The 288,358-nt window shown below is 36.3% G+C and overlaps 1 protein-coding gene across 50 annotated transcripts; it reads left to right on the top strand.

Annotated features, from left to right (window-relative positions):
* The first annotated feature begins 3,825 nt into the window (after positions 1–3,825).
* On the top strand, positions 3,826–177,399 carry MBNL1 (muscleblind like splicing regulator 1). Of its 50 annotated transcripts, none has more exons than XM_087965158.1 (13): positions 3,826–4,128; positions 34,352–35,337; positions 133,155–133,325; positions 136,232–136,324; positions 147,726–147,791; positions 147,920–148,120; positions 158,635–158,892; positions 161,668–161,721; positions 163,102–163,255; positions 166,595–166,630; positions 167,393–167,487; positions 172,310–172,385; positions 173,724–177,399. In XM_087965158.1, the coding sequence occupies exons 2-12, from the start codon at positions 35,164–35,166 to the stop codon at positions 172,364–172,366; spliced, it is 1,359 nt and encodes a 452-aa protein (XP_087821284.1). In that variant the 5' UTR covers positions 3,826–4,128; positions 34,352–35,163; the 3' UTR covers positions 172,367–172,385; positions 173,724–177,399. The 50 variants fall into 50 exon arrangements, with proteins under 50 accessions (XP_087821284.1, XP_087821287.1, XP_087821288.1 ...); XM_087965161.1 differs by having other exon boundaries at positions 3,826–3,892; XM_087965159.1 differs by lacking the exon at positions 3,826–4,128 and adding an exon at positions 33,769–34,212.
* The last annotated feature ends 110,959 nt before the right edge of the window (positions 177,400–288,358 follow it).

Below are 288,358 nucleotides of genomic sequence, written 5' to 3' on the forward strand. Positions count from 1 at the left end.
TTATAGACTACAAGCAAATACAGCTTGCATCTGTTACAAGCAAATACAGCTTGCATGTCATATTATTAATAATATTAGTAGTACTGCAAACATTTCATAAAGCTTAATTGTATTTAAGTTATGGATAAAGTGCTTCATTCTGAATGGCTCCAGTAGTGTGTATCAGAGTAATGGTAGTAACTTGACAAAGCAAGTTATCAGTAAAAAGCTATTTAAAATGTAAACATTTTATATGACAATAACCCACACGTGATTCTAATATCAATCAATCTTAAAGCCTTCCAAAACATGCTTTTGGAAGGACATATGAGTGGGGTTTTCTTTGCTTTAGAAAGGGAAAGCTGTTCCCAAAACAGAAACTTTTACATAAAATACTTGCTTCTGTGACTCTTCCAACCACGTCTCCATAAGTGGGAACCAAATGATACTTGAAAGTTACTACACAGGTACTCAAAAGTATAAAAAATACTTTACAGATGTTTCTGATTGAATAGCTATTTCTCTATTTATAAATTTAGGGAACTGACTAAAGCCTGCTTTAAACATATTAAACTGGTCTGTACAGTAGTCTCTTTCCAGGTCCTCAGAATCTGATCTTGGCTAATGATTTCCACATGTACAATCTTGTCTTGATTCAATAACATCCCTTAACAGTTCCACATATTATAAAGAATGACCTGGTAGTATTTTGGTTGATTGCCTGTTCGGATTCCACTTGTGTGGTCATTTTGTAAAGAAAGTAAAAAATGTTAACGCATAGAAACAATCAAAAGAAAAGAAAAAAATGTGTTGTTAAGCAATTCTCTTATTAATTAAAAAAACTCACTTCTTCTTATGTGACCTTTGGGTTGCAATAAAATTATTACCAGACATGAAGTTTAGCTATTTTTAATGCTCTGCTATGCTGCACTAAATCCTTATCTCAGTCTGTTACTAAGACATTGTAATGTAATGTCTTAGTTTGTAATATGTATGGAAATTTTAGTTATTAGTTTACAGTATATTATAACATGAAGTTGTATTGTATTATTTGTTGCCAGTAGGATTATAGTTTCTTCCAATGGATTTTCATTTTAAAATGAAATTACCCAGAAGTCTTCCACTTTAGACTATCACTTCTTCCACCTGTCAGTGTAAAACTCATCTCGTCACGGCAGTGTCACATGACTTATTGGGACTTCCCCTTTCGCTAAACTGGGTGGGGGCAGGGCTAGCACGTGACGCATCCGGCCCGCGGGCCACGAGTTTGACATCTGACCTATATAGTGTGAACGATTATCATTATTTGTAGTTCCAGTTCAGTGACAAGGATTTTGAATATTTTACTCAAGAACAAAGGCCTTCACAAATTGTCTGAGACATCAAATGAATATACCATAATCCACATATTTTACCACTGCACTTTTTAATCGTGCTTAAACATCTATCCCAAAAGGAAGTCATGCATTCAACAAACAAAGGTGCAATCAACAAATGAATAGAAACTTTAAAAAATAATAATTTTCCAGCATACGGACTAAACAGTGGCTATATTGACAAATGTTTGCTGGGTAAGGCAGAAGACGGTTGCAGCCTCAGGGCCCCATTTATGTTTTCTTTTCTTTTTTTGCAAGACTTAGCTGGCAGTTGGGCAAGATCCTAGTTGGGTTAAGATGACTGTTATGGGGTTACACAAGCACTCACTAATACACAAAGTTTCTACCCAGCACACAGAGATTGTAATACATGTGCACCAACCAAACTGCCAACAGTAAGATTAGATAGTACAAGACATCTGTTTTTGGTGAGAAATTGAATCTAAGAGGCTCTTTGTCCTGTCCCCTCAGATGACTGAAAGTATCTCTTTTTGGCAGCAGGTACTGTAGATAATAGTATAATTTTTGGCATGAAAATGGCCAATTGCTTTATACGGACTGATGGATCAAGATAGTACTTTATTATCTGTGAAAACTAACCATTTCTCCTGTGTAAATAAATTGGTAATAGACTTATTTTATTTGAGCCAAAAGAGACTTCAATTTAATTGTAGCATTTTGTCATAATAAAGGGGAGAACACCTTTGAATGCCTCCACACAATTTATCAGCACATTAATTGGTGCAGAAGAGAGGCCCAATAGCATGGAATATTTTCCCTTTATTGTGGGCTCGAATCTTTTTTTTTCTACGTGCCTCAAAACTTCAAGAGGATTGGTGCACAGTCATTAAGTACCAGTGTTGAATGATTTGCACAAGAACCTTTTGCACAAGTGCTAGTCCATCTAATGCCATCTTCACAAATGAAAACCCCACATCAGCATTTCAATTGTCTCTCCAATGCAAATGCAAAATCTAATATTGGCAGGAATGCACATTCAAGTTAAGCATGTCTGATATAGCATTGTGTGAACAGTATTTAATAGTTTCAAACCTGATGTTGATGTGGTAATGTCCCAAGACTGCCTTGGGCTAATAATATATAAATAGGTGCACACTTGAGTGGGTACCAATGCATGGAAAAATAGGAGAGGACACCACCATGATTCTCGGAGGATGAACTTGGAGCTCAACAGAACTTCTGATAAACGAGTTTCTCTCCCTGTTCTTAGACTGCTTCACTGCAGGCTGTAGGTGGGGACTCAAATGATGCATACTTTCCTGGTTGTTTTTTTAAAATATATATTTCATCTAATAAAAATAGGTTTGGGGCCTATTGTTTACAGACCAAAACGGTGAATTGTTTTACTTTTTGTCAGCCCTTGTCGGTACTTGAGATGAATCCGGTAAGTATATAAATACGTGAACCCAAATGAAACTGTCTCTTTACCTTAGTGAGCTACGAGAAGCGCATCTGTCTGAACAGGAGAAACTCAGATCTAGGAACAAGGCATCTCTTCTGCACCCATCTCTGGTTTATTACTCCCCCCCTCCCCCGCATATGGCACCCTTGGACTGGTTCCAATAGAACAAGGGAGACCTACAATTCTCAGGGCTAAAAAGAGAAGTACCAAATGCGCAGTATTTAAAAAGAACCGAACAAGCAATAGATGCCATCTGATGATGGAGCGAATTTGCAAGGTGCCTTGAATGTTAAGTAGTTTTTACAGTTAGTGCTGCAAAGTCTGTGGGTGGGATACCATCCGGCGCCTCCACTTTGCAGCAACAGAGCGAGACCAATTATTATCCCCCCCCCCCGACGCTCCACCGAAAAGAGACCTTTTTTGTACCCGCCGCATTTACACCACGCCGAAAGGGATGGTGAGAGGGATGTGGTGCGTGCGTGCCTACGTGCGTGCCTCTCGCTCGCTCTGTTCCTCTTTTTCCTCTCAAGTTCTACAAATCGACTTGGGAGATACCAAGGCGAGCGATTTAAGGGGATCCCGAGCGCGCTTTCGGCTGCTGCTTGGCGTTCGTGTTTTTTTTCACTTTTAGCCCCCCTGCCCCCAACCCCCGCTCCCCATCCTCTCCCCGTCGAATCTATTCGCCAGTCCCCAGTTCCAAACCTTGTTTGCACAGACAAGCACACGCACACGCACACACACACAGAGACCCAGACACCAAAGGGGGAAGCAGCCCGCGCGGCAGACGATATGCGCGCGCGACTGGGCGCGCTGGGCTCTCTGCGCGCCCCCGCCTAACCTCGCGTATTATGTATATCGTGTAATTTTATTTTATTTTATATTTCCCTCCCTCCCTCTCTCCCTCCCTTCCTTCCTTCCTCCCTTTTGCATTCTTGCAGTAGTACGCCCAGTTGCTTCCTGGTAAGAGCTCGCTGGATGGGGGAGGGGCGGCGCAGGCAGCAGCGGAAACTCGGCGCTTCAGATAAGAGCGTGCCCTGCACAGCCGTCGGCGACAGTCTTTTTTGCACTGCAGCTGCCGGAGGTTTTAGGGCGACGAGAATGCCGCTGTGACAAGGCGAGTGGCGCGTCCCATCTTTTCCCCCCTCCCCTTTTCTCTCCCTTCCCCCACCTTTTCCCCCCCAGTGCTTGTTTTGGTTCTATTTGTTTATGCTTTTTCCCCCTCCCTTATAAAACAAAACAAAACAAAAACAAGGTTTGGGAGGGTCACCCTTTCCCGAATTACCCCCCTCCCAAAATGCCTTGGTCGACCCGTCCGAGATCTGATGGTTGCCTCTGAAAAAATGTTGAGAGGTAAGACGTCTTTCCTTGTTGTCGATCAAGACTGGCGGGGAAAGGCTGGGGTGAGGGGGAGGGGGAGAGCGAGCGAGCGAGCGAGCAATGCTTTAACTGTGCTTTAGATCCGGAGTCGCGTATAGCAGTCGCCTGGCTTCTTCTTCTTTTTTTTTTCTTCCCATGTCCCGGTTGGGAGAAACCGAGGAAGCGAGTTTGGAGGGCTGCCGGCGGTGGGACCTGGAGGTCCCCGCCACAGTTTTAAGGATTTCTTCTCGCGCCCCTCGCCGTGCTTAAAAAAAGAAAAGCAAAGAAAACGAAAGGCAGAAGGTCGCAGTTGCAGTTCTGCCTCCAGCCGACGTTTCCTCTCTTGCCGCGGGTACGCGGTCTCTGTGTGTGTGTGTGTAGGAGAGAGAGAGTGCTGCTGCTTTGCAGGGTCGTGCAGTTTTGCAATCTGCACACACACACACACACACACACACACACACACACACACACACACACACACGCCCAAAGGCTGAGGCTAAGCAGGTGTACGAAAAGGCCCCCTTCCCTCACTGACCTTTGTTTCGGGCTTATGTTACTCCTGAACTTGGCGTGCTGCGTGTCCCTTATTTTAGACCCAACGCCCGCTCCACTTGGCTGTCGGGGTAGGACACTTGACTTTGACAGGCCTCGAGTATCATAGCGCTCCATATTGCTGCCACCCCTCCGAGTCCGACGCCTTACCTCCCCGGGCAAAAATTAGAAGCGCGATTCCTCCCTAATTTTTTTTTCCTTGTTAGACGAGGAAATATATATATTTATATTATATTTATATATATATAAAGTGTGCTGTAAAGCGGGAGCCCATTTTTTTTGGGAAAGGCTGACACATTGCCTACCGCATTTAGATTAACATGTGACATGTTTAGTTGTACTTCCTTATATGGAGAACCCTATAATTTGGCATCCCGAGGGATTTGCCCAGGTTCACAAGTTCTGGAGAGCCTTAACTTATCTACGCAAAGGCTAAGGATTGTATTTTGATCGATTGGGGTGCAGATAAATGGTGTGGCTTTTAATAGAAAAGGACTTCATGTGTGGGAAAAAAAGATGAAAACGTGATATTTAGGATTTTTTTCTGGGAATGTTTAATGTGGTGCAGTGTATGGCAGAGTCTGCAAAGTAGATAACTGGCACAGTTAAGGTTAAAAAAAAGCCAGCTCACTCGCTGTTTACCCAGAGCTTCTGAATTCTCAAATGAGCTGTTAGAGGCATTTGGTTTTAGTTAACATGAACAAAACTCCCAAGGGAAAAAAGTTAGAGGGGTCCCCCTCCCCTTTGAATGCATCTGTTTAGCTGTAGTATTCCATTTGGATTGTATACAAACATGTAAGCCTTTTGCTCAAAAGGATAATTTGCAAATGTTTGTGGCTATGTATAGAAATATAAAGACTTACACCATCAGTTTGTATGTGTGAATATCTTTGATTATAGGGATGACTATACATTTGATAGATAAATAAATAAACATGTTGTATATTGAATGGTTATATTGCCTGGATGTGTGCTTCCAAGTATATAACTGCCAGCCCCAGATGGACGAAGAGGAGCTGTCAGAATTTTCAAAATCTAGGGAACCCTTTGAGGCACAGAAAAGTTGAGTGGCTAAGACTTGGAATATGTATTAAGAGAGAACAAGACAAAAGTGAACCTAATTAGTTAATGGTTGCTATGTAAAAGGTCCTATTTGGATTGATTGTTCAGGTGTATTGTTTATAGAGTTTTCAATGGCCTGGAAAGGAGTCTCTGCAATCGGATTGCAAAATGTGGCATTGGCCACCATGACTGATGAGGATTAGAGAAAAGCTCTAATGAGGGAGACTTAGCAAAGGTAGACAGAGGCTGCAGCTTCCAAAATGGGAAGTATGCTTGCTACTGCTATGTAGTATATTTTTAAAATAATGGAAAGTCGTTTGCAAATCAGATTTTGAAGCAGTGTAAAGCAGCAATCTCGTGTATTTATAGTAAGTCTAATTAAATTCAGTGGGTTCTTTTTGTAAAGATTAAGTAAATAAGTAATTATTTTTGCTATAGAGTGGGTAACAGTTCTTGAACTTTTATCATAAATGATGATTTGTTAGACCTGGTCAACATCCAGTAGATCTATCGGAGAAAGGCAAAATGTTTCAAATTTAGATAGCAAAAAGGTGGGGCATTTGTCAGTCATTAAGATAGGTCAAAAGTGGCAGCAAGAATCTGGGAGAAAGGAAGAAAAGATGAATGATAGATATATTATCAGCAGATAATAAAGTATTTAATTATCCAGTAGAATATATGCTATTTACTTTGTTGCACCAATCAAATATTAAGTGCTTCCGGGAAAATACCAGATTAAAAACCTAGTTCTTTATGAAATAAAATATAATAGGGTAACCTTGGCCTAGTCTAGACATCATACTGCAATTGCTATGTCATTGTCCCATAGCTAAGAGTGAGTCTGCCTTCTTTTTCTGTATCATTTTTGTTTCCCCTAAGCTTGTATGTTTTCTTTTGGTTCCTGGTTGTGGCTCCAATTGTGATTTATATATGTCATAGTATAATGATACCTGACTTGGAATAATTATATTCACTAACCACTGTTTATTGATAATTTGAAATTGTGTTTTGAAATTTAGAAAGAGAAATAAGAAACAGTTTTAGTTGTAACTAGTGTACAGCTTTTCAGAAAGCTGTCCTTTCTGCTTAGTCCAAACAGTGTGTGTGTGTGTGTGTGTGTGTGTGTGTGTGTGTGTGTGTGTATGTATGTATGTATGTATGTATGTATGTATGTGTCAACTGTGGATGTGTGTGGGGGAGGAAACTGTATTTGTACGAGTGAAGGTTCAGTGTTTCTTATATTAAAACATCTGAGGCTAAACATTGCTTCTTGATATACAGTAGGAAGTAAAGTAATTAAAAAGTTGACAAAATTTGGAGTGCAAGGTATTTAGGTTCAGGAATCCAAAGCAGATTTCAAAAATTAAAATTATACAAGATATGCAGAGATATGTTCCTAGGATCCATGGCTAAGTTATGGCAGAAAAGTGGTCTGACATTGTATATATGTTTGATCTGTGCACTATCTTGACTTTTCTAGTTGAGTATATTGAATTATGTTAGTCTTTGAAGCTTCTTTAGAACTATTGAACATCTTAATTACCTAGGAAAGGATAGATATAAAGGAGGAGGTTGGGAAAGCTCAAGTTCTTGATGTATTATAAATGTGGCAAACCATTATTACCTTAAAAGTTTTTTTTAATGTAGCAACTGTTTAAGCATTCATAGCTAACCAGTTCTTCTTGAATTGTTAAAGGTATAAAATATAGGGCCATGATGTGCTACCATGCAAAACTACAGTTCTAAGTTTGAGATCTTGGAAGATCTTGTATCATGAGCAGGTTGTTTGAAAAGGAATTCAGAAAGCTGTTAGGTAATCTTAAAGAGGCTATTTGTTGTTATTTACTTTTCATCACAACAAATTATATGATAAACCATCTTCTTTGGATCAATATGTTAAGGAACTAAAAATTATTTGCCCATGGCTACTTGGCTTGTGTCATCTTAAGATTTATAACTGGAGAAGTAACAGGTTCCCCGAATTCTGAGTAATATATTTGGCTTACCTGTTAAGTGCTGAAATTTTTATACATGTTGGAAAAGTATTTCTTGACCTTTATTTATGATCAGGATTCAAAATTCAATTAAAAAAATTCTAAAGCATAGTTCATATCTTTTTTGATATTAGGATTTTTTTTCATTTAAACATACCTTATAATAAAGTAGTTTTGAAAGATCCTATTTTTCCACTATTTGCTATTAAATGAAAGTGCAATGTGTGTGTGTGTGTGTGTGTGTGTTGCTACTTGTTAGTATTTTTAACATATAAGTGTTAAACACCCATTGATTAAAGTACATAGTTGGATATATACTTTTTTTGAAATATTTGTAGCACATATGGCTACTAAGTAACAAAAAATACTCAATTGCCAAAAGAAAATACTTTTCTTTTAAACTACAAAGCAAAAATTGTACTGTTGGTGTATCTGATGTGTGGCTGTGGATTTCTTTATGACATAGTCCTTAAAATGTTTTCCTTTTCATAGGAATTTAAAAATAAACATGCACATTTAACACAAATGTTAATGTCCTCACATTAAAGGTGGTTTTCATTATTTACAGTTCAATAAAATAACGTCATATTCACATAGAATAATAAGCCACAATTTAACTATGGTTTATTAAATAGATAATTATTAAATAACTGTTTATTAAACAGATATCTGAATCTTCACACCATAAATGTAATGATTCTCACATGATGTAAATAAACCACATCAAGGTTTGTGTGATGTTTGAACTCAGTCATTCTGTTCAATATGCTATTGATTGCAAACTATTTTTGATTTGGCCTAATCTATAAAAAGTTTATTTAATAACATTTTGAATAATATAATTTGGATAACATATGACAGGAAGGGTGGAATTGTTGCATTAGAAACACAAAGCTCTTTAATATCCCCTTAATTTGAAAGTGCTTAATGTTTCTTCAGTTCTACAAGATGAGTTGGGAGCAAATTAAAATTCCTTTATGAATATAGTAAATATCAGACAATTAGTATATGTGATTTAAAGTTTTTAACTGTTCACAGAAAGTGCAAACAATCACATGCTCACTCATTAGTTTTAGGATTTAGTAAACATCTTGTGAAACAGCATTAATTAATTACAGCCTGACTGAAAAGCAACTATTTTGAGTTGCTGAGAAATGTCACAGATTATGGATTGAAATTTGAGATTCTCAGAAGAGATGAACTATTGTACAGAAAACACTGCAAGGAGTTTTAAATAAAGCAAGCTGCACCACTTCCTTCTTGGGACTAAGAATTAGCAGGCATTCCCTAGGCTGCAAGTACAAACATACCTTTGGCTATCTGTTTTATGTACAACCTTTAGTTGCAAATTTTAATGGAGAGGTAATGGACAATGCAGGAGGTGGGGAAGCTCAGTAATTTGCAGGATGGGCCTTAACACCTCCTGGTGTTCACAACTCTGTGTTAGTGCCAGTTAGATGTGTTATTTAGTTGTCAATTACTGTCATTCTGAAAATCAGTAAGGAGAAGCACACGTAAGAATAGTAACAGATACAAGCTTTAAACTATTTTCTGTTAAAATATTTATTATTGCTAGAAATGCCATACTATGCATTATTCCTATGTATTTGTTACTGAAGATTAAAATATGACCTTTACAATAAAGAAAAAAATTATATAGCATTTTAAAGGTAAACAGTCATTTTACAAGACGAGCTTTTGTACTTCAGTCTGTTTTCTAGAGAACTACAATTGTTCTCTATGGTGTGTTAAAACTCTGCCATATTTTTTACAAAGAATATTGATAAATATTTAAGCTGATGTAGCCACATTTACTAAAAATAATTCTGTCCCTGTTTTTCCTGGGTTTGTTCTTTAACTGAAATACAGGAACTGGTTTCTGCCTACTTGGTGAAGTTAAAATAATTACTTTCTTAACGAGTAAATAATGTAACAAAATAAATACTGTTTCCTTGAAGGAACCCTAGTGATTTGGAATTTGACTGCCCTTTAAATGCTGAAGAAGTCATTAAGAATGTGCTCCATTAAAGCCTGGAACAATATTCCTCATTTATATCACTAGAGATTGCATGTGGAATTGCAGAACCCATGCAAACATATCTAACTGTCACATGCTGACCTAGCACAGCATTATAGAATAAGGAAAAAAAATCAGAACCCTTGCGATCATTATGTGCTGAGAAGACACACATTGAGTGTCACATGAGATCAAATAAAATCAAATCTTTATTATAGCCCAAGAACAGGATTATACATGAGTATTAGGTGTGAGCAGTTCTTTCTCATTCAAAAAAAGTAATATTTAGAACTGCAGTGCAATTTTTACTGTCACAATCATTGTCCAAATAGGCCTTTTTTTTTCTTACCTGGTTTTAGAGTGTCCACTGCTTGTTGTTCTATGTGTTCACTACAGATCTCATGGTGAATGCTTCCTAATAAATTTTTAGTCTTCACATATGTATGCTGGCAATTTGTGAATGTCTGCCAACACAGAGACATTGATAGATGTTGGCATATATGTGGATACTAATGTCATTCCTTTTGTATGTCCAAAAGTTAAAGGGTAATATTTCTTCTTTTTCAAGCATTCAGTTGTAATGAAATCATTTAATTCAATTGGAACCATGAACACTTCACCAAATTTTGAATTTCCACTATAAAATATCTATCATGCATAATAATTTAATAATATATAATAATGGATATAAATTGCCCCTTGACAGGTTCAAATCCTTTACTTGAAAAATGAAGTCAGTTTCAAGGATTGGAATGAAGCCGTAATATTTAAGCTTTTATGGATACGTTTGTAACTCTCCAGTTGTTGTCTTACCATGCTCAAAAGAATTTGCAGTAATATTCATAGGCTTTGTGTAACTGGGTTGATTCAAAAGCAATATGTGTTAAGTATGCACTTTCTGATTCTTAGGCCCTTCAAATTTGGATTGGTGCACAACCCTATTATGCAAACTTTTTTGAAATTATCTTAAACAGCTCTGGATTTCACAGATGGTGTGTGGATTGGATTTTCATCTATAAAGATTCTATATCCTAAGTTTATATTTTGGTGTATATTCTTAATATTTCTCTGATATGTTCAATGTTTTGACTAACAGCATGTACATTTATTTCTATTTGTCTTATAGTTTTCATAAGTGAACCAAATAAAAAGACTGGGCTGGTTTAAAGCATGTTAAAATGTATGCAAGCAGCAACAACAATAAATAAATTCTTCACAGGATTAACTTTAGCACACGGGTCTCTCAAGCTCCATTTTCATTGGCAAGGGCACTGCAGGCCGGTCCTTCATTGTTTTCAGGGTGGCCCCACGGCCATATCTAAGCACCCGGCGAACCGGATCTGCCCCTGGTCCCCAGGCCTTGAGTTTGACACCCCTGTTCCATATGCTCTGAAAGTATGGGGAGGTGTAGGAAATTCAGAAGCTGAGCACTGCAATAGAGAAGGTTTGCAATGTCATCATCCATGTCTTTTTATCATAGTAGTTCTCTCTCAAATGACGTATGTTGTTTGCGAATGTTTGAAGTTATGACGGCATGGGAAAAAGTGCTTTAGAACCTCCCAGAGTTGCCTTATCAATGAGAGGGTGGCATATGAATGTAATAAAATTAATGACTGCCGCAGTTATGACAATGACTATCATAGCCTTCTTTGTGTACTTTGCTCCCTTCCTCTCATCTTGGTTAATTGGATTTTAACTGAATTATAGTGTATGGTTTTATTTATTGTTTTAATGTTTATATAATGTTTTCATTACATAGCTTTAAGCCACCTAGAGTCGCCTTGGCAACATGGGCAATATAGAAGTTGATAATAAATAAACCCTCCTCAGCTATGGACTTCATCTGCTTTTAAAAAGCAGACAATTATGAATCCAGAAGAACCACCAAATCATGCATCAACTAATTCAGTGGAACTACAAGAAAAATTATTGGGATCAATGTTCCTGAATATTTACTCATTTGTGGAGAATTACCGGTTAAGTTTATTTTGCCCCTCCTATATCCAGACTGACTCCTGCACTGCCCAGGGATTTCCATAGACGAGAATGGCACTGTTCCGCTGAATGCCATCAATATATAGTAGTGCTTAAAAGTTTGTAAACCTTTTTGAATGTTCAATATTTCTGCATAAATATTGATATGGGATTGCCCCACTTTGCATTAGGTTAGAATATTAGGAAATGATTTGACTTCCATCCCTTTTTTGTATTAGTCCTTTTTATCTAGATTTGGTTAATTTTAACCTTTTAATTCTTAATGCTGAAGATTTTTAATGTTTTAATATTATCATTTTTATATTGTGTTTTAAATTGTAAGCTTCCCATAATCGCTTGACAGTGAGATGAGTAGTATATTAAATAAATAGATAAATAAATAAAATCTAAAACATCTGTTTTCTACACAAGTCTTAAACCCAAAAAGTATCCATATAAGCCAATGAGATATTATTATACTTGTTCATATTTATTGAGAAAAATAACATCTGTGCTACATTAGAAAAATGCTCTTTTCTGAGCTGTGGGTAAAAACATTTTGTTTTAGAATTTCAGACTTCATGTGCCAGAAGATAAATATACTTAAAGTATTGTTTGTTTAGCTTATTAAGGATAACAAAGTAATTAGTCACATGACAAGCATAGATCTGACAAAGTAATATCAACATTGGGAGTGTACTCCCATATTTTTTCTCTGAAAGATAAATACAATATTCTAAACATATCCTCAGTGTCTTCAGTAATCCTGGATTGAGCTGATCTTAAAAAGTTTGATGAGGATGTAATGCATTCTTGAATGTATTCTGCATTCATTTTGACTAGAAAAAAATAGATAAAATTATATATACGTTTATATAAAGTGCTTCAATCTTCAATTTATTTCTACAAAAAATTAATTTTCATATATTCAACAGAAAATACTGTGTAATTTCAGTGACACTGGCATAACAGAAATTAGCGTGAGACACTGAATAGTGTTTTAAATGTGCAAATGTATGTTTTATGTTTAATATCACATGATAAAACCAAATTAAATTATGAAGCCTTCAGAGAAGTTGCATTGTTTACTCATTATTTGTTAAATAATTCGATGCTAGCATTTTTTTTCCATAGGAGCTATCATTTAATATAAGCTACATGTAGCAGTAATGGTTGTATATGTGGTTTCATTGCAAATGAGTGTTTCATATAAGCTACAGGGAAATCATATTCTCATCAAACAAATTATTTTCTTCATTTATGACTATGGACCTTAGAAAGACAAGAATGCATATTGCTGGGCCTGCTCTTAATGGTTTTCTTGTCTTCACATTATTGCAGTTATTATGTCAACAGGCACTAAACTTTCCGCATTTGCTGTTTGTTAAGTACTCTAAAACTCAGGATAACCACTACACACAGATACTATCACTAGTCCAAGACATTGATGCAGTATTGATCACTGGAAAAGTCACATGGAAATAATTTAAAATCACTTCCAACCATATAGTAGCTGGGAAACATTGCATTTGTATACACAAGAAGTTCAGTTACCATAGCCAAACAGGCAGAGAGATTTTGGGCCATTTGTATCTTCCCAAAATTCAGTGCTGTGAAACTGAACAGCCAAGTTCAATTCTGTTTCAATCCATCAATAAATTGCGTTGTCATAGCTTATAAACAAAAAATTAATAAAAAATATTTTAAAAAACCTCTAGACTCTAGATCATTGGTGGCGAACCTTTTTGGCACTGAGTGCCGAAACAGGAGCACGTGTGTGCATACGCCAGAAACCAGAAAAGCAGCTCCCTGGGGTGTGGAAGTGCTGGAAACCAGAAGTGTCGCTTCCCGCCGTACATATGCCTGCCAGCCAGTTAGTCATCATGCATGCATGTGCATTAGAAACTGGAAGCCAGGTGGCCAGCATGCATGCTGGGAGCTGCTCTTCCAGTTTCAGAAGAGCAATGGGCGACAGATGGCGTGCCTAAAGTGATGGCTCTGCATGCCACTTTCAGCACACGTGCCATAGGTTCTCCATCATGGGTCTAGATACTTTACTATATAATAATAGTCATATACTAATATAATTAATAGATAACTATATTAATATAGGAATTTACAGATTATATATCACTAGCTCCAGAATCAATCTCAAGGGTCTTCTGCAAATTGTAAGGGATATGTCTGCATGATTGTGTGCGTGCATCCTTGCCTTAGGCGATAAGCTATTCCACCATAGGAAGGAGGCCTCTGTTGAGAACATCTGCCTTTGAGCTCGCTCTTGTCATATGTCCTGTTAAGTGAGAACCCTCAAGTGTTTTTTATTCAGTTAAGAAGGAAAGTTCATTAGAAAAACGTGGTATCTTAGGTAAGAATGCAGGAAATGTTGAACATGAAATCAATGGTCCCTTCCAAGATAATACTGTAATTGTTATGTGAGATTTCAAATAATACTATTTTTATGGTGTGTGTGTGTGGGGGGGGTTATCTGTGATTGTATCTTGCACTTGGCATTTGCTGACCTCTGCTTTAATATCTTTTGTTTGCTTTTATGAACTGCATATCTGGGCTTTTGAAATAGGCAGTCCCAGATCAAGAATGAGATCCATTCCTGAGTCTAGAAAGTCTAAATTCCTTAAGTTGAATTTGTATTTAATCAGAACAGCTTCTTTAACATCAATTAGCCAAATTCTTTTCTGTGCGTATCAAACACTTAACAAAAGCCTTCAAATGCACCACATTTGAAACAAAGTATGATGGTAAATAAACCACCCTGCCTATAATCTTAAAACACTTCCAATTCTTAGGTCCTTGTTTAGAACTTGAATTATTAAATTTCCATCAGTGCTAGACTGTGAATCTTAACTATAGATTACTTACAAATCATTACCACCACCATCAGCAGCAGCACCACCACCACCACCACCAGCACTGGTCATTATGTAAAAAATACAACTTACCTATATCTGAAAAGTCATGGGTACATAAAGTGGAAAAAGTTGTTAAAAATGAGAATGTGAAGATCTTGTGGGACTTTTGAATATAGACTGATCGTCATTTGGAACATGATATGTCAAATATCACAGTTGTCAAAAACTGAAGAGTACAATTTATTGATATCGCTGTACCAGGAGATGCCAGAGTTGAAGAAAACTGGAAAAAACCACAAAATATCGTGATCTGGCCATCAAAACTGTATGATTATGGTTGAAACATAACAGTGATACCCATTGTCATTGGGGCACTTGGTACCATGTCCCAGAATTTTACGAAAGACATCAAGAAATTGCAGCTTTCTGCAACAACACCAGGAGAACTACAAAAGTCTGCACTACTCGGAACATCATACATTTTAAGAAGATGCTTGGTTGATACCTACTATACTGGCAGCAACCTGTATCAACCCATCAGAGCGAGACAATGATATTTGTGATACATTTTTTAATGTTCAGCTGACTGAGTTTCATGTTTAATGAATAAAAGTTTACAATAATAATGGAAGGACTTGGTAGATGGATAAAAATGCCAAATCCAATCAAACATCTGGCTGACTGTGCGAATAACCATAATAATAATATCCATGAAAAGTCTGGATAAATAGACATTGCAATACCTGAGAGAACAGAATAGAAGCAAAAGAATTGGAAAAAATTACAAAATATAAAGACCTGAAAATTAAATAAGGCTCTGGCAAAAGAAAGTGAAAAATAGGCTCCTTGGGAGCACCGCCTGAACACCATCTCTGACAAAATCATTGTCAGTCAATTGCAAAAGGCAGCTTTACACTTAGCAGCTTACATCTTGTGACAATACTTTTAATATTATTAAACAACAACATCTGTCTATCCCAGATCCTTGAGAAGGACTCAATGCAGAGGTGTGGTATTCAGCAGGTTCTGACCCATTCTGTAGAACTGGTAGTGGAAATTTTGAGTAGTTTGGGGAACTGGCAAATACCACCTCTGACTGGAGATTTTACAGTATCCTTCCCCTGTCATGCCACAGAACTGGTAGTAAAAAAAATTGAATCCCACCACTGGCTCATTGAGTGGACAGAAAAGACATTTAGAGTCTAAATGTCTGGATGCCTATGCGGCAACTATAATTTAAGTAGTAATGAACCGATATAATAATAATAATAATAATAATAATAATAATAATAATAATAATAATAATAATAATAGAAACCTTTCTTAAATTTGTTTAGATAGAGAAAAGAAAAACAATTGTTATTAAAGTTTAGAACCAACACTCATGAAAACATTGAGCAGCTTCAGCTGTTTATTGGCAAGAGGAAAAAGAACAGTGTCCACCATTTATAGTAATAAGCTGTCTGTTTGTAAATACAATATGTGTAGTGTTCAAATCAGAGGTAATCCAGGGCTGTCTGCAGTTATCAGCTCATCTTTATTTCATCATGAAAAATAAATTATTCTGATTAATACAGATTGCACTTTTCTTAATGATGAAAGGAAGCTCTTCATTTTTGCTATACTCCTCAATTTTTTTTTAATGTGAGCTTTAACAAAATAAGTCCTATTGTCCTTTTCTTGGTGTTCTTATGATGGATCAAAATAGAATAAAACTTTTTGACAGAGTTACAGATTGTGTTTCTTGAAGGAATTTGAATAGGAGCCATTTTTATTTAGAGATGACTAATTTAAAATATTACTTTAAGTGTCTGGTATACAATATGATCAAACAGTTGCTAATTATACTAAGTCAGTTGAGAGGAAATTGGAAATGAGGACACTCAGCCAGGGAAAAGAAGAGACTAATGCACCATTAAAAGATTTAGGAGATTTAGTTAAGAAAACAGTGAAGGCTCAGGTTTGTAGATGAACTAAATTGATGGCTCTCCCACATACATGGTTTTATGTACTTACTTGGTAAATATACTATACACTCCACCCCTACCCACAAAGTAGAGTAAAATATTTTTGTACAGAAAAATCACTTTTATACAAGTAGGCCTTGATTTACAACAGTTCATATATTGACCATTCGAAGTTCAATGACGCTGACAAAAGTGACAATTTTTCACATGACCATTGCAATGTCTTTCACATGACCGTTGCAAAATTCAGACTCTTGGTACCTGGCTCATATTTATGATGGTTGTAGTGTCCTGGGGTTATATGATCACCTTTTGCAACCTTCTGACAAGCAAAGTCTATGAGAAAACCAGATTCACATAACAACTGTGTTGTCAGCTCCTAAAGCAACTGTAGTAATTCACTTAACTGTGGCAAGAAAGACCATAAAATGGGACAAAATTCACTTAGCAATTGTCTCAATTAGCAACAGAAATTTGGGCTCAATTGTGGTTGTAAGTCAAACACTACCTATAGTGCAATTGTTGCCATGCTCATAATTTCTTGTTCTTTAATCTAGAATAAATAATCCAGGCCATTTAAACCAACAAAATAGCCAATGAAACCCACTTAAAGGCAAGACGTTATAATTCCAAAATGCACAAGATTAAGTGGTTGACTTGGTCCTATCCATGTATGGTCTCTCCAACAATCTTTCTCAATTTGATTTTTTCCAAAGATAATGATATCCTTGGCGACACCTAACCATACCGGCCTGTAATTTGGGGAGTATTTGCTGAGTACAACTGAGGAACATCAGGTGAAGGAAGATTGCACAAAATTCTTAATGTATTTTGAGAATGAATTTAAGACTTACACTCTATGATTATTAGACATTTTGTCATGTTTTTATTGAATTTACAGTTCTTATATGGTAAAAAAATGGTGAAAATTATTATGAATTCTGATTTTGGATACGATTAAATATTAATTATATCACATATTCTAATGTCTCAAACTGCCATACAAAGTTGTATTGAAGCTAAAATGCTAACTTGAGATTTTAAAATAGACCTACACAAATGTTAGGGTCATGGAATTTTTAGAATTAGTTTACAATTTTACTAAGTGACCAAACTAGTGGTAACAGTGAGGCACCTATTTGAAAATTAATAGCTCAGAGTAAGTCAATGATCTTGAATACTTCACAAATACTAAATTGCAGTGACCATAATATGTAGTGATAAATATACCTTGTCATTGTTGGTCATTCAGTTTTGTCTGATCGTTGGCCATTTTATGGATCACTTTCTACTGTACAAATATCTGTTAATTTAGTATTCTAAATTTGAAAATGTGTGCATGGGTAGGTGAAAAGTTTTTAGATTGTAATTATCAGCAAAATATGTAGAGATATATGTAGAGAAGATACTTATCTGCCTTTTGCTTAACCCTGATTTAAAAGGAGTATGATTTACAAAAATGATATATTTATATATACGCTCAAGAGGTTTTGGAAAGTTTGGAGTAGCCCCCAGGCATTCTGCTATGCAGATAATTTACAGAATCAAGTCTGTTAACTTCTACAGTAAAACTGCATTAGATTTTGTTAGATCAACTTCCAGTTCATTTTATAAAATACCAAAAGATATTCTATTGTTAATATAAATTAATACTTTAGATCAGAAATCCTTAGAAATGGATCCTTGGCAAAAAAAATCCTATGCTATTTTTAAAGCATCACAAAATTTGAAATTCTATATTAAATACATAAGTGGTTAAACAATACCCAAGTAAGGGATAAAAACACATTACAATTAGAAATCATAAGAATTTAATCAGCTTACACTAATAGAGAAAATATAAAAAAGTGTTAAATATTGCAATTAAGGAAAGATAAAGGATTTAAAAAGTAGGAAAAAGAAGGGCAGAATATTTTCTCTGACTTGGGGTAGGTTTCATTTAACAAGTTATTTTTTTCATAACCAGTACATTCAGTGATTTACATATCACTCAGCATACACACACATACACACTCACTCATTCATGGGGATGTTGTTGAACATCCTGTATAGGTGTCTGTGCTTATGTCTATGTTTGGTATTAGAAAGTTTAGTAATTTAAGTTATATTTTTATTAGAGTATTGAAGTTTCTTTAATTGCATCCTAAGAGAAGGGAGTGTAAAGTGGTAGGGTCTGAAGTTCAATAGGACTTCAACACTGTTCTCTATTTGATGATGCTAAAGTGAAACACTTCTTTAAAATTACATCATAAAGTAATGTACTCTCCTGTGGTTAAGCAGGAGCTACAAGAGATCCCTGAAATCATGAAAAACTTGTAAACCAAAAACTTGTAAGCCAGTTTATGTCAGCATAATAATAAATGGTAGAAGATAGGAACCTTTCAATCCATGTATTTTATATATCTCAAGTACATACACACACACACACACCAAAAATTCTTTATTGTCACGACTTTTAACAGGGCAAAATGGTGCCTCATAGGACAATAATTTTTGAACGTTGGAACCTTAACTAATTTATAGAACCGCTAACTTACAAAATGTATCTAAAATACAGACTCCATGACCCAAATGGATTGAAATTTGAAAACATTGTAACTGCTGTGCTGCTAGGCAACTGATGAGGTCACATAATCTTCATTTTTGAAATACTGTGACAGTTTCTCAGCCAGTCTTGCAATCCCTTGCTCCCTTCCCTACCCAGCAGCAGTTACTTACCTATCTGCTGGGGACAGAAGGAAAGGGGAAAGAAGGGAGTAAAGCACCTAAGGGCAGGACAAGAAGTACAGATGGAAACTTAATCAAGGACAGAGAGATCCTACCTAGAACTAAAGACAAATTTCTTGACAGAAAGAACAATGAAGCAGTGGAATGGTTTGCCACCAGAAGTTGTGGGTATGCCATCGCTAGATGTTTTAAGAAGAAATTGGACAGTTATTTGCCCAAAATGGTATAGGGCTTCCTGCTTGAGCAAGGGGGCTAGATTAGAAGGCCTCCAAATTGTCTTCCAACTCTATTATTCTGTATTCTGGAAGAGAGGGATGAAAGAAGTATGGAAGAAATATTTCTGATGTTCCCTGCCAGCTTCCCACAAACTCAACTGGAAATTTGCTCCCACTACTTTTTTGCCTACCCATGATCATTTTATTTCCATATTTAGATAATAAAATATCTTTAAAATAATTACCCAATGGGCCACTGGGTGTCTAGTATTAAATTAATTCTGATTACACTTGAAAGCTATTCATTTAATTAAGGATATTCAAAAGAAAAAAATAGAAAATACTTTATAGTAATAATTTCTCTATTCAAGGAAAAAGGGAATTCCAGCTTCTCGACAGATGGATCTCCAGTTTCTGCTTAAATACAAGACAGTCTGTTCTAGTGTCAAACAGCTTTTATCATTAGGAATTTTCATTAAATGTTTGGGGCAGCAAAGAACAAGTTTTCTGTATCTTGTGGTTGACAGTCATTGATACATATAGAGCTAGATAGAATAATTCATATTCTTAGCTAATCATATAAAGCATTTCCCCCAAAAACTGAACATTTACTGAACGTGTTGGAGGTGTCACACAGCCTTCACGAGCTATTTATAAGACCTTAGTAAGATCTTCAGTACTTCTGTCCTGAGATGCTCCAGAAAACACACTTAACCTATATAAACCAAACTTAAGTGATTTAATCACAATAATGGGAGCTAGAAGACGGAGAGAGAGAGAATGAAAACACATGCCGTGGCCATTTCTTTTTTCCTTGGCTACAGCAGACTCACGAGTTTTTGCTTCCTCTGTCCACTGCACAGGTTTTTGTCATTTGTTAGTTTATATCAATGTTCCTCTTCCCAAAAACAGTAGTGAACTGATTTAAAGAAGGAGAGTGCACATTGTTGAAGTTTTGCAGTTTCTATGAAAAAGAAATGTAGTATGACGATTGAGCATGGAATGATGGGAAAATGGAAATGTTATTATACTTGTAGCTTTATGAATTAAATTACAGATCTCATGTCTGCCAATACCTTATAAGATGTTGATAATGTCTAGAAATTGGAGTGAAAAGCATTCTTAGGGAAATTTTTCTATCTTATTTAAATTAAGTGTAGAAAAAAATCAATTTCAAAAGGAATACTTTTTAACATTAAGGTTAACACAATATTAAAAACTTTAAAATGGATAGAGGGTAAGACACTGGTTGCTTATTAAAGCATACAAGGTCAGTCTTAAAGTGAATCAGATATGACCATAAGCAGGTAAGTTTTTTGAATTTTCTATCACTAATGGACAACAATAAAATGGGTTACCTATGCTTCCAGGTGTTCAACCTCTGACCTACCTTTTATATGATCCCTTTAATCATGTTTGTTGCAAATTGGTGATATCACATCTTTGAAAGAAATAAGTCAAACAGTAATGCAGTAAGATTCATTATAGAATTAAGTAACAAAAACATTTATTTATTAAATGTTTATGCCACCAATCTCTTATACAAGGTGACTCTGGGCAGCTTAAATTGTTCAGAATTCTTGTCCTAATTCCAGGTAAACAAAACCACCCATTGTATTGTTTCACTTTCTCTTCTCTTGGTTAAGCCAAAGATTTTGAGTGAGAATAACCTAGGTATCTATCAGATCAATTTAAAGAACCTATACATTTGTTTTAAACTTAAATAAAGAATTGTAATACATAATAACTACTGGTAAAACTAATGATACACTTGATTTTTTTCCACTGATTTTTCCAATTGTAAACTTTAACGGGAAATAGTATAAAAATCAAATAATAAGCTAATTAGTTGAAAAGGGAAGGAAAGGGAACAAATATAGTCCTTCCTGTTAAACCTCTGATTGCTTTTCTTGATGGATAATTAATTGAAGCTCCCTATTCTTGGTTGGTGTACAAGTATCTGGATATGCCTTGTACTTAAAAAATTCCATTTGGAAATTCATCTAAAGAGAAACTTCTCAGGACACCTGTTTTGCATAGGAATTGTGGTACAAGTTTCATATTGAATTAAAGATGAACGCTTGATGGAAGCATTTGAATGCAGCTAAGAGCACAGAATAATTCAGCTATAAATAGCATCAGCTTTTAGTATAACAATAGATATGCTTTCGCAATACAACATCATTGGAAAAGTAACACCTACAAGCTCAGATTTGAGAGGAAAATGAATTTTTAAAATGTTAATAAAATGTTAATGTTTTGAAATGTTAATGTTTCAAGAGGGATATATTCAGGAGATTTATTCTACAAAATTATTAAAACAGTAGCTTACTAGGCTTTCTAAATAGATTTCCAGTTTTAAACATTGGTGTCAGACCTAGGTTCTAAATCATAAATTCTTATTATTTAAAATTATAAATAAAACATGAATAACAATACTGTAGTGTTTGCCTAATAGAATGGGGCACAAATGTACAGTTGAAGGCTGAGATTTGACCCAGCTACTTCTTGTTTTACAATTTATTCATTAAGGTTGATACATATTTCACACTTACCTTGAAGTAATAGCCATTTAATGAATAAAATCTATTGCCATCCTGTGAAGGAAGGAAGGAAGGAAGGAAGGAAGGAAGGAATCAATCTAGAACAAGGTTTCAAACTTTGGAAGCCACATAAACCATTAATATTTAAATGCCAAACCAATGAAGAGGCAAAGCTGATCAAGAGACCAAGTTTAGAAAACTAGCTGTGTTTGAGTGATTTTTTTAAAAAGGGGTTCTCAAAACGCAACAAATTATTCTAGAACTCTGAGTTTCTACAGATCTGTGTATAAATAATAAAAAACACTCAATATTTTGCTTGTTGAAACATTATCAAAACTTAAAGTTACAGCAAGTTTTCTTCACAGCAAATGGGGAATTAAATTTATATGTATTAAAACACACACAAATATACACGCCAAAAACATTATTTTCCCTTATTGTTTCCATAGTAATGATCTTATGGCTGTGGTTGGCCTGTTTGCCATTTTCAAAATGTATTGAATTTATATAAATTTTTACAGTATTGCAGTATTTTGTCAATTATTACTCCAAACCATTTTGGAAGCATGCTTCTTAAATTTTTTGAATGCTGCAGAAAAAGAGAATTTGGCCATTTTTAGCAATTTTTCAAGTATGAAAAGTATTTAGAACAGGTTTCGTAACTTTTGTCAAATAATGGGCCACAAGGTAAAACACACATTTGGGCAGGCATCCAAAGTGCTTAGAAATCATACTGTCAAATGTTTCTTTCAAGAATTTTAACCTCAATTTCAACCATGTACTTAATAAAAAACACTTTGCCAATATGTTGGAGTATACAGAAAAAATTAATGCAGATTCCTGGAATGGTCAATAAAAATATACTGCAGTGATGATTATACTTTTGATATTATTCCCTTAAAAACAAAAAAATTCCTCCAAAGAAAACTTCAGTAGGGAATATTTGTAATTCAGGTTAATGATTGTCCATCTACTTGCAGATGTAGATGTTGTAAACAAAATGAGAGATCTCTGTACATTACTTTAACTGTTATTGTCTCTGAATTCTAATAATTTGTCCCAATCCCATTCTGCTATAATAATAAATTAGATCTTAATAAAGAAACAACCTCCTCCTCTTTGTCAAAAGGGCATAGTTGAAAGTATAAATGATGTCTGTTTCCTGATATAACAGTATTTTACAAGAGGTTTGTTGATTTCTATATATTACATTGTATCAATGACAAGATTAGTATCCTTTGTTAGTCATTAGAACCTTCTATGAGGAACAAGGAAGGAAACACATAACTTAAATGTATTTCATTTTGTGAATTGTACCATAAATATTTTTTTAAAAAATGCCTGTGGAAAAGCATTGGAAAGAATGGTTCTGTCCACAGAGTTTTACACAACAAGGTGAGATTTGGCAACCACACCAAATCTAATAAATCAAAAAGTCTGATGTTGAAAAACTATTTTAGAACTTTTACAGTATAAGTCAGGAGACTTAAACATGGTCAGGAATTAATTTAGGGATTGAGACAAACATGTTATGAACATGTAAAGGGTAGAGTACTATTACCACCAGTTTTGTAGAAGCTGAAAAATCCATTTGTCATGGGTTTTGGTGCTCAGAATATTCATAAGAATGCTGTCCAGTGGTGGTATTCGACCAGTTCTGCCTGGTTCTAGAGAGCTGGTAGGAGTAATGAGCAGCGAACACTGAACCAGTTCTCTCCACTGCTCTAATGGCTCTGCTGTTGGGCCCATCCACCCGCTAGCCTCCCATACTCACCTTTATCCGCTGAATTTGAAGCACAGCTGCTTTGCGCAGCACAGAATAGTACCATGCGGCAGCTGCTGAAGTGATCGGGAGATCGTGCAGGCTTGCAGGAGGAAAGGTAGAATGCCTCTGTGCCTGTGCAAAGTGCGCATTTGGCGTGTGCATGCATGCAACGTGTGTGCATGCACACAAAGTGCACCCACCAAACCACACCCACCAAACCGGTGGCAAAACAATATTTGAATCGCACCACTGATGCTGTCATAGATATTGATGCTGCATTTGAATACAGCTAGGACGAGCTTCTCTCTCTCTCTCTCTCTCTCTCTCTCTCTCTCTCTCTCTCTCTCTCTCTCTCTCTCTCTCTCTCTCTCTCATACACACACAAACACACACACATACACCTCTCTCACCCACACTTTTCACTCTCACACTATCACTCTCTTGCAATGTTGCTTCAGATTCTTGTGGTCTGCATCCAAATGGAATTGTGGCTACTGTCCTACTCTTGAATAAACAGCTGTTCCCTGCTCTTCCAAGGAAGTGTGTGTGTGTGTGTGTGTGTGTGTGAGAGAGAGAGAGAGACAGAGAGAGACAGAGACACACACAGAGAGAATATGAATATATCTGTCTACTGTTGTACTCAACTTAGAGTGGTAGTGCCCTCAAGGATTTGATTGCTGTATGTCTTATTTCAGTATGTGCGTTTATAGCTGCAATGTCATATCAGCAAAATAGGATTCTGTCAAAACCTGAGGGTTAGAATCTGGTTTCATAGTGTTGGGTTTATCCTTCTCTATTTCTTCCTCCTCTTTCTTATCATCTTCATCTCAACAGGTTAACAGACCTTGAAGCTGGGTTTCATATAGTAAAATGCCAGTATATTATATGTGTGTGCTCAGTACATTCAGAGAATATGCACACATAAAATTATTACAAATAAAAATAAATTCACACCTTCATTTTTTAAAAAACTTATTAAATATATATTCTATGTATGTTACATTAATTTACAGTTTGCATGTGTACTTTTTATTTAAATGATATATGTCCAAGACATTCTGCTACCCTCTTTGTTATTCCTTTCTTTCCTTTTTTGTATGCGAAGCATAAAAAAAAATCCCTGAACTAATTAACCTCTTCATTTATGGGTTACCAATGAAAAGAGTCAGGTAGATGTTCGGAAGTAGAACACTGTGATATTGTGAGTAATTGCTTAGGTTCTTTTATGTCACTCTATGGTTTAATGCAAAATTTCCCAATATTGTCTACTTCCATTATTCACTTCAGCTCCCAGAATTCATCAGCTGCCATGACTGCTGTTGAAATCTGTCTATCTATCTATCTTCCTGTCTTAATGTTTGACAGCAGTGATCCTTCTTCTTCTCTTTTTGTGCTTTAGAGTCTTGATTCCTGCTGACTGTTGCAACAAGTCTTTGCAGTTTTGTGCTGCTATTAGATTTAAGAATCAAGTAGAACAACTTTTGTAATGACCCTTTTAGTGTAAGATCTCAGATGAAGTTGAAGGTCTTTACTAGAAAGGGTGGTTTCCAGATTATTAAAAAAGTGCTTGTCCCATGAATATGAGTCATGGAAATGAATAACAAAAGGCTTTCACTTCTTCAGAAAGTTGATTTTTCCCCCAATGTTGTTTTAATCTTAATACTAAGTCAACTTTCTGCTACTATTATTTATATTGGTAAAAAATGGGTTTACAGTTTAATTTGGGATTTATAAATTTTGGTTTAGATTTGAATCATTCATAAATTCGATTATAGAATCCTTCAGATTTGGATGGACTGTAGAATAAGAAGGTTTTGAGTTCTTGCAAAATATTCTTATCATTGTTTTGTACTATTTTTAACCTTTAATACTATTAAAATTGTACTCACAAGACTGAGACAGTATAGTACCATGATTTGTCATTCTTATTTTTTTATAATTCATGACTCATCTCATTTTATGGACAAATTATCTCATATCATTATACAACTTTTATTACTCTGAATTGTTATTACATATAAAATGTAATTTTGAAATGAAAAGAAAATTCAAATCTGAATTTGTGATTTGGATCAGCATTTTACATTATATACTAAGCAGAAGTTCTACCCTTTAATTTGGCTAGGGTTTAACTGCTTCTGAGTTACCAAATGTGAACTATCACATATTGAATGTGATATATCAGTATACAGTATCAACCTGGGATGCCGAAGATGTTAAGGGTTCCATTTCCTGACTGTACAGCTAACTGGCCAGGTATATTGCTCTTATGTATATTTAATCTAGTTTGACAGATATGGATTTCTATAGAAATTGAATAAATAAAGAAATAATAAAATGGAATGTTGAATATTTGCATATTTATATTAGATATATATTGACAATCAGAATTGGCAGCTAGTGTTATTTATGTTACTTTATATACATTCATATTACAGCAGCAACTTGAATCTGTCCACCATAGCATATATTTATTCAGCATGTTTTATCCATGAAATCTATGAAGATTACCATCCATAATCTACCGTGATGGCCCAATGTGGATTTGTAGGTAGTTATTGTTCAAATTTTCAATTTAGGGCTAAGAGTAGGCCCTTCGATATCCAATGGCATTCCAAGCCTAAGGGAGAGCCAAAACCTGTTCTGCTTCTATTTTATAACAATAGTATTGCAATGGTTATAATTTTCATGACTTTTTTATTTGGGATCTTTAAAAAAAAAAAAGCTTGAATTACATTCTGTATCTTAGTTAGTTTTATATATTTTCAGCATTTCCTTCGGAAAATAAAGTAATACAACACAGTATTATAGTTGTAAGAAACATTATTGTTGTGTTGGTGTGCATGCTTGTATGTTTATTTATTTAGGGCTGTGCTAGTTATTCATGCTTTACAGTGTGATTTGCATGATGGATGTCATATGATATGCATGGGGAACCTGTTAATGTTGCTTTAAGCTGGCAGTTATACTAGCACCTGCAATGAAGCTACTTCCTGCTAGTGTAACAGCAAGAAAAGAGCTTGGAGCACTGTAGAGTAGTAGAGGTATTTCAGTTTTAGAAAGTGGGGGAAAGGGAGAGATGTTGCTTTAGAGCTTTGAACAACCCTTAATTTTATACAAAAATACAGCTTAGGTAAATAGGTAAATGTTTAAAGTAGACGAGTAGAAAAAAGTACACAGTAGTTTTTTCTTGTATGGGTGATATAGAATATTCATTTTGAAATAACTTACCATGGGCTGTAAAATATAATCCAGAAATTATGCCTACAATGCTGAATAGGCTTCTTGCCTTAGGTACATCCAGAACTGTAAACTTTCCCAAACAAAACAGAGGCATTGTAAGCATTTGACAAGCATGTTTGTAGGGTTTTATTTGAACTTGTAAATCACACTCTGTCTGACAGCTTTACCCTGGAGTATTTTTCTGTTTCTCCACAGCAGTAGCCATGATATTTCCTATTTAACTACATGTATTCCCAGAATGATGTGGACAATGTCCTCCATCTCTCTCTATATAAACGAAATACCACTCATGCAGCATCACAAAATCTCCAGAATCATAAAGTCTACAAACTTGAAATTTGGCACTTATGTTCCTATTGGCTTCTAGGTGCTCACTAAGAAAGGATTTTTTGAAATGACTATCAGAACATTAGTATTTCGTATATTATTATTAACACGCTCTGATGCTAAGAAGTTTTACTCTCTCTCCCCACCTGAAAAGAACTCTGTTCCAACTGCCGGTTGCCTCACATTCTGTTACCTTAGTAACTTCACAGCCATTTGCACCACTCAGGTGACCCAAGGACACAGACAAATCTCCAGGTTGCCTCAGCGACTCTCTAAAAGGATTCAAACTATACTTCTAAACAGGAAGCTACTTTGGCATCAAAGGTTGTAGTATTTTTATTACCCACCATCCTATCAGAGCTGAAGAAGCTCCTTGGATGAGAAGCGAAATATCTTCAAAGAAAAACCAGAAAGTCCAGTTGCCTCCCGAAAAAAAAGCACCTTTGGGACATCAGTTGGAGGATTTGTAAAATACAATCCTCCAACTGTTGTCCCAAAGGTGCTTTTTTTTTTTTTGCTGGATGGCTGGCTGGCCAGATAGATAGATAGAGAGATAGAGAGATGGTGGAATGATGGAATGATGATAAGGAATGGAAAGGAGAAAGGAAAGGTAAGGAAAGGAGGAAGGAAGGAAGCAAATGAAAGGAGGAAGAGAAGGAAAAGATGAAAGACGGAAAGGAAAGGAAGGGAAAGGAAAGGAAAGGAAGAAGGGAAGGGAAAGGAGGAAAAAAGGAAAGGAAAGGTGGAAAGAAGGAAAGGAAAGGAGGAAGAGAAGGGAAAGAAGGAAAGGAAAAGAAGGGAAAGGAGGACAGGAAGGGAAAGGAAGAAAGAAGGAAAGCCCAGGCTCCTGCATAGCCTGATCACACAGTTTCATAGCGAAGCACGGGTATCGAGCTAGTATCTCATATAGTGCATTTTCTACACTCTATTCTCTACACCCCCATGGTTCCATTAAGAAGAAAAGGTTTCTCTCTCTTCCTATAATTTTAAGGTGTGTCATCTGCAGGGATCGCTTGGTAAAGCCTTCTTGGTTACTGCAAAACTTTTCTGAAACAGCATTTAAATGAAGATTAAATCAGCCCCAATTTTTCTTGGAGTTTTGAAAATTAAGTCTTGGCTTTTTCATGTCTCCTGCAGGACATGGGTTGTTTGCATGTGGCTTGTATATGATGCTTATATTTTAATCCTGTTACTGTATTTAGGTATGCAAGCTACTCAGAATCATTTAGGATTGGAGCAGCATAAAGGCCTCATAAAATAAAATAATAAATGTTATTACAAAATGTCCTACCACTTCGCAGTTTCAGATCAGTTAATTGAAAATGTGGTTTAATGCTTTGATTGTAAGTGTACTTTAATTGTAGATGTACTATTACCCAAGATTGTTTCTTTATTCTAATAATTTCTACATGAATTTTTATTGAGAAATAATTTCAAAATGGAAGGTAATTGCATATGACATTTAACTGTTGTCCTGAATTAGTGTCGAGGTAATCATAGAGTGGATGGTGGAAGATTAATTTTGGTGACAGAAATATTCCTGGTTAAGAACACAGCTCTTTTTATTTTTTATTTTGAAGAATCAACTTCAAAGTTTGGGAATATTTCTAATATAATATTTGTGTTCAAATGTATAAGTAATGATAATAGCCAGGATCCCCTGATCCAATTTAAAATTCTATAATCTAATTGGTTTTTCCCCAGAGCATGTCAGATCTAGCAATAGTAACACATACCTTACTTGCATTTGATTGGATTATTGCAGTATACTTTACATAGAGTAGCCTTTAATAATTCTGTGGAAATTGGTTAGGAATGCAGGTGCAAAGTTGTTATTTAATCAAATTATACTTAACCACAAGTGCATTGGTTTGTTTATTGCTCTGTGGATTTCAGAAGCTGGATACTTATCTTTAAAACCCTGTTGTCTTAGGGCTGAGGTATGTGTCTATTTGGAGATAATAGAATGAGCAGAATGGTACCTTAGATCAATTTGACTATATAACATCATTCATCATATATAGTTAAACAAACCAAGAAGAGCTTAGAAGATTGCCCTGTAAATACTAAATGTTCTTTATCTAAAGGATTGAACCATTCCCACTTTGCAGTCCAATTGTAACACTTAGCCCACAACCTTTACATTTAGTGCTTTGAAGGTTTGTGACATATTGCTTTTATATTTATTTTTTTGCCAGCTGAGCCTGTACAGTTTATATTACATCCTGTGACATTCTGTAATGGAGTTTTAATTTTACAGGCTCATGACAAGGATTTCTAACCTATCCTTAATAATATGTAAATCGGGGTAGGTAGTCATTTTGAGCTAGAACTCATTTGGGGTTTTGATAGCATGAGAGAACTGTCCTGTTTATTAAATGGATGTCTCACTGGGACAGTTATAAAATATCCGTAAAAGTGCATAAGTTCTCCAGAATGCTTTGTAGTTTCACTATAGAATCTTTGTGTTGCCTAAAGTTATTGCCTCTAATAAAGTAATTAGTAGGAACTGATATTCTGTTTGTAGCTTGGTAACTTCTGATTTTTTTAAAACTTAAAAGAAACCTTCAGAAAAGTCAGCTGGGCTATTAAAATATAAATATAAATGCTTATAGATAAGTAGGATAAATGAGGGCTCTTTTATTGTAAATTGGTTCCAAATTCATTGATTCAGAGTTATATAGATGTTTACATTTGTTAGTGTTTTATTGAGCACAAAAATAATTTACTCTTCTTGATAGAAAGATCAGATCAACAGTCATAGACAAGAGACCATTACAATTGTTGTACAAATTAATAGTCAAGACAGTTAATTGGTTCATCATCGTTATGATTCAAGAAGATCTTCAGTTACATTATTAGATAAAACTGGGAGGAAATTATGATTGTGTACTATTGATTAGATCTTATATTGTGAAATAGGACACTGAAAAGGACCAAATATTTAATAAAACAATGTAGTGTTGTTTTTGATACTTTCAGTCTTCATTTCCAATAGTAATGAATATTCATCAATAAAAAAGTCACCATGACTTTATAAAATTTGCTTTGAGAAATATTTGTAGTATAATTTCATGCCTTTTTCTAAAGATTCTCTTTTGATATCTGCTGTACTTCTTACCCTCTCTCAAGTTAGTATTTATTAATTATAAATAATAATAATATTGTTAATCTCTTATTACTTGTAACAATAGTAGTGCCATTTAAGTGAGAGGCATAATCCAAACATTGTAGCACTTGATAATTGTTTTATGCAGATGTAGACAAAATTGGAATTGAGCATGCTGTTATCCTCTCAGATCTCTTAAATTTATATATTCTTAGACTACAACATGGTGTATATCACTAAAGAGTCACCTCTTTAGGTGGACAGCCTGATTATAGATAGAACCTTGAACTTATTTCTGAGTAATGACAGTTAAATATTTGTAAAACTCAAGAGTTTTCAGACTTTGTCCAGGCAAATTTGGAATGGGGGTAGGGAATCACAAGGGTAACAATGAAAATACAGTTGTGCAGCTAGTGCTCATTGCTGTTTTTCAGCTCAGATTGGCAAATGAAAATAAACAAATGAAACAACTGCATGGATTTGTTGCCAAATGGCTAAAGTTCGCTCAAATCCAGAAAGCATTGTCTACTCGGACCATAAATAAATCTTAGAGATAAAAAACTGAAAATGACAGGCAAAAATTAGTAGAGGGGAATGGGTTGTACAGGACCTTTATTGTGATTATAAAAATCATAGCTATTTTGATTCTTGCTGTGTTCAGAATTACAAAGTTAAACTATATTGTTTCTTGATTTCATATAGGGAGATGTTCCAGTTGAGCAATTTAAATACACACACACATTAAATTTCTCTCTCTGTGTGTCTCTCTGTGTGTCTCTCTGTGTGTCTGTCTGTCTGTCTCTGTCTCTGTCTCTCTGTCTCTCTCTCTCTGTGTCTCTGTCTGTGTCTCTGTGTCAGGTCAGAGACAAGTGGAAAGCCAGGATAGTTATTACGTTGTGGGCAGTGTGCAGGAATTTGGATGCTCAGTTTTGTTTTAGAAGCTGTATACTGGAGTAGATAAGATACTTATTTTAGAACATTTGTGTTGTAGTCTTATGTTTATTAAAGTTTAACATGGGTAAATTCCACCTATTTTGTTCAAATAATTTTTATATTAATACATTTTATTGTTTAGAGTGCAAATGAAATGTTAGGAAGGTCAATAATTGATTGATAGTATCTAAGGTGGCATTATAGCAGTATTAAAATATAGGTGTATTTTTCAACAAAATCCTCTCTGTTTCTAATTTTTTTTGGCAAGTGACACATTACACATTTTATGGTGAGGATGTATAAAATCTGTTGTTTTCTAAACCACGGGAATGGAACATCTGGACCACATAATTCTGGTCATTGCTATACACCATGTTCCAGATCAAATTGATTTTAGAGGCAAACTTTCCCTGGAAAACCATAAACAATTTCCAGTTGGAGGATTAATTTCTGGAAAAGTCAGTAGACAGTCCTGTAACATCCAGATCAGTGTTACCTGGAGGATAAAATGATTTTAACAGCAGCAGACTTTCTAATGAATAGTCAGAAATTGTCATCCTGTTAACTTGTATCTCATCAGTTTGCTATAGCTTACATATTGTAACTTCAGAATCAGAATACAGCTGGAAGAGCCTCGGAAGTGTTCTAGTCCTGGTCTGAAAAAGAACTTAACTCTTCTAAAGAACATTTTAATTGAATAGACACTACACAAGAAACCAGGAGATTGTGTCCTTAGGCATGAAAACTGGCTGTGTGACTTTGGGCCAGTCACTCTCTTTCCGCCAAACTCAGCTCATAGGGTTGTTGTTGTGGAAAAATAGGAAGAGGAATGAGTATTAGATATGCTTGCCTCCTTGAATTATTTAGAAAAATAATACAAGGTGTTTTTTTTTATAAAAAAATGAAATAAATATTGCCAGAGGACCTTAATGATTGAAGCACATTTTGAATTCATATAATTTGGAAAAAGCTCACTTTTTTGGTAGACCAAATTCAACTGATATAACAAGACAGGTTCCATTGTATTTCTCTCTCCTTTGTGGCTAAATTGATACTATAAAAGTAAAAAAAGATACAATGGCATTCTCCATGTCTCTTGGTACAACAAGGGATAGATGTGAAAATGTTTTAGAATCAACAGCCTTTTCATATGTTTATGCTTTGGATTTCTCCTTTGAAGAGTCAGTCTGATGCTCATTTATCAGGGAATGAACATGGTTAATCCAAAAAGGTATAATTTAAGTACAGGTAGTCCTCAATTTACAACAGTTCATTTAGTGATGTTAAAGTGACTTTAAAAATGCAGCAGAAAGAAAAGAGCAGGGCCAATACTGTTAGTTCTCCATTGATTGTTGTAAGAGAGACAGATGACAGTGTTTAACACAGTTGTGCATTTGCCCATCTTTTTAAAAGAAATGTTGAGGGCCAGAAAAAAAACAAAACCTTAAGAATTTTGGATAGAGGATTAGAAAGGCATTTTCGTGCATCGGGCTGCCCTAGATCACTCTTTTCTCAAGTTTTAGATGTTTTGATCTAAAGAATGGGTAAAGAATTTATTGAGAGGGACAATGAATCCTGAGGAGTAAGCATGGTACCAGTGATTGTAACAATGCACAAGGAACAGTACTTCTCCAGTTAACTAAACAAACAAACAAAAACTATCTAAATGTTCTGGATGCCCTTCAAATTAATTGGATTTATAAAATGTACAATGGCTGTTCTTTCCCCCCAAGGGGCAAGAAATATTGCAGTTCTTGATCATTCTGAATAATAAGAACGATCATCAACTTTTACTTCATTTGTCCCCTCCCTGATGGGCAAACAGTGCCCTATTAGAAAAATGCAAAGTGAACTGCTCCCTAAATAGAAGCCATTTTAAGCCAACAAGACCAAAGCTATGGGTTCTGCTGCGAATTAGGAAGCTTTGCTGGCATTTGCTGCTGTTGCTGAAAATGTTGATCTGAAATCCCCTCCTGTGGTTTGCCAGCTTCGTGTATGAGGTTATTTTAGTCCCAGATACAGGCTTGTCTCTGCGTTGCCAGGTTTCCTGTGGCCACCTCCTCTTGCTAAAGCCAGGCTTTTGCCTTGGGTGGTGGGGAAGGTGTTTTTATTTGTTCTCAGGTAACCTGCCTCAGCGCTGCTGCCAGTGCCTCTGCTTACTGAAGAGAACGTTCTCTAGCACTCGAAAAAAGTGTTGGCTTCTCTGGAAGAAAGAGGCAGGACTTGAGCTTTCAAAGGAAGTGAATGGGATAGGTCAGGAGACTGTACCATTTCTGAACTCCCCTCTTCCTTTTATATTCATCTGTCAGATACAGTAGGCGTGCTCTGTGCCTGCCGAGCTCGCTTGATGCAAAGCAGGGAGAAAGCAATCTAAAACGGAGCTGCTAGGACGAAGCTTGCTCGTCCCTCACCTCGATCTTTCTTTCCACCCCCCCCCTCTCTGGATGCTACAAGAACTTGGGCTCTTGTTGGAAGCTATTTAAAAACTAACATGGTTTAATCCTCTAACTGCATGTTGGGTAAATTGAAAGCCAGCACATGGTCATCCTCTTGCAAGCGAATAAGTAGCATCCGATGGACATTTTCTCTGCTTACAGCATAGTAATGAATGTCTGACAGGCGCGACCTTTCATAAGACAGCCTACATTATTGGCTTCCTGCCCAGATTATTGCTGCAACCCTATCTGTGATTGGTTATCTCTCTATCATGCCTTGCTTCAGAAGGGGAAAACGGCCTCTTTTTAATAAATCTGTGATGGCTGGCTGCAATATGCTATACTGTAAGTATTTTATTGGAAACGGAAAAGAGTATCGTGCTGTAAAGTAGTAGACTGAAGGAGCACATGGCAATGTGATTATGCTGTGAGACATCAGTGAAATGCTGCTTGGTAAATTTTAACCTATCTGTTTTTTCTACAGGTTGGTACTAAGAAGTGCCTTTCCTGACATCTCTGCTGCTTGGAATCGCTTCTAGAGCAGCCTCTGCTTTTGCCTTGCTTGCTGCCAGCTAGACTGCGACGACACCACATCTACCCTCACCTCTCGCCCAGCCACCCCTCCCCTCTAAGCATCAGGCATTGCCCTAGGCTGCTTTAGTTAATCTTACAGAAATAAAAGTTTGCTGGAAAAGTGAGCAGTCTTCTGCCAGGAAAAGAAAAGGGGGAAAAAAATCAGAGAGGGGAGGAAAAAAAAGAGAGATCCAAACCGGTTTCTTGATTTGTTGCTCTAAACTGCTGCATCTGTCTGTGCCAAACTAATCATTACCAATTGCACCACACCAAAAATTAAGAACGAATAATTATTGCAGATTCAGCTGTGTGTGGAGACAACTTTTCCTGAGAGCAGCTTGAAAAATTCTGTGTCTAAGGGTCTGCCACCTTTTTTTGCTGCTTGCGTTTGGGGCTCCAAATCAGCATTCAGAATGGGTTACTGAGCACAAGGCTAGTTCGAAGGCACACTTTTAAATGTTCCTCTTACTTTTGATCCTAGCATTTCTCTAAGTTTAACCTCCCCCTCCCCCTTTTGATTGACAGTTTCATGCTGTGACTTTCTAGAGGGAATATATCTTCCTTGCTGTCGCAACAACACAATTTTACATCTTTTACCATTGGGCTCGGGAACTGGGGAAATACTTTGGAGGTGACATTTTTCATCATTTCCAGTCTTATCAGTTTGGCCTTTTTTAATTTGTTCATTTCATTGACAATTTTAACTACCTGTAAAATCTAAACATGGCTGTAAGTGTCACACCAATCCGGGACACAAAATGGCTAACACTGGAAGTATGTCGAGAGTTCCAAAGAGGGACTTGCTCACGACCAGATACGGAATGTAAATTTGCACATCCATCGAAAAGCTGCCAAGTTGAAAATGGACGCGTAATCGCCTGCTTTGATTCATTGAAAGTGAGTAAATATTATCATTCTTTTTAAGACATAAGGCAAAAGCAATAACTAGAACATTGATATTAGCCAAATTATTAAGTTTCATGTGATAGTTTCAGATGATAAAATCATCCAGATGTTTGCTTTTAATTAATCGGTATATGATATAGCAATTATTTTTTAAGGCTGTAGGAACTTTGCAGAAAGATCACTCTCTGTCTTCTTGAAAATGCTCTTATTGTAGAATTACATTGTATTTTTTGTTGGAATTTTAAAAGTTGTTTATTTGCTAAACTAGAAGAGGAGTTGTGTTTAATCTGTGATAGTGCAAAACAAAAACAAATAAACAAAGAGTCAGGTTGCATCTTAAATACTAATGCACTGACAAAAGTGTGTGCTATTACAGGCTGCACCCTGCCTTCTCAAAGAGTCATGTTAAAGTAGTACTATTTTGAAATCTCATGCTGCAGTAAATTTATTAATCTAAGGAACAGCACGATATCCTTCAAAAAGAAAAATGAAAAACTGGGCTCATATAGTACTTTTTGTGTGCTGGATAAAAATGAAAAGTGAAAGTAATATCTTTTAATAATTAGTTGTTCCTGAGAGTCGTTATGTTTGGATTTCTGCTGTGTAAGAGAAACAGGATTGAAGTTCAAGATTTGAGAATACTTCCTATCCTGAAATTGTGTAGCATGTGAACATGTTACTGATATTGTCAAGACAAGGATCACTTGTATAAAAGTTAGCTGAGAAGACCATGGACTTTGTAATATACAGTATATAGTTAAGGCCTTGCTTTTTCAATGGAAGAATGATGATTAAAATTTCTAAAGCTACTGTTTACAAATATGTTTCCAGTTTTATTGGTTAGAATGATGGCATTTTCCATCCCTGTTTTTTGACCTTGGTATCCCAGAATTGTCTCATTCTGCTCTTGCAGACAGTATTCGTTTATGAGAGCATAAACTGTGTTGACTAACTGGATTTTGTTGAGAGACAGGACAGCCCTGTGTGTAACAGAAAATGATGTGGTTAATAATAAATTCATGTTGCTCCTTTTCCACTGGTTGAATAATTTGCAAAGAACTGATTCTTGTAATATATGAACATGCACTTAGATAGACTGGAAGAGAAATATGTGCTTTTGCTTGTTTTCATTAAAGTGAAATAGTACTACTATTACAACCACATGTTTGGACTTGGAATTTTACTGCAATGGGGCAGATTTTCAACTGTGCCTCATGTATGACTGGGTTCATTTATATTGATGGACTGGACAGTAGACATCCCCAGTTATACCGAGAAAAGCAAATTCTTTCATCTGTTTGCTTTAGCTAGGGCCTATAGTTGGGTGTGCTATGATACAGGATAATATTAAGTGAAATATACACATCTCTATTTTATATACATTGCCATTTTGGACATTCATACATTACAGATGATTGTATACATTGTTGAGGTGTATTGTAATTTTTAAACAACAGATTTAATGCCACAATTTCTTCTTAAGTCAAATTCTGTTGTAGAATAAATAACTTATTAGAATTGGACCTGCCCTTCCAAAAATGGAAATGTAATAGGTTTATTGCCAACCATACTAAGGACAATTGTTACAGGGCTTTTCCCCCCCCCCAAATCACTTTCAGTAATGTAAAAACCTGTTATTTATAAGAAGGTGAAAAACATTTGTAAATATAGTATTTATTTTACAATTTATTTCCAGTTAAGCTGAGATTCTTCAATAACTTATAATATTCTTAACAATTAACAGTAATGCAGAATTATATATATGTGTATACATAAATATGTACGAAAACAAATATGTATATTTACATATACATGTATGTATGTATATAGGGGAAGTGAGGAAGATCTCCTATATCAATAAAAACTGTAAAATGTTTTAAAACTAATATAAATACAAAAAATTGTCATGTGGTCATATAAAAAAACTGCTTGGTACCTGGTATGCCAGAAAATGGGGTGCTACTACTGAAAAGAGCCCTTAAGCTCTGATTACTTGCTTCAGCTCAAAAAAGCACAGACTTTAGGGGAAAATATCAGAAACTGTTAACATTAAATAGATTTATGGGAGAGATAAGGAAAACAGGATCATTAAGAAGGAATGATGGGAGTTTTTGTTCTATAAAATTTGGAGAATCATTGATGCTCAGCTCTATAATATTGGAAGGCCAACAAATATAAAATACTCAAAATCAACAATAACTTGGAAATAAATTATTATTGAGGCTTTGAAAAATTCAGGAATTTTATTACCTGTCTGACTGTTCTGTAGTGTAATGATGTTAACATTTTAAGTTGCTCTCATTCTCTAGTTAATTTAAAGCAGCCCCATGTATAACACATTGTGATAGTCAAAGATGAAGATAATCAGAAAATATTTGTTTACATTAGTTAGCCTGTTGGTAGGAGGAAGTCTGTATTGAAATAACAGAAATTCTGTGGGATTTCCAAAGACCCAATTTAACAGCACTCTCAAACTTCCAAAATAAATATTTCAGAAATCACTTACTTTGTGTATGGAACGGAATATAAAAAGTAATAAATGACATAAATAAGTTTATAAATATTTAGTTGGGCTGAGTGAAGCTTTTTGGCTATTTTTTTAAGAGTTCAAAGAATCAGTCACCCTGAAAGGTTGCTGACAATCTTTCATAGCTTGCTTTATTTTCATTTTCTACAGTTGGTGGGATCCATTTATAAAGTATATATCTTCTGGATATTTATAAACTTGATTGATGTAATAACTAATTGCAAATTGGTATACCAATTGGCTCTCATGCATTTAACTCACATTTTTAGATATTAATGGTAGGTTGGCACAACATGCCAGATCAGCTAAAATGAGGTTTGGGTTTATTAGGTTCTGTAATCCAGACCCCATAACATTAAGAAAATACCTATGTTTGAGCAGAGCATGTTACACGACACTGCAGATTTTCTTCGTTAAGTATTCTGTTGCAACCAGGCTTTAAAGGATGGGTATCTGTGGGTATTGAGGGACAACTGAAATTATATGTGCTATGATGTCCTTATGTACTTATTACCTTATGTACACCCTACTACTTATGTATTTTTATCTGACATTATGGTGTCATGAGGCATGTTTTGACATTTTCCCCCATTATCATGATTATGTCTGGACATTAAAATGTCACTTTTCCTACTATAGGCCTCCCATAATTATAATAGATGAGTACACTTGTAATAAAATAATTTAGCTTTTTTTTATGGATGTCGTCACTGTCATTTACCCCTTTTTTTGGAATTGTAAGATTCAGCTGTCTTAATGTGCCTGTGTAAGCAATAAATTTACTTATGGAAAGTTCTTATGGAAAGAACTTCATTTTTTGTTCATATTAGTATGTCATTCCCACAAGCATTCAGATGTATAAGAAAAGTAATCAATGCTAAAGACATAATTCCAGGATGCAGAGGTTGGTAAAATTAAAAATTGATGAGAACCATATAGTAATGTAGTGCTTTTATTCTTTTTATTGATTCAGTAGAGTTTTATCATTTAGTTTCCCTAAATAATTTTGTAAATAATTTTTCTATATTATTAGGTATGTATTTTAAAAAAATAAATAAATCCAGAATTATAATCCAGAAAATTTGGTCCAAATATCAAAAAAATTGATATGGATTAGCTTTTGTGTTTCACATCACAAGGATACATGGATGTAAATGTGTTGTCCTAAAGAAACGTATGTTGTCTTGATTGCAAGGCTCATCATTGCTAATTACAATGGATAGATAGATGGATAGATGGATGGATGGATAGATAGATAGATAGATAGATAGATAGATAGATAGATAGATAGATAGATAGATAGATAGGATCCCAAGTATTTTCAGTTTTAATATTTTTATTTAGTAACTTTCACTTTCTTGCTTAATTGGAGCATTAGATATAAAAGAATAGAATAGAATAGAATAGAATAGAATAGAATAGAATAGAATAGAATTCTTTATTGGCCTAGTGTGGTTGGACACACACAACTAATTTGTCTTGGTGGAAATACCTTCAGAATATTCCTCTGTTCCCTCCCCCATAACATGCAACAAGTACTAGAACCATGCCTGTTTCTAAAATAATCTAAATAAGTATTTGAATTCTTGCACAAATCTGACATATTTCTATTATTTATTATCAGCTGGTTTTCTGGTTCACTGAGGCATGAAAAAAGATATCACTGTTTAAAAGAATATATTCATTTGAATACTGATCCAGTACCCAGTAGCTGGGGACCCCTGCTTTAGAACCAGAAATGAAAATGTATGGAAATTCTTTTATTTTGCCCAAAGCTGAATCTTTTTAATCAAGATATTAGCATAGTGATTCTCTCCAAGATGAGGATATTTGTAATAAGCCATTCAAATCTTGCAATGTTTTAAATAATTCAGTTTGAAGATTGATTATTTTACTGATTGTCTCCCTGCTAGGCCTAAAAATATATAGCTTAGGTACTTGTTCCTAGATACCTGATATTATTTTAAGCATCTGTCAAGTTAACTTTTCATGGTCAGGCTGGTTTGTTAAGGTTTACTATTTTGAACAGATGAATGGTTGTTGGAATTAAATTACAAAATATCTAATGTTGTGGAAAGTGTTGTGAGGAGGTTTCAAAGGTTGAAACAATGTGTACCTTAAGTTTAGACAAACAGTAATTAAGATATGACAGGATACTTAATCTAGTAAATTTGATGAAGGCTGTAACAAGAATGGAAATTTATTTTTTTTATACCATCAGTTAGGAGCAATTAAGGAATAGGGACTTTGACTAAATTTAGGAAGATATTCCTGACAGTGTTAGCTATCTGACTATGTAAGCTTCCTAATGCTGTCTCACTGGTTGTGATTTTCCTTCATTAGAGGCTTTTAAGTGGAATCTGGAGATGGCTCCCTATCAGTGACACTTATGTGGATTTTCTGCCTTTGCATGAGGTTAGATTAGATTTCATCCAGCTTTGCAATTACATGACCACTGTACTGAGTGTTCTAGGTAAACCAGTTTCATTGCCAATGTCAGACAAATAATATCTTTTTTGCATGGATATTTACACTTTCAGTGTAACTGCTTATACAAGTGATTTTTTTTTTAGTGAACCAGGGTCTTTTGTTTTTATTTTGGACATGTACATGTTTATGGAAGGAAGATGTTGTTTGTGTAATATTTATGGAATATTTGACAATAGAATAGAATAGAATAAACAGAGTTGAAAGGGACCTTGGAGGTCTTCAAGTCCAATCCCCCTCTTAGGCAGGAAAGCCCATACCATTTCAGACAAATGGTTATCCAATTCCTTCTTAAAAACTTCCAGTGTTGGAGCATTCACAACTTCTGGAGACAAGTTTTACCACTGATTAATTGTTCTAACTGTCAGGAAATTTCTTAGTTCTAGGTTGCTTCTCTCCTTCATGATTTCCATCCATTGCTTCTTGTCCTGCCCTCAGGTGCTTTGGAGAATAGCTTGGCTCCCTCTTCTTTGTGACAGTCCCTGCGATATTGGGACACTCCTATCATATCACCCCTAGTCCTTCTTTTTCATTAAATGAGATACACCCAATTTCAGCAACCGTTCTTTATATATTTAGAACCTCCAATCCCCTTTGTTGCTCTTCTCTGCACTCTTTCTCTGCACTAGGACTCCAAGATCCCTCTCACAGTTACTACTGTTAGTAACTTAGAGAGAGCCCTTTAATATTGAATGCCTGAAGAGGGCTGTGATTTTATCTGATTTTAGCATTGTTCCTTACAAAAACAATGACATTAACTCAGTTGTAATCTTTAGCTATGAATATCCTCTTGTTCCCCAATTGAGGAAATCTTTAATCTTTCGGTTTCCCCATATCCCTTGTGGAAATCTAGGTACAAGTCTGTATTAATAAATATTTCCAAGTAGAATACTGTCTTTTCCAATAAAAAGTGTCATATACAAGAAGATATAGAGGTCACTGGATAAGTACATAATTTATTCAGACAAGGAAGTTATTTCTATGCTATTTTAGCAAACAAGTTTGAAAGACTCCAGCAGATTCAAATGGAACAGATTTTGTACCAAATGATGATATATAAATCCTGATAGATAAACACACAAGCACAAATAAAGTAAATAACAAGAGCTGGAAGAAGAGATCAGCACTTTTGCAAAGGTGTAAAGTCTCACAGCAGAGTGTCAACATCTCAAAATATCTCTTAAAATAATTTCAAGATCTTTTAAAACCAAGGCAGTTTCAAAATTCTTATATGAAATCTTAAGTTTAGGACGTAGGTTTACTAAAATGTCATGAATATATGAGTATAATAGTATCACCTGAGTTTGATAAAAGTTACTATTTAATTACAAAAAATTGTATATTACTCTGCTAAATCAATCCTGGGTAGTTTATATACATTCACACAATTAGGACTAGAAGACATGTTGCCTGAGATAATCATACTATGCTGCTTAAAGGCTAAGAACAGCACATTGCATTGCTCTTGGAAATGGATTGGCAGCCACTTCGGCTGTTTCAGAATAGGTGAAACATGACAGATCCTGTCCAGGTGGTCATATTCAGTAGTAGCCCAGATTTCTTACATATTTTTAAAACAAAAGAGCAATTTGTTGTAGCCTAATTGGAAAGTCATTAGCTAAAATGTAGGCTGTGAATCCCAAGTTTATCAAACTTAAAATTTGATGCCAAATACAGGTTTAATCTGTGTTGTTTATGATTAAGAATCATTGAGAATCCTTTAACTGGTGTTAATACAGAGAGTCATATTTGACTATAAAACAAAACACTCATTTTATGTTCTTTTGTAAATATTTTTATGCTAAGTGAAAACTATTTAGTACATTTTTTTTCCTGTAAATGCATCTGTCACTTAAAGGAAATAAGCCTGTCTGCTGAGGCAAATCTGATTTTACTTTGTAATAATAATAAATTATATATTCCATATCATGAACAAAAAAGTTTAGTGATGAGTCATTTATTGAATTGTAGTTATTGTACTAACACTCTAGCATGAAAACATATTAATCTGTTAAATATATTTAATGGAATGCATGACAACATAACCAATAACAAATTGTTCTAAAATTTACCCTTTTATACTAGAAATATTTTTATGTTATGTGGACTTAAGTAAAAATAAATAAATGAACTAACAAAAAATTCTGTCTTTATGAAAACACTATGACAAGTTTATCAAACAATATGTATTAAAGAAACCTTTTGAAATCTCTGTAGGCTTACAAAAGTGAACAAACTCTAAAACAAAATGTGTTTCTAATTATTGCTTAGAAGTACATTTGAATTATGAGACAGATATATTTCAATATCCTTTTGCTATTTTTAGAATATTTTACACTTTCTGAGCAGGACTCTCAAATGGCAGAACTATCAGCTGTGCTGATTTCAGAGCTTGGCAAGGTTCATAGGTATCACTTATTTAATATATTAGGACAAATATAGGATGTATATTTTGTTCTGCAAGATAGATAGGTGTGGATTTGTATGTGAAAGCATTGATCATGAGTTGACCAGCCAATGTTTTGAATGAAGAAGGTTCCAGATTCACTTGAAAAACTATCACCTGAGATGTTGCTCACTTTTGCTAGTTATAGAATAGGTGGAATAGTGACAGGTGATACTTTATATTTTGAATTATGATGTCCTGATGTTGTATTATCATTTGACCGAAGGATGCTTAATAACAATTTTATTGCATTAACAAATTTATTGCACAAACAATAAGAATAGTAATGGGAACCTTGCTTAGGTGTCTACTTGTACTGAAGTATCTTGCTACCCAGCCATTAACTTTAATCTGGTTCTAATTCTGATTATACAATTGATACAATGCAGGGAATCTTATCTCTATGGAAGCTTCATAGCTGAATCACTCTCTTTGGAACATTAGTTCTCTTGTTTGTGATATGGATGATACGGATGACAGTGATCCATAACTTGTGGTGGTAGGTTGGTGGGTGATGTACATCCAGGCTTGGGCATATATCAAGGTGAAATTGTCACTAAAACCATTTATTACTAAATTTACTAAACATATTTTCTGTGCCACCACAAAAGTGAGCGAATCTTAAAGGCTCACATAGAAAAAAAAAACAGTATAAACCAAGCCCTATCTAAGAATAAAAGTATTCCATTGCAAGAATAGAAAGAAAATAAAAAATATGACAATTTCAAACAAAACCCCAGGGCAAGGTTCTCTGAAACAGATTGATCTTTAATAGCTGACAAAATTGTAGCAAAAAGGGAGTCAGACTGATCTTCATAGACATACTGTTCCACAATACACAAATCAGATCATTACCAGAAAATCATTAGAAATTGATTGCATTTTTGGAGCTTTAATAGGGTTAAGGTTGTTATGAATTCCTTGCAAGAATGCTGGCAATATACCCTGAAAATACAACCTACCCTGAAAGTAAGGCCTAGCTTGATTTTTTACACGTGCGCCCAATATAAGCCCTACCCCCCAAAATAAGCCCTAATTAAGCTCCTGCCCACTCCAGAGTGCAAGGGGAAAAATTAAGCTAGTGTGGGGGTGGGGGGATAAAGCTACCCTACTACTTACCTTTGGACAGTTGTAGCCAGCCTTTGCACACCCCAACATCTGCCTTGCTAGCCCATTTCTTCTGCAGCCAGTAAGGCTTTCCTAAAGGCCTTTGCAGCTAATAACAGAGCCACAGATCACTCTGGAGCTCTGTTATCAGCTGCAGAGGTCTTCAGGAAAGCCTTGCCAGCCACAGAAGTAGTAGTTTCTGGAGGCCTCTGACAACGGAAAGGAACCTGGGGCAACATGCGCAAGTGATGTTAGTCAGCGGATGACATCCCCCGAAAATAAGACCTGGTGCCTTTTTTGGTGGCAAAAATATATATAAGACAGGGTCTTATTTTTGGGAAAACACAGTATTAGAAAGAAAAAAATATGTTTCAGGGATTTTATTTTCTAAGAATCACATAGATTAGTAAACAGTTAAAAGAGCAGCAACCATGTTCATCATAACTTGAATTACTCAGAAGCCAATGAATGTTAGTTATATTGACAGCTACATTCCATAAATCACAATATGCACCAGTGAGCAGGCACTGATATGTCTGCCTGTTGCTCTTTATGGCATATTGCAGATTCCTTTCCATCATAAATGCATTAAAAATAAATAAAGATAACCTTATGAGATGTAGTGGATCAGCTTCCTCCATCTTAAAGACAGTAGAGGCTTAAGCTTTGGCTTTTTGCTTACTCACTCCATCTGTCATACTGCAACCATAGAATGAGCCTATGGCTCTTAAATGTTCAGGGTTTATCTCATTAAAGAAAACATTACAAAGGCTGAGTTTGTGCTAGCCAAATAGCTGTCAAGGTTTAGCATTGAATTCAAGTGGGAACTTTCCTTTTTCAAATTGACAAGTGAAGAGAGCCCTTGAACCTACTCAAAGTAAACATTTGCTTCCATATTATTCTTTAAGTACTTTTTGGAATCAAAGTTACTTAAAAATAGTTGGAGTAGTATATTAGACCTTCCATTTTAGAGGATTTTAATGTTTTTGTATGACCAATTTTTTCCTCTCTTTCTGTTTTGCTAATTCCTGAAATTAAAAAAAAACTGAGTGATAAAAACTAAAACCTGCAATCCATGAATTGTTGATTTGTATGAGATGTTTAAAAACAATTTCCAATGTTTTTCAGTGTATTTGTTTCCTGGTAAATCACATTTTCTGTGAAAGCAGTTCGTGCATAACAGATACACCAGTGAACAGCATAATCATTACTGCGTTTATTGATTTTAGTAGAGCTAGTTTCCTAGCGAACACATATGGGATTGTAAAGAAATCTCTTGACTATAATTGAACAATAATATTTAATTTTAATTTTTTGTCCTGATGACTTAACTGGGTGGCAAGGAGGTCCATGTCTCTTCTCTATGTCTCTTTTTTTGTAATAGAGTAATAGGGGGGAAAAAAGAAACAGCTTATATGCAGTTCATGCCTAGAGTCTACAACCAGTGTTTTCAAACTTAGCAACTTAAAGATGTGTGGGCTTCTTAGCATGGTGGCTGAGGAAATCTGGGAGTTGAAATCAACACATCTTAAAAGTTGCCAAATTTTAAAAAAGACTTGTCCAGACTCTGAATCCAAAGCATGAAGACATGTGCGCTCCCCAGTCTCAATCAAGTCTCCTTGGATTGTACTTCTTAGTTAATTGAAATAAACAGAAAGTATAGCTGAAACCCCTAAGAGACTTAATGTCCTTTACAAAGTAATATCTGTTTCTCTTCCCCCTGCAAAAAAAAAAAAAAAAAAAAGCATAAGAGTAAGAATAATAATAATAATAAAGCTAAACAAGATCCAGGACAGAAAGTACTTATTTACTAAATGCCTTGCTAAAATAGTATATTTTTCAATATATCATGGTATTGGATACAACTTTATAATTGTATTGGGACTTGTACTCCTATTCTTGTTGACTGTTTACTAGGATTCTGCAAAACATTTGAAAGAGGCGTTTCTGGTATATGAAAGAAGAAGCATTTCTGGTAAGATTGGTAAAGCATGACATAATAGCTGGTTTGAATGGCAGTCCAGGCTGTCTCCACATACTTGTGATTGTGCATTCTCCCATGTGCTGTTTAGAGCATCCAGTAGTGGGAGGTGCTTCAGTCTCTGCACGTCTAGGCTGGGCTTAATTTCTGGAATTTCCTCCTCCTCTACGGGACTCCTCCCCAGCGTTCCCCAGTTTTGGCTCAGCCTCATGAGGGATAGGCAGTGCTTGTGATTCTTCCTTGGCCGAAACAGGAAAATTCGTTTTTACTAGCAGGTATGAAAATTGACCAGTTTGTCTTTAGGACTCTTTAGCTTCCTAATGGCATTATGATCTCTCGATGTTGGCTCTTTAACATCAGGCAGTCGGAGGTTGCTCGCATTATAGGGAAGCGCTGATTCGTGCCCCAAAGCGGTGGGAGGCTTCGGTGTTGCTCTGCGCCCCCTTCCCACAACCGCTTTTTCTACCCCTGCCATTCTGATAGATAGCCGCAGAGTTTATTACATCTGAACAGCGGTGTGAGCTTTTTTGCTCACAACAGAGTCGTATTGCTCTCTTACCCCCCTCTGAACGCTGCTTGGGAGTGGAAGATTTAAATGCTTAGTTCCTTCCAACCTTCCCCACCGTTTAGCCTTATAGAAGAAGCCCTAAGAGGCTACTCCTCCATGCGGTGGGAGTTTGCTGCTGAGGAGCGCACCAAAAGGTTAATGGCCGGAGGCCACTTTTTTTTTTTTTTTTACAAAAACCTCGTGGCCACGCTGACTGTATTTCATTTTGTGCTGTGTGAGGTATTTATTTTCCCGAGCAGAGATTTCTCTTTAGGAACACTTGGGATCATTATACCCTCGTCTTGTTTTTACTACATTCGAGGCTCTCTGTACATTTAAATTGTTGGCTTAACCCTCACAGCCTAATCAACCCAGCGGCACAACAGCGAGCACCTAGGCCTCTATCCACCTGTGCAGGGAAGCTGTTGAAGGCCTCTACCTTCATCAACTTGGGTCTTTAGGCGTTTTGGCTGTTTGGATTTTCAATAATTTTAGCTTTGTGCTATTTTTTGATATCCATATATATATAGCTATATATTAGTGATTATATAATAATAATAGTAAAATAATAATAATAATATATTCAGTATAATATTTTAATATCAATAAAATATTACTGAGATACGACTCATTATAGATAGGTATTAAAAAAGGGGGGGGAATAAAACATCATCGGTGCAACCGGTCTGTCCTTAGATCAGGCCCCTGGGCGTGCCAACCGCCTTCACAGTATTGCATTGAATAATGAGCATACTGTAATTCCTTCAATCGAAATGGCAGGCGGTAGTAGCTCTCAGACCTCAACCTTGAAGGTCAAAGCCAAATCTCAGCACAAACCTAAGCAGACTAAAGGGAATTCTAAAGCTTCAGAAAAGGATGCCAACAGGTGCCATAAAGCATTAGAAAAGAAGATAGATAAGTGCACACGGGGAGGTGCACAGGGCCTCACAGGACTTTCCACCACCCAGTCCAGGTCTGTCTACCTCTTCCCACCCTCCTCCTCCCCTAGATCTCTCCCTCTCATCCAGGTGCAGCTTGGCTCCCCAGAGCCAACAGGCCCAGTTACCTGGAACACCGACCACATGAAGGGCTCCCGAAGCTACATTCACTCCAATGGCTTCCGGTCTTTGACAGGATGACATTCTTCCAGAGGAAGTTCCAGAGAGGATGAAGGCCTGGATGGAGCTGGCAATCTGCCAGGGAATCGCAGCAGGTCTTCAACATGCAGTTCTGACCAGGGTTACTGCCATCAGAGCAGCCACGGCCGCCTCCTTCTTCTCTCAGATGGCTCCGCCTCTTACGGGAGCATGTCCCCATTTCCAACATTAGAGCGAACCAAGATATTGCTAAACTTATAGCAGCCGCTGAATTCTCAGCTGACGCAACTTATCATGTGGCCAAGTTGTCAGCCAGGGCCATTACTTCACATGTCACAGCGTGATGCTTACTATGGTTAAAACATTGCCAAGCGGACATTAAGCACAAATGCAAGCTGGCTTCATCTCGTGTTGTGGGAGACAGACTGTTTGGCCCTTCCCTCAACCCTTTGCTAATCGAAACCTGAAACAAAAAGAAAATTCTACCTTCCCTTTTTTGGAAGTCAGATTCTAGAAACCCTCAGTCCTTTCGGAGGGGATCCTTTCGGCCCTTTTATCAGGGACCCTTCTCACCCAGATACTAGAGAACCCCATCATTCAGACCAGGGCAGCAGCCAGACAGGTCCAACTTTGGGGATAGGAGCAGAAGGGGTGGCCAATCCAAGAGATCCTTTCGAGGAGCAGGAAACAGGTCTTTCCGGCATCCAAGATAACTCCCTGGACCCGGCTCCCATTGTTGGACGCCTTAAATTATTCGCGGACCAATGGGACTCCTCAACGTCTGATTCCTAGGTCAGAGACACGATCAGATTGGCCTTGTGTTGGAGTTTCAATCCACTCCCCCAGATTTTTTCATGTCATGTCCTCTTTCCAGAGATCCGGTTAAACGTAATCTTATGGAAACAGCTATCCAACATCTACTGGACATACAAGCCATCCAACCAGTAGCTACCAACCAACGAGGATGGGGTTTCTATTCACATCTTTTTGTTGTTCCCAAAAGTTCAGGGGGATGGAAAGCAATATTAGATCTGAAATGTCTCAACCGTTTCTTAGTATATTGCAAGTTTAAAATGCACACCCTGCAATCTATCTTACTCGGCAGCAGAAAAGGTGACGTCCTTATGTCTATAGATCTGACAGAGGCGTACCTACATATTGCTATTCGGCCTTCCCACTATAAATTTTTGAGATTCTGTTATAATAACCACCATTTCGAATATGTGGCCCTTCCTTTCGGACTAGCTTCTGCCCCCAGGACCTTCACAAAAGTTCTCGCAGCTCTAGCTACTCATCTCCATGATATCCCTGTACGACTCCAGTGTTACCTTGATGACATCTTAATTTTGTCATCTTCCAATCATCAAGCAGTCAGAGATACTCAGAACACATTACAATCCCTACAAAAACATGGGTTCTCAATAAATTAGAAAAAGTCATTTAACACCATCGACTTGGTTAATCCATCTGGGGGCAGTCATAGATACAGTAGAAGGCAAAGTTTTCCTGTCACCAGATAGACTAAATAGCATTCAGCAATTAGTTAAGGAGATCAGGGATCTTAAGAGGGTCCCCCTAGCTGAACTATCAAAATTGTTAGGCAAGATGATCTCATGCATATCTATCATTCCTTGGGCCCGCCTCCACACTAGATCCCTCCAGTGGTTCCTGCTCCCGTACCAGCGCTCTGGCCGAAGCAACTCCAAATACAAGGTCAAGGTACCATCAAAGGTCCTCATACCTCTCCACTGGTGGACCAGACAAGTCATAAACAGAGGTTGTCTCTTCAAAGACCCCCAATGACTTACCATCACCACCGATGCCAGCCTGTTTGGATGGGGAGCTCACTTTCAATCGCTCACAGCCCAAGGCTGCTGGTCCGCCATAGAACAGTCATGCAGCATAAACTGGCTAGAGTTTCGAGCAGTACATCTGGCTCTCTGCAGCTTCCTTCCACAGGTACGCAATCAACACATACTAATATTGACTGACAATGGAACAGCCAAAGCTCACATAAACAAACGGGGGCACACAGTTGAAACACCTCATGCAGGAAGCGGAGTGCTTGTGTCGTTGGGCGGAGAGCAACCTACTTTCCATCACATTTCGGGCCTGTCGAATACACAGGTAGACTGGCTAAGAAGGCCACGATCGATCAATCAGAGTGGCGCCTCCATCCGACCCTGTTTTAAGAGGCGGTCAGGAGATTCAGGCAGCCGGTAGTAGACTTGTTCGCTTCCCCCCTCAACTCTCAGTCCCCCAGATTCATTTCCAGGTACCCGTCGCAAGGAGTGGAGAACTTCAACACGTTCCGCTGCCGTTGGCCCCAGGGTCTTCTGTACGCCCATCCCACCACTTCCTCTGATCCCCAAGGTCATCCAGAAGCTGCTGGATGAAAGGGCAGAGCTGCTGCTAATAGCTCCTTACTGGCCCAGATGGCCGTGGTTTGCAGACCTTCGCAGTGTATCCTTATCAACACCATGGAGAATTCCACTAGACAGGGTTTTGCTAACCCAGGGACCCCTTCAACATCCAGACCCTCAATGGTTGCACCTGACCGTCTGAAGGTTGAGTGGAGACGTCTGAAGAGCAAAAAGTTTTCCAAGAGAATTATCAACAACCGCATTTACAATGCCACGTGGTCCAGTTTCTGCAAATGGTGTACTAAATCTCAAACTGATCCCATCTATCCACCAGTGGCTCAAATCCTAGAGTTTCTACAACAGCGGTTTGACAAGGGATTATCACCTAATACGTTGAAAAGGCAGGTGGAGGCCTTGGCATTGGTTGTCACTTCTGAGGGTCTATTGTCTCTTTCACATCACCCACACATACAGAGTTTCCTTCGAGGAGCCACAAATTTACACCCGCCAGTGATTCACCGTTAACTCACTTAACTAAGTACCCTTTCAAACCCTTGAAATCGTCAAGTCTCCAATTTCTGACATATAAAGTAGTTTTCCTTGTAGTGATCACTTCCGCTCATCATATTTCGGAACTGGCAGCTTTGTCGATCAGAAAAGACCTTTGTGTCTTCCATTCTGACCGGGTGGTCCTTCGTCCTGATCCTACGTTTATACCCAAAATTAATTTGGCTTTTCACAGGGCACAAGAGCTGATACTTCCTAACTTTTGTCCCAGGCCATCTCAAAGGTTGGAACTACAATGGCATCAACCTGATGTGAGGTGAGCATTGCGAATATATATTCACCGCATAGCGACTTTCAGAAAAACGGAAGCTCTATTTGTGTCGTTTCAGCCAAACACTCAGGGATGCAAGGTCTCATCTTCCACAATAGGCCATTGGCTACGGGCTGCGATAGCGAAAATGTATCAGATTCAATCACTACAGGTCCCTAGGGGCATAACAGCTCATTCAACAAGGAGCGTCACAACATCGGCAGCATGGGCCACGCAGGCACCAATAACTGAAATTTGTCAAGCTGCAACCTGGGCCTCTCCATCACCCTTCATTAGGCATTATAAAATAGATGTGTTTGCATCCGCTGAGCCTCCTTTGGCAGAAGAGTTCTGCAACGGGTCTGCAAGAGATTCCAAGCCAGACGGAGTCCCTCCCATAGGATAGGCCAAGCTTTGGTATGTCCCACTACTGGGTGCTCTGAACAGCTCATGGGAGAAAGGGCGTTGGTACTTACCTGACACGCCCGTTCTCTTTGAGCTGTGAAGAGCATCCAGCCCCACCCCTTTTTCCATCTGGTGGGGTCCTGTTTCGGCCAACGAATCGTTAAGGCGTTGAGGGCAAGGGTGTTTATTCTCTCGTCTTCGCCAAAACTGGGGAACGCTGGGGAGGAGTTCCGTGGAGGAGGAGGAGTGTTCCAGAAATTAAGCCCAGCCTAGACGTGCAAAGACTGAAGCACCTCCCACCACTGGATGCTCTTCACAGCTCAAAGAGAACGGGCGTATCAGATAAGTACCAACGTCCTATCCCTTCACTTCACTGTCACAGTGAATGTCTTGTGTATGTATACATAGGCACAGAGAACCACAAACAAAAGTGCTATGGAATAACAGTATTAAAATTGTTATTTGTTGAGTCTGCTGACAATCTACCTGACTCAAACTTTGCAGGCATTTGTATTATTAATTGTTTTTTTTTTAAGTGATAAGCTTTTTAAACTGGAAAAATGGGAGCATGATTAGAAAATCTGAAGGAGGGGGGTAAGACTTGCCAGATTAAAAGCACATCTTGTTTACCAGCAGTAAACATCCCAGTCTGCTGTGTGGTGGCAGCTTTTATTTATACTGATATGAGAATTCCAAAGAGTGCCAAACAGCAAAGTTGATATCTGTAACTTAATCCAAGAGAAATAGTCCTATTTTTAATTTGTCCTGAATTTCAAATACACAACACTTAAGCCAAATCAGTTAGTCATATAGGTGGACAACAGCCAAATATGTAGCACATTTTTCCTTACAATAAATAAATCAGCAGAAATTTTCCTTTAGTGAAGAGAAGTTGAAGTCTGGAAAGGACTGATTGTTGAAGCGCTGCCTGGAAATTATTTTATCAGAGCATCCTCAGGCCATGTGCTTGGGACAGAACAGCTCCGCCCTGATGCAGTCCTTCGAACATAGCCTTTCTCACAGCATCTGTATGTACTGCCAGATTTCTTGTTGGACTGCATATAGAGAGATTTCCACAGGATGTGGAATGCTGTGCCATCAGAGTTTTGGATTGCTGTGTGCACAGATGCATGGTATATTTTGTGTCTGATGTTCCAAGTTAGGGATGGAATGTAATGTTCTCAAGATAATGAATTAAGATTAAGTAGTTGTCTAAACAGGGCATCTGAGCACGCTTGATGATAACATATGTTTGATGTTTCGAAAGGTTGTGAAAATTTGGCTGTTCTCCCAAACCTTCAGACAGGGTAATTGGGTGAGCCTTTGTAAGCTTTATTTTTATTGTTTTATATGATATTTCTAGTCATGTATCTCCTGCTTCTTCTTTTTACTGTTCTGACTTTTTTTATTAGAAAGGCACCTAGATTAAGTTGGAGTAGGACATTCAGTAAACCTGTGTAATAAATAAAATAAATATACTTAATACCAAGAATCACTTTAGATTGTCAAGTTGTTTGTAATTTAAATTTTACTGCCAGATATATCCTATTCATCATGTTATAGATGAAGGGTTTCAAACTTGGCAAGTTTAAGACTGTGGACTTCAACTCCCAGAATTCCTGAGCTAACATGACTGGAGGAGGACTTCTGTGAGTTGAAGTCCACAAGTCTTAAAGCTGTTGGGTTTGAAGACCCCTGTTATAAATCTTAGAATAAAAAAAATACCTAGTTCATGTGATACTATATCTTGGCCAAGTTCAAACAATGCACTCAACCTAAATATTGAAATAATTTGTTTTCTGGACTTACACAATTGTTTGACCAAATAGGTATGATTTACTCAACTAGCAAAGCCAAAATACAATACAAAACAAAACAACATTTCCAAAATTCAAGTTTGGAGAATGCTGCTATAAAATCTTTAGTTACTTGAATGTGTGTGTTGTTCAAATCTTAGAGTACATTAAAGGCATTTTGAAGCATATTCTCAGATTTCAGTATTTTCTTTCAATCTATGATCTTGCTTTAGGTACAGGTGAAAATGGGGTCAGTGGTTTTCTTCTGAACTGAAAAATTAATTTTCTGAATAAGTTCCCCAAGCTATAGTTTGCAATGTTTTCTGTGTTGTAACAGTATCTAGGTTAGCCCCCATTACTATTTTAATAAAATAATTGGGCTCGGTTAATCATTTATCTTGTGGAATTGATTTGTTAAAAGCATGAAATATCTTGATAGTAGATATAATATAAATCATAGATAGGTTTGTTGTTTGTTTACCCACATTAATTTGTTAAGCAGATTGTTATATTAAGGTAATTCTCATTGAAACCTGGGTCTTTTCAGGAATTTAGTCACATGCTGAAGGAATTCTTTCGCACTGACCTAGGATTGGCTCTACGTCAAGATTTCATTTCATTTCATTGGCAAAACATTATGCCTTTATTTAAATTCCTCTCTTTGTCCAAGTTTAACTTAGTATGAGATAAAAGTACATTTTTCAGTTTCTTACTGCTAATAAAATTTGTGTTTTGCTTTGCAATAAAATATAAAAACTGAATGTATTTTTGAGTTTTCAAAGACATTTGAAATAACATACAGCAGTGTCTACATGAATAAGTCATCTATTTTTGTTTGTTTTTTGAAAAATTAGGACTCATTTGAATGCCATAAAAGTTGCTGAAATATTAATACAATCATATATACTATTTTTTATTTCTCTGATTAAATCATTATTAGAACAAAATATTTGCTTTCAAATATTTTGATATTTATTAACTGCTACTACAATTTCCTCCCTTGTTCTCCCTTGTAAGGCTACGACAGGTCAGGAGTGGGTGTTGCTCTTGTCCTAGCTGCTTGGACTGAGTCTGTCTAAAAGGCTTATTAGCCTAGCTCCGCCCACTCTGGGTAGCTCCTCCCAGCTTTTGACTCAGTCCTCAGCCAGGATGGATGCAAGTCACTGCCTCTCTTGCCTTTTTTATTTCCAAAGGCAGCCTTACTTTTTTCAAAAGGAAAAAAAGCCTTGAAAAGTTGGCTTTTTGAATTTTTGTGGCTCTGCTTCTCAGCTGTTTTCCGTAGCTGCACAATAGCTGAGAGCTGCTCTGGGGGTCCGGAGCAGCCTGCAGAGGGCCGCGGATCGTTTGTGGCCCTCCGCGGTTAAGAGGAGACTGTCGATCGACCGGACTGCCATTTTTGAGGGCGGGGTCTTCTGCCCACTCTCTCCATTGCCAAGGAGCTGTTTACAAGCCTCTGTGGTGAAGAGGAAGGCTGCAGTTCAACTGGCCATCCCAGGAGCTGTCCCTGCCATCTAGGGGCCAGCGAAAGGCTAGGGATCTCTCCATAGGGCTCCCTGGTGAAGCAGGCAGCCTCGTGGCCTGAAGTGGCCATTTTGGAGGACCTCATGGCCGGGTTGCCATTTTGATCCCAGAGCCATTTTGAGGTGGCCATTTTGAGGAGGCGTGGCCTGTTCCTCCAACCACTCCTGCGCCTTGCCAGCACCAGGCCACTGGTCTCTTGTCAGGTGGAAGCTTCCTTTATCCCTGCTGCAGCAGGACAAGACCTGCTGAGTCTTCTGATTCAGATTGACAAGGCCATCAGGAAAAGTATCTCTGACGGTATGCAGAGATTTGCCCGACATTCTTCAGCAGCTTCTGAGATTTCAGAGAGAAGGTCCCGGGTTCGAGAGGCTCTGCTTTCAGAAAGAAGTTATCTGGTTCAGGAACTAGTTTCTGTTTCGGCTTCTGCAGTGGCTGCTGAACAAACCCTGGTTGGTGAACCTGATAAGAGGGAATCTGATATGTCAAAAGATGAAGTCCTTCCCATGAGATTCCAGTGTTCATGGGATGTTTTAAACATGCCTTATTCTCTCCCTTGCTGTACAAAGCAAGAAACATGGCCAACCTGAGGGATGCAGATGATGAAGCAGCAGCTACCCAGTCTCCAGTGGAGTTGGATATTCTTTTTGACGAACCAGAGGTGAGGAAGGAAGTGGTTCCATCTCCCAGGCTTTTTCTGAAGGTCGTTCGGAAACAACTGGAGTCACCTGCCTCAGGGCCCAATCCCCTGTCTTCACAGTGCAGGTTCTTCAGTGTTGGCCCTGAGCTCACCAAGTCCCTTCTGGTGCCCTCGGTGGATGCACCGGTGGCTGCTTTGGCCTCCACATCTTCAACTCCTTCTGATCCAGATGATGTCCTCAAAGCAGAGGAAAAGTGGATCGAGCAATTGCTCCAAAGGGCTCATCAGGCGGCTGCCTGGGCAGTCAAAGCTTCTACTGCAGCTTCATTCTTCACCAGAATGTCGCTTAAATGTCTTAAACAGTTGCAGGACAGGATCCCAACTACAGATATCCAGACCCATCAGGACCTCAATAAAATTGTGGCTGCAACAGAGTTCATGGCTGCTGCCACCCTCCATGGGGGCAGGTTTGCCACCAAAACTATTGCTTCGGTGGCGGCCAGGCACATGTGTTGGTTGTGCAATTGATAGGCTGATGGAAGAAGGAAGTGGAAGCTGGCCTTTACTCCAGTTCAAGGAGACAAGCTCTTTGGGGAAGCCTTGGAACTGTTCCTGGTCGAAACCAAAGATAAGAGGAAGGTGCTTCTATCCCTGGTCAAGAGAGCAGAACATCGGGCTGCTCCATATTTCAGGCACCCTTTTTAGGGGGAATCCAGTTCCAGCTCCCAGCCAAGGCCCCTTACCAGCATCCTGAGCTGCCTCCAGATCGTTCAGGCAAGGGCAGACAGGCCAAATGGTCCTTTTGAGGAGGAGGAAGTCGCCTGTACCGTCACCAATACTAGCATTACCCATTCTTTCCCCATTGGTGGTCATTTAGGGTGGTTTGCCGACAAATGGGGAGAGATTACTTTTGACGCCTGGGTGTTAAGCACTGTAAGATCAGGTCTTTCACTTGAGTTCTACTTTACTCTTCCGAGGTTTTTCATCTCCTGCCTGGTTTCTAGGGATTCAAGGAGAAGAAGGCTCATAGAGTAAGCTATCCAGCATCTGCTGGAACTCAGAGCCATCCAAAAGGTCCCTCTGGACCAACAGGGGACGGGATTTTACTCCATTCGTTATCCTCCAAGGCCCCAGGGGCGGGGGAGTGGAGAACAATTCTTGACCTGAAATGACTCAATAAGTTTATTGTTTATAGGCATTTTAAAATGCATTCCCTCCAGACCATTCTGGAGGGCGTTAGGCAGGGGGACTTCCTGACTTCCATTGATTTGATGGAAGCTTACTTACACATTCCCATCATTTGTTCCCATAGGAAGTTCTTAAGGTTTTGTAATCAGGGGCAGCACTATCAATATAGAGCTCTCCCATTTGGGTTATTTTCCACTCCTAGAGTTTTCACCAAAGTTTTGGCTTCCCTAGCAGCGCATCTTCGTTCCTTTCCAGTGTGTCTGCTATGTTATTTAGATGACAATTTGATATTGTCTTCTTCGTTTCAAAGGGCTCAAAGGGACTTGCAGGCCATTATCTCAGTGCTGTAGGATCTTGGTTTTTCTATTAACATTAAAAAGAACAATTCACTCTGTCAACTCGTCTACTTCGTTTGGGGGCCACCATTGACACAGGAGTATGTCAGGTGTTTCTTTCACAAGAAAGGCAGGATAGCCTGCTGGGGTTGGCTAAGAGCTTTCATAGTATAGGTGCTATTCCTTTGGCTTATCTCTCTTAACTTTTGGGTAAGGTTATATCTTGTATTGGTATTGTTCTCTGGGCCAGGCTTCATACCAGGGCCCTTCAGTGGTTTTTATTGCCTCACCAGAAGACGAGTAAGAGTCATTTTTTAATGAAGGTGAGGTTGCCCAAGCAAGTATTGCTTTCCTTTCATTGGTAGCTCTCCAGTGCCATCTCCAAGGGCCAGTCCTTCAAGGTGGAAGACAGGCTCATCCTTACGACTGATGCCTCCATATCAGGTTGGGAGCTCACCATGGCCAAAGCCTTATGGTCTGCTGAGGAACAGGATCATAACATTAATTGATTGGAGCTAAGAGCGGTTCATTTAGCCCTCAGAGAATTTTCACATCTGATCTCTGGCATGCATGTTCTTGTCATGACTGACAACATAGCCACAAAACCCCATATTAATAGACAGGGGGACACCAGGTCCAAATCCCTTATGGCAGAAGCAGAGGCTTTGGGCAGATGGACAGAGCAGCATCTTCTGTCCATCCGAGCTGAACATGTCTCTGAATCGGATAATGTGGCAGATTGGCTCAGTCAAGCTACCATAGACCACATGGAATGGAGCTTGCATCCTTCACTCTTCACTCAGATTATTCTGAGGTTTGGGCTGCCAGTTGTAGATTTGTTTGCAACTCCTTTCAACACCCAGTTACCCAGATTCTTTACTAGATTTGCCACCCCTGGGGCGGAAGGGAGCCAACACCTTATGCTGTAATTGGCCTCTGGGATTGTTGTACGCTTTCCCTCCATTGCCTTTGCTAGCGGCTGTGGTTCAAAAAATTTTGATAGAAAAAGCTGAAGTGGTATTAGTGGCTCCTTATTGGCCCAGGCACCCTTGATTTGCTGATTTAATGGGTCTCTCAGTTGCCCAGCCTTGGTGGATTCCTGAAGAGGATGTCTCTCTCCTCCCTGAGTCATCTGGAGCCCCAGTGGCTTCATCTAACAGTTTGGCAATTGAGTGGAGTGTGCTAAAATGCGCCCATTTCTCCAACAAAATAATCAGGACCATTCACGCTTCCAGGAGACCCTCGACCATCTATATCGCTACATGGCAAGCTTTTTCTAGTTGGTGCTCCAAAGCTAACATTCAACCCTTACAGGCCTCTGTGGCAAATGTTTTGGAATTTTTACAGGTTGGTCTTGATAGAGGCCTGTCCCCAACACCCTTTGCCGTCAGGTGGTGGCTATTTCTTTAGTGTTGGCTTGTGGCAAAATGGAATCCTTAACTCAGCTTCCTATAGTCTGTAGATTTCTCAGAGGGGCAACCAACCTGTGATGACCCGTAGTGTCTCAAAAATTACACAAAAACTAAAACATGAATCAAGGTCTTGTAATGCCTTCAACTTAACTTCACTGTTTTATTAGTCACAGTTTAAATTCAAAAAGTAGATAATGAAGCAAAAGGAAACCAAAAACAAACCGCATTGATGAGAGTTCCAAGGCAAACCAAGATAATTAATCACACATTCCAGGAAGATAACCGGGGAGTGTCCATGGGAAGAACACCAACAAAGATAAACCTCATCCAAGGAAAGCACTAATTTGACTCCAGCATCTGTGAACATGCAGTTTCAAACTCTTATACAGAGCTCACAGCTGCAACCCAGGAGGAGGATCATGGCCCTCTCCTCCCAAGTAGACCACACTTTTCCCTGATCCTCTCCTCCCTGCATGCCCTAGGATGGATAGGGGATGGGCCTGGATCCCTCTCTGATTGCTCAGGCGGCCTCTGCCCTTCCCCAGCCTCCTCCACCACCTCTGGAGCCACACTTCCACTCCCTGTTGGCTATTCCTCCTCTTTCTCAGAGTCAGTCACCACCAGGGGCATGACACAACCTTTGCCCTCTGGTGGTTCACAAATACGCTACATGGGATCTGTCCAGGGTTGTGTAGTCCCTTACGAAGGCTCCGTTTGAGCCTCTTCGCCAGGCTAATCTGCACCTTCTTACTCTGAAAGTGACCTTCTTGGTAGCAGTCACTTTGGCCAGAACAGTTTCAGAGCTGGTCACCCTCTCAGTTTGCCCTGATCTCTGTATCTTTCACCCTCATCCGGTGGTTTTGCGGTTGGATCCGGCATTTATCTCTAAAGTCAATACCTTGTTCCATAGGTTTTAAGAGCTGGTTCTTCCAGATTTTTGTCCCCATCTGGTCCATGATTTGGAAAAAGCTTGGCACACCTTGGATGTGTGCAGAGCTCTGAAGGTATACATTAAAGGTACATCTGAATTCCATAGGATGGAATCTCTTTTTTGTTCCTTCCAACCTTCCTCATTGGGTGAGAAGGTAACTCCTTCCACAGTCAGCAGATGGATCAAGGCATGTATTGCCAGGGCTTACTCAAGTTGGTCCCTCCCGGTATCCAGAGGCATTATGGCACACACCACTCGCAGCGCTGTGACGACTGAGGCCTGGGCAACACAAACATCAGTGGAAGACGTTTGCAAAGCCGCCATGTGGATGTCCCCATCACCTTTCATTGCCACTACCGGCTGGACACCTTTGCTTCAGCAGATGTGGTGTTTGGCAGATGGGTCCTGCAATAAGTTGTCACAGAATGTGGGGACCAGGACCAGTCTTAACCCTTCCGAGGACAACCTAGCTTTGGTATGTCACACTCCTGACCTGTCGTAGCCTTACAAGGAGAATGGGTGTTGGTTTACCTGAACACCTGTTCTCCTTATAGGCAAGACAGGTCAGCCCCTCCCTGATGGGGTCCTGTGGGAGGGGGGAAAATCGATAACGGTTTCTTTTGATTTTGTTTTTCTCAGACAGTCCTGTCTGTTGTGATGACTTCGCAGAAAGCTGGGAGGAGCTACCCAGAGTGGGTGGAGCTAGGCTAATAAGCCTTTTAGACAGACTCAGTCCAAGCAGCTAGGACAAGAGCAACCCCACTCCTGACCTGTCGTAGCCTTACAAGGGAGAACAGGTGTTCAGGTAAACCAACACCCACTCTGTCCAAAGATTTTTGACCTATTCATGTATAGGCAGGTCATCCTATTTTTAGAAATGGTATTCCTGAGTGTCCTCGTGGCTTTCTACTCCCCTAGTGTGAATCTGATTTGGAGGTCCTTTTGGACAGCATTGCTTACCATGCCATCTCATTCCTGACCTGGCTTGTTCTATGCTGGAATTAAGACTGCTATTATTACAACACTGTTGAATTTTGAAGGAGAAAGTTGAATATTTCTAATCATGAGAATGCATTGCAAAAGAAGCATGCCTATTTTTATTTTTCTGTTTGTTGGAATAATACATTGATACTTCTGCTTAAGTTTTTATAATTAAAAGATTTCCATTTGATGTTTAAAAGTGCAGCTTTTCTCTTGATAGATGCACAATTCAAATACATTATGTAAAAGGCACACAGCGCTTATGGAGGCTGTGGAAGTTATGTTGAGTGTTAAGTGTTAAGAATGCTGATTATGTCAACAATCAGCTGTAATTCATGATCTAGACGCACAAAGCAAGGTGTTTGTTATGTCTTGGGAAAGGGGGAAAAAGAAATTCGGAAATTTAAGCTTCAGTAGATATAAGAGGGAACTACACAGTCTAGCTGACAGAGGTCTATCAACTGCTTAACCTGACTTCATTCTAATATGTCATAAAATTTTTTTTTAACAAGCAGTACTTGGTTGAATGTCTTCAGTAACTTCTGCTGAGCTGGAAAGCCCGATAGATACAATAAAGTATAGAACATTTGCTCAACCATAAAAGTTGGGATTCCTGGTCTGCTTCCAATATCCTTGCATTGAGCTATCCATTCAGTCACTTGCAAAACCTGAAGTGTTCATCTTTTTACCAAGTATTATCCATACATATAGAATAGAATAGAATTCTTTATTGGCCTAGTGTGATTGGACACACAAGGAATTTGTCATTGGTGCATATGCTCTCAGTGTACATTAAAAAAATCAAGAGTTTTAGAGACTTTGGGATAAGTGTTAACAATAAAATAAATGGCTCTCTTTTTAAAGACAACTTCATTTTTTCGAATGAAACTTTAAGGGGGACATAGTAAAAGCAGCAACAGTAACAAATCCTCTCCATTCCCCCATGATTGGGCCTGTGATCATAATTTATGGAAGCTTCGTGTATTTTGTTTTAGAAAATATATTTGATCATTAGATTTAATTAAAGAAGTATCAAAGCGATAGCCCGTTGCTGCAGTTAGGTCATTTGGATTTTTGTGGGCCAGGTACATGGATTTAATCGGTGTACCAATAGACTTGTGCAAAGCAGATTTTGCTTCCCTTTTTTCCCTGCCTAATAAAAAAAAAGATAAATAACAGGATAGCCAAGGTCAGTTGGTGTAGCAATGCAAATAACAAACACCACAGCTTTCACAATTCAAAAAGAGGTGTTTTGTATATATGATCAAGTATTGTGAGCACACCTTTCAAAAGTTTATATAGGCATAGTTTTCAGTTTAAGGTCTTATCCAGTATTACTTTTATTAATTTATCACCAAATGAGAAAAAACATGGCTTGGAAGAATGGAAATGGGTTTTTAAGTCACTTGTTTGCGAGATGGATGGGTTATAAACTTGGCAACTAAATAAATCAAATTTTAACTTTAAAAGCAGCAAGAACATTTAAATAATTATTTTGTTTGATTTTGTGGCTTAGCACAAAACTGTCATAAACATTATACAAAGCAAATCCCATTAAGGGCAATAGTTACTCCCAAGAAGTTGTTAGAAGATGAAAACCTCTCCTATTTATTTCTGAAGCCAAATTGCTTGCTGTTGTATTCAGATTAATTCCTTTAAAAGCTGAATGGGCAGAAATTGAGAACCAGTTTATCCTCATTTGTAATCTGTTATCTGCTCACCAAGTAGAAAATTGATCCCTTACAGATTAGTTTATAGTTGCATTCAGTCCAGTGAGAGTTTCTCATATATACTATGACTGAATTACAATCCTTTAGTTTCTTGTTAGTGCTGGCAGCTCTGTTAAATTTCAACCCACCTGAAGAAATTGGGTTAAAATGAGAATTATAGGTAATAAATCATATAGATTGAATGAGCTCCATCAGATAGGTACTCTAACAATTTTATCTAATGCTCCATTTAACCACGTTATTGAAATAAAGGCTTTAAAAATTAGAAAGGATGTCAAAAATCAGAACGAGAAAAAGAATGGATTTTTCCACTCTTAAAGATTGTACTCGTTTATACAGTGAATATTCTAGGATTCTGTGAGACATTCATTCTTTAGTTCTTGACTGACTTGTTATAAAATATGTAGCTTAGATTAATGTTGAGGTTTATACCACATAGTTTGGGTGCAAACTGGAATTCTTCCCACTTCTACATGCAGTGGAAGAAATACTCCCATTACAAGAGGTGTGTGTGTGGATCTCAAATTTTCTCTCATATTCTAATCTTAAAGTGGTTTGGAAAGCCCCTGGCTTTTCTTAAAATAAAACCAAAATAAAAGTTATGAAAAAACTAAAATTACTCTGTCCTCTGGTCATATAGAAAACCACTGTTTTGAAACTTTTAAGTGAGGCAATACAACAAGCAACACTGAGTCTAGTGTTTTATCAAAGGATAAGATTGTTTCTGACATGCTTATATGCCCCAATTTAGAGGTATCAATATAAGTTTCTTTTTTATGATTTTTCTGTTTGATTTATAATAAGGGCAGATTGACTGTAAATGTATACTTTTCAGGTTACTGCATTAGGAATGAATAAATAGGGTTAAAAAGAATAATATCATATCTATGCAACCAATAGCTTACTCTGTTGTTTCAGTCCTTATGCAAATCAGACTTTATGGAGAGAGAGTTGGTGAGGAATGAAATCCTCAGAGGGTATGATTCCTTAATCTATGGGTTCAGAAGAGTACCAGATATGTTATTTCAAATCATTCTAATGAGGTTTGGCAGAATGCAATACAAATGTGTCAATAAAAAGTGTCATTAATGTTATTCCATCTCAAGGTCAATTCCGCAATGAGTGATAGCCCTGATAAGTGTCCAATGATACATAATGTTTTTGCTTACAGACATAAACTTCAATTAACTGTCCCTACACAGTGATGTTCTGAAATTGTAGTACAGGTGCGCAGTATGAGAAAATAAATCAAGTTCACAGTTTTCCTCCTTTTATTTGCTTAAGAGCTGCAAGTGGATGCACTATACCAGCTTGGAGTGATTCCTGTTGACTTTTATAACATTATTCTGAGTAATCAAAATACACTTTTTTAGGACTATAACTTTACTTTAAAATGGGCAACAATATTTATTTATTTATATATGTCCCAAGACTATTTATAAAGGTAATCAGATGAGGAAAACTGAACTCCATTTTCATCTGGAATGTACCTTGCTGTGCTTCTGATATTTACTCTTTTCCCAGCATGGTTTCAAATTTTTGTATCCTGAACCTAATTAAAATTTCATTTTAAATATGAATCAGGTAAACATACAAATAATTAAGCTTTGCTTAATATGTCAAACATATTCAGTTTGACAATTGTTACAAATAGAAAAAAAAATCAGAAGTCTCCTACCACTTTTCCAACTCACAAATTTTCTAAAAAGGCATAAACTTTTGTGAACTGCAACTGTTCCCCTGATGTGAAAGACAACATATGTGTTTTCAAATTAGTTTGCTGATAGTTCTAAATAAAAAGCATGTACTGTGAAATTATGCCACATATTATACGAAAAATGAGTGCAGGAAAATATTGAAGCAAATTAAAAAGTAATCTAAAATATAAAGTAAATAAAATGTGCTGTCAACTTACTCAGAACACAAGGGGACATGTTTTGCCATTTTTTTATTTTAAGCATAGCATTGTTAAAGAAATGCCCTCTTTTAAATTTCCTATAAGAAGCATATTTATAGAAAACTCCCTGCTATCAGATGGCTGTGATTTTTAAATGAAGATAGATGTGAGTAAATGTGAAATGTATAAAGTTGTGTTTCCCTATTAGATTTAGTTATATGCTTTTTAATATATAGGAAAAGTGGGTTCTTATCCACGTTATCAAACTGGCTCTCTTTCTACTATGTAGTAATTTGTTTTATACATGATGTTATGATTTAAGCTCAAAAGCCAAATATGTTTCCTTCAAAATCAAGTTTGACTGGTGGATAAAATTAATTGCAGAGTCATTGAAGTTGCACAGTATGGATTTTAGAAAAAATAAACATAATGTCCCAGTTCATACCATTTAATAACTACAAATGTAGCTTGATAGACAAGATCTGCAGAAATATAATATATTTCTATCTTCGTTGTTTTAAAAAGTTGGACAATATATTATGTAGCTATAAATGACTTCAACAAATATTCTATTAGTAAAATTGGTATTTGTAAAAAAATCAAAAATATTCAGGAGTCACATATATTCTCCTCCATGCTGTATCGAGAGCCCAGGATGGGTTGATTCCTTTTTATGATGTCATTTAGCTGAGTCTGTACTAAGATATAAAAGCCAGACCCCGGGAGAGACCCCAGCTTTTGACACAGCTCCTTTCAGTCAGTAGCTGTGTCTCTGAAAGCGTTCTGTTAGATAGCAATCACCAGCGATTTTCAGTACTTTTTTCCTCGCTTCAAGCAGCTCCCAGGGATCTGGGCAGCTGCTCTTTCAGGAGAGCAGGGCTCTCTCTCTCTCCTGCAGTATTGGGAGCAGCTTTACAGAGCTCTGTGCAGGCAAGCTGGGCAGTGTCTGCAGACCTCCCCCATGCCTGCAGTTTGGAGGGATCGTAAACAAGATCGGCAAACTGATAAGAGCTCAAGCCAGCTGATCGTTTCGCTGGTTGCTGTGTTTTTCCCTTGCTGACTTCGCTCGGGGCTCTGTATAGCCTAAGGAGCGATATATTTCTGTATTTATTTTGGGCTTTCAGAGACACCTTTCAGTCTGTCAAGTATCTCCGCCAAAGCTGGGGTCTCTCCCGGGGGCTGCCTTTTATATCTTCATACAGACTCAGCTATGACATCATAGGAAGGAGTCAACCCATCCTGGGCTCTCTCGCAGCATAGATAGAAAGGGCGTTCACAGTAACTTCTACCAATGCCCATTTGTGCTTAGTTTTTATAGCCATAATAATACTCTTTATTTAATACTTTTATTGCTGGGTATATCCAGGTGGTTGAACTCTGTGGTACATTTCTGAGTGGGCTTGTAGAGACAGCACTACTGAATGGACTTAGAAGAGACAGCACTATCCTTGTTAATATAACTGAAATGAGGATAGAGGATGGCTGAGTGAGCTATATGATGCTCTAAATCCTGAGAGCAGAAATGTCCGGAGATTTACAGGCACAGAGGATTGGAAGGAACCTTGGAGGTCCTTCTAATCCAATCGTCAGCCCAGGCCAGGAATTCTCTACGTATGATTCCAGCAAATGGCTATTGACTCTTTTCTTGAAAACGTCTAGTGAAAGAGAGCAAAAAGGGGGGAAAAGTCATCAGCACAGATCCCATGATTCCAAAAGGCAGATTGTTCCATTAGTTAAGTGCTCTTTTAGTCAGAAAATTACTCCTTGTTTTGAGTTTGTATCTCCTTCTGTCAGCCTTCATCCCAGTTCAGTCAACTCACACAGTGACTTTTTAATAAGAATGAAACCCGAATCTGCACTTTCTAGATATAAGCCCTTTGCTTCATCTACTACTTTTTTCTTTTTTGGTGCTTCAAGTCAGTGTTGACTCCTGGTGATTTCCAGGACCAGCTCCTCCAGTTTGAGTATCAGTCAGAGCCTGCCTCAGTTTGGTAACATCATGCAGATTTTAACGCTGAGCATTACTTCTAGTGGGACATAGATGCAAATGCAGTCTTTCTCCTCCATGCTGCTATGAGAGTCCAGGAATGGGTAAGACTCCTCCCTCTGATGTCATTGAGCTGAGTCTGCCATAGTATAAAAGCCAGCCATGCTGCTGGCTCCCCAGCTTTTTGACTCAGCTCCTTGAGCTTCAAAGAGCTAGTGTCTCTGGAGTTTTGCCTACTCACGTAGCAGCTACCTCAAACAAAGGAAAGAACAAAAGGGGGAAAAAAGTCATCAGCACATCTCCCGAAGATCTGGTGGAGCTTGCCATTGAGGAGAGTGGGAATCCACTCTCCTTCAGCATCGACACTTCGGCGCTGGGGCTTCGGCCCGCTCAATTGTGAGTACTTGCGGAGTGCTTGACAGAGCCTTCCACGTATTCCCTCTTGCCACACTCCCGGAGCAGCGATTAGCGCTCCACAGCTGATATTCAGAGTGCTAGTTCCAGCGCCTCTCAGCTGTTTCCTAAGCCGCTGATCACTTGGTCCTCACAGGTTTTTCTCATTGTTGAGAAAAATGAGGGTTTTTCTCATTGTTTTATTTTCCAGAGACACGTTATGTCTGTGAAGTTTCTTCACTGAAAAAGCTGAGGAGCCAGCAAGCATGGCTGGCTTTTATACTGTGGCAGACTCAGCTTGATGATGTCAGAGGGAGGAATCTTACCCATTCCTAGACTCTCTCGCAGTGTGTATAGAAAGGGTGTTCTCAGGTAAATATACGAATGCCCATTCTATTGTAATTGAACATAGATTTGTTTAAGAGGCACATTTATAGGCCTTCCCATCTGGATGACTTGTTGCAGAGTTCTGACATTTTTTTCTCAACAGAAAGAAATAGAATCAGATAGGAGGCAGATTTTGGAAAATTATCAGCACTTTGAAAATCAAAGGATTTATACTTTAGAACAATTCTAACTATTAATTAGACCACATTCCAGAGAGGCAAAAAATAGGCGATTTGAAGAACAATTTCAGGTATGAGAAAGATGTGTCATTGCTGCTAAGCTGTTAAAGTACTGTTCTTTCTTATATCTTTTAAGCAGAGAGTCTCCTGGATTTACTCATTCAGATTTGCAAAAAAAAAACAAAAACCACTCAAGTGTTACTGCAGATGTTGGTTTTTTGTGCTTTTAATGATGCTTTAAGTTGAAATAAAAGCTTGGCTGGAGACATTAGACTTGTCAATATGCATGCCTGGGAATGCTGTGATTGATTTTAAAGCAATGCAGCTCCAGACATCTGCATAAGCCTTTCCAAAAAAAAGTGTATTTTAACTGAAAATTAGTGTGGTGACTTTACTGGCACAGTGTGTTTGCTTATTTGGGATATACTCATCCAACATTTGATAGCTATCACATTAAGGTTAGTTCTGCATGAAAATAAGATTAGAGAATCAAAACAAGGGATTTCTGGGATTTCCCCCACTGCCTGCATCTACTGTGTTGTAAGGTGCCCTGCTGTATTTATTTAAAGACAGATCTAGACTCAAAAGCACCTAATCAAACTTTTCTAAAATCTATAATGTGTGTCCTCTGTTTAATCAGGGTCCTCAATACAATAAGAATTAGGCTTGTTTGAGACTTTATCTCGTTAGATTCTGGCTAAAGCAAATCTTTTAGGGAATCTCCTTGTTAGACTCATTTCGAAACAGCTTATGATTTATCAAGGTATGGCTTTTCAGTTCTGACAATATCTATTCTTGGCCTTCATAAAACTTGAACTGAAATAAAACAGGATTTGGGACCAAAACTTCCAAGCTGACACAGCTGTTGTTTTTTTTAAACGTCATTATAGTGTAATCAGCTCTTCCCTACATATTGTTTTACATTGAACATGTCCACACAGAATAATTTTTCCCTGGTGCAAATTGATATGTTATCCTTCTGATGAAAACAGATACGCCAATCTCCTTTATGAACATCATGCTTGTGTATACTCAGATACAGAGGTTGAAGTCCTATCTCATATATTATCAAAATGCTCACTTTATATACAATTGTGAATAAACCTTATATATCTACTGTTAGAAAGCTTGTTTTTATAATTATAAGATGACACTTCTTCACTGATTTTTAGGTTGGTCTAAGAAGGGTGCAATTTTTTTTTATCAGGGGAATACTTATAGAAGTTGTCTGAAGTAATCTTCAAATTATGAATTGTTCGAGGCCTTTTTTGTGTGTGAGCCCCTCTTTGTGCTTATGTTCGCATGTGTTTGTGTTTTATCTGGTTATTTGATACATTTTAATGATTGATCTTGGACTGTAAATAAATAAACTAACCATATGTTGAGCCTATGGAACTTCGTTACTTATGGTCTATGGGGGCAGAGTGACTTAACTACAAGTCATTGTTGCTTAATGACTGCCTCGTTTATAACTAATCAACCAGTGCTGAAAAATAACTTTACATCTTGTCCTCACATTTATAACCATTGCAAGATCCCTCGTGTAAGCAGGATCTGGAACCTTCACTACAAGTGGCCATTTATGACCATTGCAGTGTTCCACAGTCATTTAATCACAATTTGTGCATTTCACAGCCAGTTTCTGACAGTCAATTGAGGAGTGGAAGTAAAGTAAATAGTTGAAAATGAAATGATGTCTCACTTATTTTGCATGTACACTGAGAGCTTATGCATCAGAGACAAATTCCTAAGTGTATCCAATCACACTTGGCCAAATAAACCTGCTCTGTCCCTATCCCTATCCCCATCCCATTTCTATCCCCACTCACCTCAACCAAGTGACTGGGCAGCTGACAGCTCTAAAAATTAAAAACAAGCAATTAAAAATATTAACACAATAAAAACACCTTAAAAGTAGATAAGTACAAACAGCAGCCTTGATAACTGATTAACTAATGGTAAAGCCAAGTAATGGAGCCATTAACACATTCTGAGCCCCAGGCTCGAATACATAGGTGTTGATTTCCCAGTGCTAGAATTGTTTTTCCCCCTCTCCTTTTCATATTGGGAAATTATATAGCATTCAGGTTTCCTATACATTTACTTCAATTACATGGGGATTTTTTTGGGGTGGTGGTGGAAAATAGTATCTTTTGTGATTCCAGTTGACTGAACTGCACGTTTCTTCTACTTTTACGGAGCAATATAAATGGACAGCCTTTTAGGGATGTTGTAATTCTAATCTGCCCACAGGGTCCCAAAGGACAAGATAAGTGTAGGGAGGTTCCAGACATAAGAAGGCAATATGATTTAACTGGTTTCCCAAGTGCAAAATGAACAAAATGAAACAATAATGACAGCTGCATTTCTGTAAGATTAGAAGTGCGGCTTAGGAGCCAGTCAATACCTCTAGGATAATGAAACAGATGACAGATATACCTATTAAAGAGGAATAAGGCCTCATTCCTGTCATATCCTCTATCTGTTCCTCCTAGTATTATTATCTCAATCATGTTCAACTAACTAGCTGTTATTGATAGCATGTTATAAATCTGACAATGGATAGGGTGCATGCCTAGAAAAATTACCAGACTAAAAATCAATTGTATTGATATCTTTACTTTTTTGTTCATTTATACATGTGATTTTTTAAAATCAAGCGTTATCTTTAAATTTTAGATTTAATCTTCTACTCAACATTTCAAAAACAGCTTCTTTGAAAGCTTCTGCTTAAATGAATATAGGTTGCCATCTACTAAGATAGACTGTTAACATTATTAGAAAGCTCTTACCTTTATGAAGTGGTTCTTAATATGTAAATTGAATCTGCTTGTTGTATATTTGTATATTTAGAATGTATATGTTTCATCTTAATATATTATGTATGCAATTCTCTTCTAAAATTCAACGGACATTTTCCCCCCAAAAGTTTTGCTTCCTGAAAAACTTTTGATGATTAAGATAGACCACTCAAAAGAACACAAATATAACTTCAGAATAACTTAAGATATGAAATTAACTTTTAATGACTATAATGTACTTAATTGTATAATGTTTCTGACATACACTGCATGAGTTCAACAGGACAAAAACCGTTTTGCTGCTGATCGTCACTTCTGCTCAGTGTCCAGTGCTTCTAGCTGCAGTGTCCAACAATATTCAGCCAGCATTGATTGATTCCAGTTTTCCTGATACTGTTTTTTCATTGTGGTGATGTCCTGGTGAAACCTTTCACCATGTTCATCACTTACTGGTTGCACTTCCTGGTCTTTTATGCTTTGTCAACCATCTGAATGTAGTTTGGTGCTCTGTAATTTTCAAATAAATTCCCAGCAAAATCCTTGAATGCTTTCCAGGCCATTTCTATAGATCATTAAGAGATCTTCAAATCTTTTATTACTGATGGTCTATGGACCACCTGACCAACAAAATACCTTCCTCAATCTTGGCATCAGTTATTCCTAGAAACTTCTATCTCAAACAATGAAAACCTTCATCTTCCTTGTTCATTGCTTTCATAAAATTTTTCACCAATCTGAGTTTTTATGTGAAGTGGAAGTAAAAATATCTTTGTTGGATCAGCTAGTGGTTCATGTCCATGTTTTTCGACTGGAATCAAATTCTTTTGGAGTGACCATTTTTTTTAATACAACGCAAATCTCTTCCAAAGCTATGCCATTTGCATATGTAACAACAGTACTTGTATATTAAAGCTGCAGACCACTACTTTTAGATTTCCAGAGATATTCCAGTTGTGCTTGGTATACTGGATGTGCTTCTACAGCAGATTTATGTTTTCTTAGGTGTCTTTCATCTTATTTTATTGTCACATGTGCAGACTAGTTAATTCTTACTTATGTAGGTATGCTATGTAGTTTTGTTAGCAATATAATAATATAATATAATATAATATAATATAATATAATATAATATAATATAATATAATATAATATAATATAATATAATTAATATAATATAATATAATATAATATAATATAATATAATATAATATAATAATATAATATAATATAATATAATATAATATAATATAATATAATATAATATAATAATATAATATAATAAATATAATAATAAATATAATATAATATAATTAATATAATAATATAATATAATTAATATAATATAATATAATATAATATAATATAATATAATTAATATAATATAATATAATTAATATAATATAATATAATAATATAGCCCTTTGATTCAGTGGTACATGACAAACTACTCCTAAAACTAAAATCTTACTGTATCTCTGGACACCTGCATAACTGGATAGAAGCATTCCTGTCAAACAGACAGCAAATGGTCAAAATTGGGAGGTTCCTATCAAATTCTGTACCTGTCAATAGTGGTGTCCCCCAAGGCAGTGTTCTAGGACCACCTCTCTTCATACTCTACATAAATGACCTCTGTGATCATATTAAGAGCAACTGTGTTCTCTTCGCTGATGATGTAAAGCTATTCAACACCACAGACAATACTGCTACCCTTCAAAAAGACCTTGACTATGTATCAGAATGGCCAAACAAATGGCAACTTCAAATCTCAACAAATAAATGCTCTGTCCTACATATTGGGGAAAAAAATCAAAAAATAAAATACAAGCTGAATAGTCAAGACCTTGTTGATGATCCAAACTCTGTCAAGGACCTTGGAATACTCATCTCTAATGATCTAAGTGCTAGAGCCCACTGTAACTACATAGCCAAAAAGGCATTAAGAGTTGTTAACCTAATCTTACGTAGCTTTTTCTCTGGTAATATCACACTACTAACTAGAGAATACAAAACATTTGCTAGACCAATACTCGAATACAGCTCATCAGTCTGGAACCCACATTACCTATCTGATATTAACACAGTTGAGAAAGTCCAGAAATATTTCACAGGAAGAGTTCTCCACTCGGTGAAATAAAGTTGCATTTGACTTCATGCAGCTGTATCATATTCCATTTAGAGTCAACTACTACTCTAATAATGTATTACAATACTATTACTAACAACCTAGATATCCTATACATGCTCATTTGAATTTTAAAAAAGCACTTTGCATATTTATAAAGATAATTTACAATTTTATTTGTCTCATCTAATGTATAATTTTGTGTAGTTCTGTAAATCTGATAAAGCATTCCCTCCACCTTCTTATCCAAATGTCTAATAAAAAGGTATTGTTTTCAAGGTTTTTTTTTTTTTACAGATGATCTCTTTATAATCTGCTGCAGTGTTTTTCCAGGTGTCAATGTCAGACTAATCTATAGTCGCTGGATCTTCCTTCCTCCCTTCTTGAAGACAGTGATAATGTTTGTTTTCCTTCAGTCATTTGGCATATCACAAACATTCCAGAATTTCTCAGATAATATATAAAGCCACATCATCATCAGCTAGCTTCTTCAGAATCCTAAGCTGCAATTTGTGTATTTGTTTGGTCTATTTAAAGGCTTCAAAATACAGACATATCCTACAATCACATCTCTACAGTTTTAAGCTTCAATCTTGCCTCTTTTTTCCTACTCCTGTAGAGCACAGTTCATTTTTTTTTTGTTTGAGAAGGCTGAACCAAAGTATGAATTGAGTATTATTTTTGTTTTTGTTTTTGTTGCGTAGCTATTTTAATTTCCTTTCATTTTAAATGTAACTAAATAAACTTTTTTTTGTTATTTTAGCATCTTTTGCTAATCTTAGCTGATTCTTAGCTTTGCCAATTCTACATTTCCAGACTTTTTATTTTTTTCTGTTTCCATTTACTAAATGTCACATTTAATTTTCGGATCTCCATTAAGCTTTTTGTTCACTCACAAGACTTTCTCTCCTGTTTATATTGTTCCCTTTACTAAAATATTTTGGAATTTTGCTTTGAACATCTCCTTTACTAGGAATTCCAAATCATAACTGTTTCAATTTTTCTACTAGCTATCTCGTTCAGTGGGTTTCTATGTATCACTGGTATGAAATCAGTACAATCTGCTTTTTTGAAGTCCAGGATACATGTTTGATTATTTTATTTTTTATTTTATTTTATTATTTTATTTATCAATCGCTTACAAGATAATAGGTATACGTATAAACATGAGTAAGAATACAGGAAATAGGTACAAATAAATGGGGATAATAGGACAGGGACGGGAGGCACGATGAGAGTTTGCCCACTTTTCTCTATAAAAACAGGATTCTATTCAGTCCCTCCCCCACCCCAACCTCCCAATGTTCTGCTAAGAATTGGTATCAAATCAAAAGATATCTAGCCTGCTTTCTTCTCTCTTGAAGGAGTTGACAGCAAAATGCATTGGGAATTTCCTGGAAGGAACATGCTTGGTAGCATTTAGTTTAGAAAGAACTACAATTCAACCACATCTCCTGAATTGGTTGGTTGATAAGAGACATTATTTTTGCCCACATGCTTTCTATTATATTGCCAAGTTTATTTATTTGTTTACTGGGTAGGAATGGATATTTTAACATAGCATATAACATCTTGCTTTCTGTTGCTTTTGTTTCTTTTGAACAACTTATATATTTTAAATGCTATGTTCCACTCATAGAAGTAATCATTTCATGTATCTGTTACATCTAGACAATTATATATTCATTTCTGAACTTCTTGACTGAACCTCAGGTTCATCTTTGTTTCCCATAAGTTGACTATTAGTGCATAGGTAGCAAAGGCTTTGAATTCTAGAAATCATTTCTTTTTCTAATTGGCAACACTCACTAGTTTATATGATGCCCAATCTCAGACTGGGGTTTTGTTTTGTTTTCTTTCCATCTGTCTGTCCCCTCCCCATCACATATCACTTTGAAGTTCTCCTAATCAAGATTATAATGGAGGCAGCATTCCAACTGAGAGCTGATGATTTATAGACCACTCTCTAAGCTTCTACATTAGACCATAAGTAGATCTAGTTCTTTTTTTAGTCCTGTCTTTCAACAAAAGTCCTCAAGGTTCTATTCAATCAATATCTTACAATTACAGTACATCCAGATTGACTGAACATCAACTTTCTCAAACACTATGACACATTTCCATAATATTCACATTTTTGTGTACTCAGCTTCCTTCCTCCCTCTGTAGGAGAAATTATTTCACATAATTCATATAAAAATGTAGAGCAAATGAATTCCTCCTCCACTCTTATATAATATGTAGGAAAGCACAAAAGACTTATTTTTGTGTGGGTGAATGAGGTTCCAACAAGAGCATCTGATCACAACACCTCCAATTGTGTGCATTTGTCACTGTATTCTTAAAAAGTTTTTTTTTATATGATGAACAGATAAAGTAGTGGGATGAAGTTCTCCTCCTCTGCTGCCTTGGGCTCCATGCATTCAGATTCTTATCACAGTCTAATTTTGAGTCAGGGTGCTAAGGATAATTGAGGAATATAATATTTGTGAATTCTTGTGGGAATTAAACTTCTCTGCACATATAATTATGCTTTAGATCTCACACTTCTCACTTTGGTGACACACTTCTAAAAGTTTTATTACTCTATTATCATATCAAATACTAAGTGGAATTATACAAATTATGTTTATATAAATTATATATATGTGGAGATATACTGTCATCGTCATCATCATCATTTTAGCCATTGTCTATCCGCCTCTCTTCCTCATGTTTCCCATCAGTACGGTCCTGAGTTTTATTTAGCCAATTGGGCCTGCATGCTCTATAATATATCTTCTACACACATAAATGGGCATACATATATATCTATAGATTCACACATTCTGAATGTATATGAATGTATATGTACATTTTGTGGGAATATGGAGAATGCATGTATGTATGTATGTGTGTCTATGTATATATATGTATACACGTGTGTGTGTGTCTCTGTATCTCTGTGTGTGTTTTTGAGTGCATCTATTCTTGTATATAGTAATCTGTTGACAGACTGAAATTTTAAGACCAATTATCTATCTTCTGTCTTGGATATCATGTATATTCTAGTAAATATATAATGGCATTTATCCAGTTTAGCCATAGAGAATTGTTATTTTCTGGAATAAAGAACTGAGTTTTTCTGTAAGTAGTAAGTAGGTGGTGGCACTGCTAGTTATTTTTAGGAATGTCGAGGACTTTATTAGGTAGTCACAGTTTAGGTTAAGTTGCTTCATTACTATAGCTTATTCTAAGAATCTGCAGTCTGTGTGTTCCTTTCATCTTTTCTTCAGTTAACTGAAGTTCAGTTTGCAGGCATCATGAATGCATGTTCTGTGTGTGTTCATTTAAAAGGAAACCTGCCAGTTTGTTTAATAAAATATAGATTTACAAATTTAACTTGCGTAAATATAATGTTTGAACATACAGAGTCCCTAGTTAGATATATTAAGGCAGTGAATAGTAACCTATTGTACCCTGGTTTAAAATCTCACTTAAATCACCTAAGAGTAGAAAATATCAATTTTGTAGTTATTTTTAGGTGAGGTTGTTTCTTATATATTTGGCTTAAAGAGGGTGGTGGTAGGTGCTTATTTTTCAGACCAGAGTGGTTTTTTTAAAAAAAGAAAAGAAATGATGTCCATCATGAAATGCTTCCCTTTCTGGAAACAGGAAGCTCTGCAAACCTCATAAGGAAGCCTGGTCTTTGTGATTTCTAGATCTGTCTATTGGCAATAAATGTCAGATAAACATCCTGAGGGTAGTATGGTTATCTCAGGCTAACAAAAATGTGGTTCCCCATCCTATGTTCATTCTATGTTTGTTATAGCTTGAATTTATCATCTTGTTTCAGTTACTGAAAATTCTAAAACTTAATTTTCTTCTGTGCAAAATGCATTATTTATAGAAGAATTTGTGAAAAATATTGAGACACACAAACAGAAACATATATTATACAACTTTGGTCCAGCTTGTGGAAGAGTTGTATAATTTTCAAGAATTAACAAAACAATTCCTGACAGTTTAAAAATATAATCAATTTTTAATTAATAATTCAAAGGAGAATGATGACAGGAAAATCATTCATGGTCTGTTCTGTTGTTTCCTTCTAGATTGATTTGTTAGTTTTAGGCAAAAACTTGTTGAATATTTTTTTTCTTAGGTGCTGAGAATTATAACAATAACAAGCTCAGTAATATGCATTAAATGGGATAATGCAACAGGAAATAAATCCAGAGGATTTAAGTCTCACATCTCACTGGATGTTTAGCATCTGCCTAGAAAATGGAAGTGCAGAACCTTCTGCCCTACTAAGAAAATGTTAAAAGTCAAATAATAATCATTCCTTGTTAAGAGCAGCATACAATGTATACAATGTTCCATAGGGCATATGTTCCATAGGATATGAATATAATGTGTTAAAGGGTATGAAGCCACAAATGTTGGAAGAAAAAAAATAGAAATGATAGGTGGTTGACAAAAGCGATGCTGGCTAGCTTGGCAATTTCACAAGTTCATGTCCAGGAGCATATTTCTAAATATGGTCTCTCTTGAGTTGTATTTTGCCTACTTTTCCTGACATTTGTACAGTGGGAAGAGAAATCTAAGCTGCCAAATGCCTTTATTTTGGAGGTTCAGTTTGGTTTAGTTTATAACAATCATAAAAATAAATTTAAAATTAAAACATATAATTCTTAGCATTAAGTTGTAGAAATGAACAATAGTATTCAAAACTGTGAAGTCTATATATGGCTAATTAAAAATAGAATAAGACTAACAATAAGTAATCAGGTTCTTTGTGCAAAATGATACCTAAAAGCTACTTTATTTATATGCCATGATAGATACTATAGATAACAAAATTGTATGTAGCTAAGATTGAATCATATTAATTTGAGATAATAGCTGAAGATAAAATAAATCTGAGATAGCAGGATGTTTGTCTAACTGTAGAGATGACATCTCATGTGAAACAACATAAGTAGAGTACAATACAACATATCTCAATATCTTGATTGCTCCTGTGCCACAGCTGATATTGGTTGTATTGAAGATTTAAGACATTTTTTCAGCATGTGATCTACTATTGAACTATCTACTGCTAAATGCAAGGATCTTCAAATTCAGTTTCATACATGTCAAGAGTTTGAGCAACCCAGCTCTGAAATACCAGTTCGGAAGAGGAGACAGTAAGCACCTTTTCATTTGCAGAGGATTACAAGTCTACACACTTAGATCAAACCCTGCTTCATAACTGATGAACTAGAGTTCCCAGGTCCTTAAATCAATCTCAGCAAATTTCTGACATAGAGTTCCTTGATAAAATAACCAAAAGGTTGTTTTACTATGTGTGCTGCTGTACTATAAATACTCAAAGATCTGCTAATAAAAAGTTGCTGAAGAGTGTGCAGTTCGTCATCTAAAGCTTGTGCTACATAATGCTATGCAACTCCCTCCCCCAATTGTTCTGTAGCTGTGGCAAAAAGCCAGTGCAGTTGCTTGAATGCAGACTGTGTTGTCTTTCCTTCCCTCTGAGGCATTTTGAGCAGAATGGAGGTCACTGACACAGTAACTTGCAAATCGCATTGCAGAGGGAGGTAGATGGTTGCATTCATTTTCTGAGATTTGTTTTCTTATAAACACTCTTAATTGGTTTCAAATTTATACAGCAGAGGCAAAAATGAAAACTGCATGATAATTAATATATTACTAAACATTTTAATAAGATTCCTATGATATGAGGATGCTTATCTTTATTTGAATATTGTGCGTAATTAGAGTAACAGTGTAAGTGTGTCTTAATTTTTCCCATGTGTCTTAATTTTCCCCCATGTTTGTCTCATCAACCTGTCATTTATTCTTGCATCTGCTGTAGATGGAAGAGTATTGGGAATAACATCTGTTAAAAGTATACAAACATTGCTTTTTAAAACTATTTCCCCCTTTTGGGTTTATAAGTTATCTACTTTTCACTATTGCTTGTTTTAATTTGTATGTGCTAAAACTGATTCCACCATTTTGGTGCCCTATAAAATAAATCTTTCCACAGCAGCTGGATACTCATAAAAAGATATGGCTGATTCAGTGGATTGTGTACCAATCTTAAATTCTTATTTATTTATTCAAATTTCCACATTTCTTATCTGTTGCATTCCAGGCAATTTCCATTGGCTTACACAGATGATAAAATCAAATAAAACATCCACAGTAACATCCATAAAACTAGTAAAAACAACTTTACCCAAACTTAAAGTTACACACAATTAAAACAGAGCATAAAGATAGACTAATAGAATCAAAGAAAGATTCTCTGGAACAACTCCATATTTTTTTAAAAAATTGGAAATCTTCTCCTGTGTTCTGAAGACTTCTTTCAGTCATATCAACAATAAAAAAATATTTTGTCATAGACCAACATAAAAGAGAAACAAGATAAATTACATCCATTTCCAGGTCCAATCCACTGTACTTCAGAGAGCTGATAAATATTGTAATAATTTTATTTGTGTTAAAGATGTAATTAAGCACATATTATATGAAGTAATTCCTGCTTTCAGCCTTTTGAGTTCTGAACTATCAAGGATCAACCTGATTTGAGGATCTGTAGTTTGTTTACATTTGACATAGCCTGTGCTTAGAAGACTACAAAGTTTCATGTGTTAATGTGTTTTTTTGGAGGTAAGGATAGTGTCTATAGTCGAAACAGATTAGGATTCTAATATCTGCCCTTAAAAAAAAGCTGTTAGGGTTTTCCTCCCTCTCCCAGTTTCTAGTTTGAAATATTGGATCAAAGAAAATAAAGCTTTACAAAAGAAGCCACATATGTTTGTGTGTTTCACTTTATTAAATGGATTATTGCTTTTCAGTTATGTACTAATAAGCATCTAACTGAGAGTTTAACCCTGCCTTTTTTCTTTTCTTTCTTTTATGGAGAACTGGACATTTTTATCCTTTAAAATAGTGACTATTGGGAGCCTCATGTTCCTTTTAAATCTTTATACATAGCTTGGTACTGGATATTTAAAGAAAGAGCAGAGAAAGATATTAGCTTGCAGCTGAAGGTATTTCCAGTCAATTCTTACTGGCTAAGCCAGAGGGAGGTTCTCAGTTGACTAATATGATGACATTACACTATAGAGACCAGAAGAGAATCAGGTTAAGTTTATCTTTTGCAACTTGCCTCTGAATAGATTACAATATGCCTCATACTTGTTCATTAATATTGTAACTATATTTTGCTTTTAGACCTTGGATTAAACTATCAGACGGCAATGAACACTGGGTAGATTCCAATTCAAATCAATCCATTTATAGTTCTGTTCAAAGTTTATAGTTAAACACATAAGGCAAAACCAATAAAAATAAAACAATGTTCCATGCGTCATAATTCTGAGACTGAACAGTGCTAATAAAAGACAGTACAGTAGTTATCATTAGAGTATCTATTGAATTTCATTTAGATGGTATATGGTACAATTGAATTTCTTTCAATTTATAATTACATTACAACAGTTATTAGTGTTAAGGACACAAATCTGACTATCTGCTAACAAATATAATTACATTCATAATTTAATTATATTTGTTAGCAGATAAATAGTTGGATTTGTGTCCTAATAATTGTTGTAAGGTAATTGTTGGTTGCATGTTTAATTATTTCTTATAAGTGAAATAATTAAATAATCGGCAGCTCATGCATAAAGTCCATTTATTTTAGATATGATTTGAGCACCTCCCAGTTTTTCCCAGTTTTTCCCATTGATATTCAAGATATTTGAAATGGTATCTTTTAATGGATTGTACATATTGTTAAGAATAAATACAAAATATTAAAAATTCATTGTGTTTTTTATAGTGACCCAGTTTTATTTTGATTTCAATAAGAACGCATCTCACATGATTTATTTTTTTCATAGATGAAGGAATTATTATTGATAGTATTTACTTACTAAGGTTTATAACTTTTTGGTACATCTTGTGAAGTCCAGACAAGAAGCACACACAGATAAACTAATTCCACTTTATTGCAAAATCATATTAAGAGAATCTTGCAAGTCTGAAAGTACACCCCCTTAGTCACCTTTACAAACCAAGAAACTAGAGATTCCTTCTGAGTTATTTTGTCACACCCACATTTCTTCTATAGGTTAAGCCTCCTCTTTTCCTCTCGCTGTAACGCTTTCCCTTGCCTCACATGGTCAGTCTTACATACCATTACTAAATTTTGATATTTGAAAAAATTACATCTGCTAATTAAAGATTATCCATCCTAAAAGTGAATGGTGAAAATACAAGCTCACTAAAGCGTTTTGTGTAGACACAGAATTTTACTGAATTCTAATAAGTCTGTGAAGTCTCACATTTCAATCCATGTATGATCTGGGATTATCAGATTCCACATGAAAATTAGATTTAAGAAGCATTTTTTGTTTCTGTACTGATTTCTAGTATCCTATTAGTTGTGGAGCTGAGCTTGTTCTCTACTTCCATTCCCCTTATATTTATTTAGGATGGAGTTTAGGCTGGATTGGTGAAGTCTTTGTTGAATGCTTAGAAATGAAAAGATAATAGAATAACTGCAAATCCCTTGCATGCCCACAATTTTGTCTGTTAGACATTATCCCATTACCATGCATATAAGGACTAGGCTTTTCTAATATTGCAGTATGTTTCAATTCTTTTTTTTAAATGCCATTTTAAATATTTCTATTTCTATTACACCAGAACAAGGCCTACAAGAATGAATGGAGAATCATATCAACTCTATGGCCATCCAGTGTGATATTTCTGTAGAAAACCAAATCAAACCAAACCGGAAATGGCAAAAGTATTTATCAGTCAGAATTTTTGCACTCCATTTTGAAAGTACTGCATGGAATTTTTGAATTTCTAAAACTTTCAGTTGACAACTGACTTATTGAGAATATTTCACTGTCTCTGGTGCTCTTGCATCACATAGTCCTGTGACTATGTCTGGCCTGGTATAAATGTCACCCTTGACAGCTGTTTAAGATGCTCAGCTGGTTTTGAAATAGCACTTTGCTTAAGCAGATTTCACGCAGATGTCTTTCTCTGTAGGGATGCTTCTGTTTAGGAAGCTCCACATGTTAGAGATTTACATAGAACTGTTTGTTCCCCAGTTAACCATGGATGAAAATGTTGTAAACATGATCTTTGAAGATAAACAGCTTTTACTTAAAAAAACTGAATTCCCTTTTCACATCTACAGAGCTGTCCACACTTTTTGTGCTATCCTATTAAAAGATAAGCCTAAGGGTTATCAGGAAATGGCATGTCCTCTTTTCAACTTTTTCAGCCGGAAACAGTGCTTCAATTATTCCAAGTTACATTGTTGTTTCTTATCCCATAATAAATCTCTTCGTCCCAGGGTTTGATTTCAGCTGTAATTCTTTCTCTGTGCCTACTATTTTCAATGAAAAGAAACTTTTCTTTGGCATCAATATTTTTAATTCCCACCGTTGTAACTAGCAGGCATGTGATGAAGGGGTGCAGTTGTGATTATGGCTAAAGTACAACATCCTATTAAAGCCCCTTCCTCTGCATTCCAGAAAGCCCAGCCCTCCTCATGAATAACCATTTCACCTATAGATTATGTTTGCCTTCCCTATAGGAAGAAAAATTATAATAGAATTAGATTTTTCACTTATTCTCAGAGCAGTGATGCTGATTTTAATCAAAGTCTTGTACATGTCAAGTTCCTGTACACTCGTATTTAACAGAACAATTGAATTCACACATAACTCTAAAGCAGTGGTTTTTGTAAGAATAATTTGTGGACTATGATGAGGTTATGAGCTGTTAACAGTTGACCTTTTTATAAACCACGATGGATGGACACATTCACTAGTTAATCTGACTAAAAGTACCCAAAAAACTGATGCATTACTACTTGAATTCTATTCTTATAGTCTACTAAGTAACTGTGGTTCCTGTCCTTCTTTCCTATTGAATCTAAGTATTGCTATCCTTATATGATTGCTAAATTGATTTTGTAGTTTTGGTTTGATTGATACTCTGTTTACATCTGTGTTAAGAGTAACACCAAAATAAACATATTCACACTGAGAAAGTGCAAGAGATAAACTGGTGCAATTACTTGTACTATTTGTTGGAAACAAATGGCATTAAATGGTTGACTAAAGCAAAAGGCTTTTTAGATATTAATGCTATTTCAGTACCATATCCACCTTTAGGCCACTGTGAAGCTTCATTAGGAAAGAGATAAAGATTTTCTCTTTTTTTCACTTGTTAAGGTATAGAGACAGAATGCTGTGGGTTGCATTTATAATATTAGGAATTTCAGAAGAATATACAGGCATGTAGATTCCCTTTAGATTCATCTAAAGGCACCCAATCTAGTGCTTTCAAGATGTGTTGGATTTCCCACAGTGGGCATCATATAAACTTATACTAACTCTGTTTCACTCACAGACCTCTATAAACCAAGGATCATACAAGAACTATCAAATGGTATCTAATAAAAGGTATTTGTTGTGGTTAGAGATTATGGGACTTGGTCCAACTTATTCCTAAGGCACCAGATAGGGGGCAAGTGTACTATAATCCTTTGGTCAATTTTGGGGGAACAGTTCCAGTTTTATAAAAGTATAAATTGTAATGCTGTTATTTGTTAGCCTTATATTTATTTCTGTTCAGCATCCTAACATGCTCCAGAGGTTCTATTATAATATTTTATTTCTACTTCAGTGACAAAAATTTCGAACCCTTCTCCACGCTGTGACGAGAGTCCAGGAATGGGTTAGACTCCTCCCTCTGATGTCATTGAGCTGAGTCTGCCACAGTATAAAAAGTCAGCCTCTTAACCCTTCTAAATTAATGGGAAAATCTATGCTTACTCATTAGATAACAACCTGATTATATCATTATCTTTGTAACATATTGATCTTTAAAATGGACAATAAAACTTGGAAAGCTTTTCAGCAGAATTACATTCACACAGCTTGCCAAATGATTGATTGAATAAAACTTGTCAGATGATTATATGATCACAATCTTCTAGTTTGTACTGATGCTTGAATGTACGTATGTCAAAAGAGTTGTAAGTGATGTTACCTTTCTGTACTTATTTCCCTGCCTCCTGTTTCTGCAGAATTCAGAGACATTCTCAATTTAGAATTAATTTAGAAGGATTTGTTTCTGGGGAGACAAATGTGAAATGACATGACAGAGATTTTCTGTAGAACGTTCCATTGAAATGCTTTGGCTTGGCTGGAAGTTTTATTCTGAGAGATAAAAGTGCTTACTTTTCTTTTTTTAAGATAATGCTGCAATTTAATGTGCATATATGACCTTTGTGGAATGTGCCCTCTATGCAAAACAAACAAATAAGCAAAACAAAAACCCAAGTGTATTTCAACATGCTCTAAATCCCTATTTTTCAAACTTGGCAACTCTAAGATCTTTGGACTTGCTGGCTGGGGAATTTTGGGAACACAACTTAAAATTACCAAATTTGAAAAACACTGCTTTAAATCTATCTGATGTATCTGATGTGAGCTTAAAGGGGAGCTCTTAAACATGTATAATATTGATTATTTTAAAAAAATCCCAATAGAATGAAGGCTAGTGAGTTTTAACACTTATATAAAGTTATCCTTAGTAAAATAAATACATAAAATTTGCTGCAAAATTGATTGTCCTTGTCACAGACTTCAAACAGACACTGGCTGCAATTTGTCAGCATTCTATGTCACAACCGTGTTTTAAAAACCAAATTAGTTTGGTTCATACAACATGCTTAGCTGAGAACGTTGGTTTAGTATAATGTTATTATACATAGACCACACAGAATGGGCTTTGCAATGATTCTGTCTTTGAAATCAACTGGAAATTTCTTCACAGGATTTCAAAAACAAACTTTCAAATCCAGTGCAGGTGTAGAGAAATATTTCTGCCAGTTTTCCTAATCCAACTGCTGCTCTTTTTCTGTTTCTTCCCACTCTCACTCTATCATATACACACATTCTTAAACTAATCTTCTGTTTGTTTGTCTAAATCTGGGCTTTAGGTTGGTTTTGCTTTTATTGTACTCAGTAAATACACTATGCATATTACTATTTTTGCACTGAGGTTTACAGATTTTATCAGTGGCAGTATATGCTATTCAGAATGATAGGAAGATGTTAACTTTTTTGTGCAGTTGATCCCTTATGAAAGGGATCGTTTGAATCAGTAATTATCCCATAGTAGCTTAAATTAAACATTCAAAGGGGGCCTTGATAAAAAGCATGTTACTTTTAGGAGAGCACTCCTCTGAAACGTTGAGGTAGTTGTGTCTTTTGTAAGGCGTGGTTCTGCTGCTTAAAGGGTTTTTTCCATTGTAAGTTCAAATTATTCTTGACTTATGATTGCAATTAGAACTGGAATTTCCATATCTAAGTGATGTGGTCATAAAATGCAAAGTCAGGTGATTGCATTGCTTAGTAATGGAAATCACAACAGTTCCAACATAATAACCTTAGGACCTCATAGTTTAGGGAGGCAGGGTGTGCTTGGATGCCACAGAGCATGGAGGTATGCTGCAGGCAGGCACTATGCAGTATAGCCAGGCTGGCAAAGGTGTGTGTGTGTGTTTTCTTAAGTTTTCGCGGGTACTTACATGTATGGTATTCAGCTTTGTTCGGGTATTTTCCCACGTCATTATAGTTGTGCTTTTAAAGTTGTAGCAACGTTTCAGCAGAATCTCATCTGCCATCATCAAGCTTTTGTATTGTGTTCGTCTGTGAAGCCTGATGATGGCAGATGAGATTCTGCCGAAATGTTGCGACAACTTTAAAAGCACAACATATAATGACGCGGGAAATAACCTAACAAAGCTGAATACCATACATATAAATATCCGTGAAAACTTAAGAAAAACATATACATATACATATATATATATATATATACATATACATATACATATACATATACATATACATATACATATACATATACATATACATACATACATACATACATACATATATACATACATACATACATATATATATATATATATATATATATATATATATATATATATATATACCTTGTTTCTCATATAATAAGGCCGGGTCTTTTTTTTTTTTTGAGCCCAAAAAATGGCTAGGCCGTCTTTTCGGGGTGACTTAATCCCCCCCCCTTACATCTTTGGGCGGGCGGGCAGCGATGGCTTGGATGTTGACCTCAGCGTTGGTGGAGCACTTCATATTGGGGTCAACGCAGGCAGCACCATATCCGGGTGTGCAACAAAAGTACTTCCTAACGGCAAGCCCCCTCACCATTCCCCCCCATTTCGCATGTTTTAATATAGGCCTTAATTTGGGAGGAGGGGCTTAATTTCATTTCATGCCTATAAAACATGCTGGGACTTCCTATTGGGGGAGGCCATATTGTTGGAGAAACAGGGTATATATATATGGTATTCAGCTTTGTTCGGGTATTTTCCCATGTCATTATAGTTGTGCTTTTAAAGTTGTAGCAACGTTTCGACAGAATCTCATCTATATATGAATCTCATATATATATATATCTTATTTTTTATAGGAAAGGAGATTCAGCAAATCTGTGGTAGGTTTAGTTGTTTCTTGCCTAAATCACTTATATGGTGGACTAAAACCAGTGTTTTTGCTGATGTGATTTATTGTATTAAAAACATTATACTGCTAAAAGGATTATACTAATCTTTTAATTTAATATTTCCTTGTTATCAAAACTATAAACTGGTACTTTGTATACTATGGTTTAGGCAGAGAGCAGAATTCCATATGGTAATGATTATTTTTTATGGTATACAAATATATTTGTTCTAGCAGCAGAGAAATTTGTTAATTTAGCAAAATTTCTAATGTTTCAAAATGTAAATCCATTGTGGCTCTGTTTTTGATTTTTTATATCCCAACTCTCTTCTCACTGGATACTTCTTTCCCACCTGTGGCAGTCCTTGCTGAGACATAATCTCACAGTTCCAAAAGTTTGTTTTTGAAACAGCTTGACTCTAGTTTTTATAGAAGCAAAAATGTAATTTGATATAAACAATATGAAGAATTAACAATACAGTACATGGTTATAATGTGTTATGATTGCTTAATGTACATTAACTTTTTAAAATACTCTTTATAAAATTTAACTATAAAGGCACTTGCATCATTAAAATGAAATTTAATCAAATTTAATTTGATTTAATTTGGCACTACGTCTTTGAACTCTGGGTAGATACAACTGGCTGTTTAATAGCAATTTGAAGTTATGACAGACCCTCCAAAAGCTACATACAATCTTGTTTAAAACTTACAGAAGCTGCAGAGCCCCTTCAATCATTCACTCTTACAACCAACCACAAGGGATTCTGTGGGGCTCTCACCCCTACATCCCATCCCACTGGAGCTGCACAGCTCTTGGGGCCTGCTCCCTATGTCTCCTGGAAGCAATCTCCATTCTCTACTGAGCCGAAGGGAGAATCTAGGATGGGTAGTCTCTATCGAGTTGAAAAACTGAGGAAACCCCCCCCTCCCCAGTAACGGTCCCCAGTTCTTCACTCAGTCTCAGCATGTTCAGACCACCCTTAAATGGGCTCTGGATTGTGGAAGAATATTCACCCCCTGGATAGAAGTTTTTTTTGTTAAAAATCTTAGAACAGGTTTGACAGTTAGCCGGCTTGCAGGTCTAGCCTTTGTTTGATTTTCGTACCTTTTTTCCTTCTTTTCCAGTCCAACAATTCCTTGCAGCTGCTTTGAAAGCTTTCTGCCCCTATCAGCCTGCCATTGGGAGGCTGCAAACTTTTCCTGGATTTTGGGCAAGATAGCCACCTGCATGCAAAGCCCCTCTCAGATTTTTTTTCTGTTTTCTTTATAGAAGAAATGTGGGTCTCTGGGGGAGGGAGGGGGGATCAAGCAAGGGAAAGGTTTTGGGAAGCTTGACCTAAGCTGATGCCTTTGCATGTAAATGGCTGACTTCCCCAAAGCCAGCAAGAGCTAAGAGAGGCTTGCAGTCTTCTGACCTCCAGCTGATGGGGTCAGAGATCCAGCCCACAATCATGCCTTCATTGGCTAAACATGGAGGCTTGTTTGTAAGCCTCTCTGGCATTGGAACGTGGTACTAATCCCTAGAGGATAGGAAGGCCTGGAGAAATGTTGTCCATGTGGTCATGATGGGTTGGACACGACTTCTCAACTAACAACTAATCCCTAATTTAACTGGGCTCTTCTGCCTTGCTGGGATGTTTTTGCTTTGCAAAGCTTTTTGTTGTTGGTTTGCCTTTTTTATGGACCCATCTGGGTAGTGGGTCTCCCTGGACTTCTCCCATCCATGAGATACCCCATACTCATTCAATGACGGGCATGTTCATTTAATGGTGGCATCAGGGAGAGCAGGGCATGGTTGTTAAGCAAAGCTGTCCTGCTTGTGATTGTAATAGGAAGCTCCCACTGAAATAAGAATCTGAAATAAGTTACTATGAAAGGAATACAGATTCTTTGCTCACAATTTCTCCAAACAAAATAAAGCTTATGCCAGAAGTTACCCAGACTATAACAAATTTTCACAGAAATGTAATCGTTTTCTATTTAAGCAAAGTTTTCAGTGATCTTACAAGTTTTTTAAAAAAATAACATTTAAATATTTAACACACACACACAGTATATTACATTCTATGAATTCTTTGTTATCTGTTTTGATTTCTAAGTGAAAATCTGAAAAGCCATTTTTTAGAAGAAGGAAACAAGTTTTGTACAAAAGATTTGCCTCACATATGTAACTTTTCCACTAGTTCATATTTTAATATATTCAGCATTTTCTATGGTAAAAGGCAAAATTACAATGTCATCATATTGAGTAAAAATTCCATGTATTTATATATGGGAAAAAATAATACTATGGAACAGCTGTATAACAAAAATAGCTGCTGTTGTTATACTAATATAATTCTAACATATGCATTTTTCATATCAGAAGTTTTCATGCTATGTTTAAGAGCAGAATGATACTGCAAATCCTGTTTCTTTAAATTATGTAACACTGTAGATACATCTTTATTGAAGAATTTTATGAGGAATCTAGAAAAATAAACAGAGCATTTTAAAAAAATATTTTTTTGTTATAGCTACATTCCACTAACACGTGATGACATTTCTTGTTAAATGAGAACTTAACCTAGTTGTTCAAAAATATTAATCAAAATTTATTGTTGAATTTTTCATTTTAAGGGGCTCTTTTGGGCTATTGCTTTTAATTTATTAACGTATTTATGGTGTTGTAAGAGCTTGAGCACCTTGATTTTGGACTGTAAAGGTCTGGTCTAAGGAATCAAAACAGAAATGGAAGTGTTAAGTTTTAGATACAATTTTGTTTGACAATGTTGGTTTTTGTGTGGAGCTGCTTGTTGCCCACTATTTCTGTGTATTTTATGGCTTAAGCTCTGCTCTTTGTACCTTTTAAATGCTGATAATGAAATACTGCTTACTGTTTAACTTTTTATCTGTGTTGTCATTGGTTAGAATAAAAAAAAAACGCCACATTTGCAGCACAGTTATTCAGCCTAACTATATATTATAATATTTTGTACTGCATTAAAAATATGTTGATGATCAAAAAAATCTTGTATTTGCCTAGACACCCCAGATTACCAGGAATTCCATACAGGTGAACACTTAGACTGCTTAGAGTGATAATAGTACTTTGGCAAAGGAGAGATTATTTATTCCCTTTTTTGCTGTATCCTCCCTTGACCTTGTATGCTAAATATTTTCTATGGTCCTTTGGAAGAAGTAATAAATTTACCCATCTAGGGAAAATTGATGGGAAGGACTTCTGTTGCTGAGAAATACAGCAGAGATATAGGAGATAATTTAGAAATGTATTCGTTTGTGTATAATAAGAGGAATTAGGTTATTACCAGGTTTAGCTTTAGACAGAGAATCTTCAGTTTAGTATTTATTATAATGGGTGTGGCTGGTATTTTGCTTTTTAAAATATAAGATTCCAGATTTTGGGTCTTTTTTTTTTTTTGTTGTTGAACACTTAAAGTACAAAGAGGAGGGAGACGGGCTATGTATACCCTCCTTAGCAGCCCCATGGTGCATTGGCTCCATTTCAGGCTTTTTCATGTTAATATGGAAAGATGCTGGAAAGGCTTTTTTAAGTAGCTGAATAAGACTACTTAGCTGCAGGGAGGCTTTTTTAAGGCATTGAGCCAAATATACTCAACGGCCCCAAAAGATTTTCAGTTCTTAAGAGTTACCAGTCTTAAGTTCTCATGCATTCAGGATTGTTCACTTTATTCAATTTCTATCTTAATCAGAGATTTAATGTTGCTTCAGGCTAAGTACAAAATTCAGGAAGAAACTGCAGGAAAATAAAGAACAATTAAAGCTAGTAATTAGAAGATAAAAATAAAAGATGATACTTTCATCACATATAAAATGAGAACAAAATGTCTAAAAATACTGAAATTATTTAACAGAACAGGAAGCCTTCAGTGCCTAATTATGTCATAATAAAGATGAAGTAAATTTGGAAAAGAAGAATAAAAGTGGAGTACTGCTACCCAGTATGCTTTTTCATTTTTTCACCTACTCTAAGTGACACGATACATATTGGAGCTTCTATTGGTAATGGCAGGTTATGGGCACATTATTATAGGATGAGGTAATCTTTCTGATATAGAGAAATTCCAAACCATTGTCTTTGTAGCTAAAAAAACCCCATTAGCTTGAATTGATCTAGAAAACAAATTCTGCTTGCCTTTCAGTTCACGTTTTAGTTCATTTCAAATCCTATTTTAAAAATAAGAAAATCAAATCAGTTACAATAATCACGGTTGCACTATTTATTATTATTTTGTTAGTATCTTATTCTGGAAGTTTGTCTATTTTACAAGCCTCTAATTTTTTTTTCTGTGATCTTAACTGAAACCATTTTTCTAAAAAAATATTTTGCTTTCTTATTTGTGCCATCTGTGCTCTCTTTAGATTCGGTTATTTCCTATCTTACGCTAGCCAGTATCTATTCTGGCCCAGTATGATTAATATTCTAACATTACAATTTAAATTTTGTATTTAATGGGAGGCCTTCATTCTTGCTTAAAAGTACAATATTTTCCTTTTTCTGCCTCACAAAATCATAAACTTAATTGTTTTTTTAATGTCTTCCAGAAATGACTAAGCTTCCTGTTATTCACTCTTGTCAGTTTTCCCCCAATACTGCATACCTCTTATATTGTACAAAATTTGCTTGCCAGCAGCTTTCTTCAGAATTTCCCTGTTTTTCCTTCTCCTTTCTGTTTTAGCAAATCTCTTTCATCAGTTAAGTTTTATTAGTAGTATACTCTGTGACAATCTATATAGGATTTAACTGATTATTTTTTCTGTGATCTTAGCTGAAACCATTTTTAAAAAGTGTTAAGAAAAACTTACATCTACTGAATAGCAGAAACTTGAATGTTAATATAGTATAATAACAATATTCATAGTTTTACATATAATTTCTATTTTCTGAACATAGTGGACTTTTGAATTGAGAAAATAGGATTCCAGTAAATGACTATTTTGGTGTCTTCATTTTTGACATTTATGAGGAATTAGCATTTACATTCAAAATGTTACTGCAATGGCCACCGGTTGTGTGAATGTCACAACTGAAATGTGAAATCAGTTCTAAACTTCTGCATCATGGAAATATAGGTAGTAGGACTATACAAATCCTATGAAAGAGAGTTTTCAGAACATTTGGGAATGTGTATAAAGTTCTCTTAAAGAACCCATAACTTTTTTTCCAGAACTGCATGGATGCTTTAGAAGCTTTTCTGAATCTTTCCTCTGTATGTTTGTGCACACTTTGCTTGCATCTCTTTCAAAGGATTTGCACAGATTAATAGATAACAGAAGGCATTCAGAACAGACACCATAACCAAAATCTGGGGTCAACACAATGCTAATGAAAGAGAACCATATGTTACTTTCTTTTCCTTCTTCATCTTTTGCCAGTTTTAAACACGAGTGAACATTATAGGCCTATTTGATTAGGCCAGGACATATCTTCATCCAGTATTTTGTTTTTCACAGCAACCAACCATATGTGTCTGGAATGCTTACATGTAATGACATCTATGTAGTTTAAGTAAAAGCCACAACCTTACCACCTGCACATTCCTCAGCTATCAGGCAAACTAATAGCCTCTTCACAGATTTCCAGAGAGTTCATTAGTGAAATATCTGGAAAAAAAATTGACATTACAAGCTAACAAATACACTAAAGTGAAACCAACCCAACTGCTAAGATTTCTGTAACTTTGTTTCAATTCAGTTCCTTTTTTTAGATATTTTGCTGAAGGGAACTCTTGTGGTCAGTTCCAAGAGCTTAACAATAGGAGACAGAAGCATACTGTTCTCCCATATTATTCCCTTTTCTCTTGTAATTGGAAATATGCTGTCCCCAATTTAGACATAGGATTTAGTCTTCAGACAATCTACATTGGTATGTCAGTCATCCATTAATTTATTCAGTCTCTTTTAACAGCCATCCAAAGTCATTGGTTATTATCTGAATTATTCTATGTCTTTGATATAATTTGAAGATGGCATTTCTCCCTAGTTAATAGGTGGAATCAGGTTAATGATAGCTATGGTTAAGCTTAGCACAGATATAATGCTAAGCCATCTTAAAAGAAAATTGGCGGGGGGGGGGGGGAGAATAGAAGAGCAATAAAATCATATTACAGATACTATTTTTTTTTATTTGCAAAGCATGGTTGGAACAGAATCAACACCATGTATTAGGAGCCCTAGTGGTGCAGTGGTTAGAATGTAGTATTGCAGGCAAATTCTGCCCATAACCTAGAGTTTGATCCTGATGATGCTTGAGGTTGACTCAGCCTTCTATCCTTCCAAGATTGGTAAAATGAGGATCCAAATTGTTGGGGGCAATATGTTGACTTTGTAAACTGCCCAGAAAGTTCTATAAAGCACTGCACGGCAGTGTATGAGCGTACATATTATTTCTGTTTTTATGTACAGTATACATAGAATCCAAGATAGCCAGAGATTGGGCGTCACAAACAAACAAAGCCCCAATTGCATGCATGCAGAATCCATGGAGGTGTGAAACCATGCCCCCTCTAGTCCACAGAAAAACTCAGTGGAACTGGTTCCTGATGCCAAAAGGTGGGCTGCCACTGCCTTACATAATAGGAACTTTATGTAAAATCACTTTCATATATACGGTGGTGTATGCAATTGGCTAACTGTTAAGTGTAAATGAGGAATGTCAAATTCAAGGCTGTAGGCTGGGTCCAACCCATGCAGTGCTTTGATTTGGCCCACGAGGCTGCCCTGGAAAAAGTGAAGGAGTGGCCCACGATGCCTTTGCCAGTGAAAACGGAGCTCAGGGCTCCCCACAACCCTCTCAACCTCTGTTTCCCTGATAGAGGGTTACAGGAGGCTATCTCAGCTGAAAACGGAAATCAGGAGCCCACTTTCGATGGCAAAGTACTCAGGTCATCACAGGCATCCCCCAACATGAGTGACATCATGCTGGCCTTGCCCACCCTGGCCACCACCACCCCACCCCTCTGAGGTCAAATACAATGTGGCCCTCAATGAAATTGAGTTTGACACCCCTGGTATAAAGCAATGTCATTTATACTGTCAGCATGTAAGAAATACTGGGTATTTACTTGATCCCTCTCTTCAGTATGACACTTCCTTACAAATACTTTTCAGTATGGAACATTCTTATAAACCAGGTTCTCAACAGACTTTAAAAAAATGTAAAGAATGGGTAGGTTTTGTTTTTCTACTTACAAAGAATCTGGATTTAAGCACTATTTGTCACTATGCTATAGGATGGCTTCTGTAGTTTCATAAATTTTTAAATTAATTCTTCTATACTTTAGTACAAAATGTACATGTGCAAAAAAAAATTGGGTCTTGGAACATATATTTCCCCTTACTGTAGTGAGTTGAAGAAGTGGCCCATTGCTTTAAGATAAATAAAATCTATTAAAAAAAAACTATTCACCTCTCCAGCTAGCTATCTACTTTAGCAGTAATGCCAATATACCATAATATCAATGTAAACAAGTTATTTTTGCATACTAAGGATGACCATGCAGAAATGACTCATGACTCTTCCTTGATACATATGACTTAAGTAGCCATTCTCATGGCTTAAAATAACTAGGTTTTTCAACTGCTATACTAAAAAATTGTGTTTCTCCAAAATATTGCTATCATTGGACATTTTACCAGCTATAGTCATGTGAAAAGAAAGTACATCATCTTTGAGTTCTATAGTTCTACATATCAGGACATAGTAAAAATTATCTGGTTCTTAGTAGTTTTTAAAAGTAGACAAACGCATCTCAGTTGAACAACACATATTACACCATGTCATCATTTATTTTACCCCCCCCCCAAAAAAGCCAAAATGGAGGGGTGATGTGTGAAATACTAAGTACCCCTTGTGATGCAATAGCTTGTAATATTGTTGCAATATTATATTATATTATATATATTATATATTATATATATTATATTATATTATATTGCAATATAATATTGTTGTAATATAGCTTGTAAAATTGTTGCAATAGCACCAATAACATATGATTTTATCAGTCTCTCACATCATTGTGGAGGAATTTTGGCCCACTCCTTTTTTACAATATTGCTTCAGGTCCTGTGGCTACAAAACAAGGCAAAATCACCACCACTCCACCACCACACTCGAGGATGGTATGAGCTGTTTGTGTTGATATGATGTGTTTGGTTTTTGCCAAACATGGCACTGTGCATTCTTGCCAAACATTTTCACTTTGGTCTTGTCTGGCCAAAGGATAGTGTTCGAGAAGTGTTGTGATTTGTTCAGATGCAGCTTTGCAAATCTAAGCCATGTTGCCCTGTTCTTTTTAGATAAAAGCTTTCTTCTGGCAATCCTTCCAAAGTGTTTACCTTATTTATTCAGTCTTTTTCTAATTATACTATCACAAACTTTAAAATTTAATATGCTAATTGGTGCTTGTAGAGTCTGAGATATAACTCTTGGATTTTTTGAAAGTTTTCTGAGCATTGCATTGTCTGACCTTGGGATGAATTTGCTGGGACATCCATTCTTGGAAAGATTGGCAAATGTCTTGAATATTTTCCACTTGTGAATAATCTTCCTCACTATAGAATGATGAACTTTAAATTATTTGGAAATGGCCTTATAATTCTTCCCAGATTGATGGACAGCAACAGTGACTCCTCTAAGACAACTTCTGGTGTCTTTACTCATTGGAATTGTGTTAATATACACCTCAGTGTCATTGACCACCAGCCTCCGATATTTTGGGCATCAGGGACCAGTTCTGTGGGTCTTTCTTCAGACTGGAAGGGGCATGGTTTTGTGTGCTGCCTGCATCCCACAGATTGTTTGCGTGGCCCAGTTTCTGGCATGATGCAACTGGAGGCCAGTCCACAGACTAGGGGTGGAGGAAACTCCTAAAACTTTGGCTTTTATAGAGGTAGTCATATTTGCTGATGGTGATCAATTGATCAAGGACACTTGATTAGCAGCATCTGGCTGCTACTTAGCCTTTCATACCTATGGATGCAGTAAGACTATTAGTTTTTCACATGTGGCTTCTCACTTATATACTGCTTCACAGTGCTTTACAGCCCTCTCTAAATGGTTTATAGAGTCAGCATATTACCCCCAACGATCTAGGTCCTAATTTTACTGACCTCGGAAGGATGGAAGGCTGAGTCAACCTTGAGCTGATGAGACTTGAACTGCAGGCAACTGGCAGTTAGTAGAAGTAGCCTGCAGTACTGCATTCTAACCACTGTGCCAGTAATAACATGGTGTAATATGTCACATGTTGTTGTTCATCTGAGATTGTGTTACCTACTTTTAAGAACTACTAAGGATCAGATTATTTTTACTATGTCCTGATATATAAAACCATATAGCTGAAAGAGAATTTACTTTATTTTTCATACAACTATGTATTAACAAATTTGTCATCAATAATTGACATTTGAAAATGATTCAATTTTGAAGTTGATTAACCTTCTTTGGACCAGAATGTTAATCTTCCCATTTAATATATATTGGATTTATTCAACCACTCAGATTCACTGGGTGTTGAGTGGTATATTTAATAAATGATGATTACAATTAAACATGATAGTTGGCACTGAATTAAAAAATAGAATTAAATCTGAAGCTGTGTTTCTTGAAAACTCATCCATCTAAATGTCCCAAAAAACTGGAATGTTTTCTGACTAATTGCTATATGTTAGCATAACATCTCTGAAGTGCAATTTTATAACAGTCAGTTAAATATAAACATAAGATAGTAATGAGAAACACTTTTTCTATGATTCATGCCACAGGTAAACTGTTGTCTGTAAATAAATGTTTACAATGAAAATAATTCAAGAAGGTAATTCAAATTATGAATTCTTTAGCATTATAGCAATGGATTAGGGATGAAAAGACAAAAATTAAGTAATACATGCAACTTCCATTATTTTTCAAGCTATTGCCTCTTTCTCCCCTTTCCCTTTCTGTTTAAGGAAAAAGAGAAGTGCCACAAAATAGATTTACCTCATGGGTGTATGTGTTTTACTCATTTTCTCGTGTGAAGAATGTAGCACATAAGAATCTCTTATTTTAAACTCTTATCTGTGAGCATGCAAATAGCCTCTCTCAATATGCATAGCAACCAAGAACACTTTATCAGGGGTCTCCAACCTTGGCAACTTTAAGACTGAGGAACTCTGGGAATTGAAGTCCACAAGTCTTAAAGTTGCCAAGGTTGGAGACCCCTAGCTGACATTGTAGCAAAGAAGTCCCTGCTTGATTTGCGTTCCCTGCTGCAAATATGTGCCTTTCCCTTTGGCTGGTTAAAGAAAAGCTGCAGAACTTGGGGCACTTTTACATCTCAGTGTGCTGAAGAGATCAAAATATGAGTTGTGTGTGCTTTTCAAAACAGGGCTCCGTCATCACTGATGAACATAGGCATCAGTGTGGGATTAAATGAACATGGACAACTTGATCCTTTTCTCATACTAATTTATAGTCTTCAGAAATTAAAATGTGATATGATTATCATTTTCCAGCCCCATTTCATTAAAAGAAGAAATATTCCAATTTTTTTAAGGCTATTTCTACAGTGAAACATAACTTCTCAAAATCAGCTGCTGATTTTAAGCACTTCTTTTTGTTCCCTTTTGAAAATGTGTTTCATGGCACAAGTCAGAGCAGGGTGGTAGCAACTAACTGACCTTGCCTCTTCTTAAAAAAAAGCTAACCAGGTTCAGACTTATTCTGTATACCAAGAAATCCCTGAACTACAGGCTACATTGCTGAATTAAGAAAAACCAACCAACCAAAACTTTGAAACATGAAAAAAAATGGAATTATATCCTAACACTTATGGGACTCTTGTTTATGTGATAAGGAATGGGCTGAAAACAGAGGATTTGGTCACACTTCAAGCTGCTGTTCACCTACCTCTCCATAATATACCAATTAGTGGTTTCCTTCCCCCGTATCCTATTTTATGTAATAAATCCAATTTTTGGACCCGGTTATTTTTGTTTGTTGTTTTGGCTGGCTAATTCTCCCATACCATTTTTTTTCAGTTTCAGTTTTGTTGATAGACAGACAGAATCCCAGTATTCTTTATGCAACTTCTTTCCAATCATCTATTGATTTAGAGTTAAGGTAAGCACCAGGAGCAAAATTCAGTTGGAAGAAGACTTTATCTATATAGAGTACTTATAATACTAGTGCTAATCTACACTATAATGCAGTTTTCTATGATAAATACCCAAGAGTTATTTTCCCCATGTTCCATTGTTTATTTATTTTTTCATGTTCTAGCAATTGATTACAAAGTACTGCAGATTTATTTTGAAATAGTATAATATATTAAAAGAATATATAGACTAGAAAGTTACATGCTTTTCTGCAATTCAGAGTTTTCTGCAAAACTAATGCTACTTATTTAAACACTGGCAGGTTAAAGCTCAGTGTTTTTAAATCCTGCTGGATGTGTCCATTATTAAACTTGTTGTATGGAAATAAGTCTGACTGTATGCATATTTAGTCAAATTAAAATTATGTCCAGTGGTAATGATTATTATAATTTATTAAACTTATTTGCCACACAACTCTCAACAACTGATACTTTCTCCCATGAAAGTGCTCATAGAATTAAACTATTTTGAGCTTTTAAATTTTTCTAGTAAACCATATCCCAAAATCTTTTGGCTTCAGTTAGCATATTTTATTCTCCTATTAAAATCAATAAATTATGGGTTGAGGAGCAGACCTTAAAGTGGGATTATGTTCCTAGGTTTTCATAGGAAAAAACACTCAAGTGTTTTTTGAATTTCCAAATCCTGCACATAATAGCTTTTCATATGAAATACTACAGTTAGAAGTAAATACTAATGTTAGACCAAATTAGGATTGCTTCCTATTTGATTTGCTCCAGTTGTTATTAGGTCTTATAGATGTTTCCTGGATCTTTACCCTTTCAACATGTAGCATATAATGTGAATTATAAATCTTGGGTTATTTTTATTGGGTGAACAGAAATGGTTGTAATGAATTAAGAATATTACCATAGAGATTTAATATGTTTTTGATGTTGCTGAAAAGTAGAGAACACAAAGAATATATGCCTTACATCATATTCAGTATAATAGCATAATTTCAGCGCCTGTATATGTATTTACTTGGCTTTTTCTATGCCCTTTTTTAAGGACACAGAAGCAAATATATATATATTTTTAACACCATTTCCTGAAACAGTGCCTCAAGGTTCCCTGATGTTCTATTTCCTAACAATCTGCTGGTTCCAATTTACTTTGGCAATCTCTCTCTCTCTGTGTCTATCTCTGTCTCGCTGTCTCTCAACTATGTATAAATATGTATAAATAAGGTTAAATATCATTAAATATAAGTGTATAGAGCTGATTTTGTAATGAAGTGTGGATAAGACAATTAACTTGATAAGGCTAATTAAATTTTCAGCTTCAATGAAAAAGCTGACATTAAGAATGAACTTATAAAAAGGTCAAGAGATATAAGATACATTTATTCAAATTTGCTTTTCATTTTATTCCATTTAGAGACTTAACCTTCTCTTAGTCTAGCAAGACCTATTTTGTGGGGGAAAATACATGCTAGGATGAAAAGCTTCTATACGAATTGTGTGCACTGATCAAAAGAAGTGATAAAACAGATTTGAATTATATATTTCAAGCTGATGTACTACAATGAATGCAATTATCAATCCCAAATAGCTAACCTGTTGCATTTTTATTAAATAACAAAAGCTTTTTGAAAGCAGATGTAATACATTTCAAAAATACCAATGGTTCATGGTTATCACGTTTCTGGGTTCCCCTGAATATATCCTGCTGTTAGACCTACACTGAAAGTTCAGTTGGACACAAATCACAAATGCCTTGGGTTCTGTAGATTTGAAATTCTGTAGGAACAGAAATGTTGTCATTTGAGAAATGGTGCTTATATTTAATTTAGAACTAGTGAAAATGAATTATTATGCATATATTATACATGTAATAGTTCTATTGGCAATATGTAGAGTATTTGCTGCTAAACTGCCTCAGATTGGGTGCTCTTTCTGTACATATCAGCCCACCAAACAAGATAGAAATCAGACAGCTCTCTCTGCATGAATCTGAAACGTATCAGGATTGATTATTGTGCCGGTGGGTAGTCTGCTTATTAATATGATGGCAATGAGCCAGCCATCAGCAATTAGATAGCTCGAGAGAACAGCTGACATCTGGACCACCTGTTTAACCCAACGCAGGAGAATCAGCAATGCTAGGTGGAAATTAGCTTAGATTGGAGGCTCCATTTCATTCAAGGACATTGAGAATAAGAACAAGAGAAGAGTATTTGTGCTATGCACCAATTTTCTCTCCTTCATTTCCCTAACTCTCAGTGGAAGGGGAAGTGATAGCTGATAAGGGACTAGACGTACATGCTTCCTGGGTAACAAGAAAGGTGTTCATTCTCCATGAAGTGTGATAATCCATTTGCTTAAAAAATATTTTTTAAACTACTTTTTTTTAAGCTACTGTAGCTACTGTTGTTCTAAATTAAATTATAGAAATAGAAAGATGGAATAGGGTAACAACCAATGGTGGTATTCAGCTGGTTCGCACCGGATTGGGCAAACCAGTAGCAAGGATTTGGCGTGGGTCGCCAAACCAGTAGTAAGTTCTGGCTGGCCATGCCCCCGACCAGTCTCTGGCTCTCTTGCCCCACCTGCCCGATGTTCACTCACCCCGCCCTCCTGACTCTGGCCCCTTAAGGTATTTCTTTTTTTTCCTTCCTGACAATCAGCTGTTTATATGATCAGCTGTGCCGGGACTCCCCTTGCTGAGGCCTAGGAAGGCAAAAAATGGAGGGAGGGGCTCAGCCCCCCTCCATTTTTTGCCTTCCTGAACCTTAGAGGAGCCTTCTGGAAGCAAAAATGTCCCCCCCGAGGCTCCTCTGAGGCCAGGAAGGTCCCAAAATGAAGCGTGGAGAGAGGCTGCGTGCCCCTCCCATGCTCTGTTTTTTTTCTTCCTGAACCTCAGAGGAGCCTTTTGGGAGCCCTCCCCCAAAAAAGACTCTTCTGAGTCCCAGAAAGTCCAAAAACGGGTGGGGGGGGGGCAACTGCAAAAAAGAAAAAAAAGCCATGCCCACCCAGTCACATGGCCATGCCCACCAAGCCACGCCCACAGAACTGGTAGTAAAAAAAAATTTGAATCCCACCACTGGTAACAACCTTTCTGTTTAATATATTGTCTCTACTGTTGTTGCTATATTTATTTATTTGAAAATTGGGTAAGAAATTAATTGAATCAACATAGAAATGGATAAGGTTTTGAGAGGAGAGGGAGTCTGATGAAAGGAGGACTGTTTATTGAGAAAACTTTTAGGATTTTAAAGTACAAGGCAGCAATTACAGGTATTTCTATATAATAAATATGCCATGTTTATTTCAAATCAGAAGTGTGCAGGACTGAAACAAAAGCTAGTATGGATATCTATAAATGGGAATTTGCAGAGATATTTAAAAATGCTAACCCAGGAGTAAAGGGAACCAATTTTAAATAATCGTCCTACGGTGCTCAAGCATACAGAGAGAAAAAAACGCAAAGGTTTATTATTTTCATTAGAATTTAATTTAGAATTTAATATAGCAGGTATTTAGCATTCAGCATTTCCTCTTAGGAGATATGCCAAGCCACTGGAAATAACAAGATGTCCAACTAGCAAAAATTATACTCTTCAATGGAAGGTATTTTCACTGATTGCCTGCCTGCCAGTCTATCGTGCTTAAATAGAACACAACCCTGTTTTAAAAGTAGCAAGACAAACTTAGAACTCTTGGAAGCTTACAGCAGAACAAGTCCAGAGTCAGCAAGAAACAGAAGTCAACGAAGTTAAATAATATTCTAACTTTTCCATAGACCTTCCCCTGCCCCCTCTCCCCAAAATAAAAGCAATAATCTGATAAGGATACATATACATTGGTAGGCCCTCTAATCTGCCTAGCCATTTGTTTAACTGTTGTTTTCTTCTCAATAGACTCCACTAGGCTGGAAAAAATCCAACTTGATGACAAATCATAAAAAAAGATTGATTTTTCTAGGTCGGAACATCAGGAACTCTTAACCAAATTGTCATTATTGTGACCTTTAAACAGAAACTCTTGAAATAAGGCTTTTCTTTTAATCAGAACAGCTGTTTCCAAACCAGAACATTCCTATATTAGAGTGGTTTAGCCATTCATACTCCAAGCAGTTTAAGTTTGGGCCACTTTTTGATAAGGTAAGAATGTCACATTCCAGCATTGGAAGCCTTCTATTGAAAGCAAACAGGCCATTCCATACACAGAAAGAGATGTTTAAAGATTGGGACATTTTAACCTCAAAACTTCCGTGTAAATTTCCAGAGATACAAATTGCAGCTGTAGATCTGATATAAAAGAAAGCAGATTATAGTAAGAAGGTTTAAAGTTTTACATTCTCCCAGTTGAGATCTTTATAGGATCCATAACCTGCTAATTTGTAACAGCAGTAATTTTGCTCACAAGGCTAAAACAATGCAAAAAAGATAATGTGTCATTTATTCTGAATTTCATTAAAATAAGTAAAAATTAAAATTGAATATCTACTGAAGTAGTGCTTTGCGCAGCACAGAAAATACCAGATTTGAAAACAGGGAGGATTGCAGAAATTATCCCCTTAAATGCCCTCAAAACATTCTTTTTTACGCAAAAAAAAATAGTCATTCTAGAAAGGCAAACACAGCTGTGAATTTGCTTACAACATGGAAAATTGTTTGTTAAAACAATTTACTGTTAATAAGATGCAAATGATATAGAAATGAATTAATTTTCATAAACTACAGTTGACAAAATATGCTAAACTTGCTATTTTATCCTCCCTTTGTGGTTAATTCAGGAGTGACTATTTGTTTTATCCATGTAAAGAAAAAATATTTTTCTGCAAAAATTATCTTGGTATAGGGTTGTGATTTATTGTAACCATAGCTTTTAAAATCTATTAATGTTTAAAAACTCCAGTTACGTGATGGAATCTAACTTTCCAGATTATAATTCCTTTTGTAATTATGAATGTGCTCTTTCCTGTATCCTGCACTAACAACAAAGAATTTTATTTCTTAGAGTACCCAATTTTACAGCATTTCTCTCCTTGGCAGGTTGGAATGAAAGTTCTTTAGCTTGATTAGAAATTACATAACACAGAATTCCATAGGTATGTGATGAATTATAAATAAATCACCTTTCCATTGCTAGCTATGAAGTGGTTTATAATGTGCATTTTTAATGAGACTCAAATATACAATTTACTGCAGTGGAGGCTATATCTTATTGCCAAGAGATTTACTTTGTCTCATTTGCATATTAGTTTGTGAGTATTGTTAGAAAAGGCAGTGCCAAAATTTATGTCATTTTTATTGCATGAAAATTTATACCTATTCATTGTAATTTGCTCCAATGTATACACATATGCAAGCAAATTTTCATAGTATGCCTTCAGTACTGTCTTAGCTATATTCTCTCATGTGGATTTTGTACAAATTCCTTAAATAGTTAACAGTTCTGCAATGTTTGGGGAATTCAAATATAGTGGAAAAATTGCGTTTGCACTTATTTCTTAATATAATTTTATCTCTGTTTTTCTTAATATTTAATATGGAAATTATTTCTAATATTTATAATCTGTGATTTGAAAGCACTATGCCCTAGGTATTCATAGTTTGTTTAGCCATGTCCTTTGGCAGTCTATGTCAAGCAGAAATTTTCAAGCTCACTGAGGTGGAACCAGAAGTCTAGTAAACCATGACAAACTAACATATATGTTTCTACCACTTGTGGGTCATCTAATCCAACCCCCTGTTGGATTAAGACTCTATCCATTTCAGACAAATGGTTGTCCAGTCTCCTCTTAAAAACCTCCAGTGGTGGAGCACCCATAATTTCTGAAGGCAATTTGTTCCACTGATTAATTGTTCTGTCACAAAATTTATCCTTATTTGAAGGTTAGTTCTCTCCTTGGTTACTTTATAGTTCATATGGATTGATAGAAATGGCTACTACTAACTTGATACCTCTAATTTCTGTTTCCAGGTACCATGGGTAACACTTTTTTTTTTTTTTTTGGATGAACGCTCTAAACATGCAGCTACTGCAGTTATTCAGATATTCACCAATCTATGGAAATGTGGGAAGTTGGCCAAATCATATGGAAAAACTGGATGCATTATCCTAATCAGAATAATATTAATTGAAAAATCCTTTGTGAATGGGATAGTAAAGTTTTCCATATGAATAAGGAACACAGCTAATTTATTGTTAAGTCATTTTGTTAAATATTGTGGACTTCAAGTTTGCCTAAATCTAAATCTTCATTATCAACTTTGCCTTAATTTAGCAGAGCCCAATGAAATACTATGCTTAAATGTAGGAAGAAACATGGCCATCTAGATTTAACTAATCTGTTGGACAATAGTTGTTTATACTTTTAAACAAATCAGACTTTTAAAAGTGCTGGTGATTCAGTTTTGAAACTTTTGCAAGCAAAATGTGCACTTTATCATGTGCATCCTGTACGTATACACTTTCTATAACTGTACATCTCATGATTTAGCCATCCATGTTAATTAATTCTAGACATTTTGACAGATGAAGTAAATGTTCTGAATAACAATAGACAGTTCCTAAAAAAGCATAATGAATACAAAAGTGTAAGTGCTGTAGGTTTTAGCGCTTCTATTTTAAATAATTGAGATAGAATTATTTAATTTGGTTGATATAGTGCCTTGCCATTAAGCCATAAAATGGCTTTGTGCTTTTATCTGCTGTTCTCAAAAAGTTAGGAATGCTTTTTGAAGAACCAGTTATATATTTCCTTGAAACATTCTATCAGGATCCTGATAAAAGCAAATTATTAGTCCATTTTATTTCATTTTGCTCTCACAGCATCTCAAATATATGAAAGAGTCACAAAGGTTTATATAATGCATAAATTCCTTCAGCTCTTGATGAGGGCAGGGGTGTGGCTAAATACCACCCAAGGTTTTTTTTTTTTAATAATTATTATTTTAGAAAACAAGACATTGAGTATTAGTGTTTGGCTTGTAAATACAGGACTTTTGAACTTAAATAGTCTATTTCATTTAATACATAGTCTTCCGTAAACTGTCATGCATGGACGGTTTACATTTATTTTACTTCTGATTCAGGTATTCAACACATGGAGGGGGAGGAGGCATTCTATCTGTCTGTCTATCTATCTATCTATCTATCTATCTATCTATCTATCTATCTATCTATCTATCTATTATCTATCTATCTATCCATCTATCCATCTATCTGTCTGTCTATCCATCCATCCTAATTTGGCATATTTTTAAAGTTATGATCCCAAAATAGTAAAACTAAATAAAAATAATAACCACAAGGAATTTATTTGTGTGATATTACAAAGTTTTAATGATGTTTTTATGCAGAGGTGGGATTCAAATTTCTTAACAACTGGTTCTGTGGGCGTGCCTTAATTTGTGGGTGTGGCTTGGTGGTCACATGACTGGCTGTGCATGACCAACTCAATGTCACTCATGTCAAGGGGTGCCTCTCCTGGCCCCTCCCCTCCCCGCCATTGTTGTCACACCCAGCCTCAACTTATCTATAGTCCTGTAAAAATGTTGTTCACCTTTTTTGACTTTATTATCTACATGCTATAGATGTACTTTCATGGACCACTGAAAGGAGGAAAAGGCTCACATGCTTTGTCCAGGAGGGTGATAGGCAACAGGCTTTTAAGGGGCTTCCAGAAAGAAGGGGGGGATTTATTTTCCAAAGAAGCAGAAGGCAAAACAAGAAGCAATGTATGGAAACTGAATAAAGAGAGAAGCAACCTAAAACTAAGATGAAACTTCCTGACTCTGAGAACAATTAATCAGTGGACCTGCTTGTCTCTAGAAGTTCTGGGTGTTCCAACACTGGAGGTTTTTAAGAAAAGACTGGACAGCCATTTCTCTGAAATGGTATAGGGTTCATCCCAAGGTCCCTTCTAAGTGGTATTCTGACATCTTTCCCAGGACCTCCACTCAGATCCAAAATGTGGCTGTGATAGTTGATCAGAGCCCCTTTGTTTTTAATATGCAGAAGCTTTAACGTTTAGGACAGAGGTCTTCAAACTTGGCAACTTTAAGACTTATGGACATCAACTTCCAGAAATTCTGAGAGATGAAGTCCACAAGTCTTAAAGTTGCCAAGTTTGGGAACCCCTGGTTTAGGATCAGAGCTAAGTTAGTTACTTTTCTATTAATACATAATCCTTAAAAGGGTTCTCCTGCATGGTCTAATTCAGAGGCCCCCCCACCTTTCTGGCACCAAGGACTGGTTTCATGGAAGACAATTTTACCATGTACCTCTGTGTGTGTGTGTGTGTGTGTGTGTGTGTGTGTGTGTGTGTGTAAGAGAGAGAAAGAGAAAGGGGGAGGGAGAAAAGTATATAGTTTGGGAAAGAAGCACAAACAAGTGGTAAATTAAATAGTGGATGGACCATGCATGGAGTAAAATAAGTGTGGGATTGTTACTTAAAGCCTGCTACCAGATAATTTTGTTCCAGTCCAGGGGAAAATCAGAATAAACACACAGGGAAGACTTCACTAGAAAGGGCTTAATTTTGCTCCTGGAGAAAATCAGAATAAAGAACAGGAAAAGCCTTCACAGGAAGAGGCTTTTTTGTTCTGCTCTGGAAGAAAATTAGAAGACACAGAGAAATCTTCACTGGAAGAAGCTCTCTGCTTTTGCTCCAGAGGAAACCCCCAATCGAAGACCCAGGAAAGCAGAAAGAGGGTAAATGACCACTACCTGCACTTTTCGATGATTCAGCACAGTGATTCTCTTCCAGAGTAGACCTGTGACTTTCTTCTAAGAAAGTGGGAAGAAAGGGGGTGGGGGTGAGAAGAGACAATTCTTACTCACTCTTCCAGCAAAACAAACTAAAGTTCCAGCACATTGAGGAAGTGCTAACAAAACCATTCAAAAGAGAGAAGGAGGGGGAGAGGCAGAGACAGAGAGAGAGAGACTCGGTCAGCAGTCTTTATTTATTTATTTATTTATTTATTTATTTGTTTATTTATTTATTTGATTTGCCAATTGTTTACAAGATAATAAGTATAAGTGTATACATAGTTGTGAATACATGAAATGGGTACATATAAGAAAAATAAAAGAAGAATAAGAGAATCAATAGGACAGGGATGGTAGGCACGTTGGTGCGCTTTATGCACGCCCCCTACAGACCTCTTAGGAAAGGGGTGAGGTCAATAGTAGACAGTCTAAGGTTAAAGTTTTTGGGGTTTGGGGAAGAAACTACAGAGTCGGGTAGAGTATTCCAGACATTGACCACTCTATTGCTGAAGTCGTATTTCCTGCAATCAAGTTTGGTGCGGTTAACTTTGAGTTTGTATCTATTGTGTGCTCTTGTGTTGTTATGGTTGAAGCTGAAGTATTCATTGACAGGTAGGACATTGCAATGTATGATTTTATATACCATGCTTAAATCAGACCGAAGACGGCGTAATTCAAGGTTTTCTAGTTCTAGAATTTCAAGTCTGGTGGCATAAGGTATTCTACAACGAGTAGAGGAGTGGAGAACTCTTCTTGTGAAATATTTCTGGACTTTCTCAATTGTGCTAATATCAGATACGTAATGTGGGTTCCAGACTGATGAACTGTATTCGAGTATTGGTCTAGCAAAAGTCTTGGTGCAAACGAGAGAGGGATTCCCTTGGAGACCCAGCACTTAAGGTGACATTCCCACAGACAAACATACCTTGTTTCCCTCCAACAAGGCTTTAGAAAAGCACTTGGTTGCAAGTTGGGATGCTGCAGTTTGTCTTGCAAACTTGGAGAGGTGCAGGAAGGGAACACAAGCCCAGTTGCAATGCTGGGAGAAGGAGAGGAGGAAAGTGGGAAAGAAGCAGAGGAAGGAAGAAGAGGTAGCAGGAGGAGAAAGTGGAGGAGGAGGAGGCAGAAGCAGGCATAGCAGAAGGAGCAGGAGGAGAAAGGACCTGGAACTCAGTTGTTGCAAGCCTATTGCAAGCCCAGCTGCTGGAGAACCTTTACTGTTTGAGGGCAGGAACAAACTGAATGAAGCCCTTACATGCCGGCCGTGGTGGGAGGCAGCCCTCGGGTGAGAGAGGCAAACTAATCACCTAATTGAGCAGCCTGTTCTCTGTTCCCTAATCACCGGCTGGGTGGGCGTGCCCAGGGTTGTGTGACAGGCAGCACTCCTCCTGCACCCCTCACAAAGCAAAAAAAAGCACCCCTCCAGCACACCCGCCCCCCGCGCACTGTTTTGGGTCTCCCGAGGCTCCAGGGAGGCTTGCTATGCAAAAACGGGCTGCTCAATTAGGTGATTAGTTTGCCTCTCCCTGGATCCTTAGAAAGACCCAAAACAGCGCGGGGTGGGGGGAGGAGTGGGGTGGGGCATACCTGCACTCCCCCATGTCCACCCCCACCCTGTTTTTGGCTTTGCAACAGTTACACTTACCTGGGAGCCAGAACCAGGTGCATGGTGACTTCTGGGAGGGGCGGGGTGGAGTGGGTAGGGCCAGCTGAGCTTCGGAACTACCAGTTCACCAAACTGGGTGTACAATTAACATCCGGTTCTCCCAAACCAGCCCGAACCAATAGAATCCCACCCGTTTTTATGTTTATACCAGATCTAAAGTAATGCAACAAAGAAAACATAAATGATAATTATAACATGTCAAAGGGAGATTATAATAAAAGCTTTATTTCTAGTTTAAAAGAAAATCTTAGCAATAATAATGCTCAGTTTACTATTTACTGGATACATGATTAAATTCTCGGAAGAAGAGAAATATGTTTTTAAAAATGGAAGAAAATGTGAATGTTACCAACTCTAGGATCCCGTTGTTTATCTGATTTTGTGTGAGAGCAGTGAGAAGCATTCAGTTACTTTTGCCTTTGAAAATACAGCTTTAACACTAGCAGTACTTCTACTGAATGAGGCCATAAATTACAAAGCATGAAAGATAACTTTAGGGGAGTAATGTAAAATAAAATTAAGGCTTCAGTTTTAGCAAGAAATACTTCAAAAACTCATGTCAATCTCTAAGAAAAAAATGTGATAAAACAGGAATTTGTATCCAACATTTTAGAAAATATAGTCATTCTGCAGAATTGAACAGTACTTTAGAAAAATATAGTCTATTTTTAAATATGCTTTAGTATCCATATATTATCTCAACAAAATTCTTAGCAACATATTGAATGAAATTCTTCAGGTTTTTAATCTTTTTCTTTGGCTTCCACAGTAGGCTTCATACTCTGTTGACTTTCTGAAAAGAGAAAGAATGTAGATACAGAAATGATACTGCAACATAGGAAGGGATTTTGTTGTATATTCCTTGTTATCTACACAGATAATATATTTCCTAATCATGAATACACAGCTAATTTGTACTGATGGGCCTGACTAAGAGATGTAATTATAGAGTTGGAAATACATTTGGGGTCACACTAACTTAAGACACTAAAGAAAATCCTCTTATGCAACCAGAAATGGATTTAATGGCTGTCCAGACAATTTATACCTTTATAGTCTCTTGATTAGGCTTCTCCAACATGCTCACCAGGCAAGTAGGTAGCCAAATGGACAAGCTACCTATAAATTCAGAATCTATAATTATTGAGGCAGGGCATTTGAGATAAAAAAATATTGATAATCTTTGCACAGTGCTGGATATTTGATATTAGGGTCATACTGTATTTTTTCTTTTAATTGCTTTAAGAAACACCCTTCTTTATTGCAATAATTTATTTTATTGGCTTTTAACAAAACTTATTTTTCAAACTTTAAATCGTTTGATTTTTTAAAATTGGTATCCGTGTGTGCATTCACACATGTCCATAAAAGAATATCTTGAAAACTTATTACATATACTAACACTTCATTGTAATTGTGCTGTAAATACATGTTTTAATTTTAAAAAGAGCTTTAAGAATGGTGAAATTGTTTTGATTTACTATTGTTTTGTTGTTTTCATTGTTGTAAGGGATCCTGGATTTGTAGATCGGCAACATACTAATGAGATGGTGGAAATAAATAAAGTAATGCTTAAAGCTTGTATATAAATTCTTAAAATTTATTAGCACTTCCCATAGAATACAGTAAAGGAATGATGGACAGGATAGCGAGGAATGCATGAATGTACATTGTGCAATGCTGTTTGTTCCTTAGTACACCACAGTGTGCTATGTAGAATTCAGATCCAACTTCATTAACACAAAAAAACTTGTCTTAGTAAACATTATGTCCCCTCTGTCTCTATTCGAATTCTGAATAGACTTGAACAGCAGGTCTGCACACTTAGACTGGTTGAAAATAAAGATGCTTGTGGGCATTTTTTTCATCTGGAAAACATATGTACAGCTTTTCATGCTGTGTCAAATGCTGGTATCTCAAGAGTTTTACTGCAACATCACCCAAGGACATTTATACTGGTTGATTATATATTATTTCTCAGCAGTGCTACAATCAGTCTGAACTTCCCAACTGACATATCCTTGTTGGCAGCTTCCATATTAACTGGGCAAGCTAGCCAGTCTGGGAGGCTGAGGAAATAGGCAGAATATGTGTAAGGTGCATCTGTCAGGGAAATGAATTGATCTGTCACTCACTGGGCAATTTAGATATAAGAACTAAACAAGAGAAGTATGCGTACAAGATATGTCAGTAATGAGTAACAGGCAGTTGCAAAAGCAGAGGGGATAATGATTTGATGGGCAGTTTTAACTGCTAACAAGACAGCTAAGTCATAAATTGTTACACCTATTTTGTATTGAATTTTTATTATTTGAGATGTTGTCAAGCATTTGCTCCTTTTGCAATCCCGTATGGTTCAAAGGATTATTTTGTACAATAGAAAAAAAAAAAAAAGAATATTGCAGTACAAATTCTTCTATGCCATTTCTATAACTAGTGTTAGCTAGTTACTATTTCTTTAATAGTTTAACTGATGCAGTGAACTAAGAGCTCAGTGTAGTCAAATCTGTATTTCTATTTTGTGTAAAAATCCTTTGTGTTTGACCTTGTATTTTTCTTTGTTGATTGCAGCGATGCACTGCTAGGATATGCATAATTTCTACATATACATAATTTCATAAGGAAGTGAAGAGCTAATATAGGCCATTCATATAGAATGCCTGCTGCTTGATGATAAGCAATTGAAGTATACCTCCACCAATCATAACTACATTTTCTAGATATTTGAAAGGAGATTAACAGAAAACAGATGCAATTTTCTTTTACAATAAATTGTGTTTACTTCTCCATCTCTTCCACTAGCTCTTCCTTTTTCCATTGTATTTATGTGTAATTTGTATAAAATATAATCAAGATGCCATACAAATAATTTAGCAGTCATTCAAATTATTTATTTACTTATTTATTTAATATAACAGCCAGTCTTATTACAAATTGTGGGAGGCTCCCAATAATAATACCCCACCCCCTAAGATTTTTAAAGTAGTCAGCGTTAGTTTAAATTTGGGGTACTTTAGAAAAAAACACTCTTGATTTTCCCATGGTTTACTGACAAACAGTGGAACTGACTATAGAATTTTGAGCAAATATTTGAGATTCCAAAAGACACAATGGAAAAAACTTTATTGAAATGATATGTAGATCCAGGGATAAATGGGCACTGAGGTGAGTAAAATTCATATACAAGTTCATATAAAATAAAATAACAGATCCTCTTGTAGCTTGTCTATTCTTATTCATATACACATTGATACGATGAACTCATAACAATCACAATTAAATGAAATTCCCTTTTTAGCCAGTCTATTAGACTGTATGAAAGTGTTCCCTTCCTCCAGGAAATGTAGTACTACTCAGATTTTTAAGTTTATGAAATTAGATGATAAACTTGATAAACAGAATTGTGGTAAAAGAATGCCATTCTTCTATATGACATGTACATTAGCTCTTCTTATTTTGGGAAAGATTAGTAATAAATAAATATTTCTTCAGATCATGCATAACTCTTGGGATCTACCCAGGGGTGGGATTCAGCTGGTTTGGCCCAGTTTGGACAAACCAGATGTTAAATTTACATCCAGTTTGCTGAACAGGTAGTTGAACCAACCAGCTAGCCCGGCCTGCCCCTCCCCTCCCAGAAGTGTCCATGTGGCCTGTTTTGGATGCAAGTAAGTGCAAGGTCCACACGGAGGCTCTGGGAGGCCGAAAAATGGGCTGAACCACAAATTCTGGAAGTCCAGAAACGGGCCTTTTTCTGGATTCTGGAAGCCCTCTGGAGCCTTGGGGAGGCCGTTTTTGCCTCTGGTCTCTGGGTAAGGTGAAAATGGCCCTCCTAGAAGTTTCTGTAGGCCACGTCCACCATGGCCACGTCCACCCAGCCACTGGGCAGAGAACCAGTTGCTGAGGTTTTTTTTAAATAAAGTTTTATTTGGGTTTTCACGCATACAAAATACAAGTAAAACATCTTTTTTGAAAATAGCATGGTCCCGGGTTGAACTTCTTTATACAGACACAAAACTCAATTTTATGCTCCTTTTTGTGTTCTATTCCATATCTTATACTATTCTACATTTTCTATATAATTTTCCCCCTCTTAATTTTCTCAATTTTATTTTGATTATCTCATCTCAATTCAAATCATTATATTTATACTTTTGTCTGTTCTGTTTCAATTTCATATTATCTTTTCTCATTAAACAAATTTTCTCCTGTCTGTCGCTGAAGAAGCTCAAACCGGAAGCCCAGTTGCTGGGGTTTTTGAATCCCACCCCTGGGTCTACCTGAACTCTCTATCCTTGGCATTTTCTGTGGTTTATCGTTGCCTGCTTTTCTTTGTTTTACTTCTCAAATTAGGATATAGTCCTGGTATTTTCTATGGTCTCCCATCAAAGTACTAGTGAAGTCTGACCCTGTTTAGCTTTCTGAGATCAACCAAGGTTAGCTAGATGTTGCAATCTGTTGTAAAAATAATACTTCTTAAAATCCTTTTTTTTCTTGTTAGCAAGACACAAGGACATTTCCCTTTGAATCAGAACCACCTGAATGATTAGTTTGTTTTCTCCTTTTGTTATGTTACCTGGTATTAAAATTATTTGTATTTTGAGTGATAATTTCTTCTTTCAAATGCCACACTTTTATTTGGAGGTAACAGACCTTTATGTAGGACAGTAGAAATGTGAGATACTAGGGTGATGAGAATGCTAATACCAGGGCTGTGCTTGCTTCAGAAATCATTAGGAAGAACAGCTTTCTACCTTGCATGGATATAGCATCACTCTTTTCTTCATTAATAATATGAAACTGAAAAAAGATATGACTATTTTTAGGAGTTACCATTAGACTTGTATAGAAACATGAAAAAAATTGGACTGTTTTAGTGAACAGTAGAAAGTAGCATACTTTTCTTCTGTTCATTAAAACATCTCTTCCTAATATTCTTAATATTTTAAGAGTACATAGTCTTTATTTATTACCTTTTGTTTTTAAAATTTTGTGATAATATTTTAGATGTTTGTTGAACTTTCACATTTTAGTATATTAATATTGCTGATAAAATATGTGCCTTATTTCCAAGTCAGTGTACATTGAATGTAACCTAAATATTAGAAAAGGAAACGGTGTTACATTATGTCTGCACAGGATGTCTATTTCAATAACTTTAAACATAAATGAATTAGTTGCTTACTTAGAAAGAACTTTTTTTACAGATATATAAATATTCAGTGCTCCTGTTTAAGATCTCCTTTGTGTGTGTGTGTATGTGTGTATACATACATACATACATACATACATACACACACACACACACACACACACACACACATATATATATATATCCACATGTGTACATATGTTGCTGAATGCTGTAGCTTCCTAATAAAAGTTGAGGTGAGTAATATCTGGATGATCTTATCTAATTTTTGGGGGAGAACAAGAGCCACCATTGGGATTGAAAAAATGGGAGGTTATCTAAATTTGGAGCAGAAATTTTCAAGCTTTTCCTACTGAACTACATCGGGGTCTTTCAAAAGGTGTTCCACAGAAACCTAGATTTCTGAAAGAATTTGAAGGTCATGTGAGTGGGTGAAGGATAAAACAACAAAAATAACAACAGGAAGAGGCTACACAAATAGAAGGATAAGAAGCAAGCCATTATAAACTCACACCAGCTTTAAAAATTACTTTAGAATGCTTTAATTATGTTTGTGATATTGGGAAAGTATTTTTTAAATGTGAATTACAGTTGCCTTTTAACTGGATGTTCTGTTCATGAAACCCTTTCCCAGAAGAATCTGGGTTTCAGCCGTACATTTATGTATATTGACATTTTTTCCCTACATGTGTTTTAGACAATTTTGGATATTAGTTTCTGTTACCAAAAGCAAACACTTCTGAGATGGTTTAACAGATTGATTGTGGCATACAATTTCATGACTAAAGACAAGTTATCTGTTGCATACAGCACGTCCTCAGCTTACAGAGATAACCCTCCCATGTCAAGGGGTATCCAACAAATTGGATTTACTTTTGGCCTGCACCTCTTTGAGCATGCTCCCTGATCCCACAATAGATGTTCATGAACTGTCTGTAGATAAGGAAAAACCCTTTTACAAGCAATTGCTTATACACAAACTTCTAGCTGACTGGCACATCTGAGTGCATTGGTGATCCAATCATAGAAAACCTTGAGTATAAAGAAAAAAAAATGTATTAATTTTGTATGAATATTAATCTATTAAAATAAGGAGGAATATTATGTATGTTTGCCAAGTTATGTAATAAAGATGGTGTAAAACAAATAAATTTCATTTTCTGGTTGGAAATATTAAAAAATAAGAATGAGAGGCTGGCTTTTTAAAAATTATATGAGCAGAGAGATAGGATTCTATGGACTAAAGATCCTTCTTAACTTTGCAAACTTATGAGGTTCTATACGGATGTTTGGATGTTTTCCACAAAATAAGAGGACAGGTCTGTACCTCAAAAAACAGAAAGTAAGTAGGGAAATTGAAGGGACTCAGTGAGGAGAAAGTTTTCAATATTTGATATTTCAGATTAGTTGCAGGCAGCTGTGGGAGAGAAATAAAAACATATTACAGTTTTATGCTAAACCAAGCTGAAAATCTTTCATTTTACAAAAGCAATTGCAAGTTCAGTCTGTGATTCATCAAGCCTTTTTTCCTCTGAAAAATATTTTTCTTTTCTCAAGGTTTCTGTGTAGAATTTAGCAAGTGGCACTCAAACATTGTTTCCTTTTCCCAATTCTCTTCAACAGAAATTGATTTGAACAAATTAAATTGTTTATACGCCCACACAATTACTATTTGAGTACAGTTAGAATGCTGTCTTACATAGGAGATAAATACAATAGCATTATGTTTGGACAAACATTGGATAGAACAGATGAATAGAAAATTGTAATTTTCAGTAGTGGCCATGAGATGTGGTAGGATAAATAAGATTGGCAGAAGTTTAAGGGTGGAGAAAAATCGAAAAGATGAAAGATCTTTGAACAGATGGCTATCTAGCAAATATTGGGAAGAAGTGTGCCAAGGTGTGGGAAAAATCATTCAGTGGTGGAAAGGTTTGTAGAATGCAATGGAATAAACTGTCCTGAAAACAAATATTTTTTCTTCTGAAAAATTTAGAATTCCTTCTAAAGCTACAAGCATAGTGATTGTCATTATGTGTGAGATAGTTAGAAACATTTCTTTGTTTTCCATGGATGAGACTGTCATTGGTTAAATGGAAAGTACATTTATATTTGAGAATTATAGAAATATCCCTACCTGGAATTTAATGGATGTCTGATGTCCATGATCAGTGATTTGCATCTAGAGACTGTATTTTTGCAAGTATGTATTAAAAATGTTCAAGCCATAATGAATGACCCCAAACATTATGCCAGTATCCTCTGAATCACTGGAATGTAGCTTATAAGCAAATAATCCAATTTTGCCCTAGGGCATAGAATGTTGAGGAGGAAAAAAAATAACTGTAAGCATGGCTATGCATATGTTGAATTGGAACTTCTAGCATGAGATGTTTTTCTCACCACTGTTGCAACTTGACCTGAATTTATTTAGGGTGCCTTTCAGAAGTAGTGAGACTACAGTGGCACAGCTGTTGTCCAGAGAAGTATTTCTCAACTTTGGCAATTGTAAGAGACATGCTGGCTGGGATATTCTGGGAGTTGAAGACTATCTACCTTAAAGTTTCTAAAGTTGAAAAACATTGATCTAGAGATGCAGGGAATCAAAGCCTGAATGGATACTAGAAAAAGTGTGCAAGCCATATTTTTGGTCTTTAGGTTAATGTAGTGAAAAATTGAGGGATTTGAGGGGTGATTCTACATTATAGTCAATATCTTCCTTTTGCAGATGTGTGACCATCTCTTTGTGTTAGGATATAATCAACTGTTGCTGATCTTGAAAATTGCAAGGGAGGGGTTAGGTGGGGTGGAAACATGGATGTACATGGATGTTAGAATAGACAAAAAATTCAGATTTTTGGCTCGGCAGAAAAATAAAAATTATCAGATCTATATTATTATCAAGAATTCTACATACAGTATTTACTTTTCCTTTGTATTTATACACATGATCATAAATGCTTAGGGACCCTAATTACAAAAATGTCAGCATTCTAGGAATGACCAGGTATGACTTATCAGTGTGTCAGCGTTCCAAGTAAACTCTCCAGACAATTCAAAACTCTGAGACAAAGTCCATCAAAGTAAGAATTTATTAGAGAAATCATGTGGGCACATCTGGGAAAAACCCGAATCTGAATTCCCATGTTTTCCCCCCTTCACACTAAAACTCACACCCTGCCCCATTTAGTGATTCCCAGATCACATTAGCCAATCAACCTCCTGTCTCAGCTGCTGCCAAATTCCAGTCACTCCCCTCCAGGTGCCAGCAACTTGTCCTTGATCTCTGGCAAAAGAATGTGGTTGTGGCTATATTCCCTTTGCTGCTCTCCCGATCCCACAGCCTACCCATTCCTTGCTGTGGCAGCTGAGAATCTGAATCAAGATGGATCTGGGGCTGACACTGTTTTTAGTATTTTTGGATTTATCAGTTTATATAAATATTCAAGTTATAATGTCCAAAAACGGCATTGTGTATGGCTAAGAACATTCTTTGATGATTGTTTGCTCACCAAATCAATTTGTTTGTGCTGTTGTCTCCTGAATTCTATCACAGTCTTTCTTTTGGTGGTTATGTAATTAGCTGTTGGTTAGTTAATCATAATATCAGCATAATAATAGAATAACAGAGTTGGAAGCGACCTTGGAGGTCTTCTAGTCCAACACCCTGATGAAGTAGGAAACCCTATAACATTTCAGACAAATGATTGTCTTCTTAAAAATCTCCAGAGTTGGAGCACCTACAACTTATAGAGGCATTGCCACTGATTGTTAGCAATGAGTTAGCAATGAGATTTTAAGGGTCTGAATTACATGCACAAATATCAAATTAATATCCCTGGAAAGGATTTTCCATAGTTTTCTCTATCAGTATAACCTTTCATACAGCTTCACACAAAGCAGAGCAAAGTGTTAAAAATGTCTAAAGGAAGTGTGAATTTTGATGAATATTTTTGCAGTATATTAGGAGAGAGATAAATTAATGAACTGAACAGTAAAGCATTGGTGCAGTGAGCTCCTTTTTAGCTGAAGCCAGAGATCAAGCAGATATATTAGATGAATATGTTAATTCTAATGGGTTTTTCTGAAGACCTTCCAAGAAATTTCCTTTTCCCATTCTGTGAGGTCTGTAGATAATATCCTATATTTTGTATAATTGAAATGTTTCAATTTTCCTGACAGTTTTGTTATACTAAGTGTTACAATGATTTTAGCAGACTGGGCTAGGTCAGAAAAACTTTCTGAGCTTGAAAGCTGAGGATAATCCAATAAAATATTTATTTTACTATTCTTTTCTAAGTTGTTTGGCCTCAGAAACTAAGGAGATGGACCTAGCTAGTACTTGGATATGAAGGCACCTGAGAATTCTAGGGTTTAGGCAACTGGGAAGTTGAAAATCATTGTGGAAGAAGGCAGTTACCAAGAAAATTGATTAGATGTATCAATGATATTGCCATGAGCAGAACTTGGTTTAAAGGAGAATTTAGTCATCCTTTATCAACAGTTTAGGTTCATGTTACAATCCTGCATAAATAAAAAATCGCAAACCAACTAAATTAAAGAAATGGTGATTTATATTTCAGACTGGATCTGACCTGGTAATGCATCTTGCCTACCAATTTCCTAAGCTATTAAGAGTCAATGTCAATTAAGTCAATGTCTGGAATATTCTACCTGACTCTGTGGTTTTTTTCCCCAAACCCCAAAAACTTTAACCTTAGACTGTCTACTATTGACCTCACCCTTTCCTAAGAGGTCTGTAGGGGGCGTGCATAAGCGCACCAACGTGCCCACCGTCCCTGTCCTATTGTTTCTCTCTCTCTCTCTCTCTCTCTCTCTCTCTCTCTCTCTCTCTATATATATATATATATATATATATATATATATATCTATATCTATATCTATATCTATCTATCTATCTATCTATCTATCTATCTATCTATCTATCTATCTATCTATCTATATATATATATATATATATATATATATATATATATATAATATAACTATGTTTTTACTTATACCTATTATCTTGTAAGCAATTGACATAAATAAATAAATAAATAAATATACTTAAATCTGAAAAAAGAGTGATACAGATTTTATCATCTATTTTACTCCAAGACAGTCTTGTGCTTAGCTGAATCAAAAACATAAAAATGAATAAAAGCACTCCCACTTAATACAGTTTGATGGTGAATTAATCTCTCTCCCTTTCTGTCTCTCTCGCATAGAGATACGATGTTTATTCTATTTTCTTTCCTTCAGAACATAAAAATTCCATATTTATTTATTACAGTTATTGGTATGCTGCCTACTTGAACAACCCTAGGGGCTAAGGTTTGTACATTAAGAACAAAATATAAACAACAAATCATTAAAAATTGGCTGCTGTCTACCATAAAACTTACTTCCCCAGTAGGCTTGTGGAAGAGAAAGGTCTTCCCTTCCTTCCTAAATATTGAAATTGTAAACTCAGCCAAGTTAGCCTAATCTTAGAGAGAAAGCTTTTCCAAAATGAAAGGGGTATAACTGAGACTTAAAACTCCTGGGATGATTCCCTCCTCTACTGATGCATTCAACACATCATGCGTCTATGCTATTTTGATCTTGAATACAAATGGGTTTGAGGAGAGGCACGGATCTAATTTATAGGGAACTGACCTCATTCCACAAATGTCAGCTTCTTCAGATGTCAGTCTTCACCACTTTTACCTGATGAGATTCTGCCTACTAGCATCCATGCCAGAGTTAATATAATGTGTTAATGTTTCAAATGGTATTTTTTTATTGAATGATTGTACGCCACCTAGAGTTTGCCTTTAGTGTGAAATGGGTGGTGTATAAATTGATAAATAAACACATAAGTGATTTTGTTCTTAAAGTGGTTGGCAAATGTTCACAAAGATCAAAATAAGATCCTTTGGTGTCTCAGAGCTCAAAGGGACCAGGAGACGCCTCAACAAAGCTACTGGTCAATACTCCAGGGACATTGCAACCATAAAGAAGCACAGTTTTGCTGTTAATGCAACATTGTAGGACTGAGCTTGGATTTGACCTTGGGTCTAGTCACTGACATTCTTTCTCATTCAGTAACATTGTTCTTAGGAATTTCATCTTCCCAAGCTTCTCAATAAACTACAAAGTGTTCATCCTAAATGGAGATACGTGTGTGTGTGTGTGTGTGTGTTTGTGTTTAATATAGCTGCCCATCTCAAACCAGTGACTATGGGTGTCATAAATTCATAAAAAACAAAAGAATTTAAACCTGATAGAAAAAGAAATTATATACAAATCTCAGCCAAAAGGTATTGTAATCCATTGATGTGAAAATAACCAGGGGGCCTTCACGCAGGGTTTTTTCCTCAAAACAGAACTATATATATTTCCCTATCTTACAAAAAAGTGCTCCCTTTTTACAACCCTGTAATCCCTTAATTTGGCATAGAGTCAGGGTGACTGAATGGAGCTGAGCATTTACTGATCAGATGCCCTTCCTGATGGCATACAGAGTTTGCAGCAGAAATTTTTCTTTGTGCCCTGAAAGAGAAACATTGGTGCTACCAAAGGATTTCCAGGTAGGAGAGTGGGTTTACACTAGCTCCCATGCTGCTCAAGAAAATCAATCTACATAGATAGGGAATATATATATGTGTGTGTGTGTATGTACACACACACACACACACACACACACACACACACACACACATATATATATATATATAGTATTCAGCTTTAAAGTTGGGGCTAGCCTACTGCTGTGCCAGAATGGTTTTGCTTCATCTTGATTGGTTGGGAGTCTTGGTCTGCGTTTATTGGTCTTGGAGTTTGCTGTGTTCTGCTTGATTGGTGTTTCTAATATCTTCTGTCTGTTTTGTAGCATTTTTTTTGTCTTGATTGGCTGGCAACATTGTGTTTCCTTTATTGGATGCTTTTATTGCGGCTTGGCTCCGAGTAAATGTACGGCTATCATTTGTTAGGAAGCTAGGTTTCATCTGGGTGCCTGGTTGGGGTGTGTTTGAGCTGGAGGTATTGGGGGGGGGGGTCTGTTTGTGCCCAGGTGTTTGCCTGGCTTGTGGTGTGGAGATTTTTTGTTTGTGAGTGTGTGTGTGTGTGTATATATCAAGTCACACCCCCACTAGCAGACCAATCAAGTCACACCCCCACTAGCAGTTAAAAGGAAGAAGCAGCTGCAAGCTCACATTACTCTGAGAAGCACAGAGCTGAAGACACAAGCCTGAAGATGATGAATGAGACTTCATCTAAACATTGCCTAGATACTTCCAATTTTACGTATGTGTGTATGTGTATGTGTATGTGTATGTGTATGTGTGTATATATATATATATATATATATATATATATATATATATATATATATATATATATATATATATATATATATATATATATATGTTCTGAGGTTCTCAGAGTTTGTATGTGATCTTGGTTATTCGGTAGATTTCCCAGAGATTCAGGTATCAGGCAACGTTGCGGAGGGTCCCACTCGCCATCTTCAGGCTGGTGCTTTCGGCTTAGTGCCAGTGCCTGGAAGATGGCGAGTGGGACCTCGCCAAACGCTGCTCTAGATACTTTGAATCTTACGCTGGAGAAAACCCGAATAACCAAAGATCCATATATATATATATATATATATATATATATATATATATATATATATATATATATATATATATTCTTAAGTTTTTACGGTATTTATATGTATGGTATTCAGCTTTGTTCGGTATTTTCCCAAGTCATTATAGCAAAACAGAACAAGGAGACAACATTTGCTAAAGGCATCGGGGAACTATTTATTCCAGGATCCCCTGCCCCTTATGGGAGCAGGCCCCTATTAGGTGTTCCAGCCACCTAATTTCATAGCCTCTTTATATTGCTAATCTATCCTATCAAAGGCATTACCATGGCCAGCAACTACAACCCCGGATCTAGTCTAACTGCTAAAAATAGAGATAAGTCCATGGAGCCCAAAAAGACCTCTAAGGCAGCAGAGAAAGATGCATGCAGATGCCATCAGGCATTAGAAAGGAAGGGTTTCGATTTCTAACCTACAAAGTAGTTTTCCTGATAGCAATTACATCTGCCTGAAGAATCTCCGAAATACCTGCATTATCGGTGCGCAAAGACCTCTGCATTTTCCATTCGGATAGAGTGGTTCTCAGACCAGATCCCTCCTTCATTCCAAAAGTTAATTCGGCATTCCATAGAGCTCAAGAGCTGGTGCTCCCAAATTTTTGCTCACATCCATCACACAGGCTCAAACACCAATGGTACCGCAAGGTTTCATCCTCTACCATAGGTAGATGGCTAAGGGCCACCATTGCTAAGTTGTATGACTCTTACTCGATACCAGTGCCCCAAGGCATTACCGCTCATTCCACCAGGAGTGCAGCCACCACAGCAGCATGGGCGACCCAAGCTACAATAGAAGAGATTTGCCGAGCTGCAACCTGGGCTTCTCCATCCCCATTTATTAGAAATTATAAAATTGACATATTTGCTTCTGCTGAGGCTTCATTTGGTAGGCGAGTTTTGCAGCAAGTTATTTCAGAGACAGTTAGATCTGCAACCCAGACGGAGTCCCTCCCTTAGGACAGTGCCAAGCTTTGGTGTGTCCCATCACTGGATGCTCTAAACAGCTCATGGGAGAAAGGGTGTTGGTACTTACCTGATACGCCCATTCTCTGTGAGCTGTGAAGAGCATCCAGCCCCACCCTTTCATTCCGTCTGGTAGGGGGTCTGTTCCGGCCAAGGTTATGACATAGGCTTAAGCATATGGGGTATCAATACCTCTGCTTCACAAAACTGGGGACGCTACGGAGGAGTCTCGTGGAGGAGGAGGAGCATCCTCAAGTTTAAGCCCAGCCTTCCTAGAAGAGACTGAAGCACCTTCCCATCACTGGATGCTCTTCACAGTGAACAGGTGTATCAGGTAAGTACCAACGCCCTTTTTATCCATATCTTCTGTGCAAGGAAACCAGCAATCCATATTCAGCAGCCAGTACAGCTATGTAAAACCATATTAGCCCATGCAGACATCACTTCCATTTCTAAGATTCTTCTGGGAATCCAACTGGGTATTTCTAAGATTTCCCTGTTTACTTTTCCAGATCTGCCAATTATTTTTCTCCAATGAGGACTGTTTCCTACCAGAATGTAGCTAACACGTAGCTTCCCCTGCTTATTAGCAAAGCAAATACAGTCTTGGATATATGCATGGATATATGAAGAGCCAACAAAAAGCCATGACAGAGAGTTGGCTCATTACATGATTGATTTGTAGAAAACATGATTTCATCTGGCAGGCTTTAAAAACAGCATTAAAAATCCCTCAGTCTTTTCATATAAAGAGTTTAGCATACAGCATATATTATAAGCCAGTAAAATGTGATAAAAAGACAAAAAGTCCACCATTGCAGCTTTAATGTTAAGGTCTTTCTTCAGCCAATTCAACAACAGTATTTTTGTAGAAACACTCACCTGGTTTAAATCTGAGCATTCATTCAGGAAATGCTTCACTTTGGAACAGTTAGGTTGTTCCTTTAAAAAAAGAATGAGTGGCACTGTATTTGGAAGTTTTTCCAGTTATGCCATGCCTGCTTGCTGGGACTGTTTATTTTAGCTATTTTTATATCATTGCAGTGAGCGCAACTTTATACAAAGCTTACAATAATGTTATGTTCTCTGTGCTCCTTAGTATTTATAACATGACACCAAGTAACTCTGATTCTAACATTCCTTATGTAAATCTGAGTTCGCTTATAAGTTCAAGAGTGTTCCAATACTGTAATACTGAAAAGTGAAAACAGCTTTTCAGTCTCTCCCTCTTTTTTTAAAAAAAACCTACCTTTATTTTCAGAGGAAACACCTAAAACTTGTAGTTAAGTGTCTATCCTAAGACACACATATTCAAATCCTAGTTTTGTGTTTTGAAAATTAACTATTTTGAGAAGTTATTGGGAAAGAAAACACGCATAATTTTCACACATACCTCTCGAGAGGTTTTTTTTTTACTGTTTATAAAACCTAATAGAACTTTTTCCCAAAATATGAATGCTTTTGCTTACATTCATAGGACTGGAAAAGCTGTGGCTTCCAGATGTTGAATTGTAATGCCTATCCATTATTAGTAGATTTGGAATTTTGCAACATCTCAAATTTCGGCATCCAGTGTATAGGCACACAAAAACATGTGACATTTTAATAGCTGTATTCTGAAGAAAATACAAAACATCAAAAGTCAAGCAAAAGATAATGATGATTAGTTTCATGTCCCTTAACTCACTAGATGACTCTAGACTATCTCTCACCCTATTATTCGAAGTTGTGCGCAGTGTAAATCATTCTCCCAGTTTCCCACAACAAACTCATAAGTTAGGTTGAATTGAAAGTCTAAAGCCATCTAGTGAAATGGATTGAAACCTGGGTGTCCTCATTTCTAATTTCAACTGCTGTACCACACCCATTATCAGTGTTCTATTTTCAGTGTTGGCTAATTGAAAACCCTTGGGAAATCTGGAAACAGGTCATGGTATAGTTTGCTATTTTCTCTTGCTTGTCATCAGCATTAATTGGATAATTACAGCATTGGAGCACAGTGGGAGCAGGTTGAAATGGATGTAAATCTAAATCCAAGGAATTGTACTGTTATTCTCTATAAATGGCTACAAAGAGCATGCTGGTGAAGCTTACAATGCAATTGAAACTATGAGAAGTTACAAAGTGATAAAAATAGAAAGGTTTTAGAAGCATAAGAGATAAAAGGAAGATTTTGTCATTCTTTTCTTTACACTTTGTAGGTGAATATTTCAAGTATCACTAATCACAGCTTTGAAAGGGTTGCAGAAGCCAACGCAAGAAAGGGACTATCTTTTTTTTTTAGAAGACTGGTACAGATAGCAATATAATTGCAATTGCACTTAGAATTATATACCACTTTACAGTCCTTTACAGCCTTCTCTAAGCGGTTTATAGAGTCAGCATCTTGCCCCCAACAATCTGGGTCCTCAAGAATAAGTGGAACCAGCAACTGTTTCACGGTGAAGTAATCAAGTTTAAGGTTCTACTAGACTAGAATGTCTCATCCAATTCCTCCTGATGCTATACATACAGTTAACCAATGCTGAAAATGTTTATTGGAATCTCATTGGAATATTTTGTGTTTCCCCTGTAACTTTTTCTTATTTTTCTCTAAATATTTACAGGCAGTCCTTAACTTATGACCATAATTAAGTCTGGAAATATGATTGTAAATCATTGTGGTCATAAGTCAAAGCATCTACATGAAAGAAATTTGCCAGGCTTTTTCATGGCTGTCTTTAAGTGAATGCCACAGTCATTATGCAAAGTCACTACCGCAGTCTTAAATGAACCCATTTATTTGAATGAGAGGGGGTTTTATTTTCTGAAAACTGACAAAAAATGCTGATAACCAGCTGTAAACATTGCAAATTGTGATTGTAGAATGCTTTAATTGGTCATAAAGCTGACCAACCTGACTTATAGTTATGTGACTGCAGGAAGAGGTGGCACAACCATTTATAATGGCTGTGGATGCTTTCTGTCATAAAACATCAATTTTGTGCCTGTGGTAACTTCAAAAAGTTATAAAACAACCAGTCATCATATGAGGATTACCTATATCTTTTTTCCCCTTCTATAAGTTGGTGATACCTTCCCTTTGTGCCCAGTTGATTCATTTTGGACTGCCAAACTACAGGCATTTGGGAAACCCATAAATATCTATAAATGGGATATATAACAATTACTTACTGCTTAGGATTCTGTGCACTCCATCTCTCATCCCCCTACCCATTTGTCAGTATACATGACTAGGTCTTGTTCACTCATTTGGAATTTCTCTAATCCCTTTGAGGTTTTTCTTTTTCTTTTTGGTATTTCTTTTGTTTTGTCAATCGCAAGCATTGAAATTAGTCTGTGCCTGTAGATATCTTTCTTTTGATTATCCCACTTTGACTATATACGGCCTGATACTTAGAGCAGAGATTACTGCTAATACATTTAGGAAAATATAAAATGCTAATGGTGGGTGAATAAAGCTGTGTTAATAAGGGGCTTTTAAACTTTATTAAGCCATTTCATCTATATTTATTCTGCTCATCTATAATGAATTTTCCCCTCAAAACATTTCTGGACAGCGCAAAAGAGAGTTACTAGATAAAAGGATATAAGAGAGGCAAAGCAGAACAATTTGGCCAAGGAAGAGGATTTTGTAGAGTCCACATCTGCCACATTCTTACAGAATCAAGGCTACTGGTGGAATCAGTAATTATTCTGTCTTAGATTGGTAACCATATCAGGAGGAATTTTTCCCCAGGTTTTTCTAGAAGAAGATGCTAAGATTTTGACTTGAGCCCTTCTTAATGAAATGTGCTTTGCTGTTGAGTTATATAGCCCTGAATATATAGCCATTTTGTCCACTAGAAAATATTGAAGTCTGTATTGGTGTTCACTACGATAGGAATATGGATATGCATAGATGCAATCATGCACGCACCCCTCCAAGTTCTTGGTTGCCATAGTGTTCATCTATCATAGTAATAGGTGACATCAAGACTGTAACACCAGCTAACCAGTTCTTTCTTAACACTTACTTCTTGAAAATAGGACAAGAATAATAGGCTTGGGATAGGGGATGGATTTTCATTGTGGATTTTGTCTTTGGAGGACCTACCTGTTAGCCTTCCCAGGCAAATTCCTCCCAGGAAATATGACTTGATTAGCTATTTCTATCCTCTTATAAGGCTACATTAACAGAATCTTTCCAGTCTAAAGATACAAACCCCACCACCCCTTTTAACTCCCTGGTCAATTAGGGCAGTGCTTAAGTCTCCCCTTCTGACCCTAAAGTCCTTGGGGGTTACCATTCTCTTGTATGATTGTATCTTAGGCAACATTTCCTTTCCTCATTTACCAAGGCCATTCTCACATGCCATTACACTTGGTCACACTGCTCTGCCTTGTGCTATGAATATGAACAATGGGCAGGCAGGGAAGAATCTGATCTCACTGCTGAAAGATCAGAAGATAAGTAGAACTCCAGCTTTGCAGAGTGGAAATTTAGTGGCTGTGCCTGAGGAAACCCAACTTCTGTACAGTGCTGTTTTCTTTTTTAAAAAAAATCTGAACTTCCTTAGCCAACCACAGTGCTACCCACTTATCCTGTCCTGTTCCTGTGCCTCCTGATTCAAATCTGAATGGTCAGGTTTAACTTCCCTAAGCTTTTTCTCTTTGTCTCCCAGCTTGGCCAGCCTGCTGGACTCTAGTCCTGGATCTTTAATGGAGCCAAACTGAATTCACTGTTATCCCAATTGAAACGATCTATATGAAGGAAGCCTCCTTGTCGATAAAGCAACTGTCAGGTCAAAGGCAGCAAAAATTGCAAGTTAGCAGCTTGGGTCTGCTATTAGAGACTGTGTGAGCTCTAATGCTCAATCTCAACCTGTTAGGTCTTTAGCTTTTGTACAGAGAAAGAACAACTGGTTCACTGGACAACATCCTAGCTGGCATTCCCCTGGAAAAGATATAGTGCTGAATAAGGGAGGAGGCAACTACATACATGAAAGACCCCACAATTCACCCTAATGCTTTAAAAAACAGTTGGAAAGCGAGGGGAAATTGTAAGAATATTAAATTGTAAGTACTAGCAATCCCAGGCCCAGGATTGGAAAGCTGATTGAAGTAGGCTGCAGATGGGGTTAGAAATGAAGCTGCTGAGACGAACTAGCAGTTACCAAGCTCAAAAGGATTGTAATGTCGGTAATTCCAGAGAAGAAAGCCTTGGGTTTAAAACCTAGAGCAGATTCCTATATAAAGGCTTTGATTATATGTAGAGCAGTCTGTTGTAAGAAGTTTCCTTCTTGTCTGCAATAAAACATGTACTCTAGCCAAGTCACGTCCAGGAGTCTACCACCAGCCAGTCAGTTCCAGAGTAAGGAACTGTGAGTATGGAGAGCTTAGATTTACAGTCATGCCAGACCAAAATATGATAGATAAAGCTGTAAGGAGAGTTTACATGGGGCTTCAGTCAAAAGGGCTTGCAAATCCTTTTGGGTTTATACCACACATACCAGGATACATAAAAAAGATGGGAAATTGAGTTGGGGGGCGGCGGCGTTGAGTTACATTTGTACTACAAATGAATACTGCATATGCCTTTAGCCAAGTTCTGCGGGGGGATTGAAAACACTTCTATTGTGGGGGGAATACTGCAAAAGTTATTTTGGTTGTTCTGTTGCCCAGTTTTTGTCAGGTCTTGAAGTAAAATGAAATATTGCAGACATAATGCTGTCCTAATTACATAGTGCACTGTTGGCTGTTTTGCACAGTGTGGGCTTTCAATTTAAATGTTGTTGATAGGAGAACTAGAACAAAATATCATGTGATAGCCACCTGGACACCTCCCCCCCCCCTCTCATTTTTTCATTCCTTCTGATTAAGAGGCAAAGAGCTGCAGTGACTGGCATTAACGCAGCTTACAGCATTCCCTTGTTTTCTGTGTCTCCTTAATATATATTTATGAAAAGCCTGTGCATGGAAGCTAATTGCAATATCAAGCTCTATGCTCTCTGGATAACATTGCTGAAAGAGTCAAGCACTTTGAGTGTTACAAAGTGGTGTAATAAAATGGGCAATTATAATCTAGTATCGAGGAACCCATTCACATAATACAGAGGAGAAACCTTGCTTCCTTTACGTATCACAAAAAGACAATAATGAAAACAATATTTATTTTCCTAGATTTTCATCCAGTACATCAATAAATAAGCTTTAACTATTACATTAATACTCAGAAAGTGGACTTACCCAGCTTGGTGATTTCCAGAATTATTGGAGCAGAAAGTTCAGAATTCCAGTCTTGCACTAACATGCTTATTGGAAATTTGGAGAGTTATCCTAAAACATCTGAAGGGTACCAAATTGAAGAACATTGCTATAGAAGATGTGGGGTGAAGTTGCAGTTACATTATAAGGGTAATTGTTTTGCTTACTGTTGAACCCCCTGGGTACTAAGTATATGCACCCATCTTGGATTTCCACAAATAGCATTAGAAATATTTGAATTCTAAAGCAGGTAGCAGCAGTGAATATTGCTACTTACGGATATCTTGTTTCTGCGTTGTTTTAATACTATTCTGTTTATGACATTTAAAAATATTTTCTACTATTTTAAGGCCAAGGTTAAAATCTACATCCATCAAACTGAGGAACAAATATGTTGTGATTTTACCAGCTCTGACTATGTTATGTGAGTTTTCTGCAATATTCAGGGAAATCTGCCTACATGACAGTTGAGATATTAGGGCACTGACTTTCTCTGCAGTTTATGCAACTCAAACAGAAATACTAACTTGTTAATGCACCTGCAATATGATAGCTTCTCTGCAGGATAAAAATACTACTTTATCCATTAGACAAAAGCAGCCTTTTCTTTTTTAACAAATTGTCTGCTTCTTTTAATGTTTTTGTTGCCCAGATTGTAGGTTGCTGTACTATATATCATTTCAATTAATGTAATAAAACATATAAATGCATGTGTAAGTGTATGGGAAAGGGAGGTTATGTTAAGGATGCCAGTTCTTATTAAAAGGCTGTACTTCATACACTCCACCTTCTGCAATTCCTCTCATTCAGTTCCCCAGTTCTTCTGCTGAGACCCAACACTTTTCTGCTACTGGAATCTTGCAACTTGTATTCTAAATTGCTTTTGGAGATTAACATAGAGACGAGCCTCTAGATATATGCACTGGGACCTGAGAAATTTCACTGCTGCTGTTGTTTCCAGATTTCAGATCAAGTTGGAATTAAAAGTGCTGTCCTGGATTACATGTGATGAATTTTGAGCAAAGCCAGAAGAGAGTCAATTGATTAAATCCAGAGTTCTTTGAGCAGATTTTCATTCATGGAACAAGAAAAGTTATTTTCACCTATTTCAACCACCATGCAGTTTGCTTTCAGAATTGGCATATTTCTTCCATTTCTGTTTGTGGAAACATTTATGGGATCTCAAGCATCTTCTGTGAATGAAAAGGCTCATTCTGTAAATCTAGTTTAGCAAAATGTGTGTAATTCTAAATTTGTTTTCCTTAATAGGAGATACAATAACTTTTCTTTTTACTGTGATGTCAAATCAATGGATCATTTAATTTTGAGTGCTAGAAAAATGTATAAGAAGGATGTCCTTTTGCAGAAGTTCCTGTAGAGATGAAATCTATATTCTATCTGTTCTGGAGTGCATGTTTTGGACCATAGAAGCTTTTTTTTTTCAGTTTCTAATGGGAACTTCTATAGTTCCTAGAGACAGCAAAACAAACAAACAAACAAACAAATCAGCTATTCAAATGAAAACACATATTTTGCTTTAGAATGTGTTTCCAAATATCTATGATGCATTCATATTTATGGAGGTTTTTGGTCAACCTTTTTTGTGGGAGAGTAAAGAATAAAAATATCGTATTCTAATGAATAAACAAATCCTGTAATTGGGAACCCATTGTATAATAGTCTCTTTCCTATAGAGAAATCTCACTTTCTAATATTTCTTCTGTTGTTAACCAATAGGACATGCTTTTTTATCAACATTCTTGTCATCATAAATGTATGCATAGTCATTAAAAAAGGGTAAATAGTAAAAACAGAATTTTGGTATATAGTTGCATATTTTTAGACCAGGAATAAGAATCTCTTCCATCTTCTCTGCATCTTCTTGCCTTCTAATTTATCTAAAGAAGATCAATCATTTCCCAACCTTAAAACAATAAGCCAAATGAATTAACTATAACTATTCAAGTTGATTTTTGTATAGCACTTACTTCATTACAAGATTTTATTCTGCATTGGTTTTTGGAACTATAAGGAACTTTCAGAATAAATTGAATGATGAGTAAGAGAGCAAATATATTTTCAGTTAACTAGTACTTTTATTCTGCATTGCCAATATGTCAATCTGCACAACTGTGTGTATTTCTGTATCCATAAGGCTTGATACAAGGTGAAAATTGCTTTGAAATCAACTTCAGAGGCCAGGAGCTCTGCTATTTTTCTATTAACACTCCCATTTGTTCAAAATGAACATATAGCTAGTTAGTGGCTACACATAGTCCTTGACTTATAGACATTCAGTGACCATAGTTAAAATGATACTGAATGAATAGTGTTATGATCAGTCCCCAGAGTTCCAGCTATCCCAGCACCTGTACAATAATGTGATTTAAATTTGGGGGCTTGCATTTAATGACCAGTTGCAGGGCCCAGCATTCACATGATTTGCAATTTGCAGCCTTCTTTGCCAGCTTTCCAAGTAAATCAATGGGGAAATTAGCAGGGAAAACTGCAAGACACTGAGGTAAGACTCCCCCACCCATGCAGACTCCCTGAGATTCTTTACATTTGCGGTGCATGAGTGCCCATGTATCCTTTCTAAGCAGTGCCTTCCTTCCTCACATCCTTCACATCTCCTTCAAGCTTTTCCTTGCCTCTTATGCACCCCCCTTGTAGCTCTCTGTTGTACCCTCACACCTCTTGCAGCTCCCCCCCCCCCAGCAGCAGCTAATTACCTGCCTGCCAGCCTACAGACTTGCAGCTGTCTGCTGGTTTCCCCACAATTCGTTGGTGGGAAGCTACCAAGAAGTTGTCTTATCTAACGGCCGTGGGATTTAGTTCATGATGGCAGCCTGGATTGCAGGCACTGCCATTGCTAAGCGGTGCAGTCAGACTTTATGACTCCCACTGTTTAGTGACAAAAAATGCTGTTATAAGTCAAGGACTATCTATACATGTTCAGAGAAATCATTGTTAAAAGTCTAAAGCGAAATCTGCATATCTGTAACATTGCTTTTAGTCCTTTTGCACTGAAAACTCAAAATAGAGATGATTTGTAGCCAGGGGTGGGATTCTACCAGTTCAGACTGGTTTGGGTGAACTTGTAGTTACAGTGAGCATTCTCTCCCCCCCCCCTTCCCCTGGTCTTTCCTGTTCTTATTTTAAAGAACAGCTGATTCAGGCAGCAGAGCGATTGCTGCGCCTCAGCTGTTTTATTCACAGGGGCTGCAGTAGAAGGTAAGTATTAGAGCTGAAAATGGGCTTTTTTAAATATGGAGCTAGTGGGAACCGGTTGTTACACCAGTTGAATCGCATCACTGTTGGTAGCTTTAGGTTAAGATAAGAAAAGGAACAAGCTTCTGTAACAATCTATAAATGTTATTTGTTATCTTTCTGAATTTGTCCATATTATCTTACCTAATACAGATCATAAAATCTTGTTGCCAATTTTTTTTCCTCTTACTTTTTGACTTATTTTGTACTGCTACTGAACTGTTAAATGTACAGTTGTTCTGAGAGCACCAAGGCAAATTTAATCTATGATATAGTTCCAAAAGTAATAAATAGTTAACTACATTATATTCTGGAAATCACTTTTTTTAATCCATAGCAAAGTTAAACCTTGTTTTAGTTAGAAAAAAAATCAACATTTACTGTAATATTTCAGATAATACAGTACTGAAAGCAGTGGAAAATAAGAGTGCAACTCCATATGGATCTTTTCTGAACAAAACTCTATAAATTCAGTTGAATTTTTTCCAGATAAGTTTTTTTTTTTAATGCAATCATTTCACCTTCAGTTGAACAGTGTGTTGTCTGGGTACAAACATCTTTGTTAGACAATAATCAAATAACTCCAGATAAATTTTTTGTTGTTGTTAAAATGTTTAGCTGTGGATAGGATTAAAAAAATTAGCTTCAGACGTTATGCAGCTAAACTCATATAATTTAAAATGTTTATTAGTATATTAGACTCACATTTTTGAGGTCATTCAGCCCCTCCTACTCATATCTGACATATAACCACCTAGCTTCTATTTGAAGATCTCGAATTGTGGAAAACCGATCACTTCATGTGGCAGCCTGTTTTACTGAATGATACCTTGTTCAGTCAGAAAGGTTCAGCTGTTGTCTATCTTAAACCTACTTCCTTATACTTTTAAATCTGTTAGTTAGATCCCTGCCCTCTGGAGCAATAAAGAATAAATCCTTCCTTCCAGCCTTACAGATACTGAAAAACTACTATTGTATCTCCCTTCAGTCATCTCTAATGACTCTTTATTCATAGAGCATAGTTTTCAGACTCATTTTAGAAATGTATGGATTTTATGCCAAAAAGAATGCATTCTAAAAAGATACATTTCTGAATTTAAATTGATTAACAATTCTCATTGGAAAATAGATGAGAGGGTTTTTTTTTTTTAAAAAAAAAGAATGATAAAAGATCACGATTCTGAATAATTGTTTCCATAAAACAAAATATGATAACCTTTAAGGTATTAAATTTAGATGTTTTGTGTAAATGTGTGTCTGTGTTTGAGTGACTGGATTTATTTGTATACCCGAGTTAACTTGGCAGGGAATCTCTGTTTAGTCTCTTAGGTCATATTGCAGAAATATATATTTACAGGGTTGCATAATAGTTGTATTAATACTTAGCTCTCGGTGCCTATGTGATGGGATGTGGACTAATCTAAAGATTCTCAAACTTTTTCAGACTACAGAATTTTTTCATTAAAATTTTCATTAAAAATATAAACTCATTGAACTCCTGATCAAATGGGGTGGGACTTCTGAATGTCAGCATGCAACCCTTCCTGTACTTTTGCTGTTCCTTACTAAGGGAAATAGAATTTTCTCTTCATTCATCTGGAAAATATTCTGTGGTTTTCAGTTAAAAAAAAAAAAGAACCCCGAAATTAGACCTTGCACATTGTATTTGGAATCTACCTTTAAGCCATTAGCTTTTAGAATTTTGATTCTGTAATGTGCCTTATCACAGTTTTTCTCCATATTATGATGCAGAAATTATTATTTTGTATCTGGAAGGTAAACCCTAAGCCTAATACCAAGTTTAGATAATGTGGAGTGAGCGCTACAGTGCATGATCACATTTTATAGTGTTTTGAAAAGCATATTGATATAGTTGGTTGGATTTACAAATTCTGCTAGAATTATTTATCTCCACAAAATCAGAAGAATTATATCAAATCCCATGATCAGAGATTCTGTTGTGCAGAGGCTAACTGGCTAGTCAAACATATTTGTCTACCAAGAGCAGAGCCAGATGGGGAGAAATGAACACATTTATTTGGACACAAAAAAGAGTGCTGAGTTGGATCATTGCAACAACAACAAATATAAGTGTGGTAGCTTTCTGTGCAAGGGAACAATATAATACTTTATTTGCCTAATGACTCTTTGAACCTCAAAGGGTGCAGAGCATGGCCACCATTATTTTTTTTAGATTATTTGCTCTAGGAAAGGAATTAGAATTATTCAGATTAGGCTATTTGTTCAACCAAGAAGATTTTTGGGTTTCTTTAACGCCATAATCTTAAGTATGTCTCTGGAGAGTAGATATCATTATTGCCCTTAAATATATGTGAAGTTGCAGGATCCAATCTGAGCCAGTTGCTGGGACTAGAGGTTTATTCTTCCAAGCTGTGATGCTCATGCTGGAGCCCATCATAGAGAGACAGAGAGAGAGAGAAGTTGCCTGATGATGGACTCCAGCATGGATCTGAAAGCTTCTAAGAATAAACATTTGGTCCTGGTGACTAACTCAGATTGAATCCTGCACCATTATTGCTCATTTATTTATGATAATTGAAAACAATAATTTTGTTGGCTGCTTGCTATTTTCAGGATATATGCCTCATTTATGTAATTTAGCGTTCATAAGTTCTTGAGCATTGTTTGCTTGTACCCATAGACCTGGCAGGACTATTAACATTGATTATTAGTGTGGGGATGGCTGTACTACTTTGCACTTAATTTAATCCAGATACTTTTCATGGACTTCTGGGTTGTGCTTCTTAGATATTTCAGCCAGCACAGAATGACAATGATTACTCATCCCAACGCTGTCTTTTGCCAATATTTGGAGAAAGGCTGATGTTTTTTTGTTTTGCCATCTACAGAAAATGATCCAATTGTTGTTGTTTTTTTTGAAGTTATTGAACTTTAAAAACATTACAATTAACATTTATTTAAAACCTTAACTACAAATATTTTATTCCCACATTTAGATGGCTATTTATTGATTTAACTGTATTGTACTTTGTAATAAGCACACACATTAAAATTGCTATCATCATTACTGTTGTACAAACTGTAAGAGTAACTAATAATAACTGGTTGTATGGTTTTTCATCAGTATCACAATGTTGATCAACTTCAACATTAAAGATGTGTATTATTCGTGTTTTCATTGGTATATCTATGCTTAAAACAGGACTGAAAAAAATAAAATGCACACAAGGAGGTGTATCTTATATGCATTTAATAGTATCAAAACAGTTCATACAACAAACAAAGCAAAACTAATCTTTTTTATGCTTTTCTGTATTTCAGGGACGATGTTCAAGGGAGAACTGCAAATATCTTCACCCACCACCACACTTAAAAACACAGTTGGAGATCAATGGCCGCAATAACCTGATTCAGCAGAAGAACATGGCCATGCTGGCCCAACAAATGCAACTAGCCAATGCCATGATGCCTGGTGCCCCATTACAACCAATGGTAAGCATTGATTTACTCTTCTTCATTAATGTCCAGTGTGCAGCCACTGTCTCTGTTACAGAAAAAAAGTCTTACAAAAGATGCAACTTCAGTCAGAAATTGTCCATCATAGATAAATAACACAAGAGGAAGAATTTTTATGATGCAAGTCAGGTATCTAGCATTCAGTACACTTTATTGATTAATATCAAAGCAATTCATATAGAATAATATATGCCTCAAAATTGGGCAAAATTTTATCTAAAGACCTGCACAAGTATTACTTGTGCTACGTACTGTCTTTATCATGTAGTTGTACAATGTGGTAATATTAGGCCACCCTGCTTTAGACAGCACCAGAGGTTACTCCATCATTTGGCAAGAGAGTGTAACTAGCAATACAGTTTTCAGAAAAACTGGCAGTATAATATCATTTTACTATGTTTTTTGTAGAGGCATCAATCTCTACCCACTTAATCACTGAAGCTCTTTCCCTTTTGTTTCTGTTTCCCACTTTCTTCTTTGTCCCACCCTTCATGTCTTCATGTTATACTATAGTCCTCCATTATCTTTACCATGGTCTTTCCCCATTATTTTCCCTCTGTGGCTTCTTGTTGGTGAATGCAGAACTATTTTGGCTATGACATCTGCTCATTCATACTTGGAAAATAATACAAAAGAAGAATTAGGAGTAAATACAGTATGGTATCATATGACTGTACTGTGGTAGTGATATCAAGAGAAAGGATTTCAGAGGGAGGATTAGGGCTGTGTTGCAAATATGATACTTGCCAAGAACAGTTTGTTGAGTGGTAAGTAAGATTAATTGTAATGTAGGATCCATTAGTAGTTTTTCCCTTCCTTCATGAAGAAGATGCTTAGATTGGGACATCCAATTTTAGATTTTGTTTCAGGACAAACAGTAGCTTACATCCTTGGCTTTAATTGATTTAGACATATCTTGGACTTATTCCAAAATAGACCCCATTGAGTTTAGTTCAACTTCTGCATGATAAATAGGGTTAGAAAGGCAGTCCTAAGATCTGATATTTTTGTACAATGACCTACATGTAAGTCTGATTAAGACAAGTATAATTTAATTTTAAGAGTTATCCAGCTATAAGAAAAGGAGCAAGCAACAACTCCACATACCAGATTGGTTCCAAATGTCCTGACTTTAATATGATTTGTGGGCACAGCTATAAATACTTCAAGTTCTCCAGAAATTATTGTAGATTGGTAGAGTTGGAGTTGTTCTTGCAACTTTGAAAGCCTGGCTTTAATCCTCTGTTTTTAGTTTACAAATTTGATGAGCAGGTTAAACAAATCATCTTTGGCAGGAGTAGTGAACTGAAACATGCTTCCTTTAAACTAATAATAAGGCAACTAATCAGAAATCTCCACTGTGACGGCAATGCAGCTGATAAATAATAAATTCTATCATGTTTAGTATCCTGAATTTTTCCAAAATGTGCAGATAATTTTAAAAAAGAACTTTAAATGGAACATTTAAGGGTATCAGATAGAATAAATTCTATCATGTTTAGTATCCTGAATTTTTCCAAAATGTGCAGATAATTTTAAAAAAGAACTTTAAATGGAACATTTAAGGGTATCAGGTTGAAAATATATTTTTGTGTCTTCCTTCTAAATGATAGAAGAGATTTCCGCAGAAACTAATAAACTATGTATGGAACATCCTTATGCTAAACCTGTACATTCCATTTTGAGTGGTTTCAGCCAAGAACTCAAGGAATTAATCCCCCTTTCAGAATTTTTTAATTGAGTTTTTGTTACTGAGCTATATCTGCCTTGTTTATTGTAGCTTAAAAGAGTACTGAAAAGCAGTTTGATAACAATATCTGTATGTAATCATAAGTTGGAAGGAAAAAATAAAGCACATGCCAACAAAATCATTTGAATGTTTTGTAAATAAGAAAATAGTTAATGAAAGAATACTATGACAGTTATATTTTCTTAAGCATAGCAAAGTTTTGAAGTTTAAAAATCAAGGTGTTTCATGGATTTGAAATAAAAATTTCCTGAAGGACATAACTGGAAGAAAAAATATTTTTGGTAGTGTTTCCTCATGCAGAAGTCTTTTATTCTTGTGAGATCACAAGAAAAATAGACACAGTTCTACCTTGCTAATATTTAAACATAATTCATTCATACTTCAGTTTGAAATGTGATTCAAAGAATTATCTTCAGACTGCTGTGCAGAAACCCCTGAAATAACTTAACTGAAAATTTGTTATGCAAAACTAGTACATTTGCATGAAGTTAGAAAATATAGATATAATTCCCTATAAAGATTTAAAAGCACTTGCTGGCATGTTTGCAACACACAGTCCCTATTGCAAAATGCTGTCATCAGTTTAAGGTCATGATGGAAAAATAATGGGATTTAAAGGAAGGCTTATAAAGAGCAGAGGTGAATCCAAACCTGTCTTTATTGTGTGTTTCCCTGTTTTAAATTGACTTATGAAGCTGCTAGTGATTGGCTGGAATATTGATGGAACATTTTCCCAATGACACCATGTTAATCTGGAATGGAGAACCTATGCCGGTTTGCAGATATCTTTAGAATAAGCAACTTTCCCTAAATTTGACACCTTCCATTAGGGGGAACTTCAAGTCCCAGAAATCTCAATAGTTGCCAAGCACATCTTGAAGAGATTGAAGAAGGCTGTATGAAAGACAAAATTTTGGAGTCTAAAAACATCTAGAAAGCCATAGGTTTTCCATTCTGATACCTATAATTTATTATTTGTTTTATTAGAATGATAACTTTTAGTCACAGCTGAAACCTTAGTATCATCAGTTTATCCTTTTCATTTAACTAAATATGATTATTAATTGATTAAGTTTAATATTTTAAGTAGTGAACTTATTACTATTATTATTATATTATTATTTCTTCATAGAACCATATCCCTCAGACATTCCAAAAAAGAGGGGGGGAGGGATCTACATATTTCATCGACACTGATTGCATTTATCAATACCAAACACTAAAGGTGAGAAAATATTACCATTTTGGGTCTTCTTTCTGTTTTCCTTTGTCAGCTGGAAATAACGTGTTCCTCACATTAACTGATTAAATGTACGTTCATAGACTGTCAGAGAATTAGCATTTCTATGCCAAATAAAGTATTTACCTTATACCAATTAGTGAATAAAATTGACAGTAATAAAGGTAAGCCTTGATTTCATATGAATAGTAATGTACTACTGGAATGCTGTCACCATACCATACTATCATTCAATGCACACATTTCATTTTTCAAACTAAGATTAGTTAAATAAACTTAAAATAATTGAAGGGGTATAATACGAAAAGAGTTCCTTTTCTTTCATGATGTGAAAAAGAAGGTTGTGGTTTGTTTACTTTAGGCAAGTAAATCAGGGCTACAGGCTATACTATAGTGGTTCTTCTCATATTTAGCAGTGATCCAACTCCTACATATTGTATCTAACTCTTTGCCTTATTGTTTTGTTCTTCCTAGTATAATATAGTCTCTGATCTTTATTTGATAACATACAAGTGGGAGAGGGGTAACACCTTCCTTTGCCTGGATTAAAAGTGCCTTGATCTGCTTTGGAAATAAGTTTGTCTCTCCTATCATCACCACCACAACGAGCCTTCATCAGTTTTCTGCATGAACCCATTAAAACTTCTTTCCGTTATCAGTTGCACTTTACTGGATCCTGTCATGACCATTTAACAAAGTTGTACTTCTTGCTACCCAACAGCAAGAAGTACAACTTACAGATAGAAGACCATGTCAAGAACTATGGAAAGCAAACATCTAATAAAAATTGGGGGTTATAATCAGGGATGGGATCCGACCGGTATAACTACCGGTTCTGTTGCTCTGCGTCGAGCGAGTGCAATTTATGACCTGCTGAGCTGCCCGGACAGCTGAGCAGCGCTGTGTGCGGGTGTGCAGCGGTTGGAAAAGCCCCTTTTTTCCTGCTTTTTCAACCGCAGCTATGCTGCACAAAGCAGCTGAGGTTGAAAAAACAGGAAATAAAGGACAGGTAAGAACCCGGGCGGGCGGGCCAAAACAGCAGCAACCGGTTCTACAGAGGTGGACAGAACTGGTAGAATCCCACCCCTGGTTATAATCATATTTAAATATGACTAAGAACATAACGGAATAAAATATTTTGATAGGAGCCATGCTTTATTTTGTCAATCATTGAATTCCATCATTAGATTGTCTTTAGCAAGACAGTGGAGGAAACATACTGTCCCTTTGCGGCTTATATAATCAGGAAGTCAACAAATGTGGACTGGGCCAGACATGAAGATTGTGCAGATCTGTGGAGGTTCTCAGTCATCTAGGCCATGATAGCTTCTTCAAAAGGCAAGTAGACTCTGTTTTTTCCCTTGAGGAAGAAAATCTTTCGCTTCTCTTGAATGAGAAGTAAAATGTCTTCTTCCTCAAGGGAAAAAAAAAACATAGTCCAGTTGCCTTTTGAAGAAAAAAATAAATTTTGCAGGTTTTTTGACGGTTCTGATCAAAATATAATGCCAATTTGGTTTTTTATCTCTAGTATCCTCCAAATATATTTGTCTATATGCTCCCACTAAGAGAAATCAGTTCAGAAAAGTTAAAATGGGGAATAAATGATTCACATCCATTGTCCAGTATTTTCAACTCCTTGAGAATATAATGCAAGTTCTATGGAAAGATATCATGTTCACCTAAAAGCACATCCAGTTTCACTTCAGCCAGATATTTTTCTATCAGCCAATAATATCCAGCCAATTTTGTTTGTTTTTGATTCATACGACAATGGCAAACTCAGTCCTGCCCTGCTGTTTGCCGCTCACAGATTTTTTTAAAAAAATCTGTTCCAGGATTGTCAACATCTAAATTGACAGCTATTATGATTAAAATATCTCACCCAGTCTTTCATATTTTAGGTCATCTTGTTTAAAAGCCACATTATCTTCTGACTTTTCTATGTTCAGGTCAGAAAATCCCAGCTACTAATTATATGCTTCCATACATTTGAATAGTTATATTTTATAGCCAAAAATTAGTGGTTTGGCTTGCATAAAATCCTATAGAATAAATACAATAAACTAATTATATTTATTATAGATTCATTTATTAACAATATATTCAATTGTTCCATCCCAGAGGTGCTTCATTGGAAACATTTGTTAACACAGTAAAACATATACGTAAAACAGTTACAATACTCATTTATTTATTTGTATCCTGTCTTTATTTTTTTAATATAAATAAGTCAAGGCATCAAAGATAGATAGACCTTATTCCTAGTTTTCTTACTACAACAACAACAACCCTGTGATATATATTGGGCTTAGAAAGAATGACTGGCCAAGGTCCACCGCTGGCTTTTATGACTAAGGGGGATTAGAACTCATGGTCTACCAGTTTCTAGGCTGATGCCTTAACAACCATTATGCAATCCATGAATCATTGCATTACCAATATTAATCATGAACTCTATGAAGATATTCTCTTCTATAAAGTTATGGCATTCTGACATTGTCACTCCTTTCCTTTCCAGCACTGCATACTCATGTTTGTGAGAATGGGGGATTTCATGTTTGAGGCAGGAGATGGGAGGAACTTAGTCAAGAGGCCAAGATTAGTCCTTTCTATCTTTTTCAAGTCATTCTTTCCCAGCCATTTGTCCTCTACCTACTTTCCAGAAGAACAAAACACCAAAACAAATGAGCAGACAGTGATAGGTATTTATCTGTCCTTTCTATTGTTTGTATGCAGCAGGTGCCCATTGATGTTGGCTTTAATATGAGACATAGATGAGCCAGCGCACACTATAAATACATGATTTATTTACCCTTTCCAAGGAAGGAAAGGGTAATATATGGCAGCGACAGCACTGTGTCTCCCATAATTTCTAACCAAGCAGTAAGACAGGTTGTGAAATATATAGCCCAAGGCACAGATTGATTATTTATGTGATACATTCTCAGTTCACTCCAGATTTCACTCAAAAGATTGCTATTTTCTAAGTATCTTGCCTTGAATTAATCCCCACCCTATAAGGGCAAGATGTTATACCTATCAGATTTTCCTCTTTAATTACAAACAAAAGCAAAGTCTCTATTTGTGATAGCAAAAAGAGACTGAATTGAAGGAAAGTAGATGGGACTTTACACATTTCTATTTTTTATTTTGTTTTGTTTTGTTTTCATTTGGGAGCCTGGCAGTTTCAGAATAAGAGCAGAAGATACTTTGCAGGTCTACCAACTTTACTTTTGTTCCAGTTCACAGTGAAAAAAATATGCAGATCATGCAGTTAAGATTTGCTTAATACATAGTTTGCTCTTCCTGTTTGTTTAGTGACATTCTCAGTGCTAAAATAGTTACAGAAATATCAGAGTAGTTTGATTTTGATCAATGTGCAACTATAGAAGTTTCATAATCCAGGTCCTTTAATTTGATACTCTTACAGCAAGAGGAGTGCAGTCCAAGCGGCACCCCTGGACCTATCATTGTTTGCGTTCCACTTCACGAGGTATATGTGTTTTGTTCAACATCTGCTTAGGAGTTACAAGTTTATGTACGTCATGATATCTCAGTTCTCTTCTTTACCATTCTCCTACCTTTCTTATTAATTAGAAAAGTCCTTTAACTTTATTTAAATTATAGCTGAACTCAAGCATTATGCTATGCCCTGGTCTGCCTAACGATGTTTTATTGAATTAAAAAGCTGCCTTTGAATAAGAATCAATCTGTAAACCATAGTTTACAAACCATAATGGATGGATTACAAGGAAACTCAAATAAATCACATTGTGATTTAATACAGTGATGAACTCAGCAGTTTAGCTTGATCCAGTCAGAGCAGATAAATAAAGATAAATAAAGGAATAATTTAAGACAAATAAAAAATGGATAAATAGGTGGGAGGAGGGATACTAAAATGCTTAATTTTGTCATGATTAACCTACGTCTCATTGGATTCAGTAGGTTTGTTTTAGGCATAATGTCTTCTGTATGTAACCTAGTGAATTTCTATATTTCAAATTACGCACAAATAGTTCAATGAACTATTAATTAGTAATATATTATTAGAGGGGTTCTCTTCTTTTTTAATATAAATATTCATTCCTTTTAAAAGAATTAAATATGTTGGTAGGGCATACAATTGTTTCTCAGTACCATAAAGAAAAACCATCATTTAAAGTAAAAGTATTCCTGTATCCAAAACAAATAAAATGCATAAACAAAATTGCTACAGGACATGAAAGAGATCCAAAGGAAATACTATACCATTTATTTCCAGCCTGGTAGATCTAAATGTATTAGGACTACAGATCCAGTACATCTGGGAAGCATGGGATTTTCCCTACAATCCCAACCCATCTGGGCGGATGTATGTGGATTGGGAAAAAACTTCAAGAATAAGCATCTGGATTCACCTTGAGCCTGAGCAGAAGCAGCAGTTTCCTTCCATACGTTTTTGATTTGCAAAATGTTGACTCTGATATCGAAGTGGGTGATTATCTATAGCGCACACTTAGGCTCATTCGCTCTACCACTTTTCTCTTGTTTGCTCCCTCTGGAAGCAATTCCTGCATCTTGGGTTTCTGACATTTAAAATAAGCATGAAAAGGATACTTGAATGATGGTATCTGATTCTCTAAAAGCTCTACCCCTTCCTTGGTGTTGAGAAGTTGAAAGATTTATGTAGGGTTAGGATGTTATTTTGAGACCTGAGGCTATACCTTGTCTATCCCCTGACAGGCCTTTCATTTTTGATCTTTTCTATTCAGTAAAAGAAGAAATGTGAAAAAGATATAGTATTTTCACATCTTATTCTCCCAAAGATGTCACTTCCTCTTGATGGTAGAGAAAACACCAAATCTTAAGCAAACTTTCCCATGATATGAACAGAGATTATATTATCTTAAATTACATAGATGCCCTTTAAACTGCATCACCCTTTCACATCGGTCCTGTGGGATTTCATTGGTGATACATAATCTTCATTCCTCCTATCTTACTATTTTAGGCCAAAGAACCAGAATTTTTCACTTCCATTTAACATAAATGGAAGAGATTCTTCTTCTTTTTTTTTTTAAAGAATCCATGCCTGCACAACCTTCTGCTGAATTTATTTTTAGATTTCCCACCTCCCATTTTTATTATTTTTATAAATAACTCAAGGTGGATAATACTGTTTGCTCCTCCTATTTTCTCCACAACAACAACCTTGAGTTGGGTTGACAGAAAGTGACTTTCAATTTATTGAAAGAGAGGTGAAATATTCCCCCGCCTAATCCATGGATCCATTTGTGTTGTATCAGTCCACCTGCTCCTTTTTACTGACTAAAATGAATCAGAGAAGTATAAAGATAGCAAACAAACAGTAAACAGAGTTTTGGTGAACAAATTGTAGGGTGAACAGCAAATAAAACAACATCTGTTTCATGCTTAGGTATCCAAAACAGTTAGTTATGCTGAATTCCCAAGTGTTCCATAATTGAGAGCAGTGTCAAGACAGCTTTATTTTGGGCCCAAAACAAATAGGTCTGCCTCTCAAGGAGGAGATCCTTAAAGAGGAGATCATCACTTATTATTGAGATCTGGTCAGGATCATATCACATAGCTATGGAAACCTGACTGTTCATCTTTGTCCAAAAGGCTGGAGATCAGTCAAAAATATTGCCCCATTTTCTTTCAATGATAAATGTACTAAAACTGCATCATATCTCTTATAATACTGTCATAGTAAACTAACATCAGGAAGACCTTTACATAAAACAATTTGATTTCTCTTTTTTGTCTTCACTCAATCTCCACAATGAAATAAGAGAGGTGCTCTTCTTGCACCGGAGAAAACCATCCCTAAATTATCCTTTATACATGAGAGGAGTGTTGTGGAATTTGAAGCAGGATGATTCTGCATAGTGAAAAGGGAATTGAGGACCTTCATTTTGATTTAGTCACTAAGCACACACAGTGACTCAGCAGTCATTAAGTGAATATTTCTTGCTTCTGCTGCATTTTAACAGTGTGGTAACTTTCTCATTGTTCAGTCTATCTGACTGTAGACCACAGAGCAATGGTGCTTAAAACATTAAATATCCTGCAATGCAGGAAAAGAAAATGTTAATGTGGTTGGATTTTTTTCATTCAAATTCTATACTATTGCAAATACATTCTGTCAGGTTATTTAAATTTCACCATCCCAAATGAATGCAAAGATGTGTTTCTTTATGCTAGTCATTGAGTTATTTTATTCTCAAAGGAAGGGAGAATAATCATAATATAATGTACTATGCACTTATCTTGGATGTACTAGTGCAGACCCCAAGCTGCAGCAACTTCAATTGCAACATAGAAGTTGAACAATCAGAGATAGTCAATACATACAGTAGATGGGAAAATATAACAATGAAGTAGTATAAGGTCTTTTTGAATCAGCCTCTCTTACTGAAATTTAGGCTGTTGCTGCAGAAGAATGTATCCTGATTTCAAATGTACAAAACAAAGGTGGGATACAAAACAAAGGTGTAAATTGAATAGCATAAGTAAATTCATAAATTGCTATTACTTTAGATAAAGTCTTACTACACATAAGCCCTGCCTTGGATACTTTTATTTGATGACTTACTTTTCCATCTTTTGTTACTGGTTTGTTGAAATAAAAAACGAGCTACTGTGAAAAATGCTTCCTTCTTAAATGTTTGATGGTTACATTTAGTAATAGATGTTTCCTACATACATTCAGAGATTTGTAGCTTAGCCCCAGTAGATAATAATATTTAATATTAATCAGTAGGAATACATAAAGTACTTCCAAGGAGAGCAGAGTGCCCTTCCCAAGAAACTAATAAACCTCAGTCCCTTTCTCTCCAGTCATAGCAAATGTTTTACTGGCGCAATAAACATCTTTACAAGTAACAAGTACTTACGTACAGTTCTTTACTACAGCAAGAAGTCCAGTATACACAATTCTTTCCTCCACATAGTGCATTCTTCTTCCTTTACTCCATCTCTTTTTTCCCCTATGTCTGTTCACTATTTTCATCCTCTTGGGCAGGAAAGAAAGTGGTTACGAGGATGGGAGGAGGAGGAAACAGTTTGATCTTATAGGTAGTTTTTGACATAAGACCATTTGTTTAGCAACTATTTACTGTAAAAAGTGACTTGAGAGTCACACTTATGACCATGCACCATGCCTAAAGTCACATGATTGCAATTTGGGTGTATTTATGATAGTTGTAGCATCCCGGTATCACATCATTATTTCTGATCTTTCTAGCCAACTTTAGACAAAGTCAATGAGAGAGCCAAAGCTGCAAAAAAAAAAAAATTTTTTGTAAAATTGGTCACAGTCACATGATGGCTCATTTAAGAACTCATTGCTTAGTGATAGAAATTCTGATCACAATTCTAGTCATAAGTTAAAGACTACGGATAGTTAGAAAGCATCTTTTAACAGCAAGCAAATCCATTATATAATCATGTTGGCCACACGACTACAGAAATGTCTTTGGACAACACTAGCTCCCTCTGCTAAGAGATGGAGATGAGCATGGCCCCTTGAGTTGGACACAACTGGACAGGGGAAACCTTTACCTTTATTAGATTTTTATCCTGTTTTTATTACTTTATAAGTAACTCAGAGTGTTAACATCCAACCAGTTTTTCATGCCTAAGTCAAGACTAGAACTCAGCCACCTGGCTTGTATGCCAGCACCTTAAGCACTATACCAAACTGGTTTTATGACAACTTCTCTGATAAGGCCCTAGCTACCTGTATCATTATTCTTGATCCCGGTTGGCATCAGCATATTTGAGCACTGGGCCTCATTTCTTTAATGCATTTACATATTACAGGATTTGAGGCAATAATGTTTCACTAATAAGAACGGGAAGGAGATGAGACTGCCAAGAATGTGGGAAATAATTGATAAATAATTATTAATTTTTAGAAAACATTTTCCCTGGACAATTAGGTTATCACAAAACAATGGCTTTATTTGCTCGTATTTCTTTTCTCTAAAAGCTCTTAATAATTTAGCTCTTAATAATTCCCTTGCTGTGAGATCTTCCATAGAAAGTACAGTCCACACCTTTCTTCAGAGATTAGTTCTGATTATTTCTAAATATAAAATATACATCATTGTTTATTTATTGAGTTGTGAACAGTAGCAATCATTTGATCAACCCTAGTCATGAAGGGACGCTCAGTGGCTAAGACGTTGAGCTTGTCAATCAGAACGTTTGGCAGTTCGGCAGTTCAAATCCCTAGCACCACGTAACGGAGTAAACTCCCATTACTTGTCCCAGCTTCTGCCAACCTAGCAGTTCAAAAGCATGTAAAAATGCAAGTAGAAAAATAGGGACCACTTGGTGGGAAGGTAACAGCATTCCATGCGCCTTCAGCTTATAGTCATGGCGGCCACATGACCATGGAGATGTCTTCAGACAGCGCTGGCTTTTTGGCTTTGTAACGGAGATGAGCACTGCCCCCTAGAATCGGAAATGACTAGCATGTGTGTGCGAGGGGAACCTTTACCTAGTATATTCAGAAGTTCTTAAGAGTTGTAAAGGGAATGGGTATAGGACAGTCCTGAAATGGTATTAAATTTACATTTCAAAACGAGCTCACCTGATATTATATAAAGACTGAAATTTACTTATTTTTTGGATTTGAATTTGGCAAGACTGTAGCCTTCAGCACCAAATCTATATGTGTGTCTGTGTGCTCATATATCTCATGTGTACACATACGTAATTTTCATGTAGAATTGTTTTTAAGTCTTCTTAATCCTCTGAAAAGAGGATTAAAAAAAACTCTAATGAAGAAGTATGCAAAACTAACCAGGGGAAAATAGACCAGAAAATTTGTCTGCCAACCAGAGACATTGAGGACTAAGTTACAACTTACAGGTAGTCCTCAACTTATAAACATTCATTTTGTGACTGAAGATAAAAGTGCAACCAGTACTTGCACTTACAACCAGTACTTGCACTTACAACCATTGAGCTCTACGGTCTCTATGGTCACATGATCAAAATTTGTTGGCATTTGGCATGTATTAAAGATGGTTGCAGCATCCCAGGGTCATGTGATCACCTGACCTTCCTATCCAGCTTCCAACAAGCAAAGTCAAAGGGGAAAGCCAGATTCGCTCAATTTAATAACTGCAAGTGATTTGCTTAACAACCATGGAAAAAAGGTTGTAAAATTGGGTGTGACTCACTTAACAACTGCCTTTTCTAACAGTGGAAATTTTGGTCCCAATTGTCATAAGTCAAGGACGAAGTTTACATTCTTAGAAAAAAAAAGTTTGTTACTTCAAGGATATCTTTTTAACTCTAGAGCAGCTTTGTTGAACCTAGTTCTCCCCAGATGCATTTAAATTCAGATGCCATAATTCTAAGGAATTAGGTGGCATTTGTGGAAACAAAGAGCCAATGCATCTAGAGAACAGCAGATTACTTATGTCTGTTGAGATTCTCAGTCATCCAGGTCATAGTTGTCCCATTTTCAAAAAGCAACTGGGAGACAGACAGGGAGCCTACCATGCTGGCCAGAGCTTTTTAAGACTTGTGATGGATCACTTTTTCGTAATGAAATACAAGGGCCAAGTCCCTGTAATAGAAAGGCAAAGGTTAAACTTTCTTTGTTATCATCCAACTTTGGAATGCAGACTGCTTTGTGAGCTAAATCTTATCCACTGACTGTATAAATTATCTGGAACATTTGAACGATTTCACCTTGTGTTGTGTATGTTTGAAACTTTTAACCCACTTTGATAATTTCACTTGGGTATAAAGGTGGGATATAAATCAAAACAATAAAGTACTTCTAATTCCTACATTAGATTATCCAGTCTGTGTAGAATAGAGATTAGGAAAGAAAATTTTCCCTTGTTTGTCTTTGTTATGCTCTCTCTGTCTTTAAGATTAATTTGAATAGTAGTAGTGGCCTCAATGTATACAGTCTACAGCAACTTCATACAGTTTTAGTTTGCAACACTGATAGTAAAATACAATTAAAAACTGTCATTATTATGAGGTTACATACAAATAATACTATAAATAGCTTTTATTAAAGAATTTTAAGACCTTTTGAAAGGTGCCATTTTAACATGTGTATCTTACAATTTAATTGCTCTGTGAAAAGAATAAAAATGTTGTTCTTTTGTAATTGCTGTAAGACTTATATTGGTGCAATATGAACGGTCCCTGTCCAGTTCCATCAATTGACTACTAATTAGTATATCTAAAAGCTTAACAAGAAACGAGTGTTGCCTTCATCTCCTGCAGTTGAGGCTGAGGCAATTAATGTCACATATAAAAATTATCGTGCCTTTTGTGAAAGCCTTCAGTTTGATTGGGGGGGAGGGGAGAGAAAAAAAATTCAAGAAATTCTTAAAGGTGAAATGTTGTGTTCTTGTTTTAAAATACTAAGATGATGTATGTATAGGTAGTCCTCACTTAGCAACCATTAGAAGTTATGATGGATCCCCCAAAGGTACTTATGTCCTGATTCTAGAGTTCTGGTGGCACACACGCATACACACACAAAGTTACATCACCACATTTTGAATACTTAGCAACTGGCTCATCTTTATGGCCAGTTGCAGCATCCCACAGTCATGTGGCAATGTTTACTATGGGTTTTCTTGCAGGAAACTGGCTGAAAAGGCCAGTTTCCAGCAAAAAATGCCCACACAATGCATTGATTTGCTTAACGAATGCAGTGTTCTCTTTATGGTCATGGTGTTTGCTTCACCACCACCACCGCAAAAAAAAAAAAAGCTTGTAAAATCAGGCTGATCACATGGACCATCATGACTTAACGACAGAAATTTCAGGCTCTGTAAATGCTTTGTGTTTCTTCTTGTACTGTCATCTGTGCTTGTCACATTTCTATTACCAGTAGATAAAGTACAACATTAGAAAGCATCTTCTGCAACTGGGCATTTACTGATTGGAAAGTGTGGGCTGCCAAGGAGATTTGAGAGGGACAAAAAGCACTCTGTAGTGCCCTCTAACATTTTCAAAAGTAAAGCATCACCAAAACAAATTCAAATAAAATGCTGAAATACTTTAAAAATAAAGTAGAAAGAGCCCCCAAAAAACCAACTTTTTCACAGTAGAAAAGTATGAGAATTTAAATTGAAAAATTTAAGACAGCTTTAGGATAAACATAGGATAAATACAATTCTAGCAGCCGGAATCATACATATTGTAGATTTTTCCAAAGGAAGGTCAAGCGGATAGTTTTCCTGTGCCTTGGCATGAGTTTGATGCCTTTACCAAGAGAAGGAGGCACCCTTCTGATTGCCCCTTTCTGAACCAGTTCTTGCACACCTACTGTGGAAACATGACTTGATTGTTTAGAACAGGGGTAGTATGCAAACTTTATCTCCTTCCCTTACAGTTCCTGGGATCAGTTGCTGGCTCAAATGTCTTCCTTGAACAGGAAGCTCCTTCCATTTGTGAGAGGGTCAGTTAACACCATTGTCTGCATGCATAAATGTTGCATTATTTCAAAATGATTTAATGTATAAATGTTTTTTGGACTACTATTTATATTTGACTATCTTGCTCTCTCTCTCTTTTCTCTTTTACCAGCCAATGTTTTCAGTTGCACCAAGCCTAGCCACCAATGCTTCAACAGCCTTTAACCCCTATTTGGGGCCAGTTTCTCCTGGCTTGGTCCCAGCAGAGATCTTGCCAACAGCACCAATGCTGGTTGCAGGCAATCCTGGTGTGCCAGTTCCTGCTGCTGCTGCAGCAGCAGCACAGAAGCTAATGCGGACGGACAGATTGGAGGTAGGAAATAATTTGCCTCCCAGTTATGGTAGTTTTGATCAGCCAGGTATGGCTCATTGATTCTGTAAATGTAATCCTACTTGGGATATTTTATGGAAGAAAGTGCTATTCAGAGAAAAGCCTTTGCCCATCAGCAGTATAATAATGTGATTATAATGTATCAGGCTAATTCTTGAAAGGGAACTAATAGATTTCAAACCCCACCAATTTCCGTACTTATCAAAGCATTATTATTCCTAACAAGAACAACATTAAAAGCAATAGATCTTCATCAGCAATAAACTAGGACTAGATTCACACAACGTGCTTAATTGGTGTATTGAATTAAACCATCTTCTGTGTTTACACGATACTTTCAGTTACAGGCAAACTGAACAACCTGGCTTCAAATACGATGACTCACAAAAAATCATGTGGTGCAGATGCCAGGTCTTTAACTTACCCTGTAGAGCATGTTGTATTGGATATGGCATAGGACTAGACTCCAATGCAGAGCTGAGTATGTTTTAAGTCTTTGCATAGGCAAAGTAGATTGGCCAGTGGCCCAAATAATATACTGGGTGGCCCATAATTTTTTTTTCAGCTTTTTCCCCCCTGTGGTTTTTATGTTAGAGAAGTGTAGAAAACCTCAAAGGCAGTGGGCCAAAATTCATTTAATGTCTTGCTTAGTAAGGGAAGCATAGTTGGTTTCAATTGTGGTTGTAAGTTTAGGAGTACCTGGAATGCAATTTCTCCTTCCCTCCCCAAAACAATGAAAGGGAAAGGACTCGAAAATTATGTCCCTGTTCTCTCCAATAACATCAGCTACCTTTCTACACAACAGCTGGGTGAAAAAGTTTTTTTTAAATAATAATGGCTCTAGCCACCTAAAGTTTTATTGACCCTAATATTCATGATATGGCATAAACAAGGGTCAGCTTTTAGCAACCACATACATAGATAGGTTTTCTCTAGGACAACATGTTCCCAACCTGGTATAAACGTAAAAAAATCTCAAATTAACACTTGTCAAGATCTGTAGAATTAAATTATGAAGGTGGAATGGATCTGACCAGTTTATGACATTTTAGCTGGCAAATAGCTTTATAGTGTTTGTTTTCTGTTTTTTCCCTGGTGCAATTTTTTTATTGAAATTTTGGGGAAAGGGGGGGGGTAATTGTTCTTATTGATTATACTAGAGAAGTAGCTGAACACTGCTTTTCTCAGCTGCAAGAATGTTTTGCATCTGAGCTGCAATATGTTTTGTATCAGTTGATGAGGATTTTTGTACAGCTTATATTATGTGTGGTGAGATGTGGCTGTTGGAAATTTCAGATTTGGTCCATGTGGGTTGGTTTTGCATCCTGCCATTATACAATGCAGTGATGAGGATGTCAGGAATGGGAGTTTGTTCTCTTTTCTCTGTCTGGGAAGTTTCATCCCTAGGCATGTAGAGTTAAAGTTTTGAAGAGTGATTTCAATTTGAGTTTATTTTAGAATGACAAAGATGTCATTGGCACATTTGAATTCCTATTGTTATTGATCATCTTCTCTTATGCCATCTGTACATCTTAGTCATGGTGGATATGCTCCTTTGCCAGGAATAGTTTCTCAACTGAAAAATTTTAATGGGCCTTTTCAGCATCTTATCACATTTTAGTAAAGCCAGCCCTCAGCCAGTTTTCAGCTTCAGCTTGGACAATGAAGTCTTCCTTATGCTAGTCCACACTCTGTCTGATTTGTCTTTTAAACACAGACAGGAGGGAAGCATAGTGCTTAGTCATGCTGCTTATTCTTTTTAAATCCACAGAGTATTGGAAAGAAATTATATTAAAGGGGTCAGAACTCTGTATGCCAGCTTCGTAATAACTGAAATCAAATAGGATCTATTTTGGCATGGAGGAATAAGTCAGCATGGAGTTTGAAAAGGAAATGGATCTGACCAGGAGCTGTAGAAAAATAAAACCACCAGTTCATTCTTACAAGAGGCATTTGCACTGTGACTTCACTTTGAGACCTCTTTGTTTAACAACCTGACTGCCAATCCCAATTATGGACACTAAACGAGGACTTCCTGTATTATTAACAGCTTGGAAAGTCTAAGAAAGCCATCACAGCTAACATGACCAATTGGCAAAAGCCATGTTAAAGCATGTGCATCACAATTCCATTGCACTAGTAATATGAATTAATGTGATATAAAGACAAGCTAAAATATCTAATTTACATCATTTGTATGATGAAGTCATGACATAGTTATCACATATCCCCTGCAGATGCCATCTTGTTGGATTCACATTTTGTTGTTGCTTTTATTATCTAATCAAAAGCTTTAAAGTTTACTGATGTTGTTGCTATATGTAGCGGGGGGGCGGGGGAGCCAGCTTCTTTCCTGAATTAAGGAATTACAGGGTCATAAAAAGTGTTTTTATAAGGAAGGTAAACAATAATTCTTATTTAAAAATAACAGCCATCAAAATCTGATTTTGCAAATACTATATATTTGCATTCAAAAGCTTTCCATTTAGAGAAAATTCTTGTAAGACTTCTAATATAACACCCTAGCACTTGTAAATTGTAAAGGGAAATTTCTTAGTAGCATGAGAAAAAAAAATCATTATTTTATGTTTGTGTCAGATATGAGAAACTATGAGGGATACAAGTGAGAAACTAACAGAATCCATCTTTTTTACACCTTTGGCTAGAAGGGTGGGGGAACTGGGCTGTTTTATACCAGGTAGGATTATTTAACAATTGACCCAGTACAGCACTTGTTTTTATAGTATTTTCAACCCACAAGTTAACCTCCAACTCAGATCATTTTATTATCACAGTTATTCTAGCAATACATAATTACATTATCTGGCAAGATTCATCTTTTAGAAAACTAAAAAATATCTACTCCTTTCTTTGTCTGCATGTGCATTAACCCCTGATAACTGCCTGGACAAGTTCCTGCAATTTTCTTGGTAAGGCATTGTTTGCCATTACCTTGTCCCTACAGCTGAGAGAGATTAGATGGCCCAAAGTCACCCATTTGGCTTTGAAAGTCAGTGCTAGAACTCCTGGTTTCTAGCCTGGTGCTTAACCAGTATACCAAACTGGCTCTTACTCTAAACTCCATAATTCTATCTCCATAATTCTAAGAAAGAGTAGTATCAAACTTTCCTGATAATTACTAATTCCTCCCCATTGATCAGATTATCAGAATAGAGGTAGCTCCGCTACTATAATACATAAGTATGTAGGAAGTTTATTTTGTGTTGCCAATGGGTTCTATATTGGAGTAGCTTCCTTTTTAAGGCATTTGGGTTGTTTTTCTTTACCCCCTTTTCTTTGAGAACTAGATCCACAAACAGGTCAACTGAATGATTTTAGGTGTTCCTATTAAATAACTTATTGAGTGGAGTTGGTTTAATATTTTATATAACTGGACCTGCTTGGACAAAATTTCACTAACCAGTTGAACTTATTAATTTCCATGGTAATGATTCCTACTGATTTTTCATTCTCACACAGACTAGGAATGTAAATTACATTTCATTCGATTCTGGTTGGTTTGGGAAGGAAATGGCTCAGCTTAGAGGTAACATAATTATTATCTTGAGCAAACATCTTATTTGCTATTATCTCTGACTTTGCTGGTCAGAGGAAGTAAGTGAATTAGACAGTGAATTAGACAGTGTACAGTTATTTCTTGGCTTCAGATCATTTGTTCAGCAACCATCTGAAGTTACAGTGACACTGAATTAAGGGACAACCAGTCCCAAAAGTTTATTTATTTATTAAACAAAGTTAAGCTTCACATATAGTGACCCCGGTCGGTGTACAACATTAAAAGTCCACAGTTAAAAATCCACAATAATCCATGGCCCAGCCCCTACCCCATGGCAGCAACAGAATCAAAAGACCACTTGATCAGTTGTGAATAGGAACCTGACAGAACCATGTCTTTAAGGCCTTGCAGAAAAGCAACAGGGAAGGAGCTAATTTATCTCTGGGGGAAATATTATTCAAAGAGAGGGAGCTCCCATAGAGAAAGCCCTTTTCCTAGGTCCTACCAGATGTGCTTTCTTGATAGTTGGGACCCGCAATATGCCCTGCCTTCCATATCCGATGGACTGGGAAGGTGTAATTGGGAAGAGGTGGTCCATCAAATTTTCCTTTACCAGCAGTACTAGGGAATATGTCAGATGCAAATAACCAGGACAGTTTGTTACATTCAAAACACAGAAGAGTTTGTTATTGCTATCTCTAATACAAACATCTAATCAGCTAATGATCAAAGCTAAATTGGCACTAGATAAGGGTAATGAATTCACAGGGGATTGAACCTGGGTCTCTTGTGACAATGCATTGATTCCAAACTGATGATACATTTAACCCTACCTTCCAGCTCAGCTTGCACTTGTACAGAATTCCAGAATTCCCGTGCTAACTGAAGCAGACATATATGACATGCTTTATGACCATATCACTCAACCTCAGAAAGAAATTACTATTACTATGATAATAATTGTGACCAGAATTACTATAATAATTCAAGGATTATCTGTATATCAACATCAATACTTAGAAAAAATAATATTCCAATGATTATGAATACTGAATCATTTTATAAGACTTTAGCCATGGTGAGTCAGTTTTCCTGTTGAGTCATACACACGCAGGTTAAGGACAGCTTCAGAGGGCAGGTTCAGGGGAGGAATTCCCATTTGTGAACATTTTCCCCAGGGTTAACATTTGCAAGTAGCACTGGAAGAGTTGTAACTGTAAGTTGGGCCTGTGGAGTGTCTGCAACATTGATTAGTAATTGGAAGAAAGCGCAGCAAGGAAGATGCAAACACAGAGGAATGGCTGAAAGTGCTTTTCTTTTTCAGGGCTAATTGGGCAATTTTCGATCTGCTGTTATTTGTTTTGCTGAGTCCAGAGTCTATGGAGTGGGACTCTTGCTCTGCTGTGTGTTAATATAGGGAAATGGAACACAGTAGTTCTGCTGTCATTTTCACAGCTCTCAAAGGAACAGTCTTGCCAGCCAACCAGTGAACCAAGATTTTTTTTTCTCCTTGTAGGGCATTAGTTGCAACTTTTTTGGAAGCTGGAGCTTCTACTTTAGAAAGGCAGCCCCATTTTTCAGAACCATTATTTTGATAATGAATCAGCTCTGTCTGTTCAACTATCACAACATCTTTCCCCACTATAAATAGGCAGCAGCTATTTGTGTGGGACTTGATCAGTCTCTCCTCTCCAACTACAGACATCTTATTGCTAATATTTACGTAGTATTCTTAAATTTGCTGGTTTCTTTTCAGTCTCTATTCACAACCATTCTGTAAGATAGATTATTATTCTGGACACACCGGTGAGAAATAAGTCAAAAAAAATTTATTTTCATCAACACATTGAAGTTCTATTCTGAGATGTAGTTATAAAGTACAGTATTCATTCCTGTTCAATAATATTTCCATTTAAATTTCCTAAATGCCTCAGATAGTGGCATCATCATAGCCAATGGTGGCTAATCACAGGAACTAAACAGCATGAGGGCACACATTTGGGAATCAGATATGCAAGATGAATTGAGAAGTTGAGAAATATCCTAGAATCGACAAGAGTAAGTTAAAGCCTGTAACCCTTACCTGGTAACAGCTGGGCTTGAGGATGTCTTTACCTTTAAAAATGACTTCATTTAATACCTCAGTCTGCATTCTAGATGGATTCAGATTCTGGTTCTCGGAATTCCAAGATAAAATTACCTTACCCTGAGTTAAGCATTGATCCATCTAGCCTGGTATTATTAGAATTGGCTGGTGCTAATAGACATAGTGCAACAAGCAATGGGAATGTTTGAACTACAGTTGAATAAGCAGCTTTTCTCTAGTTCATATAAATGATGAATTATAATTACAAAGGTTAGTTCACAAGAACTGAATTCCCATGATTCACTAAATCCAAGTCAAACAAATCACTTGGCACAATGTGTGCGATCAGACAATAGTTACAATTGTCTTGTCATGGAACTATAGCCTTCTATCTTTAGAGTGTCCTGAGGGTACCAGTTCTAGAAGGCTGATTGATGCAATGAAATTGTGTTCTCTATTGGTAGTGTGGATTTTGTGCACCTTCACACTATTTGCCTTTTAAATAACCAATGAGATAACCCTATAGATCCACAAATCAGTCCAGGTAAGGAACTTTAAAATAGTTAGGATCAGTTACCAGGTTGAAGAACATTGATATAGAGTGCATTTTAACTTTTATTTAATATTTTCTAACATTCTGGATATCCCACAGAGTGAGAGATGCTTTTCCTCCCTCCTTCCCTCTCTCCCTCTCTTTTGCATTATAGTATCAAGAATGGGCTGAAGTTCTATAAAAAAGTATTAAAGTTAAACTGGTCTGTCAGTGCATGGATAGGAAACCATTTTAGAACTATATGAACAAACAGGGATTTAACTGAAATAAATAAAACAACTATAGTAAGCTATTTCTGCAGTTGACCAAATAAACTATTTATCCCTGTAAAAATGCTACAAGTGTTAACAAAGACTTGACCTATTCATAGTACCCCCTGACCTTGATGAACCAGTCATATTGGCTTGATTCATACATTGCTTTAAGTTATAAATCATGATTTACAAACTACAATGGCAGGTTCATACTAAATGCTGAAACAAAAGTCTTAACAAAAATGCTACTTTATTGATCGATTGTCTTGTACGAACAAGTATCTAAATGTTTTCATTTTGCCAGAAGATGAATTCATTGTCCATTTCACTGAAAGTGTCTTTAGTGGATATTAAGGAAAGCCCTTTCCCAAATGAAGAATTGCATTTCCAGTATCTTTATAGGGTGTCCTAAGTCCATAAAAGTATGGGTAGCTTATAATTTTAGAAACAAATAACAATAATAACATAGAAAATATACATTGGAAATTAAGGACAAACCTAATAGATTTAAAATAAACTATAGAGGACTTCTTAATTCACCTAGCCTATCCCAAGGCCTTGGGAGAATATCCAAATTTTCAAGACCTTTCACAACATCAAGGTGGGAGCCATACAGTGCACCAGAGTGCGTTGTTCCAGAGGGTCGGTTCTACAACAGAATAGGCAGGCTTCCTACTTTTCAAAAGATTAATAATGCTTAACCAAAGGGCAGAGATTACTAGAGATGGGCATCCCTTTAACTAGTAAGATCTTATGCCATCAAGGGCTCTATAGTGATCATCACTATCGTGACTTTACCTGGAAGCCAACCTACTGTGATCTGCCCATTACTGCCCATTCTGTCCCATGTTGAACAAGCAGTAGCTTCCAGATGGTCTTCAATACACTTCTTGTATTATATTCCAATAGTCCATTCTTGAAGCGATTAGAGCATGAAGGACCATCTGGAGACTCTCCTGATACAAGTATAGGTGTAATTGGCACACCAGATTAATATATTCAAATGCCTTCTTGGCTGCAGCTGCCCCACACTCTTCAATCAAGAGTGTCCAAGAAGATCATCAGATTGTACACTAGCTTAAATGGAGAATTTGCGTCCCATACAAGATTACAGATAGACAGTCCCCAAGTTTGGAGAGCCCAAATATTCATAGTCATTGATGTAGAAGGGTCAAGTGTTGGAGCCTCAACGGAAATACAGATATGGGGCTACAGGCCAATCTCTCACCTCCTATCAACTAGCTACAGGAAAAGCAGGAGAATAATCATAACCCATTGCCCAGCATACCAGTTCTCATAGCAGATCTCACAATATCAAAATCCTCTTAAGTCAAGGAGAATCATCATACTGCTCCCATCCTATGTTCACCAAATGTCGTTGGCAACTGTGATCCATGCTATTTCCATTCTGTGCCCTGATGTGAAATGGGACTGGATTTCCTCTAGAATCTGGAAAGCAAAATTGGGAAAGTAGATACATATTGTCCATAATCATTGTCTCTGGCAATGATTTTTGAGAAGTAGTCAATCTATTGCCTCTTTTAAGTTCAGAGAACTTAAGAGGTCAGATGTCAACACCACTCTTGGATCCAAACACAAGTGACATGAACCTAAGAAAATTGTTGCCATCTCACAATCCACCCATTTTTTTGTTACATATAAAACTAATGTTAGCCTTCCTGAGAAATCAGTTGGCCTGGCCTAACCAATGGAACTAACATTAGGCTTGCAAGTTTGATTGGGTTTTACTTCCTTCTCCTTCTTATAGTTGAATTCAGTGAATTCTGCCCAAATGTTATCTGGTTATTTTGGATTTGGAAAATATTTTACCCCCATTCTCTTGGCAGGGAAGCTTAGGCATCTCTGTGAAGGTCATCTTCCTGGCTTTAGAGACACAGGACCTCTCACACATAGTCAGATGCCCATCTGTCTTCAGCAATCAATGTGAATTTTAGACTGGTAATTATCAATTGACACACTGCACTTCACTGTGCTGCCTAAAAGGCAATCTAGGGAGAATCTGCCATCCCAGGCAATTTTCAAGAAGCCCTGTTTCATAAAACTCACATTGGATGTGAAATCAGTATGTCCTTTACTATTTTTCCTCCTCTTCTCAATCAGGTCTGCTTTTTGGACACTGCCTAGATAAGTCCCAGCAATTTCTTTGGCAAGGTTTTTCAGATGTTTTTCCTGGTTTTTAATCCAATGGTTGTCTTTCTTCTCAATGCATATTATACAACACTTAGAACATAGGCTGGACTATTTGTTGATTATTAGAAGTATACCTGACTTTTCAATTAAAGTTATTATTTCTTACCATTCAGTATTAGTATTTAAATTGCTCTCTCTTAAGACCTAATTAGAATCATTTTGGTGTAGTGATTAAGGTCCCAGCTAGAAACTGGAAGTCTCTGAATTCTAATCCAGATATAGGCATAAATCTAGCTGGGCCAATTCAGTTACTTTCTCTGAATCCTAAGAAGGTGGCCAAAAACTTGTCAAGAAAACTATCCATTTTCTGAGAATTGGGTGCAGTTGAACTCAGAATGGGAAAAAAGGCCTGATTGCTTTGGGCATACAGATTGAAGGAAACCTTTTGATGCCTCTCCTTGATACTTGTTTAACTTTCATTTAGTATGATTCACAATAAAGTCTGCAAGGGAACGATGTTCGCATTATATTATTTTCTTTGGTTCATTTTCAAACATTCATCATAGCCCTTTCTGCAGGTTAAATTATAGTTTTAATCTTAATAATGAAAAAACCATTAATGTTGAAAAAAAATATGAATGTATTTTAGAAGGAAAGTGCAGAGCAAGATTTAAAAAAATACATATACCTGTGCCCCCTCTTGTGTCGAAATTGTGAACAGCAGAGAAAATAAATGCAGCTAATGTCTTATATAGCTAATAGCACTCAGAAAATGCTGTGCCAAAATCTACACTTTAATTTCTTAGAAGGATTACTTTGTTTTTTAAAAGACATGTCTGTTTTCTACCTTATTTTCACTATGCATAGAAATTTTTTGGAATTTCTTTTAGAGATGATTTTGAACATATTATTGAAGCTGGTAAAGGAACCATTCCTAATGTTGTTATATTCTGCTATACATATTTCCCACAGCCTGAAGCTTTATCATGTGTTAATTGAAACATGGAACTATTGGAGAGATGGCTATATATTAAAGGACACACCATCTAATGTGGCATAGTATTTAAGATGTTGGGTTAGAAATACGAAAGCCTAAGTTCAAGTCCATTCTTAGCCATGGAAACACATTTGATGACTTTGATTTAATTATTGTTTCTCTGCCCAATCTACTTCATAAGGGTTCCCATTGCTACAGAGAGACCAAAATGAAGCAAAGCTATGTAAGAACTTTGAAGAAAGATGGGAATAAATCTAGCAAACAAATAATAAATAAATAGATAAATATAAAGAGATTCAGTTTGGTCCAGTGGTTGAAGCACCAGGCTGGAAACCAGAAGACCATGAGTTTTAATTCAGCCATGAATTAGCCATGAAAGCTAGCCAGATGATTTTGGCCCAGTCACTTTCTCTCAGCCAGTTGACCTCACAGGATTATTGTTGTTGTGAGGAAAATAGGAAGAAGAAGAAGAAATATTACATAATGTTCACTGCTTTGAGTTGTTTACAAAAAAAATAAAGTTGGGATATTAGATAAATAAATACAAGACAATGACATAGCCAAAATATTGTCCATTAAAACCACGAAGAACAGATTATTTCTTATTACATAGAAGGCTGGCAAATTTCTCAGTTATTGCCTGAAATAACCACAAAAATGCAAAAATTCAACTCATTTGAATGCTTTTTGTAGTTTGAATTAGAAATATTTTGCTTTTAAATTTGGGAAGCTGTTGAGTTGCATAGATAAGGCAAACTATCAGAATGAGAATTAAGAAACTCATCCAGGTTTAAAAAGGCAAAGATACCTTCTCTCAAGGTAAAACAAAACTGAATCGTTGAGGATTATGTATCCGTTGTTCCAGAATAATTTTCAACCTGTTGGGTTTAGTTTCTTTCCTGATGTAATTTTACTTGCATTTCCCCCCCTGCCTTTAGGTATGTCGAGAGTATCAGCGTGGCAACTGTAACAGAGGAGAAAATGATTGCCGGTTTGCTCACCCTGCTGACAGTGCAATGATTGATACCAACGACAATACTGTCACTGTCTGTATGGATTACATCAAAGGGAGATGTTCAAGGGAAAAATGCAAATATTTTCACCCTCCAGCCCATCTGCAAGCTAAGATCAAAGCTGCCCAGTACCAGGTCAATCAAGCAGCAGCTGCTCAGGCAGCAGCTACTGCAGCAGCCATGGTAAGTCCAGAAAACAAATCAAATATATCTGTCTCATTGTCAGCCGCTGAGCACTGTTAATGAATTGAACCTCCTTACTAAAGATAGGGTGGTTTGGTTATCCTATTCCACTTCAATAAGCTGACAAGCATGTGATGCCAAGTCTGCTCTTACACAGTGTCAGATTCTACTAAAAAAATGTAGTCAGTTTGTCTATGTGTATATTGTGCATAGATGTACATGCCAGATGTACATATTACATCTTTGTGCTGATACTACATAATGAGAAGCAGTCATTTATTATGGGTCACCTGTACATTGATGATATTGATACGCATGCATATAAACCCTGACTGGCAAGTTTTTACATCATCTGCTACATAAGTATTACACAAGGAGCTGATGCATTCTTCAGTAGATCCCATGATCTGTCATTTTCTGTGCTCCATTTCCATCTGCAAAGGACTATACCATCAAAGAGATGAAAAATTTTGTATAATTGATCATATATGGTCTTACTTATCCTTCCGTTTTCCTTGGAAGGGATTTCCCCCCTCCTAGAATTCATTATGTGCATTCATTTGCATAGAGTCACCTTGAGATGTGACGAGCAGCAAACAAATTTAATAAACAAATAAATCTGCTTATTTAGTAGCTTAGATTATATTTAGCTAGCAGCAACTCAAAATAAGTGTTTAATGATCCTGGATCTAGCTAAGTTTGAAAACTTACTTCAGAGATCCTCTTATTCTTTTCTGTCTACATAAATTTAAGGTTTTTTTATGTATAAGTTGATTTGCAGAGACACATATCAAATACTTACACATACCACACAAAAACCTCACTCTCTTGTTCCGTACAGGAAGACACAATGTTAGTGATCTAGCTCATTGAAATTGAACACTAAGCATGCATTTGAATATATCCTGACAAACATATCTAAGCTCATTTGTGCCAACATTTTCTTCTGAAATTTAACAGTCTCAGTTTCAAGGCAAATATTTTTTTTCTTCATTGGAAAAGAAAATGTTGATAGAATTATCACGTGGGGTGAGAATTGCACTTATTTAGTTTTGAGGTGGCCATGGAATATGTGTGAATACCTACCTTTCCATGCAGTCATATGTTGGCAATGTACATTTTACCTGGCCTCTCACCCTTCGGTAAAATCCCAAGGACAGACATGATAGAAGTCGTTCCGTGAGGCATTTTCAGACCCAAGAAACATGAGAAGCCTGGGAGACTATAGATCATTATAAAAATATTTAAAGGGAAGACAAACAGTACTTTTCCACCACCCTCACAATAGTAAAGCAAAGTCAAAAATACCAACAGAAGAATTTCTAAAGAAATTCTGAAACTTCTTGAAAGTACAATGGAAAAAGGGTGGAAATTTATACTGTATTATGTGCAATAACTTTAATAAGCATAATTGAATGAGATAGAGTGGAGGCAAATACTTTATTGAAGTATTTAAGAACATGCATTTTTAGCAATGTGACTGTAAAATAACTCAAATAAAATCATGTGTATTGTGCTTCTCTGAATTCAGCAATTAAAAATAACTACTATTATACTATTACTATAATTATTGTAATACTATTATTGGAATTTTGATTGTGACATGGATCAGCACAATCACATCACTGGGAGAAATTAGACCAGGGGCTTCAAACTCAAGGGTACAAACTCAAGGTGCTTAAATCTGGCCCATGGAGCTGCCCTGGAAACAGCAAAGAACCGTGGTGTCTGCCAGTGAAAACAGAGCTCAGGAGGACCGCACGCCTCCTGCCAAACCTCTACCAGCGAAGGGTTCATTTTCTCTGGCAGCGGTTTGAAGGAGGCGTGCAGCCCTCCCAAGCTCAATTTTTGCTGGCAGAGGGCTGCAGGAGACCGTCGCGGCTGAACACAGAGCCTGGGTGAGTGATGATGATCTGGTCACGCCTCTCCCATCTCCCCCCCAGGCCAAAGACAACTCTGATGCAGCCCTCAGTGAAATCAAGTTTGACACCCCTGAATTAGAACCAGTTGTCTAAACTGTGTTTTCTGGTAGGGGATAAAAAAAAACCTTGTTTAATGGGGTCCACTTTAGATAGTTGTTAACATTAGGTGAGAGCTCCTAGTTTCTAGCTTTGAGCCAGCATTGGCTGATAGAAACACCAACCAGGTTAGTATTTGGACGATACATTGCTAAGAAATCAAAGGACTATAGGCTGAAGTTGGAAAAAAATATCTGAGGAAAAAGGCCTACTTCTAAATTCTTGTGAGGCAAATAATGTGGAGATGTCCATGAAGTAACCAGAAGTCATGCTCAGATTGAAGAAACTGGCTCTATTTTAACATTTATCCTATATTTCTTTTTACATAATTATATGATTTGACCATTAAATATTCCCAGGAAACATTGTGGTGCAATATTGGCAGTGCAGAAAGGGACAACTGGAGAGAGACCTTTTTCCGTGTTTATGAAGATTAGCACAAAAATACAGAAAGGAGACTCTTTCTCACTCTTTCTCCTTCTTACAACCTCCCCTTCCCCATTAGAGTACCTTGTTTGTACTAAACTACCTAGAGGTGTATCCTCCCAATAACAACTCAATAGTGCCTTTATTGTGCATGCTTAGTCTTGTTATTCGTTGTATATGGCATTCCGATGATTTGTTTTTTATTTGTTTTTTTCTCACCTACCCAAAATGCACTGCTGCCCCCATGATGCACCTCTGCTTGCTGTTTATGTTAATGCGCTTGAACCCCACTGGCCCATTGCCATCATGTGCTCGCTGCCTGCTAATTAAGACTCAGTCGGCTGTCAAATCACTGAAGCGACCCCTCGAGGCAACCTTTGACCTGGTACTATGACCTTTCACCTTTTAGCTTGGCATGTAGCTTTACTGTAGATACAAATTATTATTTTTTTAATTAAACTCTTAAGTAATTTTCCTTATTTCCTGTTATAAAGTAATGTGAACTCAAATTAAAACTGAGTGTGGCTTCCTTGTTGGGTTTGTGGGAAGGTGATGGAAAGAATGTTTACTTGTCCATCCTGAACCCTTCTGAAGACGGAGGATTCTGCATTCAGTTTAATCACCTTGTAGACATTTCTAAATCAAGGAAAATGGGTGTTTTTTTTTAGGATTTTTTTTTTAAATGTGTAAAATATATACGATCTATATATTTGTATCTGTTTGGTTGGCATGGCTTAACAATATTCTTATGTAGATTTAACATTTGTAATGCAAGTGCCAGCATGATTTGGTACTTTGTTTTTGTTTTTTGTTTTTTTTGCATGTTTAGACAGACTTTGGGGATATGAGAGTAAAGTTTAATATATTAATCTTTTTTCATTCACTTTATAAAATTTCTCTTTAACATGGCTTTTACTTATCAATCCTCATGGAGCTAGCAGTGCAGCTTTTTTTTCCTCCCTGGTATTCCTGCTTCTTTACTAAAACCTGAACCTTTTTTATAGTGAAAAAGTGCTAGTTTACTGTTCCCTAGCACTTACAGTGCCATATTGAAAGGGCAGTAATAAAACTTTCTTGCAAAGCTTCGGCCTTGCTCTTTCTTTGAATTGTAAAGTCTGCTCTGCTGCTTGCTTGCTCAAGGATGTAAAAGAAAAAAATAGATGGTGGTGCTCAATTGCTCTATTTTGTACTGACTGTTCTATTTCTTCTCTCTTTCTTTCTCTCCACACTCCACCTTCTTCCTTTCTCTTTCCCTATTCCTTCCTTCCTTCCTTCCTTCCTTCCTTCCTTCCTTCCTTCCTTCCTTCCTTCCTTCCTTCCTTCCTTCCTTCCTTCCTTTCTTTCTTTCTTTCTTTCTTTCTTTCTTTTTCTTTCTTTTTCCCTATTCCCTTCTTTGTCTTTCTTTCCTTCCATCCTTCCTCCTCCTTATTCCTTCTTCTCCCTATTCCCCTTCCTTCCTTTCTCTATTCCTTTTTCCTCTTTTTCTCTTTCCCTATTCCTCTTTTTCTTTCTTTCTTTTTATTTATTTCTCTTTCCCTATTCCTCTTTCTTTCCTTCTTTCTTCCCCTTTCCCTATTCCTCTTTCTTTTTCTTTCTTTCTCTTTCTCCCTATTCCTCTGTATCTTTCTTTCTCTTTCTCTTTCTCTTTCTATTTCTTTCTTTTTCTTCCTTCCTTCCTTTTTCTTTTTCCTTCTTCCTTCTTTCTTTCTCCTTCCTTCCTTCTCTTTCTTCTTAACTGGGCTATCTTATCCTCACCTATCAATAGGGGATTCCTCAAGCTGTACTCCCCCCATTACCAAAGAGGCCTGCGCTTGAAAAAACCAATGGTGCCACTGCAGTCTTTAATGCTGGTATTTTCCAATACCAGCAAGCTCTTGCAAACATGCAGTTGCAACAGCATACAGCCTTCCTCCCACCAGGTACGTGGCATTTTCCATATCCTTTGAAAACAACAACAACAACCCCAATGAGGTCACTAGAATAATTTCCCATGGGTTAGCTAGGTTCGAGGTCTAAGGCTTTTCATTCTTAAGTATGATAAAAAGAAAGCATGGGAAGGTAACATACACAGATGCCCAAAGACACAATCTTGCTGCTAAACTGCAAATTCTGCATATGTTTTCTTGGAAGCAAGGTGTTGGGTGCTTTTCAGCATAATCTGAAAATCTGCATCTCTGAAGTGTGCAATCATGTTTCAAAACAGCATTTGAAATCTTTTTCTCTCTTCTCTAATCCTTCATTTTACACCTCTTAAGTTGTTTTATATATACATATATATTTAACTGATGTAAGACCCCTTTGCTCAAGTGAGTTTAACATGCATAGTGCAGTGAGAATAATATTTTCCATATGTTGAATTGTGCTAGAAAAATACTTAGCCGTGAAATATCGTTATTATTATTTTTTACTGACTATGATTCAAACTTTTATCTTCAACTAAAATGCAAGATAAGGTTTGGAATAATAAATTAGCTTTACATCTTTTGAAATCAGGGTGAACATTGTAGTGATGGCCTGTCATTTTTCACTGATTAATCAACAAAGGGGTCCTACACAAATATCTTTTTCATTCCTGCAAGTTAAAGCACAACAGATTTTCATTGCTACCTTATGTTCATTTGCTAAACATTCTATGCAAAAATGTGTGTTGGTTTCAGACTTGAAAAAGGATGACTGAAATTTACAACTAAAATACATATTAGTCTTTTAGTTTGAACATGATGGTCAGTTAAAATGATCTTTATATTCCTGCATGGGTACCATAATTAGATGTATGGATTATGAATAGTAACAATAATAACAAAAGTAGCAATAACAAAAAACAGTGACATCACTGTCCGAAGAATTAAATGAATTAGTCCATATTGTTTGAATTTTAAAAAATATTATTTTTTTAATTAATTTAATTTAATTAATTTAATTTCCAGTTTGAATATCATGACTCAATTCAGTCTAGCAACATGGATGCTTAAATGTTAGATAACTAGGTAAGGTTATATCAGTTGACAATGTTTAAATAGTCATCATAGCCATTCTTTTTAATATCTATATCACTGAATTTTCTTATGTATATAAGAATCCTAAATGAAGGGGGGGGGGAATCTACAGAAAAAATATGTAGCATTTTATCTAACTTATTTTATTTTCAGGAAATATTTTTTTAAAACATGACTGCTTCTAGGTGTGTTAGGAGTACAACATGAGCAATTCTGAGCCACTATTCTGAAAATTTTGGGAATTAAATCCTGATATTCCTGGAAACAACCAGAATGGGGGGAAATTGAGCTAATGCTTTGATCAGATATTTCCTTGTAATCACAGGTATCATCTAACTATACTATAATAGTTAATTTCCAAGTGAAACAGCTTCAAGCTATGTACTTAGTTATTGATCGGTGAATTTCTAGATTGCCTAACTCCAAAATGATTCTGGGTAGCTTCACAAGTAAGAACCAATGTCAAAAGACAACATAACTACCTCATTGACCACAAATCAAAAGACCCTGTCCAAAGCACTCTGACCCAAAGCCTAGAGGAATAAAAACAACAAATTTTTAAAGTTCATGAAGCAGGGAAGGTGGCAGCCATATGAATCTCCATGGGGATGCTGTTCTGAATAATAGATGCTCTGACAGATGAAACCCTCTTCTTGAGTCCCGTGAGATGCCATCACTTAGCTGATGGGACTCAAAGCAAAGCAAAACACACAGGAGGGGCCAAAACTATAGGAGCCAAGCAATCCTGCATATCTGGCCCTAGAGCATTAAAGGTAATAAGCAGTATAATTTGCTCTCAGAAGCCAGCTGGAAATCACTGCAGTTCAGATAAGCAAGGATGATACATAGGAATAGCAAACTGCTTCATTGTGGATCAGATATAGCTTCTGAGTGATCTTCAAGAGCAACATCTGGAGAGTGTTACAGTAGAGGTGATCTGTGAGATAACCAAACTATGAATGACTGTAAGGAAAATTGAGCCTTAGTAGATAGACCAGAGTGGAAACACAACCAGATGAGCTTATTCTACTCTATTATAAAGCTACATCAACACAACATTGCAAGTCTAAAAGTACAAGTCTCATTTACAGCCTGAGAAACTAGGAAGGGTCTCTTCAGAGCCTCTTGCCCTACCCACTAGCCAGCTTGTGTCTTTTACCTGACTGTTCCCTTGGTAGCATTTCTTGACCCAGTCTCCCAAGGTCTTTCATACATAGCATTACAAAAGAAGACCACTTAAGCCTGGCATAAGATACCAAGATACTTAAGATACACAACAATTACCATTGAACATGTTGCATGCAATGACTTGCCTGGCCATAGCTGCTCAGCAGGTCCTGGGAGTTTAGGAAATTTCTAGATAGTGTTCCAGCCTCAAGTGGATCACTACAATCCTATTCAGGATCAAAGGTGAAAAGTTTCCCTCTTCCCGCATAATCTCTTATCTTTCCCACATAAACCTCTTCCCGCATAATCGCTTAATCTTTCTAGCATTAAATCTGAGCCTACTCCTTTTCATCCAGACCCCAACAACTCTGAGGCACTGTAACAAGATCTTGATAGCTGTTAGTTGTCTAGGAAACAAGATACACAACTCTTACCATTAATTTATTGATGATACGTGCCCCTGAACTGTCTTATGTAGATATTACACAGGAGAGGTGAAAACACTAAGCCCTGAGGCACCCTACAAATCAGAGCCTGATATTCATTCATATAATGCTAAGTTATGGATTAGTGTTATGTATTAACCACCCTTCAAACACAGCAACAGCAATATATCTAGATTTACCAAGCCTTTGTCTGAAGCTTAAAACTCCTGTCACTTAGAAAGCAAAGCTTAATATGGCACTAGCACAGTATTGCTTCAGCATTCACATTAGTCATGAATTAGCACATAAAAAGTACCTGTAAATCAAACTTAATATAAAACAATATAGGAGTAAACGTCAGCATTGGACAAATGAAACCTCTCCTTAGGTTATTAAAGCTTACTTTTAACTTGGTAGTTCATTTTAATCAAAATACCAACACACAGTTCAGTCTGCTTTCTCCTTGCCCTGCTCATGTAAGTCTAGTTCTAATTACCACCACCTTGCTGTTTGATTTGATTGTGCTATTGGTTACATGCCACTGTTTTCCCATAATAACCAATTTTTCCTTCTTTGTTCAAATGAGATTTCCTAATTACACGTGTGATGGGTTGTTTTAATTCTTTTCCCTTTGCAAATCCACCTTCCTGTTGCAATGCATGATGGGCAGGCTCAATATTGTGCATGACACCCGCTACAAGTGTTGGTAGGTGCCAGCTTTGTTTCTTGATTATCTTAAACCTGTTTAGCAGCTCACAGACTTTCAAAATCCACTGCTAGGTTTTAACTTAGAATTACTGTGCAAAATCATTTTTCTTCCCTTGCACTAACACTTGTCAATTAAATGCATTTGCTTTATTTAATTGACACAATTTACCTAAAAGCCATTTACTTCCTACCATTATCAAGTTGTTCTATGCCACATTTTCCCCCATCCCTTTTTATCAGCTCTGGTGGATTTTGACTGGACTTTGAGTTCCAGTGTTTTAGAAAATTATTTTGTGTTTAAAACAGAAAAGGCCAGTTACACATTTTATGCAAGAAATGCAGAATTAGAGTTTTATTTCAGCATATCCTAATAATGTCAGAAGTTAAATGGGAGGGTTTGGGAATATGGTTATCCTAAGATTTTCAAACTATTAATGAGTGCTATTTGTAGTTTCTTGGGTCTAAAATGAAATAGTTAAACTTTATTGTATTGACTTTGGTAATTCAGTGGTAATAAGCATTTTTCCCTTCCCTTTTCTCCTTTCCTTTTGTCTTTTACCTTTGTCCCCACCCTGCTCTCTGGAATGTTGCCCCGCTTTGCGCTGTGGTTGCATGTCCTTTTCGCTGGTGGCGGTATCTCGCCCCATGGCTATTCTGCTGATATAAATACCATACTTGACCATTTTACCACCTCTTGCCATGGTTTCCCATACTGCTACACTCTTCTGTATGTTTGCTTATATGGTTTTCCTTCCAAAAGTTCCCATGGTGCACGGCGCTACGCCCGCCACTGTGTCTGCAGCAACAACATCTGCCACAAGCGTCCCCTTCGCTGCAACTGCCACAGCCAACCAGGTTTGCTAATTTACAGCTTTGTTTCTTAAACATAACTCAGAATCGGTGCTTTTAAGGAGCATGGGGATTTCTTTTATTATTTTTGTTTTTGTTTGTTTGTTTCTTTGTAGTTTTTGTTTCATTTTGGTTGTTTTTTTTTTTTTGTTGGTTGGTTTATACTTCTTGTTGGCCTACACGTTCTCTTTAGATCTGCAGCATAGCTTAATTGGGCATCTGTCCCTACTCTCCATAATAAGACTTTCCTGAATTGATCAATATGTGACAAATATGCCTTTGTCCTCCACTTCCATGTTCACTGTTACAAGAACAGATGTATAGAAAGAAAATATGAGGATATAAATTCACAATTACTTTTTTCGTATGTAGAATGGTAAACTTTTTGCAAACCAAGGCAATGTCTAATCTAGGAATGGAAAACTATGGAAGGACATTCCAAGAGTAGGCAGTCCCAGAACAAAGAAATTGGCAGAGCCAAGAAGAAAAACTAAATTTATTTTAATAGATACTTAATTTAAATTAAATACCTACACACACACACACTTATGCACATGCATACACATATATACCGTATTTGCCGGCGTATAAGATGACTTTTTTGCCCCGAAAAACATGCCTCCAATTGGGGGGGTCGTCTTATATGCCGGGTCGTCTTATACGCCGGCAAATAGTAATTGGGAAGCACTGCGGCTGCCCGCGGCTGAGGCACTTTTGCGCACTGTGGAAACGAATCCCGTGAAGCCGAAAGGAGCAGCCAGCCTTCTCCCAGCTCCCAAGGAAATGAGGCTCGCACTGCCCGGGCTCCGCTGAGGTATCCAGCTGGGGCTGTCAGGAGTTGTTACCGCTGGCGCGGCTCCACGCGGCTCCAGTCCCGCGTTGCCTCGGGAAGGAAAGGCAAAACCAGGAGCCGCTGCTGCCATTGCAAAGCGCCGCCGCGGCTCTTCCTTTTGCTTTCCTTCCCGAGGCAACGCGGGACTGGAGCCGCGCGGAGCCGCGCCAGCGGTAACAACTCCTGACAGCCCCAGCCGGATACCTCAGCGGAGCCCGGGCGGTGCGAGCCTCGTTTCCTTGGGAGCTGGGAGAAGGCTGGCTGCTCCTTTCGGCTTCACGGGACTCGCTTCCACGGTGCACAAAAGTGCCTCAAAAAAAAAAAGTGCAAAAGTGGAAGGCGTGCAGAAGAGGGGGCGAGTATATAACAAACTATATTTTGAGTGGAAATGTTGGGGGGTCGTCTTATACGCCGGGTCGTCTTATACGCCGGCATATACGGTACATTATGTACATACACTTTATTTTATACTAAAATTATATTTCAGTGGCAAGTTTTAGAGGAATTTTGGGTTCTGTTCTGAAGCCATCAGTAAAACAAGCTTGATATAGCACAAAGCACTACAGGATGTTCTAAGTTCATTTATGCCATATATTTAAGCTACAAATGCTCTCTCTTTAAAGTAGACCAGTATTATTTTCTGCAAAATGATGGCCAAAGCAGAAAGGCCCTGGCTTGGCTGAGGTCTTCAGAGAAACACATGACAAGAAAGTAAATAAATATTGAGAACACTCTTCCCACATGTTGTTTTCGAGATTGCATAAATGCTAGGTGTTGATGATAAGAGTTGTTGAACTAAACTTGAAAGCTTTGGAAATCTGGAAATTAAATTTTAGAAATCTGAATGTTGCTATTATTCACTTAATAGGCCAGGCCTCAAATTTACAACTCTTTCATTTTAAGCTTCCAGAGCATTAAAGTTAATATAGAAAATCTTTGAACTTGAGGAACTAAAATATTCTACTTTATTAAAAAAAAAACACATACAGGAAATCAATATCTGAATGAGTAGGAATCTCTAATCATCCTACTCTTGACATAATGGCCAGCATCCCCAATCATGATCATGCTGGCTAGAGCTGCTAGCAGTTGTATTTCAGTAGTATTTTCAGAATTCTGCTGGAAAATAGGAACGACAATCCACAAGCAAGGAACAGTAATCCCAACTTGACCAAATGGCCTATTATGTCCTTACTACATATTTTTGCTTATGACACAGGACAGCTTACAACTGATCCTATAAGGCAAATTTGTTGCCCCAACCTGGCACCATAAGATATTCTGGGACATCCATACTGAGCAGGAATTTGGGGGACTGATTAATTGGATATAAATAGTCCTCGACTTACAGCCACAACTGGAACTGGAATTTCCATCATAAGTTATTGTGGTCATAAATCCAATTGAACCCTATTTTACAACATTTTTATAGCAGTTATTAAGTGAATTCAGCTTCCCCAATGAGTGTGTTTTGCTGGAACTCAGCATAAAAGGTTGCAAATAGTGATCACGTGACCTCAAGACACAGCCGGTTTTCAATGCAAGCCACTTGCCAAACACCCAAATTGTGAACCAATGACCATAGGGAGTGGTGTAATAGTCACAGGGGGAGTACAGGTTGTAAGTCACTTTTTCTGAGGCCGTTGAACTATTGTTAAAAGAATCAAAGTTTTATCTTGATGGCTAAACGGCTGACGGAGAGCAACCATCAGATTGTCATGTTTTCATATATAAAGGCCACTGTAGATACATCTACTTTCCATTTTTGGTAAGTCAAGATAACCATTTTCCATTTTGGGTAGGTCAAAATAACCACATTTCCACATTAATTGTGGTTTTACATAATGCCAGTAACAAAGGGGTCAAGGTAAAAGCCCATTTCAGATATGCGATATCTTTGAATAGTAAGAGGTAAAAACACCTGTGCTATCTTCCTTATACTATAACAATTTGATGTTTAATTTACAACAAAGAAAAGAGTGACCAACATAGTATACCAAGGAGTCCTGGGTGTATTCATTAGACATTAATAATGAAAAGTTTAGTCATCAGACATGTTATTATTCATAGAGGAACAAAAGAAGGATGGAGGAAAATTCCTCTTTCCCTTTCCCTATCTCTTGGTACAGATGATTCTGAACATTTTTTCTATATTTTTAGAAAGGCTTCTCCCACACAGGTTCTGGAGGTTTTGTTTTTGTTGTACAATTTGATCATTTCATGCATATTTCTCTGGATCCTCATAATGCACTCCAGTCAAGTTTTGTAACCTAATCTTTGTATATACATATATAAGCAATATATGTATATAATACATGAGCAATGCTGACATGATGCAATGCCACAAAATGCAATGTTCATGCATGCATAAGTACTTGAGACCTGGGCCCCTTCCTCTTTACTGACTGGTGCTGAAGCTCCTTGGTCTGTTTTGACAGCACTACTCTTGAAGCTTCTAGACAGCTGGATGCAACATCTCTTTCTCCTGCAGTAGCAAACCAATGGTATGAGAAGCTTCATTACACTTGGGACACATTTATGTGCAAAAAGAGAATTTGGAAATGTATAGATTAGTCTTTCCCAATCTGGGACCTTTCAGATTTTTGGAGATTCCAATTCTTCTACTTGTTGGGGATTTGGGGAATTACATGCAGTATATCTGGACGATATTGGAGCCAAATTGGAGAAGGCTACTATTGAATATAGTTAAAGTATATTAGGGATTGTGTAGAAAAATAAATTGGGCTGACTTAGAAGAGTTTGTTTACTTTTGGAACTTTTGTGCTCTAGTAATAGAAGCCAACAGTAAGTAAGTAAACTAAGTAGTAGAAGCTGATCTGATCCTCTCATTTTATGAATGTACTGTTTTTTATCCTATCTGAACTTGTTTGACGTTTAACTTTTTCATGCAAATGCTTGTGAACTATTACCCGCTTAAGAAACTGAGGGATTACATGTATTTCTATATTCAGGGGTTAGAGTGAATATTATAGTACTTCTTATCAGGCTGTGACCAAAAGTAGTTGAGACAATTTTAGAATTAGTTTAAACCACCAATTATTAGATTAATAAAATAAAAATGTTTAGTAATTATAGAGCAATCAAGAAAATTCTTCCTGTAATTGATGAGTACCATCAATTATATCAATCTCCATAACGGAAGTTCTAAATTTCATCCAATTCTACTGCCAACAAACATTTTTAACAACAAAAATTGCTTTATTTGATAGTTGTATATAATTGAGAGCTGACTAAATGGATCTGTTCTGAAAGTACTTTGTGCAGGAGGCAAGCACTTTGCCTTGCTTAATTTCCTTTGATTGATCTTGAGGGGAATCCATTATAAACAATAGATATTCTTCGTCCAATTTCAATGGAGTGTGAGGATTATATTGCAAATCTTTTCATTGTAAAACAGCATGAACAAACATTTCAAATCCATAGACAGCAAAAAGAAGGATCTAAGTGGATAACCTGTGCAACAACAGAAAATGTTCTTATGGATAGCCAAAGTGTTTAGATTTTCTAACCAACCCCTAAAGAAAATGTGTAAAAAGTTCAAGGTCCCAGTGCTGCACTCTGCTGAGCCCTTCACTTGAATTTCAGTTCTTTTTAAACAGTCAATGACATCAGTTACTGTTGTTGTTATAATAACAATAATCTCAATTTTGCATTGAGTATGCAAAATGCACAGCCCAAGAGTTTGCTTCTCTAGCCAATTATTAAAATCAGAAAACTGAAACAACCCTAGTTCATACAATCTCTGTGTAGGCCAACAAAAAGGGTGCTTGAAATGACTGAACTGCATGAATGTTTAACTGTAAATGTATCTTCCTTTTAAACAGCCAGTAATGGTTGATATCCTACTTAACTGAACGTTCTCATTTAAATTGCTACCTAGGTCTCTGTTAACATATATTACATAATACAGAACTCTGCAGTTTTTCATTTGAGGTACTATTATATTATATCAATTAAAGTTTATATTTTTAATAGATTCCCATAATATCTGCCGAACATCTGACTAGCCACAAGTATGTTACACAGATGTAGACACTTAAATCATCAAACAGTAAGTATCTTAAGTGCATATTATTGTATTTTGATACTTCTGAGAGGATTTGCATTCCATTGTACATGATTGTTGGTGATTGTGTATGTACCTTTCTGTTTCTGTAATTGTATGCCTGTTGTATTAAATGTTTTTAAATTTTATCTTTTATCTTTTCTATATAAAAGAAGACTCAGGTTGAGCTCAGTGATACAAAAACACTTGAAACTAGTTAATGTTAACAATTGACATCTCAGGAAGTATAGGATGTTAAACTGCTGTTCCCTGATATTGTTTTATACACTTACTCAAACATCAATACATATGCATTCAAGTGGTAAAACAAATATATCTACATATGAGTTTAGCCCTCGTTTTATGAACAGTTTTATACAAAATAAAGGATATATATCCCTGATTGTTCCATGCAATCTGAAGGAGCACACTATGGAATTTGCTGATAGAAGAATTTTAAAAGGGCATTAGACAAATCTAGTGAGAATCTTGCTATTTATTCATGCTGGTTACAAAAATCAGGTGATCCTTAATAATTTTTGCTAGATAGCAACAGAAAATAAATATTTTATTCATGTCCTGCTTATAATGCAGGAAGGAAAAAAAAAGCCATTTGATATGATCAGGCGTGCTTTTTTAATGTTGTTAAGAACATCTATCATGTGATGCCTATTTTTTTAATTTTATTGTTAATTGGCCCAATATCCAGAGTACCTCAATAAGCATTCTGAAAGTTTTTTTTAAAACAATGTAAAATGTTAACGCATGGATAAAGGACATACCATAATGACCCATGGTTGGTCATCATGTATATAGTCAGCCATTGGGCCACCTATCCCCATTACATTTTTATAGCAAAATATGAAGAAATGGAATTCAACAATGTTTTGTAATGAGAACATTACACAGATGCTGCTGCAGTTAGTCACAAGTAATGCAAAGTTCTTATCTTCACTGCTAATTTAATTTTAGCTGGGGGAAATAACCATAAACTCCTTCCTATTCAGAAGGATATTTTAAATTGATTTGATTACATGCCTTGACTTTTAGCAACTACATAAAAAGACTTATCTAGAATGATCTGTCCTCTCCTGGCCCCTCAGGTCTTTCAACATTCCCTCCCTGTATTTAATTGAGTCTATCCATCTTGCTGATGGCCTCCTTCTCTTTCTTCTATCTTTTCCAATACTCTCCAGGGGATGTGGTCTTCACAAAAGGGATTTTAAATATATGTTTATTTTAATAATTGGCTTTTGACAATATTTCTGTTTGATTGAATTGTTAATATTTTAATAAAGTACTTTTTTAGATATTTTTTTTTAAACAGTCTGCTTGTTTTTCTAGATCATATGACAGAGAAGAGGACAGCGTGGTTGAGTGAAGAATCAGGACAGGTCATTAGCCATAATGTATATACCGTAAAATAACAGCACCCAAATTTCCTCAGCAGTAAGACATCCACATATTGCATGTTAACAAAATGAAATGACAACTTGGAAATTCACTGCACACTGTTGCCTATATACTTTGTACATTGAATAGATATTTGTGCTGGGGTGATCATATTGTCTAAAACAGCCTTCCCTAACTTGGTGCCCTCCAGTTGTGTTGATCTATAAATGTGGATTGCATCCTGGAAGTTGTAGACCCAAGAAAGTTAAAGGGCATCAGGTTGGAGAATGTTAGTCTAAAGACTACAGCATTGTCCATCTTTTCTAGCACACAAGTATGCAATGCATACCCATCTGACGTATGCATTGGTAGACTCTTTTCCTACATAATCATGTACGTCATTTTGAAAAGACAGACTGTGATGTAGCCATAGATCTATAATGTATTGGTACGTCTGTAGACCAAGATATAATTTTTAAAGTAAGTTTATTATCTCAAGGTTTACAAATAACAAAAGGTGCACCTTGTATTTAAAATTGCCATTATAGAAGAGACCGTGCATGCACAGTATAATTTTTTCCTTTTTTGTTTTAAGAGTAATATTTTTAAATGTAATAGATTGTAAGAAGTGGTAAAAGAGGTATCTGACAGAGATGAATGTGCCAAGTAAAACTACAACTGTGTATATTTTTAAAGCACATCAATGGCTTTAAGTACCATGTTGTTAAAGATTTTCATGAAGTGCCATAGACTGTAATCAAAGTAGAGTATTATTTCTTCAGTGTTACTTTAAGAACCACATTTTTGCTTGTTTTGCTAGTAGGTAATCAGTCAAAGGGCACCCTTCCGTTTCAAACCAAAGCTGTCTCAGAAATGGCCACCTCAGTTAATAATAGACAGCACATTTTAATTGTTTTTCTTATTTTTTTAAAGCAAAAACCAGAGTAGATATATGGGTCATTCCTACACATACTGGATATATAAAGCTATAAATTATTATAAACCATTGTAATGGTAATAGTTTTACAAAGTATACTATATAACAAACAATATTTTAAAAAGGGAAGAGCCATTTCTGAGACAATATTAGAAAAAGTCTAAATAATTTTATTTTGCTTCAATTTTCTAACCTCTGTCAAAAGTCCAAGAGACTCTAAATGTGTTGAAGAAGATGGGTTTTCCTTTTCTGATCCAATGCATCACTTCAAAGTCACACACTTAAAAAAATAGTGACTCTAATCATGAGAAAAGCACTGACATCAGATGCCTGATTAAAAAGAAAACCAAAATAATCAACAATCAATGAAAATGTTAATTAGAGTAGGCGCTGGGTGGGTTAAATATTGGGTGAGTTTTATATGTGATTTCTTCTGTTGAGATTTAACTGCTTTATAGCCTTAGAAAGCCTTTACAAAATGAAACAAAAAATAGATGTGCATTCAAGTTTTTAAGATGGATTCATCCAAAGGAAATCCTTTGTGTGGTTTGGATGTTGCAGTTAGTAAAGGATATATTTTGCTCTGTTCAGCAAAGCTCGAGGTGGGGGCCAGGTCTCTGGTAGCGTCGCGTTAGAATGGGAGAGGTGAGGGTTCGGTTCTAGAATTCTCCGTACTTCCAAGTTTACTTGCAAGTTTTTATGCTTGAGAGATGCTTTCTAGTTAAAAAAAAAAAAAAAGAATGATGTGTTGATTTTACTGATTGTACTGTACATCTATTAAAGCCTTAGATTATTACATTACGGGTTAAAACCCATACCAATGTAATTTCAATCGTGTTAAGAAAGTATAGGTGACTTCACATGTTATTGTAGTTTACTTACATTTAGAGAATATGACTTATTTTTCCTTGTTAAAATGTAGTTTTTATTTCGTACATTTATTAGATCATTTTCATTTTCTATTACCAGATGAATGCCATTTAAGTTTATAGAATTTTGTTTTATTAGATTTTACTGATGAATTTTTTTCAAAATATGAAAAAGAATTAAAAATATTTTTTCTTCATAGCATATGCAGTTTTGAATTTACATGTAGTGTCATGAATATTCGTATTCTTGTTAACTAAATGATTTATATTTTACTGATTTAATATTACAATGTAAGAATATCAGTCATTGTTAGTTCTTGTCTAGTTTTCATTAAAAGAACAAAGATCTTTTATATGGATATCTTATATAATCATTGTTAAGTAAGAAGTTAAGTTGTTGCTAATGAAATGATCCTGGCAGACAACTGAGTAATATTTTGATGATTTATTTTGTTTGTAATTAATTATAAAAGAAAAAAATCTAGTTCTTAGATATTAGAATAAAATTTATTTTCTACTGTATCCATTTCAAATGTTAAAATATTGTTTAAATATTTTTTGAAATCCCTGAATATCAGGCCTTCTTATAAATAAGCTGCATAATCAGTAGATCAAGGGACTTTTTTGTTGATAATCCAAATACTCAAAAAGTTTACGTATAACAAGAATTATAATAAGTGTGAGTGCTTGTGCATACTCTTGAGGGATGATTATGCTGCAATTTAGCATGTGGGAAAGTATAGAGAGAAGGTTGACCTTTTGCACTTCTGTATATAGTCAAATAAAAAAAAATAAAGAGAGAAACCTGTATAATAGTAAGATCTTATTTTGAATAAAAATGTCTATAAATACAAGGAGTTTTGTTAAGGCTTATAAAAATGACAGGCTGAACAAAATTGCTTGCAAAAAAGTGGCACAGAATTAGCACTCCATACCCCTTTGAAAAAGTGGCTTTGCTTTATGTGAACAGCTTCTAGTTTGCCAGGATTCTTTCAGCTGGAAAGATTGGCCATCCTTCTCATGACTAACAAAAGCTGCACTGGTCTAAATCTGCCTGAAGATAATTTCTGATGAGACAAGAAAAATAAAAATTATTTTTTTAAAAATGAAATTTCAGAAAAAACAGGTACTTCCAACCATTAAAGGTAAATCATGGATCTAATATGTCTTACATTACTCAAAACAATTACTGCATGTTTCAAGTATCAAGGAGAGAGAGAAAGAAAAAGAAAATATAAATAGATATAAAATATATATTCTATTCAAACCAGTTTCTGAAAAATTTCAGTAGTTTTATTATTCACACACTAGCGCAAAGACACACATACACAGAGAAAGTGATATTGACTTTCACATGCACACTAAAGAAGTTTAAAAATGTTGACAGGCAAACCAAAACAAAACCATCATAGCTGTAGTTGTTATGTAATTATTTTTATTGCTGTAGTGATCCGGTTCTTTTAGCAGGTGAAAAAAAATACCCTTTCAAATTTACCATTTTTAACCTAAAGCACTTGACAAACCATGTACAACATGAAGCCAAAGTGAGGGGGGAGGGAACCAGTGATTGGATCTATTCTGTCTCATAATTCATATTGATGAATTAGTACATGTTGTACTTCCTTGCAACCCTATAACTTTCATCTGCTGAAAGGACAGGTGTGCTTGGTTTTTACTATTATGTAATCACAGACTTAAATTTGCTTGGTAGTTGCTCCTACTTATGTACTCTGTCCTGGGCTGCAATTTGTTTTTATGCTTATTTTATTATTACTGCTATAGCTGTATGAAAAAAAAATAAAGTTAAATTGCCCTAATAAAATTTCTTTTGATTATCTTTTTTTCTGTTTCCAAGTTTGGGAGAAGAGGGTTTCTCTTCTCATTTGTGGTTGGGACAAGGGAGGGCACCATCTCTAGTGGTACAGCTCACTGTGTGAAGACTGACATTAGTTTATAGGATATGCTTCTACAAATATGATGCTAACACTCACATACTGAAGAACCACACGTCTCTCAATTACTCACTGGTAAGTTGTTTCCCTCTGAATAGGACGGGGAAGTTCACTGGGAAGTTCACTATTATTCATGATCCATGTTGCATTACCAATGTGTGAACTCAAGTCTATGAACTGACCTTGAGAGCTACAGAGGTGATCATCAGCGTTCATGAAATAGTTTCCGTAAAATTATGATCGCTTAGTTCTAATGAACTCTAAGCTTAGATGATAAAGTGAATTATTTATTATTAGACAACATGTGACCAATTAGGTCTGAAAAGAGATTTCCTTATCCTTGCAAAGAAACGTAACTACAAAAAAAATGGGCAAAAAAACAACACCGGGAGCAGGAGTGACTTTTCCCATTGATTTTCCTTGTAGGAACTAGTAGAGGCTGTTGGAAATGATTATCATGTGACCACAATTTGCTGAATTTCAAACCTAGATGTCAGATTTCAATCCACATTGATTCATCTCTATTTTTTCCCATTATATGCTTCTGGTGAATGAAAGAATAAATACCACTTTTCTTGGGTAAAAAGGAAGAACCAGGTGGGATCTAATGTTAGCAAGTATAAAACCCATTTGCTCAATAGAACTTTATATTTGTTCTGCTCTCTAGTTGTCCATGAAACCTCAAACTCTACTGAGTCCTCAATAGATTTTGAGATTGCTCAAAAGCAACAGATGAAATGAAACCACTCCTTACTGGTTCTACTGGAAAGGATTAATGTGTTACTTCTTTATAAGCCCTGTATGAGTTAACCTGTGGTTGTATTCTCATGGCAGATACAAGTGAACTATTATGTAAGTACAAATAGTCCTCAACATGACCACAATAACCCCCCAAATTTCCATGGCTAAGTGAGACAGTTTTAAAGTGAGTTTTGCCTAAACTTACATTTTTGGACTCATTAAGTTAATCACTGCAGGTGCTAAGTTAATACACTATTGCAAAGCGAATCTGGCTTCTTCCCACTTGACTGGCCCTGGGACACTACAACCACCATAAATACGAGCTAGTTGCCAAGTATCTGAATTTTGATCATGTGATGGGGGATGCTGCAATGGTCATAAGTATGAAAAATGGTCGTAAGTTTCTATTTTCAGTGCCGTTGTCATTTTGAATGGTCACTAAATGAACTGTTGTAAGTCTAGGACTATCTGTATATCCTTTACATACAGCAATCCCAGTTTTGTGCTTTACGGGATAGATATAAGATGTAAGAGGCTGTCCAAGCTGAAAACGGGGTGACTGCCCCACACCTCTGAGCTCCATTTTTGCTAGCAGAAGTACCAGAGGCTGGTCCTTTGCTGTTTGCAGGCTGGCCTCGCGTGCCAGATCTATGCACCCTGCGGGCCTTGAGTTTTACACCCCTGGTTTAAAGTTACAATGATGCTGAACAATGGGCACTTATGATGGGTCTTCGTCATTGTAGCTGTCACAGCATCCCTGCACTCACATGATCATAATTGAAGTGCTTGGCAATTGGCTCACTATTATGGTACCACTATGTCCTACAGTCATTTAATCACCATTTACATCCTTCACAGCTGGCTTCCAACAAGGCAATGGGAAGTCTACAGGAAATTGCAAGTGCCAACCACGTGACCACAGACCACTCTGGGATTTGCCTAACAATGGCAACTGGAACTGGCAGAACTGTTGTAAGTTGGCATGATCACATGACACCACACCTTACATTGGAGTCAGTAAGGATTATCTCTATTTGTTTCTCAAGACAGTCGTTTCTATAGTACCACACTACCTCACTTTTCAGATGAATTACTTTTGTATTCAATTCATATTCATCATCCATTTATTCTTAATGCTTTCTCTTCTTTTATGAGGCACAAATAATAGCTATCTCATTCTTACTGGATTCAAGTTTTATTTCTCCTGCCGTTTTTCATATGGATAAAAAGTGGGAAGGAGAATGCTGTTAATATGCAGTCATTTTCACCTGTTTTGGGAATACTAATATTTGTTTTAATTTTAATCTTTAAGATATCACTAGCCTGATATTACCTGACTTCACTTCCACCTTAAATTTCCTTAATTTTAATACTTTTTTTTACTCCTGGAGGCTCCTCTTTATCCATTAGATTGAGAAGTCCCTTAAAAAACAAAAATGACAAATCACTTTGACAAGCACCTATTAAGTCCTCAGATGTAGAGACTGGCTTGAAAGTTTTACCCTAAATTAAGATTAAACAAAAGATGTCCATCTTTCATTGAGCTCGTGTTATGAGCCATGGGTAACAAAATCCAAATCTTGTATTAATCAATTGTTTAGCTTTATTGAGCTTTAGAATTTATGTCTCCTTTAAATATAAAAGTAATCTGGCTTTAAAACCAGAATGGCAAGCCATGAAACCAATGTACCCATTTGAACGAATTCTCCTGAAGTTAGTCTGGTTCTTATCAACTTTGAGAAAGCCTTGAAGATTTGGCTTTTTAAATTGCCCCTAAGACATTATAAATTGTGACCCTAATTGTGGGTTTCTGTTTTGCATTTTTGTTTCCCCTCTAATGTGAGTGATTTATATTTTTCTTAGTATTGGCTATGTTTATGTCTGCTTTAAATTGTTTCCTATCTTTGTATATCATCATATATTGCTTCAGCAATTGTGGCAGCTGATCAACAAACAATACACTATAAACAATTTATTCTTGTTACCATGATAACAGAATTATGTGTTAACATTATTCATTTCTGCAACAGTCCATTTATATCAGGACTGGGACTTCAAAACATACTGAGAAGCATGCTCTACTGGGCATGGTGTTGTATTGTTAGGGATGTATCATAATGTCTGAATAAACACATGGAAGATTATGTTCCGTTAGCGCAATAAACAAAACAGAAATATTTCTTCTTAAAAACAATTACCATTTTTTTTGTTTAGTTTAGTCATCAACTATTATCATTTCCCAGAATCTGTTCTAACAGATTTTTAGAAAAGAGCTTAAAGTTACCTATTACTTTTATGTTCTAATGTAATCATGTAAATGTAGCACTACCCCCATAAGGGCCACTAGAGTGTGGGTTCTCCAGGTATGGCCGCCGGTACACACTGGTCCCTCACTCAGGCACCTCTACTGGCCTGAGTCATGTAGTGGGGGTGGGGGTCAGTCTCCTTTCAGCAGACAGGTCACGTGGTGAGGTGATGGTCAATCTTTTCCCAGCAGGCGGGTCATCTGATGAGATGGTAGTCAGGTGGCTGGTCGGCCCTTCGTCCTTCTTTTTCTCCCTCTCTCTCTCTTTCTCCCTCCCTCCCTCCCTCGCCTCCCTCTCACTGCCAGCTGAGCTGTCCTTCTACCTCCTCTGCTCCTATGTGGATTGCTCTACTTGCCCCACAGAAGCATCTCCTACAGGGGCGAAATTCAACCACTTCGGCCCACCTCAGGAGAGGTGGTAGGGATGATTTGAATTGGTAAAAAAAATCACCCTTGGTTGCTCCTGGTTGCTGTTACTATTATACCAAGCAACGCCCACAGCCACAGCCACAGGCCCGGTAGGGAAAATTTTTGAATTTCACCCCTGCTTTCCTATCCTATACCCTTCTCTCCCTCAAGCTTGCTGCACAGAAGCCTCTTCTATCTTCCCTATTGCCTTCACTGCCTCTCTCTTTCCCCAGGCGTCTTTTCCTATCCTCTCAGGCCTCTCTTTCCCCAGGCATCCCTTTCTATCTTAAACTTCCAGCTTTTTACACAGAAAACCCCCGCCTTCCTCTTCTCGCACTCTCACTTTCCTCATTCCCGCCAAAACCTCCTTTAATTCCCTTCTCCCCCCCCCCCCGCTACATAAAGAAATATTAAAATAACTACTGATAAATGGGTATATCAAGAAAAACTACAATAGAACTCTTTTCAGCTAAACCCTTAAAAAAAAAAAAAACAGCAACCTTAGTTTGATTTGGTTTTTCATTTCCAGTATAAACTTCCCAACAGGAACAAAAGTACACAAAGTGAGAGACACAGAAACAATTTACAGATAGTCCTCAACATACGACCACAATTGAACCTAAAATTTATGCTGTTAAGTGAGATTTGTTAAGTGAATTTGGTCCATTTTACGACTTTTCTCACCACATCTGTGTGACACCCCACCCCACCCTCTAGGCCACTGCAACCATGAAAAACATGAGTCAGTTGTCAATCATCCGAATGTAAATCACATGATATGGAGATGCTGCAAAGGTCATTAGTGTGAAAAATTGTCATAGCCGCTTTTTTCAGTGTCAGTGTAATTTTGAACTGTCAATAAATGAACTGTTGTAAGTCTAGGACTACCTGTATATCCTTTACATACAGCAATCTTAGTTTTGCGCTTTACTGGATAGATATAAAATTGAAATTTAAAACAAACATCTCAGTATTTATTCCATGAATATCCACCAGACGCTCATAATTTCTGTTGCAGTTAAATTTCTGGTGATTATAAATCTACTGTTCAGGGAGCAACAGTACTGAAATTGCTTGCTATTGTTTCTCAGAGTGCTTTCTGACTTTCTAGTCTATAGCCCTCATCTCTCAGCCACGTCTTAACTAGGCCTGCTTATTTTTGAAGCCCAGACTATATCAACCAGCTTCTTCCATCCCTGAGAATCTTTTTCTTGTACTTTCTTCCCTTATTTGTACAATCCATATTATCTTTTGATTTTATACATCTGTATCTAGAGCACCACAACACTGACTTTAAAAAAAAAAAAGAATCACGTAGTCAAAGTAAAATTGTTTGAAAGTGCTTTCTTAAAAAATGTAATGAGGTACAATAGTCACCTTTTTCCTTCCTGTATTCCACACCTACACACAGATCCATCCGCACCTGACACACAGATTGCCTAAAACATAAGGCCATTCACACTAACATTGAAGAGTGACTTGATGCAACACACTGCTCCAGCAGATGTCAGTATTGGAATATGGTGAGAATCAGAAAGACACTATTTGAATAAGGGAGACGAAAACTGCTTATCAAGAAGAAAAAGATGTATTAATTGAAATCCCTGATTTAAGAAATTTGGACTGCTATTTCAAAATTTAAACCTGTTTATGGGTCTTCAAAATAAGAACTCAAAGAAAAGAAGAGGTAAGCTTGTAAAAATCCATGTTTGTATAGAAAGAGTTAATTGCTTTGATTTTTGTTCGTAACACCATATACAATATAATGGGTAACCCATACCTCAAGACATCTATGCCTGCTTACTGTGCTATTCAATTTTTTGTTGATGGCAGCACCTTGCCCTCTATTATTAAATCAGAATAGACATTTAGCTAAGATACTTTCAGGGAGAAGATTGATCTGAAAAGTAGGTCATTATACTGCCTGATTTTTTTTCTAATGTCACTAATGTATTGTTTATTGCTTTGAAAACTGTCCCTGTGATATTTTATATGATGTACTATTTATATATGACATGCACCATAGTAGTTTTTTTGTGCCTATTCTTTGGTTTCACAGGCACCTGGATTAGAAGCCATCTGAACAAGACCAAGCATTTGCATGCATCTAAAACCTAATGAGCTAAGGCAGTCCTCATCTATTGCTCCCCAATAAAGTAAAAAGCCACATTAATTTCAAGTATTGAGACCTTATATATATTTCAAGATCCACTTATAGATATTGGGAAACTGAACAAAAAGGAACTTATTAAACAGGCAACTAGTCTGATCAGAGCCATTCCTTAGTTTTTATTGTTTTGATTTTTGAACTTGAATCATCAGGGCCATCTGTACATGTGCATTTGTATGTATATGTATAGACATGCATATATACAGAAATACTGTATCCCCAGAGATACGCTCCATGTGTAATTATAGATTTTCACAGTCTTGAGCATCTTTTCCCCCCACAAAGAAAGTCAGATATACTGTGCAGTGAACCTGCAGTCAAACCGTGTGTGGAGGGGGTATGGGTGTGTGTGTGTTGCCAGACTGCTCCTAGGAATGACTTGGGACCAGAAGCACTCAGGGGAAATCAAAAGGTTGGGCATAATTGTTTCTTCAGCCTGCAGCACTCCCAGTCATTTCTGTGAGCTTAAAAATGCTGGAGGGTGCTGCAGTTCTGCTAATAGCAGAGCAAGAAACAGGTAGTGTATGCTGATTTGGGGAGGGCAGGGGAGAAGAAAGGAATAACTGGATGTTAGGTGGAAAGCAGGGAAATAGAATGCATAGATTTATTGAGAAGGAACTTAAAACACATATGAAGAATGGTTGTACGAATTGGGTATGTCAACTTTAATGAAAAGAAGGACTAGGGGTGACATGATAGCAGTGTTTCAATATCTCAGGGACTGCCACAAAGAAGAGGGAATTAAGCTATTCTCCAAAGCACCAGAAGGCTGGACAAGAAGCAATGGATGAAAACTAATCAAGGTGACCACCAACCTAGAACTAAGGATTAATCTCATGACTGCTAGAACAGTTAATCAATGGAAAAACTTGCCTCCAGAAGTTGTGGATATTTCAACACAGGAAATATTTAAGAAGAGATTGGATATCTGTTTCTATGAAATTGTATAGGGCTTTCTGCCTGAGCAGGGAGTTGGAGTAGAAGACCTCCAATGTCCCTTACAAATCTTTTATTCTGAAGGGAAATCTTTTCCAAGACTCCCCAGTACTGCTGCTAGATCATAGATATGCTACTAGAAATGAGTTGGGATACAATCAAAGATTATCAACTTTGTATTTCTTGCATACAGCCACAAATAATGTCCAGTTCTCGCTTAGTGAGAGAAAGACGTATGTGATGCACTAGCCTGTTTAAGATGATCTGTATTCTAGTGGGGAGTCATTGCTCCCATTTGCTCAGAGCTGAGGTCATTTACATTATTTCGAATATTTGAGGTAGGACGAAGTGGGCAGGGAGCTCTGTAGCATAAGTGCAGCGACCTGTGGGCTAGATCCCTATTAAGTCCCTTTGAGTTTCCAGGAAGGGAATGGATGAGTGAATGCAAGAATTAATAACTGCTTCTTTCAAAGAGAGGTGGTTTGCTTCCTGTCTCAAACAGTTAAGTACCTGCTAAAAGTACAGAATAAATACAGCACAATAATACTTATGCTGAAGTGCTACAGTATATTTGCTGCCAATAGGTTTGGGAATGCAGTTCAAAAGGCCAGCCATTAGTTGAAAAGCCATTTATTTCTTTGTTTTTACATTTTCATCATTTGAAAGACCACCTTTTCCAAGTAGTAGAATCTTCCTATCATATATCAGGACCATGAGGAAATGCTTCTGGGTCCCTCTCTCCAGCCAGGTTGTAGAACAGGAACTCAGAAGCAGCCCTTCTCAGTGACTGCTTCAGCTCCATCCCATATTTTCCGTCCCAGAAATTAAAATATTTCCCATCTCAGCAGGGGAGGGGAGTGAAAACCATCTCCTCCTCAAGAGCTTTGTTAATTAGATGGAGTGGGATGTGTTATGCACGATATCGGGTGACTGTGTTTAATGATTGTATTGATTTTTATAATGTTATCTTTTCAATTACATTTCTTTTTATTGTAGGTTGCATGATGCTTTATTTTATTGTGAGCTGCTCAGAGTCTATGACCGGGCCACCAAAATCACTGAAACAAATAAGAGAGAAATATAATACAAACTTACTCCTTATTTGGAATAGCTATGCTGCCTTCTGTATATTTTTTCCTCTATTCCCCATTTTTTTACTTGGTCTAGATAGCACTTAACTCCAGCCTCTTCACAATTCACACAGTTCACACTCAAAGTGTGTTTGTGTGTGTGTGTGTGTGTTCTCCTATCAGTCTTGACCAGTGGTGGGATTCAATTTTTTTTACTACCAGTTCTGTGGGCGTGGCTTGGTGGGCGTGGCTTGGTGGGCGTGGCAGGGGAAGGATACTCTGCTTTCCAGCTCCGTTCTCCTGTGTAGGGCAACAAAAGAAGACCCAGCCAATCAACTGGGACTCAGGAGGCAGAGAATAGATGGGGGCGGAGCCAGTCAGAGGTGGTATTTGCTGGTTCTCCAAACTACTCAAATTTCCACTACCAGTTCTCCAGAACTGGTCAGAACCTGCTGAATACCACCTCTGGTCTTGATTCTTAGTAATTACCCTGGATTACTCTCTGCAATTTTCTTGGCAAGATTTCAAAAGTGTTTGTCATTGCCTGCTTCCTAGAATTGAGAAAGAAAAACTGTCCTTAGGTCACCCATGTGACTTTGTGATTCTAGGGTGGACTAGACCTCACAGTCTCCTGGTTTCTAGCCTAATGCTTTAACCACTTCTCTAAAGTATGCTCTCACTAGTGGAATAGTACCAGGCATATTGCTAAAACTTTAAGGTTGCAATAAAATATTATTACTATTATTAATTATTATCATTACTATTATAATTCATACATTGTCCCGTATCTCTCATTGGAGAAAAGTATTCTAACATAGCTAGATGGGGCTTTGAAGGGGTTCCGAGGCTTAGTACTACTTTTTTTATTTTATTTGTATATCATATTTAGAAACAGCCCATCTCCCTCATTGGATGGTATACAAATAGACACAAATGATGTGACATTATAAACCAAATTTTATTTAATATAGTATATTTATATATACTACAATTTAAGATTATATCATACCCCTGAAAGGGTGGTTCATCCCAAATGTTAAAAACTAATTATAAAAAACTATAGAAAAATAAACACCTGTTCACAATAGGAATAGATATCAAACAGCTCAATATAAAAACTACCTCAGGCTGTCAAAACAATGGTATGCAATTAATAACCAAGGATAAGACTTTATCTGAAGAATGTAATAAAATTAGTCTTGGAGAACTTTCAAGAGATTACTCTTACATAGATCTAAGCCTGTGAAAAAGTAATCTGTCAGTTTAAAACTGGACAGTCCTCATTGAACTGCATATGTTTGAATTGAATTGCATATGTTTATTCATTAAGATTTTCAAGGAACAGTAAATAAAAAATACATTAAAGACATAGCAAGAATACCTCATACCCCATACCTCAGACAGAAAAAAAAAATTCTGACCATTTATCCAGAACAGTCACAGAACTATTGCAAAGACAAGGGGAATTCAGGAGGACAACCTCTTGAAATGGGGAGACAACCTTTGGTGCCCCTTCAGACGCCACTGAACATTGATGGGGATGACACTCAAAGTACATGATAATTATCACTTATTCATGCATGACTCTTTAGGGAGCAGCAAGGGGAATGTTAAAGTATTTCTTTGATATTTACAGTGATGTCCCCCCTTTTAAGGCTTACATGACTACAGTGTTAAAGTTTTTCTCTGTTTCAAGAGTGGGAGGGGAACTGTATTATCAGCAATTCTGTAGGTTATAAAAAGGGGACTCTCTGCCCTGAGTGTAGATTCTTTATGTTGCCTCAAAATGACTTTATTAAAAAAAATCAAAGTGTACCAAAATAAACCAAGGTAATTGGATCTTCCAGCAGATATATAATGACACTTGACTTTGACTTCAGTACCTGCAGCTGACCTCTTAGAGCCAGGAAATGCAGTGAAGCAGTTAACAAGTTTAACACACATATCCCTGGAGGCTCCTAATTGGATGTGGAATTGTTCCTTTCGAGGTAATTCTCCTCCAGCTCAGGAGAAAGAAAGCAGATTTGGCACCATCTGCTCAGTAGTTGTTGTGTCAGATTCTCATTTTAGTTGTCAAAGGTTGACGTACCAAAAGGTGGCCATTACCTTTGTTACTGCCTGGCACTCAAACACTCGCAGAGAAAGACTAAGATATTGCAAGTCCCGTAATACAGCAAACAGGAAAGGAAGGGGGAGAAATATCATTTAAAATGAAAGAAATTAGAACGGTTTGAACAGAAAACGGGGAAATGGATAGGAAGAATATAATAGGAAGGTATTCCCTGTGGATAATGTTAATTATCCATTGTCATAGAAATATTCACTTTTTATCCCACCCCAAAAACTTTGTGTGAGATTCTTCAATGATCTTCCATGCAGAACCAGGTACAATGCAACTCTCTACAGCCCTTTTTGGCCGCATCACTGAAATGGAACAATTGCTGAAAATTGATGATTTCCTATAGTGTTGATCAAAAATTCATGAAACTGTATTGCAGGCCCTAACATAGAACTGAGATAGATTACAAAGGGAAAAAACTTGGTTAGATCAGGCCAAAGGCTCATTTACTATAACATTTTGCATCATGCAACTGGCAGCTTGTTGTATTTGGATCATTCACAAGCTGGAGGGAGGGAAATGGCCCCATCCATCATTGCTTCCCATCAGCCACTCTGAAAGGACTGCTTCCTAGGAATTTGGGGGTACAAAGCAATCCTCAATATTGGTAGTCTTTGAGAACCTGGTCCTTTGTCAACCTGTTGTTGTCCTTTAAACCACTCTTAATTGGCCCCAGTTACAATTGCCAGCAGCAAATTCCTCAGTTTGCTGACTAAAAAGCATTTCCTTCTGTCAGTCCTCAATTTCTCTACATTTAGTTTCAGTGCATGACCCCAAGTCATAACACTGTGAGGGAGGTGTGAGAGATAACGTTTTCTCTCTTATCTGTGTCATGTGTGGTTTTATACACTTTTATCTTGTCTCCCCTTCTCTTGCGCACCTTTGATCTAAGATTAAGAACCTCAATTACTGCAGTATTCCCTCATATTGGAACTGTTCCAGCTCCTTCATCATTTTGGATGATTTTACAACAACTTCTGCCTGTTATTTAAGCCAACTTCAAACATTCCAATCCAGATTGTATTAGGTTGGCCCAGACTGATGCTCAAACTGGACTATGACTCCTGCAAAATCTGATTGGTCTTTCCCTGATTTTTTCCCTTCCCATCCATGCAGTTACCCTTGCTGGTTGGTTTTTGTGGGGATTGGTTTATCAGTGCTTGCCTTTCCCTTTAAGGATTATTCCCTTCTCAATAGCCTCTATGGTTTTCATTTGTTTTCCCATGTTAGCACCCATGAATGCCTTCAACGCATGTGTATCTCTCCCTCATTTATTTCCTTTAATACTAATTAAGACTTTTTTTAAAAAAACTCTGGTGGTTCCTTTATATCTACAATATTACAAAAATAGGAGATAGGAATGTTCATCACCTTGAGGCAGATAGATGATGGCGATAGGTGATAGAGATGATAGCTAGATAAATAGCTAGATAGCTAGCTAGATAGCTAGATAATCAATATTGTATGACAGAACTATGGTCTGAGATTGCAATGTGACTAGCTGGTGCAGATTCATTGACTATTTACCTAGTGGATGGATAGATAGACGGATAGATAGAATAACATATCATCATCATTACAGATCATTATTTCATTCCTACCTTCCTTTAGATCCATGGAAACTCTGTAAGGAAATTAAGGAAGAATTTAAAGTTTAGCTTTATAGAAAAAGGTAGCAATGTTCCTATGTTGCAACTCATAGGTGTTTAGAAAGTAAATAAAGGGAAGGGGGAAGGAGGCTTAACCCTATTCTGGGAAGTGAAATCAAAGGAAACCCACTTCTTCCAGCCTGGGTAGAAACTAAAAAGGATCTCCATGCGGAGATGCGAGATTAAATGGAATTGAGCTTCCAGGATTAGTTCATTGACTTAATGGGTCATCATTGCATCAAGTAGAACCGGGGTCTCCAACCTTGGCAACTTTAAGACTAGTGGACTTCAACTCCCAGAGTTCCTCAGCCAGCAAAACTGGCTGAGGAACTCTGGGAGTTGAAGTCCGCTAGTCTTAAAGTTGCTAAAGTTGGAGATCCCTGAAGTAGAAGATTGCTTTTTTAAAAAGTAGCTCCTGGCAGGAGAAGGTGTGCTGTGCACAGCAACCAATTGGAACTGGGGATACTACTGGGAGGGAACAAAGTGCTGGAGACCATTGACTTCAATATCTTAAGATAATTCAGGTCAGAAACAGCTGGAAAAACTAGGTGTGGTGCGTTTGCAATGTGCTGGAGTGGGAGGAGGGAGCAGAAAATGTGGTTCTGCCCTTAGTTTCAAAGATCTGTTTCTCGCCTGTCTTTTTTTAGAGGTATTTTTGCCTTTGGGAAGAAAAGCCTCCTAGTTACTTCCTTTCAAATGAATTGAAAGAGAATTGTGGAAAACATGCCAAAAACATTTTTAGCACAGTGCTACTCACCTTAACAATGGAATAGCTCCATCTTTCTCCTTCAGATTAGAGTTTCTGATTCCCAGTAGGAAAAAAGTAGGTTAAGAAAACAGCATTGGAAAGTTTAGACACACGCATAATTAATGGATCCTGACAGCAGATTTTGTGTGCACACTCAGAGCACTTGGATTTCTCTTCCTCACAATAGCAAAATGTTGGTAGCTGCATTGCATAACATATTCATTTTCAGGTTTCCAAATGCATTGAACAAGTGAAATGGATTGGATATGCACAATTTGCTACTTGGCCAATTCAACGACCCCCACCCCATAATATGCTTAGCATATTATGAAAATAAGCTCTGTTTGATTAAACTTCTAAACACATTTTATTTGTATTTGAAAGGCAATCCCATGACCTCTCTAGGAGCAGCTTACTAAGGGCCACAGAATTCTTTGCTCTCTTCCTTCCAATTTGGAGATGGGGAAACCATCAGATTGCCTTCTCCCTTAAAGGTGCCTGTCATTTTTCTTGATGTCACATCTTCTAACCTTGAAAAAGTCCTACAAGAGATCATAGCAAACAACACAATTTATTGTAAGCTGAACCTTCTACCGTGCTCCCAACCACTTGTACATTTACTTAGAACAGTATGAGAAAAAGTCCATCCCTGTGTATATGTAGAGGTAGTCCTTGACTTACAACCACAATTGGGACCAGAATTTCACCTGTTAAGCAAGGTGGTTGTTAAAGTGAGTTGCACCTGATTTCATTATCTTTTTTTGCGGTGGGTATTAAGTGAATCACTGCAGTTGTTAAACGAAGTGTATGGTCATTAAATGAATGAGTTTCAACCCATTGCCTTTTCTTGTTAGTAGCTGGCTTAAAAGGTTGCACGTGGCGATCACCTGATGCCAGATGCTGCAACCATCATAAATACATACCAAGTTGCCAAGTGCCTGAATTTTGATCATGTGACCACGGGGATGCTGCAATGGTTGAAACTGCAAGGATTGGTTGTAAATCACTTTTTTCAGTGCCATTGTGAGAAGTAAAGGTTGTAAGTCGAGGACCATGTGTATATATGTACCTGTACACTCACTTGGGTATTCAGAGAGGGAAAACTAGATTCCACTAAATAAAGCAGTTTTCTGCTTCTGCTCTGATACCAGCAGGAAATTCTGAATTATTGGGTGCTTCCATCATTGGAGCATTGGATTGCCCTCTACATTTCCATCTAAATAGATTTCCATTTATAATTAATAGAAGGGACAGAAGGTGTTGGTTAATTTAAACTATAGCCAATTATATGCACCAACAGGGGGTCATCTATCTATACTTTATCCCTTTTATCTTATTCTTTTTTTAAAAAATCAGCAGAAACACCTGAATTTTACATAATGAAATGACTCTTCTACTTTCCCAAAAGAGAATATGCTTCTTATTCTATAGATAATTGGGTAGACTACAAGTTCCCCTGCGCCCAGGTGCTGGTTTTCTACAGGATGGCATACGAATCCATAATTATAGTGTGATGTCAGACATCCCAGGGCAATATGTAGCCTTTTCATTTAGCAAATACTGAATCTTCTCATCACTTTCCAAAACTGATAATTAGCTCTTTGGGCAGGATCTTAGGAAAGGATGGCACTTCCTGGCTTCAGGGGACACTTTGCTGAAAAGCTCCCCTGTTGTAAATAGATTTCAGAACTGTAGCTAAGCTTCCTTACTTTGTGTCAGGCTAAAGTTAGGGTAACACAGGTGATTAATAACAAGTGATTAACTGGGATGCCAGTAATCAAAGCTGGTGTTGGATTATGGAATGAACCATCTAGGGCCCAGTTGCTGGCAGATAATCTAGGACCCTCACTGATCAAGTTCAGATAGTTGGTAAGTATACGATTTGGAGGCTGCCCTACATTTATGGATGTACTTCTTTGGTGCATTGGCCATCTTTTAGCCACTGAAGTTGGGATTCTAAATAGGAGTATACCGTAGGTAGTCCTTGACTTATCATCACAACTGAGTCCAAATATCCATTGCTAAGCAAGACAGATGTTAAATGAATAGGATCCCATTTTACAACTTTTAGAGTTGTAAAATCATTACAGTTGTTAAGTAAATCATTCCAATTGTTACATGAGCCATGAGGATGTTAAGCAAATCTGGATGGTGACCACAAAATCCCAAGACACTGTAACTGTCATAAGTACATGCCGGTTGCCAAATGTCCAATTTTGATCACATGGCCAGGGAGATGCTGCAATGGTCATAAATGTGAAATCAGTCATAATCAATGTGGTTGTAACTTTGAACGTCACTAAATTAATGGTTGTAAGTTGAGGACTACCTATTTGCATTAGATCTAGCCATATTCCACACTAGCTCAGCTGGATTTAAACAGCTGCTGAATCTAATGCAAGTAACTTATAAGTCAAACTCTCTCCAAAGTTCCAAAGCTAATTTGGGCCCAGTTGTACTAAAGTAATAATCAGTACAACGTTCATATTAATATTAATAAAACTTTAATCTGTTTTTCATTATAATTGTTCTCTAGAAGCTAAGCTTCCCTCATGAAATTGAATATCTTCTTGTCTCTATGCTAAATATTATTTTCACATACTTGTCTTTTCTCCCTTGGAAAAAAAAAAGTTCCCAAAGGAGAAACTGTATCTCATCATCCACAAAACCACTGTATTTATTTGATTATTTCATTGGCTGGGAAACATTGTCCCTGGATAGATGGAGGGAAGGAGGGATGGAAGGAGGGATGGTCAGACAGAGAAACAAACACATCTTTTCTTGAAGTTCACCCAATAGGGAAATCTGTTTTGCACAAAAACAGCCTGGAAAGAAGGTGGGCTGGAGACAGTATTTATTTATATAGGCTTGATTTCTTCAGAAGACCTGTAAACAGATAACTTCACAAAGAATAAAACGTGCTGTTGGCAAAATAAAGCAAAATTTTAAAGAAATGCAGACTTCTATTTCTCTTAAGCTTGATAGATACACTTACATTTTTCATACAGTATTGCTTTTTCTCAAAATATCATTTATTGATTACCAATGGTAAATCAGTAGGAAACACAGAATTTTAGTTTTCTTTACTGGCTTTAAGATTCATGTCCTATAAATAGTCTTAAGGTGAAGCAATCTCCTTTCCAAATCAACAATCAAGAAGCTTGTGCTTCATGGGTAAAGCAAGATGTCTTGGATCTGGTTGGAATATAAATGTAAGTAAATTATTTTGTTTTATTTTATTTTGATTTGTCAATTGCTTACAAGATAATAGGTATAAGTAAAAAAATAGTTATGAATACATGGATACATATAAGAAAAAGAAAAGAAACAATAGGACAGGGACAGTAGGCACGTTGGTGCGCTTATGCACGCCCCCTACAGACCTCTTAGGAAAGGGTGAGGTCAATAGACAATCTAAGGCAGTGGCCCCCAACCTTTTTTGTGCCGCGGCCTGGTACCGGCATCACAAAATGATCCGCGGCCCGGTACCGGCATCAGCACGCATGACAAGGCAAGGCGAGCCGAGCGACCGGCCAGCCAGCCGTCCCCCGCTTCTCCCCGCCACCTTCAACTCCTCCTTTGTACCTTTGTCGATGGGCTTCGCTTCGGGATGGCTTCGGGACGGTCGCTCGGCTCGCCTTGCCTTGGGTGCTGAAAGAATCCTCGCGCCTTAGTTTCGTTCGAAGCCCCCCCCCTTCGATGAAACTAAGGTGCAAGGATTCCTTCAGGACCCAAACGCCGCTTTCCAACCGGAAAAGCTCACCCGGAAGCACTTTCTCATCAAACAAGATGGCGGCGCCCAGCAAACCGGCGGCCCGGTAGGAAATGTTCCACGGACTAGTACCAGTCCGCGGCCTGGTGGTTGGGGACCCCTGATCTAAGGTTAAAGTTTTTGGGGTTTGGGGAAGAAACCACAGAGTCAAGTAGAGTATTCCAGACATTGACCACTCTGTTGCTGAAGTCGTATTTCCTGCAATCAGGTTTGGTGCGGTTAACCTTGAGTTTGTATCTATTGTGTGCTCTTGTGTTGTTATGGTTGAAGCTGAAGTAGTCATTGACAGGTAGGACATTGCAATGTATGATTTTATATACTATACTTAGATCGGACTGAAGATGACGTAGTTCTAGGTTTTCTAGGTCTAGAATTTCAAGTCTGGTGGCATAAGGTATTCTGCAATGAGTAGAGGAGTGGAGAACTCTTCTTGTGAAATATTTCTGGACTTTCTCAACTGTGTTAATATCAGATACGTAATGTGGGTTCCAGACTGATGAGCTGTATTCGAGTATTGGTCTAGCAATTAAAATTAGTCAATATGACAGAAAAATGACAGAACAATTCTTGAGTAAATTCTATTGAATTACTGGATTCTGTATTAGAGCATTTGGTACATATTTTCTTTGAGTTATTTTTTTTTAAGCAGTTTCCTTGCTCAGTCTTATAATGGCTAATAGGGCAACCTTGTTCTTCCATTTAAACTGTAGTATAAAAGTATCTGAGAAAACAGATGTTTGAATCACACCTGTGAACTTGTTTTAGTTACTGTCATCTTCAATAATGTAATACTATACTAGACACCACAGGAACTAAACAAGCCAGTCAGAACAAGCTTGAAATGTCTGTCTGTCGTCTGTCTGTCTGTCTGTCTGTCTGTCTGTATGTATGTATGTATGTATGTATGTATGTATGTATGTATGTATATGTGTTAAAAGCAAGTGTTCATATTTTAAAGTTTGAACTATGTTCTGTGTCCAAGTGTTCATAATTGAAAGCATGCCCTTGTAAAATATGTGTAAACTAGAAACATAAAACAGTCATGGTAATCAGATATTGAAAACAACACTTACGGAGAAATATAAAGGTGCTGAGGAGAACCAGTATCTAACTACTGTTCTTTTCTGAGTGTGTTTGAGCTTGGAAATTAAAATCCTGTCTCTCTCTGTCAAAAAGGATTTTTGTCTTTAGCTGTGTTAAATAAATGGTTTGAGTTACTGAGGCTGTGTGGTGGGGTGGAACTTCTCTATTAGAAATTATTGAAGTCTAAATATCCATTTTTAAAAAACTGTATATAAAAATTATATTCAATAACAAATTTAGCTTCCAAATAAAATATTGTAGCACTTGTTAAATGTTTTTCTAACAATGCAATTTTTTACACTAATCTAATAGTGTCAAGGAGCTCTTTCATTAAAACAAAATATTTACTACTGGAAGACACCCAGACTATTCAAGTTTTCCCACCACTTTGATAGGTGATTAATTTCCAAGTGTTGCCAACAGAGTCCACCTTCTGGGTGGTCACGGAAAGTATGTATTCTGAAATATTAGGACAGCTGAATGTAGCACCTCTTTCTTCTCTCTTCAGGATGCATTCTGATGTGGGAGATATTTATAGCAGGTTACAGGCTACATTTTGGCAGATATGGATACCCCCTCAAAAAGTTCACTACAGCTATTCTATATTTAACAACAGTTTCACAATTGCTGTCAACCCTGAAGAGAACCTGGCTGAGGCTGTCTTGCAGACTTCAGGGTTGTCACAAAGCAAAAGAAAGGGAAGGGGGGAAATAGCTAGATGGGGTTTTGTAGCCAAAACAAGAAAGTTTTCCTGTGGGAACCATGGACATTCCAACAGGTGGCTGGCCTGAGGAGGAGTGAAGTAACCAAGCAACCACCAGTACCTTGATTGGACAGCATGATCAGTGACTTGGGGGAAAGGGGAAATTTTTACTTTTTAATTAGGTGAAAGCTGTGAGAACTTTCAGAGTTGGCTTTCACCAGTTGTGCCAATATGATGTATCCAATAAATAATAATGTATCCAATAAACTTGCCTGCCTCAGAGTTCTGCTTTCTATGGGTGCATTACTTGGAATGCTGAGAATTGCCTTGGTGATAGTATACATCCAGTAGATCAGAGAAAGATCAGGGGAGACTTCAGATTCACTAATTCAGGGGTCTCCAATCTCAATCTGTGCACCAGTACCGGGGTGCGGCATGCCAGAAACTGGGCTATGCAAACAAGTGAACTCCATTCACAGGATGCAGGTAGCACACAAAACCACAATCCCTCTGGTCCATGGGAAAACCTTTCTCCATGGAACCATTCCCTGGTGCCCAACTGCACTAAATCCAAGACTTCTGGGTATCATAACACTTCCAAAGCAAGATTATGTTAGTTATTGGCTTGATATGGCTATTTTCTCTGCTTTGTTAACAGGTAGGATATGGATTAAACCAATGAGAAAAAAAAAACACCACAAAATGTTCAGATTACCCTCACCAGAACAGTACAAGTCTGGGTATTTTTTTTCTCTGCTATGGCCAGTTCCATGGTTTTAACAAAGAAAAGAAGTGTTAAACATTGGGATATAAGAATATTCTTTTCTTCCTACATTGCAGTTGCTTCCCTAAAAGAAACCCTTCTATGCCAAATTTAGATGTTTGTTTCCCTACACACTGTTACACAAACTGATGGTCATTTTAGTTTTTAGGCAGATTAGATGTTCTAGGAAATGCCTCATTTGACATTTTAAGTGGATATTTTCTTGTAGGTTAGCAATGAAGATCTTGGAAAAGAAATTAAGATACCAAGATGAGTCTATACCTGCAAATATTAGAATGATGCAAGCAGTGGTTTTTCCTCTGACACCGTATGGTAAGGAAAGTTGGGCTTTGAAGAAACACACACAAACAAAAAATATTGATGCTTTATAATTTTAGTTTTGGAGAAAACTCTTAAGAATACCAGGCAGAGTCAAGCAAACAAACAAATGGATCATAGAATAAATCAATCTAGAGTTCTTGCCAGGCTCAGAAAACTCAAACTTGCATGTTTTGGACACATGATACAAAGACAATGGTCCTTTGAAAAGGCCATCATATTGAGAAAGAAGGAAGAAAAGAGAAAAACCTGTCTGAATTTTAATTCTATCACCCTCCATTGAACTGAATGGAAATCACAATGCCCTGTTGCACCAAATAAATGTCTAAAAAACCAAGATGGTCAGCAGTAGTGTTTGCTATCTGCTCAGTTTTGTTCTTTTTCTAGATGTTGCCACCATTCTACTACAAAAGGGCTAACCATAGGGTTAGATTTTGTAACCTTCAGTGAGGTGTGTCTAATTCTGCTTGGCAGTTTTTCTGGTTAGGATACAGCTGGCACTTCATGCCATTGTGCTACTTTCCTACTCAGATTCAAATATTTAAACAAATATCATCTATAATTAATATGGTGTGGATTTGCTGTTGTCTTTCACATCTGAGGATTACCTCTCATCTTTTGCCATAGGAGAAACAGTAGGAACATTTGTTTTATAAACAGTATTGTGGTTTCTGTTCCTCCAGTTGAATTATATGATAATTTTGACTGTGTTCTGAATTTTATTGTGTTAAGATTGTATTGTATGTATGTGTTGAAATGAGATTGTATGTATGTGTTGAAATACTATCTACCATCTCTTATATCTCTTTCTTCAACACTGTATCCTGATTTCTTTTACTCAAACTTCACTGGGAACCAGTCTCATGTCTGCTTCTCACCAAGCCTGTTCAATCTGTTCAGTCCAAGAATATCTGGTGTCAACACAGCTGGTAGTCCCTGCTGGAATCAGCAATGGTTGGACCATGGTTATATAGTCACACAACTTCCCATGCAGAAGATCCAAGCTTTAGTTCAGGGTATCTCCAGATGAAGGATGAGAAAAAGGCTCTGATGGCCAGTGCAGTCATTATTGTCCTAAGTGGATCAGATGTCTCACTTGCTGTTAGGCAGTTTTTTTCCTATTATTTAATAAGATAAATAGATGACAACACAATTTACACACCCAGATGCAAGGAATGTTTAAAAAGATCAATAGAAATTATTTAATTAAGAAACTGTCATTTAGCAGCATCCATGATGATGTCAATATGATGAGACATGCATTATGTCTTCATCACATTTATATAATTATGTAGTGAATCATTTTATGAATGATACAAATGTGTGAGTCATATCATTAGTGTATCATTAGTATAATGATATCATGATACAAGGGTTCTGCATTTGCTTTTCCTCCTCTTGTCAAAACTCACGAAATTATACTAAAAAGCTTAAGACTTGGTATTGCATGGCTAATGATTTTGCTATTTGCCCAAGTTGATAATGATTGAACAACTGTTTACTGTTAAGCAAGTTAAGATGTATATTGGGAAGCAGCACAACACAGCCAGAATTAATCATTCTGTTTTCTTATGCTTTCTAGTGGTCTTTCTTCTGCCCCATGAGCAGAAAATATATATATTTAAAAACAAACATATGAGTGAATCAAGACGGAAAAGAGTGTGAAGGAGGGTATTGTATGTGATAAACCATGGATAATATGTTTCATTGACAATACTTGGGAGCTTCTTTTTGTCTAACTATATAGTCTTGAGCTCAGGGTATTACTAATGGGCATTAGCAGCATCTTCAAGCTTAATTTCACCAGTTTTAAGCCCAGAATTCTTGGGAGTTTCCCTTAAACCAGCCTTGATTATTTTAAAAAAATAAGAGCGTTTATAAACTGTAATTTTCTCTAGATTGCCTCCAAAAGATATATACTTATTTCATTGCAGGGAAAATTTTTGTAATACATCTGGGAAATTCCACCTTTTCCCAGTGGATCTTCTGCATCAGGTAGACAAAATGCCAATTCCTGTTATAAATTTCCTCTCAAGAACCAAGCTGAATGAATAAATGTCTGTCTCAGTAAATCACCCCTGTGATAAATTACTTTCCTTGAAGAGCTATATGTTTGGTTGCATCAGATTATATTTGCTTACAAAATAATAGTTTTGTACAGGGTAATAAGCATAGTGGCAATATAACATATCCGGAAGAATACAGGAAAAAAAACCTTTGACTATAATACAAATAAGCATAACTTCCCTTCAGTTAACATTCTCCATAGCTTTAGGCAGTGCATATTTCTGTTCTAATATGTCTACTTCTTACTGATATCCAACAAGCATTCAGGAGTTAGCTTTGGGACAGGAAGAGAGCATTCAAGTTCAGTCTATCTTTTAATGCTATGCCAAGCAGAAAATGTTTTCCAACAGTATTATCCTTTCTCATTAGGGTGGAATTTGTGATTCCTGGATTACATTTCTAAAAAATACTTGGTCCACATTTATAATAAATACTATTAGCATTACTAAGCAAAAGTAGTAAAGGTAATAATAGCAATGTTGCTGTACAATACTTGGGGTTCATATGTATACAGATGTATGCACGCTCACATGCATGCACGTGAACTTAGTCCTCATTTGCAGAACTTTCAAAAGGAGAACAAGGATTGAGTGATAAGTATTTGAATATTGAGGAACCAGTCAACAGCTGTCATGAGGGGCTGTCACACAGAAAAAGAGGGTCAACCTATTCTCCAACATACCCAAGGGCAAGCTAAGAGACAATGGTTAAATCATTAAAGAGATATGCAATTTAGAATTAGGGAGAAACTTCCTAACCATGAGAACAATTAACCAGTGGAATGACTTGCCTCCAGAAGTTATGAGTTCTGTATTACTGGAAGCTTTCAAGAAAAGTTTGGAAGGCCACTTAACTGAGATAATATAGAGCCTTTTGCTCTATATTAAGCAGGGTGTTGGACTAGAAGACCTCCAAGATCTATTCCAACCCTATTATTCCTTGTTCTAAATCTTCTAGAGATGTGAAATGACATTGATAGACAACTAACACAATATATGCTATTTTCTCACTATCTCAATTTCAGGAAAACCACATAAATAGGTATAGAATAGGTGGTACCCGGCTCAATAGTAATAATTGAAGGAATTGTAGTGGACAATCATTTAAATATAAGCCAGCAGTGTGTTCAGACCTGGCCTTCGCAGATGCAAGAAATAGACTCCTTGCAAAGAAAAACCCCTCTTTAACTGCACATTGAGAATTAACTACATTCACCAACAGAAAGTCCAGGCAAGAGTCCTGCAAGGACTTAACTGAAACAATACTCCTTATCAGCTCATTATGCTAAATGCAATGAGCTCCCAGCCCAGAGGCTGCAAATTACATCAGTTCAACCAAAGAAATAGACAAACCTCAGTTCTGTCAAGGTAGTCTTTGTTGCACAAAACACACAAGAGCAAACTTTCCCATAATGTGAATGGTTGTCTGTGACAACCCAACCACTCCCCTTTCCTTCTATTTATTCCCCAGTCAGGGAGGGCCCAGTCAGCATCCATATTTGTTTTGCTTCCTGGGCCGGCTCATTGTCCCCCATTGTTTACCTCTCCTATCTGCTCTGTGCATATGCACATCAGGAACAGGCCCCAGCTGTTCCTCCTCCTCACTCATCTCTGATTCCAAAGGTAGGGAAATGACTTTACTTTCTGGCTGGGAAATGCTAGATGGCCCTGGCTCTATTTCTGTGTCTGACATTGAGCATCCATCAGAGCCTTCCCCAGGCTCCAGAACTGGCCCAAATTCTTCCCCAATCTCCTAATCATCTGAGTCTGCATAACACAGTGTGCGGCAGCCAAAAAAGCCAACACAGCCCTAGGCTGCATTAATAGAGGGATAGAATCAAGATCACTTGAAGTGCTGATACCACATTATAATACCTTGGTAAGACCACACTTGGAATATTGCATTCAGTTTTGGTTGCCACAAAAAAGGTGTTGAGACTCTAGAAAGAGTGCAGAGAAGAGCAACAAAGATGATTAGCGTACTGAAGGCAAAACATACAAAGAATAGTTGCAGGAATTGGGTACATATAGTTTAATAAAAATAATGACTAGGGGTGATATGATAGCAGTGTTCCAATATTTGAGGGCCTGCCACAAATAAGAGGAGACCAACCTATTCTCCAAAGTATATGAACACAGAATACGAAGAAATAGATGGAAACTAATGAAGGAGAGAAGCAACCTAGAATTAAAGAAACATTTTCTGACAGATAGAACAATTAATCAGTGGAACAACTCGCCTCCAGAAGTTGTGAATGCTCCAACACTGCTGGTTTTTAAGAAAAGATTGGACAGTTATATGTCTGGAATGGTACAGGGTCTCCAGTTTGATCAGGGAGTTGGACTAGAAGACGTCCAAGAGCCCTTCCAACTCTGTTATTCAGCTCTTTTCTTTCTTGATTCTGACTGATGTCCAGGTGGTAAACTCAGTGATGATGAAGTGTATCAAACATAATAGTAGCTGAAGGACTCTGTGATTTGTGAAAACACATACTTTTTCATTATTTCTCCTTTACTATTAACAGACTTAACTATACACCAGCCTTCTTAAAGTTGTCACCTTCCTGATATATTTGGAGTGCAGTTTCCATAATACTTAACAATTCTGCTCAGTATCTGTATTAGTTGAAAACTAAAGAAAGGGCAAGAGACCAAAATTATAATAAGGCTGTTATATATACCAGATGGAAACAATTTAACATGATAGATCATTTTTTATTCAAAACCTTTCTGGAAGAACTGCAAAATAGTATTCTGTATATCCTCAATAGGTCTATACACAGTGATCTCCTTGAGTATATTCCCAAATTAAAATTTATAGTTCTATTTTATATCCCAAATATTGGTACAATAGATGTCAGGATGTGTTTGTAAATTCATAGAATGCCATGAGCTATTTAGGTCATGTTATCTTAATGACAACTTATGTTATTTTCTTAAAACATTAAGAAAGCTACTGGCATTTAAACATTCATTTCAGTTTGGGAACTACTTTCAAATACATAGAGGCCTTGGCTGTTCCCCATGTTATATAGTACAGAGAAGTTAGCCATGCCATACAATTTACTATTTCTACACTTCACTACTCTTCCATCTATGTAACTAAACACAATACAATTTTCAAGTCCCAAAGATTTTAAAGGTAATAATTGAAGAACAAGTAAAATACAATTACTCAATACCACCTAATAGCAAAGAATACTGTAAAAGCAACAGTAAAAGCAAAAATATTATTCTATTTCTTGTTGTTAGCACATAAGAATAAATACTGTAAAATAATCTGCTACGGAAAAGATAATAAACTTGATACAACTTCTGAATCAGAATGCTAAGGCCTACATTTGGTTGCTACTTACCATATCAAGTAGCATTGACTAGAATTCACTAAAATCATTATATATTTCAGAATGCCTTGTATACAGCCCAGGACACCTAGGAGATATGTCCAGCCAATACATTTTGATCGATTGAACTTAATTCAGCAGGGTTTTTCTTATGTGCTTATGACTTTAAAAATATCTGTACACTGCCAACATAATCCAAATGATAGTGGAACACTGGGGGAGATTTTATCCTGTCATTTTAAAATTTGTTTCCCTTATTGTCAAATGCATAAAAGTGACATGATACCAACTCTTATTGCTGCCATTCTGCTGATTACAGCTTTCAATCCAAATGATAATTTTTAACCCAAACTCTCAGCACTAAGCCTCCAAGGGATATTCCCTATAACTAATTTTACCAATATTACTCATAATATGCACTCAGGATTGATCTTTTAATATCTCAATGTAATCTTATTTGCTGAAACATTTTTTTGTCATCGACAACTGAAAAGCCACACAACCAGGCACCCTATACATACCACACACAGAATAGCCCAAAGCACACACTCTGCTAGAGAGAAGTTCCTCAAGGATGAGCTCCAGCACAAGTCCAAAAACTCAGAAGACTAAACCTCTGGTTTAGATTGGGTCCTGCAATATTATCCTGGGACACAGATATTTGTCTTCATTTGTGAAAACAATTGTTTTTTTTTAATGTTTAGATAGTATTGCATGAAAGTTTAAATAAGATTGTATTCTTGTTTTTAATCCCCTTTAATATCAAGTGACAAAGATCAAGTGATCAAGACTAGTCAGTAGGGGACCTCAGGGATTCTTGCAATCCTAGAAACCTAGAATATAACTCCTGATATCTCTTGAAAACTTAACATAAAATTTAATTTTTAATGGAGGAAAAGATTGTGAAAGATTGTGAGAAACTAGTTGGAGAGCAAGATTTCTGTTTCTGTGAGAGGAAGAACCCCAGTCTAAATATGGAGGCCATAGAAGAGTAACGTTTCAAAGAAATTCTGCTTAAATAGGGTTAATGCAAGTCAGCCTGCAAATTTCTTACTATTTTCAGGATTATGTTTTTCCTCAGAAATGCATTAAAGATGCATTGCTGAAATCCATGTAGTTCATACTGCTTTCTAGTCTAAGTTCCTTGACGCTTGAGACAGAAGGTAAAAACTAACTATATTGAATTTAATTAAATGTAAATGTATAAAATAAAATAAAAACAAATCAATTAAAAGTTTATTTTTCATCCATCTTACTTTTTTGTCTGTGGTCCATGGATATTAATAAAAATCACAGCAGTCTAAACAATGTTTATAATTTTGATTTCAGTAATAGGTAAAATTGAAGATATACATCAACATTCTACATAAAATATACAGTATTAGCCAGCACTATAACACTTCTAGATTAAGCATGAAAACATGAATAAACATGATAGAAAACTCTCTTTTTAATTGCTGTACTATTAATGTGTTAATGACTAGCCATTTAAATTACACTATTAAAATCAGGCAAAATAAATCAATGCACACCTTATCTAAAATTTATCACAGAGACATTGGTTCTATTATGTAAGTTATGGTAATTGTGATGAAAAAAGCTGCTTGCAATTCTAATTAATTTGGAATCCCTTTGAAAAGTGGTGCTATTCTATGAACTATGGGACAAATATCAAATGTCAGTGTTGGAAAACTAAAGTTATTGCTTATTTTTTTTTAAAAAAAATAATGAAAATCCTAAACCACTTGAACAAAAAAGGTGGCATTTGATCTGAGAAAAGAATAACTTATATAGGCATTTCAGATTATGGATGATGCAGCTGGTAATTGATACATTCTTTTGTAAGAATGGTGATTATTCTCTATATTGCACATATTTATTCTCAAGGTTAAAAATTGTAATGTGCAAGAAATCATAAGGTGCAAAAAATAAAAATACAAAAACCTGGGATCTAGCTGATGGCAGAATATCTTCTATATTTAAAGGAGATGGACATTTAGCTGGGACTTTTCGGAGCTGGATGGCCTGTTAATAAATATAATAAATATTTAATTGGTCTGGAGATCATAGTTTGGATGGGTGTAGAGGCAGGAGACTGAATGATTCAATTATTGATGCATGTGACAGAATGGAGCTCAGGTCTCTCCATAATTGGATAAGAAGTTGCAACAAGTTGAAGGAAGGCTGGCTGAAGCAAGCCAGGGTTTAAAAAATAACCCAAATTTCTCAGTATAATGGTGCTTCTCTACTTCAATTTGTGAAGTCAGATGATAGGATTCAGGGCATTCCTGCAACCAAGAAGCTGTTCTTAGCATATACAGTCAAACCTTAATACCACCTGAATAGTTGAGCAGTGAAAGAAAGCAAGGGCTGACATGATAGCAGTGTTCCAATATCTCAGGGGCTGCCACAAAGGAAAGGGAGTCAAGCTTTCTCCAAATCACCCAAGGGAAGGACAAGAAGCAATGGGTGAAAACTAATCAAGGAGAGAAGCAGCCCAGAACTAAGGAGAAAGTTCTTGACAGTAAGAACGATTAATCAATGGAACAACTTGCCTCCAGAAGTTGTAAATGCTCCAACAATGGAAGTTTTTAAGAAGATGTTGGACAACCATTTGTCTGAAAAGATTTCCTGCCTAAGCAGGGGATTGGACTAGAAGACCTCCAAGGTCCCTTCCAACTCTGTTATTCAATTCAATTCTATCCTAACTATACCTATAGTTAAGTCTTCCAGAGTTGTTTAAAGTTGCTAATGTGGTCACTAAGGTGCAAGCTTAATTAGTTGTTCTGTATGCATGTTTCCAAAAACCAAATAGAGACAAGGCGGTTAGTATAGGATTTGTTGTCATTTTAATATTAATATACTATCTAGTTCCACTACTTTGCGATCTGTTACTAAATACTTAATCTATGGGATTCATCTATTATAAATGCACAAAAAGTAACATAAAGTAAAAGTTACAAAAAGTAAATCTACGGACTTTATGAAGTGGAATTCTCTTACCAAATACCAAAGGCAAAGTGATACTTGCAAACACAAAAACATTGCACTTACCTTACCTAAAGGAAGAACTTATCCATACTTATCTTTTATTAGAGTCAATAGTAGAGTGGCTAAGAGGCAAAAAAAAAAAAAACAGCAATTGGGCCAAATGGCCCTTGCAAAGGAATAGCTGAGTTCACTCTGGAAAAAAATACAAGTTTAAGTTACATTCCACTTAATTTAGGCTTCCTTGCTCTCATTATTATCAAGATGAATCTTGTTATTTAAATGCTATTTCCCCATAAAAAAGAAAAATCCAGCCATTGTTGGTCTTTTGGCATCCTTAATTATGTAAATGAAGAGCCACAATGCAAGGGTTGCATTGTGATCTACTGAGGCTCGAAGAGTCCTATTTAATTTTCTTTCTTTCTTCAAAAGCCAAGGCAAACTTAACTGCTCCATATACAGTTTTCCCCTAGCAAATGTATTAGTCAGCTGGACAAGAAAATGCTGTCTTTAAGGTTTCCTGATTGATATTTTGGGAACAACTGGATGCACCAACCCCTTGCTGTTAATGTTTGAGTTAAACAGCTAGAGTTCCACTCTTACTATAGACCTCTCTGCCATCTGATAAGCTTCAATGGCTAACAGTCTGAATGATTTCAGGTCAAACTGACCATAGCAGCCAATTCTCAGTCTTTGACCTGTTGCTGTGCAATCACTCGTACTGTGACCTAGTCAGAGAAAGGAGAGGAGCTTCTGGTAGCGAGGACATGGTATTGTTAGCTCACTCTGTTTACATTAGCAGGACCCAACAGAGCATTAAATCAAAAAATTTATATTTATGAGAAAAATCAACAGGTCTGCGGCTGCTACTTCACATTTATGAATATAATCATCTTCCTCCGGATGCTGTGCCCTTGTCCAGAATTTGACCTCTTGAGAAGATGATGCAGCTAAAGCTAGAAAATTTGTCCTTGTTAAGAAATTTCATTTTCTGTGCTGCAAATTGAGCTCAAAAGAATCCTGTTTTTTCCTCCATTGTTATTTTTTTGTTGTAGTAGTTCCACTGATAAACACAAAGGAGGGGTGGGGGGAGTGCAATCCTGTAATTTAATCTTTGCTAAAGTGAATGGATCATAGCAATAAGTAATTGATTTTGTAGCATTCCCATTGGCCTAATACAGACATACTTTTCCATGACCTGAAAGAAACATATGGCCTCCTGTGTAAAACTAAAACATCTAACACATTTTTAAAACGTTACCAAAGCATCAAAACATTGCACTTCAAACACATCTGATGTCAAAATTCATTAATCAAAATGTTACATACCATAATTCCATATACATCTTTATGACGTTGATTCCACTTCTTTACACATCATGAATGCGTAAGAAGCCTGTGTATCACACCATCTAATATAATGACTACAGCTATTTCTGGATTGGGAGGCTTGGGTCATAGTCACACATACTTTGGTGATTGGATTACTGCAATGTACACCCCATGAAAACCACTTGGAAGCTACAAATGGTTCAGAAGGTGGCAGCTCTAGTATAATTAATTACATCTGTAAAACACCACTACTTGGAGAATTACACTGATTGTCATTTGGCTTCTGAGTATGATTTCAGCCAGAGGGTGTCCTTATTAGAACCTTACAGAACCTAGATACTTCAGAGCCATGTACCCAGGGTTGCTGTCCATCAAATAAGATATAGAAGAGAAACCTTAGAAGCAAGTCTTCTCCACTGCTGCTTCCTTCTCTGGAAAAACATATCCTCAGATAAAAGAATGGGCTGGTGCTACTAAATTTCCAAAAACCAGGAATTGTTAAATGCCTTATGAGAGGATTGACACATAGGAATAAGGGAAAAAAACAGATATCCCTTTTACAAAGGAAGAAAAACATCTGGAAATGACAAGGCAGTTTTGGGCACATCATTTCTTTGCTTGAACAAGAGAATGTATAAACCAAACATACAAAAGGCTCTGCTTCTAATTCTGCTCTCCTACCCATTGTACCCCATTGCCATCCTGGTGTAAGCAAGAATATTAGGCCACTAAAAATATTTGTTATGAAATGCTGAGAAGAAAATGGTCTTTTAAACTTTCTGCTTAATATTTCTCCATGTCCATGCATATAAATTATGGTGTTCAATTTAGACACTTGAAGAAGAAAGATCAAGAAGAGTTCAAATATATTTATGCAGGCAATTTTATATTTTCCTAATATAGCTACAATTGAAAACCAAGCAATTCAGCTACTTTACCATCTCTCTGCAGTCAACCTGTAACACTTTTCCAGCTTTATATGGGACATCCATGCTGATTAAAGTTAATCCCTTAATCATTAATTTGCTTTTCTTCTGCTTCCCCAGTTCACGCTCTGTAAAAAGAAATTTCTGTGCTTTTCAAATATAATTTCTTAGTTATATTTAGCTGCTGTTTCAGAAATAGCAAATATCAAGGATTCTATGAGGTAGAATTTTAAATGAATATTTTGATAGCACTAAGATACAGATGCTATAGATATCCTCAGGGTGCAAAAGAAACTATTATCATTATTATTATTATTATTATTATTATTATTATTATTATTATTATTATTATTATTATTATTATTATTATTATTATTATTATTATTATTATTATTATTATTATACAAGCATTGTGATATTCAAACACAGGGCACATGATTAAAATATATGCATCCAGTGTTGAGACCCAAATACGAAAGGCATTGATTTTGCATTTTTTTTTTTGCATTAGCACAGTTTATGGCAAGTACATATGATGACTTTGTTCAGAAGATAGAATGAAAATATAACATCTCAAAATCTATACAACGTCTGCTGTGTCTATAAGTTGGAACCCTGGACAAATACACACAGTGTCTTTCAACCCTATATATTTTGGCTTTTGATGTATCAAATCAGCATGGCAAGGATCCTTAATTTTGCACGTGCTATATTTGTATTGTTTTGGAACAATGTTTATTTCTGCCAAATTGTCTATCACAAAATCCCCGAGGCACTGATGTTCCTTCTAGAGCTTGAAATAATTAATTTTCTTCCTCATCTGCAGCCAGCATTGTACAGTAATTAGAGCTGCCTAGAAATGCTTGATAGGGAAATAGGGAGAATATAAATATAATCAATAAATGAATACATGCTAAATTAGGATTAAGATGTCTCATAGCCCTTAGCCCTTGGACTTATATACCACTTCACGGTGTTTGCAGCCTCCTCTAAGTGGTTTACAGAGTCAACATCTTGCCCCCAACAATCTGGGTCCTCATTTTACCTACCTTGGAAGGATGGAAGACTGAGTCAACCTTGAGCCTCGTGAAATTTGAACTGCCCAAATTGCAGTCAGCCAGCAGTCAGCAGAAGTAGCCTGCAGTTCTGCATTCTAACCACTGCACCATCACAGCTCTCATTCCATTGGAATGTCAAGGTCATTTGGGTCTAAATCTATTTGTTTATTTAAAACATCCTACTCTTACTTCAGAGTAGTTTGCAATAAAATACTGAAAGTTTTTACGAAGAGATTGGATAACAATGTCTGAAATGGTGTATGATTTCCTGCCTGAACAGGAGGTTGGATTAAATACCTCCAAGATCCCTTCCAACTCTGTTATACTAAGAATGCAATATCAATAAAAATATACTTTCATAAGTACATGAGCCAGGACTAGGCAAGCTGTAACTTACTCAGTGAGTACTTGCAAAAGTGAATCCCTTTCAGTTGAATGTTAGTCTACATTTTATATAGAAGCATCAGAATAGAATAGAATTTTTTATTGGCCAAGTGTGATTGGACACACAAGGAATTTGTCTTGGTGCAAATGCTCTCAGTGTACATAAAAGAAAGATACATTTGTCAAGAGACAAGAATCATAAGGTACAACACTTAATAATAGTCACAAGGTGCAATAAGTAATCAAATCATACTAGGAAACAGTCAATATAAATTGTAAGGATACAAGCAACAAAGTTATAATCATACAGTCACAAGTGGGAGGGAATGGGTGATAAAGAGTGATGAGAAGATTAATAGTAATAGTAGTGCAGACTTTGTAAATAGTTGAACAGTGTTGAGGGAATTAATTGTTTAGCAGAGTGATGGAGTTCGGGGAAAAACTGTCCTTGTGTCTAGTTGTTCTGGTGTGCAATGCTCTATAGCATCGTTTTGAGGCAAGGATTGAAACAGTTTATGTCCAGGATGTGAGGAGTCTGTATATATTTTCACTAACTATAACTAACTAAGAAGGGGATTGAGATAATTTTAAGCAACGAAGTAGCAATTGGGTCCTTCCTACATTTGCTTTTACCAAATTATCTGCTTCCCATTTTTCTTTCTCCGTTGCCTGGTGCAAAATGAGTGTTAGTTTCACAAATGGAGATGTGAAATCCTCTGGAAGAAATTCATGTAGGGGTAATTTTGATCAGAAAAAAATGGCTGCATCAATTAAGGAGAAATGCCCACTCTCCAACCTTCTGTGTTCAATGTGATTTTTTTTTTACAGTGGCTGGCACTTTCTCTGTGCACATTTGTAGTTAGCTACTCAGCCTGCTTTCAGTGAGAAATTCCAGGAACAATTTATTCATTCTTTTAAAGTGCTCAGCTGTCACTGTGCAGTTTTTAAGCTCTCTTCCCTCTTGCCCTGTTTTCACAAAGCCTGAAGTTCTTCATTGCCATCTGTTATACCCATTGTAACAGGGGCTGACATAAACGAAAGGTCAACCTTTCGACAGAAGAGAGAGGATGTGTGACAAATTGTTACTGAACTCTGAGACAATGATAGCATGATTCTTGTGACACTTTCTTAAACATCTTGCATGTACTGTGAACATGCTGTTTTCTTTCATCCTTCCTATTTCACCTCCTCCTCACAATCTTACCCACATATACTTATGTGATGTAAATCTCAAGAATTCAGCAAAGGTTACTCCTAGGTCAGGCTGTGCCTAGTATCTTTTTGTTAGCCACCCTCTTCTAAGAATGCTTGGACTTCAATGTCTAGAATACCCCCATTCACTACAATTAAATAGTTGGCTGAATGGGGATCTTTTAAAAAAGATAATAAGAGGTGGCATTATTATAAAATAATAATGCAAGGGGTTGCAACCATTCTTTGTTGGAAAAGTAAACCACCTCTGTTTCTAGGAATCTGATGTTATATTTTAACAGCCTCTTCCAGCAAGAAGTTCCTGTTGTTCCTTTTTCTTCCCATGACTGAGAATATATTGAAATGAAGAACATATATTAGTTAATCAATCAATCAATCAATCAATCAATCAATCAATCAATCAATCAGACTAGAGCTAGAAGGGATCTTAGAGGTCTTCTAATCCAACCCCCTGCTCAAGCAGGAGACCCTATATTCATTCCAGACAGGTGGCTGTCCAGTCTCTTAAAAATCTCCAGTAATGATATAACTTCTGAAGATAAGAAGTTTCTCCTTAATTCCAGGTTGCTTCTCTCCTTGATTAGTTTCCCTCCATTGTTTCTTGTCTTGCCTTCTGGTGCTTTGGAAAATAAGTTAACCCCCTCTTCTAGGACTTAGTTGAAGACAAGAACACATGGCATGGAAATATTATGTTTATTATCTTGATGCTCACAGCTGAAGGAAGATTATAAATATAAGCCCAGGACCAGTAAAGCTAGAAATGCAAGATTTGCTGCCAGATTGTGTTAATACATACATATATATTCCTCTTTGCTTTTTTATGGAGCAAACAAACAGTAATACCTCTTTTTTAAGAATAAAAATTGAACTAGATAATATAAGAAATGTCTCCTGCACCTGCAGATTTAACTTTCACCTAAGATCTTCTGGAATCTTCCCACAACCTTCCCAGCATCTAATTAGAAAAGAGTGTCAGTTGGGATCAGAGTTAAAACAGATTTTTTTCTCTGTCATGAACAAAGATCATACTTACATTGAATGTTACAATTTTGTCTCTACTTAAGACACAAATGGTAGTGCTGATAATTTATAAATCTATATCACGTTGCCATTTTCAGGGAATTTCAATGGAAATTACATCTTGAAATAGTCCAAATTGATATTTAAAATTAACAAACCAAAAATTTAAATGCTAATAGTTTTAATACTTTCATGAAACATAATATTTTGATTTTAAAAAACCCAAACACTGTCTTCATCCAAAAGGTATATGTATGCTTTCATGTATACGATTTACTAAGCAACTGTACATACAATCTGATATTTAAATCCATTTTTCTTACATTTCTTATTTAATTTTGATCTTTCAAGAACTATCTCTCCCCACTTCTAATATTAAGGTCATAGTTCAAAATGTTTAGAGGCAAAGGTTATATATATATGTGATTTTATCACAAGTTATATGTGATTTAGCAAACTAACTTATCTTCAAATGACTTAAACTAAATAGGACAGGACTGTCAAACTCACAGCCCACAGGCCGGATGTGTCATGCACTGGTTATGCTCATGCCCAGTTTAGCAAAGGGGAAAAAGTCCCGATATGTCACATGATGACATGAGTTTGACACCACTGAAATAGGATGTTCACTTCTGAATGGCAGAAGTCTTTGTTTTGGGGCTGGAAAAAGACATGAATGTGTATAGAGTGCGTCTTTGGCTTAAATGTGAATTATCTATAGTTGCATTTTTGAGCCAGAAATGATTGTTGTATAACTATGATTTATTCTTTCAAATTCACACTTTTCCAAATTTTGTATTAGCAAGTATTCAAATCTTCACGGCACTACTTTACAAAGTCCAAAAATTTAAAGAAATCATTTTAAAGATTATATATATATTGGGAAAATTACATATCAAAATTCTTATAAATGTTATTAAAAAATTGAAAAGTTCCATTGATTGGTTTGTGACAAGAAAATGAAAGAAAACAAAACTGATATAATTTTCTTGCATTTGTACACACCTATGCATATTACACAATAAATAAATATTAAAACCTAATGCTCAATCTCCAATCATGATTAATTTGAATCTTAACCATAAATTTGTATTTTAACTATAAAAGTTCCCAAAGACATTCTGCGCATTAAGTAATTCAGTTTCTAATAATAAAGAACTTTATAAAATATTTGAAATTATTGTCTTAGTATATAATATCTTTCATTACTGAAAGATCAGTACTTTCGCACGTACTATAGATACTGTGTCCTAACTACATTTGTATGAAGCCATCATATCTGCACTGCAAAAATCTAGTGGTTGTCTGAATTTCTGAAACCCAAATATGATAGCCTTAATGAAATTAGGCTCTTCTAGTTTTAACAGCAGCTTGTTTATTTATTTATTTGTTTATTTATGAATGCTGAACTGAATTTGAACCAAACACTATTGATTCCACTAGGTTTTTTGTGGACCACATAATGTTAGAGGCGATGAATTTGGGGCAGAAAATCTTTCCCTTTCTCCAATCATATTTTCCTGTGGTTGAAAGAGAACACCTACAAGTATTAGCTTTGCTTGGATTATTTCATCTTCTTGCTCTTTTAGAAAGCTGTAAAAAGAACAAAATTGGGTTTTTTTTCCCTAGCTTCTTTTTTGTCCATTTGAGAAATGCACATTATTGCCAGAAACAGAACCAATGTTACTGCCATCAAATACACAATATAAAAGATTTTAAAAATAAGTCCCCACTTGTGGCCTTATATTTGACCAGATTGATTGGACAAATTGGATTAGGTCATCTTCATCCTAATTTAAAAAGTCCATACTTCCTCTTCACCTAGAGAAACTCCAAAAGCAATTTGTGTTTCAGGTTCCTATCCTCCTATTTAATCATCAGAAACCAAGGAAACAGAAAGAAAACTCATATGCCAGCTCTTAATGTTATAAAGGTTCTTGAAAAGATCAGATGAAGTCACAGTTGTAACTCTCTCTAAATTACAAAGCTATATTTATTTTGTGTTTCTGAAAGGAACTCCAACATAGAATCCTATTTATTTTGATTCTTCTCTTTGCCCAGACATTTATCTATTGTCACCTTTTTTTTGTGGTACTGATTCTATAAAAAAATAGGTTTTTTTCTTAACTGACAGGACTAATGCTCTCCATTACATAGTGTTCATATTTGAGAAATTGCACATAAGACCTCTATAAGAATATAGGAAGTTGTTTTATTTGAACTGGGGATCAGCAAACTTGTTTTTGTAAAGGTCAGACCCCACACTTCTCCACCTCTGTGAGGATAACCAGCAATAATAGCCATTGGAGGGAGCCATCCTATCTAGCAACCTTTTGAGATACTCCAGACAGGAAACCCAAACCATGAATATTAATACTATCATTATAGCAATAGCACTTATATACCGTTTCATAGTGCTTTACAGCATTATATAACATATTGGCAAAAAAAATCAGAAAATAAAATACAGGCTGAATAGTCAAGACCTTGTTGATGATCCAAACTCTGTCAAGGATCTTGGAGTACTCATCTCTAATGATCTAAGTGCTACAGCCCACTGTAACTACACAGCCAAAAAGGCATTAAGAGCTGTTAACCTAATCTTACGTAGCCTTTTCTCTGGTAATATTATACTACTAACTAGAGCATACAAAACATTTGCTAGACCAATACTCGAATACAGCTCATCAGTCTGGAACCCACATTATGCATCTGATAGTAACACAGTTGAGAAAGTCCAGAAATATTTCACAAGTAGAGTTCTCTGCTCCTGTACTCATTGCAGAATACCTTATGCCACCAGACTTGAAATCCTAGATCTAGAAAACCTAGAACTACACCGCTTTCGGTCCGATCTAAGTATAGCATATAAAATCATACATTGCAATGTCCTGCCTGTCAATGAATACTTCAGCTTCAACCATAACAACACAAGAGTACGCAATAGATACAAACTCAAGGTTCACCGCACCAAACTTGTTTGCAGGAAATACGACTTCAGCAACAGAGTGGTCAATGTCTGGAATACTATAACTGACTCTGTGGTTTCTTCCCCAAACCCCAAAAACTTTAACCTTAGACTTTCTACTATTGACCTCACCCCTTTCTTAAGAGGTCTGTAGGGGGCGTGCATAAGCGCACCAATGTACCTACCATCCCTGTCCCATTGTTTCTTTTATTTTTCTTATATGTATCCATGTATTCATAACTATGTTTTTACTTATACCTATTATCTTGTAAGCAATTGACAAACCAAATAAAATAAATAAATAAAAATATTGCCCCCAACAATTTGAGTCCTTGTTTTACTGATCTTGGAAGAATGGAAGGCTGATTCAATCTTGAGCCATCAGGATCGAATTCCTGGCAGTGCAGGAGCACCTGCTTTTAATTTGCATGGAACTAGGAAGGGTCCTTTCTGGGCCAATTTCTCCAATCCAACTCTATTTTAGACTTGTAAGGCTATTAACAGATTGTTGATTTGGCTGCAGATCTTTCTTCTGTCTCCCAAAGTTATTCTCACATCCCATTACACTGTCATCAGAGAGGCTGATAATAGGTCATAGCTGCCCAAGATGCCTTGGCCCTCTGCCTCTCTCTTGCTTAGCTGAGGCTTGGGCATGGCAATATGCTCTTTCTTAGCCTGGGCTGTATAAAACAGGCAATAAACTAGATTTGGTCCAGGGATTGTAGTTTCCCAACCCTTGATCACCTGTGTTTAACCAAGTTATGTGAACACTTAATACATGCATTTGCAAACGAGGATTAAAGTCAGTTTTAACTTTGTCTGGATTATTTGCAGTTTAGTATGTTGTACAATCACGTTTTGCTTGATTTATTATTCAGGATTTTGTGTACTTCCTGAAAGAGTTTACACTGATAACCAGATAAAACGCAACATATGAACAAATCAGTAAGTCAAAAGTTAATAGATCATCATCCAGACTTACAGGAGTCAGTTCCACACATTTTTGAACAGTAGTTTCTGCCAGTCCTATCAGATGATCCCAGGACTGAAGTTTAGCATTTTGACATGCAAAATATATGCTACATCACTGAAATATTATCTTCTCTCTTATTCCAGCTTTTGGGCATTTTTCATCTTACTTTAGTTCTTTTGTTAATATATGTGGTTTTTCTTTTTTCTTTTAAATTAAGTTTTTCACTGCTTTGGGCATCTAGTAGATAAAAAGCAGAAATGATATTTTCCTAAATAAATAAAATAAATATCCATGCCAAGCTTCTGCTACTTGCCTCAATGCTACTTAACTCACAATGTATGGTCTCCAAGGTAACCAAGGAAGTATGGATGGGCTTGTTTCAGTTGGTCCTGGCCCAATCATCCTCTAAACACATTCACCAAGTTTATTTTTTGTTTTATACTGGACTGGATGATAATGATTTGGGATATAGCAGCTTGATATAGTTCCTAAACAATGTATCATTATATCATATTAAGCATAAACTCTTCGTGGGTAAGGAAGCTTCTAAAATATTATGGCCTGAGGCTTAGAAATTCTGATGCATCCTGGGGATTTTACTGTTGCTAGTGGTTGAGTTCAGAGTTGCCCATTGGACCCGTTCAGACCATCAGTTTGAGAAACAGCAAGGATTGGCTGCTTTATTAAGGTAATGGTTTATGCAATAAGAAAACATTTTCTTCTGATTAAATCTATTAATGGAGTTCTTCCAAGCATATTCTTTCTGAGTGGAACTCGTGCATTTTTAAAGAACTCAAGTACAGCTCAGGTAATTCTTTCGTGGTTTCTTAAATGTGATTAACATTGCAGTGGAAAAGAAAGTTTGGGAAAAGAGGGTCCTCCTCCATTGCCTTGACCTTCCATTGCCACTTCCTGCAAGATTTAGAGGATGAAACCTTCTTCCTTTTAGAACTGTTGTTTCCAGAAATGAAATGGAAGTTGCTCAGGTTTTAATCAGCCAAAGCATTTTTTATTTACTTTGTTGTATCAGCGTATACCTTACCTTCATAGAAACTTACCAGCCATGAACAATGAAGTCCCATAACAACAAACACAATGATAAAGGTGGAAACCACAAAATAGTTTCACCCCATCAATGGTCATGGATCCCAGTAACTCCACAAATGCCCAGTAAAACAGGCAAATCTTATTCAGCATCAAAATGTCAGTAAGATTGCCATGATATTTAATCTATTATTGGAACTACAAAATATGCCTCATTTTCAGTTCTGGGAATACAGACGAGCTGATTTAAGGAAAGGAGTTATTTCATTGCCAATGTATCAAGCTGTTTTGTAGATCTATGAACTGGAATTCAGTTTATGAACAAATAAGTAATCACTGCAGTTTCTTCTTGATTGACATTTTATCTTCACTGATAGTTGTTTTTATCAGTATCGTACAATAGTTATTTTGCAGGAATTGTAGTTTGGGGAAGGGTCATTTTCAAGGCTTGTATTATTTTAAAAAGGCATCTTTGACTGAGGTTAGGCTATCTTTCGAAGAACATCTAAGGTACAAGGTGTACATAGGAAAAGACATTCTGTATTACAGATAACACTTGGCATTTTGGTGATAACTGAACACTGAATCAAGAAGCACTTTCAGATTATGTTCTTTCACCTTCAGTGGGAGTGCAACACTACCCAGTACAGGCTGTTTACTCAGTTCCAGACTTTAGAACTATTCATGGGCATTGAACCAGCAATAGCCTTATTCGTCTGACTCAAACTTTAGCTGGAAATGCTACTGCAGTTTTTCTTGAGAAGCTGGGATTCTGGCCTTTTTGATTTTGTGTTTAGTGATGGAGGACTCATAATCAGATTTCTGAGTTCCCTTCTGATAGGATGATATCACCAGGTGGTCCTTAACCCAATAAACATCCAATTTTATTATTATTATTATTATTATTATTATTATTATTGATTGCACAGTCAACCAGGTGTTCAGACTGGGTGTGGCATTTTTGTCTACCTATAGAGTCCTTACCAAGGACCCGGGATAGGCAAATCTAGAGTTTGATGGTGTTACATATATCGCCGCAGGATAGAGGCTGTTACAAGTAAAGTTGCCTTCTGCAATTGACTGATGGCAAATTTGTCAATGCCTATGGTGTTCAAGTGGTGCTCTAGTTGTTTTGGGACTGCACCCAAGGCACCTATTACTATTGGTATTATTATTGTTGTTGTTGTTATTGTAATGTCTGAGCAAAGTGCACAATATGTTTGGTAAGAGAGTAAGCATTCTTTGCATTCTGAAAAGCTACACATACAAAACTACATGCAGAGACTCCCATAACTCTGTGACAGAATGAACACTTTATATTCCAAGTGTCCTATAGTCATTTCATTGACATTTCAAAAGATGAAATAAATTCTTGGAGTTCCCTTGAGGACATTTACCATTTGACTACGTCAGGGGTCTTCAAACTTGACAGCTTTAAGACTTATAGACTTCTATTTCCAGAATTCCTCTTCCTGTCATTTTAGCTCAGGAATTCTGGGAGGTGAAGTCCACAAGTCTTAAACTTGCCAAGTTTGAAGACACTTGGACTACATGTATAAAGTATCTAGTCACTTATTATGGCTTCGCAGCTTTCAGAATGGCTAACAAAATAACAGACAGCAATATAGTTAGGGGCTAAAGGTACCAGAATAGAACCCAGAGAGACCATGAGTTCCAGTCCTGCTTACACACAAAGTTGCTTAGCGACTTTGAAGCAGTTTCTCTCCCAGCTCTAGGAAGAAGACAATGTAAATTACTTCCAAAAATCTTGCTAAAAGAACTGCATGAACTTGCAAAGACTGACTTGAAGTTATGTGTGATTGTATAAAACAGTATAAAAAAAGTAAGGAAAAAAACAGTTAAGTAATTATGTTCAGACAAGACCCTATATATAAAGATCTAAAAAGGAAAGAGACAGATGGATAGCTGCCACTGAAAAATAAAATGGGGGAAGTGCCTTGCATTCATGGATGGAAGAACATTTCAGTAAAACGATACTATTGCATCCTTCCCTTCTGCAGATATTGATTTAATTATCTATTTCAGAGTAAGAGGGGATGGTGAGGTTAAAAAATTTTATCATAGTTTTGTGTGACTGAAACCAAAGTGTTAAATGAAACCCAGATTCAAGTCTACCTCAGCCATAGAAGGTCATAATTGAGGTCCCATCACTCTCCCTTTGTTCAGCCTACCTCGAGGACATTTTGGTAAGAGGGGATATTGGAGAAGGGAGCCCTATATGTGCTGCTTTGAGCTTCTGAACCAAAGTATGAGCTATAAAGTTAAGAACTTACTTTGTGTTTTATTGTCCTCTGTTTGCTTCTGCTACATGCCAATTAAAGTACAGTGAACCTCCTCTTAAAGCATCCTGGAAGATTAGAACAGAGTGTCTTGAGGACATAGCTTTAGAAAGAGCTCAAAACAATGTTAAGTGCTTAGCAGGTATTCATAGAAGCTAATTATAATGATGACTATATAGACTATGTGGATCCAGAATTAGATAATGGAACAATTATTGATGCCAGTTCAAGATACCACTCACCTGAGATACATAATAATCAATCTAGCATATGAACTTGTATCCAGTGAAAATATATCTCCACCACTGAATTGCCATTAAGGTTACCTTTCATAATCTTATATTTAAAGAAGATGCCATAATTCATCTCATCAAAATAGATAAAAAGCCATCCGTTTATATATGCATTCAGTGCTACTTTTTAAAATGTATCATTTGAGTAACACAAAGTAAAGTCTTGCTTTAGGTATGGAGAGCTTCTCATTGTAGGGAGCTCTTCTTCTTTGCTAGAACCAGAACACTGTAGGGAGCTCTCGTTCTAGCAAAGCTGGGGTTTCCAAGCAGATTCCATTCTCTTTTAGGCAAAGAAAATGCACATTACAAACATTTCAAGTTTCTATTTAGTTATAGAATGGAAAGAGAAGATGTCACCATAATTATGACTTTCCATTGTCACTTTTAATCTTACTTTTAACAACTGTCACAGTGAGACCTTGAAAGAGAAATGGAGAGTCTTATTTTCATTGGACAACAATAGAAGGTGTGGAGCACTAGCACACTCTGACATGCCAGTGCCAAAAAAAGGTCAATACTTTTATTTGTTTTTTGTGGCAAAGAAGCACTTTGCATCTTTTAGCAATGCAAGGTTTAAATGTGCGTATGTATTAATTTAGTTTTCATAAAATAAACCAGTACTTTTGTTTAAATTTGCTAACCCTATTGTAACTGATCACAAGACAGCATGTTGCTCTGGCCATGAGCATCAATTGTTGTTTATCCTGCTAAATCTTGTGAGAGGCATTTCACAGTGATGGGAAGGGATCCATCAGAAATGGAGGCTCAATTGTACTTACTATTCCACCATAGATTGTTACTACTTATTTACATTTATGGAATTTATGGAAGAGATGCTCTGATGATGTTGATACACTGATCATGTTGATATTACCTATTGGGGTACTGAAATGTTTGCAAGGAAACAACAAAGCTTATAGAACACCAAGGACTCCACAGTTATTTAAGTTTATTGGTCAGCAAAGTCCAGTGGGCTCTGGCGATATAGCTAGAAATGTAGGCTAGAGAAAGTACACAGGAAACTTCTACAATTAAAATATTATAACATACAATTCCTAGCACTTTCCACTTCAATTAGCTATATTGGCAACAGACATTTGAAAAATCACAGTTTATCTCCCTGCTATAGCCATTCAAACTGGTAAATTCTTGTTTAAGATAATCACAGCTTTTGAGGTAAGAAGTGGTAAAATAAAGGGCCAATGCATTAAAATAGGGCTCAACACGAGCTACCAAGGTGAAGTTTCAAAAATAGTCAGGGCACCCAGGTCAAGTGATCACTGTAATAAAATAAAGAATAAAAAAACTGGGAAGCAAATATTATAATCAGTTGGCAAATGTACTGTATTCTGTCATATTCAAGCTTCAAGTCTGTCATATTTTAATTAATAGGATGAAAAAGGTCATAATATCACTTCTAAATAATACTATGCTAATGTCTAGAATTATACGGGGTTTCTGCTTTATTTGCTTCTAATTTTGTTTTAAACATAGCAAACATTAATGAAATACATCTAATGTATCTTTGGTCCCTGTTATTTATGTCAGTTTGAGCAAAGAAGGCATATAATCACATATACATACACAAAATGACTCTCTCTCTCTCTCTCTCTCTCACACACACACACAGAGAGAGAGAGAGAGAGAGAGAAGCATAAACAGAAGATGACATCTGGACAATAGTTGTTAATTCTCATTAGAAAAGTCCCTAACTTCTCATTGTTCCAGTACATTGTTTAGCAAAAAATCAAGCAAACTATTTTTTGATTCTTTTTATGTAACATTTTTTTTCTTATAGATATTAGGTCATACAGATGTCACATAATAAGTCAGACAAAATGAAACAAGTTAAACTGACTACATTGATTATGGAATAAAATGGTGAGGTCATTACTATTATTACTGAACATCACAATAATAATCTAACAGACAGACAAATGGTTGGGTAAATAGAAGATTTTGACTGATCATTGAAAATATTACAGTTTTACTTCCAATTTTATGTCAGATTTATGTAGTGATTAAGGCATCAGGATAACAGCCTGGTGACTTTGGGCCAGTCACTTTCTCTCAGTCCAAGGAAGCAGACAATAGCAAAGTACTTCTGAAAAATCTTGTTAAGAAAACTGCAGTGATTTGTTCAATTAATTGCCTGGAGTCATACTTTCACAGGGACCAATAAAAAAGGCAATCCACAACCAGTATGATAGCATAATGCACTTCACTAAAAGGAGGGCATAGATCTCCATCCATTTTGTGTGGGAAGAGGTGTCTCTTCCACCCTTTGAATCCATCCCAATGAGAGTAAAGCTGCACAGGTTCCAGAAATACATGCTGTACTACAAACCTCTGGAGTTAATGAAGTTGCTTTTCCAATATTACCATCTCTTTTTAACTGTTAACATGGCAAAAGAGAAAATTATTAAATATACCATAGTAATTAATTTTATTAAATTAAAATTAAAATAATGTAGATTCTGCCTTGTCCACCCATTTATTGGAATCTGGTCCTTGGCATGCCACTTAAAGGGTGGTAAAAATATATACTCCCCAGTCTGAGAAAATATTGTATGTGGCTAATTTAGAGCTTGAAAATCAGTTCTACTGAGCTGACGAAGAACAAGGATCCAATTAAATGTTAAATGTTATTAAATGTTCATTCATTTCAACTGTGTCAACACAGTGCTGGTCACACGGTACTGTCCATGAGGGGGCTTTATTTGATATCAAACAGGACTCCTAGGGGACTTATTAGGCTAATCTGCACACACCTTGCAATAGGTGTATATAAATAGTTAAACTATAATAGTTTTCTCTGTCTTTATATTGACATTTCTTGTTCACAAACATAGGAAGTTCCTCAGAAGTATCAGATTTTCAATCTTTAATGTCATCAGCAAATGTTTCTAATATTTCTATCACCACTCTGCCAACTACTAATGAATAAGAAAGATATACTGGGGAGTCTACCCCTCAAAAACCACTGTTTTGGCTCTTTAGCAAAAATTTTCAAAAGGAGACAGTGACGATTATGAATCCTGATTATCCCTGAAGCATGCAAATGAAGTGAAGGGAATACTCCAGAGAAGAAAACCTGCTAGGACATCCCACCCATGGGAGTGTTATGTTATGTTGTTATGTTATGTTTGTTGCTATGCTGTGCTGTGCTGTGATATGCTATGCTATGTTAAGATGTTATGTTACATTATGTTATGTTACATTATGTATGTTGCATATAAAATCTGGATGATAATTAAAGTTAGCTGCATTCTGGCCATTATTCCATTTTCCATTAATATTTTATCTTTTTTAAAGCAAGTGTATACATAAGCATGCTAATTTGTAAACCGAACGATTTTCCCCTTTTAATCAGTGAATGCCAATGCTTCCTTTCTTATATGCTACAAACTGGAAATTTACCTATGTTCTCAACTTTATTTCAGTTTTTGAAAAACCAGTAAGACATCCTGCCATAAAACTGACAGCAAAGTTGGACTGTCTTCCTGCCACACCAGTTTCCTCATAACATGTAGGAAATGACAATTACTCATTTTCCCTTCATCCCATTAAACAGAGGATTAGAGCAGACCGAACTGTTTGGCATAGGGTTTCCTTGACCGCTGAGGCAAATTTTTTTTCACAAAGTCATTTATCTTGTAAAATACCAAAGACTTTCAGATTGCTCAGTCCTATTGTCCAAGGAAACATATTTTATTCAAATGAGGTGCAATTATTTTCTGAAAGCCATACCATACGTCTTTTATGAATGGGAGCAGGAAGTGTCAAAATTGGAATGCTTTATCACAAATAACATGCAATTTTCTTTTCTAAACTGGCATCTTGTTTCCACAGCCTATTATGTGTACCTAACACAGTTGGGAACTCTAATATGAACCTTGTATGGTTATCATTTTTGTCAGTTTCAACACCCTTTACAATTCTTTTCTCAAGATGGGCTTAGTTCATAGAAAAGATGCCTCAGTTCATAGAAAAGTATTTTCACACTCTTTAAAGAATATTTGCCTCACCAAATAACTTTGCAAAACAAACTGAAAATTGCAGTAGAATGAAGAACTTCACTTGTTGAAGAGAAAATGTAAAATAATGGTGATAAAGAAGTAACCTTATAACCATTCCTTGCATTTATGACCTTTGTGAGTCTGTAAAGCAAAGGAAAGCTGAACTTCATAAACATAGTTGTGGTTTCACTTAGAGGCAACTTTACTTAATGACCAATTTGCCAGTCCCAAATGTGGTCACTAAAAGAGAATAACCTGTATCAAATTAGTGCTAATTGATGTTATATGAATAAAACTGCCATGCTTTGTCTAGATGATGATGATTTTTGGCAAGAGACTAAGAATTCACTATTAAAAACCTGCACTCTCATAGAATGATAATTAAGCCAGTTACAATCTGCATCTAAGAAACAAATGAATTAATGAATGGAGAAACAAATGGGCAAATTTACTGAAGCCCATAAACCAGGTGAATATTCCACACTTGGTGACACACACATTTAATGGGAAAATGAAATAATGGGAAAATATTTCACTTGAGCTGATCCTTGATGAGGCCAGAAGATTACAAAAGGAAGATGTAACTCAATGTGGAACATCAGCTTTGCTGCAAGAAGGCCTTGGTAACTCTAAGTAGGGCTGGAGAAACTTGCTTTAAACACCTGGGAGATGCTTCTGTCAAAATCAATATTAGTTATCTATTCTAAAAGTTGGATCCTTATTAGGAATAGTCCTAAATTTAGGAAACTAGAAAGTCTCTTTTTTCTTCTTCCAAGTGATATACAATGCATACTGTAGTTGCCTTGGGATGGTACCTTGGCAGACATAGAATTTGACCAGCAGAATGCATCCTGCATTTTATCCATTTTCTTGGAACTTGTGCAAGCTACCTCCTTGTAGGATCTTATTAGTATTATGAAGATGGTAACCAGGGTGGGATTCACATTTTTTAACAACCAGTTCTGTGGGCATGGCTTAGTTGGTGGGCATGGCTTAGTGGTCATGTGACTGGCTGGGTGTGGTCAACTCAACATCACTCACATCGAGGCACACATCTCCTCGCCTGGCCTCTCATGACTGAGGAGATGCTGCAACAGTCGTAAGTGTGAAAAATGGTCATAAGTCACTTTTTTCAGTGCCATTGTAACTTTGAATGGTCACTCCACACAAGCAAAGTACCAGCAAAGGAGGGGGAAAAAAGTCCAGAGACATTCCTGAGACAGGAAGTCTAGTCCTGGCAAGAATGTAATAAGGGTTAACGGAGAGGCAGTTTCTGTAAGCAACACCAGAATGTTTCCTTCCTGCTTTCCTTACAGGATTAGGCCAGTAATTTCTTCTAACAACCGGTTCTCCGAACTGCTTAGAATGTTGACAACCAGTTCTAGCGAATAGGTGCGAACCTGTAGAATCCCACCCCGATGGTAACTGATGCCAGAGATCTTTTATAGGAAATGATGGTAGAATATGTTGAGGGTTTTTTTTCATTATTGTTATTATCCTCCAAGCTTCACTGTCATTTATTTATATTGGTAGAATAATAGTACTGTAAGGTCAGAGTTATATTGTAGTCAGTCTTGATAGCTGATAAAGAACAATTGGGTGCATTTGTGGGAACAATGTTTTCAGTCCTGCAGTAATATTTGCCTTAGTGCCTTTATCAGATATTATGCCTCCTATAGGGGTGAATTACTGCACATCCTCAGTACACTGACATCTGAAAACTAGTGTATTTCCTTGAATATTACCACCTTGTAAGAACCTATCCTTATTCCAATTTCATTGGCTTCTATTTCCAAATTAGTGGTCATGCTCAGTTAACATATATTTGTTTCCACTAGCAATGCTATATCATCTGTGAATTCCAGATTTTTACATCCACATTGATTTTGTCAAAGACAATCTGATTCCATGCTGTTCATAGCTGTTCATGATGAAACCTTCTTTGATTTTCCAAAAGTTGCCCAAGTAGGATGATGCAAAAGACTTTGTGAGACATGAGAGCACCATGTCTCTCAAACTGGAAACTAATCAAGGACAGAACCTAGAACTAAGGAGAAATTTCCTGACAGTTAATCAATGGAATGACTTGCCTTCAGAAGTTGTAGGTGCTCCAACACTGGAGGGTTTTTTTGCTTAATATTTTATTTTTTAAAAACAAAAATACAAATCTCTATTCACATTAACAGTGTTCATGTCATTATTAATTCATACCTGTTCTGTCTCGCCTTTCCTCTTTCCCAAAAGATGAACGAGTACACACACACACAAACACAGGCAGGCAAGCTGGCTCGGACTTCACAGAGTTAATTCTTTGGAACTGATAATATTCTTGGTATTCCACCACATCCTGCCTGCCAAGTCCGAACTGGCAGCAAATAAAGTTTTACTCACAGAGATAAATAATTCTTTTACTTCATAAAAATCACAAGGTAGTCCACAAAATAATCATTCACGAAGAAAATCTGAAGTAAGGTTAAACTTTGTCCTGTACAAAGTTTAAGGAGAAAACACACCCACTTTTATCCCCTGTGGGGTGTGGCTCAATGACTCAGCTCACCCTCTGACCCTCCCACGCCTCCTATGTTGCTGTTCACATTTCTCCCTACGACGCTGCTTGGGGTCGAGCCAATACTCTTCCTCTTCACTCCCTGTCAGGGGCTGCTCCGAGATGCCTTCCTCCTGATTCATCTCACGCTGTTCCTCTCGGTTGTCTGATGGAACCTGACAACCTGACATTACTTGGGAGGAAGGTCCTGGGGAGGAAGGCATTGCCAGGGAGGAAGGTCCTGGGGAGGAAGGTATTCCCAGTTCCTCCCCCTCATCTTCCAGGTCCTCTTCCTCTGACAGAATAGGCTCGGGAATCGGGGCCACAACACATACTTCTCCTTTTATACATAAACATCAGCTCTTATTTCTATCCTCCACCCATTTGTACCACCTATCCCAAACCGCATAATAGTCTAAATCATCTTTGCCTCTTAATTCCATTGTGAATTTATCCAGTTCCGCACAATCTGTTATTTTTTGTGTCAAGTCTTCTTCAGAGGGTATCTTTTCCTTCTTCCATCCCTGTGCGAAGGTTATTCTCGCCGTAATTATGATATGTATAATGATGTATCGGATGACCTTACTCAATTTTCCCTTAATTATTCCTAATAAGAATATTTCCAGTTCGAGTTCTAATTTGTGCTCTGTAATTTCTAATAACCATCATCCAATATTTTTTAACCTCTGGACCCTGCCACCACATATAGAAGAATGTTCCTTCTTTGTATTTACACTTCCAACATTCTGCTTTTGTGTTTGGATACATTTTGGCCAGTCTTGCTGGGGCTAGGTGCCACCTACAAAACATTTTATATTGATTTTCTTTGAATGCTGTTAACACTGGAGGTTTTAAAGAAGAGATTGGACAACCATTTTTCTGAAATGGTATAAGGCTAACTTACTTGAGCAGACGTTTGGACTAGAAAACCTCCAAGCTTCCTTCCAATTCTGTTATTCTGTTAAATTGTTATAATTGGTGGATAATTACCAATGCCACTCATTGGTAATTTGGTGATTATTCCCTTTGTCTGTTTCCAGAAGATGCATTCTGTTTACCAACATTCAGTCATCTGCTAATTTTTCGATCATGTGGTTTACCTCTAGTTTCGGCAGTTCAGTTGAAATCTACCCATGCAGAGAAACTTACAAATGCATTTGTTGAATGTTTTTTTGCCACAAAAACAATTATAATTGAATCTGCTTCAGTTCAGAGAATGTTTCAGTTTCTTAACCCAATGTGTTTTACCCCAGACAGTAAATACTGGAAATAATAAAGAATTCAGGCTTCAGGCTTCATTGCACATTTTTGAAAGATATTAAAAGACATGTTTTAAGCTACTTAGCAAAGACGGATCAGGCTGCTATGGTCATTTTTCTAATGCTACATACCAAAATAGCATAACTAATATAGACTAATTTAGGAATACTTCGTAAAAAATTTCACAGATGGTTGATTTGCCATTACTTTAAAGTATATCCCGAAATCTAATGTTAGAAATTTGTTTGATGATATAGTAAATACTATATTACCAAACAAATTAGTATAAGTTATAATACATAGTAATATTATATATGGTAATTATATATGGTGTATGTAGTAATATTATGCATACCTTCAATTTAACTCTGGTAAGATTGGGTGTGCTTTGAGATACTCCGATATGGATAGTTTTGTCCTTAAATTTGAAATGGATGACACTTCTCCAGGCAGATTTGGTGGTCAACTTGCGGGTCTTCTTGGACTCTTGCCTCTTGCCCAAAGAGCAGGTAACAGTCATGGCTAGGAAGATCTTTGCAGAGATACAGTAAGTCTTGGGCACACATTGCACTCGCTACTGAATTGGGGAAGAGAATTACTCATGGTAACTCATGTCTTGGTCACTGTCATATTGTTTTAATATATTCTACATGGAGGTATCCCTGAAGGGCATTTGGAAGCTGCAGATGGTTCAGAATGCAGCAGAATTGGGTGGTTCTTGGTATTCCATATTTTGCTTATATAATATAATATCTCTGCTGTGTGAGGTTTATTGGCTTCCACTGGACTTCTGGTTGCCAATCAAGGTGCCTGTAAAGTTGTACACGGCATAGGGACAATCTATTTGTCATTTGCCTATCTTTGATTCTACTTCTCCTACTAGATCTAATAGAATTAATATGCTGTAGGTCTCTTCTGAGCTTTTATAGAGCTCTTTCTTTTCCTCCTGAGAGAACTTTGAGGAGATTAGAAGATGTTGCCCAGTTGTTTAATTAAAGATTAGTGGAAGTTGCCTTGTTTCAATAAAACATAATTAAGATAGTGGTTATGCCTGCTTAAGAACATGCAAGAAATATCTGATTTGTTGTGATTTACTAGAGAACATGCTAAACCAAATTAAAGGGATGTATAGGAAGATTTTAAAATGCTCATGTCCTGCTTGCGAAATTCTCTTAGGAAGTTGATTAGAAACTGTAGAAAATAAAATGTTTCACTATATAGGCCTTTGTCCTATTCATGCACAGCAATTTTGTTTAATTGCAATCCAATGCAAAAAATAAAGCAAAACACAAGGGGACCAGATTTGATGTGAAGAAATAAACCAGCAAAAGAAAGATCAAATCTGGTAACAGGCAAAAGGTGAGATCTATAGAGGAAAAAAAATCTGAAAAATGTATCTATATGAGGAAGTCAGTTAGGTAGTAGTTCAGAAGGCTATTGACTCTCTTGATCCCTCTTGGTTACCTGTCCAGATTGACAGACTACAGCTCTACCTTTCCTCCTCAGTGCACTCATTTAATCATCTAATACTGTATATACAAATGTATTTTCTATCCAATATATACAAATATATTTTCTTCAATAGCCCTTCTCTCACACAGACAATTAATATATATTCACATACTGTAATAGTCTTTGCAAAGAATATCTATAAAGCCACACACATAAATGCAACATATTGTTGTTGTTTTTTACATAGAAGAAAATATAGATGCATCCCATGGCCACTGGTTGTAAAGGGGCTGGAGAGAATTCTGGGTGTTTTCTTTATTTTATTATGCTTTTATATTTTTAAGATGTTTCTTCATTCAGACCCATCTATTTCTCCTTCTTAACTATTTTCCCCTCAATTTCAGCCAATAGGATTTAGGGGGAGGGGGAGTGTCAAACCACAATAATGAGAATTTTCACATCCAGCCATTGGCAATTCTTACTGCAGATGAAAAATAAAATTATAGCAACTATAATTAGATATAAGAATAATCTGAGCCATTTTTATTAGCAGAATAACAATATTCGCTTTGAAACGACACAAAACTTGATCTTGACAGATTTTTATTATGCAAGTGGCGGTTTATGGGTCAATCATATTCTTGTTTTGCTCTCATTTTCAATAATACTTCAAGTCCTCTGACATTCATTATCTAATGAACTTTGCAGTCCTGAAATACAAGACCTGTTGAGTATAGTATGTCTTATTTTCAGATTATTTGACTGAAATATTTGACTATTTGACTTATTTGAGTATACAATTTTAGCTTTGTTCACACAAAGTGATAAATATACAGATACGTAAGTAGATCATTTATCTTTTAGTAGCAGCATTATCAAAAGTCAAAGATCAATCCTAGGAAAAATAATTGAGATTATGTTGATATTATACCATAATGTATACTGCATGAACCACATTCTAATTAGCATGCTATGTAAATTTAGCTTATCTGTTGCACAAATCTAAACAATTAGATCATCTCAACAAAATATGGAATAACACATACTGAGAATAAAAGTTGACAGAAGACAGATAAAAAATAACTGGCTAGCATTCTTTGCTGCTTTTAATCTTTACTTTCCTTCTTTTTCTTACCCTTTTCTTCTCATTCCAGGTTATTGTGATGTAGCCGGATCATCATTTGAAGATACTCTTACTCCTGGCATTTTCAAATAAAAGCAATTTTCTTCCTACAATGTAATCTCAATCTGGTCTCACAATACTTTTATTTTCAATTGGAGGTACATTGGGGTGACTTGCTACCCAAAATTTACATATCTGTTTGCACAGAAGCCCTTCCAAAAGAGGTGATATTGTCATAGAAGATTACCTGAAGCCAAAAACGGGCCTTACAGTAGAATTAAAATGTTACATAGAAATGGAGACTTCCAAAACAATTATAGGAGCAATTTTACAAAAATCACACTGTGTCTCAATGCATCTGACATTTAGACTAAGATTTTCAAGATGAATGTGAGTTTGAAAATGAATAAATATAGCTTATCTCAGTGTTCATTACAAGCCGCCTTGGAACAGAGATAAGATCAGCTAGTGCATCATGTACTGCATTAAAAACAAACTGATTTACATTAAATCATCCATTGTAACAACAGTCAGTATTTCTTTGAAAATTAGAAAGATCAGGGAATGTTCTGGAGGGTGATTGAGAAGGTAGTAGGGCAACACTACAAAAGGCTATGGAAGAAATGTATTATCTAAATCCTTTCCAGTCAACATTAAGACCTGGGCACGGGGTGGAGACTATTTTGGATAAACTATGGTAAGACTTGATAAGGGAGAATGGTTGTAGCCTTTCCTGGAGTGTCACAATCATTCATTCATGCAATTGGCATCTCGTGTTTTGTTAGCCCCAATATGGTTTCCACCCCAGGAAATCAACTCCATAAGAACACTACAACTACCTTTACTGAGAATGGCTACAATATCAGTCTTGCAAGGCTATCCTGTCTCTCCAATCTTTCTTTATAATTCAGTGCATCAGGGAGGTGCTTACCTGAAGTGCTTCCAAATATGACCTTTTTAAGTAAAATGTTTTACTCCTTTTTATCTAAATAATGGTTATTTCATTTGTCTAGCAAGATCATCTTCCTTAGATGTGTGGAGTACTGAAATTTACTTTATTCAGGGTTACATTTGAAGACTACATGAAAATGGCAACTGGCACCTAATGCAGCTTTTCCAATATTAACCAGAAGAATATACTTTTATATCATATCAATACTGTTTTGTTTGTTGGCATGGGTTATAATTTCTAAAGTCTTCAATGGCTTGGAATGGCTTGGGATCTAGATATCTTTAGAATGGACAAGCCATAGAGGCAGAGAATTCATGCTAAAGGTCCCCCAGAGGAGGCAACAGGAAGAAGCATTCTCTTTTGAGACTCTATAGTTATGTAAGAGCTTTCTTGCTGAGGTGAAAAAAGACCCTTTCTTTCCAATGTTTCCCAAATTGTGAAAGCTTTTATATTGGTTAACTCTTAAATAGAAAGAGTTTATAAAGATTCCAGTCCTTGCTGTTGCCTGGTGACTGTCAAGATTTTTGCAAGTCAGATATACTAGGGACAACATGGGGCCAGAGGTGGGGTAGGAGAATAACCAATGTTGCATTTTGGGAAAGTAATGGACACAATGCTTCCAGGATTTGTAGTATTTATCGTTATAAATTTACTGGTTAGTAATGTAATATCATGACAGGATTTGTAAGCTACTTAGATATATTTTCCAGGAGTTGCATAGAAGAAGCAACCTAAATGGACAGCAATAAAAGAGAAATCCAAACTAGAATGGGTAACGATAAAGGTAAAATTTACTATTTCCGTGATTACCATTACAATAATCATTTTAAGGCAACCGTAAATCTGTGTGGTGCTCTGGAGTGGCTTTCTGTACTACGGACTGAGTTTATTGTTGTTTCAATAGAATTATTGTGATTTTCTAATGTCTGCCAAACCACTCATAATTAGATCACTCTAAGAAATATCTCAAAGCCAATGGCTGGATGAATGATAATTATCTGTCACTAAGGAACAAGAGTTTGTGGTCCTTTTTTTTAACCACAGATGGTGGATCTTTATAGAGATATTAGACCTTGCCTACAAAATATTGGTTACCTCTTAAATAGAAAGAGTTGATAAACATTCCAGTCCTTGCTGCCACCTGGTGGCTATCAAGATTTTTGCAAGTCAAATATACCAGGACTATCACTTTGTATACACTAATTCCTAGATGGGTCCTAGGACAGGACTGCAGCAAGATTTAATAATAGCTTAAGAAAAAGAAATAGATACAATATGACTGCCCAGCAGTTCTTAAGTAAGGGGGGAAATATTATTAAAAGCTGTGCTTGAGTACAAAATATGGACTTCACAACCTTTTGATTCCAATCATTAGTTGAAAATTTTAACTATCACATTTAGTATACCAGATTAACCTATTCATTAATAAAAGAAACATCTAGTATGATCAATTTAAGGTCCAAAGTCTGGGAAATAGGCGAGAAAAGATAGGTTTAAAAGTTCATAAATTCTAAGTAAGATAACAGCACCATGGTTCTGCATTATAACCAGGTTTCTGCTTAAGAGTGCTTAAGTTGAGATGCTTCAATCTTTCCTAGCCCCTTTTGAAAATGGCAAATCAAATCAATTATTTAAAACAGATGTTACTTCTGAAACAGGACATCTTGATCTACTTGCAGCCTTTTAAATTATATAAATGCTAATGGTGGCTTTTAAAGATCCAATGGAGAAATTTCAGACAGGCATCCTTTTTGTTAAATGACAACAACTGTCAATTGGAAAGCAAGCTTGTAATAATCAGTACCTGTCAGATACAAATTCTAAAACACATCTTGCAGTGACTTGGCTTTATCGGAAAAAGCAGAACTTATTTCTTCAATTAATCAATATTCTGCTTTTACTGAAGTTTAACCTAAAATTATTTTGTTTGCTTTCTTAGGTTAGTCTAAGGACATGATTCACTTGCTCTACATAGAAGATTGGACCCAATTCCTGCATTGAATCTTCTTTTGTTTAATGTCACAGGATTCAAATTGGATGGGTGAGTATGTTATAAAGTTTTCTCTTGAAAAACTAATAGTAGGAATTACTTAAGGCATGATTTTTTATTTTATGCAGCCCTATAAATCCTTGGGATTTATTTGAAAGTCAATTTGGTTTGTTAGAAACCAGGAGACTGTGAATTCTAGTCCTACTCTAAGCATGAAACATGGACAATTCTAGACCATTCACTCCTTCTCAGAAGGCAATGGCAAACAACTTAAGAAAACTATGTGGCCTTATCTAGGTCAGGGGTAGGGAAACTTGGTTCTTTTATCACTTATGGACTTCAACTCCCAGAATTCCTGAGTGAGCCATAAAAGTTTCCCCATCCCTGGCCTACTGGTTTTTCAGTTGTGGAGGAAATAAATTTTTGACTTGAATGGGACTGTTTAATATACAAATGTAGGACACATGTCGTACATTTGTATATTAAACAGTCCCATTCAAGTCAAAAATTTATTTCCCCCACAACTGAAAAACCAGTAGGCCAGCGATGGGGAAACTTTTATGGCTCACTCAGGAATTCTGGAAGTTGAAGTCCATAAGGATAAAAGAGCCAAGTTTCCCTACCCCTGGTCTAGGTAGTCAAGAGGATCTAGATGGGGGGAGAAAAGTTGACTTCATCTTTCAACCTTCAATGGTAAAAGTTTCTGTTTTTTTCTTTCTTCCAAATTTCAAGTATGGAAGGGAATTGAGAACAGTGAACAGACTAGGCTAGAAATAAACAGTGCAGTATTATTTGAAGTGAGGGGAGACATGAAGGAAACATGCCTTTTAAACTAATAAAATCATGATAGCTCACAGTAGGCAGGATGCAGGCCAAATACAGTTCCCTAATCCTATCTCTGAGTGCCTGGAACCCCACCAATTTTTCCTCTTTGATTCAGTAAATAATTTTATTTTTGAATAACAATAACATCTCAGCATATCCCCTAAAGCATTTTGATGCTTACATCTCCTGGAATGCCACTTTCTTACTATCTTATGGTTGTTGGAAATATATCAACATCAAAGTGATTCCTCAGTTGAAAAAAAAGGACCCCCCCCCCACATATATTTTCATTGTAGGTATGTCAAGAGGTAAAGCTATGTTGCAAAAATATGAACTTCTCTTGCTTTCATTAATGAGACCTGAACAGAAGAGCCAAAAGTCGTTGAAATCAATTATATTGCTCTAGAATTGGTTAAATTGACTCCACTTTAAGGAAAGAACTAGATTAAAGCAGACCCTTTTAATAATATAGTAATGTACCATTTTAATAACATGGTAATTTACCATAGAAAAAGCTGCTGGGAGGCTTGGAAAGCCCAACCTAAAAAGATTCACCAAGGAGATATTGGTAGATTTTTTCTTTAGGATTTATAAATGAATCATAGCTGTGATGCAAATACAAATTTTTATTATCTGCTTGTGTAATGTTTAATACTTTGCTTATAGCTGAAATCACTGTACATTTCTTAATGTGTCTTTCAAGAAAAAAATAAACACATGGAAGGAGACTATATATAATTTGAATACTTTGCTTTTGGGAGCCAAATTTCTGAAGGCCCTATCAATAAATAAGAGTTAGTGAAGCAAGAACAAGGACAATTTAAAGAGAAGGTACGTCATGAAAATGAATGAAACCAGAGGCCTATTTTGCAGCAGGGTAGCCAACTGAAATTGATCCAGAAATCTCTGGATCTTAGAATTTAGGTTTGGTCAAAAAAAAAAAAAAGAGTTGCTCTATCTCTGGATCATAAATTTGGCCTAACTGTTTGGCATTCATAAGCACAAGCAGTTCCAGACAAACAACAGGTGCTACTGTGAACTTTCAGTGAGATTTTATGGAATGATACGATCCTCTTATCTTTTTGAAATTTTTGTTTACCAAAACTTTCTGAGCTCACAGATTTATTGTGAGCTCACACATTTATTTTAGTTGGAGAGAGCTGATGTTTATATCACAAATTCTCAAGCTGATAATATTTGAAGCAACACTTGTTGATTCAATCTACAGACAAAAGAGAGGCAAGATAGGTCAGAGATAATCATGTGCTGTTCTATTCAACAATCCATAGAGCCACATATCACTGAAATTCAGCAGTAAAACTCCCACATTCAGTAATGTTTATTTTAGCATGGGGAAACAGTAATATGGCCTTAACCTAATGTATCAAGTTTCTTCTGAGCTTTTTCATCTTAATTCTCCACATGAAAATGTTCTAGTATGGAATGAGAAAGTCAACTATTCCCCTGAGAAATTATATTCTCCTTTAATTGCCTGGCTTGAACTTGGCACTGTGTTGGAAACCTGGTATATTTGATATACAGTATTTGTGCTTCATTTAGAATTCTTGAGCATGTAGATGGAACCCAAACTTTGATCAAAAGATAAGATACAGCTCATTTGGCCTTTCCCCCCATTAGCTAGTTTTTTTAACTTTCATTACTTTCCTTATTCCTCAAACCTGAATATATGATTAAAGAATTAAAATACAGTATGGTGCAGGCAAATCTTGAAATCTCAGTGTATAAATCATTATTGATGTGGATTTAGTTGCCAATGAGAGGCACATTTTTATGATTTCTGCTTTTCAAGCCCAGCTACAAGGCCAAAAAAAAAAAAAAAAAAATCATCCCGACAGAATCTTTTATTTTTAATTAGAAAAGGAAATTCATACTCAGAGCTTGGAAGGAAGAACATACTATGTGTGCCAAATTGTCAAACAAGATGTTTTGATTTCTGACTTTGGGGTCTTGGCCTGTGCTTGATTCTGTGAAGAGAAATGCCAGTAATAGGTGAAAGCTCTCCCCAAAACATCCATATTTTTTTTTTGTAGTAGGTGATGTTTTTAGAATCTATTATTAGAATGTGTATAGCTTGAGATCATAGGCTTTTTTTAAAAAAAGAAACAATCTGAAAATATTCCCTTAACAGAATCAGGCTGGTAGGTGTTCAATATACCATCCTTACATTATAATGTCATAGTTGCTAACTTGCAGGACAATTCTACATTAGCTTTGCAAAAATAGTGCAATTATTGTATATTAATGATTAAAATCAGAGAAAGAGAGTGAGTGATTGAGACAGATTATATAGGTACAATACATCTTTTACCATAGAAGTAAAAGTCTTATAACTTAATTAAGAAATACAAGAGAATGGATACAGTTATGTCCAGTACAGAAAATGCAACAGTCATGAACTGGACCTGTTCTGACTGACAACAGTTTTCCAGTCCATGCTTTGATTACATCCTGATTTGATTGTTGAAATGCACACTGCTTAGCTCCATCCTTAACGAGTGTCTGAAAATTGGAATGAATACAAAATATGTCAGGAGCATATGGCAAATTGTTTTCTTGACAAATTTAAGGTGTCAGTATTAACAGTTACTATATTGCCCATTGACCTTGATATGCACTCTCTGGTCATAAAGTCTGCAGAAGATGTGCTGATTTTCAGATGTTTTTCATTATGTCCGGCATCCAGGGAAGGCGTTTCATGAAGAAATTTCCCTTGGGAGGTGTGCTCAACCCACATTTTCTCAACTTTCTGGAAGGAGGTTAGAAACTTCTTTTCAGCCAGCTTTCTGCCTCCAAGTTCATTTTGGTAATGATTTAATGACACTTTGTTTATATATACAGGCACCACATAAGCAGAAATGTAGAATAAGAATGTTCAAAATAAATAAGAAAATGTTCATGCACGATCATCATTGGGAACTTGAGCCACTGATGAATGAGAAGAATTAATCAATTAAATCTGGTCATTTCACTGAAATGATGATCAACAAGCCACCCCCACATACTTTGACCATGTGATACAACTAAAAAAAATGACTATAGATTGAGGGAAATAGAAGGAGCATAACGGATAAGATAAATGTACAAAATGTAATGTAAAAAAAAAAGGACTGTCTTTGGAAGAGCCATAGAATATTATTAGAGCCTGGGCAAGAAGGTAAGCATTTGCTTATGAAGTCACTAGGACTTCAAGCCTTTTTTTAAAAAAAAAAGTTTTAATTTTAGTCCTAATGATAACCTCTTTATCCAAAAACTGCCTTACCTTATCATTTGGTATGGTAAAATTGTAACATTTGCCTTGTGAAGGACAAGAAGAGGTAATTTGCACTGCCCAACTTTCACTGTACTTAGTTGAAAAGCTATTTTCAGCCATTATAAAGTTAATATACATTTTACAATGAAAAAAGACTCCCAAATAAAGCAATATTCCCTTGAACAAATGTTTGATCTAAGATTATTGATTTAACTAGCCTGCCCACCTTAAAGAAGTTCTCAAACAGCCAACAAGCTATAAAAGGGAAGGAGGAAAGAGAGCAAGGATCATGTGATTCAACCTATAATGAGTTGTGCATCTGAAATTACTGTTTATAGCAGGGCTGGGGACTATAGCCCCTTTATGACTTGTGGACTTCAATTCCCAGAATTCCTGAGCTCGGTTTACAGTATGTACCTCTGTGCCAAAATAAATTATGCAACAAAATAAAAAGAGGGAAAACGAAAGTTCATTTTAACAATCATCTGCGAATTCCACATATGCCACTGATTTCATTAACATGATCCTTTTAAAATGGAATGATATGGAAGATATTTTTAAAATAATCTATAATGTGATTCATTTAAGATGTAAATTTGAGTAGAATTCCAATAATGCAATACTATTGCTTTGTACTAAAGTGTGATTAAGGTGTTGGATTACAACTGGGGAGATTGAGCTGGAGGTCCACCTTAAACCATGAACGTTTTCTGATTAGAAATCCAGAAAGTCTGCAAAAAGAGAGGTGTGGACAGTGATGATTTTTTTTTTGGCTAAACGATACAGGACCAGATGATGGTTCAAGGTTAATAGGTCCCCTCTGAATCAAGCCTACTTTTCAGTAAGAATATTTTCACACTGGATTCAATACAGCAGTTTTATTTATAATTGGCAGGCCCTAGTCTACTTCCTTGTTCTTACAGAAATTAGTGACAGTGGTCTGATTCCACTCAGATGGACACAGTACTGTTTAAATGAATACCATAAATATAGCAGTCAGGACTGGAATCCACCAATCTTTAATTTATGTTAGTAATTCTGGTGGGATAACATCACTTCCAGGAACTTTTCCACTTAATTGTGTATTAAGGTCCTCAACTTTGGCTATAGAGGCTAATTGTTTCCTTGTGATTCTGACTCTCAGAGAACATTTTAAACCAATTTGTCTAACAAGAGCTAATAACAAACTCCAATTTTTAGATCTCTCTTTGGGAAGTCCCTGCCCATTGGATTTTGAAAATGTCAGGAATCCCCTTAAGCAGCATATCTAGAATATCGATTTCTAAACTCATCTGAGCCTGGTATCTAATCCTGCAATTTTTATTTTTATTTTCTTTCAAATGGCCATGCACTATCATCCACTATCATCCATCCTTCATCCACAGTTCTGAAATTTCATTGGTTTTTCACCTTGGTCAGGTTGGAAGTGTTACCTTCCACAGTCTTGGAGAGCAATATAAAAAATATATCGCTACATCTGTGCATACTCCCATACTTCCTGTGGAGTCTCTGAGACCAATGCTGTTCTATTCCTTTCTTTTCATGGGGCTCTCAGATGACATTCATCTTTCCTTTTCAGAAGAAACTTCCTGGCAGGTGGTATTTAACTTTGTGCTGTCTGAGCTTGGTTGTGTGTGTGTTTCAATACCTAACTAGCTAACATCAAGTGCAAGTGAATTACACCATACAATAATGAAATATCTGCAAGCAAACCACTAAGTTCAGAGAGCATCCCTGAGCTATAGCTGTTCTCTTTACCTACCTTGTTTGGTGCTTCTTCTATCTGACCAGGACCTTAATGTATCCTCTCAGAATTTTGTGCTTCTCTTTGTTCTATTTGAATCACTTAGGATTGAAGAATACTATAAATCTTGATGATCGCCAATATTAATTTTAAAATGATTTTCATGTTGCTATGTTGTATTTCATGCCTTTTACTTATACCTATAGATTTTAGGTGTGTTTGTTCCTGAATATATGCTTTGCATATTTAACATGTATTGTGTTTTCTGTTTGTAAGGCTGTAATAAATTATGTAATTCATTGGATGATTTTGAGCCAATCAAGTTTTTTCAAGTTACATTGTAGGGAGTCATTGAAGGGAGTGTTTTGCATGGTATCTTGAGTTCCTACGGGAAAAATGGGATATAATGAAATAAATCACAGAATATAAGTTAGTTCAATAATAAGTGCTAGTTTTGTCTTATATCAGATATATTTTTGTTTAGTTCTTAATGTTATAGTTTGCCACCTGGACTATTTTTTTATTCTATGGTATTATTTTGACTATATACTGTAATAGGTATTTGCTTCAGTGATAACTGATGCCTATTAAAAGGAGAGGGAAAGACAGATTTCCTCATATGCCACAATTACCTCCCATTGAAAGTTGGGAGAGAAGAAATGCCGGCTGGTGATGAGATATGGGCGAATGGAGGTGCTGAAACTCATCCTGGGTTTCACGCTATCTCCTCTTGCTGTTGGAGTGACCCTTAGGGGTACACGCATCTTGTAGAGAAGCGTGCCACTGTGGGGAGACTCAAGTCATGGTGTGGAAAAGGCGATTCTCATCGTGACGTAGAGAAACCCTGTGGAGACCGACAACAAGAGACTGTCAGCAATGGCGGTCCTAAAGCCTTGATCGTTGCATACAAGAGGAAGCAAGTGAGTGACAGACTGTGGTGAACCAAGAGTGCGAGTGAAAGAATTTGCGATCCTGATTGAGCATTGAATATTGGAGTATCTTAGTCGGAGTGAGGCCCGAAAACATGGCCAAAGCAGATACAAGCAGCAGCGAAAGCAAAAGGGCTCGTGAGATGGAAGAGGGTAAGGACGCGAGCGATCAGATAGAGAAGATAAGAGAATTGGAGGGATCTGAGAGACTGATAATAATTGGGGGAGAGAGAAAAAAGAAGAAGAAAGAACAACAATTTAATTTAAGGGAACTTTGAAGGATTTGAATTGTGGACTTTGGGGAAAATTGGAAGGACGAACTCGAGATGGGGGGAGACTTGAAGTAAGGAATTAAATTACAACTTTAAATATTCCACGAACGAAACTGAATAATTTACTGGTCTCCTTTTGGATTATTGGATTGGAGCTGTAGTAAGTGGAGAAGATTTATTAAAGAAAGAGACTATTTGAATCTAAAAATTGACTTGTAAAACTTTTAAACAAAAGGAGAAACGGCTACAGCGGAATGTGTGGTGAGATAGTGAAATCAGAGATATTACTCAGCAACTCTGTGCTTCTGGTGCACTCAGTGAAGGAATCTTGAAGAACTGAACAATTATATTAAGACACTTTAAGCTTTTAAATTTGCGGATTGCAATAATTATTTCTTGACATCAACTTAACTGATTTTTGAATGTGGTAAACGTAATTTATATAGATTTAATTGATACATTAGTAAATATTGTAGTTTATATTTGGTTATAACACACACACAAAAAGGAAGGTGATAATTAATTAATTATTTAGGTATAGATATTTGATTATAGGCATTGATTAGATTGAATTAAATAATTAATTGTGATTAATTGTGATTACTATAGATTAACTAATTAATTATTGTATAGTAAGGTTGATATATCTTTATTTAGATTTGTAAGTATTTGAAATATTTCATAACACTATTTTGAGATTTGGGATTCTATAGCACTTATAGATATACAGGTCAATAGTATTTAAATTTAAATAGAGGAATTTGATATATTATTAAGATTTACAAATCCAGATATTTGATTTAGAAATTAGCTGTAAAAGTGTTCAGAGAACCGGTAAATACCACCTCTGACTGGACTCACCCCCATCTATTCTCTGCCTCCTGAGTCCCAGCTGATCAGCTGGGTCTTCTTTGGTTGCCCTGCACAGGAGAATGGAGCTTGAAAGCAGGTTAGTGGGGTGGGGAGGGAATGGGATTTTGCAGTATCCTTCCCCTGCCATGCCCACCAAGCCATGCCCACCAAGCCACACCCACAGAACCAGTGGTGGGATTCAATTTTTTTTTACTACTGGTTCTGTGGGCATGGCTTGGTGGGTGTGTCAGGGGAAGGATACTGTAAAATCTCCAGTCAGAGGTGGTATTTGCCGGTTCTCCAAACTACTCAAAATTTCCGCTATCGGTTCTCCAGAACTGGTCAGAACCTGCTGAAGACCACCTCTGCACAGAACCAGTAGTAAATATTTTTGAATCCCACCACTGGTAAACATGCATTCACCCATTGTTCGTGCAAGCGCATGCACTCTCACCTGCCACTTCCATGGCCCGATTCCAAACAGCTCAGGGCCCAGTAGTTGGCTGCAACCTGGGGTTGGAGACATCTGGTCTAACTTGAATACATTTATTAAAATGTCTCTCCCTGTGAAAATGCATACTGAGAACCTCAGAAAATAATATCCTGTTCTTTATAGGTAGAGAAAGAGGAATAGATAAGGGGAAACATGTGACATATACAGTATGCCATTCAGTTACAATCATTTCCACCTCAGCAACAAATCAGGATATCATTAGTTGTTTATTTCATGTTATACCAGGAAGAGCTGGACAAGCCACAACTATATAGGTTAACTTGATGTGATTTAAAATATATTTTTAAAGTTTGTGGGATCAAAGTCAGGTTTCATTATAGATTCAAGAATTATAAGCTTGCCAATAATCCATGTTTCTAAGTTTTGATATTACCAGTATGGCCATCCAGGTCCAGTGGGAAGTAATCACCAATAATAGTGGAGTTGCATCAGGAAGCCCTAAAGGAGCGTCTTCATCCATAAATGTGAGAGTATAATGTTTAAAATATGTAGAACAACCAGGAGATTACATAGTAAGTGGATCCAGCATGCTAGAAGAAAGAAGAAAAGAGCCAATGAGCTGTCACTCACAATGACAGATAGGCAAGAGAAATAAGCATTGGGATTTAAGCATAAATTGTCACATAGAGACATTAGTCTTACCTACATAGCCCCAAGCTTTCCTTTTGCAGCAATTAAAATATGAAAAAAGATAGATGACAATAAGGTAATGCCATTGGAAGCAGTGGACAGCTCATCCCATGTGCTGCAGCAGTTGCTAAGGCAACAAACCTTTGAAATGCTGGAAGTAAACACCAAATCTTCAGGAGAAAGCTCATTCTGAAGTAGATTGTTTTCTAAATTCATTTGAGAGTTTCTTCAGATCTGTAAAGGTGATAAATCAGGTGAGGATGCTTATACTATTGAAAAGAGCAATAAGGACTCATATATTAAGAATGCAATCTTTCTTCTCTGTAATAAAATTAAATGCAAAGATGTTGAGAAGGTAGAATTCGTCAATTGGCTTATCACTGAGTTGTCCACCAGTTGTAATCATTCCCCTTTAGATATACCTTCCTTTTTCAAATATACCAGGTTACCTTAGTGAAATCCCCTTGTGTTAGCCCTATAGGAATTGATTCATATAAGAGAAAATAAGAGTGCAGTGAAGAATGGCAACAAGTATTCACTGGTCTTGGGCAGAGTTGTCCCAGGTTCATGGGCCAGAATAAGAATTAGTAATCAGCAGCAGGAATGGGGCTTGTTGGAGGATAGTTGAAAAGTGCTCTTTGGCGGTGGAATGGCCCTAGGATATGAGTGACCTATGTGGTAGCATTATTTTCAAGGTCATCCAACTTAGAAAGGCCACTGAAGTATTGAAACACAGAAGAAAAGACAAAAGGGTTAGTCCTTGGCAAACAAATATGTCCTTGACAGTTAAAATATGACTGCTCTTTCTATGGAAGATATTCATATTCAAATATTGTGTTAATTTTCCAGAAATGCCTTCAACTAAATTCTACAGCATTTATTTTTTATACCAATCAGTGGGATTTTAAAATTGGAATTGTGTTCAGATGAGAGTAACAAATGGGAACCAGGGGAAAACTAGCAGTTGCAGTGGTTGCAGAACATTTTTCTTGCCAGCTGAATTTACCTTTACATTCTATATCATATCCTACACACACACACACACACACACACACACACACACACACACACACACACAGAGGGAGGGAGGGAGATGCAGACACATTCACACATACATATACACACACACCACAATTTCTCCTTAATGAATCCTCATTTTGTTCTGAAAGGACAGGCCATAATTTGTTCCGGTTTGCGGCATGTCATGGCTGAAGCATTTAGGACGAAGTAGACAAGAGACAGAAATCCATTAGAAATCTGTCTCTACATTTTTTTCTAAACTGAATGTGGCTCATGCTTCAGTAAGTTCCCTCCCTCCCCATTCACTCTAATTATCCATATCTCTAAATTGTCAAACAGAGAAATAGTGGCTTAAGATGAATAAGGATGTTATTCGAAATATTTGTTCATGGGTCATGGCTTAGATCATTATGAAGAACAGTCAACAGTAAAGAGATCTGTAGAGAGAGAAAATGTCTGTTCAAAAGTGTGACAATAAACATGACCATAAAACTTGGGGGAAACAGTGTAATAATAAGTACATAAGATCTATCTATCCCTCCCCAGGCCTCTGGACATTTAGCAGAAATTCTTACAGGAAGGGATACTTGTATGCATAGATTTCTGCCTACAGAAATGTGCACTGTATGTATGATCACTTGGAAATGGCAATTGATGTTAGGAATGAACAGCTTGGGTCCTAGTTCTTGTATTAATTTATTTACATTTATGGATTTATTTCATCATGCTTATATTCCTCATTTCCTCTGAGACACATGGAGTTCAAATTAGCATAGACAAAGTCATCATACTAGTAAGTCTGTGAACTAAATTGTGTTAAAAGAAAGTATCAGGAAGAGTGATATAGAACAATCCCAATCCAACATTCTAACCACTACAACACAATAGTACAGCTTAACTGCAAGCACAACAAACAGTACTCAGGCATAGGGGTGTATAAATCAAAAGCATTCCAATTGTTCAAATGGATTCAGAAAATTGATCTAATTAATTTTGAACATTTTAACCAATTCAGAAAAATAATTCAATCAAATAAGATGTCCAAAATAATTTGGAAGTCTCAGTTCAATTTAGATTGCTGAAAAGCAGGTGTGCATTTATTTATAAAGGGTTAGTTCATACTTTTTATTTATTTTTATTTATTTTATTTTTATTTATTTGATTTGTCAATCACTTACAAGATAATAGGTATAAGTATATACATAGTTATGAATACATGAAATGGGTACATGTAAGAAAAATAAAAGAAACAATAAGACAGGGACGGTAGGCAAGTTGGTGCGCTTATGCACGCCCCCTACAGACCTCTTAGGAAAGGGGTGAAGTAAATAGTAGACAGTTTAAGGTTAAAGTTTTTGGGAAACCACAGAGTCAGTTAGAGTATTCCAGATATTGACCACTCTGTTGCTGAAGTCGTATTTCCTGCAAACAAGTTTGGTGCGGTTAACATTGAGTTTGTATCTATTGCATGCTCTTGTGTTGTTATGGTTGAAGCTGAAGTATTCATTGACAGGTAGGATGTTGCAATGTATGATTTTATATACTATACTTAGATCAGACCGAAGATGGCGTAATTCAAGGTTTTCTAGGTCTAGAATTTCAAGTCTGGTGGCATAAGGTATTCTACAACGAGTAGAGGAGTGGATAACTCTTCTTGTGAAATATTTCTGGACTTTCTCGACTGTGCTAATATCAGATATGTAATGTGGGTTCCAGACTGATGAGCTGTATTTGACTATTGGTCTAGCAAATGTTTTGTATGCTCCAGTTAGTAGTGTGATATTACCAGAGAATAAGCTACATAGGATTAGGTTAACAACTGTTAATGCCTTTTTGACTATGTAGTTACAGTGGACTCTAGCACTTAAATCATTAGAGATGAGTATTCCAAGGTCGTTTACAGAGCTTGGATCATCAACAAGGTCTTGACTATTCAACAAGGTCTTGACTCTTTATTTTCTGATATATATTTTTTGCCAATATGTAAGACAGAGCATTTATTTGTTGAGATTTGAAGTTGCCATTTGTTTGACCATTCTGATACATAGTCAAGATCTTTTTGAAGGGTAGCAGTATTGTCTGTGGTATTGAACAGCTTTAGATCATCAGTGAAGAGAACGCAGTTGCTCTTAATATGATCACAGAGGTCATTTATGTAGAGTATGAAGAGAGTTGGTCCTAAAACACTGCCTTGGGGGACATCACTATTGACAGGTACAGAATTTGATAGAACACTCCCAATTTTGACCATTTGTTGTCTGTTTGACAGGAATGCTTCTATCCAGTTATGCAGTTGTCCAGAGATACCATAAGATTTTAGTTTTAGGAGTAGTTTGTTGTGTACCACTGAATCAAAGGCTTTACAGAAGTCTATGTAGATTGCATCTATTGTTTTGCCCTGATCAAGTTCTGTAGTCCATATGTTTTTGCAGTGTAAGAGTTGCAGATTACAGGATAGTTTTTTTCTGAAACCAAATTGTTTATTGGAGAGTAGGTTGTTTGTCTCTAAGTGGAAGATAATGGATTGGTTAATAATTGATTCCATGACTTTACAGGTAACGCAGCATAAGGAGATTGGTCTGTAATTTTCAACTAGGCTGGTCTCCCTTTTTAAAGATGGGGATGACCGTGGCTTGTGACCTTATGTTAGGCAAGGAGCTGGTCCTGAAAGATTTTTCAAAGATTATGCTTAGAGGTTCAGCTATGGCAGTGGATAGCTTTCTTAAGAAGTAGGCACATATTCCATCTGGTCCAATAGATAGAGATGGTTTTAGATTGCGTAGTGCTTTTTCAACATTGTCTTCTGTAAAATTAATATGTATTAGATCATTGTAGTTTTCTGTGGTTTGGCTAGGAAATACTGGGCATGATCCATTGCTGTTTACAAATACTGAGCCAAAGAATGCGTTAAATATGTTGGCTTTAATGGTGTCGTCGTTGCAGTTTTTACCATTAGGTCCTATTAGGGGTGGGATGGACCTTGAGTCTTTTAGTGTGTTGTTTACAAAATTGTAAAAAGCGCGGGTGAAATTGGTGTGTAGAAGGTTTTCCTCTTGTTTAATGTGATAATTGGTGCATTCAGTCTTTATCTGGTGGCATAAATTTTTGTATCGGCTTTTGAAATTGGCAACATGACCAGATTTGTTTTTCCACCAGAGTGACATCTTTTTGGATTGAAGTTTCCTTATTGTTATGGGTAATCTGTTTTGTTTTTTGTTTTTGTTTTGGGAGTTGTTGTTGGTACATATAGTTTGATGATTTTACTGATCTGAATGACTGAAGCACATGCAATTCAATCATTTCATCATTTTGATAATCTAGATATTTATTTTATTTATTTTTATTTATTTATTTGATTTGCCAATTGTTTACAAGATAATAAGTATAAGTGTATACATAGTTGTGAATACATGAAATGGGTACATATAAGAAAAATAAAAGAAGAATAAGAGAAACAATAGGACAGGGACGGTAGGGACGTTGGTGCGCTTATGCATGCCCCCTACAGACCTCTTAGGAAAGGGGTGAGGTCAATAGTAGACAGTCTAAGGTTAAAGTTTTTGGGGTTTGGGGAAGAAACTACAGAGTCGGGTAGAGTATTCCAGACATTGACCACTCTATTGCTGAAGTCGTATTTCCTGCAATCAAGTTTGGTGCGGTTAACTTTGAGTTTGTATGTCTGAATTGGTTCAAATGATTTCAGAATTTAAAATATTTTCATAGCCCTACTGAAATAATCTGTAAATAACTCAAAATAGACATGTCAATGCAGACAGTCCTTACTGAGTGATTGCCTTATTTAGCAACCATTCACAGTTATAACAGTGTTGGAAAAGTAACTATATGACCAGCCCTTGCATTTACAACTTTCACAACTGTATAAAGCAAAGGAAAATGGAAGTAACTTCCTAAACACAGTTGTGATTTAATTTAGTAGCTGCTTCGCTGAACAGCTGAGTTGTCGATCCCAACCGTGGTCATTAAACAAGGACTGCCTGTATATCAAACCTCAAGGACTTGCTGTACTTTACGTGTAATATCATTTAATCATATAGGGCATACTCTATATATGGCATGTTGGATAAAAGGAATCTGCAACTTTGAAATGGAGCTCTCAATATCATTTACCTTTGGTCATAAGATAAGACTATTGAAGATATAGTGTAAGACTTGTACAGTGGTCTGTTATACCAGAGTTTTGCACAATAAAGGAAAAAGTCCTTCTTCTGCTGAAAAACAACCATTGCTCAATTACCAACTCTATTTTCAGTTAGCAGACCACCGACCACTGCCAAGTACCAAAAATAACTATGATTTCAGCCTAAGATGATTCAGATGTCTAGAATTGCAGCTTTGCTTAGTTCATTCCAATGCAATTTTGTAATGGCGTCAAGAAAGCGGAATAGCTCATAGATATGTGCAAACACCATACAGTAATTCAAATCAATAGATACAGAACAGACACATAACATTTGGGATGTCTATATTTGCCCTGACTCATTCATGCTTATCTCCAGTAATTATATTGAATGAAACATGCCTATACAGCTTCATATAACCAGGAATATTGATTTTGTAGAGACTGGCATTCATTGCACCAATAATTGTATATGTAGAAAGATCCATGGTAGATTGTAGATGAGGCTAGATAGAATAAAAATTTAGGCAGAATGCAAGAAAAATGGCTCATTTCCTTCCAAATAACTTCCATGAAATATAAATATAGATACATTTTTAGGATCCATTCGCAAACTCCACTTGCCTGATACTATTGTTACCTTAGCAGGGAGAATTTCATCATTAAGCACAGCAGACAGGAAATCTCTAATTGTACTAATCTGAGTTATTGGAATAATTAAAACATTATTCAGTGGGATCTCCCACGTATTTATGCTCTGACTAATATGCTTCTTCTGCAAAAAGCAGAAGCTCACTCAGGAGCATTCAGGTGAGGAAAAGGAATCAACCCAATAAACAAAAGTTGCTTAGGGTGCTTTGGCAACAGTAATGTTGTACTGTTATATCTTGACTGTGCCTGTTTTTGCCATTGTTTTAGCATCATAGAATGCACGCATTGTGACAACCAGAAGGCAAATCCTACTCAGGTATATAGGAAATCCAAACCAGATAAGCCTGGATGAAGGGCAAGTCATAGTTCCCAAGCATGTCATTCTCTTGCATTTGTATTTTAGAGGGAGACTGGGAACTTATGACTCTAATCGTTTTGCTGAGAAGACGGGATGCCTATCCCATGAGGGAGAAAAGCATGGCATTTTTGGAGACTCAAAAACAAAATGGACATACCATAAAAAAGAGATGCTTGCTTTCTAATGAAAGGCAACTCTTGTTTCCCCTGCTTTGATTCCCTTTTCCTCACAGGATAAAAGTGAGATGACAGCTTTGGACACTTCAGTGCAGAGAGCTTCAAGATCAAATGTTAGAAATGGAATCTGAGAGTTTATAGGAAGCCTGTAGGAATGCTCGGATAAAAGAAAAAGAAAAAACTCTGAAGAGAAACACAGAAGATCCTTGAGTGAATTCTGCCTCACTCATGCAGCAGCTATCAAACCTTTGGGAAGGAGGTTACTGCAGCAAGGAAGAGTAAAAAGTACATGTTTGGAGAGTGCATGATTTTGTCTAAGCCTTAACAAATACAGGATTGCTGAGGTAATCCTGCCATCTCAGCAGTGCTTTAAATAGTTCTGGCTTTGAGTAGGTCTTACTTTGGCAAGTAGTATATATTGCATAAAAAAAAGATGTAGCTGTGAACGCTGATAAGTAGTATATTACACTCCACGATATCTGATTTCCTACCAGGGTCAAGTGTCTGTTTTGATGGAGACAAAGATACTGAGTTGGAGTAAAAAATAAAGAAGGAGAAGGAGCAGAATGATTCACTTTTCAGTTCCTATGACGACAGTCCCAATAAGATTTTATCAATGGCACATTTCTTTTTTAAAAAAGGAAACCACCATGAAAATCTCATCTTGGTTTTTTCTTTCTACCCTATTTAATTCATCCTCAGTCTCTTCTCTTTTTTTGGCAATATGCACATTGGTGCATTTTTTAAAAAAATAAAAGTTTTATTTAAGCTTTCACAGAACATACAAATACAAATAAAATATCTTTTGAGAACAGCGTGACCCCGGATTATCACTTCTCCATACAGACATAAATTCAATACATATTTATCTTATACATTCTAATCCATATCTTATAACTATTTTGGCAATTTTTTCAATAGCTTTTCCCTTTCTTTACTTCCTATAGCCTTATTTTGAATTATCTCATTCCTTTCTTAATTGAATTACATATCTTTTTCTAATTTTTAAAATCTTTCTAATCAATGTTTTTATACTTTCATCTGTCCTGTTTACAATTTCATATTATCTTTTCTCATAAAACAAATTTTCCCCTGTAATTACTAGACTGGAGTGTAACACCTTTGTATCTTTTTTTCAAATCTTGTTTAAAAAATTAAATTTTACCAGTTATAACATTCATTTTTTAACCTCTGTTTTATAACACATACTTATTTTCAATCAAATTCTGCTTGGTACATTCCCTTAAAAATACACACTAAATTCTTAAAAGAAAAAAGTATATATGTATATATATATCTGTGTATATATGTATAACAATAGTAAATGGAATAATTATTCTATTCAAGAACAGCTTTGCCATTAATATTAATAACAATCTTTTACATTTCTATTTCTTTTAACAAACATTACCTAGTAATATCAGTTGTCTTTCACTTTAATCATCTACATTTCATATTTTAATTATTACAGTTTTTAAATAAAAAACCAAACAATAATTATGAACAGTAGTCAATTATTATTCTTATTCAAGTTCATCTTGTCAACTGATAAAAATCTTCCATGTTTCTTTCCAGTTTTTTAAACTTTCTTTTTAAATCATTGAGAGCCTTATTCTCTTTACAAACAAATATTCCATTACACATCGATACAATTTTTTTCTATCACTTTAATAATTTAAACATATTTTCTAACCCTTTTCTATTTCTAATATAACAATGTTATCCCATGCACCCTTGCAGAATCCTCTCCTTAAGTTAAATTTTAACCATTGTCACTGTGTTTTTTAAATAGGTTTATACCTTTAATTCTTGTATGCTTTTCCTGTACCTTTATATCTTGTTTCTGTCCTTTGTAGCTTCTTTTTCTTTCCCTCTTCCCTCTCTTTTCCCTCCCCCTTTTATTCCCTTTTCTACCTAATTCTCCCTTTTGTGATCCTCCCTTCTGCTTCTTCCTGATATTATGATTGCTTTTCAAATTACTCTTTTTTTGGGGGGGTTGTTGCTTCAATGCTTAAGTTTTTAACTCCCTTTCTCCCCTTTCCCTTTTTTACCCCGCTTAAAATTGCTTGGTCATTAAAGATGGCTTCTTCATTGTCCCGCCCTTCTTGTTCTGCCAGTGTTTCTTGTTGTTTTTCATAGTTCAAAATCTCCATTTCTAAACATTGAAATACGAAGCCAAAAGATCCTCTTCCATCTTGTGCTTCTTCTTTTTGTTCTTTAGGTCTAATTTTTAACTCTTCAAGGAGTGATGCCATTTTAAAAAATTTTAAACAACCCCCAGTTGATTTTATTTTGTTTCATTAGGATCCTCCATCCAAAGTTCCAGGCATCATCCAATAATCCAAAACCGTTTCTTGCTTCTTTTCTCACTTTCTCTTTCCAGGGGCTTTGTTATCTTGTAACAAAGTTTCAGCTACAATGTATCTTTTGCAAGCCTTGTTAAAATTCCACTATTGATTTTTTTAAGTTCCAGGTGGTCTCCTCCATTTTCCAGATTCCACTCTCTTGTTTCCTTTTTCCCTCCTCTGCTTTCTTTCTTTTTTTAAGAAAATTTTTAAATTATCCAAGAATCTTCATCCCTTTGACACTTTATTTTCAGCTAGAAATAGCCTATTAATGTCAAAGTAGATTAGTATCAATTTCTTATTTGAATCTCTTCTTCTTAATGTTCCAAGTCAATTAAAACTGTCAATGTGAGAGGAAGAAAAAGCCAATTCCGTTTCCTTTCTCTTTCGCCACTTAAGATCTTTTTTGGTCGTAGTATTAGTCTTTAAAATTCAGGTTCCAGGTATCTTAAGTAGATGTTCTCCATTCAACCTGGTCAGTCAAACTTTTTCCTTTAAACTTCCTCCTGCACAATCTTGTCTGGATGGGTTCTTCTTTGAGGTGGCCATTTCTGACCACCACTGCAAAAAGGGAGTAATGGCCATCCAAGGAGGAGAGATGCAGCTCTCCTCAACCCCGCTGATGGCTCCCCCTTCTTCACCACCTCTACGGGGTGGCTTCAGCTCCAAATCTGGGCAGCTTGGAGCGTTCCAGTGGCGAACAGGGATCAAAACCGTGCACGATCGTGGATTTCGGTCTGTCGCTGAAGAAACTTGAACCTGAAGTCCCAGTTCATCTTCAATCTTTGACACACCCTCAATTGTGAAACCATTTCTGAAGTATCTTATACATGGAATCTGAGGCTTATACCTATATTTGCATGTGATATACTTAAATCTAACAAGCTGTGCCTTCAAATCTAAAAAGCAGTCTAATACAAAATTCAACAATGAAAGTAAATGCTTTTTAAAAAAGAATAGCACAAGACAACAAAGACACACAGATAAATAGATTTAGTTTCAGTGATGATGGGTAAACATATTCAGAGATATGCAATCCCACAAATAACCATGTCTGTGCCATGCAACGTTTATATAGGTGATAATCAGCACCTTCTATATATGTTGGTTTAAAGCAAAGGGTAAGAAATGCAGGTGCCTGCCTTCATCATTGTCTTGATGTCAAATAATCTTATATATGTATTCCATTGGTATTTTAAGTTTTTGTTTCAACAAATGTTTTGAGTGTTTCAAGTTTTTTTCATGCAGCCTTCTATGAAAATTGATGGACACTGTTAGGGATAACATTGTTTACCCTAACTGGTTTGGGTAAAAATAATAAATATGGTATCATGGTTTGTTAGTTAAAGTGTGTGTAACTTTAACAGCAAGAATGTAATTAAGGGCGTGGTTGTAAAAGCACTATATAAGAAGCGAGGCAATTGCAGCTCTCTCTCTCTGGCTTACTGATCCCTAATTACTGGATGGATTGATGACTGCATTCTTGCTGGAACGGGGAGAGAAAAAAGAGTGTTGATTTTTCTCAACAGAGAGAAGATAAAGATTGGACTGATTTATTGTAAGTGAACTGACATTGGCTATTCAACACGGACTTTGCAAATAGAGTATCCCCGACAAGACTTGACTGAAATTGATATATGACTAATGGACCGTTTATTTTGACTATGCTATAATTCTTAAATGGAATAAACTATATTTTTGATAGCACAAGCGTATCTGTATTTTTACTGCGTGTTAACTAGAAAACTTATCTCACACATTTACCTGTCTGCCTATCTGACTTCGCTGCACGTTCTGTTTAGTTTGTTTTCCTTAACACCCATTGGGGAATCCAGGCTTAACACTGGTTATGGGCCCAGAGAGACTGCAAAGTCAGTTTAACTAGGATAAAAACAGGTTTATGTAAAAAGTGAGATTTTGTGTTGTTACACGTTACAGTAAACAGACAGCTGTGTTTTATCAATTATATTTTTATATCCATATAGTGAAACATGGCACAAGTCAGTCTACAAAGTTTGTCCCTTATATCCAAGCTGGATGGAACAAACTATGTTTCATGGTCTATGAAATGTAGTCTACTTCTACGAAGAGAAGGTCTGTGGAACATAATTGAAAACCCACCAAACGTAGAAGAATGGGATCCTGAAGATGAGGAAGATAGTAAAAAGATAGAAGACTTTAAACAGAAAAATGAACAAGCTCTTTGCATCATAGGACTAACACTATCTGATCAGCAACTTGTTCATATACGTGGAGAGCAAACAGCTGTTGGGTGTTGGCAAAAACTGAGGAGGATTTATGTTCGAGATAACGTTGGTGCTCACATAAATCTAACACGGAAGCTTTTCCGCACATATCTCCAAAAGAATGGTGATATGCTGAGTCATTTGAATACTATGAAAAGCATTTTTCAAGAACTTCATGAGAAGGAGTTAATTTTCTCTGAACTACACCAGGTCTACATAATTCTATCTTCATTAGACGAAAGTTTTGATGACTACATAACTTCCCTTGAAATATTGCCTAAAGAAAGCCTAACTTTAACTGATATCACTGGCAGATTGATTGAAGAGGCCAGAAGAAGGCTTGAAAGAGATCAGTTAAGGAGGGAGCAACCTCAAAAGGAAAATAATGAATCTCCTACTGCATACGCAATTAAAAAGTGTTTTAATTGTGGAGGGAGAGGACATTTTGCAAGATTTTGTAAGAAACCAAAGCGCCAGAATGCAAGCCAGAATGCTGTAAGCCATCAAAGAAGAAATAAGAATTATGAATTAACAATGTATAGTAATGGAGTTGTAAAAAATAATTTATGGGTGGTTGACAGTGGTGCGTCCCACTGTATTACAAATGATAAAAAAAAAATTTGTAAAAATGTCCATGAGTTCACAACATATCTCATTAGCAAACGGATGGAAAATGAAGGCAAAAGGTAAAGGTATTGCTTATTGTTCTAGTATAAAGGAGAACATAAAAATGTTATATGTACCTCAACTTAAATTTAATTTGCTTTCTGTTAGAATGTTGGTTAGATTAGGATACATAGTTACCTTTAGGGGAGATACTTGTTTAATTGAAAAAGAAGGTAAGAAAATTACTGCAACTTTAAGAGGTGACTTATATGTGTTAAATGATAATGGTTTAGAGGTGGCTAACACGGTTAACAAAACCTCATGATGAATGTATTCACTTGTTACACCGACGGCTAGGTCATTTAAATTTAAAAATGATTAAGAGAACTGTTCAACTATCTAAAGGAATAAGTTTGAAACCTTGTAATAAGTATTTGCAATGTTCTGCTTGTAATCAAAACAAAAGCAAAGTTATACCGGCAAATAGAGTTGATGGATTTACTACCAAAGAGCCTTTAGAGGTAGTATTTGCCGATATAATAGGTCCTAAAAAGCCAAGTGTAGGTGGTGCTAGATACATATTAAGCATAATGGACCACTATTCTAGGTATGGTTTCTGTTTTCTAATGAAGAGAAAAAACTGAAACGTATACAAATTTCTTTAATTGGTTAAAATTTGCAGAGAGGAAAACTAAAAAGAAATTAGTAACTCTTATAACATATAATGGTATGGAATTTACAAATAATAAATTCCAAAGTAGACTTAGAATGGCAGGTATTCAACATAAAAAGTCTGCACCATATAGGCCTCAACATAATGCATTTATAGAGAGACGAGGCCAAACACTGCAATCAATGGGAAGGACAATGTTATCTGATTCTGGATTACCTGAAAATTTGTGGGGAGAAGCTATAATGTGTGGTAATCACATATTAAACAATGTTGTTAATTCAACAACAGGTGAATTACCATTCACTCTGTGGCATGGTAGGAAACCTGATTTGAGTTATATTCACACATTTGGTGCACCAGCATGGGTGCATATCCCTACACAACTCAGGCACAAAGGACAACATAGAGCTAAAAGATTAATTTTTGTTGGATATCAAGCAAACCATAGATCTTATAGATTCTGGGAACCAGGTACATCTAGAGTATACTGCAGTGCTAGTGCACAATTCCTAGAACATATAGGATGGAATAGATTAGAGCAGGATTCAGATAATGATGTTATTATAGAACCTTACAAGAGGCAGAAAGAAAAGACTAGTTATAAGAAAAGTCCAATTAAAGAAGAAGTCCATGAAGAGCAAATAGAATCAGATCAAAAGGAAATAATTCAAGAAGAGATAGATAGTCAAGAACAGGAAATAAAGGAAAGTCCACCTGTAAGTCCTGTTATACCTAGACGCACAACCCGTATAACTAAACCACCTGAAAGATATCAGGCAAGTATTGTTTGCCAAGTAAATAAAGTTCCTACTAGCATAGATGAACTTAAGATGTATCCTGCTAAGGATCAGGAGAATTGGCAAAAGGCAATGGAAAAAGAGTTAAATTCATTAAAAGAAATGAAGGTTTATGAAGAAACAAAATTACCTCCAGGAGAAAAATCCATTGGGTGCAAATGGATATTTAAAGTAAAGACTGGAAATAATGGGAAAGTAACTTATAAAGCTAGAATAGTAGCACAAGGATTTAACCAAAATACATTTGATTATGATGAGGTATTTCCACCAAATTTAAAGGCTACAACTTTAAGAGCAGCTTTAGTATGGGCAGCTAAGAAAAATTATATAGTTAACCATTTAGACGTAGAAACTGCATATCTACATGCACCATTGCAGCATACAATATATTTGAAAAAACCAGTTGGTATAAATGATAATAAAGTAAATAGCAATGATTGTTGGAAACTCAAGAAGAGTTTATATGGATTGAAACAATCTGGCTATGAATGGAACCAATATATTGTGAAATAATTAAACAATATAGGGTTTAAATCTGGTTTAGCAGATCCATGTATGTTTAAAAGAGAAAATAATGGAATGGTGTCATTATTGTTATTATTTACTGATGATATTGCTTTGATTACTAAGACCAATAATGAAGCTACTGAGATTATTTCATTATTAGCCAAAAGGATAAAATTAAAGCATTTAGGTGAAATTAAAAAGTATCTAGGATTGACAATTAACAAAACCACAAAAGGATTTAAGATATCTCAAGAGGATAAAATTTGCCAATTAATTAAAATGTATAAAATGGAACTTTGTAAGCCTGCAAAGACTCCAATGAGTAAGGAAATTTGCAAAATTGATGCTCAAAGTCCCAAATTTGATAAGACCATATATCAATCTTTGATTGGTAGCTTATCATATATAAGCAATTGGTCAAGGCCAGATATAGCTTATAGTATTAATCAGCTGGTATAATAATGATCCACATCAATGTCATTGGCAAGCATTAATGAGAATTTTAAGATATCTTAAAGGAACAATGCATCATGCATTGTATCTAGAGCCAAAAGGTGATTTGAATCTTAGTGCCTATGCAGATGCAAGTTTTGCAACTGACATAAATACTAGAAAATCAACATCTGGGATGGCTATATTACTTGGTAAGACACTAATAGGGTGGAGGTCAATCAGACAACAGCATATTAGCTTGTCAACGATGGAAGCAGAATTTTAATGTCTGTCATTACTATGCACTGACTTAATTCTGTACAAACAGTTATTATTAGACATGGGTATAACTGTTAAAGATTCCATTATTGTGTACGAGGACAACCTTAACAAGCTTAACAGACACATATTCAAGTGCAATAAAATTATGTAACTTTGAGCAGTAAGGAATGATATGTTGTTTATGATGCATGGCATTAGAGTGAGCAATGCGTAACCAGGAAAAACCCACCAGATTATAGGATGTCCTACCAAAAAAGCACCTCTGATAGGCATCTTTTCACCTTCTTGAAATAACATACAACATTAAGAAATTCTGTAGGTTTCACTAATTAACATACATTGGGTTCTGCAGCAATCCAGACTTAAAAACCAAATATGACTTGGAGTGCACACAGCAACACCTGTCGTCAATACTTTAAAGTATTAGTTTTGTCCTGAGGTTATGTGGCTACCCACCAAAGGAGAAATACGATTCCAGGAAAGGTCATGTTTAGTTTAAGGCTTAGTTTAAGTCTGAAGGGGATAAATTTAGTAAAAAAGAAAAGCATTTTTTTTCTAAGTATTTTTATGGCTTGATTCAGATTTTACCTTTTAAAATCAAATTGGGACTGTGAGAAAATCATTAAAAGTGAAGCATTACTTTCTAGCTTTCTTGGCTACTTTAAAAGAAAATAATGCAATGGATACTACTTGCCAAAGAAAGGTCTATTTGCTGCCAGCACTATTTAAAGCACTGCTGAGATGGCAGGATTATCTCAGCGATCCTATATTTTTTAAGGCTATTGACAACATCAAGCTGACTCAAAATATGTATTGTTATTCCTCCTCCCCCTAAACATTGCAAAGTTGCTGCCTGACTTTGAGGCAGAATTCACTCATGGATCTTCTGTGCTTCTCTTCAGAGTTTTTTCTTTTATCTGAACATCCCTACAGGCTTCCTATAAATGTTCAGATTCCAAGCAACTGTGAAACCTTCTGGTTGTGGTATAACCCATCTGACATTGTTCCATTTGATCAAATATGAGATAATGGTCAACTTTATCAAAAGTCTCACTGAGGTTTATGTACATTATCCCCACAATATTTCCTTGATTTAATAATCTGGTCACTCCCACAATATTCCCTTGATTTAATATCACTCCTACAACATGAACTTGATTTACTGATCTAGTCACTTTATCAAAAGAGAAAAAAAAGTGATAAGATCTGACATTATGAGCCACAGTGGCACAGTAGTTAGAGTGCAGTACTGCAGGGTATTTCTGCTGCCTGCCGGCTGCCTGCAATTTGGCATTGCAAATCTCACCAGGCTCAAGCCTTGCATCCTTCTGAGGTGGGTAACTGCTTGATAAGTTTTTATAGAATTTTCCCAGGTATTAATATTATCCTGTCTATAGTTACCCAAGTCTCTCCTTTCTAAGAACTGCAACAAAGTTAACTCTTGTCCTATCTTCTGGAACATTCCTTGTAATCCAGAAGTTCTCCAAATTACAGTAAGTGCTTCTAAGATCATATCCACTGGTTCTTTCAGTACCCTGGGAGATAGTCCATCTGACCCTAGTGACTTGAATTCATTCAAGGCAACTAGTTGTAGTCTCCACTTCATTGTCTATTTTGACCTATATTTGTCTTCTGCCCTTCATGGTGCACATTTTGATGGAGGGAGCAGCTTTTTCCTTTTGTAAAAAAACAGATATAAGATAGTAACCAAGCAGTTCAGTTTTCTGCCTCTTATCTGTCACCAGTTTTCCATTTACTTCCACAAGCATACCAATCCTTTCCTTGATTTCCCTCTTGTACAACACATAACCAAACAATAAAATCTTTGTAATTGTTGGCATTAATTGCCAGCTTCACCTTGTTCTGAGCTTTACCTTTCATAACCTCATCCTTACAAATGTGGGGTATTTCCTGAGAACTATTTATGCAACTACTTTGATTTCTCCCCCTCATCTTTTTATTATTTTTGGTTTGGTTGTGTTTAAATCTTAACGACCTCATTTCTCAAAATTTTCCAACCCTCCAGAATAGTTTTTCATTTAGGATTCCCACTGATAGAATTCTTCTCGTTTTTTCCTTTGCTTATTTAAATCAGCTCTCTTGAAATGCAGAACAGCAATTTGAGTATATAATATAATATAAGTGTATAACTTATATTATGACTATGTAATATAAGTTGAATTAAGTTCTCATGGCCATTCTCTCCCAAATTTTCTACAATTTTCATTTCCTCAACTATTTCTTCTCTGTCAATAATTATTAAATCCAGTGTAAGTTAGGTCCTGTTTCCCACTTCCACATTTTGGGTAATTAAGTTGCCTTGAAAGTATGTTCCATTTATCATAGCATGTGATTCCCAGTTGATGTGGAGGTAATTGAAAATACCCCTTTACTATGTTCTTGGACATTTTAGCAATCTGATTTATGAAAATGTCATCTACTTTTGCTTGGTTGGATGGACTGTGATACATACTAAAAATATCATTATTGTTTCTTTTCTTTTTTAATATTTACTACTTTGTGCATGGTATTCACATTTTGTGTCATGAATTTTCATAGAGATAATATCAATCTTCATATATAATGTCATAGCCCTCTTTTTGCATTCTTCTCCTTCATTTGAACAAAATATGTTCTTTCCATAATTGTATTCCAATCATGAATTCAATCCCAATTGATTTCAATAATTTAGTTTACTTTATTGTTATTGCACTTCATACAATGAAATTAAATACCATTTTCAGTGTACATTATGACTATGAAAATAAACACAAACACACACCCTTCACATTCTATACATTGAATTGAAAACCCCTGATATTGCATTAATATTGCACTATACAGTAGAATTCAATAGAGTTACTGCCTTGGAATGGAAGCTGTTTTTCAGCCTGTTTGTCCTTGTTGTTATTATTCTGTACCGTCTGCCAGATGGTAATAGTACAAAGAGAGGGTGCCCAGAATGAGATGGATCTTTGAGAATGTTTTGAACTTTCTTAAGACAGCAGGAGCTATAAAGTTCTTCTAAAGAGGGGAGAGGACAACCAATGATTTTCTGGGAAATGACGTTAACCGTCTGGAGTGCTGTCCTATCTGCCACTGTGCAATTGGCAAACCATACAGAGGTGCAGTAAGTTAAGATACTCTCTATGGTGCAGCGGTAGAAGGTCACCAGCAGTTTTTCATTCAGTTGTTGTTTTCTGAGAAGTTTCAGGTAGTATAATCTTTGCTGGGTCCTTTTGACCAGTGCTACAATGTGAGCACCCCAGGTCAGGTCCTCTTTTATGGTAACACCCAGAAACTTAAAACTGGCCACTTGTCTCCATTGTTAAGCAAGGGCTGGATGTCTGATCTGTTCCTTCTGTAGTCCTCTACGAGCTCCTTGATCTTATTGGTGTTGAGGTCCAAGTTATTGTTTCCACACCACAAAAGCAACCGGTCTACCTTATCTCAGAAGGCAAACTCATCTTACCCAGAGATGAGTCCCACCACTGTTGTATTATCTGCAAATTTAGCAATAGTATTACTAGCATGAGTGGGAATGCAAAATAATGCCAAATTTGTACTCCTTCTACAAAACTGCATACAGAAGGGATTTAAAGTTTAAACTCTCTTACATCCAGTTTGAGTCTATATGTTTTCCTTTCTTAAATTTATTCATGAAGTTTCTTCTCTTTTTTCTCCTGTGGCATGCAACTCCCACTTTTTGAAATATGAGATACCCATTATTTTTAATGTGTTTTCCATAATTTTGTAATACACAATCTGAAAGATTTCATGTGAAAAGAAGATCCTTCTGTTAAAATCCTTTCCCCAAAAATTCTTAAATACCAATAAATCATTTTTTCACAAATTTCCAATACTTTGCCTTACATATTTTAGAGAAGCTAGGAGCTAATTATTTAAATGGGATCAGGATTTGTGTAACTCATCTCAGACTACAAGTTGAGAACTGAAGTTGATTCAAAGGATGATGAGTCTTGAACTTGTTTAAGCTGCTGGGCCAGTCTTCTATATAAAGTGTTTAGAATAAGGTTTTATTATAAAACACAGTATATTCCTTATTCTAAAACACAGTATCCTTAATCCTCTATTTGATCTGTGGATGCAAAGGGCAGAAAGGAGGCAGACTCAATGGAGATCAGCAAGACTACTCATGAGAATGCAGCCTCATTCCTTGTGTTGAGCTTCACCAGCCAGCAACTATTTAGTCCAGTATGTGGAACAGTTGTCTGTTTTGCTGGGAACCAGTTGTCTGTTTTGTGTGTGTTCATTCAGCCATCATGAATTCATACCTTGACTCTGGAGTTGGATTGACCCTTTGCTCTTTTGGATTTTGGACTTGGCTTTTTGGAACCTTGTAACTGAATGTCCACTTGGTGATTTTTGTTTAGACACTGGACTTATTATTGGTGGGCCTGGAATTTGGTGGAGAGAGCCTGTGCTGTGCTCCAGGATGGGAAAGTTGGGCTCATTTGGACTGGTTCTTGTTTGTGTGGTGACACCAAGGGAACACTAATTGGTTTTAGAGAAGCATCAATAAAGACTCCAACCTTTGAGGGTGTGATCATATGTGAAGCAGAACAGGACATAGTTCTTCTTAATTGTATGACCATATTGCAATCCTTGGAAAATAGAAGAGTAATATTTAATGAATTAGTTTTAAACATCTTTCCTAATGAAATGTGATTTGAAATAAAAGAGAGTCTAGGAACAATTCTTAAATCATAATTCTCTTTGTCAAAGAAATTCTGAGCATGGAGTTCCATTTACAGGGCATGTTTGTTCCTCTTGCCCTGACCATGGTGTCATCCCTACACCTCTGAGGAGTCATGTATAAAATAAAGACAAAAAAAATCAATCAATCAAATAATCAATCAATTAAGCCTATTATTCCAAGAAAGAGCAATTGTTCTAGATTATTCCATGAATGTAATGATGCCAACCCTGAAGTGAACATGGCTGAGGCCATCTTGGAAGTTTCAGCATTGCTACACAACAGTGGGAGGAGGGAAATAGTTAGATAGGGTTTTGTAGCGAAAGCAATACAGTTTCCCAGTGGGAACCAAGGACAATCTCACAGGTGGCTGGCCAGAGGAGAAGTGAAGTAACCAAACAACTGTCCAGCACCTGGATTGGACAGCATGACCAGTAACTTGGGGGAAAGGGGAAACTTACTTTTTAATTAGGTGAAAGCTGTGGGAACTTTCAGAGTTGGCTTTCACCAATATGATGTATCCAATAAAATGTTCTTTGAGAAACTTGCCTGTCTCAGAGTTCTGCTTTCTGTGGGTGCATTACTTGGAATGCGGACAGACTGATTTGACATTTGAACTATAATACTCAACTAGTAATCAAACAATATGAGCACTACCCTGCACAAACTCTCACACCAGTTGTGTGATTTTTGCTTGAAATGACTAACTGGCATTTTAAAAGTTCCAATTTGATAGATTGGTGAAATGAATCAGCCTTGTTTTTCTTTTTCTTTCTTTTTTTCTGAATAAGGGAAACAATTATTTGCTTGAAAAGAAAATTCTTCCCCATCACATTAATCTCAAGCCCCAAATTTGCTGATCATTATTCATATGTAAGATTAAAGTAATGTATCTGTATCTAATAAATGCCAACTCTATTGGATTAAATTTGGGGCAGGGTAGATGGGAATTCTGGTAGCCCAAACATAACTAGAAAGTGCCTGCCTGAGTACAGCTGTTAAACACACATATTTTAACATACTTAAAGATAAGCAACAGATTCATTTACTTCTAATTAACATGGATAATAGCCAGGGTTGGGATTCTACCAGTTCTGCCAGCTCTGTAGAACAGAGCTGCAGACATAGAACCGGTTCTATGTCTGCTGCTGTTTTGGCCCACGCGCCTGCCCGGGCTCTTACCTGATCTTTATTTCCTGCTTTTTCAACCTCTGCTGCTTTGTATGGCACAACTGCGGTTGAAAAAGCAGGAAAATGTGCTTTTTCAACTGCTGCGCACCCACACACAGCACTGCTCAGCTGTCTAGATAGCAAGCTGACGACAATTCACATGCGCGCGCAAATCGTAAATCACCGAACCGGTAGTTAAACTGTTCGGAACCTACCCCTGATAATAGCTGAAAAACCTGGAAAGACTTCCAAAAGATCCTAACCAAGGAAAAACAATAACTACTGTATGTACTCTTTTTAAACACATACATCTAATTAATAACTAAATAACTAAAAATAAATCAATAATTTTAATTCATGGTTTAAAAAAAATTAAACTCCAAATATTCATCTCCTGCTAATCCAGCTGCCACTGTTTATATCCATTCTTAACTTGGTAAGCAGATGTTCTATCTTTCATTACTTTTATTGAATATTGTTTATGTAAGAAATAACTTTACAATAAGCTGTTTCCAGTGCATTGTAGAATGAAAGATGCTATGCTGCTTAGGATATAGAGCAACTCATTGAAAAAAAAGTGGGATTACTGAACAAATTTAGAGTATGATTTTAAATCATGATGATCTGTACTGTTAGGAATGTGTATTAGCTAAAAGTCTAGGAATGGAAAAGGTTTTCTGATTCCACAAATAACATATGCACAATTAATCTTATAGAAGAACTGTAAAAATTGTTTTAATTATTTTAAAAACAGGATAAATAATATTTGTTTATATTAAAATAAAAACAAAATAATTCCTCCATTTTTAAAGCTTCTACAGTTCTAAAGAAGTTTCTTAGATAAGAAGCTAAATGTCTTCAAGGAAAAACAAAGAAAGTCCAGTTGCCTTTTGATAAAGCACCTTTGGGACAACCATGACTTGGAGGACTAAGAATCTCCATAGATACTCAGCCATGGAAGGTCAGGTTGGCCCAGTCACTCTCTCTCAGTCCAATCCTTCATACAGAGTAAAGCAGTGGTGGGATTCAATTTTTTTTACTACCAGTTCTGTGGACGTGGCTTGGTGGGTGTGGCCGGGGAAGGATACTGTAAAATCTCCAGTCAGAGGTAATATTTGTTGGTTTTCCAAACTACTCAAAATTTCCGCTACCGGTTCTCCAGAACTGGCCAGAACCTGCTGAATCCCACCTCTGGTCTAAAGGTTAGGAATAGGAGAGAGCGCTGTGTCTACTTCCTTGAGCTCTTGTATAAAAGACAGACATGTAATCAAATGAGTAATAAATGCATTAATAAGACATTGATCTATTTTTGCCTGCCACAATCGCTATATAATGATGTCCAGGCTCCTGTTACTTGTAGGATGATCTAATAAAATTTGTGGGCTTAACTAAATCATGATAAACCTATCCCATTGATTTCGTGTCAATCTTTGCTTTGTTTTTATGTCCTTTTATATCTAAAGCTCATCAGGTGGGACCTGGCATTATATGTGTTGTTTAGGAAGAATATTTATTATCTGACAGGTTTATTCATGTTTTTTAAAATATCATTATTTCTCAATAATGCAGATTATAATTTTTAAAAAACTCATAACAAAGTCAAGTTTCACTGATTTCTGTGACTCAAACCCCTTCTCATTGTATTTTTGCATATTTTTGTATCACTCCTTTTTAAAGCTTTCATTTTTAAAATTAATTTTGGGACTCTTAGAAACTGAGGGAAATATCCACCAATAGCCTTGGTTGCTTTTAGAAGACAATTCCTTAAGCGTGGCACAAGATCACCCTGCAATTTGATAAACTTTCTGATATTTTTCTTGTAATTCATATATGTAATATTTACATATATATGTAAATACATATTGCATGTATGTAGAACATTAATGTCGGTTCATAGAAGATATAGTTTTTGTTGTGAACTAAAGAAATATATTAATAAAGATTCATTTGCCTAGCAGGTTCGTAATCCTGCACGTCCTATTGTCCCATATAATGGCAAGTTACGATTGGTTCATTCCGAGCAATCTGACTGGCTGTTGGCAGGCCGCGCCAAGATTCAAACGCTATAACAATATCCATTGGTTATCCGTATAGCAGCTTACGCTATAAAAGAGTGACTGCTAGCCGGGGTTTTTTGTCTCTGTTATGATTGTGAATAAAGAGCTGAAGTTCAAGGTTAACAGTCTGGTCTCCGTTCATTATACCCATGCCTCAAACATAACAGTTTTAGTGTAAAATTCCCAAGATCTGCCTGGGACACAAAAAGATATGCATTTAAAAATCTTGTTCGGCCATCTTTTTGAACATTCTCTTTCTTTTGGACGCCTCTGTTTCACTGCTACACATCCATCCATGTAAATCTCTGCTCAAAAATAGTGTGGCCTCAAGACTATGAGCAACTGTTACATAATATTTGATGGCTTTGCTAAAAATAGTTTATTTTGGACACTCCTAATTTAGGTAAAGTGCTTTATTTAGGTATATATTAGGAGAGGATGTTTTGTACATAAAAGTTCATCTGTTTTTGATTGCTCATAAGCAATGTTATTTCAGCAATCATTTCTCTTATCAAGCATTTAATTCAGCCAGTCACTGATAGTGGGTATCTTATCTTTGCTGGAAAATGATTGAATTTAAAACCTCTTGAAACAAATAACCAGAAGAAGGCCTAATAAGTCTATTACCTGTTATTGCTTTTCTCTCAGTAGCTAATTAATTTGCTCTAAGATTGCCTCTAGCCATTTATTTCCTTTTCTTCTTGGATTAAAAAAATATCAGCATAAAAAATACCTGAGTAGAAATAAGATCAAAATGTTTTCACAAGGTTACTTTGCCAAACGTATAATGGAAATGAATGCTTACAGAGAGAGAGAGAGAGAGAGAGAGAGAGAGAGAGAGACAGACAGACAGACAGACAGACAGACAGACAGATGTCTGGCTGTGGGTATTTCTAACAGTGACCAAATTTCATCTCACAAAGTAATAAATAAATTTAGTTGGCTTCCAGGTGAAGGAAAATACTGTCTCCAAAGAGCAGGGATGATGCTGAAATGGAAAAATGGAATTGGCAGCGAGTCCAAATCAGGAAGGGTATAGACAACTCTCCACAATCATTTTGCCATAGACATCCCATTGCGGGCATCTTGCCATGATCATCTCACCCTGGATAACTTGCCACAAGACAACTCACCCTGGACAATTCCACATAACTCAACACAACAAATGTTATCCACCACTTTTTCTTTGAAATTATTTCCATTGACAAAAATATGAAAGAGAAAGTGAATAAAATATTGGAATAATATGTGATACAAATGATTAGAATAGTTAAACAAATTGAGGAAAAAATGAAGTTCTTAGAAAATAAGATGAAAATAACAATCAGAAAAATAAATGAAGACCTGGTAGTGCCATTATTGGGACAAGACAGAAAAAAAATCATTTGAGACATAGATGAATTTTGGAACAACCTGAGAAAGGCATTATGGAGAAAGCTGTCAGAGTTGTAACTCTATGGAATGGGAAGAGGCAGATACAGAAGCAGACAGAGCACACAAAACTAATACAAACATATAAAGATAAAAAAAAAAGATTTCAAGAGTTATACTTGTGCACTTTCAGGAAGATGACAAGAAATCAAATTATACAATACTTCAACAAGTTAATTCTGCCCAAAGAAACATCTATTTTAAGATTGCTTACAAAGAAAGACTATGAAATAGATTTGTTTGATCAGGGATAAAATAATAAGTGTTCTCATAAAAGACTGAAAACCCTTTATGGAGTTTTTGCTGACCACAGATTTTTTTATGCTTTTGTTAATTAAAAAGGGTTGAATGTAGGAAGAGGGAATACTATTTGACACTTTAAAGAGAAATTGGAAATCACCTCTTTTTTCTAATATCTTTTTGTTTCCTACACTTTTTTCCCCCCACTGTTTCATATTTTTTCATGATTCTTTTTTTCACACAAAAAAATCAATAGAAATTATAAAAAGCAAAAGTAATTTCAGCAGCACATCAGAATTCAGCAAGCTTTGATAAAAACAAAATTTGATATAGATAAGGATTTAAGATTATAAGAATAGCTCCACCCAAAAGTACAAATAGGTAACTGTCAAAGAGAACATAATGGGAAATTATATTATATTATATTATCTCATTGGGTTTTTCAGTAGTAGCAAACTGGATTTTTTTCTTCTATGGAAGTTTGAAAAAAAAAGTGCCTTCCAAATCATTCTGCTCTCAAATTTTGAAAAGGCATTTGTACCTAGATTGAGTCTTCGATACTCCTTCTGTAGATACTGATTCCTTTTTGTTCTTAGTGGTAACTGGAACTTACTGGTGATACTCACTCAGACATAAGTTCCACTGTATTCATTGAGACCCATTCTTGGGTAGCATATATGCAGAGAGAGCAGTCTTGAATCATTAGTTTATCATGTTCTAAAGTACATGATATATGAGCAAAAAAGGGAAAATAGAGCCACCTTCCCCTAAACCAAAACAACCCACATCTCTTTTGCTTGAGAGCCTTTAATGATTTAATGATGAACTTTATTGAACTACATCTAAATGACTTCCATTTACATTTTTTGTTCTTAGGAAAAGCATGTGTTCTATGATTTTGGCATAGCTAAGTAAACAGCTTTTGAGTATGTATCAGCCAAGGTTGTGCTACTCCCACTGTTCCTATTCAGTCATTTAAACACACACACACACACACACACACACACACACACACACATCCTCTTTTGCAAGAGCTTTTATTAGGAGATCACCTTTATTCTCTAAATTGAAATATAAATATGACAGACAATCCTGTTTTCCTAAATGATCAATTGTGGTGAAGGTGCTGGACTAGAAACCAGGAGTCTGTGTAATATCTGGTCCTGCCTTAGCCATGAAAGTCGACTTGATGATTTTGGGTCAGTCATTCTCTCTCAGTCCAACTCACCTCACAAAGTTATTATTGTGGGGAAAACTGAAGAAGGAAAGAAAATTAGGTATGTTTGTCTTGAGTTAGTTATAAAAATAATAAAGGCAGGATAAAAAAAGCATAACAGAGAGAGGGGAGAGGGAGATGGAGAAGGAGGGAGAGATTTAATTTATTTTATTTATTCAGCACATGTATAAATTAAAATATTACCTCTGTTTTTAGTCTTTCCATATTCAAACATAAACATTTCAAGTATTTTCTTCTTTATTATCTCCCTCTTTTTCTGACTAGTTTTCTCATTCCAAATATCCACAAGTTAATGTATCAAGGAGTAGTTGGATTCTTCATGGATTTCTATATTAACATTTATTTATTTTTAAAAATTAATACAATTTTGTATCACTCCACTCTCAAACTCTGTATAATTCATAAAAATCTGGAACAACAAACTTAAAAAATAATCACATCCTAACAATAATATAAAAACAGTCAAAAATAGATAAAGCAGGACTTTGCTTCTTATTCACCAGGCTTCAAAAGACCAAAACTTGTGAGAAGCCTCCTAAATGCAAAGTCAAGTTTTATGTCCGGGAACAGCGTGCTTTATAAAGATAGGATCACAACAAAGAAGGCCTCAATACTTGTCCATAACTTCCGATAATAAAAGCATTACATCCTGAACAGATCTTTTCTCACTGACCTAAGATAGGATGGACAGATTTTGGATAAGACAGTGAGAAAGGTAGAATATTATGACATGCTAAAGTTTACCCCCCCCCCCCCCATGCAAAGTAAATGGTTTTTCTTTCTAGAAATATCGCTTACTGTCTAAGGAGGTACAATCCTTTGCAGACTATGTACTATGTTCTTACTGGGTGGGAAATGTGATTGCCTCCTTCTCCAATCTTTTAACTGTGAACCTGTGAAATTAGAGTGCTAGATACAATTGCTAGGAAAGATTATTACTTATTCAACAACATATGCAATAAAAACAGCTTGGCTGTAAGTAACTTTTTCAAATAGTCAACACAGTTAAATCACAGAGCTCCAATTTCATATACCTTACACCAGTGGTTCCCAAACTTTTTTAGTCCACCGCCTCCTTGGTGCTACAAACTCATCCTCAATGCCCTCCACCCAGGGGCAGGATTCAAATTTCTGTGGGCGTGGCCTAATTTGAGGGTGTGGTTTGCTGGTATCATGACTGGGTGGGTGTAGCTTGCTGGTCATATGACTGGATGGGCGTGGCTTGCTGATCATGTGACTGGTGGCATGGGTTGCTGGTCACATGACTGGGTGGGCGTGGTTTGGTGACTGGCAAAGCAAATACAAGTGGTCCTCACTTAATGGCTGGTTGCTTAACAAGTGTTCTAATTTATGACTGGCCTCCCCAGAACTACTTGACCTGTTTTTGGAGTTTTGACAGCCATGCACACACATATACACATACTCCCTTCCAACCCTGCTGGAGCAGGTCCTTGGACTAGAATCAGCAAAGCATGTCTGATTAGATTCTAGTAATGAATAAAATCTCATCAGAGATGCTTTGCTGATTCTTGTTGATTTGTTTTATTTGTATTTCTTTATTTTATGTTGCTGAATTGCACTGACATGGCTTTTTGTGCACAACCCAGAAGCTTTTGTGATTCTTTGCAGCAAAAATTACCGACCTCTCGCTTGGCTCTACTTTTCAAATGTGCCGGCACTGCCACGTTCTAGGTGCCGGCCCCACAGGTCCACCCCATTGAGCCCGCTGCACTGGAGGGACCTGCCCAAGCAAGTCCGAGCGGAGCGGTGCACCAAATCAATGGGGTGAGCCTGGGAGAGGGAAAGAAAGAGAGAGAAAAGAAAGAGAGAGAAAAGAAAGAGAGAAAGAAAGAGAGAAAGAAGAAAAGAAAGAGAAAAGGGAAAGAAAGAAAAAGGGACAAAGAAAGGGAGGGGGAGGGATGGAGGGGGGAGGGGGAGAGAGGGAGAACATCAGGTTGAAATGAGGCCAAGTTTAGAGGCCCTTTTCCACATTGAAACATCTTTGCCAGCATCTTTGCCAGCACATTGAAACATCTTTGACTTCTATTAATTAAAGGTTTTGCGGACGAAACATGGCCAAGACTATCAGAAAGCTGTCACATTTTGTTGAGGTTTTAAACAGGATACATTGGACCAGATCTCCACCCTAAAAAATCCTACTTTTCCCCAATGTATTACAGTGTCAATTCTGAAGAAAGCAAAACCAAAACATTTGTACACAGAGTTGAAGTAAGGGGTTCTTGGTGCTCTCTTGAGTTTGGTTGTTTTCTTTGCAGACATTTCATTACCAAATTGAGAATTGTTCTCATTTTATATTCTAGTGACTTGTCCTGTCAGTGTTGGTGGGAATGGGTTTGGTGTTTCCTTGATTAGGCTGTTGTTAACTGTTACTTTGTTTGCCTGAGTTTGAGGTTCCCTTGATTGGGGTATTGTTTACTTCTTCACTGTTGGTCTACTGTTAATCCTGCTGTTAATCTCTGCTCATCTGGGTATTGATTGCTGGTAAGGAGATGTAAGGAGATGACACTAATATTTCCCTAAAATGGAATGACAATATATTTGGTTACACACATATGTACATACATACATACATACATACATACATACATACATACATACATTTGTAAAAAGAAAGTACATAAACTAAAAGAGTAAAATACAGCCTCCCCTCTTATAAAATTGGAATAGTTTAGCACAAAAGATTTTGGGGGCCACCTTAGTTTAATTTTACAATATTGCTAGGAGCCGCATTCTATGGAACCAGTGATGTGATAACACTCTTAACTTGCCAGCACACATGATAAAATCCTTGTTCAGATTGGCAAGAAGCAGAGATAATACTGTAGTATCCCTTCCTTTTGCCTCTTCCATTTAGCAACTATTGCCTCATGAAGATAAAGCACCTCTTGGCAAAGGAGCTTATACTAAGTGCACTTGCTGGAAATGTTGATGCTTTGTCCCTGAAGTCTATACTAAGTGTGCTGATAGTGTTGCAATCTAGTTTAATGTTTGTCATTCAAAGACGCTGTGGAAAACAAGAAGATCCATTTCTCTACTTTGGCAGACAGGAGGCAAATTTCTCTCCCAGCAGTCACAATTTGACAGTTGCAACAGGACACTCTAATTTGTTTCTAGGTCTGGTTCAAAGTATTAGCTATCGCCTTTAAAGCGGCATGTCTCAACGCTGGCAGTTTTAAGAATTCCCCAGCAAGGCTTGCTGCCAAGGTTGAGAAACACAGCTTTAAAACCTGAAATCATTAGGTGCCAATCTGTGGCCATGGGCCACGTATTCTTCTCAGACCCTTTATGTGGAGAGAGACCTCCTCTATAGATACTATTATTAGAATTGGGTGATACATATATTGCATAGTGTTATTTACACATCTACTTTTCCCCCATGAAATAAATAAAACAGATATATTGAACCTTTTCTATTTTAAATACTACACAACCCCATAAAACAACAGCAACATCAGAAAACAGACCGGGAACTTATGTAATGAAAAGCATAACTCCCAAATCTGGCCATATTTCTTCCAAATCTTCTTTTTCTATCTCTTGCTCTATCCAGTACTGTCAAATGATATATTATCAATAATCCTTTGCTGAAAAACAGATGTAGTAATCAACTTTTCTTCCAGTGTTGTATGATATTTTTAGCCAGCTCACAACTTTAAAAAAAATCCATGGCTTGGTGTGATGTTTCCATACAATCCCAATGTTAGGTTTATAGCCAAGAAGAACATATGCATTTTTAAAGCACAGTAATTGACCCTGAGAAATATTAACAATATTCTTGATTTCAGGTCAAAACGCTGCCATAGAAAGACAAATCCAGTCCATATGAGTTAATATTCCATATCCTGGGATGAATGTAACAAATCTTTCTTAAACAATATATTTTCATATACAGACTAATTATTGCATGAACTTTTTAAAATCATAGGAAACCAATGTGACATTTATTTCACATTTATTTAATGTGAATGTATTTATTTATTTCTATCCCACTGTTATTATTTTTACAAATAACTCAAATCAGCAAACATATCTGACTCACCTTTCTCCTTCTATTTTCCCCACAGCAACAACCCCGTGAGGTGGATTGGGCTGAAAGAGGGAATGACTACCAAAAATCACTCAGCTGGTTTTCATGGCTAAGGTGGGACTTGAACTCATACCTCATAGGTATTGAACACTCTACCTATTCTGGAACCTTAACCACTAGACCAAATGGCAGGATATTCATGTTTGTTATTCCTGAGATTATAAAAGTAATATAACTTTCACCAATTTCTGCCAATACTTTGTAAAAAAGAATTTACCCTAGAACCAGTTAATTCCTCCATAAAATGCAACTTTCATGGAATTTTAGAAGCATACCCAGTTTCTGGAGTTTGTATCTATCTCTTCCAATAACATTGTGGGATAAGCATCAAAATGAAGTAGGCATTATTAATTAATGATGTGATCCACTTAAGAATTGCAGTGTTTTGCTTAACAACTGTGGCAAGATAAGTAATAAAATAGGTGAAACTTAACAATCGTCTTGCTTAGTAAAGGAAATTCTGGTCTTGATAGTTGTTGTAAGTCAAGGACTACTTGTAACGAAGTCCTTCTGAAATCCTGACAAGAAAACTGCATGGACAAGAATCAAAAGCATACAGGTGCATACACAAACAGAAAAAGACCAATACTTGGTGTAATTTATTTCTAATGTTTTCTGCTTACAACAATATGAAAAATCATTCAAAGAATTTTCCTACTTTCTATAAAAATAGTGTTTATTAATGTGATCTTTAAGTCCAGCCCTTTTCAACCACTGATAGAAATATATATTCCCTTGGGAAGTTTAATAGGATGCTAAATATTTGCATTCAGATATGGTACCTTATGAATTAAATCAAGAATATAATAATGATAGATTAATGTTACATTCGAAAGAGGGCTCTATATATCCTTCAACTATTATATGAGCCACTGTACATACAAATGTAAAAAAAAACATACTTAAAACAGGACAACAATAATTTAAGGACAGCCACAGGGCTAATGCAAAACAGACCATAAAAATTAAAAAACCTAGCTCTATGATGTTCCCTTTTTTAACAATCAGTAGTTAAACAGTAACACCTCTTTCAGATTTGAAATGACAATTTACATAATCCATTCCAACCCATGTATTATATAAAAGCTATTTATTTTTGGTGAAAATATGAATCTTTTTTTTAAAAAAACCTATTTAAAATTTCATTTAAAAAACTGTCTATTCATAGTTGAAGATCTCAGCTTTTTAATATTCCATGTTATAAAGGAGACAGCCACTATATATTATTCATATTTTTAAAAGGGAATTGCAAAAAACTTTGACCGTATGTATCTTTGCATATTTAAACTCAAGCCAAAAAATGAGAAATGATTAAAAATAAAAGGATCAGGATTCTTGCTGTCTTCTATCCAAATTAATAAATTCACTGCGTTGTGATCTGAAAAAGCCTTTGATAATGTCTCCACTTTGTAAACATTATTAGCCAGCCTTAGAAATCCAAATCTTAACTATTCTTGAAAAAAATATTTGTCTTTCAGAAAAATAACTATATTCTTTTGAATCATCATTTTTATATTTCCATGTATCAACAAGCCCCAAATTATCTATTAAATAAATCACGTGATTGCCATTTGCAACCTTCCCAGCTGGCTTCCAACAAAGTCAATAAGTCACACGTTCACTTAACAACTGAAACAATTTGCTTAACAATGGTGCCAAGTAAGTAAAATTGGGCACTATTCCCTTCACCACTGCTTTGCTTAGCAATGGAAATTCTGGTTCCAATATATATATATGCATACATATAAATAAAATGTATTAGAAATATCAGAGAAATGGAGACAAATTGATTGGGCCTAAAACAATAAGGATGTTCTGTGAATCTATCAAAAAAGACCAAAAGGTACTTTTTCAAGAGGCACCTGGACTTTCTGGTTTTTCTTTGAAGATATTTTGTTTCTCATCCAAGAAGCTTCTTCTGCTCTGACTGAATGGTGGGGAATGGAAGGATTTATACTCCTTGCAGACAGCTAGTCATTTGTATTCTTTTAGTATCAGTGTCACCTGAGTAGTACAAATAGGTGTGGAGCCTTCTTGGAACTATTGTAGACTGGAGATAGATGATGTTAAGAGAGAGATGTTCAATTTTGACATAGATGTCCTCTTTCACCCTCTTTCAAACCAGTGGTCCTCTCTGTTCAAAATATGGACTTTGCTGTTTTTTAAAAAAGTGGCCTTTTTCTTTTAAATGCAGATGAACTATTGAATCTTGTTCTGATGGTTTTTTTTCTCTTAAGTTGTGCCATGTGTTTATGAAATAGGTTTTTTTTTTGTTTCCCCAATGTACAGATCTGCACATGGCTCACTGCATTGTACTGCATATACTATAATGTCACCAGCTAATCCTTTCAACCCAGAAGTGCCTTGGTGAACCCAACATGAGTGTGATGTGATCTTAGGACTCAAGTCGGTGATCTACTGCTGACACTTCTTAATTAGCCCTATAACCTTTATTTTCTTAGAAATTACAGCCTGAATTCAGGACTTTATTTTTATTTATTTCCTATGTAGAAAACATCTACATCTTTGATCTATTTGTTCAGATATAAATTTCATTGATTTTGCTATACTTCTTTAAATAAATACTGAAGAGCTTCAACTCTGAATTTAAAGAATGCATAAATTGGTTTGGCTAAAATCCACTGCACAATTATAATTAATTTGAACAGCTTTTTAAATACCATGTTATTCAAGTTTACTATTTTTTCAGGGTAAAACACATGTTAGAACTAAAACTGATTAATTTTTATGTTAATGATACTTCATTATTTTAAAATAGATTTTGATAAACTGACCTTTCTACGAAAGGGTTGAAAAACAAATGCCAACAATGCTTTTAATTATTACATAAACATAGAAACAGATGGGCTTGCTTTTAGAGATGAAAGAGAGAAAGAGAGTTTGCATGACAACACAGAAGTGTGGAAAGGCTAATAAATCTATACATGTTGGCTAAGTCAAAGTCAGCTATGGTAATAATTTAGAGTGCTTGCTATGGCTATAAAAGTATAAGAGAGATTTGCATTTAAATATGATACTTTGACTAACAAAATTAAAAATTAAAGAGAAGGTTTTTTTATTTGGATAAAAGTTAAAACTGGTAGTATAAAGCTTATCAATTGGTTATAAGACTTAAATTTTTACTACGTTGAAAGGCATCCTTATTTCCTAAAGTTGGTATATAGTTGTTCTAGAACAGAATTGAGTAATCTTTGAAAGTTTAGGCCTAGTTTGCTAGGCCTTTGATAGATATGTTGGGAGATAACCAGGCAAGGACAAGCCAAAGGAATAGAAAGGACAGGACCAAAATAATATTATACAATTATATATATATATATAATATATATCTATATATAATATATAATATATATATATAATAATATATATATTATTATATAATATATATAAATAATATATATATATATATAATATATATATATATATATATAAATATATATATATATATATATATATATATATATATATATATATATATATATATATATATATATATATATATATATATATATATATATATATATATATATATATATATATATATATATCACAGAAGCCTGATGATGGCAGATGAGATTCTGCTGAAACGTTGCTACAACTTTAAAAGAACTACAATGACGTGGGAAAATACCGAACCAAGCCGAACACCATACATGTAAGTACAAAAACTTAAGAAAACATATATATATTATATATATATATATATATATATATATATATATATATATATATATATATATCATATCATATATATCATATCATATCATATCATATCATATCATATCATATCATATCATATCATATCATATCATAACGTAACAGAACAGAATATAACATAATAATATAATTTAATTTAATATACTTATATAAAATAAAAATATATAATAACATCTATATGCTCCATCACTGGAGGCTTTAAAAGACACCCTAGACAGTCCCTTGTCTAGAATGGTATAGGGTCTCCTGCTTGTGTAAAGGGCTGGATTAGGTCCCTTCCAACTCTATCATTCTGTTATAGTTAGCATATCTGCTCCTTGAGAACCAGTTTTGTATACTAGTAAAGGCACCAGCTATGAGTTGTAGTCCTATCTTAGACTTAAAGTTAGCTAGTGAATTTGGCAGTCTGTCAGTCTTAGGAAAAAGGCAATAAAAAGGGTTTCATGGACATTGGAGGAGTCAAGATTGAATCAAAGTCAAACAACTACCACCAGCTTAAACATCTCTCCATAGAGTTAATTTCATACTTCTTGTCAGTTCTACAAGGTAAGACTAGATCAGTAAATTGACTCCACAGAGAAAATATTTCATTGAGATAGGTTATAATAAACTATAATAAAGCCTATAGAATTACTTTAATTGAAAGTTGCTAAAATAACAAAATCCTGCAAATCTGATTATGGTGCACCCACTCCTAATTTATACTTCAATGAGTTAGAGAGGTGTCTGTCTGAGCCTCTTCTAAATATTAAGTTGTTGCAAGTTGTTGTGGATATAAAATATGTTTTGGCAGTGTTACCAATGTTGGCCTTGGCAGCAGAGTTGGCAGAACTCCATCTTCTGTATTTTCTACTTATCACTGGAGGTTATCATCTGAAGACAAAGACAGAAGAAGATTTTCTGTTTTCTTTCAGAGCTGAAGTTGTGCTCCTTTGCTTCAAGTGGCACAGCTGCAGTTGTCCATCCAGCCTTCCTGGTACCAGCTCATGTTGCATCATGTCTATTATTTCAGTGAATCTCTAGTTTAAAACATAATCTAGCATATTTATTTATTTTAAACATTTGCATTTTGCTTCCCATTTTAGAACCTGTAGAGTAAATATTTACAATGAAATATTACAACAAACTGAATGAGCTGAACAAAATAATACATATCCTTATTTATTAGAAGCACAGAATAATCTTGTTCATATTTATTCAAAAGTTATGTTGGATGAATCTCTCAATTTCTTCAGACTTAAAATGTAGCTTGTATCATTTCTCCAGCCACATGATCATTTTCTTTAAAAAAAATGCCAACTTTTCTGCCCGTTTTGACATCGATTTCTACTTACATGCATATTATATACAAGTTTGCATATTGTGTATATTACTATATATCATATGTCCTGAAGTAGTCAGTTGTGTATTTTACTTTGATGAAAATGGAAATTCAGTGACCCAAATATTTAAATTTCTGTCTGCATTATCTAGGTAGAAAATTGCACTGAAAAAAACAATCACTTTTGGAGGGATAATTGCATTATAATCCATGCATTGGTTTGAATTTCAAGTTTGTTTGAAAATACAATTTGCATTGAAGTATGAACTGAACACACACACAACCCAAATACTTTTGATTTATACAGGGAAGGATTTTTAATACTACAGTCAGTTAGTTACATTTATTTCAGAAAATTAAAAACAAATGATATAGTAATCCAGTTACACACAATAAATAACTAAACAGAGAAAATGTACGTATCAAGTTTTTTTTTTAAAGGTAAAGGTTTCCCTTGTCCAGTCATGCCTGACTCTTGGAAGCATGTTCATCTCTGTTTTCTAGCTGATGGAGCCAGATTGTGTAAAAACGTTTCTGTGTTCATATGGCCAGCATGATTATACACCAAGATGCATGAAAGCTGTTACCTTCCCACCAAAGTGGAACCTGTTTATCTACTTTCATTTGCAAGTTTTCGAACTGCTAGGTTGGCAGGAGCTAGGGCAAGAACAGGAGTTCATCACGTGGTATGTGGATCAAACTGCCAAACTTTGGGTTGATAAACTCAGCATCTTAACTTCTAGGCCACCATTTTAACATATTAAGTACCATTCAGTAAATCTGATCCAACAATATTTTTTATCCTAAATATATTTAACATAAACAAAATATAAAATATAAACAAAATATAAAATATAAACTAAATATAAATATAAACTATTGTTAAATATAAACTATCATTAGCACCTTACACCTTGAACATTAATTTCTCAATAAGCTCCCTTCTAGGAATGGTATTCCTTTTTAGTAAACTCCTGAACTAGAGAAATGTTCTGTAGGAAGATGCAATTAATTTTAAAAAATGAGAGGATAATTGCTGCTGTAGATCATTCTGGGCCCTGTACATCTTAAAACTGCCATGATCAAGCCACAGAGAATTCTACAAACAATAAAGCAATCCCTCCCCCCCCGGCCCTGCATTCAAACCAAGATCATACTGTCAAACATAGCAACTATGCATGAAATAGATATTACTGACCCGGAAAATGTACGGAAAAGAAGATTATAAAACATAGCTTCACATTGTTATTAAAACAATAATAAAACAAAATATGGGCAATTAATTTCCTGCTTTATTGCCACAAGGGCAAAGCTTAATGCATACAGGACTTATTTAAAAATTATATAACCCCCTGGTAATCCATAATCAGATGTCCATTTTATGAGAATCCATTATCCTGCTATTTCTGTTGGAGTGATCAAGACAATTAAAAATTATCAGCCAAAAACAGAAAACCACAGGGAAAACAGTAACTTTAGCCAATATAAGAACATACTCTTCCATATTGATCTTCACTTTGTTAACTTCAGCTTCCTGGCAGAGAATCACTCTGAGCACATAGTGTCCAGCTTAGGATGTTTTCTTAGTAGTTGTGATTGTATCCTTTCCAAGAACACACAACCGTTTACATGGGTCCAGATGAAAGCTGTACATGAACTTTAGCTGGGAATATTTTTAAAGCTGTTGAGAAAAATAATTCAACTGGAATGGTAAAAAAAAAAAAAAAAAGATATACAGCTACAAAACTATGATTTTTTGAACATTTCAAATGAACAATCTAGATGTACCCTGAATTTACCAGAAGCATGAAACATTACACTCAAATATTTGAAGATATTAACTTGCTCTTTTAAAAGTCCATTAAGCTGTCTGGTATGAAATCTGGAGTTCTTGGGAAAATTAAGACCTTAATTTTAGTATGGTTGACCATTAGGAAAACTTCATTATAGCACATGAAGCTTGCTTTAAACCTATTGGTACCCCCCAGTGATCAGGATCAGATTTGCTCATGGTACAGGGTTAGAATGCCATATTGCAGGATAACTCTGCCCACAGGCGGGAGTTTGATCCTGTCCTGCTAAAGATTGATTCAATCTTCCATCTTTCCATGGTCGATAAAATGAGGACCTGGATTGTTGGGAGCAATATGCTACATTGAACCTCCCAGAGAGTGCTGTAAAACACTATGTGGTGGTGTGTAAGTCTACTGTAAATGCTATTTCTATTACTAATATATTGATATTATCTCATCCACATAAAGGATTACGATGTGTTAAGTAACCACAGTTGTTTATGTTGGACACAAGAATTTTTTTTAATTTTTTTTTAAAGATGGATTATGATTCTGTCCTACCTAAGTCTTCTATGAATGGCATACTGCACTACTTTTTTCAATTTAGAATGTTCATTATAGGAGTAAATATCAATGTAATCTATAGCAGAATGTTTAATTTACAGCATAACTTTGTTCCAGAGATACCTGAAATCAACAAAAATGTCAAATTATATCAATAAAAACAGTGTATAACATTAGACATGGCTTAGAAAAACACTATCTTGGATGCACTTAATTAAGAAAGTAAGGCTAAAATAAAGCACTTGGCTCTAAACTCAGCCTTCTTTTCAACCAAAATATGTTTGTTGTCCATCCAGTTGGAAAGTTTATGGCATAGTGGTTTAGCATAAATTTTATTAATTATACTTCAACATCTGATGGGCTGCTAATCAGCAAGAGAAACTTGGTTGCTCTTTTAATAAATATGCTCTGTAATGGCTAGGCCTCAGTCCTCTGGAAGGAACAAAGGTGTGGTCTATAACAACAAACAAGCTAACTCTCCTGCACATTGCAAATGATAAATTTATTTATTTGTTTAATTTCTATAGCTGCCCATTTCGGTTAATGACTCAGGTTGGCTTATGGTTCAAAAATAGGATGATGTTCCATAGAGCAGGAACTGCTGAAGATTTCTTCAGTCACTATCTGGAGCTTTACCAGACTTGACCTACTTAACTAGATCCATTGTCTCCAAAGTTGAAACAGGAGCCAAGTAAGTAATCAGGAATCAGGTTCCAAACTGAACTTAGCTGACTTTTCCTGTACATAACAAAGCCCTAAAATGATCCTCCTAAACCATTGCAGGTATAGGAAAAGCAAAGCCGAGGGACTGATAATTGGGTGAGAAACTATCAAATGCTAAACAAGGCAGGATTCTTAGATTGTGATGCTGAGATTAAAAAGGGCCATAAAATCTGAACAACCTTTCTTGTTCTAATTTGAAGCAATAGTTGGAAGTTTCTCTATTATAACAGATCCTAACCAGAATGCAAGAATGGATGTCCTTTACATGCTAATTCTCTCCTAGCCTCTCAACATCCTGAATTGGCTTCAGATCAGCTCAATGCATGAGGATAATCACTGCTCATAGGTAAACAAAAATTTTGGTTTAATGAAAGTTTACAGCTCACAGCTCACAATAAACAGTTTTGTCTCTAGATTGAGGAGTGAATACAGGGAGATCTAACTTTAACACTGGGGAACGTTGATGCAATTTTTACAAAGAAGCATCTTGTCATTTTATGTCCAATCTCACCCTTAAGTCACTGGCAATGATTATATAGGTCAGGGGTGTCAAACTCAAGGCCTCTGGGCCAAATCCAGCCCGCAATGTGGTTAGATCTGACTCATGAGCTGCCTTGGAAACAGTGAAGGACCGGCCCCTGGCACCTTGGTCCTGGCCCAGATCGGCCAGGCGCTGATCTAAAACTTGATGGCAGCCTTCTGGGCTAGAATGTGATTAGTCTTAGATTCATGGGGCTGCCCTGGAGCCAGCTAGGGGATGTCATTTCCCTGCCCCTGGGTGCACACTCGAGACAATGGATCTCCCCAGATCTCCCTGGGCCACCACAGGTGCCCCCCAGTATGAGCAACATCAAGCTGGCCACTCCTTCCACCACCATGGCTATGCCCACCTGTCCCCCACAAGGTCAACCACAACCCTGATGTGGCCCTTAATGAAATCAAGTTTGAAACCCCCTGACATAGATGAAGGAATCCCTCTGTTTATCAGCATGACTGTCTTGCTTAGATGGAAAGATGATTAACCCACAAGTAGCTAGCAAACTTTTTTTATCTCAATGAGAATTTGAACCCAGGTCCTTTTAATCATAATTCTATAAGTTTGTTTCCTGGTATGTTTGTGCATGCTTGTGTGTGTGCGCATAGGTATTTATGTAAGTAACAGTTACCTTTATAGGTAAGTGTTATTTATAGATATTTCAATAGATATTTCGATTGAAGCAACTTATTCAGCTCTCTCTTTTATCCTTCCCATGAAATAAATTGGTCTGCAGAAAGCATAGTAACCCAAAGTCACCCACTTTCCGTAATTGAAGATGGATTTAGACCTGGGTGTCTCCATTTGCATCTCCTGCTTTAATCCCTACATCATCCTTTATGCAGTAGGCAACATAAACAGAATTGATGTCCCACCATCTGCTGACCTTGATGATGTTATATTCTATCTGCATATAATGAGCCAATAATTTTTTCCTATGGGTATTAATATCTGGATTTCAGTATCCATCCAGGTATTATACCAAAAGTCACCCAGCAAGAGTGTATGTACAACAGTCTAGGACAAAGGATGGATTATCTGTTTTGAATGCAGAGTCCACTTTTTTGGGAGGGGGAAAAACCTAACATTTTTGACCTTCTAAAGATAAAAACAGTCTCTGAGTTAAGTGATCAACATTGTATAATACAGCAGACAGAACTGACTTGCTTATACATGCCTTTTCTCTGATGTGCCAAGAGAAAGTGTTGAAGATCACAATCTAGTTAGCAGCTCAAATTAAGTTAGATTTTTTTTCTCTGTTTTGCTCTTTGTTTTTCCCCTTTGTCCTAAAGGGAATTTGCTGCCTAAATGCTTTTTTTTTTTTTTAAGTAGGGGGAGGGCTGGAAGTACCTTACTGCTTTTCCTGTCATTCTTTTCTTTCTTTCTTTTTTCTTTTTGGACATACAAGGGCCCTGTTCCTCATGTTCATAGAGAAAAGCAAGCATGGCATGGGTGGTACTGAAGTCATAAATAATTTTGTATAAGAAAGAAAAATACCAACAAATCAGAAGGATTGGCTTCTACAGTTGAGGTAATTTACAATTAAAGCTTTACATTTTTTAAAAAGGCTGGGTTAATCAGGGGAGAGAGGTGAAATCTGGGTTAGGGAGTTTCATCTATTTTGCAAAAGATAATAATCTATTGCAATCTGCAATTATGATAAAAGCTTGTAATATATCTGGGTATCAAATTTAGGTGATGCTTTAAATATATCATAAAGCCCAAAAGGTTGGAGAAAGGTTGCCAGAAGGAAATATTTCTCTACTTCCCCCTACTTGATTGCATTAGGAAGATTGTGAAAATCTGTTTATAATCCATTCAGTGCCCTTTGAACTTGCTTCTTCCAAGATCTCTGGTCTCCTTCTCTGCCTACAAACTACTAAATTCTCTATGTACCAAAAAATAAAAAGATACATATTCAAACTGTGAACCTTCTGCCAACAAAAGGAATTAATTTCGTAATCTTACTGCAGTTTACTCAAAATAAGCGTTTTGTAACTTTTGCAATAGTCTAGAAATAATAACACTATTTATGCCTGCATATACAAGACCAATTTCAGGTCAGTGGGATTTATTTTCAGGAAATAAGTACAACAATGGTATGTAAACTGAACAATAAATAAAACAATACACAGGACTGAAACCATAATAGCACCCCTCATACCTTCTTGTTTTATTGCAGTTGCATTTATATATTCACCCTGTATTTTTATTCTTTATTCATGAGTTCATGGAAAAATAGAGTTTTAAATATAACTAGACAAGGTGTGACCCATTGGGTCATTGTTTCAGAGATATGTCCTTATCTAAACAGAAAAAAAACAGAATGACTAAGAGTGAGCAAAAAAAAAATCTTTCTTCCTTCCTTTTTCCAAATTTTGTATTTAAGTTCTTTCATCTACATAAATGAGGAGGTGAGGAAAGTGTACAGATAAATGCATGCTCTTGTGAATAGATGGCAGTTTACAAAAGACGTAGGGTAACTGTGAAAATGTGCATCAGTATTTCTACGTACTTGAAGAAACTAAACATGTTGATGCTCAGGTGGAATAAAACTGGGTTAAAAAGTATAAGAATCCAAGAGAAGTTGAAATTGCCCTATTGATCCATTCTACATTATAACTAAATAGTTGTACATTTTTGCCTTAGTTAAAGGGAACAAGATCAATCTCAGATTCTTTACAATTCAACCAATAATTGTAGCAGATGTCTTATTAAACAGATAAAACATTTGAACAATTTCATTGGCTTCAGCTTCTTTGAAGTCGGAATCCGGGGAAGTTGGCATGTTCTTTGCTTAAGAAGATATAATGCTTTTCCATGATATGTTTTTTAACACCTACCTTTTTTGTCAGTATCTCATATTTGTACATAATTAAGCACACTTTGTTCTTTTGTATTGCACAGATCTGCTTGCAGCTCTTCCTTAATTTCATTCTACATTACTTAAAGAAACATTCAATTCTGTTCAGCAACATTTTTTTTTATGAAAAATGAGTTTAATTTGCTATAGAGTGAAACACTTTTTTGGATGTGTGGGTTGTATGGCACTGGCTTGAAATACTGTGCTTGGATAGCACTATCAACAATGAAGTTAGTTGGAGCAAAACAAACACTAGATTTAATCTGGTTTATTTTTAATATAAAATAAGCTACATTCCCTATTTAGAGAAAATGAATATCTCCAAATAGTCTTTTGTGGTGGCAGTGAAATAATATAAAGACAGGATAATTTGCCTAAAATAAAGAGGATGTTTGGGATCAACCAGTAGATTTGCTAAAAGGAAACGTTCAGAAGGAAGACCTAAGGGAGGTTAAAACTAGGGAACAAGCAGCTCTTGTTCTAGGATTTAGTATAAGTTAACAATTTGACAAAGTAGAGGGCAGTACTAGGTTGAGCTGTTCTAGATATGGACAGGAAGCAAGGTCAGGCCTAGTATCTCCTTGCATGAAATATAGATTGAAAAGCAGAATAAAGAATAACAGAGTTGGAAGGGAACTTGGAGGTCTTTTAGTCCAACCCCAGGTTCAGGCAGGAAATGTACTGTATTTGTATGTATGCAGGTGCAGGGAGGCCTCAAAGACATGGTGGAAGAATATAAGATGCAAGCAGGAAAAGCATACACTGAACAGCACAAGCAGGTAGATAGCGTTGCATGCAGGAACATCTGCAGTGTTTCTGCCAGACATTCCCAAATCCAGATGGGAGATTCCACAGAAAGTGGTGGAGAAGAACAGGGTTAAGATCCTGTGGGACTTTCAGATCCAGACAAGTAGGTAGGTATCAGCCAATTAATTAGGTATTGTGATGGTAGACAAAGATCAAAATACAGCAGTGGTGATACAACAGATGTGGTGATGCCAAGTGACAGCAACATCAGGAAAAAGGAGTATGACAAGCTGAAGAAGTACCAGGGCCTGAAGAGAAATGGGAGAGAATGTGGAAAGTAAAGATCAAGTGGTCCCAGTGCTGGTGAGAGCACTTGTGACTGTGATGTCCATACTAGGAGAGGGACAACATCAGAACTCTCTATCCAGAAGAATTCAGTGCTAGGAACAGTTAAGATACTGCACAGAACCCTCAAATTCCTATGCCTCTGGTAGAGGACCTAAGATTGAAGAAGAAACATGGGGGTGAAAAAAGGCGTGTGTGTGTGTGTGTGTTTGTGTGTGTGTGTGTGTGTGTGTGTGTGAGAGAGAGAGAGAGAGAGAGAGAGAAGCAGAGGGAGAGGGAGAGGGAGAGGGAGAGAGACAGGCAGAGACAGAGAATGAGGGAGAGAGGTAGGGGGGAAGAGAGGGAAAATACAATGTATCTCTGAGCGCATGTGCATACCTGTATGTAAAGATACAAATATCTGTATGACATAACTGGGTGCAATTCAACATTTTCCGCAGAACTGTAGGTTGCTCAGTAAGCAGCCTGCAGAGGGTTGGTAGATCTAATCACTTTTTTAAAAAAATGATTGTATTTTGATGAAATGAAAAGATATTTTCTTCTCTATTAGAAAGAAAGATATTTTCTTCTCACAATAAAACATGTTTTATTCTCGTGCAGAAGCAAGAAAGCAAACAAGAAAAAGCTGAAGGAAGCTGAGGTTTACCAAGCAGTAACTTGCCATGGTATGGATTATATAGTTGTGAAGCAGGCTATAAACTTCCTGCTATGAACTGAATGTTTTGCCCTCTAAAGTATTCAGTCAGAAAGACAAAGGGGAGTGATAACATTATTATTATCATCACATGGCTACACATTGCAAGCAACTTACTCATTAAAGCAGGGATCGCCAACCTTTTGGATCTCAGGGACCACCAAACTCATAATTTTAGATCCCAGGGACCACTAACTGGTTCTGTGGGCGTGGTCTAATTTGTGGGTGTGGCTTGGTGGTCATGTTGCTGGCTGGGCATGGCTTGTATGTAAATATAAATATTTATATAAATATTGATTTTTTTTTATAAAAAAGAGCAACTTTTACCCAAAAAGCAGGCAAAGCAGGCAGGCAGATTGAGTTGCTCACAGAATCACAGATTCATTCAGAAATCTATCTATCTGTCATTGGCTAGCTCAGTCTGTCACATAAAATTTGCTTGCAAGCAAACTCATAAAATTTGCAAGCAAACTCACAAAATTGACTTACAACACACCATGCATGTAAATATTGAATTTTTATTTTTAAAAAAGAGCAACTTTTACCCCAAATCAGGCAAACCAGGCAGATTGAGTTGCTCACAGAATCATTCAGTGATCTATCTATCTGCCATCAGCTAGCTCAGTCTCTCAAATTTGCTTGCTGTGAGTCTGCACTGAATTTGCTTGCAAGCAAACCTTCAGTCCTAAGGAAGGTTTGGCTGTGCTTAGCTAGAAAGTAAGAAATCCAACCATTTCCTGCTTCCTAGCTAATCTAAATCTCCCAGCACAGCAGAACAGATGATGGTCAGAAAAAGGAAAAATAGCAACTTAGCAGACAAGTTTGCAGGGTAATGAGTGAGTGGGCGGGGAGGGTTCCTGTGGGCCATGTGGGCTGAGCAGCCTTGTGTTTCTGCGCAGCCTGGATTAATTGCTTTGGGTGGTGCTCTGGGGGTGACTTTTCTCTGCGGCCCACCGGTTGGTGACTGCTGCATTAAAGCATTCCTGTGAACAATTTTGCAAATAAATACTTCTCTTGCACTGCCTAGATGGGAAGATATAAATATATTTTTGACTAAAAGAATTAATTCTCAGCCCAATTGGGTAGAGCCATTCTAACTGGTCATTGTTACTTCACCCTCAATAGTTAATTGCATCAAGAAATATAAATCTAATGGTTTTATCTTAATCCAGTAATGCCTGGTATAATCAGTTATATTATGGTAGTTAATCCTTTGTAGGCATTTATGATGGAAATAAGCAATAAGCACAGGTTAATTTGGGCTGTTAATTTTGTGCAGGAGTGGACAATATATATTAATTGTTGGATGATTAATATTCTCCATATTATGCTTTTTATTAGTGTTGGTCATATTTCAAAGCTCAGTCAGAAGGAATGTTTTAAATATTACATGAGTATAATTGCAGTATCTCTGTGCTATCCATTAAAGCTTCTTTTTTCAAGCTTTGCAAAATGGAGATGCTGATTTAAGAGCTGGATTAACTTTACTGTGAGTGTTTTAAGAGATTAAGCATATCTTCTTAATCAACTTTGAAACATGGCCAGCCCTATTTTTGCCTTAAGTGTTACACTATCCATCCATTCCTGCTGTTGCAAGTTGACTTTTATTATGCCCTACTAGACATGAAAGATCAGGTTCCACTACAACTTTATTTAAAGATTTCTGTTTCAAACAAAAATGTTTCAGCCTAAATTTTCTCTTTAAAGATTTAGCATAAATCTCTTCACAACTGTCTGCAAACCCTAAGCCATAAATCTTTTACAAAAGAACACACATTTTGCTGTATCTTTCACTGATCTCTTCATAAATGTTCTATATGAGAGAGACTGTATATAGAAAGGAGAGAAGGGACATACTTTTAGGGTAAGCATAACAAAGCTTCTCATCTTACCTTCTAAACCAACCGCATTAGTGGGGGATGGGGTGGGAAATGAGGGTCAGAATATTGCAAGCAGCAATATTCAGCTGTATATAACAAGGCATTTTAACTTTTCAACATGTGTGTGTCCAAAAGGAATGGACTTTATGACACAGTGCTGTAATGTTGTTTTTGACACTCTGATGATATCTAGAGATACTTCAGATGAAAATATGTATTTCAGATGAAAGAAAGCTAGATCTGCTTTTTTCAGTTCAGCTGTACATTAATCTCTGCATACTTTGATAGGTTCTTCTTTTACTTTCCTTTAATACCACCACTGAGCTAATAGTTTTCATACAGTTTTATAACATCATGTTTGTGTTACTTATTAATATGTATGTTATTTCAGTACTGATTTTACATGTATAAAATGTGTGACTCTAAACTTTCTAGAGAACTTTAGATGTTGATTGTAATAGACAAACAAACAAACAAAAATAATAAATTGTAGGAAATTAAAAATCCTGCTCTCTGGGACTCTGAAATTGTAGGAAAATTGTAGGAAAATTGTAGGAAAATTGTAGGAAGCTTAGAAATTACATAACGAAAGCCTAGGAGTGTCAACAATATTAAGCATCAGCAATTACTGATTTTAGCTGCTAGTTTATGATTCCAATCAGTGGTGGTATTCTACAGGTTTGGCCCGGTTCGCGTGAATCGATTGTAAAAAATGTTACAGTTTGGCCAAACCAGTAGTAAAAAAAACAGCTACCGGTTCGGCTGAATTGGTATTTCTTTTTTTTTCCCCTCCTGACAATCAGCTGTTCCGATGATCAGCTGTGCCGGGATCCCCCTCGCTATCTTACTGCTTTGCTCAGGAGGCGCCCCTGAGGCCCAGGAGGCAAAAAGAAAAAAGAAAGGAGCATAGGGAGGGGGTGCTGCAAAAAAGAAAAGAAAAGAAAAGAAAAGAAAAGAAGAAGAATCCATGCCCACCCAGTCACATGGCCATGCCCATCTAGCCATGCCCACAGAACCTGTAGTAAAAATATTTGCATCCCACTCCTGATTCCAATCTTACTTTTTTGATGCAGAAATAAGTGAAAGGTTCCTAAGGTGGAGGAAATACACAGGAAATGTCTGATTTTTAGAGAGGCTGCCAAGATAAGTCCCTGCAGCTTTCTTGGTGAGGTTTTTTCAGAAGTGTTTTACCACTATTTCCTTCCTAGGGTAGGGAGACAGTGACTGACCCCTCACCCAGCTTGCTGTCTAAAGTGGAACTAGAACTCATAGTCTCTGGTTTCTAGACTGATGCGTTCACCACTGCACCAAATTGTCTTAGAGGTCAAACTGTCAATTAAATACATTCCACTTACAAAAACTGACCAAGATTATAAATCCCTGTCCTGAATGAAACAATCACAATCATCTGCAAGAAGCAAAACCTCTGGTTTCATTTTCAAAATCAGGAAAGCTATTATATATTAACCTTTTCAGAATAAAACATAGCATTGAAGTTTCCAATAATGGAAATTCTCTGGGCAGATGAGAAACTTACTTAAAACGTTTAACCGTAAATCAGTAAATAAAGTCAATGAGTTAAAATTGTGGTTTGTAGCATCTTTTTTTCCCTTCTTCTATAATATTTCTGGTATAGATAATATTTACATATAGTTAAGAATGATCAATGGCTTTTCTGTTTCTAACTGTGAGTAATGCTCTGATGTGTATGAACTGAGAAACAAACTAAAGGGGAAAGGAAAATGTACTGTATGCCTAAAGAAAAAAGGAACAGTGAAATACAGTAGGAGTTGAATCAATTTAGGAATATACAACATAATCACCATGAATTCTAAATTCCATATGGGAGTGTGCACAATGTGGGTATTTAACATCTTCCTTCTAATTAAATGGCAACAGGGATTAAAAAAAAAACCAATTTGTTGAAATGTACTCATTTGGAAAAGAACTCTCAGAAAAGAAAATTAATTAGTATGTGTGTGTTTTTCAAAGACATAACAGATGACAAAGACCAGAGATGAAAGCATTTTTTTCATATTTCTGTTGCTGAGTGATTAATAAACACTCAGTATAAAGGGGGATATATTGCTTTAACTGGATGCATACCATCAGGAAAAAAATGGCTAACACTACAGTACTATGATGCAAATTTGGAGATATTTAAAATGAACGTTGGGCTCTACTAAAAGGCATCTATAGTTGCTTAGATAATCAATGACTCTTTTAGATGGTTGCCAGGAGCAAATATTGCAGAACACTGATGAATGTTACAGAAAGGATTAGGTTACTTTCTAAGCAAGGATCTCTGGCCAATAGCTTTACTGATTGTGAAGCAAGTCACTATTTTTGAGAGTTTTTAAGAGATTATCTCATTTCATTTACAAACCATTGGAACTGCTTCTGTTGATTGCTAAATGCATCCTTCATGAACATAGTGTTTCTCCACACTGATAAATACAAGTTAGTGGCTAATCCTTTCATTGTGTATTGACAATTACAATACTGTCAACTTTTCATCAATAATGCTTTTCTTTACAATGCTGTGTAACAAGTGCTTGCCTAGGTCTTTAGACACAGCACCCAGCGTGCCAGGTACCACTGGAACCACTTGTACTGGTTTATGCCAGAGTATTATTATTATTATTATTATTATTATTATTATTATTATTATTATTATTATTATTATTATTATTATTATTATTATTATTATTATTATATGCCTACACTGTCTGTATAATCTCAAATGGCCTATTCCCAGAAAATGAAAGCAGAGGAGGAAGCCACAGTAGCAGTATTATTATTATTATTTCTTAAATTATCCCAAATTCTAGCTAGTTCCAGGGATTGAGAAATAATTGTTGAATGAGTATATTTTAGAGTGAAACAAACTTTTATTACCTTTGTTTACAACATCTGGTATTAATCTCCTGAGTGCTTTGGTAATTAAGGATAGGGAGGTAGCAAAACATTTTTAATCCAGTACAATCCATTCAATGAATAAGGACCCAAAATCACAATCATCTAATTTGAAAATATCCAACCATAATCCAGCTATCAATTCAACTGCAAAGTATTTTTGTTAGTTTCTATGGTGCCTTCCATGGACAAGCTGCTTTGCACTAATGTATTAGCAATTCTCTTCTAGACAATCTTAAGTTTTACTGTGCAGAAAAGAATATTTAAAAAAGGAGATAAGGAAGGAACTTGGTGAAGCATAGAAAAGTAAAAATGTCCCAGTTACAAATACACATTTGAATTTAAATTCAGAGAGGTTATACTCTTGAAACTAGACAGAAGCTTACAGGCTGTGAATTCAAAATGCATGCTGTGGAAGGATCCTTATAAC

The sequence above is a fragment of the Notechis scutatus genome, chromosome 4, assembly GCF_049901735.1.
Source record: "Notechis scutatus isolate UNSWTSFEM ecotype Mainland chromosome 4, rNotScu1.2, whole genome shotgun sequence".
NCBI classification, from domain to species: domain Eukaryota; kingdom Metazoa; phylum Chordata; class Lepidosauria; order Squamata; family Elapidae; genus Notechis; species Notechis scutatus.

Excerpts from the sequence above, each read along its gene's own strand:
- MBNL1 (XM_087965158.1), top strand. The coding sequence starts at position 35,164 with ATGGCTGTAAGTGTCACACCAATCCGGGACACAAAATGGCTAACACTG. Across the intron at positions 158,893-161,667 it reads CAGCTACTGCAGCAGCCATG|ACTCAGTCGGCTGTCAAATC; the intron begins GTAAGTCCAGAA and ends CTGCTAATTAAG. Across the intron at positions 161,722-163,101 it reads TCGAGGCAACCTTTGACCTG|GGGATTCCTCAAGCTGTACT; the intron begins GTACTATGACCT and ends ACCTATCAATAG.